This window comes from Pelophylax lessonae (assembly GCF_965119305.1).
Source record: "Pelophylax lessonae genome assembly, chromosome: 11".
Classification (NCBI taxonomy): Eukaryota; Metazoa; Chordata; class Amphibia; order Anura; family Ranidae; genus Pelophylax; species Pelophylax lessonae.
Window position 1 is genome coordinate 59,286,198 of NC_138778.1, and position 288,358 is coordinate 59,574,555.

General features: G+C 42.8%; 1 protein-coding gene across 1 annotated transcript; it reads right to left on the bottom strand.

Moving 5' to 3' along the window:
• Positions 1-20,474: 20,474 nt before the first annotated feature.
• Positions 20,475-228,159, bottom strand: CDH22 (cadherin 22). The gene is made up of 11 exons (XM_082272064.1): positions 226,769-228,159; positions 108,254-108,548; positions 108,055-108,174; positions 88,596-88,763; positions 81,748-81,935; positions 69,012-69,265; positions 60,818-60,951; positions 42,110-42,231; positions 34,301-34,418; positions 29,060-29,311; positions 20,475-22,086 (listed from the first exon to the last, which is right to left on the bottom strand). Exons 1-11 carry the CDS (start codon positions 226,952-226,954, stop codon positions 21,575-21,577), a joined length of 2,349 nt encoding a protein of 782 aa, XP_082128190.1. The 5' UTR covers positions 226,955-228,159; the 3' UTR covers positions 20,475-21,574.
• Between the last annotated feature and the right edge of the window lie 60,199 nt (positions 228,160-288,358).

Sequence of the window (288,358 nt, forward strand, 5' to 3'; positions counted from 1 at the left end):
GGTGGGAGACCCTAAAACAAGACGAGTATCGGGGCTGCTCTGTGCAAAACTATTGCACAGAGCAGCTAAATATCATATGTTTGGTATTTTATTAAAAACACATTTTTTCTTTAGAATCACTTTAAATTGAACTTATGACCAAAGATTTTACATATTCTGAACAAGTAGTAAAAGAGTGCTCATTCACCTCTGTAGCTATAGGCATTGTGCAGAGTCATTATCAAAGTTCACAATAGAGGCACTGAAATCCCAGCTATTTTCTATGAGAGCAAATCTTCCATACTTGTAAGTGCTGATAGTTGCTATTTACCTTTTCTGTGTTTTATATTGTATGCTGGATACACTTTGAGGAATATACCTGGCCCTGTTTGGTGAGCAATTGTTCCATACAGTTCCTTAGTCCATTTTGGGTGGTGAAACTTGGCCAGGGGCAAATCCAATGTAATACTGGCGGTGGAGTTGGGTAACCATATTAAGCTTATTTGCTGCTTATACCGATGCAGCCACACGCTCTGGTGAGTAGGGAGTGTTGGTGGTGAATGCACAGTGGAAGTTTACAGGTCACTTGTTGGATCCAGACAAATAACAGAGGAGAAGCACTTTATTTATTTATAATATTTGGCGATATCACTTTTATGTGTAGTTTCGCATAAAACATAGAAGAACTTTGGACTTTATGAATGAATTATACACTTTTTATTTTTAACTTGTACCTATTTTTGAATGAATTTATATTGTTTTTATTCTGTATTACATCATTTTAGGATTACAGTAAACCCCCGCTCCATCGCGGTTCAGTTTTTGTGGTCCCGGTATATTGCGTTTTTTTTTTGTAATGTTATTTTACTATATAAATCATTAAAAATGAAATATTTTTGTGTTTTCCATGGCTCTTGCTATGTCTCTCAGTATCTTTTATGTGTTTAAATTAGTTTCTATTGTTTTAAAAGTGTGTTCAAAGACCTTAAAATGCTTTTACACGTACAGTGACAGTAAAAAAAAACATGCCTACAATGCATTTTAATAGAGTTTTTCTATGTCGCGGATTTACACTTTTCGCGGCTGGGTCCGGAACGTAACCCCCGCAATGGAGGGGGGGTTTACTGTATATTCCTTTAGACACTGCAATTTATATTTATTCTATTCACCTAGGGGTGTTTGACATTTTGACCTCTTGTGCTGCTAGCTGCTACCATCTCCCATTGAGTACTAATTCAGTAAATCATCACTGTCTATCGTTCCTGTTCCTGTTCCTGTTCCCGTTCCTGTTCCAGTTCAGGGAGGCAGCACTGAGACAGCAGGAGCCATGAGTATTACAAGTTGTAAACTGCAAGTGCTAAGGTAAGAATTTTACCAAATAGTTTACAGAGGAATGAGAGGAATGTGTATTCTAATATTCTCATAAAAATGATGAGAGTTGAATACTACTCTAAGATCTAACAATAACATAAGAACCATTTTATGCAAGGGCTTTCTGATTGGATACAAATTGAATGACTTGTATGAGTTTGTCCCTAAGTTTTGGTAATTCTTGAGCTAGGTTCACATGGGCACCACGGTGGGGTCAGGCAGATTTGACCAAACATGGAAATTTTTAGGCAATGTACAAATCGTATACACCTTCAAATAAAAAAATGATATCAACTTTATTCATAATCCAAAAAATCAATTTTAAAAAGGAGAAATTGAATTTTACAATAGTGTTGGTATAATTGTACATGTACAACATAACATTAATAACAATATACAGTACCCCCTTGTCTATAGTTGGAGATATATATACTGTATATACACTCTCCTTAAGTGTTTTGGTTGTCCGCACTGTTCCCAGACCAGGACAAACTGACTGCAAATCCTTCCTTAGGGGTATGTGGGGTTTGCCATATCTACAAGGTAATTCAACATCATTTAGATATACAGTAAAACCTTGGATTGGGAGTAACTTGATTTTTTTTTTCTACTTATCAGGGGAGCCTGATCTGTTTGTTTAAAAGGTGTAATGTATATCAGCGCAACTAAGAGTCGGTTCACACTGAGGCGACGCGACTCCTTACAAATTCGGGGGCCACTTGTGCATTACCATGCACCACGACTTCGGAGCGACTTGCAGGGACTTCACATAATGGAAGTCTATGCAAGTCGCTCCGAGGTCGCCCCGAAGTAGTACAGGACCCTTTTTCTAAGTCGGAGCGACTTGTGTCACTCCTATTAGAATGGGTCCTGTAGCGGTCAGTGGACCGCGAGGGAGCGAAACTTGTCAGGCTGACAAGTCGCCTGACAAGTTGCGCTAGTGTGAACCGACTCTAAATCAATAAAAATAAAAGTATCGAAAACACATAAAATCAATTAATATATAAGGTGATATCGCGCTACAATAAGGTGCAAATAGCAAAAATTACTGTGCTGTGCAAAGGTCCTAAACCGATTCAACGCCTCACCTAGTCCGCACAGCTTATGTGCCTATGAATGTGAGTTTAACTATTTGGATTATTTAATAAATACTTTACATACAGAGAGCACTAGATTTTTTCCATTTATTCCCGTTTTATGACTGAGACTGGAGCAATACAGTGAGGACAGAGCCACCCAGGGGCGGACTGGGCCGGGAGGCAAGGAGGCAATTGCCCTCCAGGCCGCTCTAAAGCTTCCTAAAAAGACCACTTGCTCCGCACCGCTTCCACCCCTGCAGACAGGCACGACACCCGCCGGCCGCCGCCACACTGTGTTATACTTGCGGTCGGAGCTTCACTGCTCTGCTGCAGCTCCACAAGTATACTGTAATACAATGCAGCGGCGGCCGGCGGGTGCCACGCCTGTCCGCAGGGGTGGAAGCGGTGCGGAGCGAGTCTGTAACTTGATTTAAGAGCGTTTTGCAAGACAAGCAACATTTTTTTATACATTTTGACTTGATAAACAAACGATGTCTTGATATACAAGTAGCGTCATGTCACACCTGAGTATAAAAGAGAAGAGAGGCGCCTCTAAGTGTAGCAATAAGGTTACATTTAATGAAGGTACAACATTTAGCAACTCACAAGGTTGATGATTAAAATAGGCACATCTACGTATGCAGGCATCCGGGGTAAAGCTGTCCCCATAGACCATCCTCCTCATCGCCATCTACATCATCTCTTCCACACTGCGCTCCATGAAAGCTTAAAGCCTCGCTTTCAGATCCCTCTACTGCAGGGTAGTCTTCCTGGTCACAACTGTAGACTGACGGTGGTGAGGAGGATGGCTTTTGTGGACAGCTTTACCCCGGATGCCTGCATACTCAGATGTTCCTCTTTTAATCAACAACCATGTGAGTTGCTAAATTTTGCACCTTCATTAAAGGTAACCGTATTGCTATACTTAGAGGCGCCTCTCTTCTCTTTTATACTCTGTAGATCCTGCTGGATTTCGCTTCGAATCCCCTTGTGGATGGAGATTTTATGGTTATACAACCTAGTACATTGCTATAATCTTTTTATATTGACTATAAACTGAAGGACTTATGATTAAATGATTGTGGAACGAATCATCTGAATTTCCATAATTTCTTATGGGGAAATTCGCTTTGATATTAGAGTGCTTTGGATGACAAGCATGTTTACGGAACAAATTATGCTTGCGATCCAAGGTTTTACTGAATGTATTAAATATACATCCATATTTTTTCTGTGGAATTACATACCACAATTACATTTAATTTTGTACACAGAAAAAAAGAAACCAGCCAGAGTTAAAAACAAAGTCACATCTGCCTTGCCACCATTCTTAAGGCTCCGTTCACATGTCAGTGTATGGATCGCGGGCAGAACCGCCGCGGTTCCGCCCGCGATCCGGAGATTATTGCAAATCGCGGGACGCCTGTGCGTTGCCCGTTGATTTGCAAAAGCCCCCCAAACGCTGAGCGATGTTGCCACAATTTCGGTAACATCGCGCAAAAAAAATCGCGGGACGCAATACGCTCCAAAGAAGCTCTTGTACTTTTTTTGGGCATAATGCGTCCCGCGATTTTTTTTTGCGCGATATTACCGCGATTCGGCAGGCGGAAATCGCGGCAACATCGCTCAGCGTTTGGGGGGCTATTGCAAATCAACGGGCAACGCACAGGCGTCCCGCGATTTGCAATAATCTCCGGATCGCGGGCGGAACCGCGGCGGTTCTGCCTGCGATCCATACGCTGACATGTGAACGGAGCCTTAAAGACAGGTCTAGGCCGGAATCCTGAGGATCCACATGCATCTGCTGGGGCCACTGGCAGTGCTGCTGGAAGAATATAAAGGAAAATGTATACATCTATAGGGTCATAATCTAAAATACCAAAGCACAATATATGTTACCATGTATTCCTGTATCATGCAGATCATACCTTAATCTCCCTGGCGGTATGATTATGTCAGGAATTATGTACCAAAAGCGGTACAATTTTTTTCATGGAAATTTGGCGTTATGTATTATAGGCCTACAATTCTTAGTAATTACTGACTTAAACCTGACCAAAACAAGACTCTAGTAGACATCCCAGATGTGATAAATTTGAAACACAAACGCATGAATTATAATCTAATCAATAATATAATTTTATTATATAATATATAATATATATATATATATATATATATATTATATAATAAAATTATATTATTGATTAGATTATACTTCATGCGGTATATATATATATATATATAGGTGTGTATATATATATATATGTGTGTATATGTGTGTGTATATATATATGTGTATATACGTGTATATGTGTGTGTATATATATATATATATATATATATATATGTGTGTATATTTATATATATATATATATATATATATATATATATATATATATATATATATATATACAGTAAAACCTTGGTTTGAGAGTAACTTGGTTTAAGAGCGCTTTGCAAGACAAGCAAAATTTTCAAATAAATTTTGACTTGATATACAAGCGATGTCTTGATATACAAGCAGCCTCAAGTCACAGCTAAGTATAAAAGAGAAGCGAGGCACCTCTAAGTGTAGCAATATGGTTAAATTTAATGAAGCTACCATTTTTATCAACTCACATGGTTGATGATTGGAACAGGCACATCTAAGGATGCAGGCATCCAGGGTAAAGCTGTCCACATAGACCATCCTCCGCACCGACATCTACGTCATCCCTTCCATGCTGCCCCTCGCTTTCAGATCGCTTTACTGCAGGGTAGTCTTCCCGGTCAGGATTACAGACTGGCAGCTGGCGGTGCAGAAGATGGTCTATGTGGACAGCTTTCCCCCTGGATGCCTGCATACTTAGACGTGCCTGTTTTATTCATCAACCATGTGAGTTGCTAAATGTTGTACCTTCATTAAATGGAACCATATTGCTACACTTAGAGGCACCTCTCTTCTCTTTGATACTCTGTAGCTCCTGCTGGATTTTGCTTCTAATCCCCTTATGGAAGCGGCTATTTGTGGATGGACATTTTATGCAACCTATCGCAATGCTATAATCTTTTTATATGGACTATAAACTGAAGGACTTATGAATAAATGGTTGTGGAACGAATCATCTGAGTTTCCATTATTTCTTATGGGGAAATTCGCTTTGATATAAGAGTGCTTTGGATTACAAGCATGGTTCCGGAACGAATTATGCTCGCAATCCAAGGTTTTACTGTATAATATAAATGTTATGTGTGTGTTTGTGTTTTGTGCAACGTTCAACGTTTGAATTTCCCTCCCTAGTTCCGCTCCCATGCAGCATTGCTGCTGCAGGGAACGGAACTAGGAAGTCATCACACCGACGGAGGACGGACGAGCGGCGGGGATCTCAGGCGGCAGGCGATCTCAGCAATGGGAGATCATCGCTGGATCGCCAGGAGAAGGTAAGACAGCGCTGCGCGCTCTGCCCATCCACCCCGAGCGTGACTCGGGGATACCGATAACAGCATAGAAAATCCACCCCGAGTCATGCTCGGGGATACCGCTAGGCAGGTTAAAGGAATTGTAAAGTCTGAAGTATTTTTTTTTTTATCCTAATGCATTCTATGCATTAGGATAAAAAAAAAAATCAAAACATTGTGTGTGCAGCAGCTGCCCTGAGCCCTCTTTCGATCCAGCGATGTCCACAACTCTCAGCTGTCCGGGACTTTCCTCCTCATTGGCTAAGACACAACAACGGTGCCAGTGGCTACCGACCTCTCCCAGACCACCTGGGGCACAAGGCTCCTGATGGGGACATAGGGTTCCAATGGTCTGCCTAGCCAGAATGCCCAGCAGACCCCATTCTTCTAGGTCAGCTGAAGCAAACCATCAAATACTTGGCTCTACACAGGAAAGGACACAACCCAAGGGCCACACATTCTCCCCCCCTAGACGTCAGAGCAAGCCCAAGGACTCACACCCTTCAACTTAGTAAGAGAACACACACAAAAGTGAACGAGTGACAAATGTGTGGAGAAAAATACATAAAAATAAATAATACATAAATAAGTGGCTGTGCATGTGCACTTGCCGGGCCCTGAGGCCTGGAAGACAAAACTGCCCCGGATGCAGTGACTGTGACCATGTGCTTGTTCACACAGTAGGGTCCCACACCCAAGTGTTACTAGGAGCACCCCTAGGATGACCTTTCCCTGAAGGCACAGACACCACCGACTTTCTGCCTTCCCAGCCCATGGCCAGACAAGGTAGATCCACTCAAATCAGGAGGAAATAGGCTCATCCAGTTTTCCCAGGGGGAATTACTCGCGTGCGCCTTGATTTCTGTTCCAGCCAGTACTAGCCTTCCAAGCTCCCATCACTCAAGTAGAGGTACATACCAGCCACTCCAGATCCTGGTCAAGCTAGAATGACAGCACAGCACCCCTACTGGACACTGATAGGAACAGATACTACACTTGATCTTAGCCAAAAGGCCGACAAGCAAACCTAAAAGGGGAATTCACTAACGGGATTAAACCTGTGCATGTAAGACAACATAAAAAGTACCTTTTATATCTAAATACATACAAGTAACAACACTACACTAAACTCGGGGGGTACAATATATCTACATAAATTGAATTCCTACTTGATACAGAGAGAGCAGAGCTAAATACAAAGACTTACCCCAATGAGATGACCGGCATGTAGTATGTGCTTCATGCACTTCCAAAAGTTGTTTAGGAGGATGTGCACAGGCAGCAAAAAGTGCTCTATATATACCATATGTATCAGCCCACCCATTTTTTATCGCCAAATACAATTTGCATATGATACTTTGGCAATTAAAAATGGGTGGGCTGATACACATGATATTTATAGAGCAATTTGTTTTTAACTCTGTTTTTAACTCTGGTTGGCTTCTTTTTTTCTGTGTACAGTATGAAATGTAAGTATAGTATGTAATGCCACAGAACAAATACCTGAGGAAAGATTTTCCAGAACGCGTCAGTTTATCCTGTTCTGGGAACAGTGCAAACAAGCTAGGCACTTAAGAAAAGTGTATATATAAAGCCCCAACCATAGACAAGTGGGTATACTTTTATTAATGTTATGTTGTACATGTACAAATATGCCAGCAATGTTGTAAAATTCAATATCCCCATTTTAAAATGCATTCTATACGTCTAGAGAAAAAGAGATTTAACCACTTTACCACCGGAGGATTTTGCTGTCTTACTTCTGGGCCACTTTTTGTGATTCGGCACTGTGCAACTTTAACTGACAATTGCGCGGTCATGCAATGTCGTACCCAAACGATTTTTACGCCTTTTTTTCCCCCATAAACAGAGCTTTCTTTTGGTGGTATTTGATCACCTGTGCGATTTTTACTTTTTGTGCTATAAACAAAAAAAGAGCGACAATTTTGAAAAAATAACAATATTTTTCACATTTTTTTATATGAAATTCCCCCCCCCCCCCAAAAAAAAATGTAAAAATTTAAATTTTTTTATCATTTTAAGCCAATTTGTTTTCTCCTACATATTTTTGGTAAAAAAAATCGCAGTAAGCGTATTTTGATTGGTTTGTGCAAAAGTTATTACTAACTAAGGGAAAGATTTCTGTCATTTTTGGTGTTTTTTTTTTACCGAGTAATGGCGGCGATCTGCGATTTTTTTTGGGGGGACTGCGACATTGCGGCGGACAGATCGGACCCTTGACTGACATTTTTTACACTTTTGGGGGTACCAGTGACATTACTGCAGTAATCAGTGCTATAAATATGCACTGTTACTGTAAAAATGACACTGGCAGGGAAGGGGTTAATTTTATTGGAGAGGGAGGGGTTAATGTATGCCTGGTGCTTACTGACGTGTGTGGGGGGGAGGTGACTGAGTGACACAAGGACAGATCGCAGGTTCAGCTTTGCTGAACCCTGCAATCTGACCCTGCCTGTCACTTAGGAGATCCGCCTGCTTTGTTTACACAAGCAGGCGAATCTCCAGACTCGATTCCCCGACGATCGGGGAAGAGCAGCGGTGATCACCGCTGCTCCTCCCCTGGCCCGACTCCCGCTGTGACTGAATACAGCGGGAGCGAGCCTCCGGCGGCGTGCACGGCGCCGAGAAGGGGGAGTGTCTGCCTACGTAGGTCTACGTCGTCAGACCTACAAGAGCCACTTTGCCGCAGTACAGCTCTAGTGAGCAGACAGCAAGTGGTTTTAAGAAAGGCCTGGATTCTTTCCTAGATACAAATAATATAAAGTTGATCCGGGAATATCAGATTGCCTCTTGGGGGATCAGGAAGGAATTTTTTCCCCTGCTGGAGCAAGTTGCATCATGCTTTATTGGGGGTTGTTTGCTTTCCTCAATAGGATTGTGTGTGTGTGTGTATATATATATATATATATATATATATATAATATATGTAGCCTGGTCGCAAGGCTGGTGTTGTTCAGATTGTTTGTTCTCTTAATAAAGTTCCTACAAGGTACTGACTTATTGAAATATGGGAGATTTAGTTCTGGGAGGAGTAAGGACCAAGGATTGCCTGTGTGATTGAACTCTTCTCCCAGGGGGCAGTGGGACTCGCAGGGGCCGTTGGGAGTGTTTATAAAAAGGGGGCGGGACCAATATTCGCTCTCTTGCCTCAAGGACAGTGCGCTGTGAGGAGGGAAAGAGCTTCTGCAGAGCGCAGAGAAGGATAGGCCAGGGGCCTAGCGGACAGACGCCGGAGACAGAGTGAGCAGTGTGCGAAAGGATCTCAGTGGTCAACGGAGCGGAGGGATGCCTTGAGAGGCCGTGAGTGTCGCTGAGGAGAGCGGGACACTGCTGGAGAGGACTGTGGAACACAGAGCTCATCATGCTGGGTGAGAGAAATCCGATTTACAGTATCTGCTGTACTACTAGACTGAGCCAGGGCGGGTCTCCAGAGCAGTTCTAGTGGAAGGCTATATTAGTTCTAACAGTCGCCACAGGACACTGTAGCATCGGATAGTGTGTGGCAGATCAGAAGGCCTGGCCCCTCCTTTTCAGTTCTAGATTGACTACCAGTTGGGGAGTACAGAAACCTATCTCCTCCCCTTTTGTTTGGATTACAATTAATGGTTATTCCTGTGTGGATTAACTTTACTGTGGATTACGAATACTTTTTATGGATTGGTTGAGGACACCTTTGCGGTGAAGACTAGCAAGGCCTTGCTCATCCAGGAGACTGCAATCTAATGTAAAGGGGGCCCCCTATAGGATACAGAGTGCACTCTGATAGATAGCTTAGGCTAGGATATTAGAGCTGCTGAGAAGTTATTAATAGCTGGAGTTACTCTTCATTACTGTTAAGCATGGCTCGTGGTCACTCTCGCATTACACTTGAGAAGGAGTGTATCTATCATAGTTACATAGTTAGTGAGGTTGAAAAAAGACATCAGTCCATCCAGTTCAACCTATGATGTGTGTGTGTGTGTTTGCAGTTAACCGTACATTGTATACCCCTGTATATTGATCTCTGAATATTAATCCTCCATTATATACCAATATATATGTTAGGATTGTCCTTTTGATCCTGAGTGCTGAACCTTATCCAGTTCCAGGTTGAGGATTCAGGATCTATCTTATTATTAACATTCCTGGGTTGACTATTTTATTGAAACTGTTTGTGCATTTTACTAAACGCAAGTTAAAGACAAGTAAACCTGATTTTTACTGCAACTTTGGTAGTTTCTTATCATTTACCGTGACAGAACCTATAGTGTCAAGTGGGTTGGACAACACTCAGGGCATTCGAAATGAGGAGGATGGGTGCACACTTAGCCACTCCCCAGGGGGCAGGGCTACATATATATATATATATATTTTTCTTCTGTTAGTTGAACCTGATGGATTTGTGTATTTTTTTCAGCCAGACTAACTATGTTACTACATAACTATGATTGTGAATAAAGTTGATATAATTTTTTAATGGAACATGTATACGATTTTGTACATTGCCTAAAAAGTCCCATGGGAACTATATGCATCAATCTGCCTACAAATGGATATGGGAGCCACTCAGGATTTTTTCATTGTCAAAACCATGATGCTTTATGGTGCGACAAATTTAACTTGGCATGTCAAACCATCCATTAAAATCAACGTGTGCTGCAAACGCATTCCAAACGCAGCAATAGTGAAAGCAGTATGGTAGTTACATAGTTAGTGAGGTTGAAAAAAGAAACCATCAAGTTCAACCTATGATGTGTGTGTATATGTGTTTATGTCAATAGTACCCCTGTATGTTGTGGTTGTTAAGGTGCTCATCTAATAGTTTTCTGAAACTATTGATGCTCCCGCTGACACCACTGCTTGTGGAAGAGAATTCCACATCCTTAATGCTCTGACGGTATAGAACCCTTTGCGCAATTTAAGGTTAAACTGCTTTTCTTCTAATTTTAACGAATGTCAGCAAGTCCTTATATATTCCCTTTCGCTGAATAGTTTGTTCCCTATGCTAGGGTCGCCAGTAGGGTATTTGTACATTGATATCATATGCCCTCTCAAGTGTCTCTTCTCCAGAGAGAATAATTTCAATGCTTGTAGTCTTTCCTCATAACTGAGATCCTCCAGTCCCTTTATTAGCTTTGCTGCCCTTCTCTGGTCTCTCTCCAGTTCCAGCACATCCTTCCTGAGGACTGGGGCCCAAACTGGAGGGCATACTTGAGATGCGGCCTGACCAGATTCTTGTAGAGTCGGAGAATTATCGTTTTATCTCTGGAGTGAATACACTTTTAACACATGCCAATATTCTGTTGGCTTTGCTTGCAGTAGCTTGACATTGCATGCTATTGCTGAGCTTGCCATCTACTAGGATCCCCAGATCCTTTTCCATCTTAGATAACCCCAAAAGCTCTCCAACTAGTGAGTAACTTGCTTTCGTATTTCTGGCCCCCAAATGCATTACCTTACATTTTTCAACATTAAACCTCATTCATCATGTAGATGCCCACCCCATTATTTTGTTTAGGTCTTCTTGTAAGGTTTCCACATCCTGCGTAGAAGTTATTGCCCTGTTTAATTTAGTATTGTCCGCAAATACAGAGATTGAGCTGTTCATCCCATTCTCTAGGTCGTTTATGAATAAACTTAATAGGATTGGTCCCAAGACAGATCCTTGGGGACCCCACTTTCCACACCAGACTGTTTAAAGTACTCCTCATTTATCACCACCCTTTGGACTCGCCCTTGAAGCCAGCTTTTAATCCAGGTACTCACTCTATGGTCCATACCTACGTACCTTAGTTTGTACAGTAAATGGTTATGGGAAACTGTATCAAATGCCTTTGCAAAATCCAGATACACCACATCCACAGGCCTTCCTTTATCTAGATGACAGCTCACTTCTTCATAGAAGGTTAATAGATTGGTCTGGCAAGAGCGATTTTTCACGAATCCATGCTGATTACTACTAATGATACTGTTTTCATTACTTAAGTCTTGAATATAGTCCCTTATCATCCCCAATATCTTACAGACTATTGATGGTAGTTTTTCAAGTCTAGATTTGAGCCTGTCTTCTGCTAACCATGAGGGTGCTTACTCTGACGTGGTATTAAAGCGGAGTTCCGGCCTCGGGGGTCAAATTTCAATAAAAATACCCCGAGGACAGTCAGGGCTAGTACATTCCACAATGGATAGCCTTGAAACTGTCCCGGTGGCACTTACCTGTAAGAAGAAATACTTACCTTGAAAAGTTCTTCTCCAGCACTGCCCTCTCAGGAGTAGGCAGCTGAAGCCAGCGCGTCCTCTTCTGCGGCCTCTTCGGTGACGTCAGAGTCCCACAATGCACTGCACCGCCCCTGCTCATCACTTCCGGTGCAGGCGCGGCATCCCTGCACAGCTTCTGGGCATGCCCAGAAGCTGTTTAGCAGGGAATGCCGCGCCTGCACCGGAAGTGACAAGCGGGGCCAGTGCAGGTGCATTGACTCCTGGAAGCGATGACGTTCAGCTCCCAGGAGTCATCGCAAACCGGAAGAGATGGCGCGACCGCGGCTGCAGAGGGGGGAAGTGGAAGGAAGGTGAGTATATTTTCTTCAATATCAAGGTAAGTGACCAAAAAAAAAAATTGGGAGCATCCATATCTTTTTCAGGTGGCCCTCAGCAAGCGGGTGGCCCAAAATCGATTTTTTTAGATTTTGAGGCCAGAACTCCGCTTTACCTTTAACATTACAGTGTAGGTTACTGTATCCCCCCAATTATTTTGTGAAGACCGAGGAGAAGAATTTATTTAGAACCTTTGTCTTCTCTCTGTCCTTTGTAGCCAGATTCCCTTTGTTGTCCTTTATGGTGTCAATGTGTTCTGGCCTCACTTTCTTACTATTTATATACTGGGGTTTTTTTTTACTCTCTTCCGTTATGTGCCTTTCGTGTTCTATTTTAGCCACCTTGATTGCGCTCTTACATTTCTTATTGCATTCTTTGTAATGTTGGAATGCTGCCAATGATCCCTTAGCCTTGTATTTTTTGAAGGTCTTTTCCATAGTTTTTATATGCATCTTTACGTTGAAGTTTAGCCACCCAGTGTTTATTTTAGCTCTTTTAAATGTATTCTCCATTGGAATGCACTGACCGATTCCTTTATTTAGTATCTTACTTAAGCACTCCCATTTTTCCTACTTGTTCTTTGTTCCTAGGATTTTATCCCATTTTATATCATCTAACAAAGAGCACAGTTTAGGGAAGTTGGCTCTTTTGAATTTCAGTGTCCTTGTATTACCCTTGAGTTTCCTATTCCTATAATTTATACTGAAACTAATTGACCTATGGTCACTGTTTCCTAAGTTGCCCTGTATTTCTACATTCATGATCAGGTTTGTATTTTTAGTAAACAGTACGTCTAGTAACGCATTGTTTCTTGTCCGTGTGCTCACCATTTAACCCATGAAATTGTCCTGCAAAACATTTAGGAAGTGGCGAGCCTTAGATGAATGCGCAGTTCCTTCTGCCCAGTCTATATCTGGATAATTAAACTCCCCATTATAATGACATTTCCCATCCTTGCTGCCATTCCAAGCTGAAATAGGAGGTCTGCCTCCCCCTCCTCCCTTTGGTTAGGGGGCCTATAGCATATGCACAATGTTATTTTCCCCATAGTACCTTCCCTTTGAAGCTCTACCCATAGGGATTCTACCCCCTCCCTGGCTCCATTCGTGATATCGTCCCTCATATTCACTTGCACATTGTTCTTGATATACAGGTGTACCCCTCCCCCTTTTTTACCCTCTCTATCTCTGCAATAAAGGGAATATTCCTGAATGGTTTCCAACCAACCATGAGAGCTGTCAAACCAAGTCTTCGAAATTCCCACAAAATCAAAATCCTCCTCATACATTAGCAGCTCCAGTTCTCCCGTCTTGTTGGCCAGATTTCTAGCATTGGCATACAAAGCTCGTAATTTTGTCCGGTTGCATACTATATCCTCGTTAGATGTTATTAGTTCAATGTAAAACTCCCATAGAGACTAAAAACCCTGGCAATTAGGAGGCAGCAGTATTGCCTCCTGAATGCCAGTACAGGCTTTAAACCACCTCTGAACCTCTGAACCACCTCTAAAGAACTGATCCACTGCAGGTCATTAAAAGAAATTGCGCAGACTAAACATGTATAGTATCCTAAAGGATATTGTACAACCAGACTGAAATGTATATAACCATTGTAAAAGAGATTGTGCTTTGTATATTGCATGGTCAGTGTAAAAAGCTATTGGTTTTCCTACCTGCTTCAATCTATTACTGAAACTAATGTTACCACATGCTTCTAACAGAATATTTAAAGGCTTATCCCAGTGGGAGAAGGACTTGGGATCATTAACAGGAGATCAATGAGAGGAAGCTTTTCAGTCAGTCACCACATGCTCTCTTAATGTTTCCCAGAAGGTGTCCCAATTGTATATCCTGCTTAGAGTGTGCTAGACCACCATAAAACCTAATAAAATGGGTAAGCTCCCAGACCTGCTGTTCGGCAAATGTAGATGGATGCCTGGGAACCTCATTCTTCTCCCCTGGTGCTGCCCAAAGCATCATCAATATTGAAGTGGGGTTCTTTCCATGCTCAGTCGAGTTTTTCAAACCACTGTACCTTTAGATCCAATCTGTTGTTTATTGGGAGGAGGCGATTCCAGAGGAGATGACTACAATAGCCTTCTTACGAGCCTTATTTCAGGCTAGGAAAGTGTTTCTTATTGGCTGGAAATCTACAACTCCACCAACCACTGACACATGGGTAAATCATATGGGGAACACTCTTCTCCTTGAAAGATATATATACTGTATCAACACAGGAGTAGGCTGGGTAAATTTGAAAAGCTTTAGGCCCTTTGGCTGAATACCCCAGGGCTAAGTCCAAGAGAACTCATTATGATGAGACTTTTACAGTACCTACTGGATAACTATATCTAATGGTTTTGAATATGTTCATCCTTAGTATTCTTATTATTGCATGTTGTACAGTATAAATTATGTATCAGGGTTTATTTATGTTATCGTGCATCAATACTTTCAGTGTGACACATTTGGATGTATACTGCTTTTTTCTTCCTATGTTACTTTAATGGACTGTATTATATAGTCAATAAAACCTTTTCTGATATTAAGAAAAAAAAAAAAAAAAAAAGCTATTGGGTCATTCTGCACACTAGCATGCACCCAACATTTCATTAGCATAATCAGATGTAAATGGATATCCAACTAATATATACCAATCATATAATATCGTTACACCAAACAGCAGAATCTCTGCCTTCCCCTCTTATTTCTTCTAACAATGAAACATATACTGCAATAAAATTAGTAGAACAACTGTTTATTTTCATCCTTTGAAGAATCATGATAAAGTAATGAATTCCCTGTTAGGTGTTGTAGTGCATCGTGGGAGACTGAGTTGTTATAACTGCACTGGGTAGACAAAATGGATGGGAAAGCACAGGTTCAGATGTGAATATCATGAAAAGTGACAGAATTTACATTGTCAATGACAGCTAATACTGCAGATCTGACCTCTTGAGGACTGTGTGTTAATCCAAAGAGGGTACCCTGTTAAGTTCAGCTGTGGTTGGAGTCTGAAAACATTACTCTGTTGGCAGGAAAAATTACAGCTGGTGTTAATAGAAGTAACATCATCGTGTACAGAATATAGAAAAAAAACTGTAAAAAGACAGATGAAAAATGGTGGGTAATGGATATGATAGTGAAGGGCAGGAATACGGACATGAGCATGTATAAATCTTTTTGTTTTAATGGAAGAGCCATTAAATCTAGAAACACAAGTTGTATTGTGGAAAGTTCAAAAACACAAGTATATATTTAAAGGGATTGTATAGTGGTTTTACATATATTTTATTAATAATGGTCAGGACTGAAAATATATACATGAGTTTTTGCAGATGAAGGTCCCTAAAAACCAAAGCCTCTTCCACAGGCCAAATATATATAAACCCAAAGACACAAGGAATGCATCACTTAGTTGGAGATATATTGTAGCAAATGGTAAATATACAGATCTGTATACATCAACTATATGGCTAAAAATATGCAGAAACCCCTCCAAATGAATGAGTTCCAGTAACGGCTTGTGTTATATACAAAGACATTTTAGACAATTGGGAGCTTCCAGTCTTGTGGTATAGTTTAGGGAGACCTTTTGCTGTTTCTGTATGACTGTGTCCCTGTACATAAATACAGGTCCATAAGTGGATTTGTTTTGATGAGTTTAGGGTGGAGGACATTAAAGTGTTACTAAACCCACAACAGTAAAATCTGTCTGTATATGCAGTAAATCATGCTTGTTATACTTACTGTGGAACCTAAGGGAGGTTAAATCCTCTGCATTGTGTAAAAAGGATGTTTTAATTTGGCTTCTCTGATCCTTCCCTTCTTCCACTGTCCTCTGATAATTTCCTGATAACACAGAGTTTATGGAGTCAGGCTGCACATGCTCAGTTTTTTTTGTTTGGGAGAGTGCATGTGACCAGCATAGGGGCAATCAGCACTATCCAAACAGAGGGTCAGGGGTCTTGCAGTCTCCAAGTCTCTAGGACAGTCGGAAAACTCCTCCTACAAGCAGTAGGCTGCACTGATAGTAGTCACAAGACTGTGTTATACTGCTGATGAGAAAATGTATTTAGCAGTTTATAGTTACAAAAATAATTGCATTTCTATGTTCTGTGTACTGTGGGAGACCAGATATAGTCAATCCAGGTTCCTGGGTTTAGTAACACTTTAAGTGGTCTGCAGTGAGCCTGATCAAAACCCTACAGAACACCCTAGGGATAAAATGCCAATTGCAAGTCAGGTCTCATCTAACATCAGTGCCTGTGCTCACAAATGCTCTTTTGGCTAATTTGGCTAAAACTGCCACAGACATACTACAGTATCATGTGAAAAGCCTTGAAGGAAAAGAAGAGGCTGTTAGGCTACATTTACACAATATTTTCCTGAATTTAGAGGCGTCTAAATGCTGCCTCTGGATTCACCATACAAATTGGCCAATTAGCTGCATCCAGTTTGTGTGGGACCAAAAATTCTGCAGGGTCAGTCAGGGGCTCTAGTCATATGACTTGTTACTGCTGGTTGCCTGTTTATATCTGGTGATTCCCGCTGGCAGCTGCCCCTGTCCGCCTAAACTGTTTGGCTGTGTGAATGTAGCCTTATAGCTGCTTGCTCCATATTAATGCCCATGGTTTTGGATTGAAATGTTTACCAAGCCAATATAGGTGTGATGGCAGAGTGTCCTACACTTTTGGTCATATAGTTTGTATATACAGTATACTGTATATGATGAAATACTGTAAATTGTGTTGTGGATTTACTGGCTGGTTGTGCAGCATCCTCTGAGATTGCCGCATTTGGATTAGTGGTGACCAGAGCACACTTGATGTTAGCACACATTTAGGACATTTTCTTCACTTGCGGCTCATGTTGGTCATAAAAAAAACGAAAACGCTGCATATGCATAAAGTCTCCTTTTCACATATTTACCCGTCTATACTTTGCTGCTCTGCTGAAGAATAAAATGAATCTATTACAGAGACCAATAGTTTAGGCTTGAATTTATACACACAACTGAATTAATTAGAGGAATGACTCCAACCCCTTCTCTTTCCTTCCATTTCTGTTTAGAGTGTGAATGCTTCTGCTGGGCTACATTGAAAAACCCACACTGCTCTGTGAACCCTGTGTCATGGATGCACCCTGTAATTTTTATTTTTTAAAAATAAAGATTTTTATATAATTTGTGTAAAAAAAATAATTTGCTTAAAACTTAAAGACTGATTTAGAAAAACAAAATCATTTTAATTCTCCTTTAAAATGGCGATCTTAATAGAATCTGCTGTTAAAGTTTAAAAAATAAGAATACCAAATTCCTGCAGCATTTGAGTGTTCATTTTATTACACCCTCTGGTACCCTGGTACCCTGGTACATGACTGTTTAGAGATCAGTCCTCTTTTGCTTTTACAGAGCTGGACAGTCATAGACAATAATACAGTGGGGATGCGTCTTTTTGCTGGGATAGGAGAGACAAGATGATGACACGGTGAAAAGCTAAGTTGGATTCCAAGGCTGCAGACAGTCATACCAAATTATTGCATGATGTGTAAATATTGTTATAAATATGCTACCTAAAAGTAACTTGGCAAAGTTGTCATTTAGTAGTGTCGGTTCACACTAGTACAACTTGTCAGGCGACTTGGTCAGCCTGACAAGTCGTGCACCATCGCGGTCCATTGTGTGGTACAGGAACGGTTCTAATAGGAGCGACACAAGTCGCTCCGACTTAGAAAAAGGGTCCTGTACTACTTCGGGGCGACCTGGAGCGACTTGCAACGACATTCATTTTATGAAGTCCGTGCAAGTCGCGGTGCACGCGACTTCACAGGTCGCCCCCGAAGTTGGATCGCCATAGTGTGGACCGACAATCATACTCTCAAACCTTCAAAAAGTTCAACATATTTAATATTGTTCTAACATCTGCAGACTGGCTGAGGGCAACCTGTTGGGTTATGTTATCAAGCATTTTTCCAACAGGAAGTCATCTATGTATTGGATGCAGCAATGTTTAATGTTTTTTACTCACAATACTAATACAATTCTGAAACATGTATAACTTTAAACATAACTTTTTTAGGTTACACAACTTGTGTTTTAGATTTATAAATTTAGCCCTTAACAATAGTTTTTTGAAAAACAAAACAGCCTTTAACTAATGAGATATTTATGACCAATGTATATTCACACCTACACTTATGTGTCACCTTCACTGGGAGCGATGGCTTCAATCTATGGTGCCTTGTATCATTTAAAGGGGATTCCTGGTCTCTTCATGTCAGCATACTATGGGTCAGCTTCCCCACCCTGACCCTAAAGGAACATACGATAACAAGTCTATAAATCTGATAGAGTCCTACCCCATAGAATTCTCTTTTTGTTCTCGTTCCATGGTGGATAATCTTTGTCCTTTCTCAAAGACTGAAGAGGGGAATAGCTGCTTTTCCAAAGGTGATTTCTTCCTGGACAATGAAGTAGACATGGTGGCCAGGATCTCTGCACTTTGTGTCCTTTAGGTTTATCTTCCACCTCTGTCTCAAGAATAAATAATTTTTGCATTCAAGCTGGCATTGTAGTTTTGTTGGTTTCTGTTATTGCTTGCTAGATCCCATAGTATGTGGACATGAAACCAGGAATTCAAAAAATGGTTATCAATACTTGTATCTTCCTTTTCAGACCTATCCTCTTGTCAGCATAGCCCCACCCACCTACCTGTTTGTTCTGTTGTGGGTCTGGTGACTGAATAACGGTTGTGTGGGATATTCTTAAGCTGGATACACACTATCCAACTTTTGTGGTTAGATTTCCTTCAGATTTACCTTTTCTATGTAGTGCAAGGGCCTGCCAGATTGCATACAAAGTGTTTAGGTTTGACCTCATATTATATGGTTTTGGTAAGTCTAAAGGAAAAAGTCTTCAGAAAATCCTATAGTATGTATAGCCCATTAGATTTATGTACTTGTTAAAGAAGGCCCTTTGGGGTTGGGGAAGAGAATCAGACGCATGGTATGCTGACATGGGGATAGACCAAGGAAAATAACAGATAAGCATTGTTGAAAATGTTCCGCATTTTCATTTTCATTACTTTTGCTACCCAACCAGCTGTGAACGTCACTTGAGAATAGCTTAGATGTGGTAGAAAACTCTTTGTTACATTTTTTTCTAGACACCCATTGAAATAAAAAGGTTTTTAAGCCTGCGGCTATTTTGTGACAGAGAAATCACAATGTCCTGAGCACTCAGACTGACACAAATATCTGGTGTCCAAAGGAGGCAACTGCCAATTGTTACAATGAAGGGATATTACTACCATGTTGGCTGAAACCTCTAAAGACCTATTTTGAGGCAGCAATATTTTAGTATATTTTGCTGTTTGTTTGACCATTTCACAGTGTAAATTTTTTTCAGTATAACTTTTCTTTCAAAATGAACGTATTCCATTCTTCAGAAAACATTCAATAAAACAAATGAAACGGAAAATTAACATATTCCAAAAGTTCCTGTTCTAGGAGTCTCAACATATCCACAGATTTGATTCTGTAATTCAGTCCAAAGGCTCATGCCAGAGTGCTTGTTAATCAGTCTAATATGCTTAATTGTTCGACTGATTCACAATCAATTTTAAAAACAATACTGTACAGAATAGTAATCTGCAACCACTGGATCAGGAGCCACATGTGGTTCTCCATTAAAGAACAGTGATCTCCAACCACTAGTTTAAGAGTCACACATGGCTCTCCACTATACAACCTAGAATGCAACTTCTAGCAACTGACTTAGGAGCCGCAGGTATCTTGTTCACTATAGGACAGTGACCACCAAACTACGAGCTCAAGAGCCACATACACCTCTCCACTTTCTCTAAAACAGCTTGAGGCAAGTCCTTAATGTGTACTTGGCTTTCAATAAATTGACTTGTTTAAATATATTCTACACTATATAATACTCAAAAGTATGAAGCGTATTAGAGACAATCCACACTTTTTTTTATAATGAAATGGTGCTATAAGCTTGATGTGGGTCTTCCAAGAAAAAATAAAAATCTCCTGTTCTTGTGACCCCTCTGTATTCCTCTGCTCTACCACTTTCAGAAAATAAAATGAGAGATTTCACTTGCAGTACCATTTTCTAGTAAAATCTAGTATTGAAGAACAACCATAATAAACAAGGTCTGCAAAGATTTTATTTCTCTAGGTCATATATATCTAGTAGAAGTTAGTCACATTTAACTGTACTTATTCGGGTATGTTGAAGCTCTGTCACCAGTAATCCCAGTGGATACCCCAGCATTTGTAACAAGGTAATAATTAACACCTGTCCCAGACACCATTGCTTCTTGGTCATTGGATCATATACATTTAAACACGGTATTCATGTTCCCATACAATCAGTATCTATCTTGATATAATTCATGACACTGGTCATTGGGTTAAGGTGACTTTGTTATCCATGTGGGTATAAATCCAGGGGTATGTTCTTGATACCCATTACAACCGAGGAAGCCACTTGGATGAGTGGTAAAACATCTTCAACATTACAGAACAAGGTCAATTGATTGTAACTAAATTCTATGACCCATAGTAGTCAAACCATCATTTGTCGCTTGTCAGACATAAATTGGGCAAATGCTCCAAACAGCAGGACTTGAATCTAAGACCCTTTGGAAAGGGGAGAGTAATATGTTATTATAACCAATAATTATGTTTGGTGAGTCAGTATGCTCACTGTACAGTTACAGTTATTGTGTTCATTAGCTTTCCCTTTCTTTAGAGATGATTAGATGATCCTCTCACCTTTGTACTCACAGATAATGACCAATATATTTGAGTGCAATATTGGTAGAGAATTTCTATTTATATATTGAATGAGCAGACATTTTGAACTAATGGTACGTGGTTATTTACTTTATGGTGAGTAGAAACAGAGCAGGATGACAGTGATAGGAGGTATCTGTGGTTAAATGAGCTGCCATGTAATGATACAATGAATGGGCATAGTAGAGTCATGTAATATGTTGCTTACATACTGAGATGTAATAAATATGGAGCAGTTTTGCCCCGCAATTAGAAGATAAGGTCTTGGTACCCTGAAAACAGAGGGATTGACTGGGGCTAGGACCCCTGGCTTTCTTCCTGCCCCTTGTGTCCAGCATATAGAGCAGCCAGTTGGCGAAATCTGGGGCCCCAAGAGCCCAATTGAGAAAAGTCTTGCTCTGAAGTCGTAGACCAGGTGCTAATGGAACTGAGAGAGGCTGCACTGGAGCCAGAGCCCTCAAAGGCATAAGTCTGAAAGGAGTCATAAGGAGGCACTGATGAGTCCTGATCTGCCATCCTCACTTTTCTACTGATGTAGTCTTTGAAGAGTGAAAAGTCCATTTCAGCCCCTGGAAACCACTGAGGCAGTGGGTGACGCTGGGAAGCAAGTGAACTGTCCCCTCCAGCCTCGCTCCCTTCACTGAAGTTATATAAGCTCCGCAAGGCTGACATGTCGTAAGCCTCTGTATCCTGTTCTCCACCACCCTCATCATTGTACTTGATGACGTTATCCCTCATATCTTCATCCTCATCTGATGCCAGGTGACCCTGGTGGTGTCGCTTTAGAGCCAGAATAAGAAGAATCAGCACTGTACAAGAAAACAGAGTATGTTTTATAATGAATAAATGTGTGTAGGCAGGAAAATGGAGATTGTTTACTTAAAAGGTTATTGCCCTTATGAAACTCAATGACTGTGACTAGTTCAGTTAAACAGTTATTATCCTTATAAAAGCAAGTGACAGTAAACTACATACTATGTTTGTGAATAAAACCCTTTTTTTTGCAAACGGAAGATCTATTTTTTTTTTATGCATCAGCAAAGTACATTGATAAACTTCTCTTTATGACTATATAAATATATAGTATATATACAGAATACTATGTGTATATAGTGACAATGCTAGGCCCTGCCACTATGAGTATAGGGAAAGCGACACAGGGTTCACAATAATGCAGAGTGTGAAGCTCCGGAGTATTATGTCTGAGAAGAAAAGACTGGGTTTTTTTTTTATCCAGGATCAGGGTCTAGAGCATGGGTGTACAACCTTTTGGCTTCTCTGGGCCACAATGAGTGTAGAGAAATTTTCTCGGGCCGCATATAAAATATATACTATAGTTAAGGTATATAAGTAATAAAATGCCGCCACGCCCTTCCCGCGCCGCTGCACCCCCCCTGCACTAATTTAACACAACCAGAAGATGATCAAATGAAATGGATTCAGTATACAGAGGTATACTTCTTCTGAGAGATATTAAAGAAACACTCAAACCACCATGACCACTTCAGTGATTTGAAGTGGTCATGGTGGTAAAATCAGAAACACTGCACATGCTCGTCTCCCCCCTCCCCTCCGAGGCAGCCTCTGCCTACCATTAGTTGGAAGCCGCTGTGGCCATGCCCCCAACCCGACTTCCTTCCTCTCCCGGAAAAATAAAATTGTCAGGGGGCAGTGGGCCACATTGCCTGGGGTTCCGGGCCGCATGTGGTTGGACATGTCTGGTCTAGAGTCTTCAAAGTGTCTTGGGTACGATGAGTGAGGCCTTTATTTCAGTGTCCAGGTCCTATTGGCAACCTGCAGGCTTTGTGAGTGTGCTATAAGCAAAGACCTGACCATAGTACAGGGCTCCCGCCAGGAACCCGCAGGATGGAGAGAGTCTGGACAGCTTACAGCTGAGTGAGTCTAGAGGACTGGGGGAACTGAGGCAACTCCGCAAGTCCATTTGACTGAAAGAATCTTTAAGTCTCGGAGGAGTCAGAGAGCCTAGAGCACCAGGAGATCCCCTATTCAGGGTCCAGGGAGTGGATCTATACAACAGGGTGCTATAACTACAAACTGAGTTAGCCAGGAGAGCATAGAGAAACAAGAGGGACCACTGAAAAGAGCAGTGGCACTGCTGAAGAGGGAGCCAGGTGCCTTGGCATTTTTGATATTTGTTTTGTTGTATGAAACTGAAACCCCTGTGAGGGAAATCCAGATGTAAAGGACTTTGCTTCATCTTGATATTGTTTTAATAAAAGTGGACTGACCAGACCTGAACCATAGTTCAGACTGGCATGGATTCACCAAAAAAATGCTTCTAGCCACTGAGCTGAATTCCCCAAAATCACAATGTACACAGTATATACTGTATATGTTGTTTGACAGAATAATAATATATTATGTGGGGCTCTGGAAGACAGGATTGTGGTCGGTATACATGTCTCAACTAGTTTTCTCAGTTACGTATCAAGAGGGGCTCCAGGATTTTTGACTGATATAGAAAAAAAAAAAGTGCTTTCTCATATTATTAACCCTGCCCTGGGTCCTGGAGCTCCAAGGTTTTTTTAGAGCTTTGAGTGAGATAAAGCCACCAGTTCTAGGTCCACATCTTATCTGATAGCCAGACCTCTTCATTAGTCTCAGCTTTTAAGAGGATGTAAGATCCTTTAATTTGGGGTCCTGCCTAAAAGTTACTTGGCAAAATTTTTCTGCCACTCATACTTGTTTATCAATGGGTTTTTGAGCAGTGGTGGGTGGAACTACTGGTTCTTTTGGGCAGCTGAACAGCAGAAACAACAAAAGAAGGACTCTTCTCATACAGAGGAGACACCAAAGAACATTGTGTGAGTTCTCATAGCACTGCTTTGTGTCCCCCTTCAAGGGAACGTCAATAGAAAAGAGAGCAGGCGCCACTTGTAATAAGCCAAAGATTTATTGCACAACAAATAATGTAGTAACTTACAATGAAATAAGCATCAATCCACATTCCATGTCGTAGCGTCTAGTCCTCACTAATCCGGCCGTCCTCCAGCCCGGAAGTGATGTCCTAGGAAGCTGGTCCACGGAGCTGGTTTGACCGGAAGCCGCAATGGAACGCAGGCTAGCCGGAAGTGCCTGCATTCCATTGCGGCTTCCGGTCAAACCAGCTCCGTGGACCAGCTTCCTAGGACATCACTTCCGGGCTGGAGGACGGCCGGATTAGTGAGGACTAGACGCTACGACATGGAATGTGGATTGATGCTTATTTCATTGTAAGTTACTACATTGTTTGTTGTGCAATAAATCTTTGGCTTATTACAAATTGCGCCTGCTCTCTTTTCTATTGTTGCCAGCGGGATTTCACGAGTTTTACCGCCAGTGCTGCCCTGTATGTCGGCCATTTGGACAGTTCACAAAGAGGACCCATTGGACATCCTTTGTGCCTTTTTGGTGGATTTCCCTTCCGGTCAGTAGCACCCAACACCCATCTCTTTCAAGGGAACGTCAAGGCTACTCCATAATAGGGAGCAAAGGGAAGCAGGACTGTTGCCCTTTTGTTAGGGCGAGGATGTGGAGGAAAATCAGAGGAACTGTGCGAACATGGGTATCTTCATTGGAGCTATGTTATTTGTACAAGTTATAAAGTGTGTAACCACAGAAGTACTGTAACTTTGAAGTAACAGCTTCCCCTGTTTAAGTTTTGTGTTGCTGAACATGTAAAAATAAAGAGTCTTTCTGCAAAGGGTTTTTTTGTGGGAATTCTCTTGAAGATTCTGTGTGTTGTGTGAAAAGGACAAATACCAGCGAAGAGTGCAGGGCTCTACAGTGAAACTCTAAATCTAGCTCTCCCTGGTTGGATCCTGGCATATGTTTTCAAGAGGATGATCCTGTGGAGTTGGTGATGAACCTCCCACCCACAGGTGCCACTGAGTGAGTCAGGACTAATGGTCCCTTTGTTGGGAACATTGGGGAGCCCCATCAAAGACAACAGTGATGCACCTCCCAATGGCCTGAATAGATAAGAGCTGAGAATTCAAGGAACAAATCTCTAACTACCCTAAACTGAAGGAAACGGCACGCACTGCCTGAATGGGTTAACTTCTCACCCATGTAAGTGACTGGAATTTAGGGCTCTCTCTCCTTGTGCTCTCTGCTGTGGCAGCCTGCTGCGAGGTGAAAAGGATGACTGATGATAGAAAACTAAAAAGAAACAAGAGCTGTCTGCTGTTTGGACTTGCTGTACAAAGCTCTACTGCATTGAAACAGTGTTTATTTGCTGCCTTGCTGAAGAAAAGTGCAGGACAAATCTGCTTGGACTGTTCCTGGAAGTCCCTATCTCCTGCATGCAAAAAGTCTCAAAGAAGTGGGAAAGATTGTCAGGTGGGTGTTTTCCCCATAAAATGACAGCCAGTACAGTCTGCAAGGGCGTGACGGCAGATGCTAAGAGAATGTCTGTTCAGACCTCAAAGATAGGGACTCTGACTAGGCTTTTGTTTGAGAGAAAAAATTCCTGCCTGTGCTGAAATAAACTGTCCATCTAAGCAGACCACCTATACAGGTGGTTAAAAGAGTTTTTCTTGTTCTGTAATATGGTGAGAATGCGAGTGCTAAAATAAACTTCTGCTGTTAAATAAAAGTGGGCAGGAGCCCTAAAATGAAGTTGGCAAGTGGACTGAGTCCTTGAAAGCGCTACCCTTGATGCTAAATCTTGACAATATACATATAAAATATATATGCTCAGTCATAAATTGAAATCATGTATGCATTAGTTTCCCTAAGGGCACAATTAAGTATGTGTTAATGCACATATTATGTATTAACATTATGGTAAGGCAGCCAATCTATTCTAAGTGGGCTGGCTTAGCACCAGGAAAGCACAAAGTACAAATGGGTCATATATGTGCATAGTGGTGTATTAAAATGCAGTGGTAGATGGTGTAGGTGAATAGGGGAGCCAAGTGAATAGCACCACAATGCACCACATCATGTATGGTGCCACTGGTGCATAGTGATTATAAGAGCTTAAACAGCTAAAGCAGCCCATAGTCAGTGTTGATGGGGGAATGCCTCCCACAGCGATATTGTGTCCTGCCGGTGGGGGGCGAGGGGAACCTTCCCGGTCAGCTGAACACAATAATTACTGCTAGTGGCTATAGCCACTGGCAGTAAGTACGTATAAAAAATCCAAAAGGGTGGTTGTACACAAGTCGATTGAAGGATCAGCTTGGCTACAATCAGCCTGCCATAGATGGATCGAATCTCGGCTGGTCCCTGCTGAACCGACCTCATTTCGATCCATGTATGGCCGGTTTAAGAACTCATAATCTTTGCAATAACATGCAGTGAATAAATTATGAGAAAAATGAATCATTGAAAAAAAATCAATCATGTGAAAGTGATATAATGAAATAGATGCCAATTCCAGTGTTAGGTGAACATAAAAAAGTCCTTTTCAATATTAAACAAAAGTGTCTATAAAGTGCAAAAAAGTATATAAGTAACGTTGATTGATGAAATCCACCACCAAGCACAAACACTTAGCATACGTTTCTTACTAGATAGCATAGACCATAAATTATAATGGTCACAAAAGCACAAAATAACCCGGCATCCGAGATAGATGGTGGCTGCTCAGCAGCAGCTCCGAATGAATCAGAAATAAAAAAATTAACAAGCATGGTGAAGCCTGCTAACATTTAAGTCCTTTTATTTAAAATACACTGTATATAAAAAGTACCTTCAATGGGTTGTAAACAGGCACAAATGAGTAAAAACCAGCAGACTGTCAGCTCTTTAGAAAGTAACACCGTGAGTGACGGCTAAGCGAGTGTGATGACTTCAGTCACAGCCAGGGTGTTCCTTTCTTCCTTTTTTGCACTTTATGGTCACTTTTATTTAATATTGAAAAGGACTTTTTTTTAATAAATTACTTTTTTATGTTCACCTAACAATGGATTTTGCACCTATTTCATTATATCACTTTCATATGATTGATTTTTTTCAATGATATATTTTGCTCATAATTTATCCACTACAAGTTAGTTGTTTTCATGCCACATTATTTGCCATATGATTGCACTATTAGGATTTAGCGCCTCTTCTTATTTTTATTGATCATTTACAGTTGATATCATAGTTGGTTAAGTAGCTGCTTACCTTTTCGTTCTTTTTGCTTGACCTAGCGCATATTTTTTCCTGTTTTATGTTAAATTTGTGTTCACTTAGTAAATAAGGGGAGGCTATGTTTACATGGGTGATAGAAGGGAACACAGTGAGTCAACGAAGTGAGCATTGGATTTGCAAAGTGAAAATTCTCTATGCTTTTAAAACATTAAATGCATTATCTAATGATGTGCACATGCTTGCAGAAAGGACGTGAGCAGAGAAAACATCATAATTGCCTAATTAGCAAGTCAACAGTGGGCTCTTGACCAAACGGTGCTACTTAATTGGTGCAAACGGGTGCCAGTAAAAGGAGAGACACCACAATGCACCACACTAAAGGGTTGATTTACTACTGGCAAATAGGCTGTGCACTTTGCAAAGTGCAGTTTCACTCTGCATGTGTAGTTGCTCCAGAGCTTAGTAAATGAGCAGAATCTCTGCTAGCTTCCATCATCCAATCATGTGCAAGCAAACATGCTGTTTTTTCTAATTTTCTTTGCACCTGATTGGGTATTCTTTTCAAAGTGAAGTTTTACCTCATTTACTAAGCTCTGGAGAAAATGCACTTGCAGAGGGCAACTGCACTTTAGTAAATTAATCCCTAAAGCCTCGTACACACGAGTCGAAATTCGGCCGGGAATTTTCGTCTGACGACCGATTCGCCGATTTTCGGCTTGTTAGTATGATGCTTCCGACAACCGACTCTGACTTTTCAGCCGAAAAAATTCTGGTGTGTAGGCTATAAAATTTTTGTCCTCCGTCAAAACACGTCCGATTTTCGTGCAGTCAGTACAGATTTCGACAGGGAAAAATCTTATGAGCAAGACTGGGCATGCTCGGAGAAGAAAGAACACAAAGAAAGCAAACCAACACATGACATCACTTCTGAAGTAGAATTTTGTTGTGCGGGAAAATTCGTGTGCAGTCTAGGCACATTCCAACCAAAAAAAAACAACTCTGGACAAAAGATGGACGACTACAGCACTGTATAGTGTGAATGGGTGCTTAACTGTAGAATGAGGTTAGGTTATTTATGGAGTTGGGAACTTTCACTTTGTGTTCAGTTTGCAAATAAGGTAAAGCTGTGTTTACATGGGTGATAGAAGAGAACACAGCTTTCCCTTATTCATTTATTTTATTTTTATTTTTTTATTTCAGGTACTTATATAGCGCTGTCAATTTACGCAGCGCTTTCCAACTAAGTGGGTGAATAAAGGTTGAGCAGGTCTGTGTGCTACCTAATTAGTTGGAATACAAGATAAAAAGAAAGCAGCACCTTTAAGAGCAGCAGTAAAGTGTGATTCCAGCAGCCAAAACAGATTGTACCTACCGTTGGATGTAACCAAGAAAAAACATGGGGACCACAGCATGTCAGTCCAGTTTCCAAATAGACATAGAAAGGACACAAACAGACATCAACACTTTTTTAAAACAAAGAAAAGAAAAACCAAGAATGCATGGGAAATTCATAATAGAATGACAAGTATCCATGTCATGGTGGAATGAGAGGGGTCTTCAGCCATATTTTTTGACTCTGGCTCTCGCATGTGTTGGTGGACCACAAGGAGGACTTGTGCTTTCTGCACAATTCATAGAAGACCTCTGTACACGAGACATTTACAGAGACAAAAACATAGTAAAATTGAGTAAACTCACCAACAAGAATCAGGACACACACCAGCAAGGCGATAAGGGCTCCAGGACTGAGAGTCCCAGCCATCACATAGGCAGTAGTGTTACATGACTGCACAGCGCCAGTGCTGTCACATCCACATACTCGTATAGTAAGGGTTCCTGTACTGCTTAGCGCTGGGGTACCTCCGTCAACAACCAGGATTGGCAGGATATACATATCTTGCTCTCTCCTGTCAAAGGGCATCCGGTGTGTATGTACTGACGCTGTGTTATCTGCAGGTGGAAAAGCAGTCATGTCATAAATAAAGAATATTACAAAAAAAATTCCTTTTTTACAGCCACACCTCTTAGCCCAAATATAGCCTTGTATAGCAGAGAAAGAAAAGGGGGTGTTTGATCAGGTCTGGGTGAATTATTGAGTGAACTGGGTCTTTTCTGATACCTATTAGACTGACCAGTCATAGTAAGACTTATAAAATGGAAATTGTTGATATATCTTGTAGCATGCATATTTATTTCTGTGACTACAATTGTGCATTACTGCCATAAAAATATAATATTTATATTACTCTGCATTCAGTTATGATCTTCTATAGGTGTAAAGATTTTGAGCTTTTCTTCTATCCTACATTGCCAACTAGAGTAAACATCATTGTTTCCCATAAAAGTTGAGTTTCTCCTCCACCCCTGCCACCTTCTGAGTATACTCATTGGTCAGTGAGGCAACCAAGGGGCTGAGCCAAGTTTGCAGTTTACCCTAATTTTTCAGCTAACCATTTTTCGGGATCTACTGGTCATTTTAATGCAAGGTTTTCACTGAAGGCCATTTTCGCATATGCAATTTAAAAGTTTGGTTTCTACCCCACCCCCTGCCACCTTCTGAGTATACTCATTGGTCAGTGAGGCAACCAAGGGGCTGAGCCAAGTTTGCAGTTTACCCTAATTTTTCAGCTAACCATTTTTCTGGATCTACTGGTCATTTTAATGCAAGGTTTTCACTGATGGCCATTTTCGCATATGCAATTTTTTGTTTTATCATAAAGCTGCTTTGGGTGACTCAGTTTTGTTACAAGTTGACTTTAAATAATCAAGATTAAAAAATAAAACAAATGTGACCATCTCCCTGCCAAATAAAAATCTGTAGAGTTGCTATCTTGTGACCACCCCAGTCTCTTAAAGAACTGAAGACTACACAGGGAGTAGCAGGGCATGCTTGTCACTTAGAGACTACATTTTTCAACAGATATTGCAGAGGATGATTGGAGACGTTGGTTATTGAGTACAGAACTCCTCCATTAGCAACAATCACTGGCAGCAATGCTAGTATGGTGACAAGATCACTGTAGTTCTGTGGACTGCAGGGTAGTGTAGTTGACAGTTGAGACAGAAAGGAAAAGCCTGCATGACACTGGGCATCATGCAGCTTGAAGAGAGGAGGTGTCTATTCTGAGAACTGCCAGTTTACTAGCTTGCTCTAAGAACAGGAAGTGTTGCTGCAGAAAAAGTTTTAAGAACGCCTCCTTTACTATTGCGGATAAGTTAACAAAGATAAAATTGGAGTTCTGATTTAAATGTTGTTACAATTGGATAAATTGGTAGCCCTGAATTAGAATTTTAAATGTGTTATTAAAACTCTTAGAAGTTAAAAATGTTACTGATTAAATCCCTCTTAGTTAGCAAGGATCTTCTCAAGGAGATGCTCAGTTATTCTGGCAGCTCCAATGGTTGTTCCTCTAAAGAAGTTAAAATGAAGTTGTGCTATGAAAAGTTGTCACATGGAAGCTGACTGGATAATTCAAGTCATCTTTAATTTGAGTTTTCTTATCCTGCCATGTAAGGTGAAGAAGCCATTACAGAAGGTGACAGGGATAAGTAGCTCGCTGACTGCTGGTATCCCATCCAATAGGCTGGAAGAACTAAAGCTTGGAGCTCACCATTAAAATAATATAAAGTAGTTTCAGGATGTGTTGCCTGTTTTTTATTTTTTTGGACATTTAGGTAAAAGTTTAGGATTTGTTTTGAAGGCATTACAAGGGGTAAGGATCCAGGTAGAGTAAGAGTCCATTCAGACTAGCGCGACTTGTCAGGCGACTTGTCAGCCTGACAAGTCGCGCTCGGTCGCTTGCCATTGATTAGCACAGGACCCGTTCTAATAGGAGCAACACAAGTCACTCCGACTTAGAAAAAGGGTCCTGTACTACTTTGGGGCGACCTGGGAGCGACTTGCATAAACTTCCATTATGTGAAGTCCCTTGCAAGACTTCCCAGGTCGCCCCTCGAAGTCGGATCACGCCAGTCTGAATGGGCTGTAAGTACTTACTCACAGGTGCTTATGAATACTCTTCTGAAACACTCAGACACTTGATTGTTCAAATGCATGTTGGGTAAGCTTTCCATAGGGTTCTATGCACAGAGCTTATCTATACTTAAGGCTGAACTCATAGGGACTGTCAAAACAATAATCATGCTTCATTCACTGAGAATCCAGAGATCTTCTCTTTTTATGGGTGAGCTTAATAATTAGGGATATCAGGGGTCCTATACAGGATATACACATCTTTTAATTATGCGTGTATATATATATATATATACATGATGTTATTTTATTGTTTCATTTGCTTTATATGAATGTTTCTTCTTTACTGGTTTTAATACGAATACTGTTTCTTTTGATTTACCTTTGTATTATGATGATCATGACCATGTTTTACATACCCCATATTGATCTCAATTATTGATGTCATGTTTTAGCCCTGATGAAGGAGGATTGTTTGATGCCTAAAACAGTTTGACTACCTTTTATCTCCCTGGTGTCTCATTTTAATTAACAGTAATTATTATGGAAAGTTAAGAAAACTAACACTCTTGTCAATATCACTTGGATTTATCAGTTAGGGAGACCATTGCTCCTGGGGGGACCTTCACATTGTTGAGCTGCCGAAGGGAATTCGTCAAGCGCAACCAACACTCCTTGATTGATAGAAAAATAGATTCAAGTCCAGTGCTTCGCATCTACTTTTCCTAAGGATGAACTTAGGTTTACACATAAACACAATTTAGTCCAGTTTTTTCATTAATTTAAAATTATTAAATGTATTTTACAAGGAAACAATAGGTACTTAAATGTGTCTTGAACTCTGCCTCTTGTTATCCTTTGTATAGCAGCACAGAAAGCAGAAGGGGAGGGTTCGTTTTCTGAGCCAGTTAGGACTATGTCAGTGCAACACTGTAAACGGCTTTTAGGAAGAGACAACAGGGAAAGCTTCACTAGGGTGCTGCTGCTCTTTTATTGCCCAATCACAGGCTATAGTATTTTGTAGCATTGACGTAGTAGTGGGCTTGAGCACAATATGGCCATATGGTGGGACCAAATCCCCATTTTTATTTATGGATTGTCTTCATATTTGATAGTCATTTCTTTTGCATGTGTGCGCTATTCTTTTTTAATATGCATGTCGCTTGGTTCATAGCTGCACCAGCTTTAGAAATACATGTTCAGGGTTTGCTCCCCCAACTTTTTGCTTGTTTATTATGTATTCGGTCTGACCAGACTTCTGAGGTTGAGCACCCACCCCCCCCCGTACTCTATCAGTGTCCACTATCAAGTAGATATAGGAGGAGTCCCTTGTAGTGCATTATGGATTGTCTTCATATTTGATAGTCATTTCTTTTGCATGTGTGCTATTCTTTTTTAATATTTTGTAGCATTACCTGGCTCATAAGGCTGGTTGAACCGAATTGCACATTTTTAAGCAGGTAAAACATGTATTTAAATATTGTAGTTAAGTGGATGCTAGCTTTAATTAGTAGCTGTAAAGGGAGTATGCATTTACATTTTTCATTTTGTCTGGCTAATGTCCTGGGTTTTGGCATTTATCTCTGTTTTTTTTCAATTACATTTTTTTTAACCCACAGTGGTGCAAAATCTGAAACGAAAAAACCCATAAGTGAACCAATAACCTGCATGTAAAACACACACTAAAAAGTGCACTTAAGGGTGTGCTTTAGTCCACCCCCAAAGGGGTAGGACCCCTACCCTGATCCCCTGGGGCGCAAGGCTCCTGACAGGGACAAAGGGTTTACAATGGTTTGCCTATCCAGATGGCCTGGCAGACCTTGTTCTTCTAGGTCAGCCGAAGCTGACCATCGAATACTTGGTCAAGGAGCTCTCCCGAAGAGATACCCCCCTGGGCCAGGGGAGGAATGAAACTGAGGGCCACACATCCTCCCCCTAGATGTCAGGGCAAGCCCGAAGACTTATACCCTTCATCCAGTGAGAAAACAGACACAAAATTGAAAGTGAGACAAACATGGGAGAGCAAATTAATAAAATAAATGAGTGGCCATGCAATAGTGCGCTGGCTGGGCCCTGAGGCACTTATCTCATGTGATCATTTTCATTTTTATACATCACCAGATTGTTACATGACCACTTTGGAGCCCTTTGGATCACTGTGCTTATTTATGGAGATATACTGTATATAGAATAAAAGATTTTGCAAGAACCGGTATTAAACAGGAAAATACAGTATGACAGTATAATGAGAGAAATGGAAGATAAAATGTAGGGAGGAAAAAATGAGTGTCCTGCAAATAAAAACAAAATTTCAACTGACAATTTCAACTGACAACTAGACTATGCTGCCAACACAAATAATACGATTCATGGCTATTTGGTAATGAGTTAGAAAACAGAAAAATCTAAAATATATATTTTGAAATGTCCAATTACTGGCACATAGTGCTCAATAATGCACACACAATAATGCGCCGCACAAATGTAAATGGGCTCGGAAATACCCTACAATAAGGCACCTAATATGCCTTTAAGAAAACATCAAAAAGGATGGTGGTTGTAATTTAGGGAGAGGAGGAAAGCGGTTCAACTAAGTGATTAGAGAAGACCTTCATAAAGCAAGTCACTAATTAATAAACAATATTTCACTCACAGTAAAAAAGAAAAAGAAATTGTATCTACAACCCATCCAGTTCTTATTTCTGATAAATGGAGAGGGCAGACTTGGAGTAGAAGGAAACCTGGTGATCTTTAATAAAGAAATGGTCCTGTATGTTTTGCTTGCGAATATTGTTCAACAGGCTGTTGAGAATGTGACCATAACACAATGATGACAAATGGTATATTAAAATACGTGCATGTTTTGGCAGCTGCATGTGATCTCATATGATGGATAAGGATTACATAATTATGGATGACTTAGAAAGATGGAAGATGGGATATCAGGTGACCGATAGGAGGCTCACCCTTGACATTGAGCAGAGTAAAGTGATGCTCCGCACTGGGGTCAGGTGCAAGTCTGAAGTAGAACCGATGGCCCCCCATTGGCTCATCTCGATCCACCACACTGATAGTCTGAATGAGCTATGGTACAATGAGCAGACATTATTTTTAGAAGCATAGGATATTTGCAATACCTCTGATGTACAAAAATAGCAATGCAGTGTTTAAAGAAAGTCAGAAGTCAGATTAAAAGTTATCTTATCTTGCAATACATGTATAGAAATGAAGCTACCAACCGTCTTCTTAAAGTGTATAGAAAAGCCAAAACGTTTGTCTTTTTTTAGGTTTTTTTTTAGGTTTCGATTGAGTGGAGAGTTAGAACCTCTGTGATTTTATCGCTGTCTGTGTCTCGCTAGGAGATTAAGCCTCTCTATATGGAGGGTGCCATTGTTGACCTATCCTTCTAAAAATGTTACATCCCTGTAATCAGTAGTTTCTAGGGCCTTGACTTGGAACTTTCTAATCTTCATGCAGGGGCTGACTGGCAACCTTCAGCCCAGGGGGCAAATACAGACCAGAAGCCCATGGTGCAGTGAATCAGCCCCCCTCCCACTCTCCTTCTTCCCGGGACAGCTCAATCTGGGCTGGCTGGAGGAAGAGAGTCTCCAGTGGGGCATGGAACCGACCTCTGCTCCGACACAGTTTACACCATCCATGCTGAGGGGAAGGCCTGCGCTCTGTCCTTGTCTTCATCCTGCACTCAGTGGGTCAGCAGTGGGGACTTCTTACTTCTCTTCACCAGTAATCCTTTAGGCATGTCTGTGGCAGAAGCGGTGCAGCCTTTTTACGGGGCATCAAAGCGGCCTGGGGGGCAATTGCCCCCCTGCCCCCTGGCCCAGTCCTCCACTGTCTTCATGCCTGTTTCTGGTCAGTGACTTTTTTGAAAACAGATTAAAGAAAGACAGCCAGGCATCTAGTATTCTTAATTCGTTGTCAGCAAAGGCCACCATAATTCTATATACAAGTTTCCTTTAATGCATCAGTTAAGAGTAGTCTATAGATAGGGTTTCCTTCACTTCCTGTCCTGGAGATACAACAGTAAGTAAGAGTAAATCTCTCCAAATCTCTTCTTTATCCATGACAATAGTCATCAGGACAAATAGAGAGGTCGAATCTTCCCAGCAGGGGCACAGACAGCAATACAAATCTGTCAGAGGTTCCACACTCTATCCAAAACCCCAAACAGTTCAGTTTTTTATGTACACTTTAATACAGTGCCTTGAAAAAGTATTCATACCCCTTGAGATTTTCCACATTTTGTCACATTACAACCAAAAATATAATATGATAAATAGTTTTCAAAATGTTTTACAAATAAATATCTGAAAAGTGTAGCATGCATTTGTATTCAGCACCCTTTACTCTGATACCCTTAACTAAAATCTAGTGGAACCAATTGCCTTAAGAAGTCACCTAATTAGTAAATAGAGTCCGCCTGTGTGTAATTAATCTCAGTATAAATACAGATGTTCTTTGAAGCCTGTAGAGGCTCAGAGGTTTGTTAGAGAACCTTACTGAACAAACAGCATCTCTTCCTGCACCTTTCCCTCGCCGCTAAAACATGCACTGGTTACCCCCATACTTAAAAAACCCTCAATAGACCCCACCTGTCTGGAAAACTTAAGACCAATTTCCCTGCTCCCATTTGCCTCCAAGCTTCTTGAAGGCTTTGTGCATAATCGTATGAGTTGCTACCTCACTGACAACAACCTTCTTTATTCCCTACACTCCAAATTCCGTCCACGACATTCGACAGAAACTACCCTATTAAAACTCACCAACAAATTACTAACTGCTAAAACCAATGGCCAGTACTCCATACTCATACTCTTAGACCTTTCTGCGGCCTTTGTCACAGTTGACCACGCACTCCTCCTCAATAAATTTTACTCCCTTGCCCTTTGTTACTTTCCTGGTTCTCCTCTTACCTACTGTATCTCTGTGCAATTTCAGCATCACATACAACAAAATCTCCTCCGCTACTCTTCCTCTGTTGGGGTACCCCAAGGCTCTGTCCTAGGACCCCTCCTATTCTCTCTCTATACCTCTTCCCTGGGCCAGTTAATAACCTTCCATGTCTTCCGTTGCCACCTTTATGCTGACGCCATCCACATCAATCTCTCAACTCCTCAACTCGCCACCCTAATCTCCTTACGCATCACAAACTTACTGAGTGACATATCAGTATGGATTTCACACCACTTCCTCAAGCTTAACCTTTCTAAGACTGAGCTTGTAATATTTCCTCCTCCCTGATTCCCTCCACACGACCAGGGCTGAGTACAGCCTACAGCAATGCTTGGGGGGCGCACACCACGAGTGACACATGGCAGCCGGTCTCTCTCCCTGGCTGCAACCTGCCTGTGTTGTGTCAGTGCAGAGAGCGGAGAGCACTGAACCCACCCCTCCCCTTCCTGTGTTTCTTGTACACAGAGGAAGCGGGAGCAGCACACCACTCTCTGCAACAGCGCCGCTCAGATCTGAGGTCTGTGACTGTGATTTTTACATCTAATACTAACTTGCTGGGAGGGTAAATGGAGATCGAACTGGGGGGGGGGTGTATGGAGAGTGGGAGAAAGTATGGAGAGGGGGGGATGTATGGAGAGGGGGGGGTGTATGGAGAGGGGGAGGATATATGGAGAGGGGGGATGTATGGTGAGGGGGAGGATGTATGGAGAGGGGGGATGTATGGAGAGGGGGAGGATGTATGGAGAGGGGGGTGATGTATGGAGAGGAGGAGGATGTATGGAGAGGGGGGGGGGGTGTATGGAGAGGGGAAGGATGTATGGAGAGGGGGGGTGTATGGAGAGGGGGGAACATATGGAGAGGGGGGATGTATGGAGATGGGGAGGATGTATGGAGAGGGGGGATGTATGGAGAGGGGGAGGATGTATGGAGGGGGAGGGATGTATGGAGAGGGGGAGGATGTATGGAGGGGGGGTGTATGGAGAGGTGGGGTGTATGGAGAGGGGGGATGTATGGAGAGGGGGAGGATGTATGGAGAGGGGGGGGATGTATGGAGAGGGGGAGGATGTATGGAGAGGGGGGGTGTATGGAGAGGGGGAGGATGTATGGAGAGGTGGAGGATGTATGGAGAGGGGGAGGATGTATGGAGAGGGGGGGGGTGTATGGAGAGGGGGAGGATGTATGGAGAGGGGGAGGATGTATGGAGAGGGGGGATGTATGGAGAGGGGGGGATGTATGGAGAGGGGGAGGATGTATGGAGAGGGGGGGATGTATGGAGAGGGGGAGGATGTATGGAGAGGGGGAGGGATGTATGGAGAGGGGGGGATGTATGGAGAGGGGGGATGTATGGAGAGGGGGAGGATATATGGAGAGGGGGAGGATGTATGGAGAGGGGGGATGTATGGAGAGGGGGAGGATTTATGGAGAGGGGGAGGATGTATGGAGAGGGGGTATGTATGGAGAGGGGGAGGATGTATGGAGAGGGGGGGATGTATGGAGAGGGGGGTGTATGGATATAGGGGGATTGTATGGAGCTGGGAGGGGGTGTATGGAGCGGGGGGGTGTATGGAGCTGGGGGGGATGTATGGAGAGGGGGAGGATGTATGGAGAGGGGGGGGTGTATGGAGAGGGGGAGGATGTATGGACAGGGGGGGATGTATGGAGAGGGGGGTGTATGGAGAGGGGGAGGATGTATGGAGAGGGGGAGGATGTATGGAGATGGGGAGGATGTATGGAGAGGGGGGATGTATGGAGAGGGGGAGGATGTATGGAGAGGGGGGAGGATGTATGGAGAGGGGGGGATGTATGGAGAGGGGGAGGATGTATGGAGAGGGGGGAGGATGTATGGAGAGGGGGGATGTATGGAGAGGGGGGAGGATGTATGGAGAGGGAGGGGATGTATGGAGAGGGGGAGGATGTGTTGGGGGGGTATTGACATGGGGGGATGTATGGAGAGGGGGAGGATGTATGGAGAGCGGGGGGATGTATATAGAGGGGGAGGATGTATGGAGAGAGGGAGGATGTATTGAGAGGGGGAGGATGTATGGAGAGGTGGGGGGGGATGTATGGAGAGGGGGAGGATGTGTGGAGAGGGGGAGGTGTATGGAGATAGGGGGATTGTATGGAGCTGGGGGGGATCTATGGAGATGTGGGATGTATGGAGATTGGAGGGATGTATGGAATCTTCCTACCACCCCACCCCATGTCATCTTCACCCCCCCGTACCCCACATTCATCTTCCTACCATCCCACCCCCTGTCATCTTCACCCCCCTGTACCCCTCTGCCAGCTTCCTACCACCAAAGCCCCTTAAATTTACTGGTGCACATCATATATGATGGACGCAGGGAAACTGTTTTTCTTCCTGTGACAACACGGACACAAGGACATTTCTCCTTCTGGGTGAAACCACCAATGCAGGGATTTTTTTATTTCAGTGACACCAAGGATGCAGGGACAATCTTTTTTCCAATGACACCACAGGTGCATTTCTACCTAAAACCCATCTCACCCATAGTGCAGTGACTGTGTTTTCAAAATGTTTTAAAGTTTTTTTTTTTTGGGGGGGGCGCAAGTAGCTGGTCTTGCCTAGGGCGCAAAATAGTCTAGCACCGGCCCTGCACACGACTTTACTGTTGAGATCAATGGCACACCCATCGGTCCTTCCACAGATGTCAGGGTGCTGGGTGTAATCCTAGACTCTGACCTGTCCTTCAGCCCCCACATCCAATCACTGGCTAAATCTTGCTGCCTTAACCTCCGTAACATCTCCAGAATTCGCCCCTTCCTAACTAACCACACCACAAAACAACTTATTCACTCCTTGGTTATTTCCCACCTTGACTACTGCAACTCCCTCCTCACTGGCCTACAAAGGCTATGCCCCCTTCAGTCTATCATGAATCTGCTGTCAGAATAATACACCTTACTAACTGATCTGTGACTGCTTCCCCTCTCTGCCAATCTCTTCACTGGCTACCCCTACCCCATTGTATTAAATTCAAAATACTAACCACAACATACAAGGCCATACACAACATCACCCCCAGCTATATTACCAACCCAATCTGCAGATATCGTCCAAATCATCCTCTCCCTTCCTCCAAGGACCTCCTGCTCTCTAGCTCACTTGTTACCCCCTCCCACGCTCGCCTCCAGGACCACCCCAGAGCCTCTCCCATCCTCTGGAGCTCCCTGCCCCAGTAGGTCTGATCAGCTCCTTAAGGAAATGGAAGGAGGGATGGCGCATAGCATTGATGTGGAACTAATACTTCTGGATGGAGCACAATCAGTACATAATGATGATTAAAAAGTTTATTGAAAAAAAAACAGGCACCGATCAGATGGTCCATGGCATTACATGAGGGTGCTGTGGGGGTCCTGCATGATCTGGGGGGATAACACTTGGCCAAATCCTGGGAGGGACAGGGAGTGGAATCCAGATGGATACATAGACAGGGAAGGAGGTCCACCCGGTGTGTGTGTTTCGGCCGGTATACACAGACACCGGACCTCGCGTCACTTCCGGGATCCTCGTGCATCGCTCGTCACAGGACACGGTGAGCCATAGGCAGAGCAGAGGGCAGGCCGGCATGAAACTCAAGCTTCTGGTTGCCGTGACTACATGTTTAAGCTAACGAGGAGGGCGGGGAGTGGGCAGAGCAGAAAAAGTAAATAATGGAGACAAAAAGGGGTCAAAAAGAAAGGAAGAACAAAAGAAAGGAGCCCCACAATAACCTCACGGATGGGAAACCGCAAACAATAATGAGGCAATGCAATTGTGAAATAATACAGCTATTGCAAAATAGTAATACTGATAAATGGGTATCATACATATAAAACATGTAAAAATGCACATATGTAAATAAATAAAATAGCCCAATGTATATCTAAAAACAGAGCAATATAATATGCAAAATAATGGTGTCAAGTAACTTTAAACTTGTGCTGGAAATTAAATGATCACCCATGTATGCACTTGTAGAACACACAAAGATGCACATATGTAAAGAAAAATGTGCAATATATATCCACACATATACTAATAAACATATATATAGATATGCCCACAAAAATCCAATTAATTGAAACATACCCAGAATGTTATATATAAAAGATTGATTAAAAATTCTTCTTGACTAAAAATACTTACTACTTAAAAAAAATGGGTGATCATTTAATTTCCAGCACAAGTTTATTGTCACTTGATACCATTGTTTTGCATATTATATTGCTCTATTTTTGGATATACATTGGGCTATTTTATTTATTTACATATGTGCATTTTTACATGTTTTATATGTATGATACCCATTTATCAGTATTACTATTATGCAATAGTTGTATTATTTCACAATTGCATTGCCTCACTATTGTTTGCGGTTTCCTATCCGTGAGGTTATTGTGGGGCTCCTTTCTTTTGTTCTTCCTTTCTTTTTGGCCCCTTTTTGTCTCCATGATTTTCTTTTTCTGCTCTGCCCACTCCCTGCCCTCCTCGTTAGCTTAAAACAGCCTCTGGTTACCAATTGCTGTGACTTTACAAAGCGCATGCGCCCGAAACATGTAGTCATGGCAACCAGAAGCTTGAGTTCCACGCCAGCCGCCCTCCGCTCTGCCTGACGAGCACTGCATGAGGATCCCGGAAGTGATGCGAGGTCCGGTGTCTGTGTATACCGGTCGACACACACGCCGGAACTCCTTCCCTGTCTATGTATCCATCTGGATTCCACTCCCTATCCCTCCCAGGATTTGGCCAAGTGTTATCCCCCCCGACTGTGCAGGACCCCCACAGCACCCTCATGTGATGCCGAGGACCATATGATTGGTGCCTGGTTTGTGGATTTTATTGTTTTTTTCAATAAACTTTTTAATCATCATTATGTACTGATTGTGCTCCATCCAGAAGTATTAGTCCCACATCACTGCTATGCGCCATCCCTCCTTCCAGTTCCTTTACCCTTTGCAATCCATCCTGTGCTAAGGGATTTGGCAGCACTGTGTGTGGCAACCATTAACTACAATTTCTTTCATTACCTCTATCAATTAACTATTGAGGGTATGGCTCCAGTACTCCTATAGGAGGTTGTCCGGAGGTCCAGCGGCAGGACTTTTTTGGTTGTTTTACGATCAGCTCCTACCCTGTCCGCCTTTAGGCGATCCTTGAAAACACACTTATTAAGGGAAGCCTACCCCACCTCCACCTAAGATCCGTACTTGAGTCCCCTCCATCAGATCATCCTCTGCAGCCACTACCTTTTGAAACCACCTTCCCCTCCCTTAAGATTGTAAGCTCCATGAGCTCCTCTTCCTTTTGTATTGAACTGCATTGTAAATTGTGCTGTCCCCCTTTTTATTGTAAAGCACTGCGTAAACTGTTGACGCTATATAAATCCTGTATAATAATAATAATTTATGTTTTTGGTTGTAACATGACAAAATGTGGAAAATTTCAAGGGGTGTGAATACTTTTTGAAGGCACTGTATGTTGGCTGTATGTAGGTAATCGCTAAACTAGACACAAGTAAGTGAACTGGAGTAGATATAGGATTAGGACTCTTCTAGATTTTTATCTGACATTCTTCTCATATTCTCACAAAGTTCCAGCAATTTCTAGTGATCCCTTCAGAGAAGTAAAAATGTGCACAGCAGATAAGTGAAACCACCGAGCAGGATTCTTACTTCAAATCTTAACCATCCCTAAATTTTTGTGTGTGTCGGTTGGAAATATGTTTAAAAATTAAACCTCAAAACTTGTTGGTGTATACGAGTGATCACTGAATTTCATTTCTGAGGCTATGGCGCATTACCTGTCCAGGTAGAGCATCCTCACAAACAGAAGACTCATGTGGTGTAGCCAGCTCAGGAGGATTATCGTTTACATCCAGGATGCGAATTTGCAGGGCGAGCGATGAAACCTTCTGAGGATCATCTGTAAAGATTACACATAGCAATGATGAGTGATTCTCCGCTACAGATGGGCGAGTTTCCTAGAATTTAATTTGCAGACTATTCACCCAATATGCCCCCTTTGATCCTTTAGGGCTGAAAAAAAAAAATCTCCTACTATTTTAAAACAATGGAATTATGGGCTTTGATAAATGTCTCTTTACAAAGAAATCATAGGAAATAATGCTCCTTTTTGAGCTTTCGCACATTTCTCACTTTTTTGAACTAAGCACACCTTTGAAAACTGTCAAAATGAAATCTGACCTCCAGGCATAGATAAAAGACACAAATTAATTCAGCTCTGTAATCGTTAATTCATTATTGAAGAGGAACTTCACTCTGGTTTAAAATAATACTGTAGATGCTGGCTTTAAGGAAACAAACACCTACCAGCCAAGGCCAGTGCTGTCCTCCCCGCAGCCAATTTTTTTGCCAAGCTTCTACTCTCTGGCATTGCCATCTTGGATTTGGAAGCCAGCTGTAAATTCCTAATGAATCACAGCTGGCACCCCACTACGCATGTGCAAGTCACGGCAGTTCTGTGGGACTGGTCCCGCAGCCTCCGAGGGCGTATGACATATCCCAGGAGGCTGCGGGCATCCCAAATGGACATCATTTTTGCATATTGGGAAACAAAGTAAGTGTCAGTGGATTTTAAAGGGAAATGTGTTAGTGGGTTCCTGTCTAAAAAAAAAAAGTACCCACTCCCCGAAAGCAAAAACCAAAATAAAAAAAACACTTGAAAAGTGTTAATGAAAGTCTAATGCATTTTTTGAATGCAAAGCAGTGTAATGCCTCGTACACATGCATCGATAGTTGGCCGTGAATTTTCGGCCAAGTCCGATCGGCCAATTTTCGGCTTGATAGTATGATGCTTTCGACAACCGACTTCGACTTTTCGGCCAAATAAAATCTGGTGTGCAGGCTATAAAATTTTTGTTGCCCATCAACAGAACGGCCAATTTTCCGTCAGTCAGTACAGATTTCGGCAGACAAAAATCTGATGAGCAAGACTGGGCATGCTCAGAGAAGAAAAAACACACGGAAAATAAACCATCACATGACATCACTTCTGAAGTTGATTTTTGTTGGCCGAGAAAATTAGTGTGCAGTCTAGAGCACATTTCAACCAACACAACACCACTGGACAAAAGTCGGCCGATAATCGTTGCGTGTGTACGAGGCATAAGTGCCTGAATTTGACTCGGTATAAGCCTAATGCAGTCCTTGTACAGCATAGCTCAGAGAGGGGGAGAGGGAAGCAGCAGGAAAGAGCCAATCGGGTGTGGAGGACGATAAATAGCTGGATTGTAGCTTTAAAATATAGGGAAAAGTGTGTTCTTCTAAAATCTTTAGGGTAAATTTTTCCTAGTGCCCTTTCTATTTGGCCTTTTACTCATCAAGTGAGATTTTTTATTTATATTTTTCTTTAAAGCACTGGAGTTGGGCAGCGCCAGCAGGCAGTAAATGGTAAAAAAAAAATAGCTTTCCTTTGTAGTGGAGATGTCCACAGCAGTTTCAGCTTGATCAGAAGCTAGTGTGCGCACGGAAGGTTTTTCTAGTGAAGAACTAACTGAAGCTGTACAAGAAAGAGCAGCAAGTGCAATGGGAGAGTGAGATCAACAGAGAAAAGAAAAATTAGCGTGGGGCAGGTGTAGGGAGTAGTAATCATTGGTGATGGAGCTTTTCAGTAGAAATAGCTAAACCTATTATATTCAGGTTCATCTTTTGACAAGTGAAGGAAAAATTCAGTGCTCTTGGAATGACAAAACCACCTGCTGTAGATATTATTCTTTCCTAATGAACAATCAGTGGTGGGCAAGTGCACCTACATGGCAAACTAAGATGCATTGCCACAGCTGTTTTTTTCAACATCGCCCTCCTCCTCTGATGTCTCCATTTTGTCACTCTAAAACAGTTCCCAATGCCCTTCCAAGACTACTACATGTTCAACACACATCAAAAGAAATTGTTGTAGCACCTAGGCTGGATAAATTTTCGTTTTTGGCTCTGTTGTACCCTGATGAGCAGCAATTTATTTTTCAGGTCAGGTCAGACCTATCATTAAAAACTGGTAGTTGATTGCTCCTGCCTGCCTCTGGAAGAATGTTCCAGAAATGGATTGGAAGGGTTAGATATTGGGTTATGAATATTTATCTGATCCCAATCCTTGGCCCAGAAGTTGAGGCTAGAGAGAAGATAAATGTTTGGTAGGGTTTGATAAGAGGTCACTATCCTGGAGTCTGGGAGGCAGCCTTTGGGACAGAAGAGCGTTAGGCAGGCCATACACAGTGCAAATTTATTTTCTGCAACCACAAATTGCAGGAAAGAAATTTGCACGATTCCCCCATCAACACAGACAGTGCTGACAGGGGAATCCCTCCTGCCAGGCTATTGTCTTCTCTCCATGCGGGGAGAAGACAGTGATTATCACTAGTGGCTATAGCAGCCACTAGTAATAATCGCAAAAGAATCCAGCAGGCTGGTTGTACCCAAGTTGATCGATCTATTAACTTGGAACATTCAGCCTGCCCTTTTATGGTTAGAATCTCATCGGGTTACTGCTGAACTGGCCAAGATTCAAATCATGTATGGCCGGCCTTTGGCGTCTTCATGTGCTTGGCTGCAGGCCTGGAGGAAACTGGACTAAAAGAAACTTGCTGGAAGATGCCACTTGTAGAGAGGGAACCTGTCAGAGAAACAGCCATGCTGCAACTGGCGACTCTGCCAGTACTTCTAATGGCCGCAATGGACTCAGGCCATAGACTCATTGTCAGTGAAATGGCTGTGCTGCAAACTGGCAACTTTGCCAGTACTTCCCATGGCCGCAATGGACTCAGGCCATAGACTAATTCACTGGCCTATAAAAGGGCTCTGCTCAGCCCATCAGATTGCTGGATTGTCTTCAGCTCCTCCTGTTTCCTGTGCATTGCTACTTCCTGGATTCCAGTTTGACCCGGCTTGTTCCTGACCTGTCTGCTCTCTCTCCTGGCTTTGACCCTCGGCTCCGTCTGACCATCCCTGCTCCAGTTTGGCTCTCCCGTTATCTGATCTCGGCTTGGCTCACGGACTTGCTTCCTGTCTACCTGCCCTCCAGTACCTGATCTTGGCTTCTCCACGGACTTGTCTGCTTCTGGCTTTCCTACTATACGTTTGGCTTGCACCTGTTGCAGCTTCCTGTGTTTGACCCCCGGCCGGTCTTACACCTACTGCCTGGTTGTTCCTGGTTCCTCCTTGGACTGTCCTGTGTATTCCTGCCCAGCACTCTGCTAGAGACCGCCTGTCTACCATCTGGACTCTGCCGGCAACCAGTGCTTCTGTGGGCGCTACACCCTCTGTCTCAACCCCAGGGGTGTGCCGCACTCAGCCGCAAGGGGAGCCCTCTCTGCATCTCGGCCTCGGATCAGGTACGTGACAGTACAATCCAGCCATGTCAGAGGCCGACATAGGTGCTTCCCCAATTGAGGCTTTGTGCCAGCAAGTCACCGCCCTCACTCAGGCAGTGCAAAGACTCCAGGAGGGTTATTTCCAGTTGGAAGGTCGCCTGCAACACCTGGCCGTTTCGCCTCCTACAGACTCCAATCAATCGCCTGCCAGCACCTCTTCATCCCCGTTACCACAAGGACACGCTAGCTCCGCCCACTCCATGCTAGTCCCGCCTCCTGAACCACGAGTACCCACGCCTGAGCGATTTTCTGGATATAGAAAGAAGTTCAGGGCCTTTAAGAACGCCTGCTTGCTATACTTGGCCTTGCAACCCCGGACCTTTTCTCTGGACTCTGTGAAAGTGGGGTTCATCATCTCTTTGCTGTCTGAAGAACCCCAAACCTGGGCTCATAACTTAATGGAACAGAAGAGCCCTGTTCTGGACTCTGTGGACACATTCTTTGAGGCTATGGCTCAGCTTTACGACGACCCCCAGCGCACGGCCACCGCAGAGGTCGCCCTACACTCTCTGCTGCAGGGCAAGTGCCCAGTGGAGGACTACACGGTTGAATTCCGTAAATGGTCTGCTGACACTGATTGGAATGAGGCTGCTCTCAAGTATCAGTTTCGCCAAGGACTTTCTGAGACATTAAAAGATGAGCTGGCTCGAGTGGAGACCCCCGCTACCCTTGAGGGTCTCATACAACTCGCCATTCAACTTGATAGACGTCTGCGGGAGCGACGCTCGGAGCGTCTCCAAACATTCCGGCCTACCTGGATGCTTCCCAAGATCTCTTCTGCTTCACCTGCACCTCCGGTCTCTTCCCCCATGGCAGCATCTGAAGGGGAACCTATGCAGCTGGGCCTGGTCCGTTCCTCCCTGACTCCTGATGAGAGACTACGACGTCGGCAGGCCAACCTATGCCTCTACTGCGGCGGGGCTGGACATTTTCTTCGGAACTGCCCCGTGAGACCCAGTAAGCCTTACTCTCAGCCCCCATTTAACTGCCGAGTTTCTGAGCTTTCGCTCTCTCACCTTATTCTCCCGGTCTCCTTACAGGTGGCAGAAGGGGAGGTCCAACTTCGAGCCATCGTTGACTCCGGGGCCTGCAGCTGTTTTCTGGACATTTCTTTGGCCAAGAGACTCCATATTCCTCTTTTCCCTAAGACACAAAGGCTCGAGGTCCATCTCGCCGATGGGTCCCTACCCAGTTCCGGACCAGTTATCCTAGAGACTGGACCCATCCTCACCACAGCAGACTCCAGTCATCAGGAGTTCATCCGTTTTGATGCCCTTTGTTCCCCCATGTTTCCCATCATACTGGGACTTCCTTGGCTGCAAGCCCATAACCCCCAAATCGATTGGGCCAAGAAGGAACTCAACTTTTCTTCTGCCTACTGTCAGCAGCATTGCTTCCCTCAAAGACCTAGTGGGCCTGCTAGTTGCTTGTCTGTTCAACCAACACCTGAGCCACTTCTGGATATCCCACCTGCTTACCAGGACTTCAGGGACGTCTTTGACAAGAAAAAAGCCGAGGTCCTTCCTCCCCATCGGCCTTACGATTGCCCTATAGAAATGCTTCCCGGAGCCGAGATCCCATTTGGAAGGATATTCCCCCTTTCTGAAAAGGAACTGGAGGCCCTACGGGTCTATATCGATGAAAATTTGAAAAAGGGGTTTATTCGCCCATCTTCTTCTCCTGCAGGTGCTGGTATATTCTTTGTGGAAAAGAAAGATGGCACCTTGAGACCCTGTGTGGACTATAGAGAGCTGAATAAGGTCACTATCAAAAACCGGTATCCGCTCCCCCTTGTCCCCGAACTCTTCCAGAGGTTCCGGACCGCCCAACTCTTTACCAAGTTAGACCTGCGGGGTGCTTATAACCTTGTCCGGATACGGGAGGGAGACGAGTGGAAGACCGCATTCAGAACTCGTTTTGGACATTATGAATACCTAGTCATGCCCTTCGGCCTGTGTAATGCCCCAGCCACATTCCAGCACCTGGTAAATGATATCTTTCGGGAGTTTCTTGACCACTTCGTCATCGTATACCTTGACGATATCCTAATTTTTTCTGCCTCACTGGAACTCCATCGGGTTCACGTTAAAAAAGTCCTTTCTACCTTGAGAAAACACGGACTCTATGCCAAGGCGGAGAAGTGTGACTTTGAAAAGGGGTCCATCCAGTTTTTGGGACTCATTATTTCCACCGATGGGATCGCTATGGACCCACAAAAAGTGAAAGCGATCCTAGATTGGCCTGCTCCTTGTGACAAGAAAGGCGTTCAGAGATTCGTGGGCTTTGCTAATTTTTACAGGCGTTTTGTGAAAAATTTTTCTTCCATCATCTCCCCCATCACCCAGTTAACCCGCCATCAGTCCCGATTTCTGTGGTCTCAGGAGGCCCAATTGGCATTTGACAAACTTAAACAGCTGTTTATTTCTGCACCCGTCCTACAACACCCTGATCCGGCTCTGCCCTATGTGTTGGAGGTTGATGCCTCGGAAGTGGCCACCGGGGCAATCCTGTCGCAACGTCAAGGGCCCAAATCTCTTCTCCATCCTGTGGCCTTCTTTTCTAGGAAAATGTCACCTCCGGAGAAGAATTATGACGTTGGCGACCGAGAACTGTTGGCCATTAAATTTGCACTAGAAGAGTGGAGATATCTATTGGAAGGAGCCACTCATCCTATTATGATCTTCACAGACCACAAAAACTTGGAGTACCTCAGGACTGCCAAACGGTTGAGACCCAGACAAGCCCGATGGGCGCTGTTTTTCTCCAGGTTTAACTTCCATATTTCTTATCGACCTGGCTCCAAGAATGGAAAAGCAGATGCTCTCTCCCGGATGTTTCCGGATACCCAAGAAACAGCAGAACCTGATACCATCCTTTCTGCCCATAATTTTCTCCTTATCCAGCCTGACCTGATGACGGCAATCCGACAGGCCTCAGCCCTTCGCTTGGATCCTGAAGTACCCTCCCTGAAAAAACAGGAAGGGTTGCTGTGGCATCAGGATAAAATCTTTGTCCCTCCCCAAGTAAGACCTCAAGTTCTTAAAATATTTCATGACAGTAAACTTGCTGGGCATTTTGGGGTGCGGAAGACCTCGGAGCTTATCCAACGCTCTTTTTGGTGGCCCAACCTTGGGCAGGATTGCAAGGATTACATCGGCTCTTGTACCATCTGCCAACGTAACAAGGGGTCAAGTACCAAGACTTGGGGTTTGCTAAGACCACTTCCCATTCCTGAGCAACCATGGAAAAAGATATCTATGGACTTTATTGTTGAACTACCCCCTTCAGAAGGATTTTCCACCATCTTGGTGGTAGTGGATCGCCTTTCCAAAATGGCCCATTTTCTACCCATGGTTGGCACACCTTCAGCCCTGGACACAGCCAACATATTCATAAGGGAGATAGTCAGGCTACATGGCCTTCCAGACAACATTATCTCAGATAGAGGAGTGCAATTTACCTCCAGGTTCTGGAGGGATCTCTGTAAATCCCTGTCCATTGAAGTTTCTCTTTCTTCTGCATACCATCCTCAGAGCAATGGGCAAACAGAGAGGACTAATCAAACTTTAGAACAATACTTACGATGCTTTTGCACCTGTTCCCAAGACGACTGGGTCTCGCTCCTCCCCTGTGCGGAATTTGCTTACAACAATTCTCTTCATGCATCCACCAACCAGTCCCCTTTCTGGGCAAATTATGGATTTCATCCCTCCTTTCTGCCTAACACCCTTCCGGAAGCGTCAGTTCCTGCTGTCCAAGATCGGATCAGCTTCATTCAAACCAACTATCAAACCCTACAGGAAGCCATGCGTAAAGCCCAGGAGGACTATAAACGGTTTCATGACTGTAAAAGAAAGAAGGGTCCGAATCTCAAGATTGGAGACAAAGTCTGGCTGTCAGCCTTGAACCTTAAACTCTCTTGCCCATCCAGGAAGCTCGGGCCAAGGTTCATTGGTCCGTTTGAAGTCAAGAGGGTGATCAATCCTGTGGCTTTTGAGCTGGCACTTCCCGACTCCTTTAAGGTACACCCAGTTTTCCATATCTCCTTACTCAAACCAGTTGTCCCCAGTCCATTTCCTGGGAGAGACGAGCTACCTCCACCTCCTGTCTTGATCGAAGGGGAGACGGAATTTGAAGTTGAGTCCATACTGGATTGCCGAAAGAAAGGGAGACAAACTCAGTATCTTATTAAATGGAAAGGTTACCCCCCTGAAGACAATTCCTGGGAACCCGCTAGTAACCTGCATGCCCCCAGGCTGGTACAGGAATTCCACAGGAGATTCCCGGGAAGCGTGGCCCGGTTGGGCATCCGGAGGCTGCCCCTTGGGGGGGGGCACTGTCAGAGAAACAGCCATGCTGCAACTGGCGACTCTGCCAGTACTTCTAATGGCCGCAATGGACTCAGGCCATAGACTCATTGTCAGTGAAATGGCTGTGCTGCAAACTGGCAACTTTGCCAGTACTTCCCATGGCCGCAATGGACTCAGGCCATAGACTAATTCACTGGCCTATAAAAGGGCTCTGCTCAGCCCATCAGATTGCTGGATTGTCTTCAGCTCCTCCTGTTTCCTGTGCATTGCTACTTCCTGGATTCCAGTTTGACCCGGCTTGTTCCTGACCTGTCTGCTCTCTCTCCTGGCTTTGACCCTCGGCTCCGTCTGACCATCCCTGCTCCAGTTTGGCTCTCCCGTTATCTGATCTCGGCTTGGCTCACGGACTTGCTTCCTGTCTACCTGCCCTCCAGTACCTGATCTTGGCTTCTCCACGGACTTGTCTGCTTCTGGCTTTCCTACTATACGTTTGGCTTGCACCTGTTGCAGCTTCCTGTGTTTGACCCCCGGCCGGTCTTACACCTACTGCCTGGTTGTTCCTGGTTCCTCCTTGGACTGTCCTGTGTATTCCTGCCCAGCACTCTGCTAGAGACCGCCTGTCTACCATCTGGACTCTGCCGGCAACCAGTGCTTCTGTGGGCGCTACACCCTCTGTCTCAACCCCAGGGGTGTGCCGCACTCAGCCGCAAGGGGAGCCCTCTCTGCATCTCGGCCTCGGATCAGGTACGTGACAGAACCATTTCACTGAGGAGTGCCGCAGGGAAGCTGTCACTTGACATTGTGAGTAGGACCTTTCACCTAGAGCTCCAGGTATGCTTGTGCTTTGAGGGTTAGATGCCAGGGGTTGCAACTGGACTAAGACTGCTCTTACAGAGTCTCAGACTAGCTGGCTGGCCCCTCTACCTCCGGCAATATTTAAGGCTGCTACAGAAGGACAATCTGTCCTCTAATACCTATGTATGTTTTTGGAGTATCCTGTACCATAATTCTTTATGTGTCTGTGTTTAAGTTCTGCAATAAATCTTCAAAAAGATGTCCTTAGACTAAGTCTGAGTTTTCTTGGTGTGCTCTGGAGCTGGTATCTGGGATGGCAGCCTCTGAGACCTGGGTTATTTTCAGCGGCCCCTTTGGGGGTGAGTACTACCTCGTGATAATGTTTTTTTTAAGGGACTAGTGCTCAATGTCCTCCCACAAAAGCACCACCACCAAAAACAGCAGTTTGATTTTCAAAGCTCTTTTCTCTTGCATTAGATCACATCTCCTTAGCGCCTTGCAAATTCAGGCATTTCCCACACATCTGTCCAAAAGGGTAAACCTGTACTGTGAGAAACATGCAGGCTGCCATTACTGAGCTCCTTCCCAAAAATCATAGCTGAATGGGACAAATGTCAGTTTTGTGACACCCATGCCCCTTCAGTTTGTGTTCTGATTTTGACAGAGGTCTGCAGTGGACCAGTAATGGCTCTACGGGTGGCTGGGCATTGTCCTTTGCCATTTTTAATTTTTTTCCCAGATCTGGATGGAAATAAGCCTGTTTACATTTGCCTGCCTATAGACCTACATGGAGCTTGTGATGAGGTCTGCCCTAAAAACTGACAGGCAGACCTGATCAGAAAGCCTGTATGAAAAGGGCCTTATTCTGCTGATTTTTTGCTGCAAACCGGTATGAAACTGTAGCCCTTTTCAATTTCTACTAACGGTGAAGCTAAAGTTACTTTTGGTACCTGCCATTGACATGTTTAGTGTGGGTTTGAGGCAGCATTGGGATTTTTCAGAGCTACACTATATTGTCTAAAGTATTGGGGTGCCTTTACACGAGCATGAACTTTAATAGCATCCCAGTCTTAGTCCATAGGGTTCATATTAGGAGTGTGTCACTGTCTAAGGGAGTGTTTGACCATTCTTACAGAAGCACATTTGTGAGGTCAGGCACTGATGTTAGACGAGAAGGCCCGGCATGCAGTCTTTGCTCTAATTCATCCCAAAGGTGTTCTATCGGGTTGAGGTCAGGACTCTGTGCAGACCAGTCAAGTTCCTCCACCCCAAACTTGCTCATCTATGTCCTTTAATACCTTGCTTTGTGCACTGATGCAAAGTCATGTTGGAACAGGAAGGGGCCATCCCCAAACTGTTCCCACAAAGTTGGGAGCATGAAATAGTCCAAAAGGTATGCTGATGCCTTAAGGATTCTCTTCACTGGCACTAAGGGACCAAGCCCAACCCCTTAAAAAACTCACCACACCATAGTCCCCCCTCCACCAAATGATTTGAATCAGTGCACAAAGAAAGGTCCATAAAGACATCGATGGGCGAGTTTGGGGTGGAGGAACTTAGCTGGCCTGCACAGAGTCCTGGCCTCAACCCAACAGAACACCAATGGGATAAATTAGAGTGGAGACTGCGAACCAGACCTTCTCATCCAACATCAATGCTTGACTTCACAAATGCGCTTCTGGAAGGTTGGTCAAACATTCCCATAGACACCACATGGGCAGCCTTCCCAGAAGAGTTGAAGTTGTAATAGCTGCAAAGGGTGGGTCAACTTATTATTAAACCCTAGGGATGAAGACTGGGATGCTATCAAAGCGGATGTATACCCTGAAAAAAAAAAAAAAAACCTGTAAGACAATGGCATAATGTGCATCGCATACTAGCACATTATGAAATACTTACCTTAGAACAAAGCCCTCGCAGTGGTGCCCGGTCACCACTGAGGGGGCTGACATGTTCGCCGGCGTCTCTTCGGAGTTCGCGGACTCCAGCGCTGTGGGTGGCCAGAGCCGCGATGACATCACTCACGTGCATGCGCACGGGAGCCCTCAGTTTATGATTTATGATATGCCAGACCCTTAGAGCGCAATATCTCCTAAACGGCTCACATTTAGGAGATATTAATTTTGCCTACAGGTAAGCCTTTTTAGTGGGGTATACAACTGCTTTAGTTCACATTGGTGCGATGCGGGAACCCTGCAAATCCACTGTGGGTTCCCACATCGCACCCGACTCGCAGGCAGTTCACACTGCTATATGCAAACTGCTGGAAGTGCCAATACATAGTTAACGCCACCCCCAGATTAGTTTGCATATCGCAGTATGAACGGTCAGTTCGGACAGGAATTGGATTGCATAGGTGTGAACACCCATGCGATATGATTCTGGTGCATACCAAAAAAAGGGTCCTGTGCGACTTTGACCCAAATGCAATGCGAATTCAGCCATGCAATCTGTATGGCTCAACAGTGCCATCTTATGAGCATTAACCGGTTGCCGACTGCGCACAGTATATTTACTGCGGCAGTCAGCCCCGGCCAGGCAGAGTGACGTAGATCTACGTCACTCGCCTGTCACTGGAATTGGAGCCAATAGCGGGCGAGCGCGCGCCCGCCGAGGCGCACGCCCGCCTCGGCTCGTTCAGGGAGGAGTGTGGGCGTGTGACCAGCGGACCCGATGTCCGCCGGTCACCCGCCGATCGTCGGTACAGCGGTAGAAAGGCAGAGCGGCTTATGTAAACAAGCCGCCTGTCATTCTCCCCTGTGTAAAAATGAAGATCAGACGGTTCTACTATGTAGGACCGTTGATCTCTGTTTTTACACCAATAGCCATGTCCCACTAAAGTTAGAATCACGCCCCTAGGACACACTTAACCCCTCCCTGTCCAATACAGCTAACCCCTTCCCTGCCAGTGTCAAATTTACAGTAACAGTGCATATGTATAGCACTGATTACTGCAGTAATGTCACTGGTACCCCCAAAAGTGTCAAAAATGTCAGTCAAGGGTCCGATCTGTCCTCCGCAATGTCGCAGTACCGCAAAAAAAATCGCAGATCGCCGCCATTACTCGTTAAAAAAAAAAACACCAAAAATGACAAAAATCTTTCCCTTTGTTAGTAAACGCGATAACTTTTGCGCAAACCAATCAAAATACGCTTTTTGCGATTTTTTTTCACTAAACATATGTAGCATAAAACAATTTGGCCGAAAATGTTAAAAAATTTTGATTTTTACATTTTTTTTTGGGGGGAATTTCATATTAAAAAAAAGTGAAAAATATTGTTATTTTTGCAAAAATTACGCTCTTTTTTTGTTTATAGCGCATGATCAAAAAATCACACAGGTGATCAAATACCACCAAAAGAAAGCTCTGTTTGTGGGAAAAAAAGGACGTGAAATTCGTTTAGGTACAGCGTCGCACGACCGCGCAATTGTCACTTAAAGTCACACAGTAAAAAATTGCAAAAAACCCCCTGGTCAGGAAGGGGGTAAAATCTTCCGGGGCTTAAGTGGTTAAAGGGCCCCGGGCAATGCAGTGCACTGGGGCCCTGCCTACCGAATCACCCACCAGAATAAAAATGCTAATCAATAAGGCGATATTTATTGGTACAGCAGTGCCAGGCTAATGACAGCTTTCAAGTTCGGGAGCTGGGTACGGTGAAGACACACATGGATGGGAGTCAGACTCAACTGTCCTGTGTGTGCCTGTTCACGTGGAAGCAGACAGGCATTCCTGCAGTTGTGGCCTTCCCCTCCATGGCCTAAGTGGCCTAAGTTTGGCGGCAGGGTGCACATGGGAATCAGGACTAATGCTTGGCTGGGTCGCTGGGCAGGTGGGGGCCCTGGGCAACTGCCCAGCATGCCCATTCTGTAAGATGGCCCTGTGGCTCAATTTGCGTCGCACAGACATCGCATGTGATTTGCACAGCAGTGCATTGTTAATAACATGCAATGTCTGACATTGCATATGTATGAACCGGTGTTCCGTGAGAATTACTTACCCCGTGAGAAAAACCTACCCTCGTCACTTCCTGCCAGGAACAGCTGAGCAGCGCAGCAGTGTGCATGCTCACAGCCCCGGATACGTAATAGAACAGCTGAGGAGCTGACTAGTGCGCATGCGCACTAGTATGAAATGATCACGGTGTTCCGTGAAAAAAACCTACCCACGCGGCGGTTACATTAAAACAGCTGTGCTGCAATATGAGTCATCTCCGTTCCTGTCCCTGTCACTTCCCTGATCTTGGCTAGTAAATATAAAAGCGGCTCTAGGCTCCGTGATTTATCTTTCATACACCCGCCGCCGCTTTTATATATATAGCTGTTTTAATGTAACCGCCGCATTACACACACTGCCGTGCGCCGGAAGTGACGAGGGTAGGTTTTTCTCACCGGCACCGGAGTTCCGCCTCCCCCTCCAAAAATTAAAAGTCAGCAGCTATAGATACTGTAGCTGCTGACTTTTAATATTAGGACACTTACCTGTCCTGGAGTCCAGTGATGTTGGCACTGCAGCCGATGTTTCCATTAGCTGTCGAGTGCTGCCGCCGTCATTGCCGGTAAGGAAACACACGGGCAGGTCCCTACTGCGCATGCGCGAAGCGCGCTGCACATTCGGATTGGCTTGGCGGCGGGGGAAGGAGGAGGGGGCCAAATTTCCGAGGGACAGCGCCGCGGCATCGTCTCTCTGAAGTGAGGAAGGGAACCTGTCAAAAACAGGTACCCATTCCCCCCTCCCCCCTGAAAGGTGCCAAATGTGGCACCGGAGGGGAGGAGGAAGGAAATGAGCAGAAGTTCTAAGTTCCAAGTTTGGGTGGAACTCCGCTTTAAAGTTCATGTGCGTGTAAAGGCAGGCGTCCCAATACTTTTGACAATATAGTGTATCTCCATTCTTTCTAGATAACATATTTTTAAAATGGCCAGCTGCTTCTGAGTGTCACAAATCATTTTTATTTTATTTGACAGTCTGAGCAAAACATCGGATATCTGATTGTTACAGACATCCAAGAGTAAGAGTTTTTTTTTTTTTTTCCACAGCGGCCCATAATACTTGCAGAATGGCGTACTTTTACCTTGCCTCAGAACTACATTTAGGAAAAAGGAATGCACACAGACAGTATATATATTGATTAACTATAACACTGTGTGTGTGTGTGTATATATATTGTCTTCCAAAATGATCAGCACTTCTCAAGATAATATGAATAAAATGTATTGTATTTATAGGAAAGTGGGTAAGTGAAGCTGCGCTGATCCAATAGGGTAAGTACCAGCAGGTAAGACTAAAAAAAAAAGAGAGTTTTTTATTTTTACCTGCTGGTACTTTCCCTATTGGATCAGCGCAGCTTCACTTATCCACTTTCCTTGCTTCTCTATTCAGCCGTTTGGTTAGACTGAACTAGGAGCTGCTGCTTTTCTTCTTGTTCTTCCCTGCTATTTCATTACTGCATTTTCTGATCTGATAGCGCAGGGGCCCTTTACAATTTTTTGGTATTGTATTTATATTTTACAGCCCTACTTGCATTTTATGCACTGACCTGCATTTTTCTGCACAAGAACAACACTGGTCACTGCTAGGGCACATAGAAAGTAATTGTTTTTTAGAAGCCCCACAAGGTAGAGGTAATGTGAAGTGTGGTGCTGTGCAAAAAATCCAGGAACGCCGTATTTTCTGAACCGGAAGATTTTCCCCCTTAATGACTAGGCCATATAATTTCGTCACTGCGTTATTTTAACAGACAATTGCACGTTCGTGCGATGCTGCACCCAAAAAAATGTATGTCCTTTTTTTCCCGCAAATAGAGCTTTCTTTTGGTGTTATTTGATCACCTCTGCGAGTTTTATTTTTTTGTGCTATAAAAAAAATAAAGCGACAATTCTGAAAAAAAAAAAAAAAAAAACAATATTTTTTACATTCTGCTATATAACATTCCCTAAAAAAAAAAAATTCAAAATCAAAATGTTTTAAACTTTTAGGCCAATTTGTTTTCTACTACATAATTTTGGTATTTTGATTGGTTTGCGCAAAAGTTATTGCGTCTACTAACTATGGGAAAGATGTAATTTTTATTTTTTTTTTACTAGTACTGGCGGTGATCTGCGATTTTTAGCGGTACTGCAACATTGTGGCGGACAGATCGGACCCCTAACTGACATTTTTGACACTTTTGGGGGACCAGTGACATTACTGCAGTAATCAGTGCTAAAAATATGCACTGTTACTGTAATAATGACACTGGCAGGGAAGGGGTTAACACTGTGGGTGAGCAAGGGGTTAAATGTGTAGCTAGGGGCGTGTTTCTAACTGTATGGGGGTTGGGCTAGTGAAATGATCATAGAGACCTGTGGTCCTATATAGAAGGATCACAGGCACTCTGTGATCATTTCAGAGAGAAGAACGGTAAGCTGTGTTTTACAACAGCTGACCGTTCTTCTCTCTCAGCAGGGAACGATTGTGGGTGTCAGGCTGCCTGCCCCGTGCATCGGAGTCCCCCACTGCTGAGTGGAGGCGGGAGTGCGCCGCCGCCACCACGCACTTGCCCCTAGCTGTAGGCGAGTGACTGACGTAGACCTACGCTGTTTCGTGCAGGAGGGCCGCCCTGCCGCAGTAAATCAGCGGCGGGTGGTCCAGAAGCGGTTAATGAAGTGTCATTTTGTAAGACTTCAATAAAGTTAAAAAAGAGCAAAAGCTGTAAACAGTGTGAGGTGCTGAAACAGAACATCCCCTCATTGCTGGTACACAACAGATACTAGCCCAGGCACAAAAATTCTCTAGGCACTCCTGTGCCTACAGCCTCATAACTGTATATCTGCGCTGTGAGGTCTAAGGCACTGTTGCCTCCTATGGCATGTTCTAGAAGTAATATTTGATAGTGTCCCTACTGTGCTGTTCCCGTTATGGAGACTCTGACGTGAGAAAACAAAGCCTTGCCTTGACCAAGATGGCGGCCTCATCACAGACACAGTACAGAACAAGGCATGGGATGTCAGTACACTTTTGACACTTTTGGGGGGACCAGTGACATTACTACAGTAATCAGTGCTAAAAATATGCACTGATACTGTAATAATGACACTGGCACGGAAGGGGTTAACACTGTGGGTGATCAATGGGTTAAATGTGAGCCTAGGGGAGTGATTCTAACTGTATTGGGACGGGGCTTATGGAATGACCATCGTAGTCCCCGCTGCCGAGAGGGGGCAGGAGCACTCGCCCTCTAGCTGCCCGCGCGCAAACGACATAGCCCTACGTCATTTCGTGCAGGAGGGCCAGCCTGCTGCAGTATATACGCAGTGGGCAGTCCAGAACCGGTTAAGGGCACATCATGAGACAGATGCAGACAAAGGTGTATAAAAGAAGCATTTATTAATTCAACTATTAAAACCAATAACCATTAAAATGGTGAAATTGACCGAACAAAGGTCCAGATCACCAAGCATGCAAATGAACATAACTATCGATAATGAGTCATGTATACAATATAAATACAATACATATCAAAAAGGGCGTGGGTATGAGAACAGGTCTGCTCAAAAGTCGACGCGTTTCGCGGTAAGCTTCATCAGGACTGTATACAGACAATAATATTCTCCTCCAAGCAAACAAGACAAATAATTGGGGCGCACACAGGGGGTTCAAAGGTGTCAAAATTTGAGCAGACGTATTCTTATACCCACGCACTTTTTGATATGTATTGTATTTCTATTGTATACATGACTCACTATCAATAGTTATGTTCATTTGCATACATGCTTGGTGATCTGGACCTTTGTTTGGTCAGTTTCACCATTTTAATGGTTATTGGTTTTAATAATTGAATTAACCACTTTACTACCAGTCACGTAACCTCTACGTGATCAGACTTTGAGTGGTTATACCGGGATGATGCCTCTAGCTAGAGGCATCATCCCGGTACCGTTGTTTGAAGCCGACGGTCGGCTTTCCGTCGGTAACGATCGATGCGGCTCGGGAGCCGCTCGATCGTTACCCGGGGGGGCGGGAGGGGACGTCCCCCCCCTCCCGCCGCCTTCCGCGGCTTTGCTCGGGGCTACCGTCCCACCGGGAGCCCCGAGCACCCAGCCGGCACGTCCGCCGGCTGGATGGAGTCCCGATGAATGCCGGAAACGGCATCGATCGGGTCTCCGATGACGTAACCCGGAGGCGGCGTCCATGACGTCACGTCCGGGTTACTGTGCTGCAAAAGGCGGCAGATTTGAAAAACGGCTGTATGCAAAAATGCCGTTTTCGGCGTTTTGCATACAGGGAAGTGTAGTGGAGGGGTCTAGGGTCTTTTAGACCCTCGATCCCTCCATAAAGTGTACCTGTCACGACATATTGCTGTCACCAGGGATGTTTACATTGCTTGTGACAGCAATAAAAGTGATCAGATTTTTTTTTTTTTAAAAACCTGTAATAAAGTTTAAAAAAAAAGAAAAAATAAATAGGAAAAAAAAAAAAAAAAAAAATTTAGCCGTCCCCGTCACCGTTAGCTCGCGCACAAAAAAAAACGTATACGCAAGTCGAGCCGCAAATGAAATCGCTGTTCAAACCACACATGTGAGGTATCGCCGCGATCGCCAGAGCGTGGGCAATAATTAAAAAAAAAGAGCTACACTCTAACTCTAAACTGGTAACCGTTAAATAAATTTAAAGCGTCGCAGATTGAGATCTCTATTGACCGTAGTTTGTCGCCATCCCACGGGGGGGCGCAATTTTAAACCGTAACATGTTTGGTATCTATTTACTCGGCGTGACATCATCTTTCACAATATACAAAAAAAATGGGCTAACTTTACTGTTTAGTATTTTTTAAATGCAGTGAAATGTGATTTTTCAAATTTTTTCCAAAAAAATGGCGTTTTAAAGACCGCTGCGCAAATACCGCGTGACAAAAAATTTTGCAATGACCGACATTTTATTCTCCAGAGTCTTTGCTAAAAAAATATATATAATGTTTGGGGGTTCTAAGTAGTTTTCTAGGAAAAAATACTGGTTTTAACTTGTGAACAAAAAGTGTCCGAAATAGGGCTGGGGCTAAAGTGGTTAATAAATGTTTCTTTTATACACCTTTGTCTGCATCTATCTCATGATGTGCCCTTACAGTCCACACATATTTACTGTTCTTTCATACAACTGTTGTTTTTTTGTTCGTATATCTGGATTATGGCACACTCTAGATAGATCTTTTTTCTTTTTCACCTTTCTAACATGTTATGATTTAAATAAAGACCTAGCCGATCATGTCAACACCACACCCCAACTACTTTCTAACATGTTACATGTATCACTTGTATTTAGGGAGTATGAATGTTACAGTACAGCACCTGCCCACACATCCCTCACGCCCCCCTCCTCCCAGGGTGGGGGACCTTCTCCCCATAGCCTCTGACACAATTCAAAAGCAGCACGATCACGCAGGGCTCCGCCCACACAGTCAAGTCATTAATTCACAGTTTTCTGTGAATGAATGAACTACAAGTACCGTCGTCCACCGTGGCAGATGGCTTGTAGTTCTCAATGAATGGAGAAGGCACTGGTGAGTGCTCTCATAGTTTATTGATTCTTCCTGCAGTTCAGTAACTGTCTGCCCGTATGGGAGAAACTGAGGGTCTGCAGTATCCTGGCATTGCACCCGCGATCTGCTGATCACCTGTGCAATGCTTTACAGACTGCAGTGAGGAAAGAAAAAAAATACACATTTTTTTTTTTACTTTCAAAAAGATGTGCAAAAAGTGAACTTATTCTTTATCCTAGCAATTGGAACAGGTTTTTGGATACAGCCAATGCTCAGACACAAACAATGATTTGTGACTTTTCATCACCCGTAACCTGAAAGCTTTTTTTTTTTTTTTTTTTTAATATATATTAATTGCTCTGCCTGAAAATGTAGCCCATCTATGACCAACAATAGTCAGACCAGACTGTAATAAGCACTAAATTCATGATGGAAGCAGACCATTAAAATGGATACATAACACTGACTTGTACGCTGACAGAGGTAAAATAAAGACGTAAGAAAACCTGCTTCCATTGCCTGAACAGTCAGATTGTGCCAGCCAGAGGTCTCACGGTCCAAAGGTTTGGTTATACTAACTTCACCCGTCTCTTCATCAATTTCAAAAATTCCATCATCTGATGATTTGTCCAAAGAATACCTGGGGAATTTAACACATTTAGATGTAAGTTATACTTTTTGCAGAAAAAAATCTGACCTAAACAGCCAGTGCCTACATGACTAACGGCTTCTGGTAACGAGAAACTAGTTCTTTCACTATTAGGGTCTCCATACATGTAATAATATGACCATATAGTTTTTGTACAATTAATTTTAAAGTTATCAAAACTATGTAATATGAGGATCTAGGAAATGTATCCAATCAATGTATATTCAATCTTACAGGCCCTTGCATTACATAAAAATCCACATGCAGTGCTAGCACATATCCAGTTGATATGTATATGAAAGAAGAGTTGAATATCCTCCACCAGCTTGTGTGTGAATGAAAAGCACATTACACCACAGTGAGGCACTCCAATCTCCTTACAAGACAATAGATTGAGATGGGCAGTATACAATGTATCCCTCAAGTTAGCCGCAACAGAGCAGTCAGTGATTGACAGTAGCAGAGCAATTTCCCAGCAGTTGGCCCGTGCTCACAACCTCCCAGACATTGGCAACATGAAGATCCAAGAGATGACCACAGGACCTTAATCCACTCAACCTGACCGATCAATCAATATGAACATAACCAAAAAATGAATGAAAGGCTCATAGTGAAGTTCGTAAATCAGGGAGTAGATTTATTACAAGTTGTACTTTCATAAAATAAATGAACAAGAGCAATAGACATTCAAAAACTCAGCGGCTTCAGCGTGCTTGTGTCCTCATCCTCACAAGTGCCTGACTAGTTTCGGCCAATAGGCCATCATGAGAGGCGTGACCTATCCACACAGGCACGCTCTATTTGTCTAGGTTGACAGGAACTGACACCAGTGTCGGAACTTACGTCACTCCGGCACTAGACATCAGGATATTATTACTTTCACATCATGTGTTTCAGATGCCGGACGTATAAGGTATATAATTTAAGGTAAGATTGTATTTAAGGTAAGAAATACAATTCTGGTCTTCTATTAGTATAGATGATGTCCTCCTCCCATTTGGCCATAAATAGTTTGGTCATACTGGGGGTGAATTTAGCGCCCATAGCGACACCCCTATTTAAGAGGTAAAAGGATCCCCCAAACCAAAAATAATTATGGGACATAGCAAACTCCAACAGTTTTACCACAAAGTCCCTCTGAGCAGGAATTAGGCCAACATCTAGTTAAGAAGGTTTCACCTGCTTCATAACCGTGATGGCGGGAAATGATGGTATACAAAGATGCCACATCAGCAGTAGCCATGATGTAGTCATTTTTACACTCCAATTCACACAAAGTTTTAATAACCTCAGTGGAATCTCTCAAGAAAGAAGGAGTCTGGGAAAAGGATGACTACCTTAGACAAGATATGGTGTTGAAGGATAGATTTCTTGAAAAGGGATACAAAGATGATGACCTAGATAGAGTAATTATGGATGTAGGGAGTAAGGATAGAGCCGTCATTTTAGAAGGGGGCCAACATAAACGAAACATGAAGGAACATAATTTTGCCTTCATTACTACCTATTCTAGACAAAATTTTGACATTAAAAAAGATAATTGCTGGACAATGGAAGGTATAAAAAAATGATAGACTGTTAGGTCTAGTCTAGCTTGTGTGGATAGGTCACTCCTCTGACGATGGCCTATTGGTCGAAACTAGTCAGGCACTTGTGACAACGATGACACAAGCATGCTGAAGCTGCAGCGTTTTGGAATGTCTATTGCTCATGTTCATTTATTTTATGTAAGTAAAACTTGTAATACATCTACTCCCTGATTTACGAACTTCACTATGGGCCTTTCAGTCATTTTTTGGTGATGTTCATATCGATTGGTCGGTTGGGTTGAGTGGATTAAGGTCATGTGGTCATCTCTTGGATCTTCATGTTGCCAATGTCTGGGAGGTTGTGAGCACGGGCCAACTGTTATGGTGTTGAAATCGCTCTGCTACTGTCAATCACTGACTGCTCTGTTGCTGCTAACTTCTGAGGGATATATTTAATACTGGTCTCATTCTATTGTCTGGTAAAGAGATGGGAGTGCCTCACGGTGGTGTAGTGTGCTTTTCATTCACACAGCTACTGGTGGAGGATATTGATCTCTTATTTCACGTAAATATAAACTGGATATGTGCTAGTGCTGCATATTATCTTTTATTGACTATTTGTTATCTACAAATTTATGGTGGCTGCTTGCCGATTTTCACCTATTTATAGACATACCACTTCTAGCATAGCGCGGATTGCCCCTCTAAATTTTTTGCTACCTTGCATTACATAGTTGCTGGTAATTCAATGCATGCAATGAGCTTTAGTTTCCCTTAACAGAAATGGCTGATGTAGCCTATACTATATGACCACATTTACTGAGCCTGCAGTTACTTCTCTGTGTGGTCACTGTCTAGTCTCTTGACAGATGGCTGAACTCCTCCGATGCATTCCTATCAACACAAACCTCACCCTCCTCAATATTAGACTCGAAATGTAGAAAAAACAAGAGTGCCACCCCAAAGGCCTAGAAGTCCAAGACTATTTATTTCATCATAGTTCTAAAATAGCAAAGATAAAAATATTTATTTCACCATAATCAAAAAATAATGTGTTCCGGAGTTATGGCATTTTTGTGGGCTGTAAGGAATGTAAACAATGTATGTAAATAATAATAAAAAGAGTCGGTTCACACTAATCCGACTCGAAGCCGCCCGACTTCGGGCGACTAATGAAGTCGCCCGTGCAGCGCGACTTTGGCGCGGCTTGCAACAACTTCTCATAATGGAAGTGAATGCAAGTCGCGCCGACTTTGCCAAAAAATAGTGCAGGAACCTTTTTCTAAGTCGGAGTGACTTGAGTCACTCTGATTAGAATGGTTCCATTGCACAGCATTGGAAGCTACTTGTCAGGCGACCAAGTCACCTGACAAGTCGGATCAGTGTGAACTGGCAGTAAAACAATACTATGTTATTATTTACATACAAGTAGTTTATATTCCTTTTAACCCAGACAAAGGGGAAGGTTATAGCTCTAAAATGTACTGGACAGTTACCTATGGATTTGATGAAACAAAAACTTCCTGGCTTCCATCAGACATGTACAGTATACTGTAACTGAACAAAGCTCTCAAAAACACAATGACCACCCATTACCCTATGGTAAATGGGAATGTTTTAAGTTTTTACCACTGTATATAGTAGTATATGGTATATAAACGTTTGATAGTTGCTGATTATTGAGTTTAATACATGGCTGCTCAAAAGGATTAGAGAAGAAAGGGGGAGCACAGAATATTGTTTGCCTGCTTTTTGACCCCTAAACCTTTGGTGTGGATCTCTTATTTTACTTACAACTTACTATACTCAACAGGGGCTTCTTTGAGACCTCCAATTGTTAGAGAGCTGCCTAACTATTTGAGCCATTATATATTGCAGTGAACTTATCTTCTCACTCTGGATCTAGCACCTCCATTTTACATATATAGAAATATTAGACGGTCAGGGATTTGGTCTGTTAAAGGAATATCTAAAGCCAAAACTTTGTTTTCGCTGTTTCGGATTAGGGGGATGACCCTCTATTTGCCATGGAGACCTTTATAACAGGAACAGAAAGTGGTAGGAAATTACTTTCATGGCTGTCCCCGGAACAGGAGGTAAGGGAGATCGTACAATGTTCCAGTGTCAAATGTCTTAAAGTGAATTTCCTTTCTGTTGTGTCTCCATAATAATTATAACATTATCAAAACAAATTCAGTTTTAGTTTTAATATACTTTCACAACTAAAATATGGCTTTGTGCTAGCTTTCCATATTTCTCCCACGTAAAAGAGGCACAAAGTTTGAGCCAATCAAGCTCTATTGGGAGTTGGTTTACAGGAGCAGAAAACACCACATAAGTAGGCTGCTGCTCCTTCATTGTCCAGTCATCATGCTGAGCAGGTGATCAACAAAGCAGATCTTTGGCAGCTTTTTTCACCTGCAGCCACCAATCAGATGGGTGTGTACCATTTTGGTGGGGCTTGTTACTATGCACTAAGAAGATATGCTCATTGCTGATTCTATGTGCCTCTAGAACAGTTGCTCCTGTTATCTCCATAATGATTTTGGGTGGCTAGAACCTTATTTAGGGCCAAACTTGCTATTTATTTGGATACCCATAAGGAGATATTTTGAATGATCTGATTTGAGTAGGTAAAAGAAGCATTTCCATAAATCGAAATATCATCAGATAATATTGTCACGTTTTATTCAAGAAAAATGTTCTGCTACATTTACAAGCTTTTTAAAAGCTCAGCTCTAGTTTTATAGAGAGATTTTAGCTTTATGTTAAAACCCTTAAATAATAAATTGAAAATCTAACCACAGCAATTACTATATTAAAACAGTATAATTATTTCCAATGAAATGAACTTCAAGGTTCAGTTAGAGACATTATTAAAATGCACATTATGTTCTTTTTATAATCAAAATATATACCATATGAGAACACACAGCCAAAGCGACTTCAGAAATAAATTAAGTTCCTTCGTATACAGAAAAAAGACTGTTGGAACACTTGCTTTGGATATCATTGGTGGTTATTAATAAAAAGCTATTCCAAAAACATACAACTTCTCTTCACCATATTAGATATGTAATGCAATGGAAATAATGTGTATGTATATACCAATATGCACAGTTCAGTACAAAATATGCATTGTGGATTGGTTCTCAGCCTGCACAAGCTTGCTAAATGCTTACATTTTACACATGGTAAGCCATGTATGCAATAATTACTGTATATAGAACATTAGACTAGGTTGCTTTCACTCCTCTACTTTATCTCTCTATCATATTACTGTAATTACCATAAAAAAACTAAAATAATTTTCTATTTCTATGTGTCCATTAACACTTTTTGCACTCTGGCTACACAGACATCGCCACAAGACACAGGAAAGCGCATACCACACTGGGTTGAGATGCCATTAAATTTGAATGTCACCCACAGCACACTAACAAAACACACTTCCACTGTAGCGTACCACAAAATTGTTCATTGTGTGCTGCATTTGAAAAAATGGTGCCTGTCCAATTTTGTCTGTGATGTGATGTGCAACCAAATTAAATTAAGGGCTGCCTTAAGGCAATATACATGAACCAGTGGCACAACACATTTTGCCATGTGTTTATTATTGCAACACAGAAAAAAGATGTGAATGGGTTTTAAATGAAAACCTCTTCCTGCAATGCCTCTAGATCAATTGGCATAAAAATATTGAAAATATCACTCATATATTCATGGCAATAAAGCAAACCACCACGTGTTCATGAAAAACACCTATTCTCAATTTCGAGGAGGTCAAAAGCTGGGGTATAATGGAACACTTGTGAAAGAAAAGCTGACAGCCATCCTTAGTGCCACGCATGACAAATCCCTACGGGTTTGGCAACCCTGGTTTGACCATGTCCCTCCATCTTAAATGACCTCCTGTTTCCTAGAACTTTAGCCACTCTTTATTGGGTTGACAAGAGCCTCTGTGGTACTCTACCCTACGCCCCCCCATTTACCCATCTTCCTTCTCTCATTTCCAGACCTTCCTCCCTCTCTTTTTCTTACCCAACTTTTAATCTCTCTAAGCCCCCCGTGTGCTCTCCTCCCTAACCCTGGCCGTGGCCAATCACCCCTCCCCCCCCATGTTTCTCTGACTGGGCTTTCCCATGATGGGGTTTATTAGGCTCCAGTGATATTAGTATGGCCGTGGACTAATGAGCAGGATATTGCTCCGATTGCCCTGTTGTTAGTTTTCTCGTTCTCGTCAACAGTTAATGTGTTTCTACACAGCAAGACTATCTTTCACTCTCTATGAAATAGTCTATTGCCAATTAGGCACCTAGGTCATACACTATTGATATTATGATGTGGTTTCTAAGGCAACTTATCAAAGGTGGAGAATTTGTACAATTGTTCATTGGAATGTACTCTTTATTTGCACTGTATGTGTACTATTCCATTAGTTAAAACTTTAAAAAAAGATTGAAAAGATAAGCCCTACAACGAGCAGCTGCAATATCTATGGTTTAAAACGCCTATGACATGCTATGAGTACAGATAGGGGGTTGTAATCACTATCCTTACATCTGCATGGGCAGTCAACCACTATGTCTCACAAAAAACAACAGGGTCGGATTTACCAGTAGGCACAATGTCCTGTCTAGTGTGGGCAGAGGCAGATTCCCCCAGTACAGTTATTTGCAACCAACCTTTATCTGGGCACAATAGACTGTGTATCTTTAAGCTCCATCAAAGGAAATATGGCCCTGAGTGACAGGAAGTGTGCTTTACAGCAGTGGTCCTCAACCCTGGCCTACAGGGCCCACTAACAGGCCAGGTTTGCAAGATAACTGAAATACATCCCAGGTGATATCATTTGCTGCTCAGTGATTGCAGTACTCTAGTCTGCATCTCCACAAGGTAATACTTAAAATCTGGCCTGTTAGTGGGCCCTGAGGACTGGAGTTGAGGACCACTGCTTTACACTACCGAATGGCCAACTTTGGCTATCAATTAGAAAGTGTGAGCCCCACTTTAGTGTACTTGACAGATGAACTAATTGACTACATTCATCTTATTGACTGCCTGTCTCCTTATTAAAATGACGGATTTATGCAAGAAGTATTCTGGCTGGTTACTGTGGGCAATGCACCTAAAGCTTTATGGAGTAAGACTGTTTTAGCAAAAAAAAAAAAATATTCACAGACTCATTAATAAATAGATGTAGATGGGTTTAGTATGTGACTTTGACATACTTTCTGATAGTTTGACTTTTCTAAAGTTCTTTAAAGTTTCTATATACTGTATAATTCTACTTAAACACAGTAGCACTGGGAAAACATAAGTGCCTATCTGTCCTATCTTTTTTTTACCCCCATACAGTTTTATTGTTCCCACAACTAGCATACAAATAACCCTCGGCATTTAGCATCTTAGCCTCATTTCTGATTCTGATGATCAGCATTGGAGTGTACCATACTCACCGTGGTTAAAAATGAGATAATTACAGACAATTACAAGAGCTGCTAGCAGTGTGTGACTTTTTAACCTTTCCAATCATGTCTGTGCCTGAGAAGACAATTGGGACATACATTTTTAGACTTTCAGGGAGCTTTCTGTGAGGACAAGCTATAGCAGAATGTAATATTGCCCTGCAAGAAGCTGCATCTTAGGCAGCAGACCTTTTTTTGCCTTGCCCAACTTGCTTACAGAAGCACAAATCGGAAACTCTCTCTCTCTCAACTTCCATGTTTATTCACGCTAGAAGGCTGAAAGTTTGTGACCATAACACAAATTTGAGTTTCTTGAACATCCAATTCATAAACCATGCCCATTTCTATGGCCTTGGTACTCTTTATGGCTATACCAGCCTCCAGTCTTCTGAGAAGGCTTTCACAAGATTTAAAAGTGTGTTGGTGGAGATATTTGCAAATAATTTGTGGGCTTAGGCATTGATTTTGAACAAAAAATAACTGGCTTGCAATTAACATTCCAATTCACTCCAAAGGCGTTCAATAGATGAGGTCAGGTCTCTGCAGGCTATTCAAGTTCCACCACACCATATGGTTGATTTACTAAAGGAAAATAGATTCTGCAGGTGCAGCTGCTTCGGAGCTTGGTAAATGAGCAGAAGCTCTGTTGACTTCCATCATCCAATCAGGTGCAAGCAAAAATGCAGTTTAAATTTTCCTTGCATGTGATTGGGTACTCTTTGCAAAGGGAAGCTTTACCTCATTTACTAAGCTCTGGAGCTACTGCACTTTACAAAGTGCACAATATATTTGCCCTTAGTAAATCAACCCCCATGTCTTCATGGATATGGCATTGTGCACAGCGGAACAGTCATCAGAAAAGTGCCTTTCCAAAACTGTTGCCACAAAATTGGAAAGACGCAATTGTCTAATATATTGCTGTATGCTATAGCATTAACAGTACCCCTCACTGGAAACACCTATACTGAGTAATTTGAGGGAGGTGGTGTTCACAACAAGAGCTGCATTAACAAATACAGGCACCGTTAACATAGGCTATCTTAAGCTAAGTTACCTGACTGAGTTGTTGGCTTTATCTGGATCGCTGGCTGTAATTACTACGACCACTAATCCAATGTGTGCATCCTCAGAAACTTCAATGACCCCACTCAATGGGTGAAACTTAGGAGGTTCATCCACATCCAGGACTGACACCTTCACAATTGCTTGATCCCGAAAGGTGCCCAAATCCGAGAAGCGAGGATCCACAAAGCGGTTTTGAGCTTCCAAGACCAGAGAGTGTTCTTTCTGCGTCTCAAAATCCAGAGGCTGCAAAAAAGACAAAGATCTAATGGTAAATCCAACATTCTGAGACCCAATTTAGCTTATAATGTGAATAAAAATAAATGGGTCAACAGAGCAAGAGAAAGCAAAATGGAAATTCCAGTTAGTCAGTGTATAAGTTTCCAACTTATTGGAAAATGAATGCTCTGCAAATTCCTGCAAACATTTAAGAATATGCTTATTAATATAGCTCTGTAATTACTTTTAGATAGGAGAAGAAAGTTCTTTAGCAGGGGAATTTAAATGATGTGTGATAAATAGAATGGAGACTCACAAGCTCTGTTCTCTTGACCATATCTAAGAAAGTTAATAATGGTAATTGTGATCACATTCATTAAGTTCAGTATCTAACACATTGCACAAATCAACTTAAAGGGAAAACATAGTGGATTTCAGGGAGCAGACTTTTTTATTTATTGCAGTGTGCCTCTTCCATATAATTATTACTGTATTAAATGTAGAGATTTATAAATTAGCCCCTAAAGAGAGCTCTCAGTGGCTCACTGTAATCATTCTGTCTCTCTAATAATATCTGTTGACTTAACACATCAGCCACCTAGGGTGTGCTTTGTTTTCAAATAGTGAGCCGACTTATAGGGGCCATACAACAGTTATATCACTACTTTAAAAAAAAAGGAACAAAAAAAGATTTATGAAGCACAATGATGTCGTTTACAGATGTGCTTAGGGCTCCACTGGCTTTGGAAGTCATAAACCTGTGGAGCACCATTAAAAAAATGGAAAGTGCAGTGAAAAAAAACCCAGGAGGAGAATCATGTGACTGGTCCAAGTACGTTGTAATATTACCAGCTTGTTGGAGATACAACAACTTTAAAGCTTAGCCTATTACAGATTAACTGCAGTTCACAAATAGGACAATAGATGTCGCTAATGCTCAGTGATATGCTATGCATTTCTATGATGTGTTGTAATATCCTGTACACTGCACTGAACTTGTTGGTTATCTCTTCCTGTCTGTGTTCTTATTACAATGAGGTGACATCTTTGCTATCTGTGTTATGTTTCAATAAAGAAGCCAGTTCCTGTTACTCCACAATATCTGATCTGAATGAACTCCGCTGCACCCAGTGATCGCACTCTGCAACACAGCTCTCCTCCAATCTTGGATTATTCTCTCTTGCATTAAGCATAGGGAACTTCTTAAACCACAGCAGGCTCCACACTGCAGCCCATATTTAATAAATGGTCTGTAAAATGAATGCTGTGATGTGCAGAGCCCCGTGTAGTATACCAATATCCACTGCCCTATATAAATTGGCCCCACACTGGATTTTGAGAAAGAGCAGCAAGGGCCTATTCACACATAGTGCACTATAGTAATATACGGGGTGACACACGCTTTGCCGAAGTGCATTGCAATGTTTTGCAAATATGTGTTTCCATTCATTGGGGTGCGCACAACTCAATTCACAATGGGGTTGATTTACTTAAGAGAAATAGACTGTGCACTTTGCAAAGTCCAGTTGCACTCTGCAAGAGCAGTTGCTCCAAAGCTTAGTAAATGAGCAGATGCTCTGCTGACTTCCATCATCCAATCATGTGCAAGCAAAAATGCATTTTTTTTTTCCTTGCATGTGATTGGTTATTCTTTGTAAAGTTAAACTTTACCTCATTTACCAAGCTCTGAAACTGCATTATGCAAAGTGCACAATCTATTTGCCTTTAGTAAATCAATCCCAATGCTGTTGCTGTGCACAACAAAAAGTGAAAAAACAAAGGTGGAGCAATTTATCCTGCATTGAGGCCCAGTTCTTTTTAGTGAGGAACCATCCATCATAGCAATGTTCTAATAAGGATTTGGAACTTCAGAAATTTCAGTAATGTTGTTGCTTTGCCTGTCAGTATTTAAGCATAACATCATTCAGTTAAAAGTTGCTGCAGGCATGCATGTGGGCGTAGGATGACACACGTGTGGAGTGTGCTCATCAATGCCGGTACCAGGCAGAGACTGCAGTCATGTGAAGAATCAAAAATTAAGGCAGTTCCCTAACTCAGAGATGAGCTTCAATGTGTGCAGTAATAAAGTGCAGAGTTCCTCTGGAAAGCGACTTGGCCCATGTCATTACACACTGTAATTTGTATAAGGAGGGACTTGCTGAGCCTGCACCCACTCCACTAGTTCAGCATATCTCTGTTACCTCCCTCCCAGTAACAGAATGTGGTCCTACCAAGCACCTAGCACAGACCTCATGCATGCTCTCACTTAAAGTAATTGTAAAGTCTTGTTTATTTTGTAATTAAAACAAACATGTTATACTTACCTGCTCTGTTGCAGTGGATTTGCACAGAGCAGCCTGGATCCTTTTCTTCTCAGGGTCCTTCTTCGGCTCTCCTGTTGGGTGTCCCCAAGCAGAGGCATAAGGCTGCTGTACTGGAATTGAATGGCTCTAAGATGTCCCTTGTTAGAAGGCTAGCTGGGTTTAGCACATGGCTGCTTCTCCTCTATAGGTTGTGGGGTGTAATGGTTGAAGCTACTCATTCAGCCTTTGGTGGATCTTGTGGCACATATGACTGCTGAACAGGTCTCTTGCTGGACAGGTCCCAATGGCTCCCAGGGTGGCTTCAGCTGACCCTAGCTGAGTTTGAAAAGGTGTGAGGCTTCATCTGCTGCTTTCTCTCATTTACTCTTCTCCTCTGGCTCCTTCTTTCTGCTCAGGAGCAGAGCACCCCAGCATATGGGTCCCCTCCAGGCATCCAGAATATTTATGAACTGTCTCTTAATTTTCTGGGCCACCCTTGACCAGGGATTGGAGGAGACTCCATAAATATTTAGGCCTTATCTCTGCCCCTCTGCCCTCTAAGTTCTAGAACTCTCCAGCAGTTCCAGAAGCCAGGGGAAGGTAACAGAAGCTCAGCCCTTGAAGCTCTGCCAACTAACTCTAAACAAACTAACCCTGGCTCCTCTGCCCAACGAAATTTCCCTACTGTACACAGAGGGTGCTTCATACAACTAAAATGAGAGATCAAATGTTTTGTAACAATAAAGGAGCTCCTACCTAGGGACCTAGACAAGGTTAGACACTTTATTAAGATACCTGCTCACTTTTTGTCATTTTCAAACCCAACATGATCTGGCTCTGTACTACCAGGCTGACAGGTAAAGGCAGAGCACATGAGCTTTTCACATTTTGGCATAGAGCTCATGGCAGAGAACTACTTGAAAAGTCTTGATGAGCGACTTCTGATAGAAGCTCCCAATATCATGTCCCATGAAAGCCCTTCACAACATGATCCTCTTTTTGTCATTGTCTATGTTGCTTGAATCTGGGACATGTATGATCAAATCAACTTGCCTTTATTCGTTCTTCAAGAAATGGCAGCTTTTAGAATCCAGGCCATATAAAGAAATGTTACCTTAGCATTACGCAAATTATGCTCTAGGGGGGAACCTCTGGGGGAATCCAGGATGGAGAAGGATTTGGGGGTTCTAGTGGAAGATAGACTAAGTAATAGCATGCAATGTCAAGCTGCAGCTGTCAAAGCCGGTAGAATATTAGCATGCATAAGGGAGGGGATATATTCCAGAGATAAGACTATAATCCTGCCACTTTATAAAACCCTGGTCTGCCCACATCTGGAGTATTCTGTCCAGTTCTGATCGCCAATCCTCAGAAGGGATGTGCTGAAACTGGAAAGAGTCCAAAGAAGGGCAACTAAACTAATAAGGGGATTGGAGGACCTTAATTATGAGGAGCGATTACAAGTGCTTAATTTATTGTCCTTGGAGAGGAGACGCCTGAGAGGGGACATGATAGCAATTTACAAATACCTCAATGGCGTTCCCAGCATAGGTAAAAAACAATTTAGTCTCAAGGAGTGCAAGAAGACACGTGGCCACACAATGAGATTAGAGGAGAGGTGGTTTCATTTTAAGCTGTGTAAGGGGTTCTTCACTGTAAGGCCGGTGGGAATGTGGAAATCTCTTCCACAATTGGTGGTAGCTGCGGGGAGTATGGCTACTTTTAAAAGACTCTTGGACATGCATCTCACAGATCACAACATTCAGGGTTAAGGGATATAATCAGGCCACTGACACACACACACACCTGTACAGGTTGAACTGAATGGACTGATGTCTTTATTCAACCTTATCTACTATGTAACTATGAATGATGTTTCCAGGAGAATGACTATATGTAATAGAGTACCATGACATACTGGGGTTGATTTACTAAAGGCAAATAGACTGTGTGTTTTGCAAAGTGCAGTTGCACTCTGCAAGTGCAGTTCCTCCAGAGCTTTGTAAATGAGGTACAGTTTAACTTTACAAAGAATAACCAATCACATGCAAGTAAAAAAAAAAAACCTGCATTTTTGCATGCACATGATTGGATGATGGAAGTTAACAGATTTTCTGTTCATTTACTAAGCTCTAGAGCAACTGCTCTTGCAGAGTGCAACTTTGCAAAGTGCACAGTCTATTTCTCTTAAGTAAAATAACCCCATTGTGAATTGGTGTGTGCAGTTATGCACATGTGCTTTTCAAAATGAATGGCAACACATATTTGCAAAGCATTGCACTTCGGCAAAGCGTGTGTCACCGCGTATATTACCATAGTGCACTATGTGTGAATAGGCCCTTGCTGAAATATCAGTTGATCCAGAGCTTAGTAAATGAGCAGAAGCTCTGCTGACTTCCATTATCCAATCACATGCAAGCAAAAATGCTGTTTCTGTTTATTTGCCTTGCACGTGATTGGGTATTCTTTGCCAAATGAAGCTTTACCTCATTAACTAAGCTTTGGAGCAACTGCACTTTGCAAAGTACACAGTCTATTTGCCTTTAGTAAATCAACCCCACTGGACGTAATGCAAGCTATATTTTAAAGAACCTCAGCTATGAAGCAAAACTTCTGTACAGTATAGGAAGGCTCTGATGGACATTTCTTGACTCTAATGCCCACCATACTTCATACTTTTAAAAATCAAGCTCATTATAAGTAAATGTTTGCCTCCCGCTGAATCTTGCTCTTGTGAAGTGAAATGCTGGCCTGAAGACTCTTTAGAAATCAATACTACCATGAGTGCTGGATTCCTGGTCCGCTTAGTGAGTCCTCCCTCCAACCCCTGCCTCACTACCATGTCCTCATCTCTATAAGTGCTCCAATGTAGTGACAGTGTACTGAAACCAAACTAAAGGCCTAATAACCAGGCAGCTAGCATTTTTAGAACATTGTTCTGAGTATAGTAACTTTCTAGCTGTCATTGGCTTCATGCAGTCCATTGGTCTGGAAAAAACATGTGCAACCAGTAAAATCAAAGTCTAGACCCTTGATCAGGCAACTAGTTCTAGACCAGTGATTCTATAGGCATTAAAGCCAGATGATTAGCCAGGTATGTAGCCCTTTCAGATGTAGAGGTCAGCAATGGCAAGCATATATATCTGTGTGAAGAAAGCTGTGCCATTTGGAAGAACTTTCAAACACTGCGCAGCCGACCTGGGAATTGCTTTCTTTTAGCTTTAGCCTCAATTATTTAAGCCAGGCCAGGTCAGTGGAGCCGAAAATTAGAGCACAGAACTGCATATAACAAGGTGAAATTGATCTTGTTGAAACATGAATTTACACATATAAATTAGCAAACGACAAATAAACATATTTTATTAATTGCATTGTTCCCCCAGGTGAAGAACACATCTTCTGAGAGCAGGTATATGGATTTGTTTGGAATAAATACACCATTTTTTATGTATTACAGAGTAATAAACTATACAGGCCTCCATTAGTGATTAATATTTTAGAGGAAAAAAACTGAAATTAGAATCTCTTTGACAGGAAAGACTATATTTAAAAGTGAGGTTGGATTTAGTCTCTTTTCTTCTTTGTAGATAGCTTCCCTTGCCCCACTGCTCTCAGTATATATTGTACTCTATTGACGGAGAGACAGAAGAGCTCCCTTGATGACCATCAGATATACTGTCAATATCCTCATGGATATGTACAATATAGACTCCCACGGGTGATTTTTCACAATAATGACCATTGACTCTGAACAGACTCTTGGGTTTATTGACCTCGGTTCAATTTAGCATTGCATGTCAATTGATAACTACACTATATTGTTAAAAGTATTGGGACGCCTGCCTTTACACGCACATGAACTGTAATGGCATCCCACTCTTTGTCCGTAGCGTTAAATACTGAGTTGGCCCACCCTTTGCAGCTATAACACCTTCAACTCTTCTGGGAAGGCTGTCCACAAGGTTTAGGAGTGTGTCTATGGGAATGTTTGACCGTTTTTCCAGAAACACATTTGTTAGGTCTGGCACTGATGTGATGGGAAATCATGTAAAGAGGAGACTTTAATGTGATGGGAGGATTCTGATGTGTATTGGGACCTCTGATATGATGAAGGTCTCTGGCACAAAAGGGGGACTCTGATACGATGGGGGGACCTCTGACGTGAAGTTAATTTCATTAAGGTAGTTGTGTGCATCAAGAGGCGTAACTAGAACCTTCAGGGCCCCGGTGCAAGAAACCATGAAGGGCCCCTCCGGACCCCTGGCCAGGGCCCTTTCCTTCAAGCCTGGGGCTCTTCCCACTGACCCTGGGGCCCTTTACTCTCATTGCAGGGCCCTTTAGTACAATGCCGCAGCGGGACTTTTTCACAAGTTCTGCAGTGAGCCCCCTTCCTGCCATCTTGGGGCCTCCCCACGGTGGTGAAATGCCAGGGCCCGGTTGCAAGTGTGGCCTTTGCGATCCTGGAAGTTCACCCACTGGTGTCAGTAGTTATTTTTTGGTGTTTTAATTGTATTATTTTTTATCATTTTATTTTATTTTTTACAATGTCACTGACTATGACTGTCCATTCAGAAAATAAAGTAGCTGGTAAATTACATATTTACCGACCCCTTCCTGGTTCTCTATTGTGACAAATCCAGGGCAGCAGCTGGCAGGAGAGGGGAGGGAGCACAGTGGGGGGGCAGCACAGTGGGGGGGGGGGACCAGGGGAGCACATTAGGGGGGGACCAGGGGAGCACACAGGGGCCCAGAGATAGCAGAACACAAGTGAACTGGATAAGAGGAATGGCGGGGGTTGCATACAGAGGAACCAATCTCCTCCATTTTCCTCCTGCAGCTACAGGAGGAAAAAGGAGGACAGTGATTTCTCTACATGCCGCCCCTCCTATCCAGGTGTACAGGGGAGCAGCACAGGCCCCCTGGAGCATGAGGCCCAGTTGCAATTGCAACCCCTGTAGTTACGCCCCTGTGTGCATCATTCTAGGCTCAAATTTCCAATTGCTAGGCAGCATTTATGATTTTTACATCTTAGATTGGAGATTTGACATACCTTTAAAGGATGCTATTATTGAAAAAGGTTGGGAAACACATTGGTGACCCCAGTAAGCAACCCACAAACCACTAGAGGACCTTTCCTAGGTCAGGGGTACTCATCAAGGATCTATCACTTACTGTACTGTATTTACCTTCAATTGTCAATTACAACCATTGAGACCTTGGTGCTTGAAGATTGATAAGGAGAGCTTCCAGGGCTATTTTGCAGTCATTGTGTATCACTTTTTGTCACCCACAGGACTTTGATGTGAGTAGGTGGCAGCGCTGGATTGTTCATATCACTTAGAATAACTCATGGCTGATTCCAGATTTGACTAGATATAGATGAGACAGCTTTTAAGCTTTTAAGTCAACACGGTGAAGGGTGAAACCTCAAATGCATCTAATGAAGCTTGACACCGTTGTGTTATATCATCTTTCAAGGGATATATATCCAATCGTTCTATCTAGTGTTAGTAAATTACCAAGAAATTCTTTTGCCAGTTTTAAGCTACAGTCCAATATGATTTTTATTGACGTCTTGTGCCTGCAGAGTACACAACAACATGGTCTTTATCTGCATTTAGTTCTCTGTAAGGAGGCCTTAGAGAGTAGTTTAGCTTCTTCGGGCCTTAGTAATACAAAATGTTTATGTTATTTACAGATAATTGTTTGATGGAAACAAAACTATCATTGTTGTGAAAAAAATTGAATATATGATTAAATTGAATTTAAAGCTCTACTCATAAAAAACATATAAAAAAACAATTAGTGCGATTGTGCATGGTGATATAAAAAATATTAATTTATTTTTTACATTTAATAGAAAAGTATGGCTTTCTGAAAAAAAATATATATATATTTTATATATATATATATATATATATATATACCTACCTAGTGGATCAATCTGATGCTGCATCTGTCTCCTGAAGGCTCTGCAGTGGGAACTGAGCAATCAAACACTGCTGATCGCTCAGTTCTCCTCTCTGCTCTGCTGAGCAGAGAGCCAGGACTGTAAGTCACCAGCTCTCTGCTGTCTCCTCCAGTGCTTAATGGAGCGCTGGGCTGTGGAGGGGGCGGGGAGCAGCTGGTTCAGACTCTTAGCGGGTCACTGAGAGGCTGAGCCAGGTGCCAATCCAGGTTTGTCGGTTGATCCAGACCATACGCCGCCCGCTGTTGGCTGAAAATGTATCACAGGAGTGCAGAACTGACTTCACTCCTGTGAACCATGGGAGAAGTAAAGCCAAAATAGCTTTGAGGTTTATGTGGTTGAGTTTGTCTTGGTATCAGCCTCCAACAATCCCTGAATAGAAGCAGTCTTAGCGAGGAAGGGCCCAGAAATATTAGCCATTCATTAGAGTCCATTACAGTGCACATGTGATGACAGGGAAAATGCTGGTAAGAAGAGGGAATGATGTGAGCAGAGTGATGACTTCGCACAGTCCTGCCATACAGCATAGCAAGGATGGTGACCTGACTTCTATCACCTCCCTGGCCCAAGCCTGAAATGAGACAGTAAAAAGGCAGCAACAAAATGATGAAGTCATCTCTCTGCTCTTTCCTTCTGTTAGCATGATCTGTATCAATGCATGTGCACTATAGAACAGCTGATTGGCTTTTGAACCAACCCCTCCCTCTCCTCTCCTGACTGCTGCTCTATAGGGGATCAGGAATCATTAACACCAGCCAGGACACAATATAGTGTTCATTAAGCACCCGCTGCAATGTGTGTGTTTTTTTTTGTGTTTCTTTGTAACTTTAGGGCCTCCCAATGCACTCCCAATTACGTTTTGCTAACTCTCGTAGACTCCTTTCTCCCTGGCAGCAAAGTTTTGGCAGAAAAAACGCTTGACGCTTGTAAACTTGTGTATTTCGTTCAGGCGCATCAAGCGCATGGGCATTAATTCTTTACATTGGCCATAATAATAAATTATTCTGGGCATTGAAATAAATGAACGCTCAAGTGGTAAAGCAATAAGACGTGTTCAGGCACGTCAAGCCTTTTTTGCACAGACCAGGCAAGTAAAGGCATGTTTGTTAATTTTATTAAAAAAAAAAAAAATCACCACTTTAGGTGATTTTGAGTGTTGGGGAACACTGCTATCACATGTATGCCCCTGATCTTTCTCATGCTGACCATATACAGAAATGTAATGATAATTTCAATAAAATTTAAATTAAAAAAACTGTCACTTTCTGAATTTGTTTACACTAAATGGTCAGTGGGATTAGTAATCAATCTTTTTCTTTGAATAGTAAAGTTTGGTCCTGATGTAAAATCTAGTGATCGACCGATATCGTTTTTTTTACTGCCTATACCGATACCGATATTTTGGTCATCGGATATCGGTATTGGACGATATCTATTAATATTTTCGGACATTAAAAAAAATGTTTTTTTTTTTTTGTTTACAGGTACTGTGGTGGAGGGATCTGGGGTTCTAAAAGACCCCAAACCTCTCCTCTGTACTTAAAAGTATTAAAAATGCCAAGTTTGGCTGTTTTGAATGCTGTAAGTTTTTTTAATTCATCGCCGCCAGTACCCGGAACTGATGTCATGTCATGACGGCGGCTGTGAAGGTAAGATTCTCGGGTCTCCCAGTGGGACGGGAGACCCGGGCGAGCCGCGGAAGGAAATTACAAAACTTTAGTATAGGATGGGCAGTGGAACCCTTTCAGGTTTAAATTACAGTTTGTGCCCCCCCCCCCGGAAAGATTCACCCAACTAAACATTGATGATTTTGCTATCTTCCCCATTTGTTTAGTGCAAGTTTGTGTCTCCCCTGGAAGTATTCACACACTTAAATTGTCTTAGTGACCTTTCTCGGAATTTTGATTGCCAGTCATTTCCCTAACTGGGGAGATTCATCCTCTCTCTTTGTCCTGGTGACCATTGTCAGTTGGACAGAAAGAGAGGGGAAATCCAGAAATTTTACAGAAAAAGAGGTGAGGGGAAATCTTCCAATGGAGACATGAGTTCTGGTGACAACTGTCTAACAAAGGATTTTCCCTCATTTTATGCTCTGTCCCACTTTTGCATATTTTTTTTTTTTTGTATTGAACTACATGAAGTTACCCTTTTTCTATTTTATGATGACACCTTGTAGCAATTATTGGCTGCTACAACCTGTTTACTAATATGACTTTATTATCTTCATCTATTCTCCCCTTCTGTTTAGTGCGAGTGCGTTTAGTCCTAGCTAGATCCTCCTCGCTTCTTCCATGTTTTCTCAGTTAGTGTTAGTTATTCTGAGAGACAGGGCTAAGGAAAGTCATTGTCTTCTCTCACTTCAAAAGACTGGAGAAAACATTCTCCGTACTGCAATTAGCTGAGTAAGCTAAGTAAAATTGTTTTATATTTAACTTCTGTGTTTTATTAAAGAGTTAAGCTGCCTGTGGATGATGTCAAGTCAACAGGTGATCAAAATGTGCTGATAAACTGGGTCTCAGGAGGTATGTCAATGCATAAAGTGCCATTTAAAACAGAACACTTCCTAGTGTGTCCCCAGGACAGGAAGTGAAGGAAAATCCCTTAACAGGCACAGACAGAAAAAAAAAAAAAAAAGCCCAGTATAGCGGACGCCCCGATAGAAAGAAGGGTTTCGCCGCCAGAGATGTTCTCTTTCCCTTAGTGGGAGGGATGCTTTAGAGTGGAGCAGGAACCGCTCTTACCAGAGCTAGGGATTTAGCGATCCAAGCAGAAGAGAGATAGAGCTGGTATAGCCCTCTCCCACAAACATGAGATGACACTCTATGCTGTGAGTCTAAGCAAGAACTGTTTATTAAATTCCAAGACATATGTCACACCCAGTACCCCATGTAGCACCCTCCTAGGTAGGTGCTAGGAAAAAGTTTATGGGTGGCCCTGTCTGTATATCAGGGGGGTCTGATCATTTAGTTAGACTGTCACATGCTTCCAGGTGTGACCTGTTGTGCCTAGTGAGTCTCCCCACTGTGTCCAATGAGGGCTCTTATTGGACAGTGGAGGAAACCTAGCCAATAGCACACCAGGGCCTGTGGCTATCTCAGGGGGCGGAGTTTGCAGCAATGCACCCTGAGATGGGCTAGAAGTCTGAGGGGAGCATGAGACAGGGCGTCTTTGGTGGGAAGCAGAGTCCCAGGAGGAGGGTGACGGCTGTCTCTCCTCTCCTCCTGTTAATGATAGTGAAGGTGTCCTGGGCAGTCGGCCTAGAGGATGAAGGTTGAGCTGAGCTGCAGAGAGGGATCCAGAGTGCTGTGGACCGAGTGGAGCTGCTGGGTAGAAGTTTCAGGGAAAAAACAGTGTTGTGAGTACTTGAAACCCCCCAGGGGTCTGCCTAGGAGAGGGGATCACTCCAGAAGTTCAGAGGGATCTGGGAGCCAGCTAACCTGTGGAGAAGGTTTAGAGAGAGGGGGTGCCAGTGTTGAAGCCCTGAAGATAAGTGAGAGGGGGTGCCGGTGTGGGCCCTGAAGTGTTAGGCAGTGCAGCAGTAGTAGATGTAGCTACCTCAGCAAGGAGTGCTTAAGGGAGCTCAAAGAGAACTTCTTTATGTAAAAAGATGTCCAAAGTCAGTTTGGAGTTAACAGGCAGTAAGCCAGCGTTACCTGCATCAACCCGCGTTGATCGTCATCTAGCCAGCGTCAAGTCAGCACAAATCCACATTTGTCAGTTGTCCCTAGAAAATTGTGCATAGTTGAGCCAAAGGAGTATCCCACTCATTCCCTTCTCCCATCCAAGTTCTCAATAAATACAAAAAACCCAAAGATACTGGACTGGTCATTGCCTCAGTACTCACACTTGGAGAAACATGCACAAAGGTACTTTTGTTGCACCCGGTGACCCAGGGGGACCCATATCCAGCAAAACGGCTGGGAATCTTGCTACACCCATCTTTGTTGTTTGCTGTGACATCAGTAAAACAGTACATAAGCATACAGCACAGGTATGAATTTTAAATTACACTAAAACTTACATTACATAGTCCGTTCCTTACCTTTCTCCTTCATAGCATAAGCTTACTGTCTAAATACACGAGTGGTTTTATTTTTTTTTAAACTGGAGCCTTTAATAGTTGAACTATTGCTGAGCTATTATTCCAGGGGGGGTTCATCCAATATTTATTACTGATGATGCCTCATTACCACTGTTCTGTATATTTCAGCTTCTTCTTTCATCTCGCTAAACCATACCTGAAGAATGCTCAGGATCGCCTCCTGGGTAACTGCATCAGTTGTAACGCTGAACAATGCTGCCATCTCTTGTTGTTGAATCTGATAAAACATGTCTGTATTCTCTCCCACATCAGCATCTTCAGCTTTCAGTCGTCCAATCACTGAGCCCGGGGGAGCAGTCTCCAACACACTGAACCGGTATAGCTCTGAAAAGTGGAGAGAAGGTCTGTAACATATTAATGTCTCCTTTGATTTCATTTTGTTATTCAATTCTTTTACTATGTGTAGCAGCTAAATGAATAGACCTCCCAGCAATTATATTTCTAGGCTGCTGCTAGGGGGAGCTATAATAGGCACACTTTAATAACATTATCCTTGTTCAATTTCAAAATATGTGTAGCACCCGCCTAGGTAGGTGCTAGAGAGAAAGTATAGCTTTGAGTAGTGTCTACTTACCAGAGGGGCTGTAAGTAAATCTATATTGTTCTCTGCCTACCAGAGAGCAGGATGTGTTAGTGAGGTCTGCTCATTGTGCTCAGGTGCAACTCATTCTGTCTGCAAATTGTTTTATACTGGTCCAATAGGGAGGCATGTTGAACAGTGGGAGGAAACCTGACAAATGAGTGCACAGGCGTTTAACCACCTAGGCGGTAATCCAGAGCGTGACTCGGGGTGGATTTTTCATTGCAGGAGCGGTAACCCCGAGTCACGCTCGGGGTGGATGTGCAGAGAGCGCAGCGGTGTTCTCTTACCTTGTCCTGGCGATCCAGCGATGATCTCTCATTGCTGAGATCGCCAGCCGAGAGTCCCGCCGCTCCTCCGTCCACCGTTGGTGTGATGACTTCCTAGTTCCGTTCCCTGCAGCAGCAATGCTGCATGGGAGCGGAACTAGGGAGGGAAATTAAAAAAAAAAAAAAAAAACGTTACACAAAACACATTTTATATTATATATATATATATATATATATACATATATGCATATATATATATATATATATATATATATATATATATATATACATATATGCATATATATATATATATATATATATATGCATATATATATATATATATGCATATATATATGTGTATATATATATATATATATATATATATATGCACACACACACATATATATATAAAATTATATTACTGATTCAATTATAATTCATGCGTTATATATTATATATATATATATATATATATATATATATATATGTGTGTGTATATATATGTATATATACACACACACACATATCTCTATATATAATATATAATGCATGAATTATAATCTAATCAATAATGTAATTTTATTATATATATTATATATTAAATAATAAAATAATATTATTGATTCGATTAGAATTCATGCGTTTGTGTTTCAAATTTATCACATCTGGGATGTCTACTAGACCATTGTTTTGGTCAGGTTTAAGTCAGTAATTACTAAGAATTGTAGGCCTATAATACATAACGCCAAATTTCCATGAAAACAATTGTACCGCTTTTGGTATGTAATTCCTGACATAATCATACCGCCAGGGAGGTTAATACAGCCCTGGTGATTTGGCAGAGGAAAAGTGCCTCGGTGCATGCTGGGATACTGTATGAAAGCCAGGAGCACATGTTCTCGGGGTCTTTTGGCTGGATAGCGGAGTCCTGGAGGGAGGGGGTGGCTGCCTCCTCCTATGTAGAGGTGCCATCTGGCCTCAGGTAGTCGACCTGAGGGCCTAGAGAGTGCTAGTGAGGAACTGAACCCAGAGGTCCAGTGAAGCTGACTGAAAGGGGAGACATTGGATGATCTGATTCTGCAGTACAGTGAGTACAGATCTGTGTCAAGGGGCATGACCTGAGGGGGGGCCACCCATGCAGCCAGAAGAGTCAGTGGATGGATGTCAATAAAGAGGATGCTAGTGAGTATCCTGAAGATAATGTAGGTTCACCAAGTCTATTGTTGGAGAGAAAAGAGCAAGGAGACTTAACCCTTTCCGTACATGTGGAAGTATGGATTAAGCAGTGCAGCTGCTTTCACAAGCAACCTGGTGAGGCCAAGCGAGAGTTGTCCTTATCCATTGTGAATAGTTACAGTTGGAGTATCCCACTATTCCCTTCTCCCATCCAAGTTCCAAAATAAACACTAAAAACCAACACCCCTGGACTGTTTATAGTGTGATGAGCCATCGGAAGTGAGGAGGGATGTGCGAACTGTTCCCTAAGTGACTGTGTGCTGGTATAATAAGAGGAGGCCCAAAAAGTGATTATACAGCAAGCCCTACGAGGACAGTGCTACATATGTTTGCTTTTAGATCCAGTATCTTGGTCTCTTTATTCTATATGTTAGTATCTTCTGTAAAATAAATTGGCGTCTTTTTCCTTGTGACTTGAATTGCTACTATGTTGAAAGTAATTATATGTATGTTGTGTTCCATTTCTGCAAGTTAGCAATAAATGGGGTGTGCTTTCCTTTGCCCCAGGCCTCATGAACATGGGTGCCTGGGGCTGTACAATGGACAATATGGGTGTATTTCCCAACCGGGAAGCCACAGGTGCTGCATACAGCTGCCCATAGAAATCTATAGCTGTGCATGGCTGTACACAGGTATTAACATGTGCATGCATATGGATACATGCCCCTTGATGCAGATAGTCTATATTGTGGGTTGAATTTTTGTACAGCTCTTGATTTCTGTCGGTGGTTGTATACAGCACCTGTGATACCCAGTTGAGGAAATATGCCTGAGTTTTACATTGTACAGCCCCAGGCACCCCTGTGTAAGGGTCAGCAATAATACTTCCAATCAACAACCCCCAGCATTAATTAGGGCGAGCAATAATAACCCCTAGCAAATGTCAGAACCAGCAATGATAACTCTCAGCAAGTGTCAAGTTAAGCAATGATAAGTGCAAGAAGTAACCCCCCCCCCCCCCCAGCAAATGTCAGGGCAAACAATAAACCCCAGCACAATATTAAACTGGAGTGCATAGTGTTCCCAGAATTTTCTTTTTAATGAATGGGGCTATAGATGGAGATTCTATGGGACTGCTTAAAGCAATTTTGGAGGTACTATAGTACACACAACTATCTTCCTTGCAACACAAAGATTATAGGAAATATGAAGATCCAAAATATTAGTCGTAGAGAGAAGAGCGACATTCCTTACAGTATGAACCTGGCCTTCCTTGTCTATGTACCCTCCAAATCCCGCTCTGACAGTAAACAAGTCACAAACCTGAACAGTTCAAGCTGAGCATAAGATGAAAAAATACATACTCAAAAGTTACTCTCAATGAGAACTGTATGTGGAAACGATCTTTAGATCTAGATATGTAGACATCTGAACATATATCCAAATTTCAGCTTTCCCTGTAAAATTTGGGCATGCCACACACTTTCCTGAGCCTCCATGCTAGTCAATCAGGTCACTTATTTGACTAAATATGATAAAAAAAATACATACTCAAAGGTTACTATCGATGGGAACTGTATGTGGAAACGATCTTTAGATCTAGAGATGTAGAAATCTGAACATATATCCAAATTTCAGCTTTCCCTGTAAAATTTGGGCATGCCACACACTTTCCTGAGCATCCATGCCAGTCAATTAGGTCACTTATCCTACTAATAGCCCAAAAAAAAAATCTCAGGAGGTAAGAGGAAGTAAGTCTGGCCTTTTCAGTGAAAGTAAAAACTATCAGTTTCATTTTTTTCCTGTATGTATAACTTAAAGTAAACCAATTTTTGGATATTTAAGAATTTACATATTTTTAACACGCATTAAATGACCTTTAACAAATGCTCACTGTCCTCTGAAGCTACAAGCACCATGGAGCAAATTATTCTTAAAGTTCTCAGCAAACGTGCTAAAGTTTTTCCCTCACTAGCTCAGCTGGCGCTGCTGCTCCTTCCCAACAATGGTTGAGCAGCCTTCATTCCATTTTAAATAATTTGGGGGAAAACGTTTTCTTGGAGGTGGAAACTTGTCATCTAACCTATTATGCAGAAAACACAATGCAGTGCATTATATGCTCCACACAATGCTCAACATTTTATAAATGAAATGTAAAATGAAGGATCATTGTGAAGCCTTTCCAGCGATGTCCTGTGGCGTGCAGAGAGTGAATACCGCAGGTCTTTATAAATACGCCTCTTAGTGAAGTACTTTAAACAGCTGGTGCAGAACCTAGCCAAGATGCTTCAGCTTCCAGCAATCCTTCAGGATGTCTACTGTGATTAGAACAATTCAGAAAACGTAGAGATTGTGTTGCCTGCTCTCTCCTCCGTTATTCCCAGCACTAAGCCATATGCCTCCTCTTTATTAGTTCTTTATATTGTTTCTGTTTTTTTAAACTGTACTGTAAAGTCTACATTTAATAATCTATAATACAAGCTTCTTTCAGTGTAATTTCTGCCTTCAAGCATTACCTCTGTTGGAAACTTTGACTGCTAAATTGAGCTTACAATAACTGATTTCAGAAATTGCTAGTACTACGATAAACAGAATGACAGACATCTGATATTGGTAAAGCTCAAATATATTTTTTCTTCTATTATGTAGCTGTCTCTCATTATAGCACCTAAAAGGTAATTGATAAAACTGTAGAGGACGTAAAATGAAATTAATTTTGACATATTTAGTGCACACTATATCCCATACCAAGCTAAATACAACTGTACTTATCTCCAAATTTACCATAGCAACCTCTAGGTATAACACTAATTAATTTTTTTCATAAAGGTTTAATTAAAGATGGTTCAAATCACTCTCCTGTATTTAAAATGAAACATCTCTTAAAGTGGTAGTAAACTCTGCTTTTGAACTTGTACCTACATGTAAGCCTACGAGAAGGCTTACCTGTAAGTACAGCCACCTTTGTCAACCAGGGTTCCGTGGAACCCTAGGGTTCCTTTAGTGGTTTCTAATGCCTCGTTTCCACTGAGTGGTATGGTACGGTTCGGTTCAGTACGGTACGGTTGGGAACGGTACACCTTGCGTTTCCACTGCCAATAGTACCCTTTCATGGTAGGCGTGGGGCAGCAGGAAAGCTGTGATAGACGATTCTCTGTCAACCAATCAAAGTTCTGCAGAGTGTAGCTCCACCCTGTTGGTACGGTACTAATGTGCTAGGTACCCCAACGAAAGGGTCCCAAAAAAGTGGTACGGTACGGTTCGGAATTAGGGTACCATTCACAATGGAAACAGCAAAAATAGCGTACCGTACCGAACCGAACCCTACCGCTCAGTGGAAACGAGTCATAAGGGTTCCTTAAGCAGTGAGCGACTTCTTCCTCTCAAAAACAATGATATTTTTAGCTATCTATAGGGGGTTCCCTCCCAATAATATTTTTAGCTATCTGTAAGGGAGGGGTTCCCTCCCAATGACCACAAATATAAGGTGCATGCTTCCTAGAAGCCATCACACTAATGTAGTGTGAGCTGTGGATATAATCATTAATAGTATGGGTTCCTTGAGCCCGGAAAGTTTTTTCAAGGGTTCCCCAGTGTTCAAAAGGTACGGAAAGGCTGAGGTACAGTGATTATCTCCTAAAATTGCGGTGTTTAGCAGATATTAACACATGAAGCAGCTGATGGCATGCCATCCCTTCAGAGCTCTGTGGTGCGGCCATGACCGTGAGAGTGCACATGCATGGGAGTGACTCCATCGCGGCACGGCCATTCAAGCAAACCTGAAAGAAAGACTGGGTCTATGGGAGCCCTGTCAGCGGTGACAGTGCCCTGCTGGAGGCTTTGTTTTAGGGTAAGTCTGCAATAATATGCTAGTATGCAGTGCATTCTAGCACAATATGGCTTAAACTGCCCAGGGGTCCACATTTTTTTTTTTCTAATCAAAGAGTTTACTATTGCTTTAAGATGGATCAAACTCCCATTCCATTCCAGGCACAATCAAAACAGGCTAAGAGTTTGACTTTTCAGCTAAGCTTTTTTTCACTTGCGTATGGGGTTGATTTACTAAAACTGGAAAGGGCAAAATCTGGTGCAGCTCTGCATAGAAACCAATCAGCTTCCAGTTTTTTTTTTGTTAAACCTTAATTAAACAAGCTGAAGTTATAAGCGGATTGGCTACCATGCACAGCTGCACCAGATTTTACATTCTCCAGTTTTAGTAAATCAACCCCTATGTGTTCTCCGTATATTCAAATGCAGATGCCATTGGAGAGCACCATGTAGTATATTTTCCATTATGGTTCCTTTATACCTGCATTGCCCTCTTTTAAAGTGAACAATGGTGGATCGTTTTTCAGAAGGCATTGGAAGGCAATTTTTCATCTCCTCACTGCCTATTTTTACCCTGTAAAGACCTCACCACCGCAACGCAATTGCATGTATTGCACACAGTTGCAGTGCTGTTGCAGCATTTCCCCATTCACTGAAGGTAAAAGAGATATGATTTTTGTAGTGGCCATGACAAGTGTACAATCTCCTCTAACCACTGTGTTAAATTTGGGGGGTGGGCCGGTAAAACACAAAACAGTGTGACACATGCCTGATAAAGGGGTCCTGTGTTGCCCCGAAATGTTGCCATTTACTTACCATGTTGCCACTACTTACCAATGTGGTGTGATCATCTGAATAAATGTTTGGACAATATCTCAAAGATCTGTGGTGTGCTGGCAATATATACTTTGGTCTAAGATAAAAGTGTGCGATGGGAATATTATAAATGGCCACCATTATTCTTATTACTAACTTGCATAGAACTCTTATAAAAAGTATTAGCTTTTGTTACTACAACCTCTAGCTCAATGTCAACCATAATGTATTTGGTAGAGTGGCTACAACCTTGCAATAGCTAAGGTAGACTCATACCTAAAAAAAGCAGATTAATTCTTGTTCTCTCTGACTTACTCTGGGGGAATCTTGGCGGATTGTCATTCACATCAGTGATCACTATAGTGACTGTTGTTGACCCTGAAAGTCCTCCCAGTTGACCAGCCATATCCGTGGCCTGGATCACAACGTCATAACGGTCCTGAGACTCTCTATCAAGGTCTGACACTGCCGTCCGGATTACACCTAGATAAAAAGGAATAGTTAAGAATAAAGATGCAAGATACATTCATAGATCAGCATCCCAGCAGTGATGACGGAATCAGGAGAATCGTCCATTCATCAGTATTTGATTTGCTCTATGTGATGTGTAGAGGATCACACAATAAAAGGGGCCAGGCAATCATAATTCATGGATTGTACGAGTCCCTGCTGGGTGGACAACTCTTCATGCATACATTCAGAAAAAAAAAAAAGCAGTTGGCCTGAATTTTGAATCAATAAACTCACCATGACTGTAAGGCAGCTGAATAATGCAAACAGTTTTAATAGCGGTGACCAGAAACAATTCAATGTGTCCCTCCAGGTCACATTTATTACGTTACCAACTATGACCAAATAAGTTGTGACTGCACGGTCCCACGCCATTCAACAGACATAATTATATTTTACAGTCAGTAAAATGTTCATCTCTAAATACATTGACATAATAAAGACAGATATAGAAATAATAAAGGGCACCTTTAAGAATAATTGGGCTGCCATTGCGCCCCCATGAAAATGCTAACTGCATGCATGCATATTTTTATATTTCTGAGACCTGTAAAATAATTACAGTATGAACCCTTACATTGTAAAACAACCCATTCAGTTTAAAATAGAAATGAAAGGCAAAACATTAGTAAAAAAAAAAAAAAAAAAAAAATATATATATATATATATATATATAGATATATAGATAGATAGATATAAACATATATGTAAATATCTATCTATCTACCTATATACATATATATATATATATATATATATACACACACATATATATGTATATATCTATATCTATAGATATATACATATATATATGTGTGTATATATATATATATATATAGAGAGATAGATAGATAGATAGATAGATAGATAGATAGATAGATAGATAGATAGATAGATAGATAGATAGATAGATAGATAGATAGATAGATAGATATAGATATAGAAAGATAGATAGATACATATTTACATATATGTATATATGTATGTATCTATCTATCTATCTATCTATCTATCTATCTATCTATCTATCTATCTATCTATCTATCTATCTATCTATCTATCTATCTATCTATCTATATATATATATATATATATATATATATATATATATATATATATATATATAAGAAAATAAATAAATACCCCCCACCCATCTTTTTATACGTAATCGCATAATCTCTGTTCTCAGCTGCATAAGGAGCTCAGAGATCCAGGGGAGGAGAAACAGCAGAACACTGGTCTTCCCATGGAATTAGTGTACAGTGGGGGTAAAAAAAAAGTCTGATCGCTGGAGGAGAGCAGGCTGAGTTCTCAGCACAGCCAGAAAACTGACTGCTCTGTGCTCTCATGCCTAGTGTGGTCAGTGTTTTTTTTTTTTTTAAATAAGAAAGCAGAGGGACTGTCAGGAACACCAGGTATTTCACATAAAGGAAGCAATACAAAGAAAACAGGATACTTTTTTATTCAAGTACATGGTACAGCAGCACATATCAGGAATATGAAATGTTCGGTTTACATATTCTATAACCACTTCCGACCACTCCGTAGCAGATATACTGCTATAGGATGGCTGTTCTGTGCAGAATTACATACTGTATATAAATGTGATTCTGCACTGCAGCCTGGGGGGTGAGTGTGTGTGCGCTGCTTCTGCTGTCATTGCACACTGCAGAAGCTGATCTGCAGGTGCCAGGCAATGGATGTTCGCTGGCACCTGCCGATCGGCGGGAGGAGACACAGGATGGAGCTCTGTCTATGTAAACAAGGCAGAGCTCCATCCTGACAGGGAGGAAGTAATGAGTTTTCTTTCCTGCAAAGTTTGATCCAATTGTCTACCACAATATCAGAGTCCCACCGTAAGGCGCTGATCACCGCCATTAATAGTATAAAAAAAAAAAAAAATTCCAGTATATATACACCATAGTTTGTAGACACTATAACTTTATGCAAACCAATTAATATACTTTTATTGGGATTTTTTTTACTAACAATTGGTAGCAGAATAAATATTGCCCTAAATTTATGAAGAAATTATTTTTTTTACATTGTTTTATGGGTTATGTTTTATAGCAGAAAGTATAAATTAGTGTTTTTTTTTTTTTTTTTCAAAATTGTTGTTTTTTTTTTTTTGTTTATAACATAAAAAATAAAAAACCAAGTGGTGATCAAACACCACCAAAGAAAAAGTTCTATGTGGGAAAAACATGACAAAAATCTTATTTGGGTACAGCGTCGCATGACAGCGCAGTTTTCAGTTAAAATAATGCAGTGCCCTATCGCAAAAAATGGCCTGGTCATGAAGAGGGGGGGGGGGGGGGGGCGTAAATCTTCCGGAGGTCAAGTGGTTAAAGTATATGTAAAATCAATCATTAAAATCTTATATAATCTGTAGCATAATAATGTAATTTTAAAAGGAATTTTCAATATTTTTAAAATGACAGCTTTCATTATTAAAATACCTGGTGATCCTGCTAAAGCGGAGTTCCACTCAAAAGTAGAACTTTCGCTTATCTGTCTCTTCCCCCCCCCTCCGGTGCCACATTTGGCACCTTTCGAGGGGGGGGGGGGGCGAGCGGGTACTTGAAAGGTACATCAGAAGTTTGGCCCCGTACTCCTCCCTCTGCTTCCAGGCCAGTAACCGAGCACAGCGCACTTCGCGCATGCGCAGTAGGGACCTGACCGTAAAGCCGCAAGGCTTCACTGCCGGGTTCCCTTACCGGCAATGGCGGCGGCACTATCCGACAGCTGATGGAAACATCGGCTGCGGTGCCGACATCGCTGGATTCCAGGACAGGTAGGTATCCTAATATTAACCACCTTGGCGGTAATCCCGAGCGTGACTCGGGGTGGATTTTTCATTGCAGGATCGGTAACCCCGAGTCACGCTCGGGGTGGATGTGCAGAGAGCGCAGCGGTGTTCTCTTACCTTCTCCTGGCGATCCAGCGATGATCTGTCATTGCTGAGATCGCCAGCCGAGAGTCCCCCCGCTCCTCCGTCCTCCGTCGGTGTGATCACTTCCTAGTTCCGTTCCCTGCAGCAGCAATGCTGCATGGGAGCTGAACTAGGGAGGGAAATTCGAAAAAAAAAAAAAAAACGTTGCACAAAACACAAAACACATTTTATATTATATATATATATATATATGCATATATATATAAATGCATATATATATATATATATATGTATATATATATATATATATATATATATATATATATGTATATATATATATATATATGTGTATATATATATATATATATATATATATATATATATATATATATATATACACACACACACATATATATATATATATATATAAAATTATATTATTGATTCAATTATAATTCATGCGTTATATATTATATATATATGTGTGTGTATATATATATATATATATATATACATATACACACACACACATATATCTATATATAATATATAATGCATGAATTATAATCTAATCAATAATATAATTTTATTATATATATTAAATAATAAAATTATATTATTGATTCGATTATAATTCACGCGTTTGTGTTTCAAATTTATCACATCTGGGATGTCTACTAGACTCTTATTTTGGTCAGGTTTAAGTCAGTAATTACTAAGAATTGTAGGCCTATAATACATAACGCCAAATTTCCATGAAAACAATTGTACCGCTTTTGGTATGTAATTCCTGACATAATCATACCGCCAGGGAGGTTAAAAGTCAGCAGTTACAGTATGTGTAGCTGCTGACTTTTAATTATTAAAGGAGATGGGGGGCGGAACACCGCTTTAAGACATGTCCTGGTATAGGGTGACAATGCTCTGTCCCTGTCTTTTAACTGTGCTCCTATTTTGTCACTCCCACAGGGCTTCTAATGGAGACTACTGGTGGCCATTTCAACACACATTAGGCAGACATGGCCACTGTTTTATTTAGAACTGTAAACCTCAGCAATGAATGCCCCTTATTTGCTCCCTTTTGCTCTATTTAATGCACCATTGAATGAATTTCGTTATATCTGTTGGATAAGTGCACAAAAAAAAACCAAAAAAAAAAACCTGTTATGGCATGACAACATACTGTCGCTGTCTCCCAACTGTGCTCCTAGGTTGTCACCTTGTCAGTTAGCTTCTAATGGAGACTACAGATGGCTGTTTCAAACATAGTAAGCAGGAATGGTCACAAGTTTTTTTTTTTTTTTTAAAGGGTATGTAAACTCTAACAATGTAACATCTCTTATTTACTACCTTTAGGTCTGTAAAATATAGCACATGGGTCTTTGAAAATTCTGCTTTTACAGGCATTTGGCTTTTTTATTCATCCTGTCTATGACGTTTAGAGGTCTGAAAAAAAAAAAACATCACTTGCACCTTCAGAAGAGGAGCTTTAGGAAAAACATGGAGAACGTCTGGACACGTTTCTAAAACCTAAACGTGCTTAGTAATTGACATTCATTCATTCCAATGGCCAGAATAAATTCATATTCTGGCCAATGGAATTAATGAATGCACAAAGGCTTGAAATGTCTAAATTTGTTTTTACCACTGCTTTTTTCCTGCCAAGAGCAAAGGCGTCCAGGGGAGAAAAAAAAAAACCTTCTGGGTATATGAGGCTTTATACACTATATTACCAAAAGTATTGGGACACCTGCCTTTACATGCACATTAACTTTAATGGTATCCCAGTCTTAGTCCGTAAGGTTTACTATTGAGTTGCCCCACCCTTTGCAGCTATAACAGCTTCAACTCTTCTGGGAAGGCTGTCCACAAGGTTTAGGAGTGTGTCTATGGGAATGATTGACCATTCTTCCAGAAATGCATTTGTGAAGTCAGGCACTGATGTGGACGAGAAGGCCTGGCAGCAGCCTCCAATCTAATTCATCTCAAAGGTGTTCTATTGGGTTGAGGTCAGGACTCCATCCAAAATTCGCTCATCCATGTCTTTATGGACCTTGCTTTATTCACTGGTCCAAATCATTTGGTGGAGGGGGATTATGGCCTGGGGTTGTTTTTCAGGGGTTGGGCTTGGCCACTTAGTTCCAGTGAAGGGAATTCTTAGGGCGTCAGCATACCAAGATGTTTTTGACAATTTCATGGTCCCAACTTTGTGGAAACAGTTTGGAGATAGCCCCTTCCTGCTGCTCCAACATGACTGCGCACCAGTGCACAAAGCAAGGTCCATAAAGACATGGATAAGCCACCTTGGGGTGGAGGAACCTGACTGGCCTGCACAGAATCCTGACCTCAACCCAATAGAACACCTTTGGGATGAATTAGAAGGGAAACTTCGAGCCAGGCCTTTTCATCCAAAATGCTCTTCTGGAAGAATGGTCAAACATTTCGATAGACATACTCCTAAACCTTGTGAACAGCCTTCCCAGAAGGATTGAAGCTGCAAAGGGTGGGCCAACTCAATATTGAATCCTTATGGCTAAGACTGGGATGCCAATAAAGTTCATGTGTGTGTAAAGGCAGGGGTCCCAATACTTTTGGTTATATAGTGTATGTTGTTAGTTTAGATGCAAATAGTCCTTAGTAGAGTTCCTCTTTAACCACTTGCCGTCTGAGTACGGTAATACTACTGCGGCAAAGTGGTTCGTTATCATCTGACGACGTAGTATTAACGTCGTCAGACACTCCCCCTTCTGGGCGGCGCTTGCGCGCCGCCGGAGGCTCGCTCCCGCTGTTTTCATTCACAGCGGGAGTCGGGCCAGGGGAGGAGCAGCGGCGATCGCCGCTGCTCTGCCCCGATCGCCGGGGATCTAGTGTGGAGATCCGCCCGCCTGTGTAAACACAAGCGGGCGGATCTCCATAGTGACAGGGAGTGACAGATCGGACTGTTCAGCATAGCTGGACATCCGATCTGTCCATGACTCACTCAGTCACCTCCCCCCACACACGTCAGTAAGCACCAGGCATACATTAACCCCTCCCTCTCCAATAAAATTAACCCCTTCCCTGCCAGTGTCATTTTTACAGTAACAGTGCATATTTATAGCACTGATTACTGCAGTAATGTCACTGGTACCCCCAAAAGTGTCATAAATGTCAGTCAAGGGTCCGATCTGTCTGCCGCAATGTCGCAGTCCCACAAAAAAAATCGCAGATCGCCGCCATTACGCGTTAAAAAAAAAACACCAAAAATGACAGAAATCTTTCCCTTTGTTAGTAAACGCAATAACTTTTGCGCAAACCAATCAAAATACGCTTATTGCGATTTTTTTTACCAAACATAGGTAGCAGAAAACAAATTGGCCAAAAATTTTTTAAAAAATTGGTTTTTACATCTTTTTTGGGGGGAATTTCATATAAAAAAATGTTAAAAATATTGTTATTTTTTCAAAATAAACGCTCTTTTTTTGTTTATAGCGCAAAAAGTAAAAATCGCACAGGTGATCAAATACCACCAAAAGAAAGCTCTGTTTGTGGGAAAAAAAGGACGTAAATTTCGTTTGGTTACGGCGTCGCACGACCGCGCAATTGTCAGTTGAAATCGCACAGCGCCAAATCGCAAAAAGTGGCCTGGACGGAAGACAGCAAAATCCTCCGGTGGTAAAGTGGTTAATACACTGTTATTGCCATTTGTATTTCATTTCACACAACAAATTAAATACATATTCACAAGGGGGAACTATAGCCATAGCAGACCATGGAATTGCTATGAGACCCAGAGGCACAGGGGGCCCAGCACTGTCTGGGTAAACAGTGCTCATATTCAGGAAGCAACACATTTGGAAGAAACAATGTTTAATTCAGGAACTACTAATATTTTGAATTGCTTTTCTGTTTAACTAGAGGCATTGGAAATTAGGGGTTGAGAGAGGAACTGAATGTATGTCTAAACCCAAGAATAAAAATGTCATATATTGCAGCTTACCAGACCACAGATATGTTGCATTTATTTTATTTTTTTAAGGCTAGGTACAGAACTGAAGTCTCAAACAATGCTATCAGCCTTCCAGTTCTCCCTATGAACAGAACATCCCCCCATGTTGTGAAGGCAAAGAGAGGCAGAATTATTCTGTAGTCACATTACACTTACTGTCATAAGGTGACAACGCTGCTCCTTCATACATACAGCAGAGTGCATGAGCGTTGCCACCCTAGAACAGGAAGTGTGTTACTGGCAGGATCATCGGGTTGAAAATAAAGGAAAATTCTGAATAACGCACTCAAGGTCTGGGAACCATGGATCTACTATGAGTTTCCCTCACTCCAACCGACTTGTTTGGGCCTTATCTGCTTCCATCGGAGCTTCTGAGTGTGAGGTGTCCTCTTCCCTCCTCTTCCCTTCTATCTCCTTTTCTCTTTACTTTGATCCTCTTTTATTTCCCTCCACTCTTTTCTGGCTCCTCTTTAGTCTTGTTTATACAGTTGCCGTCCTCTGGGGTTGGTTGCAGTAGATGAGTCACCCTTGGGGTGACTGAGTAGGTCGTGGGAATATGGCCTTTTTGTGTTTTTTTTTTATTCATTACCATAGGCGTGCGCACAGGGTGTGCCGGGTGTACCTGGGCACACCCTAATCACCTAGGGCACATAGCATTATCGCTCTGTTTGCCAGTGAGGAGATGGGAAAGATCTCCCTCGGACCTGCTCTGCTCTATTTCTCTTTGCCAGCAGGGAGAGTAATGTATCGGGGCCATGTACATGTAGGCAAACACATGCATGTGTATTTAAACTTTGGGGTGCACACCCTAATGCAATAGGCTGCGCACACCTATCTTCATTACTTATCGATATCATCCCAATAGTTTAGAGTTGTTTAATGTTGGTTTGAATGTAGACCTGGATCTCAATTCATTCATTAACAACAGTTAACCTTGGACATTGTGTTTTATGTTGTTATGGACTATTATGCTGGTATAAAATTATTTTCTGATTCTAAGTTTTATATCAAGTTGTGTTAGATTGTACACATTCATTTAACCTGTATGCTTTGAGTTATTGTATACTTCTTGGATTTTTACATCACCATTGTATATGTTTGTTATATTGGTAATTCTTCTGGCTTGTGACCTCGACTCTTTTTTGATTTTAATTCTTGTATTTCTCCCCCGGTTTGGGTTTGGGGATCCACATCCGGTTTTTACATATTAGCTCCCATGAGTCCTTGGATGGTCTATGGGGCTGTTTACAATAATTCATGTTTTTTGATATAGTTTTGGTAATATTTCCCATTTGTGGACATATACCTTTTTTATCCATGTATAATGAGTTATCGTTAAATGATCTTTCCCATGGCAGGTGGATGTATCTTTCCGGGAGATGATCATTTGTTTTGTTTCCGGAACGAAGGCACACTTCCGGTTCATCAGCCTTTAGTTCTAAGGTCTGAGAACCCCTTTCGGTGTCGTAATGCGGTCCATACGTGGTTTCACTTCCTGTGTGACCTCGGAGGGCGTGCCGATTGACCGCTTGCACTTCCGGTTTCCATTGGCCTTTAAAAGACGTCTATTACGCTGCTCCCTCCCCCCCCTGATGACGCAGTTGCCTGCGAAACATGTAGGCGGAGCTGTCAGCGTCGACGTCACAAGCCGGATTGAATGTATCGCCTGCCAGCGATCATTGAATTTTATTCTTAACCACTTGCCTACTGTGCACTTAAACACCCTTCCCATCCAGGCCAATTTTCAGCTTTCAGCGCTCTCACACTTTGAATGACAATTGCGCGGTCATGCTACACTGTACCCATATGAAATTTTTATCATTTTTTTCACACAAACAGAGCTTTCTTTTGGTGGTATTTAATCATCTCTGGGTTTTTTATTTTTTACAAAAAAAAAGAAAAAAGACAGAAAATTTTGAAAAAAAAAAAAAAGTTTTTCTTATTTTCTGCGAGTAAATTTTGAAAATAAATTTTTCTCCCTCACTGATGTGCGCTGATGAGGCGGCACTGATGGGCACTGATAGGCTGCACTGATGGGCACTGATGAGGTGGCACTTATGGGCACTGATGAGGTGGTACTTATGGGCACTGATGAGGAGGTACTAATATGCCGCACTGATGAGCACTGATAGGCGGCACTGATAGGCGGCACTGATAGGCGGCACTGCTGGGCACTGAGAGGTGGCACTGCTGGGCACTGAGAGATGGCACTGCTGGGCACTGAGAGGTGGCACTGCTGGGCACTGAGAGGTGGCACTGCTGGGCACTGAGAGGCGGCACTGACGGGCGGCACTGATAGGCGGCACTGATGGGCACTGGCGGATGGCACTGATGGACACTGACGGGTGACAGTGATGAGCACTGACGGGCGGCACTGATGGGCAGCACCATCAGTGCCCACACTCAGTGCCCATAGTGCTGCCAGTCAGTGCTCATCAGTGCCTAGATGAGCAGGCACTGATGGGCACTGACTGGCAGCACTATGGGCACTGATTGTGGGCATTGATGGGGGCACTGATGGCGGGCACTGTGGGCACTGATGGTGGGGGCAGTGTGTGTGTTTTTTTACCTTCAGTAATCAGGGCACTGGTGATCAGTGCCCTGATTACATTTGTCTGTGTCCCCAGCGGCTGTCGGCTCCCCCTCCTTCCTCACACTGCAGTGTCTGTGTGAGGAAGGAGCGCCGGCGATGAGAGATGATCTCATATGTTTACATATGAGATCATCTCTCATTGGACGGCTTGATCACGTGGTGAATGGCCGCTGTGATTGGCCATTCACCACGATCTGTGATCGGCCGTGTCCAAGGGACACGGCCGACACAGATTCCCCCCGATGCGCGCTCGCAGGAGCGCGCGGGGGGGCGTGTCACTGGAGGCCGTTTAAAAACGGCCTCCCGAAAATTCGAGTCCGCGCTGCAGCCGTATATAGGCTGTAGCGCGGATGGGAAGGGGTTAAGCTCCCTCATGTTCTTACGTGTGGTGAGTGCATTTTATTTTAAATAAACGCTTTTATTTGGAACATACTGCACCATGGTCTTTCCCTGTCTCTATTCCATGTTTGAGAGGGACACTACATGATAGATCCTATCCTTGGAAGGAGATCTAAGAAATCTAGGAGCTTCTGTCACCATTTTGGGAATCTGGTCGTCCTGCCTTGAGCAAAAGCGTTAATGACCTTTGTGAGAGCATTGGTCACCTGTATTCGGTAAGAGGCCAATTGGTCACTATACGTGTGGTGGAGGTTCTCACTTTTTCAAGCACCTATTAGACGGATTTCCTCACTTGCCATGGTGCATGGGTGGATTGGACTGTTCCAGAATTTTATCGTTATTTTTTATTGTATTTACATTTCCATATATACATAGGATTTCTTTTTCAGCGCTGCATTTTATATTTCACTTGCTATGATCGTAAACCCTTGCGGATTATTCTGTAATATCTGATCATTCTTTAGCCCCTGCTTGGGCGATTTATATGCTTGCTTTTCCAATACTGATTTATAGAACCAATAAATACATTAAAACAGAAAATAAAAGGGAAAAAAAAACTAAACAAAAGGCGAACCACATCTAGGGACTGATAAGCTAAAAAATATAAAATGCTTGTCCTTGGGTTTAGGCATGCTTTATGGTCTTAGTCCTGCATATTCATTTTCATTTTAGTTCTCCTTAAGGCCCCTTTCACACAGACCGCTCCGTCGGCGGACTCCGTTTTTCTCAGCGGGGGATCGATCTGCCAATTCCCCGCTGAGAAGGGGACGGCAGCTGTGTCTCCGCGCTGTGTGCAGAGAGAGAGCTGTCAGATCCCCACTGTTCTCTAGGGGGGGAATCCCATCCCATCTGATCCGCCAGACGGATGGAAAATAGGGTTTCCAGCCGTCCGGATTTGATAGACAGGATCGTATGTCAGCGGACATCTCTCCGCTGACATCCGATGCCCTATAGAGATGCATGGGGCATCCGTTCAGATCCGCCTGAAAAACTGACAGGCGGATCTGAGTGGTCTGCAAGTGTGAAAGGGGCCTTAGTGTCAGTTCACACCGCAGAAACGCAGTCCAGATGTGTTCCGGATGCATTCCTGCAAGCTCGTTTTTGATGCATATTGATCCAGTGTGTTTTTTCCCCTCTTTTTTCCCCAAAGAGTTTTTTCCTTTTGCTGTGATGTGTTCCACCACATTTTTTATGCGTTTTGCCACATTCCAGTGTAGTTCCTTGCAGAAAAAATGCAGCATGTCCTAATTTTGTTACAACAAACATTTGGAAGATGGTAGGCGCAAGGGCAGTAAATCTCAGTCTGTTAAAGTTCATATAAATGGGCTGGCAGTCCTAGAAGATCGAAGCAGAAGAGGAAACGCTTGAGAAAGGAACACACATGCTCGGAATTAGCACGGCGCATGCTCTGAAATGCGTCGCTAAGCATCTTGGTCTTGTGATGTCACCACCACTAACGCCGCCTGTCCTGTGCTGCGGTCCATGCTGCAATCCTTCAGGGCAGGAAGCACTACACTGCAGACTTCCTCCAACAGCTCCAGAGTTACCAACGCGGCTTTCCCAGCGATACAGGCGGACTACCTCCATGGCACTGTGGACCATCCATTACAGATGAGCCTATTGTTTAACCACTTGTGTGAGTAGCCCAAATTAGGGGCATAATAAATTTCACTTGTTCTACTACATTTAGTGGCGCTTTTGCTCTTTTGCTTCCTGTCCTACTTTTGTTGACTTACTGGAATACACTGCAGTGGTGTGAATTTTCCATTGAAATCCATGTAACAAACTGTCCATGCATTTATGATGCAGATCAAAAAACACACTGGATGTGGTACATGTGGAACCCTTAGGGCTGGTTCATACCAGATGCCTCACTGCATTTTTAATCTGCATCAAAAACACATGCACAGTGTTTTCCATGTTTTCCATAGGCCCTAGACAGTGGTGGCCCATCCATTGGGGGCGCAGGGGCGCCGCCCCCCCATCCATGTGTTCGGCCCCCTAATCTACATGAAGGGCACCGGACGCATGGATTCCAATGTTTTTTTTGATGCATGTGATTAGAGCCAGAGGCTCTAATAGGCTTCAAAAGAGGGTGGGCTTGGGGCGCAGAGCACTGTGCCCTGAGCCCACCCATTTGTGTGACAATAGCAGATGAATATTCACTATTGTCACATGGATTCTCCTCCTGGCCAATCAGGAAGTGGGTCCTGAGACCCGTTTCCCAATTGGCCGAAAGGAGAAGCCATGCTTTTGGCCAAGGAGGAGGAGGAGGAAGGAGACTGAGGAGAAGCCACCGCCGCCGCTGCTGCCTGCCCTCCACATGTTCACGGTGAGTGAGCCGGTGACCGGGGGGGGGGGTATGGTGTGCGGGCTGGTGTGGTCCTGTCCAGGGGGGGGAATGGTGTGGGCCGTCTGCCGCCCCTCCCCCCCGGCCCATGGAGCACCAGCCACTACTGCCCCTAGATCACATCAGTGCAGTGTGTTCCAATGCAGTCAACAAAAGTAGAACATGCTGCATTTTTTCTGCATTGAACGCAGCAAAAAGCATCAAAAACACACCAGAATGCAGCAGAATGAACGCACATGTCCTGAGTTGAGATGAAAAAAAGGGGAAAACCGCACCAGAATGTATCAAAAACGCACCAGAACACATTAAAATACGCACATGCAAATTGCATTCGTACACAGAAAATGTGATGTGAACCGGCCCTTAAAGTGTACCTGTCACATTGGTGAATATTTTGTAGGCCGGATAGTTATGCTACTGAAAAGCAACTCATCAATTTTCAAGAATAAAAAGAAAAAAAAGAAAATAAAACGTTGTTTGCTGCACACATCTTGTCTGTGTGCCAACATATTCCGGCACTTGTCAGATTTACACATGTACGATCGTAAGCAACGCACGAGTGGTGTGACTGAAATTGCTTATGTTTGCACCTGGAATGTGTAATTAAAGACTGGCAGCTTGTTGTATTGAGCTGTGATGTAGGTTTTATAATGTTAGTGCTGACTTATGAATTTTCTACCATCACCAATAAACATCCGTGACAGCTACCTATTGTTGATTGAAAGACATCAATAACTGGCAAACGTCGTGTAGTGCTGGCCATGCTGTAGGAAGGAAGCTTAAAGGAAACCCGTCCTGAAAGAAATACGGAGGCTGCCTTCTCTGGCTTCCTTCACAAAATGCTAGTCGCCTAGCTGTCCTGCTGATCCAATGGCTCGGTGCTTGAAGCCAATGACCAGGAACAAGAACAAGCATTGGAAAAGTTAGAAGTGAGAACTCCTGCCCTGCTGCAAGCTTGTTCTGGGTCATTGAATCAGTGAACTGAAATCAATGGATCAGCAGGACAGCCAGACAACCAGCATTTTCACAAGGATAGGCTAGGAATTGCAGCTTCCATACTTTCCCCTTCTGAAATTTTTTTCAGGCTTCCTTTTCTTTATTCTTATCCTGCCAGTAACATATTTTATATCCAAGGGTGGCAAGCAAAGCTCACTCAATGGGACAGGAAGTATCTTTGGACCGCAGAACACCTCGTCCTTTACTCCCTGTTTACAGAGAGGACTGGGAAAGCTGATAACATTGTTTTGGATGTTGGTTCTGTACAGCAGAAGATACTGGATTTTTGGCAGGATTAACAGGTATTTTTCTGTACTTGCAAAAAATGTACTTAATTTAAAGTGATATTAAACCCAAAACCTAATATGCATTTGCACCCGATACCCAGAAGCGCAGGATCACGTACACTACCGTTCAAAAGTTTGGGGTCACCCAGACAATTTCATGTTTTCCACACTTTTATTCATCAAATTAAATGAAAAAAGGATAGAAAATACAGTCAAGACTTTGACGAGGTTAGAAATAATTATTTTTATTTGAAATAATAATTGTGTTCTTCATATTTTGGTTTCATCAAAGAATTATCCATCTGCAGCAATTACAGCCTTGCAGACCTTAAACATTCTAACTGTCAATTTGTTTAGGCAATCTGAAGAAATTTCACCCCACGCTTCCTGAAGCACCTCCCACAAGTTAAATTGGCTTGATGGGCACTTCTTATGTACCATATGGTCAAGCTCATATGGTTGAGATCTGGTGACTGCGCTGGCCACTCTATTACAGACAGAATACAGCTGACTGCTTCTTCCCTAAATAGTTCTTGCATAGTTTGGAGGTGTGCTTTGGGTCATTGTCCTGTTGTAGGAGGAAATTGGCTCCAATCAAGTGCTGTCCACAGTGTATGGCATGGCGTTGCAAAATGGAGTGATAGCCTTAATTATTCAAAATGTATTTTACCTTGTACAAATCTCCCACTTTACAATCACCAAAGCAGCCCCAGACCATCACATTACCTCCACCATGCTTGACAGATGGCGTCAGGCACTCCTTCACCATCCGTTCACTTGTTCTGCGTCTCACAAATGTTCTTCTGTGTGATCCAAACACCTCAAACTTGGATTCGTCTGTCCATAACACTTTTTTTCCAATCTTCCTTTGTCCAATGTCTGTGTTCTTTTGCCCATCTTAATCTTTTCATTTTATTGGCCAGTCTAAGATATGGCTTTTTCTTTGCCACTCTACCTAGAAGGCCAGCATCCTGGAGTCGCCTCTTCACTGTGGACGTTGAGACTGGCGTTTTGTGGGTACCATTTAATGAAGCTGCCAGTTGAGGACCTGTGAGGCATCTATTTCTCAAACTAGAGACTCTAATGTATTTGTCCTCTTGCTTAGTTGTGCATCGGGGCCTCCCACTTCTCTTTTTATTCTGGTTAGAGCCGTTTGTGCTGTTCTCTGAAGGGACTAGTACACACACCGTTGTAGGAACTCTTCAGTGTCTTGGCTATTTCTCGCATGGAATAGCCTTCATTTCTCAGAACAAGAATAGAGTGTCGAGTTTCAGGAGAAAGTTCTCTTTTTCTGGCCATTTTGAGAGTATAATCGAACCCACAAATGCTGATGCTCCAGATACTCAACTTGCTCAAAGGAAGGCCAGTTTTATAGCTTCACAAATCAGCACAACAGTTTTCAGCTGTGCTAATGTAATTGCACAAGGGTGTTTTGTAATCATCAATTAGCCTTTTAACACGATTAGCTAACACAATGTACCATTAAAACACAGGAGTGATGGTTGCTGGAATTGGGCCTCTGTACATGTAGATATTCCAGTAAAAATCAGCCGTTTCCAGCTAGAATAGTCATTTACCACATTAACAATTTCTAGACTGTATTTCTGATTAATTTAATGTTATCTTCATTGAAAAAAGCAATGCTTTTCTTTCAAAAAATAAGGACGATTCTAGGTGATCCCAAACTTTTGAACGGTAGTGTATATATACGTGATCCTGCATAGCGCGGTCGCCCTGTAGCAGTAAATGTGCTATAGGGTGGTCAGCAAGCGGTTAAGGTCCACCCACTCTGGAGGAATGAATACAGTAGCATTCCCAGTCTGGGGGGGAGGGGGGGGAGTGATAGATGTACTAGCGGATATAAATACACTAGCAAATTGAAACATAACTCCAACTAATACTTTATAAGCAGTTAGAGCTAACAGTGTTTTTTCCTTTAGGGATAAAGGGTTTCCATAAATAAATAAAAGCTGATTATTGTAAGCACCCCTGACATTCTTAAATGGTTTTGCTTATCCCTGTAACTGATACATTCTGCTGGTGAGCTTGTTGTTTTGAAACAGACTGATTAAATAGCTGGATCACCAGATGAAATTAAAAGAAAGAAAGCCTAAAAAATAAAAAATAAATGCAGCCACATCTAAGAATTAGTAAGCTGCACTATAATAAATGTTTGCTTTTGGGTTTAATACTGCATAAAAAAAAAAGAAAACAAATGCAACCAACACATCTAAGGACTGGTAAGCTGCAATACATTTTTGGTATTGGGTTTAGATATAGTTTAGGATCCTCTCTTCTCTAATTTCCATTTTAGGAGCAATATCTCGTTTGGTATAGAATAGCAATTTTTCCATAACAATTGCAGATGTACAATATTATCCAAATGTGTGTTAGGACTAAAGAACACCTTGGTATGAATGTAAGGAGAGCACTAGATTTCTGGCAGAACCAACAGCTATGTATTGCACTTATTGAAAAGATAACTTAGTAGTATATTTAACAGACCAAAAGGGAGCATCACCTCTTTATTGCACACACAAAGAAAAGCTGGCCACCCACAGTCAGATTTGACCTGTCAGATCAACACATTTACAAACACATTGCAATTTGCACACAATTTCAACTATTTGCAACCAATTTTCATCACAAAAATAACTGAACAATTCAAGACAGCATACCGTTCACACTTTAACTCCTGGCACAAAAATTTTCATTTAATTATATTTCTCTATAGCCACAAAGGATGTTAAACTACTCTGTATGCACGTTGTGAGCACCACATTATCGAAAAACACAGATATTACCTTGCAAAAGTGGTAGTGACATCATCACTGCGCTGTACACAGCCAGTGCAGAGAGCAGAACTGTGGGTGGGACCCACTAGGCTGTAGAAAAATACAGTAGTGGGGGGGGGGGGGGGGGTACAAGGCCAGTCAACCTGCACAAATATAGAGCAGCAGTGATTGGTCTTTATTACAGGAAATCCTACAGAGAGGCAAAGTGTAGGTGTTATTTCATCCTTACTACCCAGATTTGGAAGAGTTGTAAAAGGGACTCCAGATTCTGGTAAAATGATGTATACTTCTTTTATTTGAATTCCTGGTGCCCAAAATCTAGCCTTAGGACTCTCGTGCTCAGACAATTTCCTGTAGTGTGTCTGTAGTCTTTGACCATCTCCTGTAGTGTGTCTGTAGTCTTTGGCCATCTCCTGTAGGGTGTCTGTGGTCTTTGGCCATCTCCTGTAGGGTGTCTGTGGTCTTTGGCCATCTCCTGTAGTGTGTCTGTAGTCTTTGGCCATCTCCTGTAGCGTGTCTGTGGTCTTTGGCCATCTCCTGTAGTGTGTCTGTAGTCTTTGACCATCTCCTGTAGTGTGTCTGTGGTCTTTGGCCATCTCCTGTAGTGTGTCTTTGGTCTTTGGCCATCTCCTGTAGTGTGTCTGTAGTCTTTGACCATCTCCTGTAGGGTGTCTGTGGTCTTTGGCCATCTCCTGTAGTGTGTCTGTAGTCTTTGGCCATCTCCTGTAGTGTGTCTTTGGTCTTTGGCCATCTCCTGTAGTGTGTCTGTAGTCTTTGACCATCTCCTGTAGTGTGTCTGTGGTCTTTGGCCATCTCCTGTAGTGTGTCTTTGGTCTTTGGCCATCTCCTGTAGTGTGTCTGTAGTCTTTGACCATCTCCTGTAGTGTGTCTGTAGTCTTTGGCCATCTCCTGTAGTGTATCTATGGTTTTTGACCATCTCCTGTAGTGTGTCTGTAGTCTTTGGCCATCTCCTGTAGTGTATCTATGGTTTTTGACCATCTCCTGTAGTGTGTCTGTGGTCTTTGACCGTGTCATGTAGTGTGTCTATGGTCTTTGACCATCTCCTGTAGTGTGTCTGTGGTCTTTGACCGTCTCATGTAGTGTGTCTGTGGTCTTTGACCATCTCCTGTAGCGTGTCTGCTGATTTAGACAATATCTGTTTTGCCCTAGGTCCAGCTTTATTTATTTTTTCTTTTTCAGTGGACACTATTGGCGGTAGAGCGCAATCATTTATTTTAAAAGATCGAAAGCTGGTTGAAATTGACTAAAATAGCTAAAATTTGCCCTATGTGTTGCCAGCTTAGGGACTATCTCCTGTAGTGTGTCTTTGGTCTTTGGCCATCTCCTGTAGTGTGTCTGTAGTCTTTGACCATCTCCTGTAGTGTGTCTGTGGTCTTTGACCATCTCCTGTAGTGTGTCTGTGGTCTTTGGCCATCTCCTGTAGTGTGTCTGTAGTCTTTGACCATCTCCTGTAGTGTGTCTGTGGTCTTTGGCCATCTCCTGTAGTGTGTCTGTAGTCTTTGGCCATCTCCTGTAGTGTGTCTGTAGTCTTTGACCATCTCCTGTAGTGTGTCTGTGGTCTTTGGCCATCTCCTGTAGTGTGTATGTGGTCTTTGGCCATCTCCTGTAGTGTGTCTGTGGTCTTTGACCATCTCCTGTAGTGTATCTATGGTTTTTGACCATCTCCTGTAGTGTGTCTGTGGTCTTTGACCGTCTCATGTAGTGTGTCTATGGTCTTTGACCATCTCCTGTAGTGTGTCTGTAGTCTTTGGCCATCTCCTGTAGTGTGTCTGTAGTCTTTGGCCATCTCCTGTAGTGTGTATGTGGTCTTTGACCATCTCCTGTAGTGTGTCTGTAGTCTTTGGCCATCTCCTGTAGTGTGTCTGTAGTCTTTGGCCATCTCCTGTAGTGTGTCTGTGGTCTTTGACCATCTCCTGTAGTGTGTCTGTAGTCTTTGGCCATCTCCTGTAGTGTGTCTGTAGTCTTTGGCCATCTCCTGTAGTGTGTCTGTGGTCTTTGACCATCTCCTGTAGTGTATCTATGGTTTTTGACCATCTCCTGTAGTGTGTCTGTGGTCTTTGACCGTCTCATGTAGTGTGTCTATGGTCTTTGGCCATCTCCTGTAGTGTGTCTGTGGTCTTTGACCATCTCCTGTAGTGTGTCTGTGGTCTTTGACAGTCTCATGTAGTGTATCTATGGTTTTTGACCATCTCCTGTAGTGTGTCTGTGGTCTTTGACCATCTCCTGTAGTGTGTCTGTGGTCTTTGACCATCTCCTGTAGTGTGTCTATGGTCTTTGACCATCTCCTGTAGCGTGTCTGCTGATTTAGACAATATCTGTTTTGCCCTAGGTCCAGCTTTATTTATTTTTTCTTTTTCAGTGGACACTATTGGCGGTAGAGCGCAATCATTTATTTTAAAAGATCGAAAGCTGGTTGAAATTGACTAAAATAGCTAAAATTTGCCCTATGTGTTGCCAGCTTAGGGACTATTTGACTCTATGGTAAAGTGACCCTGTCAATTTGGGCTCTGAAATGAAGTCAAGACTGTTCTAATGACAAACTAATTTTTCAGCGACTTCTTAAAGATAGGACTATTGTAGCCTTGTGGCAAATAACATCAGCTATACATCATGTGTTTTTTCATACCAAGAATGCTACAAATGCTTGCATCTTCATACACAAAAGAATTTATTTATAAAAAACTTGGCAAGCTATTTATTCTGTGCAACTACGTGTACATTTGTACTGTGCAAATAGGGGCAACTGTTATTAAGCTATTTTCTTTCCAAGTTGAATGATATTTTTTATATAGAATAGGGTGAATCAGGATAATATCCCATTACTGCCACTAGATGGAGCTAACGATCATAATAAATAAGTATTTACAATCAGCCTCATCTATTGGGCATAATGAAGAGCCATTGGTACTTTTAGTAGACAGGTACCATCAAATGGGACTCACCTGTCTTGCTGTCCACAGTGAAATGCTTCTCTCCTTCTAGGACGCTGTACACCACTCTTGCACTGCTACCATAAGCTGGGTCATCAGCATCCCACGCTGATACAGCCATCACAGACGTTCCTGTACAAAGCAAAGACACAAAGTTATAAAACATCTACTCACCTTGTCTTGGCCATTTTACTCTGTCAAGAAGACTTACCCACTGGGGACAGCTCTGCAACGCTTCCAATGTAAGGTGCCTGCAGGAATCGAGGCTCACTGTCATTAATATCCTGAACCTTAATGATGAATTCAGACTCTGGCTCAAGTAATCTGTCTGTGTTTCTGTCTCTGGCCTGGGCGCGCAATGTGTAAAAGGTCTTGTGCTCCCGATCCAAACGCTCAGTGGCATGGATGTCTCCAGTGAGTTCATCGATGATAAAGATGGATCCAGCACCCTCGCCAGAAATTGTGTATTTGATGGAGCCATCGCCTTCATCTGAATCTGAATGAATCTGAGGGATAGAGGGAGAAAGGGGTTACTTTCACTGCTTATATACATAAAATAGTAATGTTCATGATTTTAGTTTTGAAGACTGAGTCTGTCAGGGACTCAATACCCTGCGCAGGCGCACTGGCATCGCTAACCGTCGAACGCCTATGCGCATGCGCTGAGGCTACCTTTGTAGAGTTCGAGGCTGCCTTGGTAGAGTTTGAGGCTACGTTGGTAGAGTTCGAGGCTACCTTGGTAGAGTTTGAGGCTACCTTGGTAGAGTTCGAGGCTACCTTGGTAGAGTTCGAAGCTACCTTGGTGGAAGTTCGAGGCTACCTTGGTGGAAGTTCGAGGCTACCTCAATGTAGTTTGAGGCTACCAAATTGGCGCCAAAACGGCCTATTTAAACACAGCTGTCACTCTAGGTGATTGCTGTGTTGTCTTCAGCTCTCCTGTATCCTGTGCCTGTTATATCTGCTGTTCCTGTTTACCTGACCCGGCTTGTTTTTGGATTCTGATTACCTGCTGCCCGCCCTGACCTTGGCTTGTCCTGACTATCCTCCTGTCTCGTCCTGATCTGTTTACCTGCTACCGGCTATTGGTCCTGGACCTGTTCCTGGCTCTCCCAGGGAATCTGGGGGGCCGCGACCTGGTGTTAGCAAGCAGCCAAGTCTATCCCCACCATCTGGGGCCCTGGTGAAAACCGGCTAACGCCTAGACTCCACGCCTCTGGTGAACCTGTGCCACGCCAGTTACCCGGTAAGCCACTCCTCTTACGTCAGGCTCTGCCACGTTACCCCGTGACAGAGTCATAAAGCTGTTGTATTCACCCTGTCTCTGATAGCCACCAGTAAGTGATGGGAAATCCAAAATTTCTCAGTAGTCAACAGAACAGGAGGTGGGGTAAAATGTTCTAAAGATGTCACTTGGTCCAGTGACAGCTATCTATGAGAGGTTTTCAAATAAATCCGTGCTAGCGAAAAAATATATACTAATACAGCCGCTATGCACAATGTCCTGACATAAATATATATATATTACAAACTGTGCAGTGCTACAAACATTAGGACAAAACATACAATGAACATGTGATATAAAATATAAAGTCCAAAAAGTTTGAAGAAGGTAGGTCTAAGATGAGAAGTCCCACATGCCAGGATAGGTGGCAGAGAGCAAACAGGGTAGGTGTCACCAGCCAAACCACATACTGTGCTTACCAGAAGTCGTGTGGCCCCTATGTGGGGTCAATCTGCACTTCTTTAAACAGAAAACAGGATACTCCAGATCATTAGATATTCTCCCTAGTTTCCAAAGGTAATGGCACCATAGGAGAGTCAGACAACTGCAGTGAATGCAGTTGTGAATGCATATTTTAAAGCAATTGAAATTTAGATGCATTTTGTGTTCTGCACTGCAAACAAATGGTACTTGAATGCAGTTCACCGCTGCCTTGTAGTCTAAGATACACAGTTGGACACTCAGCGGTCTCAACCTTTTTTCAATTATGACACCCTTTAAAAGAAAAAAAAACGTAAATGTTACCTTTCAATTGGAAACTTGAGCCTGGGAGAAGTCACACAACCACCCCAATGAAAATAGCTTCACATCAAAAGCCGCTTTAACATCAGAGGTTCCCCCATCACATCAGAATCAAGTTCCTCCACCCCAGTCATCCATGTCTTTATGGACCTTGCTTTGTGCACTGGTGCCCAGTCATGTTGGAACAGAAAGGGCCATCCCTAAACTGTTCCCTCAAAATTAGGAGCATTAAATTGTCCAAAATGTCTTGGTATGCTGACGCCTTAGGAGTTCCCTTCACTGGAGCTAAGGGGCCAAGCTCAATCCCTGAAAAAACAAAAACCACACCATAATCCCCCCTCCACCAAATGATTTGGATCAATGCACAAAGCAAGGTCCATAAAGACATGGATGAGCGAGTTTGGGGTGGAGGAAGATGACTGGCCTGCGCATAATTCTGGCCTCAAACCGATAGAACACCTTTGGGATGAATTAGAGCTGAGATTGCAAAGCAAGCATTCTAGTCCAACATCAGTGCCTGACCTCACAAATGCGGTTCTGGAAGAATGGTCAAACATTCCCATAGACACACTCCTAAACCTTGTGGACAGCCTTCCCAGAAGAGTTGGAGCTGTTATACAGTGGGTACGGAAAATATTCAGACCCCCTTAAATTTTTCACTCTTTGTTATATTGCAGCCATTTGCTAAAATCATTTAGGTTCATTCTTCTTCCTCATGAATGTACACATAGCACCCCATACTGACAGAAAAACACAGAATTGTTGACATTGTTGCAGATTTATTAAAAAAGAAAAACTGAAATATCACATGGTCCTAAGTATTCAGACCCTTTGCTCAGTATTTAGTAGAAGCCCCCTTTTGATCTAATACAGCCAGGAGTCTTTTTGGGAAAGATGCAACAAGTCTTTCACACCTGGATTTGGGGATCCTCTGCCATTCCTCCTTGCAGATCCTCTCCAGTTCTGTCAGGTTGGATGGTAAACGTTGGTGGACAGCCATTTTTAGGTCTCTCCAGAGATGCTCAATTGGGTTACAAAGAGTGAAAAATTTAAGGGGGTCTGAATACTTTCCGTACCCACTGTAGCTGCAAAGGGTGGACCAACTCAATATTAAACCCTATGGACTAAGACTGGGATGCAATAATGTTCATATGCGTGTAGAAGCAGGCATCCCAATACTTTTGACAATATAGTGTATATGCATTTCAACTCTGCTTTTGTTTGCCTAAAGTTCCACTTTAATTGAATACTTGCCAGATAGTTGGGGCCATTATTTACACAGTTTTAACATTTACATGAGGTGGCTGATTAATATTGATTTTACTGTAATTACAACAAGGTGCCCGAGTCAAAAGAGGGAATTAAAAGAAACCTGTCATGAGAGAAATATAGGGGATGCATTAGTTAACCTCTTTCTGAAAATGCTAGTTGCCTGGTTGTTGTGATTACTAGCTTATTTGCTTTTTGAATCCCTGAACTAGAAAAGTGTGCTGATTAGTAAAGCTAATTTCTGCATACATGAATGGGGGGGGGGAAATCTCAATAATTTCAGACTCAGTATTTTACTTTTGACAGGTTTCCTTTAGAGTATGAAAGGGTAAGCTATTTTTTGTAGGGCTTTTCAAATCCCTTAACCCACAGTCTGAGAAGCAGAAAAATGTACTGTTTTTGAACCCAAACACAAAAACGTTAAGGACAAATTCCGATTTCACACGTTTACCCCTTATGGACTGGAGCAATTTTTATATTTTAGCTATGGGCCTATTGATTCAGCAAAAAAATGATCATTACTTAGGATAAAAAAGTAATACATATAGTATAAGGCTTTCTATTGGCAATATTGTCTTGCAATTTATTTGTAAAGTTAGGCTATAGGCCTCATGCACACAGGGTGTTTGAAAAAACGAGCTGCGAAGCCAGTTCTGACGCCAGGAAAGAGCAGCTGTAAAAACGTGCTTTTAGAAGCCTTTTGTATTGGCGTTAATTAATGTCTTAGCCACGTTTAGCAGCATTAGCATTTAGCAGCCTTTCTCTGCCCTCTTCTATTTTCCAACCTCAAATCCAACTACTACAGCTTAAAAACGTCTGACGTGGCCTAATGCTGTGGCGTTAAGCAGCCTTTAGCAGCGTCAGGCATCTTTACAGCTTAACACTGCTGCTCCAGAACTCGCTGGGCCTAGGTTTTTTTCACAGCTTAAAAACGCCTATGCCACTTACAGCCCCTAAAAGCCTGTGTGTGCATGAGGCCAGTGGCGTCACTAGGGTTGGTGTCACCCGGTGCGGTAACTCACGGTGTCACCCCAACCCCTTTCAATAATGTTTTTTTTACTAATGTAACTTGTAAATCATAGCTCCAATATAACACTAAATGTAATGGCAATAGCGACATTAATAACTAGGAGAATTAAAATGACCTTTAAATTACAATATCATATAAAAATAATAAAACACAGCTGTCAGGTCCCCATGCATCTCTATGGGGGAAATCGGATGGGAACGTCTGTCTGTTCTCATCCGATCCTATCCAATCCGATCCCCTGGACAGATGGAAAATAGGGTTTCCATCTGTCCAGATTTAATGGATCGGATTGGATGTCAGCGGTACAAAACAGGTATCAGTGCAACCCCAGTGTGTACCCAGCTTTACACAATGTTTCAGAGTGTTTAATGGACTCAAAGACAAAGCTCCTGGGCAAACAAATCTACATAGATAAAAATAAAGATAACAGGAAAAACATTTGTCATTGTTAGTACTCATGAACAAGAACACTATGGGTGAACATACACTATACAATCTGATTGTACAATCTCTGCACAATCTCTTTTAGATTTACCAAAACTTTGTAATATATGAACAAACCTAAACAATTAATTTAAATAGTATCCAATCAGGCAGGCCTTTGTACTACATCGTTGGTGGTAGATCCAAAAGATATTGTACAATCAGATTGTATAATGTATGGATAGCTGAAGGCTGTCCATAGATGGATGTTTGGTGCTGTGTGCGTCCCTGTGCCAGCTTCCCATTCATTTCTATTGGCACCTGCATCTGTGTGTCATATTAGAATACAGAGGCTGTGTCCAGGCAGACTCATGTCCCAGTAGAAATTAATGAGGTGGTGGCACTGGGATGCGCACACCTATGTACCCTCGTGCTGATAAAAGACAGCCCAGCATGGGAGACACATTGTTTGCACCCCTTGTTAAGAGTCCATTCAGACTAGCGCGACTTGTCAGGCGACTTGGTCTTCTGACAAGTCGCGGTCGGTCGCTCGCCATTGAGTAGTACAGGACCGGTTCTAATAGGAGCGACACAAGTCGCTCCGACTTCGAAAAAGGGTCCTGTACTACTTCGGGGCGACCTCGGAGCGACTTGCATAGACTTCAATTATATGAAGTCCCTGCAAGTCGCATCGAAGTTTGCAATGCACACTGTGCACCGCGACTTCACTGGTCGCCCCACAAAGTCGTGTCGTGCCAGTCTGAATGGGCTGTAATAGGTTCTTACTAAAAAAAAGAATGTGAAAGAACAGTTGTCTGCACACCTATATCAGTGATTAAAAAGCCTGAATTTTTACCTGTTAGCTGAGTAGATCGTGGTAGACTCAGCAGCACAGAGACAGGAGGAGGGAGAGCACCATTCAACTTTGCTGTACTGCTAGAGAGGAGGGAGTCAGAGGAAAGGGCACAGGAGGGGGGGGGGGGGTCACTACACAGAGGAGGAATGAGCTCTGAGATTGTCCAGAGCAGGGAGAGATAAAAACAGAAGGCTGGGGGGGGGTGGTGCTGATGTCCCACGGACATCGGAAAACTGTGAGAGAAATCAGGAGTGATAGAAAGGATTAGATAGGGGAGGGGGAAGCCGCTGTTCAGAAGCAGGAAAGTTGTGTACAGTATGCATCTATTCTGGAATCAATCGGGAAGCACTGATAGTCGGAGCTTTCCCACCCTCACCTGCCCCTCCTCCTCCACTCTGTCACTGGGGGAATAGTATAGCGCGCTGTGCAGGCAGGGGGCGGGTGCTACCATCTATTCTACATGCAGGAAGGAACATAGCCAGCCGCTCTCTATCTCTTACATTCGGCAGCATAATCTGTGCAGGGCAGGGTTGTACCCAGCAAACTGCGCCCTCTTCCCATACCGGTCCTGCTCAGTAGTACTATGCGGTGCAGCGGCGATGCGATGCCAGCCCGCATAGATGAGGGGCAGAGTGGTGTCACCCTCCCCCCGTGGACACCCTGGTGCGGTCCGCCCCCCCCGCACCTGCCTTGTGACGCCTCTGCATGAGGCCATAGAAAAGCATGGAGGGGCGTTTTTAAACTGCAAAAAAAAAAAAAAAAACGCCTGACGCTCCTAAAAGCAGCTGTAAAAACGCCCTGTGTGCATGAGGTCTTATACAGGGCTATGCAACCTTTGAGAGGTGGAGATCTACCTGAACAACATGACATACATGGCATCATGATCACCAGACTTCGGCTGCCTTATTTGTTTTTTTTTTTTAAGAAATTAACTAGCAAGGCCTAACTAAATAGTAAGGAAAACTTAGAAAAATATGATAAAACAAATGTCACTGTAAAAATAAAAATATACACTACCATAAAAGTGGACAGTGTCAATCAGTAGATCAGTGAACAGTGTTAATAGGACAGTGGACAGTGTCAGTAGAGCCGTGTACATGTCAGTAAGGCAGTAGGTAGTGTCAGTGGGGCAGTAGACTTAGTCAGTAGTCTTTTATTTTTATTATTTTAAAATTATTTTTATAATATTATTTTTATTTTTTTTAGGAGCCCCGTTGGGGGGCTTTGGTGAAATATCAGGGGTTTAAACAGACTCCTCATGTCTCAATATTGAGACAGAGAAAAGGACTGAGGACAGAGATTCCTCAATCCCTTTCTCTGCAGCCTCAGCTGCACTGGACAGTAAATGAATGGTAAGTGCTCTGTGCTGAGTGGCTTCCTGAACATTCACAAACGGAAGTATAGTAAACACAGTTTACTATGCTTCAATTATGAATGGACACAGTGAGCGATCAGTACTGATCACTCACTGTGTTCATTCAGAAAGGAAAGGGCCGGTAAATGCCATATTTTCTGGCCCCTTCCCCTGCTCTCTATCCTGAAACATGGGGTGTCAGGCAGCTGAAGAGGCAGAACAGGGACAGGAAGGGTGGTGGGGTGGGGTGGCACTTACTGGTACCGATCCCCTTTTTTCCTGCAGCCACCAACTGCTGGTGGGAGAGAGAGGAGGAGAGGTGGCTTTCAGAGGCTGCAAAAAGAAAGGGCATCAGTACCAGTAAATGCCACCCCCACCGCCATTTCTGTCCAAGTTTTCGGGGTCAGCAAGGAAGGATCGCAGTTTACTTGTCACCTATTCGCAATTGATAGATCGCAATAAACAGTTTGCCGTACCCAACTTTATAGAATCCTTGCTACTTTGAAAAACGTTACCATAGTTTGAACTCTTGTTACCTCCCTGTCTGCATGGCAGCGAGTGTCACAGGCATTTCCTAGATACTGTGACTGGTGCTTGTTTCTGTTAAAACAGAACTATTGTACAGCTATTGTTTAGGTTTGTAAAGGGTTACCTGTTGAGTTAATTCACCCCAGTCAACATCATTCTCAGCCAGTTGGGTTTGTTGGTCCACGAGCTGAAAAGTCTGCCTGCACTACTGCTGCCCTTGCTGAAGTCTCTTTTCTGAAATTAACAATTGCTTGACTCTGACCCTTTTGCTCTATTACTTTTGTAGCCAGGTGCTTGGCTAAGAATGGAGAGAGAATCTACTGTAATCAAGAGATTTTACACTGCGTTTCCCAGAGAGAGATTGCCAGAAGGTAGGGAAGGAGCTGCATTTTATCAGGCTGTACAGGCTTATCTTGCCGTAGGGGAGACTGGAGAGTGCATATCACTGTCCAGTGTGCACCTGTCGGCGGCCTGAGCGAGATCCAGAGCACTGAGTTTGGGGGGTGCCAACAGCCAAAAACCACCTGGGTGCAGAGCAGAGAGTAGACTAATCACTGTATGTGACTTCATGGTGAGCTGCAATATTGCTGAGACTGGTGAGCTGCTGTAGTAGGGATTTACTATTTGCTGATAGAGAGACTGACCCCTTTAAGAACTGACCATACAGCCATCTAATAGCTGCCTTATTGCTGCCTGTAGGCCTGACTGTGACTATTCTTATGTGCATCAATGGTACAGCTGGGCCCCAATGCTAGCCAGCTGAAGAGTTAAGACTAAAGAATGTCCCTTTACAGCTACTGCACAGCGAACTTTAGCTATTGCTTATGCTAAGAGGTACCTCTCAGGGGATATTGCACCATATCCTAGACATTCTCCTAGAGTGCACTTTAAACTAGTTATAGTATTATTCTTCACATTGCAGTTAATGCTAATATGTACTGTTTATTTCTGACTTTGCTGATTCATGAGTTAATCCAATTCTAGTGGCACAGAACTATATTCTAAATTACCTTGGCTTCTGTTTCTTTGAATAGGATACATCTCTTTGCTGCCAAGGTACAAGGTCCTGAGGAAGCGATTTAATATGAAATGCTTCAACCTCTTGGATGATTAGCAGAGATGGTTTAAATGTCGTATCACATGATGTATACCACGAGAGCAATTTTTATTGTTTTTTATGCATTTTTAAGATTTTGTAATAAATATTGATGTTTTATACTAATGACACATGGCCATCCCTTTTTTTAGGTACCAGTAAAGTCCTAAATCACATTTTCATTTTTGTAACAAATCAAATTAATCTACCACTAGGGTTGAGCGGACACCTAGATGTCCGTGTTCGACGGGTTCGGCCGAACTTTAAAAAAAAGTCCGGGTCCGTGTCCCGGACTTTTACCGAACTTTTCCCGGACACCGAACCCCATTGAAGTCAATGGGGACCCGAACTTTAAGGCACTAAAATGGCTCTAAAACACCAAAGGAAAGGGCTAGAGTGCTGCAAATGGCAGCAAAACGTAATTAAGAGCATGGCAAGTGCTCTGCAAACAAATGTGGATAGGGAAATAACTTAAAACAACAAAAAAAAACAGAAAAATAAAACAATGTTCTTCTTCATCTCTGAAGGACGAGGCCCATATGGAGTAGGAGGGAGGTTGAGGTGGTGGTGGATGTGGCGGTGACATAGGCGTGCGCACAGGGTGTGCTGGGTGTGCCTGGGCACACCCTAATCACCTAGGGCACATAGCATTGCCAGTGAGGAGATGGGAAAGATCTCCCTGGGACCTGCTCTGCTCTATTTCTCCTTGCCTACAGGTACATGGCCCCGATACATTACTCTCCCTGCTGGCAAACACATGCATGTGTATTTCAACTTTGGGGTGCACACCTTAATGCAATAGGCTGCGCACACCTATGGGCGGTGTAGGTGGAAGCGGCGGTGGAGGAGGACCAGGGCCGGATTAACAGCATCATGGGCTTGGTGCTGAGGATTTTGAAGGGCCTTAGGGCCGTGCCTTGCCATGCACCCAGAGGAGGAAGGGTGCAGCCATGCATGCCTAATTCAACATGGGATGCTGTCTCTGAAGCCCATAAACACATCCATGCATCGCCAACTGTCCCTCCTTGTCCGGCCTTCACGCTGTGTGGGGAGGTTCTGAGGGTGCTGCCTGGGGAAGCGAGCATAGAAGCCAGACTTCTGTGTTTACAAGTGACAGAAGAGCGGTAACAGTGAATATGGCCAACCCGGGGCCTATATAAAAGGTAGGGGCCTGGAGCTGCAGCTCCAATAGCCCCTACATTAATCTGGCCCTGAGGAGGAGGACGAGGTAGCCAACACTGCTTCTTTTCACAAATTTTAAATGAGGGTACACCCCAAAAGAGTGAGAAAGAGCAAAAATGGAACAATGGGTGGGTAAGGTCGGTATCCATTGCTATTCTGCATAAGGTACGGAAAAGTCCCGTGGGATCCATGCCTGGTTCATTTTAATGAACGTGAGCTTGTCCACATTGTCTCTGGACAGGCGGCTGCGCTTGTCTGTTATAACGCCCCCAGCCGTGCTAAATACCCGTTCAGATAATACACTGGCTGCAGGGCACGCCAGCACCTCCAAGGCGTAAAGGGCAAGCTCAGGCCATGTGCCCAATTTGGAGACCCAGAAGTTGAAGGGGGCAGACCCGTCATTCACTACATGTAGGCGTGTGCACACATACTGCTCCACCATGTTGGTAAAATGCTGCCTCCTGCTAAGACGTTCCATCTGAGCTGCTGGTGCTGCTGTTTGTTGTGGCGTGCTGACAAAGCTTTTCCACATTTCGGCCATGCTAACCCTGCCTTCTGAGGTGCTGGCGGTGCCCTGGTTGCGTTGGCGACCTCCTCCTCCTCCTCCTCTGCCTTGTGCTTCCACTGTGGCCCCGCTGTCAGATGGGAATGCCAGCAGCATGGCGTCTACCAGCGTGCGCTTGTACTCGCGCATCTTGCGATCGCGCTCCAGTGAGTGAATTAAGGACGGTACGTTGTCCTTGTAACGGGGATCCAGCAGCGTGGCCACCCAGTAATCAGCACAAGTTAGAATGTGGGCAACTCGGCGGTCGTTGTGGAGACACTGCAGCATGTAATCGCTCATGTGTGCCAGGCTGCCCAGAGGCAACGAAAGGCTGTCCTCTGTGGGAGGTGTATGGTCCGTGTCCTCTGTATCCCCCCAGCCACGCACCAGTGATGGCCATGAGCTGGCCTGGGTGCCACCCTGCTGTGAACATGGTTCCATCTCCTCCTCCAGCTCCTCCTCCTCCTCATCCTCCTCATCCTCCAGAACTGTGCCCCTGCTGGACAATTGCGTCCCTGGCGTTTGCGTGTGCAGGAACCCACCCTCGGAGCCCCTTGCGAATGACTGCCCTGAAAGCCTTGGAAATGTTACCTCTTCATCCTCCTCCTCCTCCTCATCCTGTGCCACATCCTCTTCCATCATCGCCCGAATTGTTTTTTCAAGGAGGCATAGAAGTGGGATAGTTAAGCTGAGAACGGCGTCATTGCCACTGGCCATGTTGGTGGAGTACTCAAAACAGCGCAACAAGGCACACAGGTCTCGCATGGAGGCCCAGTTATTGGTGGTGAAGTGGTGCTGTTCCGCAGAGCGACTCACGCGTGCGTGCTGCAGCTGAAACTCCACTATGGCCTGCTGCTGCTCGCACAGTCTTTCCAGCATGTGCAAGGTGGAGTTCCACCTTGTGGGCACGTCACATATGAGGCGGTGAGCGGGAAGGCCGAAGTTACGCTGCAGCGCTGCCAGGCGAGCAGCAGCAGGGTGAGAACGCCGAAAGTGCGCACAAACGGCCCGCACTTTCTGCAGCAGCTCTGACATATCGGGGTAGTTTTTAAGGAACCTCTGCACCACCAAATTCAGCACATGCGCCAGGCAAGGGATGTGCGTCAAACCGGCTAGGCCCAGAGCTGCTATGAGATTTCGCCCGTTATCGCACACCACCAGGCCGGGCTTGAGGCTCGCTGGCAGCAACCACTCATTTGTCTGCTGTTCCATGCTCCTCCACAACTCCTGCGCGGTGTGTGGTTTGTCCCCCAAACAGGCAAGTTGTAAAACTGCCTGCTGTCGTTTACCCCTGGCCGTGCTGAAGTTGGTGGTGAAGGTGTTACGCTGTCCGGATGAGGAGGCGGTAGAGGATGAGGAAGCGGAGTAGGAGGAGTTAGGAACAGGAGGCAAACTGAAGCGCCCTGCAATCCTCGGTGGTGGAAGGACTTGCGCCAAATTGCTATCCGCCTCAGGCCCATCCGCCACTGCATTTACCCAGTGTGCCGTTAGGGAGATATAACGCCCCTGACCGTGCTTACTGGTCCACGTATCCGTAGTTAGGTGGACCTTGGCACAGATGGCGTTGCGCAGTGCACACCTGATTTTTTCCCCCACTTGGTTGTGCAGGGAAGGGATGGCTTGCCTGGAAAAGTAGTGGCGGCTGGGCACGACGTACTGTGGGACAGCCACCGACATAAGGTTTTTAAAACTGTGCGTCTCCACCAGACGGAATGACAGCATTTCAAAGGCCAATAATTTTGAAATGCTGGCATTCAGGGCCAGGGATCGCGGGTGGGTAGGGGGGTACTTCCTCTTCCTCTCAAGTGTTTGGGAGATGGAAAGCTGAACGCTTCCACGGGACATTGTGGAGATGGTTGTTGGTGACCCAGGTGGTGGTGTTGCTGACAGATCGTCTGTTTGCGGGGTGGCAGGTGCCGGTATCACTACAGATGTGGCTGGAGCGGCCGAGACTGCAGCAGAAGAGGAAGCAGGATGAGCCAGAGACGTTTCTTGGTTTTGAAGGTGTGTACTCCACTGCAGCTCGTGCTTTGCACTTAGATGCCTGATCATGCAGGTTGTGCTCAGGTTGAGAAGGTTTATGCCTCGCTTCAAGCTCTGATTGCACAGGGTGCAAACCACTCGTGTCCTGTCATCAGCACATTTTCTAAAGAACTTCCACGCTAGAGAACTCCTTTGAGCTGACTTTGGTGCGCTCGTTCCCTTGCTGCGTTGGGCAGTAGCGGGCGTAGTGTCTAGGGCACGGCCGCTCCGCTTCTGCACCCTGCTCCCTCTTCTGCTGTGCTGGTGGCTCTGTGCGACCACCGCCTCTTCCTCCAAACTACTCAGTTCACCTGCATGACGTTCATTCCATGTGGGGTCGAGGACCTCATCGTCCTCCACATCATCTTCCACCCAGTCTTCACCCCTGCCCTCCTTGTCGGTCTCCACAATGCTGAACGCCGCAGCAGTTGGCACCTGCGTTTCGTCATCATCGGAGACGTGCTGCGATGATCCTTGCATGTACTCATCTTGAGAAATAAGTGGTTGGGCATCGCTGCACTCAATCTCTTCCACTTCTGGGGCAGGGCTAGGTGGATGGCCCTGGGAAACCCTGCTGACAGAGTCCTCAAAAAGAATAAGAGACTGCTGTATGGCTTGGGGCTCAGACTGCTGGCCTGATTTGCAAGGGGGTGAGGTGAAAGACGGTTGGACATTGGCTGCAGGTGCCAACTCTGACCTTTCTGCAGTAGACTGGGTGGGAGACAATGTGAAGGAACTGGAGGCACTGTCAGCAGCAAACCAATCTACTATCGCCTCAACTTGTTCTGGCCTCATCACTTCTAGGGGCGTTTGATGCCCTACCAAATACTGATGCAGGTTCTGTCGCCTACTCACACTTGAGGAAGGTGTTTCACTTGTGCGTGTAGCTGGCACAGATCGACCATGTCCTCTCCTTGCAACAGGAGCTCTACCAGCAGCACCACGACCCAGGCCACGGCCCTTATTTGACGGTCTCCTCATATTTCTGTAATTTAAGATCTTGCCCTAGAAAGGTTTTTATTGAATAGCGGAATAGAAAATATGATCCAAAAAAAGTGTATGTATATCACACGTACACAACCACACTAGGCCCCAATTACTATTGTTTGTACCCCTAAAAGGCTAGATGAGGAGTAGGGGGGGTATGGAACAGGCAGCACCCTCAAACCTTCAGAAGTATGAGATGAACCCCAACAACTTGGAAAGGTGGATCTCTCTCACACGTACCGACACAGACTATCCCGCAATTCAATTGATCCTCAAAGGTTTTTATTGAATAGCGGAATAGGAAATATGATCAAAAAAAGTGTATGTATCTCGCACGTACACAACCACACTAGGCCCCAATTACTATTGTTTGTACCCCTAAAAGGCTAGATGAGGAGTAGGGGGGGTATGGAACAGGCAGCACCCTCAAACCTTCAGAAGTATGAGATGAACCCCAACAACTTGGAAAGGTGGATCTCTCTCACACGTACCGACACAGACTATCCCGCAATTCAATTGATCCTCAAAGGTTTTTATTGAATAGCGGAATAGGAAATATGATCAAAAAAAGTGTATGTATCTCGCACGTACACAACCACACTAGGCCCCAATTACTATTGTTTGTACCCCTAAAAGGCTAGATGAGGAGTAGGGGGGGTATGGAACAGGCAGCACCCTCAAACCTTCAGAAGTATGAGATGAACCCCAACAACTTGGAAAGGTGGATCTCTCTCACACGTACCGACACAGACTATCCCGCAATTCAATTGATCCTCAAAGGTTTTTATTGAATAGCGGAATAGGAAATATGATCAAAAAAAGTGTATGTATCTCGCACGTACACAACCACACTAGGCCCCAATTACTATTGTTTGTACCCCTAAAAGGCTAGATGAGGAGTAGGGGGGGTATGGAACAGGCAGCACCCTCAAACCTTCAGAAGTATGAGATGAACCCCAACAACTTGGAAAGGTGGATCTCTCTCACACGTACCGACACAGACTATCCCGCAATTCAATTGATCCTCAAAGGTTTTTATTGAATAGCGGAATAGGAAATATGATCAAAAAAAGTGTATGTATCTCGCACGTACACAACCACACTAGGCCCCAATTACTATTGTTTGTACCCCTAAAAGGCTAGATGAGGAGTAGGGGGGGTATGGAACAGGCAGCACCCTCAAACCTTCAGAAGTATGAGATGAACCCCAACAACTTGGAAAGGTGGATCTCTCTCACACGTACCAACACAGACTATCCCCCAATTTAACTGATCCCCAAAGGTTTTTGATTAAATAGCGGAATAGAAAATATGATCCCAAAAAAGTGTATGTATATCACACGTACACAACCACACTAGGCCCCAATTACTATTGTTTGTACCCCTAAAAGGCTAGGAGTAGGGGGAGTATGGAACAGGCAGCACCCTCAAACCTTCAGAAGTATGAGATGAACCCCAACAACTTGGAAAGGTGGATCTCTCTCACACGTACCAACACAGACTATCCCCCAATTTAACTGATCCCCAAAGGTTTTTGATTAAATAGCGGAATAGAAAATATGATCCCAAAAAAGTGTATGTATATCACACGTACACAACCACACTAGGCCCCAATTACTATTGTTTGTACCCCTAAAAGGCTAGGAGTAGGGGGAGTATGGAACAGGCAGCACCCTCAAACCTTCAGAAGTATGAGATGAACCCCAACAACTTGGAAAGGTGGATCTCTCTCACACGTACCAACACAGACTATCCCCCAATTTAACTGATCCCCAAAGGTTTTTGATTAAATAGCGGAATAGAAAATATGATCCCAAAAAAGTGTATGTATATCACACGTACACAACCACACTAGGCCCCAATTACTATTGTTTGTACCCCTAAAAGGCTAGGAGTAGGGGGAGTATGGAACAGGCAGCACCCTCAAACCTTCAGAAGTATGAGATGAACCTCAACAACTTGGAAAGGTGGATCTCTCTCACACGTACCAACACAGACTATCCCCCAATTTAACTGATCCCCAAAGGTTTTTGATTAAATAGCGGAATAGAAAATATGATCCCAAAAAAGTGTATGTATATCACACGTACACAACCACACTAGGCCCCAATTACTATTGTTTGTACCCCTAAAAGGCTAGGAGTAGGGGGGGTATGGAACAGGCAGCACCCTCAAACCTTCAGAAGTATGAGATGAACCCCAACAACTTGGAAAGGTGGATCTCTCTCACACGTACCAACACAGACTATCCCCCAATTTAACTGATCCCCAAAGGTTTTTGATTAAATAGCGGAATAGAAAATATGATCCCAAAAAAGTGTATGTATATCACACGTACACAACCACACTAGGCCCCAATTACTATTGTTTGTACCCCTAAAAGGCTAGGAGTAGGGGGAGTATGGAACAGGCAGCACCCTCAAACCTTCAGAAGTATGAGATGAACCCCAACAACTTGGAAAGGTGGATCTCTCTCACACGTACCAACACAGACTATCCCCCAATTTAACTGATCCCCAAAGGTTTTTGATTAAATAGCGGAATAGAAAATATGATCCCAAAAAAGTGTATGTATATCACACGTACACAACCACACTAGGCCCCAATTACTATTGTTTGTACCCCTAAAAGGCTAGGAGTAGGGGGAGTATGGAACAGGCAGCACCCTCAAACCTTCAGAAGTATGAGATGAACCTCAACAACTTGGAAAGGTGGATCTCTCTCACACGTACCAACACAGACTATCCCCCAATTTAACTGATCCCCAAAGGTTTTTGATTAAATAGCGGAATAGAAAATATGATCCCAAAAAAGTGTATGTATATCACACGTACACAACCACACTAGGCCCCAATTACTATTGTTTGTACCCCTAAAAGGCTAGGAGTAGGGGGAGTATGGAACAGGCAGCACCCTCAAACCTTCAGAAGTATGAGATGAACCCCAACAACTTGGAAAGGTGGATCTCTCTCACACGTACCAACACAGACTATCCCCCAATTTAACTGATCCCCAAAGGTTTTTGATTAAATAGCGGAATAGAAAATATGATCCCAAAAAAGTGTATGTATATCACACGTACACAACCACACTAGGCCCCAATTACTATTGTTTGTACCCCTAAAAGGCTAGGAGTAGGGGGGGTATGGAACAGGCAGCACCCTCAAACCTTCAGAAGTATGAGATGAACCTCAACAACTTGGAAAGGTGGATCTCTCTCACACGTACCAACACAGACTATCCCCCAATTTAACTGATCCCCAAAGGTTTTTGATTAAATAGCGGAATAGAAAATATGATCCCAAAAAAGTGTATGTATATCACACGTACACAACCACACTAGGCCCCAATTACTATTGTTTGTACCCCTAAAAGGCTAGGAGTAGGGGGGGTATGGAACAGGCAGCACCCTCAAACCTTCAGAAGTATGAGATGAACCCCAACAACTTGGAAAGGTGGATCTCTCTCACACGTACCGACACAGACTATCCCGCAATTCAATTGATCCTCAAAGGTTTTTATTGAATAGCGGAATAGGAAATATGATCAAAAAAAGTGTATGTATCTCGCACGTACACAACCACACTAGGCCCCAATTACTATTGTTTGTACCCCTAAAAGGCTAGATGAGGAGTAGGGGGGGTATGGAACAGGCAGCACCCTCAAACCTTCAGAAGTATGAGATGAACCCCAACAACTTGGAAAGGTGGATCTCTCTCACACGTACCGACACAGACTATCCCGCAATTCAATTGATCCTCAAAGGTTTTTATTGAATAGCGGAATAGGAAATATGATCAAAAAAAGTGTATGTATCTCGCACGTACACAACCACACTAGGCCCCAATTACTATTGTTTGTACCCCTAAAAGGCTAGATGAGGAGTAGGGGGGGTATGGAACAGGCAGCACCCTCAAACCTTCAGAAGTATGAGATGAACCCCAACAACTTGGAAAGGTGGATCTCTCTCACACGTACCGACACAGACTATCCCGCAATTCAATTGATCCTCAAAGGTTTTTATTGAATAGCGGAATAGGAAATATGATCAAAAAAAGTGTATGTATCTCGCACGTACACAACCACACTAGGCCCCAATTACTATTGTTTGTACCCCTAAAAGGCTAGATGAGGAGTAGGGGGGGTATGGAACAGGCAGCACCCTCAAACCTTCAGAAGTATGAGATGAACCCCAACAACTTGGAAAGGTGGATCTCTCTCACACGTACCGACACAGACTATCCCGCAATTCAATTGATCCTCAAAGGTTTTTATTGAATAGCGGAATAGGAAATATGATCAAAAAAAGTGTATGTATCTCGCACGTACACAACCACACTAGGCCCCAATTACTATTGTTTGTACCCCTAAAAGGCTAGATGAGGAGTAGGGGGGGTATGGAACAGGCAGCACCCTCAAACCTTCAGAAGTATGAGATGAACCCCAACAACTTGGAAAGGTGGATCTCTCTCACACGTACCAACACAGACTATCCCCCAATTTAACTGATCCCCAAAGGTTTTTGATTAAATAGCGGAATAGAAAATATGATCCCAAAAAAGTGTATGTATATCACACGTACACAACCACACTAGGCCCCAATTACTATTGTTTGTACCCCTAAAAGGCTAGGAGTAGGGGGAGTATGGAACAGGCAGCACCCTCAAACCTTCAGAAGTATGAGATGAACCCCAACAACTTGGAAAGGTGGATCTCTCTCACACGTACCAACACAGACTATCCCCCAATTTAACTGATCCCCAAAGGTTTTTGATTAAATAGCGGAATAGAAAATATGATCCCAAAAAAGTGTATGTATATCACACGTACACAACCACACTAGGCCCCAATTACTATTGTTTGTACCCCTAAAAGGCTAGGAGTAGGGGGAGTATGGAACAGGCAGCACCCTCAAACCTTCAGAAGTATGAGATGAACCCCAACAACTTGGAAAGGTGGATCTCTCTCACACGTACCAACACAGACTATCCCCCAATTTAACTGATCCCCAAAGGTTTTTGATTAAATAGCGGAATAGAAAATATGATCCCAAAAAAGTGTATGTATATCACACGTACACAACCACACTAGGCCCCAATTACTATTGTTTGTACCCCTAAAAGGCTAGGAGTAGGGGGAGTATGGAACAGGCAGCACCCTCAAACCTTCAGAAGTATGAGATGAACCTCAACAACTTGGAAAGGTGGATCTCTCTCACACGTACCAACACAGACTATCCCCCAATTTAACTGATCCCCAAAGGTTTTTGATTAAATAGCGGAATAGAAAATATGATCCCAAAAAAGTGTATGTATATCACACGTACACAACCACACTAGGCCCCAATTACTATTGTTTGTACCCCTAAAAGGCTAGGAGTAGGGGGGGTATGGAACAGGCAGCACCCTCAAACCTTCAGAAGTATGAGATGAACCCCAACAACTTGGAAAGGTGGATCTCTCTCACACGTACCAACACAGACTATCCCCCAATTTAACTGATCCCCAAAGGTTTTTGATTAAATAGCGGAATAGAAAATATGATCCCAAAAAAGTGTATGTATATCACACGTACACAACCACACTAGGCCCCAATTACTATTGTTTGTACCCCTAAAAGGCTAGGAGTAGGGGGGGTATGGAACAGGCAGCACCCTCAAACCTTCAGAAGTATGAGATGAACCCCAACAACTTGGAAAGGTGGATCTCTCTCACACGTACCAACACAGACTATCCCCCAATTTAACTGATCCCCAAAGGTTTTTGATTAAATAGCGGAATAGAAAATATGATCCCAAAAAAGTGTATGTATATCACACGTACACAACCACACTAGGCCCCAATTACTATTGTTTGTACCCCTAAAAGGCTAGGAGTAGGGGGAGTATGGAACAGGCAGCACCCTCAAACCTTCAGAAGTATGAGATGAACCCCAACAACTTGGAAAGGTGGATCTCTCTCACACGTACCAACACAGACTATCCCCCAATTTAACTGATCCCCAAAGGTTTTTGATTAAATAGCGGAATAGAAAATATGATCCCAAAAAAGTGTATGTATATCACACGTACACAACCACACTAGGCCCCAATTACTATTGTTTGTACCCCTAAAAGGCTAGGAGTAGGGGGAGTATGGAACAGGCAGCACCCTCAAACCTTCAGAAGTATGAGATGAACCCCAACAACTTGGAAAGGTGGATCTCTCTCACACGTACCAACACAGACTATCCCCCAATTTAACTGATCCCCAAAGGTTTTTGATTAAATAGCGGAATAGAAAATATGATCCCAAAAAAGTGTATGTATATCACACGTACACAACCACACTAGGCCCCAATTACTATTGTTTGTACCCCTAAAAGGCTAGGAGTAGGGGGAGTATGGAACAGGCAGCACCCTCAAACCTTCAGAAGTATGAGATGAACCTCAACAACTTGGAAAGGTGGATCTCTCTCACACGTACCAACACAGACTATCCCCCAATTTAACTGATCCCCAAAGGTTTTTGATTAAATAGCGGAATAGAAAATATGATCCCAAAAAAGTGTATGTATATCACACGTACACAACCACACTAGGCCCCAATTACTATTGTTTGTACCCCTAAAAGGCTAGGAGTAGGGGGGGTATGGAACAGGCAGCACCCTCAAACCTTCAGAAGTATGAGATGAACCCCAACAACTTGGAAAGGTGGATCTCTCTCACACGTACCAACACAGACTATCCCCCAATTTAACTGATCCCCAAAGGTTTTTGATTAAATAGCGGAATAGAAAATATGATCCCAAAAAAGTGTATGTATATCACACGTACACAACCACACTAGGCCCCAATTACTATTGTTTGTACCCCTAAAAGGCTAGGAGTAGGGGGAGTATGGAACAGGCAGCACCCTCAAACCTTCAGAAGTATGAGATGAACCCCAACAACTTGGAAAGGTGGATCTCTCTCACACGTACCAACACAGACTATCCCCCAATTTAACTGATCCCCAAAGGTTTTTGATTAAATAGCGGAATAGAAAATATGATCCCAAAAAAGTGTATGTATATCACACGTACACAACCACACTAGGCCCCAATTACTATTGTTTGTACCCCTAAAAGGCTAGGAGTAGGGGGAGTATGGAACAGGCAGCACCCTCAAACCTTCAGAAGTATGAGATGAACCTCAACAACTTGGAAAGGTGGATCTCTCTCACACGTACCAACACAGACTATCCCCCAATTTAACTGATCCCCAAAGGTTTTTGATTAAATAGCGGAATAGAAAATATGATCCCAAAAAAGTGTATGTATATCACACGTACACAACCACACTAGGCCCCAATTACTATTGTTTGTACCCCTAAAAGGCTAGGAGTAGGGGGAGTATGGAACAGGCAGCACCCTCAAACCTTCAGAAGTATGAGATGAACCCCAACAACTTGGAAAGGTGGATCTCTCTCACACGTACCAACACAGACTATCCCCCAATTTAACTGATCCCCAAAGGTTTTTGATTAAATAGCGGAATAGAAAATATGATCCCAAAAAAGTGTATGTATATCACACGTACACAACCACACTAGGCCCCAATTACTATTGTTTGTACCCCTAAAAGGCTAGGAGTAGGGGGGGTATGGAACAGGCAGCACCCTCAAACCTTCAGAAGTATGAGATGAACCCCAACAACTTGGAAAGGTGGATCTCTCTCACACGTACCAACACAGACTATCCCCCAATTTAACTGATCCCCAAAGGTTTTTGATTAAATAGCGGAATAGAAAATATGATCCCAAAAAATGTATGTATATCACACGTACACAACCACACTAGGCCCCAATTACTATTGTTTGTACCCCTAAAAGGCTAGGAGTAGGGGGAGTATTGAACAGGCAGCACCCTCAAACCTTCAGAAGTATGAGATGAACCCCAACAACTTGGAAAGGTGGATCTCTCTCACACGTACCAACACAGACTATCCCCCAATTTAACTGATCCCCAAAGGTTTTTTGATTAAATAGCGGAATAGAAAATATGATCCCAAAAAAGTGTATGTATATCACACGTACACAACCACACTAGGCCCCAATTACTATTGTTTGTACCCCTAAAAGGCTAGGAGTAGGGGGAGTATGGAACAGGCAGCACCCTCAAACCTTCAGAAGTATGAGATGAACCCCAACAACTTGGAAAGGTGGATCTCTCTCACACGTACCAACACAGACTATCCCCCAATTTAACTGATCCCCAAAGGTTTTTGATTAAATAGCGGAATAGAAAATATGATCCCAAAAAAGTGTATGTATATCACACGTACACAACCACACTAGGCCCCAATTACTATTGTTTGTACCCCTAAAAGGCTAGGAGTAGGGGGAGTATGGAACAGGCAGCACCCTCAAACCTTCAGAAGTATGAGATGAACCTCAACAACTTGGAAAGGTGGATCTCTCTCACACGTACCAACACAGACTATCCCCCAATTTAACTGATCCCCAAAGGTTTTTGATTAAATAGCGGAATAGAAAATATGATCCCAAAAAAGTGTATGTATATCACACGTACACAACCACACTAGGCCCCAATTACTATTGTTTGTACCCCTAAAAGGCTAGGAGTAGGGGGGGTATGGAACAGGCAGCACCCTCAAACCTTCAGAAGTATGAGATGAACCCCAACAACTTGGAAAGGTGGATCTCTCTCACACGTACCAACACAGACTATCCCCCAATTTAACTGATCCCCAAAGGTTTTTGATTAAATAGCGGAATAGAAAATATGATCCCAAAAAAGTGTATGTATATCACACGTACACAACCACACTAGGCCCCAATTACTATTGTTTGTACCCCTAAAAGGCTAGGAGTAGGGGGAGTATGGAACAGGCAGCACCCTCAAACCTTCAGAAGTATGAGATGAACCCCAACAACTTGGAAAGGTGGATCTCTCTCACACGTACCAACACAGACTATCCCCCAATTTAACTGATCCCCAAAGGTTTTTGATTAAATAGCGGAATAGAAAATATGATCCCAAAAAAGTGTATGTATATCACACGTACACAACCACACTAGGCCCCAATTACTATTGTTTGTACCCCTAAAAGGCTAGGAGTAGGGGGAGTATGGAACAGGCAGCACCCTCAAACCTTCAGAAGTATGAGATGAACCTCAACAACTTGGAAAGGTGGATCTCTCTCACACGTACCAACACAGACTATCCCCCAATTTAACTGATCCCCAAAGGTTTTTGATTAAATAGCGGAATAGAAAATATGATCCCAAAAAAGTGTATGTATATCACACGTACACAACCACACTAGGCCCCAATTACTATTGTTTGTACCCCTAAAAGGCTAGGAGTAGGGGGAGTATGGAACAGGCAGCACCCTCAAACCTTCAGAAGTATGAGATGAACCCCAACAACTTGGAAAGGTGGATCTCTCTCACACGTACCAACACAGACTATCCCCCAATTTAACTGATCCCCAAAGGTTTTTGATTAAATAGCGGAATAGAAAATATGATCCCAAAAAAGTGTATGTATATCACACGTACACAACCACACTAGGCCCCAATTACTATTGTTTGTACCCCTAAAAGGCTAGGAGTAGGGGGGGTATGGAACAGGCAGCACCCTCAAACCTTCAGAAGTATGAGATGAACCCCAACAACTTGGAAAGGTGGATCTCTCTCACACGTACCAACACAGACTATCCCCCAATTTAACTGATCCCCAAAGGTTTTTGATTAAATAGCGGAATAGAAAATATGATCCCAAAAAAGTGTATGTATATCACACGTACACAACCACACTAGGCCCCAATTACTATTGTTTGTACCCCTAAAAGGCTAGGAGTAGGGGGAGTATGGAACAGGCAGCACCCTCAAACCTTCAGAAGTATGAGATGAACCCCAACAACTTGGAAAGGTGGATCTCTCTCACACGTACCAACACAGACTATCCCCCAATTTAACTGATCCCCAAAGGTTTTTGATTAAATAGCGGAATAGAAAATATGATCCCAAAAAAGTGTATGTATATCACACGTACACAACCACACTAGGCCCCAATTACTATTGTTTGTACCCCTAAAAGGCTAGGAGTAGGGGGAGTATGGAACAGGCAGCACCCTCAAACCTTCAGAAGTATGAGATGAACCCCAACAACTTGGAAAGGTGGATCTCTCTCACACGTACCAACACAGACTATCCCCCAATTTAACTGATCCCCAAAGGTTTTTGATTAAATAGCGGAATAGAAAATATGATCCCAAAAAAGTGTATGTATATCACACGTACACAACCACACTAGGCCCCAATTACTATTGTTTGTACCCCTAAAAGGCTAGGAGTAGGGGGAGTATGGAACAGGCAGCACCCTCAAACCTTCAGAAGTATGAGATGAACCTCAACAACTTGGAAAGGTGGATCTCTCTCACACGTACCAACACAGACTATCCCCCAATTTAACTGATCCCCAAAGGTTTTTGATTAAATAGCGGAATAGAAAATATGATCCCAAAAAAGTGTATGTATATCACACGTACACAACCACACTAGGCCCCAATTACTATTGTTTGTACCCCTAAAAGGCTAGGAGTAGGGGGAGTATGGAACAGGCAGCACCCTCAAACCTTCAGAAGTATGAGATGAACCCCAACAACTTGGAAAGGTGGATCTCTCTCACACGTACCAACACAGACTATCCCCCAATTTAACTGATCCCCAAAGGTTTTTGATTAAATAGCGGAATAGAAAATATGATCCCAAAAAAGTGTATGTATATCACACGTACACAACCACACTAGGCCCCAATTACTATTGTTTGTACCCCTAAAAGGCTAGGAGTAGGGGGAGTATGGAACAGGCAGCACCCTCAAACCTTCAGAAGTATGAGATGAACCTCAACAACTTGGAAAGGTGGATCTCTCTCACACGTACCAACACAGACTATCCCCCAATTTAACTGATCCCCAAAGGTTTTTGATTAAATAGCGGAATAGAAAATATGATCCCAAAAAAGTGTATGTATATCACACGTACACAACCACACTAGGCCCCAATTACTATTGTTTGTACCCCTAAAAGGCTAGGAGTAGGGGGAGTATGGAACAGGCAGCACCCTCAAACCTTCAGAAGTATGAGATGAACCCCAACAACTTGGAAAGGTGGATCTCTCTCACACGTACCAACACAGACTATCCCCCAATTTAACTGATCCCCAAAGGTTTTTGATTAAATAGCGGAATAGAAAATATGATCCCAAAAAAGTGTATGTATATCACACGTACACAACCACACTAGGCCCCAATTACTATTGTTTGTACCCCTAAAAGGCTAGGAGTAGGGGGGGTATGGAACAGGCAGCACCCTCAAACCTTCAGAAGTATGAGATGAACCTCAACAACTTGGAAAGGTGGATCTCTCTCACACGTACCAACACAGACTATCCCCCAATTTAACTGATCCCCAAAGGTTTTTGATTAAATAGCGGAATAGAAAATATGATCCCAAAAAAGTGTATGTATATCACACGTACACAACCACACTAGGCCCCAATTACTATTGTTTGTACCCCTAAAAGGCTAGGAGTAGGGGGGGTATGGAACAGGCAGCACCCTCAAACCTTCAGAAGTATGAGATGAACCCCAACAACTTGGAAAGGTGGATCTCTCTCACACGTACCGACACAGACTATCCCGCAATTCAATTGATCCTCAAAGGTTTTTATTGAATAGCGGAATAGGAAATATGATCAAAAAAAGTGTATGTATCTCGCACGTACACAACCACACTAGGCCCCAATTACTATTGTTTGTACCCCTAAAAGGCTAGATGAGGAGTAGGGGGGGTATGGAACAGGCAGCACCCTCAAACCTTCAGAAGTATGAGATGAACCCCAACAACTTGGAAAGGTGGATCTCTCTCACACGTACCGACACAGACTATCCCGCAATTCAATTGATCCTCAAAGGTTTTTATTGAATAGCGGAATAGGAAATATGATCAAAAAAAGTGTATGTATCTCGCACGTACACAACCACACTAGGCCCCAATTACTATTGTTTGTACCCCTAAAAGGCTAGATGAGGAGTAGGGGGGGTATGGAACAGGCAGCACCCTCAAACCTTCAGAAGTATGAGATGAACCCCAACAACTTGGAAAGGTGGATCTCTCTCACACGTACCGACACAGACTATCCCGCAATTCAATTGATCCTCAAAGGTTTTTATTGAATAGCGGAATAGGAAATATGATCAAAAAAAGTGTATGTATCTCGCACGTACACAACCACACTAGGCCCCAATTACTATTGTTTGTACCCCTAAAAGGCTAGATGAGGAGTAGGGGGGGTATGGAACAGGCAGCACCCTCAAACCTTCAGAAGTATGAGATGAACCCCAACAACTTGGAAAGGTGGATCTCTCTCACACGTACCGACACAGACTATCCCGCAATTCAATTGATCCTCAAAGGTTTTTATTGAATAGCGGAATAGGAAATATGATCAAAAAAAGTGTATGTATCTCGCACGTACACAACCACACTAGGCCCCAATTACTATTGTTTGTACCCCTAAAAGGCTAGATGAGGAGTAGGGGGGGTATGGAACAGGCAGCACCCTCAAACCTTCAGAAGTATGAGATGAACCCCAACAACTTGGAAAGGTGGATCTCTCTCACACGTACCAACACAGACTATCCCCCAATTTAACTGATCCCCAAAGGTTTTTGATTAAATAGCGGAATAGAAAATATGATCCCAAAAAAGTGTATGTATATCACACGTACACAACCACACTAGGCCCCAATTACTATTGTTTGTACCCCTAAAAGGCTAGGAGTAGGGGGAGTATGGAACAGGCAGCACCCTCAAACCTTCAGAAGTATGAGATGAACCCCAACAACTTGGAAAGGTGGATCTCTCTCACACGTACCAACACAGACTATCCCCCAATTTAACTGATCCCCAAAGGTTTTTGATTAAATAGCGGAATAGAAAATATGATCCCAAAAAAGTGTATGTATATCACACGTACACAACCACACTAGGCCCCAATTACTATTGTTTGTACCCCTAAAAGGCTAGGAGTAGGGGGAGTATGGAACAGGCAGCACCCTCAAACCTTCAGAAGTATGAGATGAACCCCAACAACTTGGAAAGGTGGATCTCTCTCACACGTACCAACACAGACTATCCCCCAATTTAACTGATCCCCAAAGGTTTTTGATTAAATAGCGGAATAGAAAATATGATCCCAAAAAAGTGTATGTATATCACACGTACACAACCACACTAGGCCCCAATTACTATTGTTTGTACCCCTAAAAGGCTAGGAGTAGGGGGAGTATGGAACAGGCAGCACCCTCAAACCTTCAGAAGTATGAGATGAACCTCAACAACTTGGAAAGGTGGATCTCTCTCACACGTACCAACACAGACTATCCCCCAATTTAACTGATCCCCAAAGGTTTTTGATTAAATAGCGGAATAGAAAATATGATCCCAAAAAAGTGTATGTATATCACACGTACACAACCACACTAGGCCCCAATTACTATTGTTTGTACCCCTAAAAGGCTAGGAGTAGGGGGGGTATGGAACAGGCAGCACCCTCAAACCTTCAGAAGTATGAGATGAACCCCAACAACTTGGAAAGGTGGATCTCTCTCACACGTACCAACACAGACTATCCCCCAATTTAACTGATCCCCAAAGGTTTTTGATTAAATAGCGGAATAGAAAATATGATCCCAAAAAAGTGTATGTATATCACACGTACACAACCACACTAGGCCCCAATTACTATTGTTTGTACCCCTAAAAGGCTAGGAGTAGGGGGAGTATGGAACAGGCAGCACCCTCAAACCTTCAGAAGTATGAGATGAACCCCAACAACTTGGAAAGGTGGATCTCTCTCACACGTACCAACACAGACTATCCCCCAATTTAACTGATCCCCAAAGGTTTTTGATTAAATAGCGGAATAGAAAATATGATCCCAAAAAAGTGTATGTATATCACACGTACACAACCACACTAGGCCCCAATTACTATTGTTTGTACCCCTAAAAGGCTAGGAGTAGGGGGAGTATGGAACAGGCAGCACCCTCAAACCTTCAGAAGTATGAGATGAACCTCAACAACTTGGAAAGGTGGATCTCTCTCACACGTACCAACACAGACTATCCCCCAATTTAACTGATCCCCAAAGGTTTTTGATTAAATAGCGGAATAGAAAATATGATCCCAAAAAAGTGTATGTATATCACACGTACACAACCACACTAGGCCCCAATTACTATTGTTTGTACCCCTAAAAGGCTAGGAGTAGGGGGAGTATGGAACAGGCAGCACCCTCAAACCTTCAGAAGTATGAGATGAACCCCAACAACTTGGAAAGGTGGATCTCTCTCACACGTACCAACACAGACTATCCCCCAATTTAACTGATCCCCAAAGGTTTTTGATTAAATAGCGGAATAGAAAATATGATCCCAAAAAAGTGTATGTATATCACACGTACACAACCACACTAGGCCCCAATTACTATTGTTTGTACCCCTAAAAGGCTAGGAGTAGGGGGGGTATGGAACAGGCAGCACCCTCAAACCTTCAGAAGTATGAGATGAACCCCAACAACTTGGAAAGGTGGATCTCTCTCACACGTACCAACACAGACTATCCCCCAATTTAACTGATCCCCAAAGGTTTTTGATTAAATAGCGGAATAGAAAATATGATCCCAAAAAAGTGTATGTATATCACACGTACACAACCACACTAGGCCCCAATTACTATTGTTTGTACCCCTAAAAGGCTAGGAGTAGGGGGAGTATGGAACAGGCAGCACCCTCAAACCTTCAGAAGTATGAGATGAACCCCAACAACTTGGAAAGGTGGATCTCTCTCACACGTACCAACACAGACTATCCCCCAATTTAACTGATCCCCAAAGGTTTTTGATTAAATAGCGGAATAGAAAATATGATCCCAAAAAAGTGTATGTATATCACACGTACACAACCACACTAGGCCCCAATTACTATTGTTTGTACCCCTAAAAGGCTAGGAGTAGGGGGAGTATGGAACAGGCAGCACCCTCAAACCTTCAGAAGTATGAGATGAACCCCAACAACTTGGAAAGGTGGATCTCTCTCACACGTACCAACACAGACTATCCCCCAATTTAACTGATCCCCAAAGGTTTTTGATTAAATAGCGGAATAGAAAATATGATCCCAAAAAAGTGTATGTATATCACACGTACACAACCACACTAGGCCCCAATTACTATTGTTTGTACCCCTAAAAGGCTAGGAGTAGGGGGAGTATGGAACAGGCAGCACCCTCAAACCTTCAGAAGTATGAGATGAACCTCAACAACTTGGAAAGGTGGATCTCTCTCACACGTACCAACACAGACTATCCCCCAATTTAACTGATCCCCAAAGGTTTTTGATTAAATAGCGGAATAGAAAATATGATCCCAAAAAAGTGTATGTATATCACACGTACACAACCACACTAGGCCCCAATTACTATTGTTTGTACCCCTAAAAGGCTAGGAGTAGGGGGGGTATGGAACAGGCAGCACCCTCAAACCTTCAGAAGTATGAGATGAACCCCAACAACTTGGAAAGGTGGATCTCTCTCACACGTACCAACACAGACTATCCCCCAATTTAACTGATCCCCAAAGGTTTTTGATTAAATAGCGGAATAGAAAATATGATCCCAAAAAAGTGTATGTATATCACACGTACACAACCACACTAGGCCCCAATTACTATTGTTTGTACCCCTAAAAGGCTAGGAGTAGGGGGAGTATGGAACAGGCAGCACCCTCAAACCTTCAGAAGTATGAGATGAACCTCAACAACTTGGAAAGGTGGATCTCTCTCACACGTACCAACACAGACTATCCCCCAATTTAACTGATCCCCAAAGGTTTTTGATTAAATAGCGGAATAGAAAATATGATCCCAAAAAAGTGTATGTATATCACACGTACACAACCACACTAGGCCCCAATTACTATTGTTTGTACCCCTAAAAGGCTAGGAGTAGGGGGAGTATGGAACAGGCAGCACCCTCAAACCTTCAGAAGTATGAGATGAACCCCAACAACTTGGAAAGGTGGATCTCTCTCACACGTACCAACACAGACTATCCCCCAATTTAACTGATCCCCAAAGGTTTTTGATTAAATAGCGGAATAGAAAATATGATCCCAAAAAAGTGTATGTATATCACACGTACACAACCACACTAGGCCCCAATTACTATTGTTTGTACCCCTAAAAGGCTAGGAGTAGGGGGGGTATGGAACAGGCAGCACCCTCAAACCTTCAGAAGTATGAGATGAACCCCAACAACTTGGAAAGGTGGATCTCTCTCACACGTACCAACACAGACTATCCCCCAATTTAACTGATCCCCAAAGGTTTTTGATTAAATAGCGGAATAGAAAATATGATCCCAAAAAAGTGTATGTATATCACACGTACACAACCACACTAGGCCCCAATTACTATTGTTTGTACCCCTAAAAGGCTAGGAGTAGGGGGAGTATGGAACAGGCAGCACCCTCAAACCTTCAGAAGTATGAGATGAACCCCAACAACTTGGAAAGGTGGATCTCTCTCACACGTACCAACACAGACTATCCCCCAATTTAACTGATCCCCAAAGGTTTTTGATTAAATAGCGGAATAGAAAATATGATCCCAAAAAAGTGTATGTATATCACACGTACACAACCACACTAGGCCCCAATTACTATTGTTTGTACCCCTAAAAGGCTAGGAGTAGGGGGAGTATGGAACAGGCAGCACCCTCAAACCTTCAGAAGTATGAGATGAACCCCAACAACTTGGAAAGGTGGATCTCTCTCACACGTACCAACACAGACTATCCCCCAATTTAACTGATCCCCAAAGGTTTTTGATTAAATAGCGGAATAGAAAATATGATCCCAAAAAAGTGTATGTATATCACACGTACACAACCACACTAGGCCCCAATTACTATTGTTTGTACCCCTAAAAGGCTAGGAGTAGGGGGAGTATGGAACAGGCAGCACCCTCAAACCTTCAGAAGTATGAGATGAACCCCAACAACTTGGAAAGGTGGATCTCTCTCACACGTACCAACACAGACTATCCCCCAATTTAACTGATCCCCAAAGGTTTTTGATTAAATAGCGGAATAGAAAATATGATCCCAAAAAAGTGTATGTATATCACACGTACACAACCACACTAGGCCCCAATTACTATTGTTTGTACCCCTAAAAGGCTAGGAGTAGGGGGGGTATGGAACAGGCAGCACCCTCAAACCTTCAGAAGTATGAGATGAACCCCAACAACTTGGAAAGGTGGATCTCTCTCACACGTACCAACACAGACTATCCCCCAATTTAACTGATCCCCAAAGGTTTTTGATTAAATAGCGGAATAGAAAATATGATCCCAAAAAAGTGTATGTATATCACACGTACACAACCACACTAGGCCCCAATTACTATTGTTTGTACCCCTAAAAGGCTAGGAGTAGGGGGAGTATGGAACAGGCAGCACCCTCAAACCTTCAGAAGTATGAGATGAACCCCAACAACTTGGAAAGGTGGATCTCTCTCACACGTACCAACACAGACTATCCCCCAATTTAACTGATCCCCAAAGGTTTTTGATTAAATAGCGGAATAGAAAATATGATCCCAAAAAAGTGTATGTATATCACACGTACACAACCACACTAGGCCCCAATTACTATTGTTTGTACCCCTAAAAGGCTAGGAGTAGGGGGAGTATGGAACAGGCAGCACCCTCAAACCTTCAGAAGTATGAGATGAACCCCAACAACTTGGAAAGGTGGATCTCTCTCACACGTACCAACACAGACTATCCCCCAATTTAACTGATCCCCAAAGGTTTTTGATTAAATAGCGGAATAGAAAATATGATCCCAAAAAAGTGTATGTATATCACACGTACACAACCACACTAGGCCCCAATTACTATTGTTTGTACCCCTAAAAGGCTAGGAGTAGGGGGAGTATGGAACAGGCAGCACCCTCAAACCTTCAGAAGTATGAGATGAACCCCAACAACTTGGAAAGGTGGATCTCTCTCACACGTACCAACACAGACTATCCCCCAATTTAACTGATCCCCAAAGGTTTTTGATTAAATAGCGGAATAGAAAATATGATCCCAAAAAAGTGTATGTATATCACACGTACACAACCACACTAGGCCCCAATTACTATTGTTTGTACCCCTAAAAGGCTAGGAGTAGGGGGAGTATGGAACAGGCAGCACCCTCAAACCTTCAGAAGTATGAGATGAACCTCAACAACTTGGAAAGGTGGATCTCTCTCACACGTACCAACACAGACTATCCCCCAATTTAACTGATCCCCAAAGGTTTTTGATTAAATAGCGGAATAGAAAATATGATCCCAAAAAAGTGTATGTATATCACACGTACACAACCACACTAGGCCCCAATTACTATTGTTTGTACCCCTAAAAGGCTAGGAGTAGGGGGAGTATGGAACAGGCAGCACCCTCAAACCTTCAGAAGTATGAGATGAACCCCAACAACTTGGAAAGGTGGATCTCTCTCACACGTACCAACACAGACTATCCCCCAATTTAACTGATCCCCAAAGGTTTTTGATTAAATAGCGGAATAGAAAATATGATCCCAAAAAAGTGTATGTATATCACACGTACACAACCACACTAGGCCCCAATTACTATTGTTTGTACCCCTAAAAGGCTAGGAGTAGGGGGAGTATGGAACAGGCAGCACCCTCAAACCTTCAGAAGTATGAGATGAACCTCAACAACTTGGAAAGGTGGATCTCTCTCACACGTACCAACACAGACTATCCCCCAATTTAACTGATCCCCAAAGGTTTTTGATTAAATAGCGGAATAGAAAATATGATCCCAAAAAAGTGTATGTATATCACACGTACACAACCACACTAGGCCCCAATTACTATTGTTTGTACCCCTAAAAGGCTAGGAGTAGGGGGAGTATGGAACAGGCAGCACCCTCAAACCTTCAGAAGTATGAGATGAACCCCAACAACTTGGAAAGGTGGATCTCTCTCACACGTACCAACACAGACTATCCCCCAATTTAACTGATCCCCAAAGGTTTTTGATTAAATAGCGGAATAGAAAATATGATCCCAAAAAAGTGTATGTATATCACACGTACACAACCACACTAGGCCCCAATTACTATTGTTTGTACCCCTAAAAGGCTAGGAGTAGGGGGAGTATGGAACAGGCAGCACCCTCAAACCTTCAGAAGTATGAGATGAACCCCAACAACTTGGAAAGGTGGATCTCTCTCACACGTACCAACACAGACTATCCCCCAATTTAACTGATCCCCAAAGGTTTTTGATTAAATAGCGGAATAGAAAATATGATCCCAAAAAAGTGTATGTATATCACACGTACACAACCACACTAGGCCCCAATTACTATTGTTTGTACCCCTAAAAGGCTAGATGAGGAGTAGGGGGAGTATGGAACAGGCAGCACCCTCAAACCTTCAGTATGAGATTGTGTTCACTGTACCCCACAAAGATTGAGTTCACTGCACCCCACAATGATTGTGTTCACTGCACCCCACAAAGATTGTGTTCACTGCACCTCACAAAGATTGTGTTCACTGTACCCCCCAAAGATTGTGTTCACTGCACCCCACAAAGATTCTGTTCACTGTACCCCACAAAGATTGTGTTCACTGCACCCCAAAAAGATTGTGTTCACTGCACCCCAAAAAGGATGTTGTTCACTGCACCCCAAAAAGGATGTTGTTCACTCCACCCCAAAAAGATTGTGTTCACTGCACCCCACAAAGATTGTGTTCACTGCACCCCAAAAAGATTGTGTTCACTGCACCCCAAAAATGATTTTGTTCACTGCACCCCAAAAAGGATTTTGTTCACTGCACCCCAAAAAGGATGTTGTTCACTCCACCCCAAAAAGATTGTGTTCACTCCACCCCAAAAAGATTGTGTTCACTGCACCCCAAAAAGATTGTGTTCACTGCACCCCACAAAGGATTTTGTTCACTGCACCCCAAAAAGATTGTGTTCACTGCACCCCAAAAAGGATGTTGTTCACTGCACCCCAAAAAGGATTTTGTTCACTGCACCCCAAAAAGATTGTGTTCACTGCACCCCACAAAGGATTTTGTTCACTGCACCCCACAAAGATTGTGTTCACTGCACACCAAAAAGGATTGTGTTCACTGCACCCCAAAAAGATTTTGTTCACTGCACCCCAAAAAGATTGTGTTCACTGCAGCCCAAAAAGATTGTGTTCACTGCAGCCCAAAAAGATTGTGTTCACTGCAGCCCAAAAAGATTGTGTTCACTGCAGCCCAAAAAGATTGTGTTCACTGCAGCTCACACACAGAAAAATGGATGTGGATCACTGACACCTGCCTATCTCCAATCCCACACCACACAGCAATATCGATTGTAGTTTGTAGAACACAGTTTCCCTAAAATTCAGCAGACTCTGTCCCTAACAGGATTGAGAAGAGATCGTAGATCAGGATTGAGTGCAGATTCACCCCACCCCCCACACAGCAATATCGATTGTAGTTTGTAGAAGACACTGACCCTATATAATTCAGCAGACTCTATCCCTAAAATGCCTACAACTCGCCCTGCCTAAACACTCCGACCTGTCCCTCAATTCTATCCGGACACAAATGGTTTTTTCCTGCCTATCTTTCCCTAATCAGCAGCCAGCACGTTGATGTGTGCTCTGTCCCTGAATCTAAGCAGCATAATGACGCCGCTGCGGCTGCCTCGAACTTATAAAGACTTGGTCACATGCTTCAGACGGCCAATCACAGCTACTGAGACATTTGCAGGCATGGCTGGGATGGCTTAAGGCACACCAGTTAAACGATTGTTGATTGGCTGTTGAAAGCCCGCCATGAAAAGAGCGCCAAAGCATGCAAAACCCGGAAATAAAACGACCGAACACGGATTTTTACCCGAACATACAGTAAAGTGTCCGTGTCCGTGTTCGGGTACAAAAAATCCAATTATTCGGTACGAACACGAATAATACAGTCCGTGTTCGCTCAACACTATCTACCACCTATTTATCCTTTATGTCTTGAGAGTAAGTGCGTAAATTGGGGCAGGCCTGTAGGGGCCTCAGTGCATTACTTTGCCCAGGAGCCCGTGACGCTATTAAAATGGTCTTGGGCCCAGGCTTACTGCCCACAGGGGATGGAAACTCACATGGAGACTGGTTGATGCAGCAAAGTATATTTGTATGTGGGGAGCAGCGTGGTTTAGCGGCAATAATTCACACAGTTAGGTGCAATAGAAAACTTGTATTGAAGTAATGCAGTGACCGTTTACAATAACCCAGAAGGACGCCTGCTCAACTGGGTACTGTGCTGCCACAGTGGAGGAACGCCAGCTGCATTGGAGAAAGTAGACTGCACCTGCCTACATATTAACTTAGTAATGTAGAGAGAGAACAGCGAACTTTGCAGAGATGGCCACACCAGACCGATACATTTACAATGGACCAGACAGAGAGCAGGTAACACACTGGAGACACCTGACAGCATCCTGAACTGGAGGTGACTGGAAGTTAGACCGAAAACTGGCCCAACACAGGAGACCATCTCTATCCTGCCTTCACGCTATCTGTTCCGATCCAGCCCACACTCTGAAAAGCTTGCCTCGCTCATCTCAAACATGACCGCTAGGTCAACCAGGGCAGCAGCATCCAGTTGGACAGCTTCTTCCCTGAAGAGATCTACAGAGGCCTCGGATACCTGGTAACCTAGTTACCCCTTGTCCTCTGCCATCTCTGCAAGGGTGGCACTATTCTGCACTGTAAGAGAAAGAAAGTTTGTATATGGCGCTGCCTGTTTAAACAGTGGGTAATGGCCTCCACGCAAAGGTTTGTGCATTAAACCAGAAATGCCAAAAGTATATGCGTTGCGACAAATAACGCAGTGATAAGTGTTTAGTGTAGACGGTGGATTAGCATGCACCCCCTTAAAATAAAGTGCACAGTGCAATCGAAATAAATGAATAATGCTAGTGACTATTCATACATATAGAAGTGACTTCTTATATGGATAAAATCAATGAATAAAAGTGCTTAACATAAAGGTGATAATTTATTGCCTGTAATAGTGCTGGTGAGGAGTGTACAGACAATACCAGCTAGGGTGAATCAATAGTACTAAGAACTCTCATTGATAATAGATAAAATTGATAAAATATAAAGAATAAAAACACCTTCCAAAATGTGGATATTGGTGAAATTAGTGATTTTAAACAGAAGAAGGTGTGATGGGTGGGGGGTGTCCAAAAGGTGAAACCAATAGGTGACACTCTCTCACCCAATTAATTTCTCTCCTAGGCCAGGGATGTATAGTAATCAGCCACAGGGAGAAAAGGTTGATTCATTCCGGAGTTCCTTCGGTCGCTAGAAGTCGCCTCCCTCGGGTGTTCAAATCTGTGGTGCTCAAACAGAGAGAACAAAGGAACCCCAATGGCGTAGTATACAGTAGAAGTAGCATAGGCAAGTGTAGATGACTTACTATTCAGACCGATCACATCAGCTGTCTGGCGGACGCCGGGACGCTACTGCTTCCGCGTACCACGGCTCCGAACCACTCAGACCGGAAGTGACGTGTGGCGTACGTGGCTCCGCCCTACGCGTTTCGTCATCAGACCTCGACTGGATTCGGAACTGAACCTGCCTACAAGCGGCTCCTGCGGGGGTAGTGCTATGCTTCTAATCACAGTCTCAGAACAAGTGTGCAGAAAAGAACTTATAGTTTTTATCTGACTTTCTTGACTTCTATACTAGTCAGGGGATCAGCAAAACAGCCAGTCAGCCAGCATTTTCAGAAGGCAGTCCGCCATTACAGCCCCACATCTCACTCAAGACAGATGTATTTTAGGATAGAAATTTTATCTTCAGGTGAACAGAGATATTTCTTATCTATTTAAATATTCACAGCCTAAAACAAAGTTATAATTCTTTTCAGAAAACGTGTTTGGCTGGGGCTATATGTAACTGGCATTGTATGAACAAAAATACAGTAAAATGATACTAGGCCGATGGCACCTGAATTACTCATAGTATAGGCATATGTTTTTTTAATCTGTCTTGTCCTGCTCATTTGTTGGCAGTTTTTCCTTCCTGCCAGCAACATTCTCTGCTCAGTAAAAAGAGCGGATACTGATCCAGTAAAGAAGCATCTGCCAAAACAGCTTTGCTGAAGGGGATGAAAGTTGTGTTTAGAGCTTTATATATAACTAAATGCACAAAGTGAAGACATTTATTGGAATATTCCCACATGTAAAAATGAAAAACGAGCATCAGACTTCTAGGAGCTTCACTAGTTTTATTGTTTGCATACAGAGAGTTGTAATGCTGATGTCTCTCCAAAAATGAGGTATCACTGTTCGTCAGGGAACAACATCTGTAGGACTGAAATCTTCTGAACTAGTCATTATGCAAAATGTATGCGTGCACTGCTGCTTAGAGGGATACGCTGCTTTACCAATAGTTTACTTTGCTGTCTGCATACCATTGGAGAAACTTCTGTCCATTTTCTGTGCCAGAGGCACAACAGGATTTTAGAAGGAATTCCCAAAACTGAATGAAATTCTCACCTTTGACAGTTGCCCCTTGAACAGGTATCCCACTGGAAGATTTCCCCTTCCTTCTTGTTTTGGAAACAACTCTTAAGCCTCGTACACACACGCCGAAAATCGGCAGGGAATTTTCGTCAGACGACCGATCCGCCGATTTTTGGCTTATTAGTATGATGCTTCCGACAACCCACTCCGACTTTTCGGCCGAAAAAAATCTGGTGTGCAGACTATAAAATTTTTGTCCGCCGTCAAAACACGGCAGATTTTCGTGTAGTCAGTACCAGAGATGTATAGTAACTAAGTAGAACTACTTCACTACTGTACTTAAGTACCGAAAGGCGGTATCTGTACTTTCCTAGAGTAGAATTTTTTTCTCCTACTTCCACTTTTACTTCACTACATTTTTTCGATGATTTCAATACTTCTACTCCGATATTTTTTTTTGTGCTGCATAGTTACTCGTTACAATTATAAAAATTACCACTGCCAGAACAGTAGATGGCAGGTTTCATGAAGCTCAAAACATGTGTATTATCAGCGCATACGAAAATAAATGCTACTGTATGTATAAATAAAAGCTGCATTTGAAATAATAAAAAACAATATGATGTTCAAACTTTTGACTTCTTTCTTTAATAACAGTACAGTACTTGTACTTTTACTTTCAGTACTTGAGTAGCAATTTTTTTTCAAAACTACTGGTACTTTTACTTTCAGTACTTGAGTTGCAAAATTTTTAAAAAAACTACTTGCAATACTTAAGTACAAAAAATGTTGAATACTTTAGTACTTCTACTCAAGTCACTTTTTGATAGAGCACTTCCACTTCTACTCAAGTCACTTTTTGATCGAGCACTTGTACTTTTACTCAAGTATGGGTTTCGAGTACTTTATACAACTCTGGTCAGTACAGATTTAGACAGGGAAAAATCTTATGAGCAAGTCTGCGCATGCTCAGAGAAGAAAGAACACAAAGAAAGCAAACCAACACATGACATCACTTCTGAAGTAGAATTTTGTCGGGCGAGAAAATTTGTGTGCAGTATAGGCACATTCCAACCAACAAATCAGCACTCTGGACAAAAGACGGACGATCGGTTGGCCGATAATCGTTGCGTGTGTACTAGGCTTAAGGCTAGGTTCACATCTTTCCCATTTCTGGGGGTGACCCAGACAAAATGCTTGAATTAGCACCTAGCAGGAAAGTGTTAAGTCCTTGAGTTTGAGATACTTTTACAATGGACTCAGCTTAGGCAGGGCATTCAAACCTGCTTTTAGTATGACCGCAACCTCATTCCAGCGCAATGTTAACCCTACTTGCACATACTGGGGATAGCTATCAGGCACATTATTACCAACAAAATGACATCTGTTGCAAATTTGACTATCTTGCATTTAGCAAAGTATACATAGCACAGGCCCGGAACTGGTCTGACTGCTTGGTCCCGGGTTCCATTCTCTCATAGGTGCATAACAGCCAGTCGCACAGTAGCTTGCAGTCACCCGAGTCAGAAAACTGTCCATGCATGCCTTTTTGCAGTTTATTTGCTGAAAGAACTGGGATAGGGTGAGGGTGAGCCATGGGATACTCAGAACACTTCTAATAAAACTTTAAACGGATAACCCTGATCTGCTCCTTCAGGGTGGGATCCACCCTCTTGAATGTGAAGGGTAACTACCTTCCAAACAGGGACTCCTCAACAGGAGTGTAGTCCTGGATGTACTGTAGTAAGTTCTCCCAAATAGTGCAAAGAAAAGTCTCTAGAATGCACATGGCAGGTACTCACTGTGCTCTGTGTAATGTAATGCCACCTGCAGTACCGATCAACTTCTGTACTTATTGCCTGTGTCCTGGATCCACAGTAGAGCTTTCTGCATGCTTTCAGGAGGCTAGGCCAGAGATCACATTAAGCCCTACTAGAAGCTGGGACCCCAAAAGATTTTATTTAGTGTTGGAGGTAGAGTGCCAGGGATGGGTCTTTTTTTAAACTCGTCTTTATTAAAAAATTGTGTATATCAAATGTACAATATACATGGAATAAAGAAATAGCATAAATTGCATAGCATTGTCAAGGCAAATATCTATACAACAGTGATAAACGGCACTCAAAAGTGATCTACAAGGAGCAGACACAAACAGCACATTACACTTACTTGTAAACGCACGGGGTACAAAACTACAAAGAATCACCTTATTGTTCATTGACTGGTGCTCACCCAGACCATCAATTTGTACAAGACGTACAACAATAGCCATCCTTAGTCAGAATAAAATCAGGTATAAAACATTCTGGCATCATCAAAACATTCATTCAAAACAAGAGCATACTTTGGGAGAGGATCAGGAAATAAATGAAGCAGCAAATCGCTACGCTAGTATCCTGAGAGTCTATCAAGGAACCCAATACTTTAAGGAATTTCTTAGGGCAACCTCGAGCCTCGTATGTCAGCTTTTAAAGCGGAAGGTCCCAATTGATCAGTTTTTTCCATAGGCCCAAGTGACCGCTTTTATCCAGTGCAACGCAATTGTTTTCCTGGCATAGAAGAGCAGTAGTCTAAGAAAACTTTTAAATCTAGCCGACAAATCTACTTCCTCAAGCACTGCCAGTAAACACCACTTGGGGCTGCAAACATTTGGAAGCTCAGAATTAGAAGCAATAAACTCCGTAACCTCAGACCAAAAAGGCTTAATTTTAGCACAGGCCCAGACCATGCGAGGAAGTCCCCTTGTTCAGCATTACACATGTGACACAGAGTGTGGAATAATCTTGATTTAACTTGAATTTTTATACGCTGTATTATTCTATTTTTGCCTTTAATACTTTGTATGTGCACAATTTCAATAAAAAAAAATTAAAATGTAAAAAAAGAAAATTATTTTGTCAGTACATTTTAATTCAATGCTAAATATAAACATACGTGACATTGCAAGCTATGAACCAAGTAAGTAATCTTTGGTGACAAGCATTACAATTCACTTAAAAAAAAAAATTATGTTACATAGCACCCACCATTCATCCCTAGGCATTGATCACTCATTACTTATCGGGCATTTATATTCTGATTTATGTTAATGTTTATATACACAATGAGAAAAAAAGTCCTGTCTAAACTGAGGTTTCCACACCAATATACAGTATACAGTATACAGTATGTGGACTTGAGTAGAACCCATGGCTTAAAGTGATACTAAAGTCTTTTTTTTTTTTTTTTGTAAAAATAACAAATATGTTATACTTACCTCCTCTGTGCAGTGGTTTTGCACAGAGCAGCCCCGATCTTCCTCTTATCGGGTCCCTTTTCAGCACTCCTGGTCCCTCCCTCCCGCTGAATGCCCCCACAGCAAGCAGCTTGCTATGGGGGCTGGGGGCACCCAAGCCGAGTCACAGCTCCCTGTGTCCATTCAGACATAGGACTGCGGCCCGGCCCTGTCCCTCTCTCTCTTCATTGGCTCACTGACTTTGATTGACAGCAGCAGGAGCCGATGGCTCCATGCTGCCGTCTCAGCCAATGAGGAGGGAGAGTCCCAGGCATCCAAGACACTCCTGCAACATCTCTGGATCTAGATGGGCTCAGGTAAGTATTTGAGGGACTGAGGGGGGCTGCTGCACACAGAAGGCTTTTTATCTTAATGCATAGAATGCTGCATTAAGATAAAAAACCTTTTGACTTTACAACCACTTTAAATGTAAACTTTTCCAGTGTTGGTTTTCCTGCTGTGCATGCTCGTTGAAGTGGAACATCAGCCAAAATATTTTTCCCCTCATTTTAAACAGAGAGGTAAAGGATTAAACAAGTGTTAGATTTATTTTTTTTGCTGTCTGTGCCCCATTGAGGAGATATGATCTCCTGTTTCAGACACAAAACAGGGAGTGCGAGTAAATATCCACAAAGTTGATAATCCCAACTTTAAGCCCCCGTTCACACTGGACCTCGGAGCGGCCGCCACGGACTTCATAACATTGAAGTCTATGGCGGTCGCCTCCTGGTCGCCCCAAAGAAGCTCCGGACCCTTTTTCTGAGTCGGAGCGACTTGTGTCGCTCCTATCAGAACGGGTCCGCAGCTTCCCTATGGGAGGCGACCTGCGGCGACCTGTGAGGCGACCAGGTCGCCTCACAGGTCGCCCCAGTGTGAACGGGGGCTAAAGGTTTTTACTGAAATAATTGCCCACCCCCACTCAAAGATATACTTTCTATTTTGGAAAAACAAGAAAAATTTAAAGCGTTAACTCCACTTTTGTTGACAAATAAAAAACATTCCCATCTGGGTGATCTCTGTACATCGCAGGGATTGTAACAAACTTTGTTGCAGATTCCTACCTTTTGTTATTCTAAAGAAATCATTGTTTATTCCTCTGTGCCTCTGTGCTGAGTGGGTCAAATGGGAGTGGTTTTATAATTATCTGTCAGCTGTGAAAGCTGCAGAGCACTAATGAGGAAATCCGCTGGGCCTGAATCCCTTTAGACGTGTTCCTATTGGGAGTATCTCACCAAAAATGACATTTTTGTTGCAGGGGATGCCAGAAATCTGATTTGTATCTTAGGCAGACTTCTTGTAAAATTGGTAGGCCAATAACACAAGCAGGAAATTATGTTTCTGGGGTGTGGTCAGTACACATTCTGTGTATAGAACAGCTGCAGGTAGCCATATTGTATTAAAATTTCAGAAAATTACAACAGCTGCAGATTGAAAAGGAAAGGTATTTTTAATAACATTCAATTAAAATATGATTTGGGTCACAATTGTATACGCTATATTGTTTTTTCTTTATTTGCTATTTTTTTCCACACAAAAGTGGAGTTACCCTTTAACTGGTTTAACTGGTTTAACTTTAACTGGTTGCCGACCGCCGCAAGTACATATACTATACCGGTACGTCACTAGCCTGGGAGCAAATAGCGGGTGGGCGCGCGCCGCCAGAGGCACGCGCCCGCCTCGGCTCGTTCACGGACACATCCCGCCAGTCACTCGCGATCGTCCGCAGTGAAGGGAGAAAGGCAGGCGGCTAGTGTAAACAAAGCCGCCTGTCATTCTCCCCTGTGTAAAAGCACTGATCTAACGGTCCTGCTATGTAGGACCGTTGATCTGTGCTTTTACACACACAGACACATCCCTGCACAGTAAGAAGCACGCCCCTAGGGACACACATAGTCACTGCAGCTCTAATAAAGTTAACCCCTTCCCTACCAGTGTCATTTTTACAGTAACAATGCATCTGTATAGCACTGATTACTGTAGTAATGTCACTGGTACCCCCAAAAGTGTCAAAAATGTCAGTCAAGGGTCCGATCTGTCGCAGTCCCGCAAAAAAAATAGCAGTTTGCTGCCATTACTCGTTAAAAAAAAAAAACAACAAAAATGACAAAAATCTTTCCCTTAGTTAGTAAACGCAATAACTTTTGCGCAAACCAATCAAAATACGCTTATTGTGATTTTTTTTTACCAAACATGGGTAGCAGAAAACAAATTGGCCAAAAATTAAAAAAAATTTTGATTTTCACATTTTTTTGGGGAATTTCATATAAAAAATTTTGAAAAATATTGTTATTTTTGCAAAATTGTCGCTCTTTTTTTTGAATATAGCGCATGATCAAAAAATCGCACAGGTGATCAAATACCATCAAAAGAAAGCTCTGTTTGTGGGAAAAAAAGGACGTCAAATTCGTTTAGGTACAGCATCGCACGACCGCGCAATTGTCCGTTAAAGTCACGCAGTGCCGAATCGCAAAATACCCCCTGGTCAGGAAGGGGGTAAAATCTTCCGGGGCTTAAGTGGTTAAAAACTAAGAGAAATCCGTCTCCTTTACTTTTTCTCCTTCCTTCCTCTATCACTTTATACAGCGTCCTTTGCAGGATGCAGAACGCTTTACTGGAGTGTGAAGAGAGTTTCCCTCTTGGGAATTTTTTTTTTTTTATAACATAGGGGTCAATGAATTAAAAAAAAAAAATCATTTCCACTTTAAATACTTTCCTAAGTTTATTCAGTGGTAATATTTTAAACATGTATCCAGTGCCAATCTTTTCCAAACAGTTTAGCAGCAGAATAGTCTGTGCATCATAAATATCTTATTTATAATTCGTCTCTTTGCTTCTAAATATGTATTGAGTGCTTCTTTCCATTTCACTGTGACGGTTGTTGGAAAATCTCTTTTCTGTCCTTCCCATACTCTGACAGCTGGCCAATGTTTGGATTCCAGCAATAAATAGTAATTGCTAGAAATCAGTTTTTGTCACTTCCTTCATTAGCGGCTGGTCTTATATGGTATTCTCTACGGTAAATGTATCCAGGCCATTGAGCCTAGATGTAGGAGCTGGACTTATTGGTAATCTGTAAGCTGTTAGCAATACCGAACTTGTTGTGTAATTACAGTAATGCCTTCAACTTTGTTCCTTTATATAAATGCTGTACTGTACATACTTAATTCTATATCTCATCCATTAATGGCCTTCAGGGACAACACGGAGCTAGGTTAAATAAAATTAGGTTGTTAGAGGATCTTGAGAGATTTTCATCTGGGAGTAGTTTTAAAGCTTTCCTAAAGATTTTAATGAGGTAATGTGGTTTATACATTTAATGATTATGAGGTATGGTGCAGGATCGAGAAATAATGCCTATTCTGAATGTAAATTAAAGTGGCATTAAAACCCTCCATTTTTAAGCATTTTCAGCAAATTTAATTGCTTACTGAGTAGGCCGCTTCTTCATCTTTATTCTTTGCCTACGTTCCAGTTTAAGCTGGTGTATTGCCCCAGGTTTCCTATTTCGGGGTGGCACCTTTCTCTTGCCGGATCCTATGGAGCCACCCTTTCATGCAGGGACTAGAGTTGTGTCTCCCTGTGCATCAATAGAAACATGGTGCCCCATAGCCTAGAATGGAACGCCCCTGCTCCAAGCTAACAGACTAACTCAAACTACACTCTCCACTGTTAACCTTTTCCTGTGAATGCTGGAAGTTCTGGGAACAGGGAGAGTATTTGTAGGTGCAAAGGCAATGTCTCTTAGTGAAAAACACCCAGCAGCCAAATAACACATAAGTGGTTCAATACATGGAGGCAATGGGTTAAAAGTCTAAAAAGTCCAAGCACTAGGGTAGCTGGTCCGGGAGCTGTAGCTGGCTCTGAAGAAATATACAAGATAAACCACTAACTGTAGCAAAACTGGTAAGGTTTATGATATGACCCCCCCCCCTCCCCCCCAAGGGGGCTACTCACAAGATGAGGATAAAAACAAGCACATCATAGGTGAAGGTCCTGGACGCCAGAAGGTGGCTGAATCCACGCGACCGCCCGATGGATGGCTGTGTATGCTTCTGAGGAGAGGAGGAGGAAGAGGGCCGTGACGTCAGCTAGACTAGAATGCAAAACGATGCCTTTTGGCTAAGATCAAGTGTAGTATCTGTTCTTATCAGTTGGTATGGACCTTGATGGTTAGTATCGGCATGGGGCTGAAAGAACCGGGGCGCTCTGGGCGTAACTGGAGGACCGGGAAGTAAGCCATGTCAGAGAAAGCCGGATGGGTCCATTGCCTTCTGATTTGAATGGGTCCGCCCCTGTCAGTTTGAAGGGAGCGAGAAAACCAGCTTGTCCAACTGGTTAGTACTGCTCCTGGATGTGATTGGTAAGGAATGATGGATAGCGGTGGGGGAGCCTTTCCTCCTGGGTTGAATCTGGCCTTGCAAAAGGCTTGTGCCCAGTTGAAGGCAGGTTCTCTCTAAGCTGTCTAAAGTACTGATGCCTCCTGATGGGATAGGGCTACACTGAGTCTGGCCTTGGGCCGAGATAGAAAAAGCCCGTGGTGTACGTGCCTTAATTCTCACTGGTAAGGGGCAGCTCGCCTTGAGTTTTTCGGCACCTTGGTCACTGCACCATACACACTTTTTCCGCACCTGCTTCTTGGGCCAGGCCTTTTGGCTTAGACCAGAGGAATTGTTATTCCAGCCGGAAGGCCTGCCTTTGTATTCTCACATTGGCACTAATTCACCTCTCCACTTCCCCTTCCCCACCTTTTGTTTGTGTGTGCTTTTTCTTTGTAGTTTTGTCACTTCACTGTCACCTTTTTTCTTGCATGACTTGTAGGGTGTGGGTCCTTGGGCCCAGCCTTGAGTGTTGGGAAGGGGTGTATATGGCCTTTTGGCTTAGTTCGCCCTCTCTCATGGGGTCTCCCTTCGGGGGAGCCCCACCTAGTACTTGGGGTGGGCTGTTTCGGCAGTCCCCCTGGAGAACGGGGTCTGTCTGGTTTCGGCCAGACAGACCATAGTAAGTACCTTAAATCCCTGTCAGGAGTCTCGCGCCCCGGGGGATCGAGGTTAGGGTCCTACCTCTTCGGAGGGAAGACCATTTTCGCACAACCTGTGCACTTTTTGTGTTCTCACGTTTGTGTGTGTGCACTTTTTTATGCACCGGGTGTAAGTCTTTTGAGTGTGTTTCACACGCCACGGGCTTTAAAAAAAAAAAAAAGAATGCAAAACGATGCGTTTTGGAGCGCATCCACCGTGCTTTTAGGGGGGCCATGTAAGAAACCTTACCAATCTTACTTAATGACGCTTCTCCCCTTTGTTTATCTAGAAGTTCAGGCAAACAGCACTAAAAAAGCAGGAGCCAGCAGCATTGTAAGTTTTAAACTGCAAGTGCTGGGTTAAAAATGTTACGAATAGTTCACTGGGGAATGTTTATTTTATTGTCTTCAAGGTGCTAGGCAGGGTTCACACTCGTAGAGTGGGTATATCCATAGTTCTTGCGCTTTTTATCAGCATTTTTAGCCGCAGTCCCATAGACTTCTATTCAGGTTGCACATTTTTGCTGCACTTTAAGAAAACACACCAAAGTTGCAGCATGCAGGACTTGGTGTGCTTTCAGAAAACACAGCAAAAACGAGCGACCCAATAGAAGTGTATGAGACCACAGATAAAAATGTGGTTAAAATGCACTAAAGCTGCAGATACACCCGAACTGCGACCAAACCACAGAGCACCAGTATACACCCAGCCTAAAACTAAAAAATGCCAAAGGGTTTAAAACTAATTTAATGAGAAATGACCCTGGTAAATTGCTTCTGAAGCTTTAATTTTTTATTGTAGGTTTGTTTTAAGCCTCTGGAACTGAAATATGTTGCATGGAAGACTTAAACATCTTGCAAATTACCGGTAGTTGCAATACTGTGCAAGGAATGGCATGAGTCAGCCCCACATCTCCAAGCTGTCTGTAGCAAATATTGGAGACAAGGACTCCTCTGGGACTAAAGGGTCCATTACTAGTGGGCGCCAGAAGAATGCTTGGACCCCACCTACTGTCCCATAGACCTGAACACTGCTTACTTTTTTTTCCAGCTGTCAAGTACACAGTGAAAACGTATTGTTATGTGTCCAGTAGTTGAATAAGCCACCCCGAATATTGGTCTTGCACGGTCACCTTGGACTGTTGGATATGTCCCCACAACAGTCCAAGAAGAAAAAAAAGCAAAACTGAAGCAGAGACCTGGAGGATAATATGTTGAGGTGTCTGTGTCCTAGATTGGAAGATCCATTGAAATTTTTTGTCCTAAAGAATATTACTATAATACTATAATGGTCACCTAGTGACAAAAAGTGAGGGAGAATCAAAAATGTTACAATTATCACCAGAATAGGAATAGAGGGTAAATCTTTCAAAGGGGGTATCTGTTTCAGTGACAGATGTAGAAAAGAGGAAAGTGAACAGAAATCTCTCCGATATGACATAGAAAAGGATAGTGGACCTGGGTTTCAACTCTTCTCTAATCTAAAACACTCTAAATACTCTTATGCAGCAAGTGGCATCAGAACTCCCACTCATGTCATTTGAGTTGGTGAATCAGAAAATGCTCATGCCAAGAGGTTTTCTTGTACTTGAGGATATACAAAAATGTAATGAACTGGCACTTATGTGTAAAATAGTTCTAAAGGAAGAAGATTTTTTATCTTAATGCATTAGGATAAAAAAAGCCTTCTGTGTGCAGCAGCCCCACTTAGCCCCCTCTAATACTTACCTGAGCCCCATCACGATCCAGCGATGTAGAACGAGAGCCTCGGCTGTCCGGGACTCTGCCTCCTTATTGGCTGAAACACCAGCGGGCACCATTTTTTTATCGCTGCTGACAATCAAAGTCAGTGAGCCAATGAGGAGAGAACGGGGGTGGAGCAAAGCTGTGACTCCATGTCTGAATGGACACATAGAGCAGGGGCTCGGCTCAGGTGCCCCCATAGCAAGCTGTTTGCTGTAGGGGCACTTGGCAGGAAGAAGGGGCAAGGAGCGCTGGCGGAGACCATAAAAAAGGAGGATTAGGGCTGCCCTTTGCAAAACCACTGCACAGAGCAGGTAAGCATAATATGTTCGTTATTTAAAAAAAAAAAAAAAAAAAAAACTTTAATTACAGGCTCCTCCAAGAACATGTATGTAATTTCCCCCCGCCCCCAATTGCCCTCTCCCAATTTTCAGTCATGATCAATAGCGCAACTATCAGTCCCTCCACACATACCATGGTACTAGGTGTAATCTCAGACTCTAACCTCCTCTTTGGGCCTCACATCCAATCACTGACTAAATCTTGCTGCCTTGACCTCCATATTTCCAAAATGTGCCCCTTAACCGGTTGCCGACCGCCGCAAGTACATATACTGCGGCAGTCAGCCCCGGCCAGGCAAAGTGACGTACCGGTACGTCACTAGCCTGTCACTTGCTCGTGAGCCAATAGCGGGCGAGCGCGTGCCCGCCCCGGCTCGTTCCCGGGGAAGTCCGTGCATGTGACAGGGGACCCGATGTCTGCCGGGCACTCGTGATCGTCCACTGTGAAGGGAGGAAGGCAGGCGGCTGATGTAAACAAGCCGCCTGTCATTCTCCCCTGTGTAGGAATGGTGATCATACGGTTCTACTATGTAGGACCGTTGATCACTGTTCCTACACCAGTAGCCATGTCCAATCACAGTAAGAAGCACGCCCCTAGGGACACACTTAACCCCTCCTTCCCCAATAAAGTTAACCCCTTCCCTGCCAGTGTCATTTTGCAGTAACAGAGCATATATATAGCACTGATTACTCTAGTAATGTCACTGGTAACCCCAAAAGTGTCATAAATGTCAGTCAAGGGTCCGATCTGTCCGCCGCAATGTCGCAGTACCGCAAAAAAAATCGCAGATCGCCGCCATTAAAAAAAAAACACCAAAAATGACTGAAATCTTTCCCTTAGTTAGAAAACGCAATAACTTTTGCGCAAACCAATCAAAATACGCGTTTTACTAATTTTTTTTACCAAACATATGTAGCAGAAAACAAATTGGCCTAAAATGTTATAAAATATTGATTTTTACATTTTTTTGGGGGGAATTTCATATAAAAAAATGTGAAAAAATATTGTTATTTTTGCAAAATTGGCGCTCTTTTTTTGTTTATAGCGCAAAAAGTAAAAATTGCACAGGTGATCAAATACCACCAAAAGAAAGCTCTGTTTGTGGGGAAAAAAAGGATTAGTTTAGGTACAGCGTCGCACGACTGCGCAATTGTCCATTAAAGTCACGCAGTCCTGAATCGCAAAAAAAACCCTGGTCGGAATGGGGGTAAAATCTTCCGGGGTTTAAGTGGTTAACTAATGACACCACAAAGCTACTTATTCACGCCCTCCTTATCTCCCACTTTGACTATTGCAACTCCCTTCTTGTTGGCCTACCTCTACACAGACTATCCCCCCTTCAGTCTATCATGAAAGCTGTTGCTGGACTCACCTACCTTTCTAATCACCCCTCTCTGTCCATTCCTTCAATGGCTTCTGCTAGTCCAACATATAAAATCCAAAATATTAACAACATACAAAGCCTACCATAACTTTTCCCCTAATACCAACTTCATCTCAAAATATCTCACAAACCATCTAGTCCACTCATCCTCAGATCTGCTCTCTAGCCTCTTCGTAACCCCCTCCCATGCTTTTCTCCAGGTTTTTTCTAGAAACTCTCCCATGCTCTGGAACCCCCTACCACAATCTGCCTGGCTTTCTCCTACTCTGTCTACCTTTAGGCGGTCTTTGTAAAATCATCTCTTTAGAGATGCCTATCCCACCTCCACCTAAAAACTGTACTTCTACCTTCTCCAAAAATTCATCCCTCACAATTATTACCTTTAGTACCACTTGCCTCTCCCTTTTTTGAGCTCTCACAAACAGGGCCCTCCTAATCCTTTTATATCAAATTGTATTGTAACTGTTCTGTCTTCCTTTATTTAGTAAAGGGCTGCACAAACTGTTGGCACTATATACAGTAAGTCCTATATAATTATAATTTCTGAGTATTTTAAGCTGATTTTTGTTTCTGACATCCTGTTGCAGCTGTTCTATGGTGCCTTGCTGTATTTTCATTTTGTATTAGAAGTTACGTTGTACAAGAGAGATGTTAATCTCCTGTGGAAGATTGAACCAATGTGCTGGCAGTCACATAATTAGTTCAGAGCTACACAGTGAGTTATTAAGAAGCCCAACTGTGCCACTAAAATTGCTAACAATTAATCAGTAGGAGTAACATTTGATCACTAAACAGATGGAGCAAAGAGCTTCAAATGAAGTAAGCTACATGAATAACGTAGTAGCATTTAATAATGATTGCAATGATTGGAGCATTATAAGATAACACAAGAGTACTGCATTCTACGCATGCTACTTTTGAATTTTACACCATAGAAAGCCATGTGTTCCAATATTGTTACTCCTGGTAATTATTCTCTAGGCATTATATGGCACTTTTCCACTGCAAGTACCGGCTCAGCTCCACTCGGCCCTGCTTGGCCCTGTTTGGTTTTCCACTGCATGGTACCGCATGGTACGGTGTTGGAACGGTTCGGTATGGTTTGGCACGGTTTGCTTTTCCACTAAAGTAAAGTGGGTGGGATAACAACGATTCTCTGACCAATCAGTGGCTAGTAGTGACAAACAGTCAAGGCTGCATGCAAAGGATTGTGGGATATGGTACCGGTACGGGCCTCTTGTGTGTAATGTTCCGGTACCTTTGGTACCCTAAATTACACTTTCCACAAGTGTATGCGCCCCACCATTTACTTTTGGAAAGGTGCGCATACACCTTTAAGACTGGAGCTGTCATCACCCAGCACCGGACTAGATGGCTATTTAAAGCGCCGGTTCTCACTCACATGTGTTCGTTCAAACACCCTTACCTGGATGCTAACCTTGCTTGAAGCTTCCATGCTTGCAAGCTTACCTCGCTGACGGAACCTCGCCGCGCTGATCCCTGTATCCCGCTACTGGATCATCCGCCTCTCCTGAACCACCCTTCGGCTGTATCGCTAATAGTGCTAAGTACCCCGCAGGGGAATTCTCTATAAACTTATACTAAGCTTACACTATCTAGCTCTGCATAGTAAAGACTGTTTATCACATCTGCATAACTAGATTGCTAGCTCTTGAGACTACTGCTACTTTTCTGCACTGGGTTGATCTCTTTTGTATGTCCACCTGCTATTCTATCATCTGCTACCATACAACATTGCTAAACCTTCCTGCATCCATCTGCTACTGTCTCACCTTCAAGTGTCTATCACCTACCACCTCCACTCAACCTATCCCTCAACCTTCATCATTGTGTTACCACATACATAAAGTCATTCTAGGAACCAGCTTGCTAATTGTGTGTATTTACTGGCTGAAATAAGACCTTCCACACATGATGAGTCATTGAGGTTGGGAATGGTATCTCAGCATATCTCTTACATGACTACTGACGTGGAACTATTTCTGCAGCTGAAAATCCACACCATATAAGAAACGCAGGAGCGTTACATTGTGGTGCTTTTCCACTGCATGGAACCGAACGGTTCGGCTCGCTTTTGGGCTTTTCCACTGCTGGTACCGTATGGTATGGTGTAGGAACGGCTCGGTACGGTACGGCGGCGCTTTTCCACTGCATGGAACCGAACAGTACGGCTCTCAAAAACAGTACCTACTCGATTGTGGTTCCAAGAGGTACCATACCCGGTACCATATCCCACAATCCTTTGCATGCAGACACTACTAGCCACTGATTGTTTAGAGAAACCCACCCCGTTGTTATCCCACCCACTTAACTTTACTACTACTTTAGTGGAAAAGCAAACCATACCGTACCGTACCGAACCGTTCCAACACCGTACCATGCGGTACCAGCAGTGGAAAAGCAAACCGTGCCAAACAGGGCCAAGCAGGGCCGAGTAGAGCCGAGCCGGTACTTGCAGTGGAAAAGTGCCATTAGTAGCACAGATTAGCAGCTAATACATCCTCGTATAGATTTAGCCCAGGGGTATCCAAACTTTCTAAACAAAGGGCCAGTTTACTGTCCTTCAGACTTTAACAGGGCTAGATTTTGGCCAGTGCCAGTAGAAAATTCCTCAGCATCAGTGGGAGTAATCAATGTATCCCATTGATGGTCAGTGGAAGAAAAAAAATGACATAGCACCTGTGGTCAGTAGGCAAAATAATAGTGCCCCATCATTGGTATTAACTGGAGGAATAGTGCCCTGCCATAGGTATTTGTGGTAGGAATAATATTTGGTGTCAGTGGGAGCAATAGTTCTCAATCATTTCTATCAGTGGCAGGAGTTATGGCCCATCATTTATATCACTGGAAGGAATAGTGCCCCATTTATTAGGCTTCCTATACTTTGTATGGCTTTTCTTTTTTTCATGCCTTGCTAGTTATTTTTTTTTTTTTTTATTTGCCATACCTACTGCTGCTTTGCTAATCACTATCTACACAGTCTACATTGCTTTCTCGTTCTGTCTGGCACAGCTGTCTTTACTTTATACAGGGTTTTTTCTTTCTCTGCTTAGCTGCTTACCTTGTCCTCCTGCCTAGATGATTTAGTCCTCTGGGTTTTGCTGTGTTATTTCTTCGTTTTCCATTCTGACTGCTTTTCAAACTCACACACTTCACTACTTCCTGCGTGTTATTTCACATAATGTCACCCAGAAAATGGTGCCTGGAACCAATGCTACTGACACACCATCAACACATGATGTTTGACCCTAACTCTAAAATGTTTAGAAGGAAGCCACAAAAGTGAACACAATGGGGTTTATTTACTAAAGCTAGAGACTAGAGAGTGCAAAATTAGTCATAATTCTGCATAGAAACCAATCAGCTTCCAGGTTTTATTGCCAAAGCTTAACTGAACAAGCTTAGAAGCTGATTGGTTTCTATAGAGAAATCTGACTAATTTTGCACGCTCTAGCTTTAGTAAATAAACCCCAATGAAACTACTGTCTTCAGAAGACTAGGATGGCCAACTAGGGACCAACTGAACCTGCTCTCAAACAACCAATAGTGCAAGGGCAATGGACACAGGGGAGGACTAGGAAATTGTGGCCCGATGGAAAAAAAAAATTGGCCCTTATGTGAGGCTGGGTTCACGTTTTTGCGATTTGGTATGCGGGTTTCCCGCATCCAATTCGCATGACAGGAGAGTGTGACCGGCTCTCAATAAAGTCGGTTCACAAACCTCCGGGGTGGCCGCGGTCCGCACTGATAAAGGGTCCTGTGCATCTTCTGGTCCATTTCAGGTCCGAATTCAGAAAAAATTTAGGACCTATTTCACACCTGAAATGGAGAACAGGGAAGCACCGGACCCCCTACTGTGAGCTGTGGCCGCAGCTAGTGTGAACCCAGCCTGAGAGGGAAAAAAACCCTGTGGTATAAAGGAAGTGGACTCAATTGTGCTGTGGGCCACAATAAATGGTGGCCATGGTAAAAGGTGGATTTTCTTAAAGGACATGGTTTATTGTGACACAAATTTCCACATCATCCAGCAGTGGCTTCCCGAGCTGCAAAAAAAAGATGATGCTGGAAAACTTTCCTCTACCAGGCACAGGTAGGATTGAGGAGAAGGTAGCTATATACCCAGTAGCTGTCGCTTACTGTAAGTCTCTGATCAATTTCTGAATAGTAAAGTATCTTTGCTGAGGGACACCAGCCCAGCATAAATTGTTAGTAATGGCCCCGGGTACAAATGTCCTTCTGACCCCCCAGCTACTTTTCACCTGAATAGATGTCTTCTAACTTACTCTCTGTAGTATCCAAATCTCACTGCAATGTTTAGCAATGCCTTCCAGGAATGAACGGTCTCTTTCAAACCAATGGTCATACAAGGATACAAAGAAACCAAGCTGATATATGTGGATTCCAAGTGTGTCTCAGTCCCCAAATATGTATACAAAGACAGAAACTAAAGGCCCATGGGACTTTAAACAGACACACAACGGACTTTAAAAGTACATACATTTACTACATGAAAAAAAAACATAAAAATACATCAAGAAAAAAATCAACAGTATCAATGGTAATCGTCAATAAAAGATAGAATATAAGTACATACAAGATATTACTTCATCTATTTCTGACATTCCAATACTATGTCATTATCAATGTGTGCTGTATTGGTCTCAACGCTTTTCGTAAATTCAGTAGTTCGCTTCATCAGGAGAAACACAGATATGAAGAGTTAATGCCATAATTGGAATCCTCTCATATAACCACGGAAGTGTTCCTCCCAACTTGCTATGAGCCGCATGGCAGTTTCCGACATTGTGATTAGGGATGATCGAACTTTTGAAAAGTTTGGTTTGACCAGAACACCCGAATTTCCCGAAAGTTCGGTTCGGATTCCAGAACCCCATTGAAATCAACGGGACCCGAACTTCGGGAATCAAAAAACACAATTTTGAAGCCCTAAAACCCAATAAATGCCACTAAAAAGTGCCTAGGGTTCTGGGTCATGCCCCAGGGACTATGAATCAGGCAAAAAAAAGTTCTTAAAAATTGTTGTTTTTGATAGAGAGCCAATTATTGAAAAAATTATTGAAAAAAAAAAAGAAGAGATTTCTTTGGATTTAGTGTCTGGGGGGTCTAAAAAGTGTGCCTGTGAATTTTCAGCTCTGTAGCATGTCCAGAACCAGAAAAAAAAAACAGATTATTTTTCTTAGAATTTCAGTAGCGCAGGGATGGTGTTACCTTCCTTTCACACCTGGTCGTTTTTGTTTCAGGCGTTTTTCAGGCGTTTTTTGGGCGTTTTTTGGGCGTTTTTTTAAGGCGTTTGGAGGCAGGCATGACATCTGAACTTCTGTATAGGGGTATATATATATATATATATATATATATATATATATATATATATATATATATATGTGTGTGTATATATATATATATATATATATATATATGTGTGTGTATATATATATATATATATATATATATATATATATGTGTGTGTGTGTGTGTGTGTGTGTGTTTATATATATGTATATATGTATACCCCTAACCCAGAATCTGCATAGTGGGGTCACCCTGACATGGCAGAGTGGGGTCACCCTGGCATGGCAGAGTCAGGTCACCCTAAACTTCACTACTTTTAAAGCCCAGTTCCTGTCCCATTGCATTTTGGGCGGTTCTGGTGACTGAATTCCAAACTTTTACCACAAAAAGTTCAGAATTCGGCCGAATTTCGAACACCCAATGTCCGAGTCAAACCGATGGTCGACCCAAACTGTTCGATCATCCCTAATTGTGATGTGGGAGGGCAGGGTTTCAAAGTCCGGGGGGGGGTGGGGTATATATTAGGCTCCCTGTCTCTGTGGGCTGTCATACATCTTGGTGAAGTTTCGCTGCCAGGCCACTTTGGCTCCAGGTAATTGAGTCCTAGGACTCTATCTTCTGGCTTTTATATCCAGAGGCATCGCCTGTCTATTTGTGGCTTGATTTCCCTTCTCTCCCCATCTCCTGGTGGGAAGAGTTGCACTCCCAAAAGGAGGAAGGATCTTCTTTTATATTATGCTATGTTATCCATTGGAACAGTCGCATGGACGTAGAGGAACATTAGTGGTTATATGAGAGGATTCTGATTATGGCATTAACTATTGATATCTGTGTTTCTCCTGATGAAGCAAACTAGTACTGAATTTGCGAAACACGTTGAGATCAATACAGCACAGATTGATAATGACATAGTATTGGAATGTCAGAAATAGATGAAGTAAGGTCTTGTATGTACTTACATTCTATCTTTTATTGACGATTACCATTGATACTGTTGATTTTTTCCTGATGTATTTTTATATGTATTTTTTCATGTAATAAATGTATGTACATTTAACATCTGTTGTGTGTCTCTTTACAGTCCCATGGGCCTTTAGTTTCTGTCTTTGTGTCATACAAGGATAGTCACTTTACCTGCCTCGTTAATCTTAGTTCCAAAAATACAATGCATGAAGTGCTTTAATTCTGCCAGGGACAGCTATTAGGAGACACAATGGGAATTTCTGTGGCTTGCCCTGTGATGATGAAAAAGCTTCCATTGCAGTTATTAATGGGAACACAGGCTAGCTGCTCTTTATATAACAGCTTAACCCATGAAATGAATGGTGGGTCATTTGTGCTCATGACTTCAATAAATAAAGTGCTTGACAGTCAAAGGCTTTAAAGTTGTCCATTGCAACCCCTGCTCTCTTCCTTGCATTGTTATAAGGATACTGCACATTTTAGGAGAGCCTTCTAATTTTACTATCGGCTCAGCTGTTTACTGTTTGATCACCACTAATAACAGATTCAACATGATGGCCAACACAAGAATTTTAACTTCCAAGATGGGTCTATATTAGTCACAGTAGAATGAATCCTAACCAGGATTTCATATCAGCACAATTAATGACTCTTGCATAGAAGAGGGAGATATTTTGAACGATTTGGCAGGAAAATCATGTAGGTCAGGTGTTTTATGTGTCGCAAAGCCAGTGATAACAGAAAATATCTCTTCCTCTGTTACAGAGGAGGCTAATTCTATCCTCTGCTGATCATCTTGTTGTCTTTGGGTGATTAAGCTCAAATATGAGGATAATTCATCTTGTGTATTTTGCAATTGGAAATGGTAATGGTGACAAAGGCTTGGCTAAATTCATGAATAGACCAGATGCAGATTCTAGAGATTCTATGTGAGCAGAAAGGAGTAAAAGCTCACATACTCTACATTACATTTGCAACAGAGATTGAGGGTTCTTTCCTGGGTGCAACTACACACAGTCCACCCACCAATGTTTTTAACTCTGGGTCCAGGACTTCTCATGGATGTGTCCTGTTCTCCGAAATCTCCTTTGTTGTGTCCACTACCATGTTGAACAATCTCTACCCCAAGACACACTAAAGTGCCAACAACCCCCCCCCCCCCCCGAACTAACCACATATTACCTGTTCAGCAAAGCATACCATCTAAATTAAGTTATTCACATCCCCTTAAATTTTCCACTACAACCAAAAACGTAAATGTATTTTAATGGGATTTTATGTGATAGACCAACACAAAGTGGCACATACGTTGTAGAATGACTTTTCGCTGCAATTACAGCTACAAGTCTTTTTGGATATGTCTCTACCAGCTTTGCATATCTAGTGAGTGAAATTTATGCCCATTCTTCTTTGCAAAATAGTTTAAGCTCTATCCGATTGGATAGAGAGCGTCTGAAAACAGCAATTTTTAAGTCTTGCCATTCAAGCCACAGATTCTCAATTGGATTTAGGTCTGGACTTTGACTGGGCCATTCTAACACATGATCTAAATTTGATCTAAACCATTGTATTGCAGCTCTGGCTGTATGTTTAAGGTAATTGTCCTGCTGGAAGGTGAACCTCCACTCCAGTCTCAAATCTTTTGCAGACTCTACTGGTTTTCTTCTAAGATTGCCCTGTATTTGGCTCAATCCATCTTTCCATCAACTCTGACCAGTTTCCCTGTCCCCGCTGACGAAAAGCATCCCCACAACATGATGCTGCCACCACCATGTTTAATGATGGAGATGGTGTGCTCAGGGTGATGTGCAGTGTTCGTTTTTTGCCACACATAACAATTCGCTTTTAGGCCAAAAAGTTCAATGTTGACCAGAGCACCTTCTTCCACATGTTTGCGGTGTCCCCCACATGGCTTCTCGCAAATTGAAAATGGGACTTCTTATGGCTTTCTTTCAAATTTCAACAATGGCTTTCTTCTTGCCACTCTTCCATAAAGGCCAGATATGTGGAGTGCATGACTAATATTTGTGCTGTGGACAGATTCTCCCACCTGAGCTGTGAATCTCTGCAGCTCCTCCAGAGTTAACATGGGCCTCTTGGCTGCTTCTCTGATTATTGCACTCCTTGCCTGGCCTATGAATTTAGGTGTACAGCCATGTCTTGGTGGGTTTGCAGTTGTGCCATACTCTTTCCATTTTCGTATGATGGATTGAACAGTGCTCTGTGAGATGTTAAAGTTTGGGATATTTTTATAATCTAACCCTGCTTTAAACTTCTCTACAACTTTATCCCTGACCTGACTGGTGTGTTCCTTGGTCTGCATGATGCTGTTTGTTCGCTAAGGTTCTCTAGCAAACCTCTGAGGGCTTCACAGAACAGCTGTATTTGTACGGAGTCTAAATTACACACAGGTGGACTCTATTTACAAATTAGGTGACTTCTCTAGGCAATAGGTTCCAATAGATTTTAGTTAGGGGTATCAGAGTAAAGGGGGCTGAATACATAGGCACGCCACACTTTTCAGATATTTTTTCATAAAAAAGTTTGAAAACCATTTATCATTTTCCTTCCAGTTTACAATTATGTGCCACTTTGTGTTGGTTTTTTCTTTTCAAAGATTTTTATTAAGTTTTAACAAAACAAAATCCATCAACAGATAACAGCATTTAGCCATATAAATTGGTGGGTAACTTACAGAAAGCTTCACCATACAAGTTATGACATGTGGAGTGAAAAATGTCAGCCATAAACAACAATGCAGGTAAAAAGGCTCCTATGGAGGAAGAGCAACGTGAGTAAAAGTAGAACATCATGCAGTCGGGGGGGACCCCCCTGACCCCCAGGCAACCCCAATGGGATCACAATCTGTCGCCCGGAGAGCCAGGAAAGACTCCACCCGAATAAGTGATCAGCAGCAGACTGAGGGAGTTCAGAATGCAAAATAGGGAAGCCGGTTCGGATGAGAGTCAGGACCGCTTAGGTAATTTGCTAAGGTCTCTGGGGAGGAGCATAAATCAGGAGGGCAGTAACGTCTGTGCTCCGATGAGAAGCATAAGTGGTATTTTCAGAAAAAAGGTCCTTGTAGAAGGGAGACCGTAGGAGAGCAGGATCAACTAGAATCCTGGCATGGTTACCCTAACAAAAGAAGATACCTACTAATAGGGGTGGAAAAAGGATAGAGAGACCAGGGGGTAAGAGAGGGGGGAGAAGAGTAGGGGTGGGATACATATACGCCCCGGAGGTCCCAAGATCAACTAATAGTGTGAGATAGACCCCTCAATAGATAAGCGAGGTGTGAGTATAGGCAGCCCAGGGTTCCCAAATAGTCTCAAATTTTTGGTACGTATTCAGGAGACTACTAGATAGTTTTTCTTGGGTCATGATCCAGGAGACTTTTATTTTAAATAAGGTGAATGAGACCGTAGGGCTCTTCCATGCTTTAACTATAGTCAATTTCACCCCCCGAAGCATGAAATGGATCGACCTTTTTTGACCCTTGGTGGCGTTGTTCGGAGCAAAGTTTAAGAGGGCTATCGGAGGGGTTTGAGGTATGGATATACCAGTAACCTTGCGGATCAGATGAAAGACCTTGTTCCAGAATCCCCGTAGTTTCGGACACTCCCACCATGTGAGCAGGAAGGTGCCCTTATGAGCGCAACCCCTTAAGCAGAGTGGCGAGGACGAGGGAAAAACAGCGGTGTAGCCTTTCTGGAACAAGGTACCATCTGGTTAAGACTTTCAGACTTGCTTCCAATAAGGTAACATTCAAAATCCCCTTGTATGCCTGTTGCAGAGCTGAGTACCCGCGTTTCCGGTTCCCAAACTCGAGAAAAGTCCTTCTCCCAAGCCAGAGCATAGCTCGGCTTGGGGCCACTCCTGGAAAGTACCCCATAAATAGCAGAGATCCCCCCCTCTGCTCCATGGCTGAGCAACACCACACCTCATAGGCCATAGCTGTGGGAGGCAATGGCTTAGATTTCTATATGGAATGTAAGAAATTTGTAATTTGGTGAAACCTGAAGAGTTCAGAATTAGTCATCTTGAGTTTGCCTTTACAGTAGGAAAGTAAGCAAAAGAATGCTGGCAATGCAGTAAAAAAAGCAGCGTGCCCCCCCCCCCCCCACAATTCATACCAGACCCCGACGCATTGATATCTGATGCTTCCTCAGTGGCTCTGGCTTCTGTGACCTCACAGGATGACGCCAGGAGGACCGAAGGGAGAGGGAGCACATCGCTGAAGCACACTTCTGGTGGCCTAATCTCTACACTGACTCAGAATTTCTTCTCCACGGAATTGGAGTGATTGTATTATTGCAATATAATACTGCTGGAGAAAAGTCATGGAGGGTCAGTAATACGGACAAGGTCATCTCAGTTCTGGCTCCTGTGAACTCAGAGGGCAGCACCAGGAGAAGTAGAGAGAGCAGGAGAATGTTGCTGAAGCAGCAGGTTACTGTTTATGGCAGCACTGAATGCAGACTGCCAGAAAGAGGGAGAAGAGAGGGAATACAGTGCTGAAACAGGAGGTGAGATGCTGTGTATGGCAGCACTGAATGCAGAAGAGAATGCAGAGTGCAGAAGAGCACGTGGCTGGATCAGACTGAACGTTAGCAGTAGGTGAGATCATAATAGCTTTATGTTATGCCATAACATAAAGCTATTATGATCTCACCCTCTGCGACATTCAGACAGAACCAGCAACATGGTCTTGCTCTCAGCCCCCCCCCCCTCCCGCAGTCTGTATTTACCACTACCATACACAGCATCTGACCTCCGGCTTCAGCGACGTGCTTCCGCTCTCTCTACTCCTTCCAGAGCTGCCCTCTGAGTTCACAGGAGCCACAACTACAGAGGAGGCAATGAGTATCAATCAGCACTAACAGTACTCACTGTCAGTGTGCACTGAAAACAACAGTGTTGGTTTGTGGCAGAACCCCTGGGGACTTCTTTTAGACTCTTGGTTGAGAAAACCTGATTTAATGCTATTTCTACAATAATTAGTTTTACATCTACAGCTCGCTGGTCAGATTCTATGTTCCGTGAACTGTAGGTCTGAATATTTTTTTCAGGGTTTCCCAGAGATCTCACAATTTTTGCCAAGGGTTCCTCCAAGGTAAAGAGGTTGAGAAACCCTGATTTAGACCATACACTGGTGTTCAGAGAAGTTTACTATTTATGTCATGTGCAAAATAATTTACTTCAACATGGTAAGGAATTGTTATACTCATGCATTTTTTTTGTCTAATGAATACAGTGGTAGGCAACCTCAGTACTCCAGCCATTTTGGAATGACTCCCAGAAGCAAAGGCATGATGGGTTTTAGGAATATTTAAACCACAGCTGAAGTGCTGAGATTGCCTACCCCTTGGTAAGCATCTTTATGAAAAAACCTGAAAGCTTCAGAAACTTGGTAATACTATAAAGTCTATGAGATTAATGCAAACCAGGGATGCAGAAAATTCAAGCAGAATTTGGGGATCTGTTAGCCAAGACAGTAGGATATTTTAAAATATACTTCGAACCCTGTAAAACCTTCTGAACTTGCAGGATTATATAGCATGAACCGCCAGGTGGTACTTGTATGCATGTTTCTTTATTTCCATTTTCTTTATTTTCAGAATGCCCTGGGAACCCCTCAAAGCCAGGACACTATATTATGCAGATTGTTACCAGATTTTGAATGTCATACCATGGCCTGCCCCCTCAAATTCTCTGTTGGTGCTTATGGTGTTATAACTGGCCTCAATGGCCAACAGGGAGACTGAGCAGGTCTCAGGATGACCACCGTGGAACATCTGTTTGCAATTTAAATAACAGTGTCCTAGGTGCCTAGGGAAATCTTTAAAATAATTAAAGATGTGGGCAGGCTGGGAAAAAGCTGGGTCATTTGACAGCTGTATATCAATAAGGAAAAAGGTTTTTTTTTTTTTTTTATTAAAATAATTACAGTGCCATTATCCATATGCAGAAATAGAAGGGACAATGTAAAGTGATTGTAAACTCTCTGGTTTTTTTTTTTGGTAAAAATAACAAACACGTTATACTTACCTGCTCTGTGCAGTGGTTTTGCACAGAGCAGCCCTGATCCTCCTGCCCTGGTCCCTCTTTGGTGCTCCTTGCCCCTCCCTACTGCTGAGTGCCCCCACAACAAGCAGATTGCTATTGGGGCACCCGAGCAAAGCCACAGCTCCCTGTGTCCATTCAGACATGGAGCCGCAGCCCAGCCCTGCCCCCTCTCAATACTCATTGAGTATTGCCCAGCACTGCCATCTCAGCCAATCGGCCGTCATGCAGCCAAGACACTCCTGCAACATCGCTGGATTGAGATGGGCTCAGGTAAGTATTAGGGGGTTCTGGGGAGACTTCTGCACACAGAAGTCTTTTTAGCCTAATGCATAGAATGCATTAAGCTAAAAACCCTTCTGCCTTTACAACCACTTTAAACAGTGTGTGTTTAGTATCACTTTAAAGGGGTCTCTGCCCTGTTGCCAGCCAGTATGGGTTGGATTTCTTGTCCATTGCTAGGGTTTATAATTGGAGGGGGGGGGGGGGGGAGAGGATCTGCTAGGTAGATTAGTGTATGAACTAGCCATGAAGAGGTGCTGGCAAGATAATCAACTTTGACCAGACCACAGAAACCTGCAGAAAAAAAAAAACAAACACCTTTCCTCTTTGTTGCTTTACTTGCCTTTCCTTCTCCTGTCCATGGCTCCAATCTGTAGTTCAGTACTACAGAATTTTGGATACAAAATTTTGGATACACATAGTCAAATCAAAGACAAATGCAAGTACCACCTATAAGGTATGGTTGATATTTGCACAGGATGTGTACAATACATGGACTATAACAGGGATTGGGGTTGTGAACAGAGCAAAGAAGGTAGGTAAAGGCACCGGAGAGAATTAGCTGGGGTGTTATTTTTAATATGGGTTTTAAGAAGCCAGGGTATATGCTTCCATTCACAGTAGAAGAGGCTGAACCATCATGTGCACTTTGAAAACGTCTCCTTGGACGAAACGCCGTTAGGTCACGGCGTGCTGACGTCATCCCCGGAAGCGTTTGAGAGAGCGGATGTGCCTTGCCGTCCGGCCGGCGGCCTCTACACTCCTACATGCTACACTCCTACATGCTTTTAATCTTCCATGTGATTGATTTATGACACCATAATTTGAGTGTCCAACACAGAATCTTCACAATCAAGTCAGCCTGGCATGTGAATCCTGCAATTTTTAATTGCTTGTCTGGTAAGCATATTACCTAAGAGACTTTGGATTGCTTGTGTGCTGATCGAGTTTTATACCATCATTTTTCAACTATTCACGTTCACAATTTGGGACTTTATATGCTTTATGGACATTTATTTGTTCTAGATCACTTAGCGCGACTTATTTTATACATCATGTGCACTGCAAGCGCAGTCTCCGCCATCATGTTGGAGAGAACCTGAGTAGCCAACTGTAACAAATCAGTTAGTTGGGTGGCTTTACACTCATTATTTCTGTGCTTGAGAGGTATCCACACCAGTAGATGCATGAGCGGACATTCTACGGATAAAATATCTTGGTTCTTAAAAACGAAGGGTTGAGGGGGTCATCATTTGCAAAAGGATAGATCTCAGGTTGACTTTCTGGTTTGAGAAACAACTTGTCAGGGTTCCTTTGTGGGGAAGACAAGTGAAAAATTGTTGCATGATTGTATGCATATTAGGTACAATGCCAGAGAAGAAATGCATAGCTAAGTACAGAACAACACGTATTACTAACAGCTTACTATTTTATTTTTCACATATTGTTTGTGGGATTATTGCTGTAATAACATGATGGGATTGTGTACACAAGAAAGAATGCATGTCCCCTCCATATGACAGAATATTACAATGTTACTGCTGTGTATAGCACCCGTCAATACAAAGTCAATTATATTCGCTGAAGTGCCTTATTGCAATCAAAGGGAATGTGATTTGCTATCGCCGAAGCATTGTTTCAAATCACACGTAATCCAACTTAAGCTTTTTAAATAAGCAGAATTTAATATTCAGTTGTTTGGCATCCCCAGAGAAAGAGAAAACTTCAGCACTTTCCTTTAATTCTCTGCAAGTTAATTAAACGTGTGAGCTTTGTGTTTAATCCCTTTTATATCTAAAATAGATCTCTCCGTATTCTGTCTTCCGTGGCAGGCTCTGACCCTATAATCCTATTAAACAAGCGAGATCTGCACTGGAAGAACATTGCGCCTTGGTACCAGCAGGGGGCAGTACTGTCATCTGCAAATACAATGTGTGCTGCAAGGTATGTGTGTAAGTTTGTGATTAGTTTATGTCTGGGTAACAGGTTTTTTTCAAGTGAAATTGAGATTGTGCTATATTGATGTGTACAAGCACACCGTCACCCATTATAACACACAGAATTAAATGCAATGTGGTTGAGCCGGCTAAGGACGACAGGGAACATACAAAACACCAGAGCTGCAAATCAGGCAATTTAAAGTGTTTCCAAATGGCATGATGCCCAGTTTTATCTCCTATCTTTGAATAACTTGGCAGCTGGGAGCCCTGGAGTCAGCGTGGTTGCGACTCTGGAGTCTTGAGAGTTTCACAAAATGGAAGAGATTTCGAAGTTTCTGTTAAATGTTTGGCAGTACATAAACACAAACCAAGTTCATGCATACAGCTTGACAAATATAGTTCTGGTTCAGCCCTACATCATAGAGGCATATATGCTATGAATTTTGCCAAGAATGGCCATAAAGTCAGCAGGATCTGGTTTAATCCTACATTAGGAAATTAGCCTTTATGTAAGAGTAAGAAGCATTAGAAAGGTCTACCAGTCACAAATTTTGGTCACTGTGGCGTTGCCTGCAAACGGCCACACCTTGTGAAGATTGGAGACCTGTTCTGATCATAGATAATAGTTCTGCCTCAAATTTTTGTTTGTAGAAAGCTGGCAGGTCTGACTATGCCCTAAGGCCAGTGCTGGGACATGGTCCTTTAGAACCCAAGACGAAAGCATGAACCCCAATAAGCTGTGTACTACCATAGACTTTGGTTCCTGCCCACCAAAGTTTCTACTCCTCTGCTGTAGCGATTAAGGTGGCCTCCTCCTCTGTCTAAAGCCCCGTACACACGATCAGATTATCGAACGATCTGTCGTCCGTTTTTTGTTGCATGCTAGTCTCATGTCGAAAGTGAAGAGGTTATTTTCATACAAAATTTCCCGTATGACAGAATTCTACTTCAGAAGTGATGTCATGTGTAAAATTGTTTTGTATGTGTTCTTTCGTTTCTGAGCATGCCTAGTCTTGCTCTTAAGATTTTTTTCAGAGGAAAACTGTACTAATTAAGCGAAAATCAGACGTTGTGTTGACGTAAGATAAAAATTTTATAGCCTGCACATCCAGTTTTTGTCGTCAGAAATCCATAATTAGCTGTCGAAAGCACTATACTAGCAATACGAAAATCGGCAGATCGTTCGTCGGAAGAAATTTCCCTTCCGATTTTCTTATCGTGTGTACGGGCCTTAAGTCTTGACCTGGCTTGGGGAGCTTGCAAATCTGTTTAACAAATGATAAGGTTACTGTTGTGCCTAAGGTTGACTTGAGCTATTGTCCTTGGTTTTGGTGTGATGTTACAGCATCATGACATAATCAAATTGTAAGTAATAAAATTAACTTGCTTAGTTCGACCAGACAACAAATAGGGATTTTTACTCAAGGCTCCATCCATCCTCTCCTGTAGTACACCACTGGAAGTGCTGGCAAGGACAGAGCTTATCCCATCCTCATTGATACAAGAGACAAAAAAGGTCCTATGTACCGCACATCACTGCAAGACCCTGTGGATATCTGAAATTACAGCCTCAACCTGGGCTCCAGCCAAGCCACACCTCCAATGCATTTCACTGGCCCCTGGAGCTTATTCATGGGGATAGAGACCCCATAGTTACATCTTTAGTCTGGTTAAAAAAAGACACAGGTCCATCTAGTTCAACCAATAGAAGGAAAAAACAATATACAATCCTGTTTATACAATTCTATACCCACAGTTGATCCAGAGGAAGGCAAAAAAAAAAACAAAAAAGCATGATCCAATTTGCTCCAGCAGGGGGAAAAAATCCTTCCTGATTCCCCAAGAGGCAATGGGATATTCCCTGGATCAATTTTTTCCTAAAAATATTAGTATATAGTTATATTATATGTATCTAGGAAAGAATCCTGGCATTTCTTTAATCTATTGAGCTGGCCAGAACCACCTCTTGAGGGAGTCTATAACACATTTTCACAAGTTCTCATGCACACAGGGCATTTGAAAAAACGAGCTGCAAAGCTAGTTCTGAAGCTAGGAAAAAGCAGCTGTAAAAATGCGCTTTTAGAAGCGTTTTGCATTGGCGGTAATATGCGTTTAGCCACAATTAGCAGCATTAGCGTCTAGCAGCCTTTCTCTGCCCTCTTCTATTTTCCACTGTCAAGTCCAACTACTACAGCTTAAAAATGCTTGACACAGCTTAACGCTGTATACAGCGTTAACACACGTTTAGGCGTTTTTACAGCTCAACGCTGCTGCGCCAAAATGCGCTGGCCCTGTTTTTTTTTTTTATTACAGCTTCAAAACGCCTATGCCCCTTACAGCTTCTAAAAGCCTGTGTGTGCATAAACACATAAAATAACACGGAAAGATGTTTTTAAGCTGTAAAAAAAAAAACGTCTGACGCTGCTAAAAGCGGCTGTAAAAACGCCCTGTGTGCATGAGGCCTTAGTGTGAAGAAGTTTTTCCATATTTGAAGAGGAAATCTCTTTTTCTCCAGACATATAGAGTGCCTCCTTGTACTCTGTGATGAACTTAAAGTAAATAATACCAAGTTCACTATATGGACCACATTCAGGTGCATCTCATAAAATGTGAATATCATCTAAAAATGTATTTATTTCAGTAATTAAATTTAAAAACTGAAACTTGTATACTATATATAGATGTGTTACACATAGAGTGATATATTTAAAGCATTTTTTCTTTTTATTTTGATGAGTATGGCTTACAGCTAGTGAAAACCCAAAATTTTGTATCTCAGAAAATTAGAATATCACATAAGACCTGAAAAAAAAGGAATTTTTAATACAGAAATGTTGGTTTATTGAAAAGTATGTCCCTGTACAGTATAGTATGCACTCAATACTTGGTTGGGGCTCCTTTTGCATGAATTACTACATCAACGTGGCAAGGTATGGAGGCGATCAGCCTGTGGCACTGCTGAGGTGTTATGGAACCCCAGGTTGCTTTGATAGTGGCCTTCAGCTTGTCTGCATTGTTGGGTCTGGTGTCTCTCATCTTCCTCTTGACAATACCCCACAGCTTCTCTATGGGGTTTAGGTCAGGCGAGTTTTCTGCCCAATCAAGCACAGTGATACCATGATCATTAAACCAGGTATTTGTAATTTTGGCAGTGTGGGCAGGTGACAAGTCCTGCAGGAAAATTAAATCAGCATCTCCATAAAGCTGGTCAGCAGAGGGAAGCATGAAGTGCTCTAGAATGTTCATGGTGGAGGGTTGCAAAAACCCAAAGTTGAAGGGTGTTTGGCGGGTGTTTGCTCACAAAAAGCCCTGCAATGCACAGTGTGAGCTGCACAGTGCATTTTGCCCAGTCAAGGTGCATTAAAAGCTGGTTGTTAAGGAGCGGGGGCGGGGAAGCTAGTCAGGGCATCCATAACAACCAATGAGTCATCAGCTGTTAATGGGCTTACCCACTGACAGCTGAGTACAAAAAAAATGCCAGTAAACTAAAAAAAAAAATGGAGTGGGCCCCCCCAAAATCCATAACATGTTCGAACCATTCTCCTAACTCTACTCCTTTGTATACACAGACCTGACCTTTTTAGTATTAATAAATTTGAAGAGTTTTTGGTTTGGGGATTTGTCCTATTATCTTTTGCAATCTGTTGTTCATTTTGAATTTTTGCGTCCTTCATTTCCTTTTTACATATTCTGTTATATTCTTTGTAACATTTCAACGATGATAGTGTGCCTTCCTTTTTAGATTTTTTAAAAGCTCTTTTTTTTTATTATTTATAGCTTTTTTGACTTTGGATGTGAGCCACATAGGTTTAATTTTCAGCCTTTTAAACTTGTTGCCCGTGGGAATATACTTTGCAGTGTGTTCACATATAGTCGCCTTGAAGAATTCATATTTCTGTTCTGTGTTCATCAATGCCAATATTCCTTCCCAGTCTAAGTCTTGAAGAGCAGCCCTTAGCCTTGGAAAATTTACTCTCTTAATGTTGTGTTTTTATCTTTCCCGTATGTGTTTGTTACAGCTAACACTGAATTAAATCATATTATGGTCACTGCTACCCAGATGCTCTTTTATATGAACATTAGTAATAAGCTCTGCATGGTTTGATATTACCAGGTCCAGCAGAGCATCATTCCTAGTCGGGGTCTCTATAAACTGGACCATAATATTGTCTCCATAATGAGGGGGAATATAAATGCCTCATTAGCTGCCATGCAATTTATGGCCCGTACACGCGATCAGATAGTCAGTTTTTCTTTGCATGCTAGTCAGATATCGAAAATGAAAAGTTTACTAAATCTATGAAAATGCTCATGACAGAATAAAAAATCGGAAGTGATGAAATGTTTTGTAATGTATTGTATTTTTGAATGACAACTGTACTGATTAAATGAAAATCGTACGATCTGGTATCGTACAAGAAAAATCTTCAAGCTTGTCGAATCGGATAATATCGGATGAAATGTCATGATTAACTCTCGAAAGCTGTGTACTAATGATCCGATTATCATACAATTGCTTCTAAAGCAGTATTTTGCATCCGATTTTCCGATCGTGTGTACAGGCCATAAGCAAGTAAGCATGTGAGGGAAGGGCAAATGCTCACCTGACTCTTATTTGCTTAATTTCATGCAGGGCTGGCCAAAGACATTGTGCTGCCTGGGTCCAAGAATAAAATGCTGCCCCTCCTCCCGGGAGAAAAAAAAAATTCACGCCCTCCAAAAGGCCCCCACATTCTATAGGGCTATGTAAGCAGTCAGAGGGGTGTGAGTGTGTACGGAGTGACAGCAGGAGCAGGACAGAGCAGTAGAAACTGGGCAGATGAGCGCACCAGGCTTTCTCCTGTCTATAGTGCCACAGTGCCCTGCAGTGCTGCGGGCATGGTACAGGAGTATGCAGTGCTGCGGGCATAATACAGAAGAATGCAGGGCTATAGGCATGGTCCAGGAGAATGCAGGGCTGTGGGCATGGTACAGGAAAATGCAGGGCTGTGGGCATGGTACAGGAGAATGCAGGGCTGTGGGCATGGTACAGGATAATGCAGGGCTGTAGGCATGGTACAGGAGAATGCAGGGCTGCGGGCATGGTACAGGAGAATGCGGGGCTGTGGGCATGGTGCATGAGAATGCAGGGGTGTGGGCATGGTACAGGAGAATGCAGGGCTGCGGGCATGGTACAGAAGAATGCAGGGCTGTAGGCATGGTACAGGAGAATGCAGGGCTGCGGGCATGGTACAGGAGAATGCGGGGCTGTGGGCATGGTGCATGAGAATGCAGGGCTGTGGGCATGGTAAAGAAGAATGGGGGGCTGTGGGCATGGTGCAGGAGAATGCGGGGCTGAGGGCATGGTGCAAGAAAATGCAGTGCTGCGGGCATGGTAGAGGAGAATGCGGGGCTGCGGGCATGGTACAAGAGAATGCAGTGCTGTGGACATGGTACAGGAGACTGTGGGGCTGTGGGCATGGTACATGAGAATGCGGGGCTCTGGGCATGGTACAGGAGAATGCAGGGCTGCGGGCATGGTGCAGGAGAATTCAGGGCTGCGGGCATGGTACAGGAGAATGCAGGGCTGCGGGCATGGTGCATGAGAATGCAGGGCTGTGGGCATGGTACAGAAGAATGCAGGGCTGCGGGCATGGTGCATGAGAATGCAGGGCTGTTGGCATGGTACAAAAGAATGCAGGGCTGCGGGCATGGTGCAGGAGAATGCAGGGCTGTGGACATGGTGCAAGAGAATGCAGTGCTGCGGGCATGGTAGAGGAGAATTCGGGGCTGGAGAATGCAGGGCTGCGGGCATACTACAAGAGATGCAGTGCTGAGGGCAGGTACCATGCCCGCAGTACTGTATCTTCTGTACTATGCATGAAGCCCCGCATAATGGCAGGTAGTGTGGCTGTGGTGCAGTCTCACTTACCTGCTGCTGTCACCGCGCATTCGCCGCCGCCACTCGGGAAAGCCTGTACATGTTTGGCTATTCCCGGAAATAGCCGAATGTTTACAGGCTTTCCTGAGCGGCGGCGGTGCATGCGCAGTGTGCATGTCAGGCCGGCCGCAGACCTTTTTTTTTTTTGACTCGAGTATGAGCCGAAGAAGAGAAGAGGCGGGCAGGGGCCAACCCTCTCTAAGTGCCGCCTGGGTCCCATGGTCCCACCGGGTCCCATGGTAGGGTCGGCCCTGGGTGCTCATGTCAAAGATATTGTATTTGTAAGTCACTATACACCACTTACTAAACCCTTAAATGTTGCTGTACCCAACTTTCAATTACGTTTCTGAGCCCACACACCAAGGACAGCTCTCTTTCGTTGTCAGTGTAATGCTAGATGTTTAGAAAATGTAGGATGCATTAAACGTCTATTTGACGTTTAAAAGCAAAAAGTATGCACAAACATTAAATAGTGAGTAGGAAGCTTAAATGAAGTACCCTGCTGTAGTATAGCTGCTTCCCAGCACCATTCCCACCATCTGTCCCCTGGCAACACATTACAGAGAGGACCACTTCTATCTGTGAGATAGAAGCTATCTTTCTACAACAGCCCAAAACATCCCCAAATCAGTCATGACTAGACATCTCCAATCAGCAATCTCATGTTCCTGTTGATTGGAGAGCTCTAGCTGTGACTCATCAGGGGTGTGTTGCAGGGCAATCATAATGCATTGGCACGCCTGGGCACTGCCCAGGGGCCCAAATGCATGGGGACCCAATGGTAATCCTGCAATACATCACACTTTCCAACTGTCTCGGATTTGCTGGGACAGTCAGGGTTTTTAATAAGCTGTCCCGGGATGGCCGTGTCCCAGGCAGCGTCCTGGAACCTGTACTGTGCCATCCTGATCCAAGTACTGTGCCCTCCGTATCCCCCACCCGTAGTTTGATTTCACGTTTTCTTATTGTTTAAATTAGATTTTATTGAAAGTACTAATAAATATATGTTTAATTCTATCAGCTATTTATACTCTAATTCTTGAGAGTAGGTGTGCAAATTGGGGTAGGCTGGTAGGGGCCCTAGTGCATTACTTTGCCCAGGAGCCCAAGATGGCCCTGGTGTGTTGGACTGCTACAGAGAGACTACCGGCTCTTAACAGACAGTAGCTCTTCCCTGCAATGTGCTGGTGGGGGAGAGAAGTTGGGACTGGTACTTGGGAGCAGTTATATTACCGTTAACAGTAATACACGTAAATGTTATCTTCCTGCCCAAAATTCAATGCATGCACATACTTTTTTTGAAATATCAATTGGACTTTAAAGTGTCACAAATTTTAATCAATATGTATCAAGCAGCATCCATTGTTGATTCACCCCCTTTAACGAGGGTTGTTGTGTACCAACATCCATGTTACTTCAACAGACATGTACTAGAAAAATAACACATGGGGATTTTGGAGGTACAAACTTCTGTATTATAAAATAAATATTTTATTATTTAACATTATTATTTAATATGTATTATGTTTGTTGGACTAAAAAATGTATCCTACGTTTTCTTAGCTTGGCAAGCAAAGAGAACAAGTTATACAACATGAAGATACTTCCATTAAATCTTCTTGCTCACTATTTAATGTATGTGCATCATTTTTTATAAAACTTTAGTTAGACATTGAAGCTATAAAAGGTCCTTGGAAATCAGCTCTGTAAACCATAACATTACGTTTCAAAAATTACATTTATATACACACTGAGTTTTATCATTTACAATGAATTAACATTTGATACAACTATGATATCACAGAACAATACAGGTACAGTTCAATGTTTAGTATTGTTTGTCTTCCGGAGAATTATATTATAGGCATTCTAGCAATATGAGGACAGGAGTGCTGACTGGAAGCCATTTCCCAGTGTCCCGATAAAGGTTCAAACTGCTATTGTATTGTTCAGCTAGGCAGACAGCTTTTCATCTACCAAGGACAACTGTACTGATCATGGTGCTAACTGGGAATCTGATGTGCCGATGATGGGGAACAATGAAGGATGGTGACAAATATGGCTCTGATTTTTGTGGTTTCACGGCCTACTATTCAAGGATTTCACTTCTCATGCCACTTGCCAGGACATTTGATGTTCTGACTTTCCTAAAATTTCTGCCATTGTTTCCAGTGCAATCTTCTCTCCCCTTCATTGTTCTCTCTATGTATCCTTGGGCTTTAGGCATGCAACACTTTTATTCTTCTCTTCTTTGATCTCTGTTTCTCTCTGGGTGCCATCTACACAGGCACTTCAGTTTTTGTTGTCTATACAGAAATGAAACAGAAAGGCGAAAATACACTGACAGAGATGTCAATGTGCACAAGCGTGCCTTCTTTCTGTTTTATTGTATCCTAGCTTCATGCCCCTCTCCCTCAAGTACTTACAGCTTTGTTTCTCCTCTGTATCAGCCTGCATATTCTGTTACTCCATCTGCTTCTGTCTCCTTGCTATATTTTAATTTTTTCCCCTCTGCTCCAAACAATGTGTGTATTTGTTCTTCAAGCCTAAAGTGTTAACTTCAAACCGATGCAGCCAGCAAACACAGAAGGTACACTTAGCCAGAGTTGTATAAAGTACTCGAAAACCCATACTTGAGTAAAAGTACAAGTGCTCGATCAAAAAGTGACTTGAGTAGAAGTGGAAGTGCTCGATCAAAAAGTGACTTGAGAAGAAGTACTAAAGTATTCAACATTTTTTGTACTTAGGTATTGCAAGTAGTTTTTTTTTTTAAAAAAATGCTACTCAAGTACTGAAAGTAAAAGTACCAGTAGTTTTGAAAAAAAATTGCTACTCAAGTACTGAAAGTAAAAGTACAAGTACTGTGTTATGTAGTTATTAAAGAAAGAAGTCAAAAGTTTGAACATCATATTGTCTTTTATTATTTCAAATGCAGCTTTTATTTATGCATACAGTAGCATTTATTTTCGTATGCGCTGATAATACACATGTTTTGAGGTTCATGAAACCTGCCATCTACTGTTCTGGCAGTGGTAATTTTTATAATTGTAACGAGTAACTATGCAGCACAAAAAAAAAATATCGGAGTAGAAGTATTGAAATCATCGAAAAAATGTAGTGAAGTAAAAGTGGAAGTAGGAGAAAAAAATTATACTCTATTAAAGTACAGATACCGCCTTTTGGTACTTAAGTACAGTAGTGAAGTAGTTCTACTTAGTTACTATACATCTCTGCACTTAGCATGGTCACCAACCTATAGAAACATAACAAGATATCAATAAAGTATGTGTAAACCCTCGCTGAATGACATTTAGGGGCTCATTTTGCTATCTATTCTCTGGTACACTGCTTGACTATGCTCATTGAGGCTCTTCACATTTATAAAAAGTGGACCACGCTACCTAGCCGGCGAAGCCACAGAGAGAACTCCATGACTGGGGAGAGCTGGTCTTTTTTCTACCACAATTCCAAACAGCAAAGTCAGCAGAGCACAGAAATTCTAAAAGCTGAACTCCAGGGATGATAAATTTTGCATTATTATACTGGGCCAGCTTGGCACAATGCAAAAAAGCATATGTAGCGCTCACCCCCTAAAGGGCCCACTGATTTGGTCCCAAGATTCTTTACCCAATAGGTACTCTAGCAGCCAGGCACACCCTGTCTCAGTCCCTCCTCTGGTTCAATGATCAGTCTAGAGGTGTTCTTTTTCTAGTTTTATTGAAAGAAACTTGAACTTGGATGGGTTCAGGGTAACCAAATGATGGACTGAGCTATGCAGGGATTCCATGAACAATGTCTACTTTAGGTAAAGGCTGACTATGTTGCAAGAGGGACAGCAGCAGCATACAGACACTGGGATCTCACATAGCGGTCTGTACTCACTAATGTCCTTGTATAATTGGATGCTCCCTTCCAAGATCTTACAGATGCCTCTGAATTTTCAAGACCAGATTCTAAAATAAGTCCTTGAGACAGCTTCAGCAAAGTTCAGTAGAATAGGCACCCCAGCTATCATAGCTGGGACCTCGATGAGCAGAAGAAAAAAAGCAGATGGACTGTTCAGAAGGGCAGCACCCCTTCAGGCTGAAATCTCCTCCTCCTCCTGGACTTTGTCCCTGGGCCAACACTATTTATGTTCCCTTTCAGCTACCATCTGGACACCCTCCCCCCAGGGATTGCTTGAGACTGCATAAATATTTAAATATTCAGCTGTTGATTTGATGCTCCCAACCCACTACTTTACAGAATCTTACAAAAGGGAGGGGTCAATCCAACCAAAGCAACCAGTGAGATACCGAACAGACCAAAACAATCACAAGCAGCTCAACTGATTACAGTAGAGCAAATAACTAAAGTTGCCTAACCTAGCACCTGACGAAGTCCCATTGGACGTAACGCGTATGGGAGGTGGAGTTTTGGTTCATCACCCACTGCTATCCTCGTCTGGCCGTTGGGAACAGCTGATCCAGCTGAAGTATTGTGCCTGTCTAGGAGAATGTATTTTTTTTGGCCTACCATTCAGCTACATATGTGAGTGTAACTTTACTTATATTTTAATAAATGTGTTTAAATAATCGGAGAGCACTTAGATCTGTCTTTATATATCTAATTTATGGTGAGACTGATCGATGTGAAGGGGACCAGATCCAGATCCATAGAGAAGGTTTCCTTAGTGTGTCCTGGTAGTTGGAAATGTGCAACAAGTTGAAGAGTGATATCCCCATTATGGGAAAGCGATTTTAACCTGCTGGTAATACAGAGGTCATTGGCTTCAGGTGAACGCAGTGTATCTCTCACTGGTGGAGGGTTTGCCTACCAGCTTTCATTTCTGCACCCTATGGACTATTTGGAACTTCCTGGTTCAATCTATGGACTCTCCTTCATTTGATTCTCTTATTGCGCTGCACTATTTATGTATTGTTAACCTAGCACCTATCCAGGGGGGTGCTACACATATCTCATACCTGAGCAGCCTCTGTGGAAGCTGTAGACAACTGTAGTAGCCTAAGCTAGTACAGTGATGGCTGTGATTTATTTGGGTGCTGCATCGAGCAGTTTTCTTTCTGCATACTAACCACATGAGTTCACTCGCTTGGCAAGATTTTCATTCTAAGCTAATTTGTACACTTTGTGTAACTTCTCATTGCAATTAATCTCTGTCATTCCTCTCTGCAGCAGCCTACCCACTTCCCCTTTAATGACCATGTTACTAGCTTGAGTATGCTCCTGCTCCTGCTCCTGCTTTTAGTCAGGTCACAAAGCTCCAGCAGTTACAGAAATAGACCTAGTTCAATGGTATAAATAGAAAATATATGCCTATTGACTGCCCAGAAAGTTCAATAATTTTATTTTTATACTTTAAAAAAATACATCTACACAACCACATATTAAAATCATAGAACCCATTTGTGTTCAATATCCATCGAGTGAGTTCAGTGCGATAAAGAATCTCAGTGTAGCTTTCCCGACATGTTTCACCATTGATTTGGTTTCTTCAGGGGATATGTTTTGAAGCCCTAAAACCCAATAAATGCCCCTAAAAAGTGCCTAGGGTTCTGGGCCATGCCCCAGGGACTATTAATCACACATGATTAATATATTAATGATCATGATACAGTATATTCTACTATTATGGAACCCCAATATGATAAGGCCACCTTTGTAACCAAGTTGTAACACCAAGATGTATGCCAATATGTGATGTACCACTTTCTACATTGTATACTGTTACGTCATGTGATACCGCACACATGACATCATTGTTATATTATGTTTACACAATACAATATGCTTTGAATTGTCATTCAAAGCGTGAGAGTGCTGAAAGCTGAAAATTGGCCTGGGCAGGAAGGGGGTAAAAGTGCCCGGTAGGCAAGTGGTTAAAATTATCTCACTAAAAATTACATTTCTGTTGCAGGGGATGCCCTAAATTATATCTTAGTGCAGATTTCTGGGAAAATCAGTGAGCCAATCATACTGGTCATCATTCTGGTCTTTCAATAGTAGTGGCATGTCCAGTAGACAGACCGTTTCATTTGACATTTTGCATGGAGGATCATTGATCATTTTACTTAATTTGCTCTTTAATGGTTGCCTGCTTTGCCTTCCTATTTCTTTGTTTGCAATGATGAAAACCTTTCATAGTGCACCAGCTTAAACTGGTGCTGTGTTAGTTTTAATATTCACTATATATAATATGAGGGATTGTGAGAAGGAGTTTCTAACTCTGCACTGTATTATTTATTTATTTATTTATCACTGAAATAAATTCACCAGTCTATGTAAGTTGGTTTAATTTATTGCACCTCAGCACTTTTTGGTTGAACCTACCACACACCAGGAGATTTAATCGGTTCCATTGAATCTACACAATACATTGTATTTTTATAATTTTACGGCATTTGTATACATATTAAAATATTTGAGAGAGTGAGCTTACATTAGGTAGCATCCTATTTTTTTGAGTATTATACTTAAAAGATAGGCAATACGTCAGATTACGTACATGGCCTCTTCTGGGGATGGAATCGGAAGAGATAATCTCACCATGACCAATGGTAGAAGCCAGGAGAGGTGGGCCATAGGATGCTTCTACTAAACCAAAGCCTCTGGCCAAGCTCTTCTGGTTTCCATACACAGGTGAGGCCACAGAGACTATTCTCAGAAAATTAGCACTTTATATTTTTCATTTTCCAAAAAATGTTCTTTTTTTTTCTGGGACACAACCTGTCATTTTGGGGGCATTTTGAAACCAGCAATAGACAAGTGAAAATCTTTAAACCTAAAAAAAATAGGGACGTTTTTTCACCGTAACCCACATAACATGTATAAAGAACATACAGTACATCCTGAATCTTTCCTGAGGATAACTGAAGCAAGTAGAATTAGGAATAATGCCTTGCTTTAGGCCCTTGTGTCTGATAAAACCTGTTTCTTCTAAAGGAGACTATATGTATATGTATATGTATAAAAAAAACTCAGATTGTATTGTGTTCCACCTTTATCACCCTCCTAGTGTAGAGCAGGCTGTTGGGTAGATTTAGTCTGTCCCCCTTGTAATCAGCAGAGCAAGGGTTGATCCTCTAGGGCTGATCAGTGTTTTACAGGCTGGGGTTCTGTTACTTCCCCCAGTCTCCTAGACGTTTCAAGATGTATAGTGAGAGGAGGGACAGACTGAGCAGCCTGAATATTTATGAAATTCCAACCAATCCCTTGGGAGGTGTGCCTAGAAGGTGGAGAGAGAGTTCATAAATAGTCTGAGGCCTGAGCAGCAAGTGCAGTGTTCCTGGGTCCAGTCCTGCAGGAGGAGATCTCTGTGAGGGGGCACTGCCTCCTGGTGCAGGATCCTAGAGGAAGCCCTAAGGAACACACAAGGTCCCAGCTAGGCTTAGCTGGGGGCCTATTTGCAGACCCGTGTTTTGGGATCGAATTGGGTCTAGAGAAGCTCACTGGAGAGAGCCAGAAGGAAGTTAGTAGGAAAGAGCCCAGCTGCCTTACCGCGGTGAAAGAGTGCAGGAGGAGAGGAACTTTGTTCCTCTGCAGACTCTGTAGGTGTCACCAGGAGAGCAGTAGTTATATTACAACACTAGGTGACCTTTGCAGCCATCCTTATTGTAGCCAATACAAAAAAAAATAACAGTGCCCCGCTGTATTTGGCACATATTTGTGACTGGCTAGAGTAGGGAAATGAAATAAACTTGTCAGGTCAGGAAAAGAGAATTAGCCCTAGGGAATGTTTGAGGAGTGACAGAATAGGGACAGCGTTGTCTGCTCTACCATGTTATAGGGCAAGGTTCTTCAAACTATGGCCCTCCAGTTGTTCAGGAACTACAATTCCCATCATGCCTAGTCATGGCTGTGAATATCAGAGTTTTACAATGCCTCATGGGATGTGTAGTTCTGCAACAGCTGGAGGGCCGTAGTTTGAGGACCCCTGTTATAGGGCTTGCACCACTCTAAGTGCCACTTACACTGCCACTCTGCTTATCAGCCACCAGCTATGCAGATACTGCTCTGGTAACGTAAGCATTACCAAAGTGACAACCTTTATGCTGGAATTCTGACAATGTACCGCAAGCATTGCTGACAACATGACTATTTTCGAAACCTGTGTTGTCAGTCTCACTGTGTTTGCTGATACCATACTGTTTGGAACTCTGTCAAGTGTTTTGCCGCAGTTACCGCAGCCATATTACCAGTGCTGGTGATTACCTGAATTTCAACAAAACAAAAGTGGTGCAACCATTCCTTGGGCTCTGTGTGCCATTCTTCTAATTTGGGTACCACCTGATTGGCCCCATCCAAATGCCAATGTTTGACCGTTATGTCAGGATCATCAGCTATTACTTTATTAAAAGCTGCAGATTTAAAAATATTGAAAATACCTTTCTAAAACGACATTAACATGTTAATGAGGCTTAATGAGATTATAGTGATAAGTTGCTATATATATTTCATAAAGATCGATCTATATTTGGCCCCTTTTTGGTGTTACTTGCTTTGTCTCAGGCACGTAACACTTACAATGGAGTGAGGGTCAGAGGTCTGACAGGTACTGCTATATTAACTGCCTGACCTCATACACTGGTTCCCTGCTTCTGGGTATACATGACTGCGCATGAAGCCAGTAGTTAATTACACTTTTCATAAAGGAAATATCTAAAGAGAATACGTAAATCATAAAAGAAGTGTTTAAAGTGTAGGAATGGTATAAAAGTCTTGTTTCTATAATTTGCAATCTTTTATACCCAATGCTACTCAAAAATTCCCAGAATAAATGTATAAACAGTTCCCTTAGCTGTACACCTATAAATTTGTATAACACATTGAATAATATGAGAGTAAAACAAATAATAAAGTGTCAACGAGGGTATCTTTAAACCTAACACATATATATATCATTAAAAGATTCACCTAAAATATAAAAATACAGTATAATAAATATCTATAGTAATCTTTCACCATTCAGGTTTCCCTAAAGGGCCCCGGAAAAATTCCAAAGGCAAGAAACGCACTACAAAAACACGTCATTCTGTTGTGTAGATCACTGGATGGAAAGACATGGAGGACAGTGGTTATCATACTATATAGTGCTATGGGAAACTAAAAGTTTATAAGTGTTATATTTGTTTTATGATTTTTGTCATAATTAATGGTATTTCCAAAGTCAAAACCTGTTTTATTTTCTATCTGTGACTTAATGGAATGGTATCATTTGGGGACTTGTAGACATAGTGGCAAATTGAGTTAGTAGAAGAGATTGCAGATGGGGTCATACTCCCATTAAATAAGAAGTAGAGGAACTCTATATTAAAGTTGAATGTTATCCTCAATAGCCACAAAATATATAAATGTTTGTGTTGACTAAATGCCTTTGCAAACCAAGTTAGTATGCTATAAATGGAGCAGTGTCCACCTGTGCACAAAGCAGGGCTGCAGGAGGGACTTAGCACAGGCCCCACCCACAACAGGCTCCCTGCAGAAAAATACAGTGGGTGGGCGGATACAAGACCAGTCACCCTGCACAAGGAGAGGGAGCAGCAGTGACCGATCTTTATTACAGGAGGCTCCTGCACAGAGGAAAACGTTCACACTGGCTTACTGCACAGATCTGAAAAAAATCTTGAAGACATACACCAAGATTAAAGGAACAATACACATGCCTCTTGTATCTAGATGGTATTTTCTTTATCAAAGGTTAAGCTTTAAAAAAGTGCTTCTTAACAAGCTCTGACTGGGCTTCTTAGCTCTAAGAGGTCATTTATTGTGTTGAGCTTGTAGGCTGTAGGGGCCCAGGTGGTAGAAACCCCAGAGAGAAAGCACGACACACACAGCGGTTGAAGTTGCAGAAATTGTATTATCAAAAACCTTCTAACTTACAGTAACACAGTCTATGCAGCCGCTTAGAACTGGCAGCAACACTCACAGAAGGTTATACAGAGTAGCTGGAAGGCAGATGCAGTAAGGAGTATTAGCACAAAGGGTCCTCTTTGGAAGCTCTGGCAACAGTCCCTATGCTGTCCCTCCTCCTCTGGAACCTCTCCCTATGCTAGGCACCAGTGGCGGCTGGTGCATTGGGGGCGCAAGGGTGCCGCCCCCCCTATCTATGCATCCGGCCCCCTAATCTACATGCGGGGTGCCGGACGCATTGGCCTTCAATGGGGCTTTTTTTTTTAACAATGTGATTAGAGCCATAGGCTCTAATAGGCAAAAAAAAAGGGTGGGCTCGGGGCACAGAGCACTGTGCCCCGAGCCCACCCAATTGTGTGACAATATCGAATGAAAATTCACTATTGTCACATGGATCCTCCTCCGGGCCAATCATGAAGCGGGTTCTGGGACATGTTTCCCGATTTGCTGAAAGGAGAAGCCATGCCATTGGGCATGGAGGAGGAGGGAGGAAACGCAGAAGACGGGAAAGAAGCCGCCGCTGCCGACGCTGTCGCCATTGCCTGCTGCTGCAGATGGATGAGTGAGCCGGGGGTCCTGTACTGTCATGCTGAGAGGGTCCTGTGCTGTCATGCTGAGGGGGTCCTATACTGTCATGCTGTGGTCCGGGGTGTGCGGACTTGTGTGGTTCGGGGGGGGGGGGGTTCTGTATGGTGCGGTCCGTCTGCTGCCCCCGCTCCCCCGTGGGCCATGGAGCACCAGCCGCTACTGCTAGGCACACTCTCTTGGTCAAGCAGGTTCCTGTCCCTGTCCTAGTCACATGCAAAATCCATGCCAACTGCAGTGTGGCAGTGCTTTTTATAAGCACTGACTTCAATAAAGATGGCCACAGGAGTTGCCAAGGTAGCAGCCAACCAGACAGCAGTCCACTCAATGACCGGTATAGAGGTTCAAGTAGAATGTGCATTCCTCCTTCCTCCACTCTCTCTGCTGGGCAGCTGCAACAGTGCCACCTGTGCAGGGAGATCATACTACATCTGCCTACAAGCTCCTTTCCTAATGTGGTGGCTGACATCACAGATTGTGGTATTCAATTTTCAGTGGATTTGCCATATTCCGTTTTTTATAAACACTTTATTGATGGAAGATTATGTTATGGGCCTTTGTTAACCACTTGCCGACTGCTCACTGCAGATATATTGTACCTGTACAGCGGTTCATGGGAGCACTCCTGGGGGCACACGCCTGCCCCCCATGGCTCCCCACTGAGAGAGAACGACGGTCTGCTGTTGTTCTCTCTGGAATGAACAGAGAGCGCCTGTGATCCTCCTATTTAGTATCACAGGTCTCTGTGTTCATTTCAAAAGTCCCTCCCCCATACAGTTAGAAAACACTCCCCTAGGCTCACACTTAACCATTTGATCACCCCTGGGTTAACCCCTCCCCTGCCACTGTCATTATTACAGTAACAGTGCATATTTTTAGCACTACTTACTGCAGTAATGTCACTTATCCCCCTCCCCAAAATGTCAAAAATGTCAGTTAGGGGTCCGATCTGTCTGCCGCAATGTCGCAGTCCTGCTAAAAATTGCAGATTGCCGACATTAAAAAATATGTAGCATAATACAAATTGGCCTAAAAGGATGAAAACATTTTATTTTTAATTTTTTTTGGGGATATATCAGAATCTGAAAAATATTGTTTTTTTTTTCAGAATTGTCGCCTTTTTTTTTGTTTATAACGTAAAAAATAAAAATCGCACAGGTGATAAAATACCACCAAAAGAAAGCTCTATTTGTGGAAAAAAAGGTCATCAATTTAATTTGGGTACAGCGTCACACAACCACACAATTGTCAGTTAACCTTCTTAGCGGTATTCCCGAGCGTGGCTCGGGGTTAAATTTCAGAGCCAAAAGCGGTAACCCCGTGCCACACTCGGGGTACCGCCAGAAGCATCGCTGGATCCTGTAAGCAGGGTTACTTACCTTGTCACCGGGATCCAGCGATGTGTCCCGGCGGTGTCTAGCGGCGGTTCTTCCTCCCGATCCCCTCCGTGCCCCGGCTTCCGTCTCCTGCGAAGTGACGTTCGCAGGGGGGTGGAACCAGCGGCAAATTCAAATGTAAAACACACCAAACACACTGATACAATTCAAAATAAAAAAAATCACATTAGTTTTCCCCCCAGTGCCCTTTCCTGCAGTTTTACTGTACTTTTTATGTATATATATATATATATATATATATATTTATATATATACGTATATATATATATATATATATATATATATATATATATATATATAATGTATACAGTTGGTTTGGGCTGCTCATTCACAAGAATTGCATGCAAAATAATGGTACCGCTTTCAGCACCTAAAATCCGAAAGAATCATACCGCCAGGGAGGTTAAAGTAACGCAGTGCCGAATCTCAAAAAATGGACTGGTCATTAAGGGGGCAAAACCTTCCGGTCCAGAAGTGGTTAATATTGTTTTAGGTGGATTCTTTTTTTATTATACATATATTATTTGTGAATAAACAACTGTTTGCTTAGCTCTGTCTTTACATTTATTTGCTTTTTGTTAGAGGTGACAATGTTATGCCTCCTGCCCTCCAATCATGGACCTGTGTTGTCCTCCTATCACACTGCTTTCTGATGGAGACTTTAGGTGACTGTTTCAACACATATTGCACAGGCAAGGTCTATTGTATTGCCATCAGGAAACCAACCCTGAGAAACGCCATGCAGTCATTGCTAGAGTACATATAGTCAGCAAATGTCTGTAAGGTGACTGCAGGAGATCAGCATACCTAGAAACGTTCTGGCTTTCACTCAGAGATGCTACCAGATCTCGGGGAACTGGGCTCAGTTGTCTGGCTGCCTGCTGACTGACAGATGTGACAGCAGCCTCAATCCATTCAGGCAAAGCAGGGACCAGAATAGCTGATGGAGGGAGGATTCTTCTCCTTCTGCTAAAGAAAATTTAGTCTGGGCAGAGAGAGGGGACATACACTGAGAACAAGCCTCTCCTTAATTATGGATGCCCACCAGGGAGTAAAGGGGGACTGCCCTTCTTCCTATTTTCCCTTTTCATAAGACATATCATATGACAACAGTAAAGGAGCAATTCAGCCCCAAAAATTTCATTTCCCCCCTGTAAATCCCTAAAAGCCCTCAGAGCTCTTCAGCCACCCCTCTATCCTTTAGAGCCACCCAAATGCTCTAAGTTCCATGCATCCCATATACTGTGCCCTCTTAAAGCGGACCTTCACCCACAAAAGTAACTTTATCTGTCCTGGTCCCCCCCACCCACACAACCTTTTTGGAAATGTTTATTACCTTTTTTACCTATTTTTGTTTTCTCACCTACGCGAGATGACATACAGTGGGGAAAATAATTATTTGATCCCCTGCAGATTTTGTAAGTTTGCCCACTTACAAAGAAATTGAAAGGTAAAGGTACAGATCGACCTTGCCACATTGAGGGGCCAATGGACGGGCGGGCCATGTATTGTAAAATCTTGGATGAGAACCTTCTTCCCTCAGCCAGAACACTGAAGATGGTTTGTGGCTGGGTCTTCCAGCATAAAAATGATCCAAAACATATATACAGAGGAGAGCTGGCATATGGGGGACATGAAAGTGTCTTAGTCCCGATATGTATGAATACAAAAAAGAAGAATGCCCAAGGGACGTTGTAAGACACAAATCAAAAGGTATTAAATGTACAGAAATTATTAAACTTTAAATACTTTAGTACAAACAATTGACATACAGTATTTCTAATAAACATAGGTACATAGATATAGGCATGGGTTTCCATAGTTACATAAATCAAAATATAACTGACAATCCAAGGTGTAAATGTATATATAGTAAGATTTCTCGACACTTTCGCGAGACCATGCTCGCTTCCTCAGGGGATAAATATATAAATGCCTGAAATTAGAGACAGTTGTTAGGCCTCAGAGCAGAAAGGGAGGATAATAAAGGAAATGGAGGGGGGAGTAGGCAAAAAAGGGGGGAGGGAAGACCAAAAAACTTACAATTGTGTATATTATAGTCCTAACGAACTTCCAAACCTGGGTAAACAGTCAAATAGATTCATGGTTCCCATAGAACTCCCCATAGGAGATGAAGATGTAGGAAAACAGAAAGAGATCCCCAAGCGGTCCATGTAGTTCTCCCCAGGGGCTGTGGAGGGGAAGGGGCCAGCCAGACAGGCAAACAACCAAGAAGGTGACATGGTGTCACAGTCGTCAGGGATGTACAAATACTGAAAGTTGGAAAACAGCAACAGTAAAGCTCAATAGGGGGCCATTGGTCACAGTAGCGACTAGCAGGCTCCTAAACATCACATCCCAAGTGTGATAATGCAAAAAACAACCCAGTGTAAACTCCCCCTCCCCCTATTTCCTTTATTATCCTCCCTTTCTGCTCAGAGGCCTAACAACTGTCTCTAATTTCAGGCATTTATATATTTATCTCCTGAGGAAGCGAGCATGGTTTCGCAAAACGCGTAGAGAAATCTTACCATATATACATTTACACCTTGGATTTTCAGTTATATTTTGATTTATGTAACTATGGAAACCCATGCATATATCTATGCACCTATGTTTATAAGAAATATTTCAATTGTATGTACTAAAGTGTTTAAAGTTTAATAAATTCTGTACATTTTATACCTTGTGGTTTGTGTCTTACAAAGTCCCTTGGGCATTCTTCTTTTTTGTATTCATATTCATATTCATACAGGAGATTTTTTATGATCATGCATTTCCTGCATAAAGGTAAAAAATGTCCTGATGCCCCTCCATCAAGCGCTGTGCAGCAGCGTTGCTATCTCTTTCTCCCCTCACACCCTCACAGTACTAAGTGAGAGCAGCAGGAACCATTGGCGTATCAGTGGGTTTGCTCCTGCGCCGGGTTGTTTGTGTCTATAGACACACAGTGCGACTCAGCTTCACTCTCACTTTACAGGATTTAAATGACAGCAACAGGAGCCATTGCCAATCAAATCCTGTGAAGAGGAAGTGAGAGGCAGGGCTCACTGCACTGTGAGTGTTTATGGATGCACACATCCGGGCTGAAGGGCAAGCCCACAAATGCCCCCATAGGAAGTGGCTTCCTTTAATGGCACACCAAGAAGAGAAGCCAAGAGAACCAGCAGGGGATCCGAGGAGAGAAGGTTAGGGGTCGATCCATGCAATACCATTAAGTATAAGTTTTTATTTTAACCGCTTGCCGAGCACCCGATATACTACGGCACGCTGGCTCAGCTGCGCAAAACAACGTATGGGTACGTCGGTTCGCAGAATCGGTCCTGGGGGCACGCGCCCGCCCCCACTGGGCAGGGGGGATGCCGATCGCTCCCCGCTGAGAGAGAACGACAGTCAGCTGTTGTAAACACAGCAGACCATTGTTCTCTCTGAAATCATCACAGAGTGCCTGTGATCCTTCTATGTATAGGACCACAGGTCTATGTGTTAATTTCACAAGTCCCTCCCCCATACAGTTAGAAAACACTCCCCTAGGCTCACACTTAACCATATAATCACCCCTGGGTTAACCCCTTCTCTGCCAGTGTCATTATTACAGTTACAGTGCATATTTTTAGCACTGATTACTGTAGTAATGTCACTGGTCCCCCCAAAAATGTCAAAAATGTCAGTTAGGGGTCCGCTCTGTCAGCTGCAATGTTGCAGTCCCGCTAAAAATCGCAGATCGCCGCCATTACTAGTAAAAAAAATAAAATAAATAAAAATGACATAAATCTTTCCCCTAGTTTGCAGACACAATAACTTTTGAGCAAACCAAACAAACAAACAATGCTTATTGGGACTTTTTTTTTTTTAACCAAAAATATGTAGCAGAATACAAATTGGCCAAAAAGGATGAAAAAATTAGATTTTTAAATTTTATTTTGCGGAATGTTATATAGCAATGTGAAAAATGTTGTTTTTTTTGTTTATTTTTTTCAGAATTGTCGCTCTTTTTTTGTTTATAACGCAAAAAATAAAAATCGCACAGGTGATCAAATACCACCAAAAGAAATCTCTAATTGCGGGAAAAAAAGGACATCAATTTTATTCAGGTACAGCATCGCACGACCGCACAATTGTCCGTTAAAGTAACACAGTGCCGAATGGCAAAAAATGGACTGGTCATTAAGGGGGCAAATCTTCCGGTCCATAAGTGGTTAATATAAATAAAAAATCTTTACAATCCCTTTACAGCTTTTTTTTGTTTTATTAAAAAATAGTATTATATAATACACAGTGTTTTAACAAACTACATGTCAGGGTTTACATCTTCATAATTATACTAATTTAAGATTAAATTCAGATGTTTGCATTAATCTGGATGAGACTACTTTCCTAAAGTAAAATCCACTTATGGCAATTAAATGGAATCTAGCAGTCCAAAGATAGAACCCATTCACAGATTCAGTGAAAGCACCAATGTCTAACATCACTATTATTGTGTATGGCATTGCACATTCAAATGAAACATTAAATTGGCAGGATCAGCTAAAAATTAAAAGGGTTATTTACATTTAAATATCATGCAGTCAGCATTAGGAGGAAAAAAAAATCTTTAAACGTTAAAAGGGCCGTATCAGCTGAAAATTAAAAGGGTTATTTACATATAAATTTCTTGTAGCCAGCATCTGATGAAGGCAAAGCTTCTCCCATTAGAACATGACTCTGTCTGTATATATCTGTCACTACTAGTGTGCTCTACCCAGTCATGTACCAGGAGATGTAGAAGTCAATTATACTTTGGTTATAAGAAACAGTCAAGGTTTATTTACCCCTATCTGGTTTTAATGTGAATTCCATGCATTAGTCGGTGAAATAAAAGGGACTATGAATGATGTTGTTTACCTGATTTAATCCTAGCGTAAAGCTGAACGCCGGCAGTTACAAAAGACACAAATTAATGCAGCTCTGTATTCATTAATAATACCTTGACATGATTTTTTTTCGAATGCAAGTGGTGTAAGTACCTGAATTTGACTTGATATCAGCCTCTTGCGATTCCCTGTACAGCAGAGCTCAGACAGAGAGGGTGGGCAGGACTGGGAGCAAATCAGGTGTGCTCTGCATGTGAATGTGCTGTCAAGGAACAAGCTGATGGGGGGAGGGGTGTAGACAGATTGAGTAGAGCAGGGGTCCTCAAACTTTTTAAACAGGGGGCCAGTTCACGGTCCCTCAGACACTGTTGGGGGGCCGGACTATCGTTTGAAAAAAAAAATATGAGCGAATTCCAATGCGCATATTTTTTATTGTTTTATTTATATAGTGGCGGCTGGTGCTCAAAATTTGGGGGGGGGGGGGGGGGGCGTAAGCAGAAAAATGTAATTAGCATTGCTTTGCGGCAAGAAACGCTGTAAAAAATTGCGTGACTTTGAGGTCACTAAAGTGTGAAAGGGGCCTTTAGTAATCAAGGTATAGTGTGCCCCATCAATGCAGAGTGACCAGCATGCCCCCTTTTCAATGCAGAGTGACCAGCGTGCCCCCTTTCAATGCAGAGTGACCACAGCGTGCCCCCTTTCAATGCAGAGACCAGCATGCCCCCTTTCAAAGCAGAGAGACCAGCGTGCCCCCTTCAATGCGGAGACCACCTTCAATGCAGAGAGATCAGTGCACTTACCTCCGCAGCGTCGGCGGCTTCTCCTCAGTCCCCCGGCATCTCCTCGAGTCCTCCCGCCTCCTCCTCGGCCAATGGCATGAGCTCGCCTTTCGGCCAATCAGGAAGCGGGTCTTGGCCCCGCTTCCTGATTGGCCAGGAGGAGGATCCGTGTGACAATAGCGAATTTTCATTCGCTATTGTCACACAAATGGGTGGGTTAGGGCGCAGTGCTCTGCGCCCGGGTCCACCCTTTTCTGAAGCCTATTAGAGCCTCTGGCTCTAATTACGTGTTTCATGAAAAAAAAAAAAAACATGAATGATACATCCTGGCCGGCGGGCCGGGTTCAGGACCCTGGGGGGCCGCATGCGGCCCGCGGGCCGTAGTTTGAGGACCCCTGGAGTAGAGGTATGACCTCATCAGCCTGCTGCTACTCTTCCTCTCTTCTGTCAGCAAGTTGGGATGAAGAGAGGACATCAATGTGTTCCTTAATGCTAAAGTCTAGGGAAAGGAAAAATGCTACCTTGCAGTGGGGCTGCCCCAGCACTACAAGGATTAATTTTTTTTTTTATGTGTAGGAGGCTGCAAAAAAGACTCTTACCCGCTCGATCCCCTTTTCCTGCAGACTCCTCCGGGCTGTAAGACCAGTCCTTGCAGCCTCATCTTCCCTCTGCTTCAGCGGTCTCAGGTCCTTTGATGTCATCAAGTTCAGTGCAGCACCCTTAGACCTGCATTGGATGTGAGGATGACGAGGGACAATCCACTGCAGAGTGGAGTAGAGGAGAGCTGCTGGGGGGGGGGGGGGTATGGTAAGTAAAACAGCTTTTTTTGTGGTACCATAGACCAGGAGTGTTCAGACTTTCTCAACCAAAGGCCAGTTTATGGTGCTTCAGACTTTAGGGAGCCAGTGGGAGTCGAAAATACCCTAGCGTCAGTGAGAATAAATAATGAGAGGAAACAATGCTCCATTATTGGTTTTAGTGGAAGGAATAATGCCACAATGTTGATATCAGTGGGAAGAATGGTGTCCCATTGTGGGTATTCAAGGGAGTAAAACAGCTTTTTTTGTGGTCCCATAGACCAGGAGTCTTCAGACTTTCTCAACAAAAGGCCAGTTTACAGTCCTTCAGACTTTAGGGGGCCAGTGGGAGTCCAAAATATCCTAGCGTCAGTGGGAATAAATAATGAGAGGAAACCATTATTGGTTTTAGTGGAAGGAATAATGCCAAAATGTTGGTGTCAGTGGGAAGAATGGTGTCCCATTGTTGGTATTCAAGGGAGGAATGGTGTCCCATCATTGGTGTCAATAGGAAGAATGGTGCCCCATTCTTTGTGTCAGTGAGACGAATGGTGCCCCATCATTTATGTTAGTGGAATAGAATGGTACCCCATCATTTGTGTCGATGGGAGGAATGGTGCACTATCATTGGCGTCAATGGGAGGAATGGTGCCCCATCATTGATGTTAGTGGGAGGAATGGTGTACCATCTCTGGTGTCAGTGGATGGTCCAAGGGCCGGATAAAGGCAAGCAAAGGACTACATCTCTGCCCATGAGCCACAGTTTAAAGAACACTGCCCTAGACCTAAATTCGCATTTAACATGCACTTTCCCCAAAGATCAGCTTTAATTTGTATCTTATCCCAAACACTTTAAACCAAATATGTTGTTGCACATGTTCTGTAATATCAAAAAATGTATTCCTATTTATATCCTGCCAGCAAGGTGTATCCACAGACACTTTCTTTCCTAGGGTGACAACGCATTTCAGCTGCAGCGGAGACACCCTTTCCTGCACATTGCTTGGTTGGACTACCAGCAGAGTTGGACTTCTAGCACAATTACTGTAGTCACTGCAGTAAATCGTTGGTGTTCAGCCACTGCTGGAGCATGCACACATCCAGAGGAAGTTCTTACAAAGTCTACAGAATGCGCACTGTGCAAGGAGAGAACACATGGACATACTAAGGGGAAAACTTTTTTTTTTAAGCAAACAAATTATGTGATCCTATTTCACTTACAATGCTCTACAAACTAAGTATTCTATTGTGAAGGTTTAATTCTACTTTAACCAATGGCAGTTTCAACCATCTGACTGGCAGGGTTGTGTTTATCTGCTAGCTGTTGCAAAATGAAAGTCCTAAGAGGGTACATGTAGACATGAAGACTGTGGAAATATGGGGGCAGCTGCATCCTGCCTAAAAATGCATTGACAGTGGGGGTTGATTTACTAAAACTAGAGAGTGCAAACTTTGGTCCAACTGTGCATAGAAACCAATCAGCTTCCAGTTTTTTTTGTCAAAGGTTAATTGAAAAATCTGAAGTTAGAAGGTGATTGGCTACCATGCACAGCTTCATCTGAGTTTGCACCTTCCAGTTTTAGTAAATCAACTCCAGTGTGTTCAAGTGGCTTGATGTATTTGTTACTTTTTGCCCCCGTTCACACGGGGGCGACCTGTCAGGCGACCTGGTCGCCTGACAGGTCGCCGTAGGTCGCCTTGCATTGAGAAGCTGTGGACGCTTTCTAATAGGAGCGACACAAGTCGCTCCGATTTAGAAAAAGGGTCCGGAGCTTCTTTGGGGTGACCCGGAGCGACCTGCGTAGACTTCAATGTTATGAAGTCCGTGCTGGCTGCTCCGAGGTCGCGCCCCGGGAAGTAGCGTCGCCCCAGTGTGAACGGGGCCTTAAAGCTGAAGTTTTTATTTATTTATTTTAAATCAATGAATATTCCGTATGTTGGTGGCTATTCTCTTCCTTAAAATCTTCCATCCTCTGCACTGCCCCCCCCCCATACCCCCAAAAGTTGCGATCTAATGGTGCTGCAGGGGATAATATGAGTAGCTCTGCTTGTCACAGGCACTTGTCAAAAGTACAGACTATGCCAGCTCTTTCCACCCCATTCATAGAAGTTGTACTATTGGTTCCCACAATGAAAAGCACTCTATGAATGTAGGAGGCAGACATAGGTGTGCACAGCCTGTTGCATTAGGGTGTGCACCTCGAAGCTCAAAGACATACAGTATGTGTGTGTGTGTGCATATGTATATATACTGACGGTGTCAATAGAACAAAGATTGGTGTCAGTAGTTACAATTTTTTACAATTTTTTTTTTTTTTATACACATTTTTTTTTAGGAGCCCCATTAGGGGGCTTTGATAAAATATCAGGGGTTTAAACAGAGTGAATCTGCGCCACACAGGGGGATTAGGGTGTGCGCACGCCTATGGAGGCAGAACTTACATTTATCTACCCATCCTCCATTCATAGAGTGCTTTTCATTGCAGACTGCAACACCAGCAGATCACAGCTGCAGAAGTATCTGGGGGGAAGAAGATGGAATATTTCAAGGAAAAGAGCTACCACCAGCACAGGAGATGCTCATCATTCAAGTACTGTAAGTTCTGTCCCTGGTGCGGACTTAAAAAATCATACAAGCTTTAGCTTTCAAATGCAAATTGGATTTAGAGATATATATATATATATATATATATATATATATATATATATATATATATATATATATGTATATATATATATATATATTTATATTTATATGTATGTATATATATATATATATATATATATATATATATATATATAGATTTTTTTTTTTGGTTAAGGGCACTTTCACATGGGCAATCTGATCAGGTCTGCCAGGAAGTTTTTCAGGCGGACCTGATCAGAAGATCAATACTTTCCTATGGACTAGCGGGAGTAAATTTGGGTCCATTTCCCCATTTCCACCTGCCTACTTCCAAATCTGATCAGGCCCACTAAAAAAAATTGAGAAGGACTGCTCCCTCCTTTTGCGTTTGGGTAGACCGGATTGGAGGCAGCCGGCTGTAACCATTATTGGAGTCTGTTTACTGTCTGAGAAAACACGTGCCTCTCATTCAACCCATGCAGGGGGTCAGCAGGAGATCAGCTCACAGATCCTCTGCTGATCGGAATAGAGGATGCCCCATGTGAAAGGCCCCTTATGCAGACTCCTCTAGTGATAAATAAAAAAGATACAATGTATTGCTTTCTCCTGACAGAGGAGATAAAGTACAGGGCTGAGTTCTAACGCTAGTAATCACTGTGATTGGCTATGACAATGATTGGGTGCTGGTCTTACTCACTCTCAATCAATACTTTAAGACTGGGAATTATCAGTGACAGCTCAGTCTCCCTGCTGGGGGCGGCATGTATCTGTACAACTACATATACAGTGATCAACTATAACTTTATGACCATTGACATGTTAAGTGAATAATATTGATTATCTAATTACAATGGCATCTAAAAGTGGGTGAGATATATTAGGTAGCAAATAGACATGTTGTCCCTCCAGTTTTTGATGCGTCGAAAGCAGCAAAAAATGTGCCTTGCAGTTTGTTGTATGGAGGGCTTTGCACCCAGACCGGCCAGGGTGCCCATGCTGTTCACAAACAAAAGTGTCTACAAATGGCACATGAGCATCAGAACTGGACCACGGAGCAATGGAAGAAGGTGGCCTGGTCTGATAAATCACATTTTCTTTTACATTATGTGGATGGCCAGGTGTGTCTCGCACCTGGGGAAGAGTTGGCACCAGGATGCAGTATGGGAAGAAGAAAAGCCAGTGGAGGCAGTGTGATGCTTTGGTCAATGTTCTGCTGGGAAACCATGGGTTTTCCCTGCCATTCATGTGGATCTTACTTGACAAATACTACCTATCAAAACATTGTTGCTGACCAAGTACACTCCTTCATGGAAACGGTATTCCCTGATGGCAGTGGCCTCTTTTAGCAGGTTAAAGCACTCTGCCAAACTGCGAAAATGGTTCAAGAATATTTTGGGGATCACAAGAACAAGTTTGAAGTGTTCACTTGGCCACCAAATTCTCCAGATCTCAATCTAATCGAGCATCTGTGGGATGTGCTGCAAAAACATGTCTAATCCATGGATGCCCCACCTAGCAACTTACAGGACTTTAAAGGATCTGCTACTGATGGTGTCAGAGAAGTCAGGTCCTTAGTGTAGAAGGAGTTCCATGGCGCACGCATATACGCATGCGCAGACCAGCAACTGGCAAGGCAGATGTTCATACTCGTAGGTTAGGGAGCGTACGCATGCGCATTCACTTATCAATGCATGCACCCGTCACTAATGCTGGCATCAGGCAGGCTATTTAAACAGGCTTTCTGTACGGACTCATTGGTGTTTGGTCTGCAGCTTCTGTGTGTTATTCCTGTTTCCGTGTGACTTCTGATCTTGATCCGGCTTATCCCTAACCAGTGGTGGGATTCAGCCGGTTCGCACCGGTTCCATAGAACCGGTGGCTAACTTTCTGCAAGTTCGCAGAACCGGCTGAATCCCTCTGCGCGTCTGAGGACGTGCAGGACAATTGAATGTCCCGCGCTCGGGCAGACGTGGCGGCCGGGGGGCGGAGCAGTGCGCCCGACCCGCCCATTCTGTGACAATAGCGAATGAGAATTCGCTATTGTCACATGATCCTCCTCCTGGCCAATCAGGGAGCGAAAGGCAAACACCGTGCCATTGGACGAGGAGGAGGCGCCGCGGGAGGACTCGGAGACGCGGGGAGCCGAATGCGAGACCGTCCGTGAGGTAAGTGCATGGGTCTCGCGGGGATCGCTGGCACTCTGCAATTGGGGGCAATGTTGTGGCTGGCGCTCTGCAATTGGGGACAATGTTGTGGCTGGCGCTCTGCAATCATTGGGGGCAAAGCTGTGGCTGGCGCTCTGCAATTGGGGGCAATGTTGTGGCTGGAGCTCTGCAATCATTGGGGGCAAAGCTGTGGCTGGCGCTCTGCAATTGGGGGCAATGTTGTGGCTGGCGCTCTGCAATCATTGGGGGCAAAGCTGTGGCTGGCGCTCTGCAATTGGGGCAATGTTGTGGCTGGCGCTCTGCAATTGGGGGCAATGTTGTGGCTGGCGCTCTGCAATTGGGGACAATGTTGTGGCTGGCGCTCTGCAATCATTGGGGGCAATGCTGTGGCTGGCACTCTGCAATTGGGGGCAATGCTGTGGCTGGCACTCTGCAATTGGGGGCAATGTTGTGGCTGGCGCTCTGCAATTGGGGGCAATGCTGTGGCTGGCACTCTGCAATCATTGGGGGCAATGCTGTGGCTGGCGCTCTGCAATTGGGGCAATGTTGTGGCTGGCGCTCTGCAATTGGGGGCAATGTTGTGGCTGGCGCTCTGCAATCATTGGGGGCAAAGCTGTGGCTGGCGCTCTGCAATTGGGGCAATGTTGTGGCTGGCACTCTGCAATTGGGGGCAATGTTGTGGCTGGCGCTCTGCAATTGGGGGCAATGCTGTGGCTGGCACTCTGCAATCATTGGGGGCAATGCTGTGGCTGGCGCTCTGCAATTGGGGCAATGTTGTGGCTGGCGCTCTGCAATTGGGGGCAATGTTGTGGCTGGCGCTCTGCAATTGGGGGCAATGTTGTGGCTGGCGCTCTGCAATCATTGGGGGCAATGCTGTGGCTGGCGCTCTGCAATTGGGGGCAATGCTGTGGCTGGCACTCTGCAATCATTGGGGGCAATGCTGTGGCTTGCACTCTGCAATCATTGGGGGCAATGCTGTGGCTGGCACTCTGCAATCATTGGGGGCAATGCTGTGGCTGGCACTCTGCAATCATTGGGGGCAATGCTGTGGCTGGCACTCTGCAATGATTGGGGGCAATGCTGTGGCTGGCACTCGGCAATGATTGGGGGCAATGCTGTGGTCACTGTGCATTGAAAGGGGGGCACACTGGTCTCTCTGCATTGAAAGGGGGGCACGCTGGTCACTGTGCATTAAAGGGGGCATGTACACTGGTCACTGTGCATTGAAAGGGGGGCACGCTGGTCACTGTGCATTGAAAGGGGGGCACGCTGGTCACTGTGCATTAAAGGGGGCATGTACACTGGTCACTGCATTGAAAGGGGGCAAGCTGGTCACTGTGCATTAAAGGGGGCATGTACACTGGTCACTGCATTGAAAGGGGGCAATCTGGTCACTGTGCATTAAAGGGGGCATGTACACTGGTCACTGCATTGAAAGGGGGCACGCTGGTCACTGTGCATTGAAAGGGGGCACGCTGGTCACTGTGCATTGAAGGGGGCATGTACACTGGTCACTGTGCATTGAAAGGGGGCACGCTGGTCACTGTGCATTGAAAGGGGGCACGCTGGTCTCTGTGCATTAAAAGGGGGAACGCTGGTCTCTCTGCATTGAAAGGGGGCACGCTGGTCATTCTGCTGGGAAAGTCGGAACTGGTTACTAAAATTTTTGAATCCCACCACTGTCCCTAACCTGTGATTGTCTGCTTCATACCCTGACCCTGGCTTGTCTACTGGATTCCGCTTCTGCCTCCTGATTCTGCTTTACTGTTCTTCTGGTACCGACTTGGCTTGTGACCCGACCATACTGCTGTCTGCCGTCTATGTCTAATCTGCCTGACCATTACCAACCCGGCTTATCTGACCCTGCGTTCTGCTTATCTTGCCTGCTACAGCTGTGAGTCCAGCAAATCCTGCTTCCAGCTGTCTTCTACAGTCTGCAAAGGTCTGTGCCAGCTCTTCCACTATCAGCCTGCTTGCTGCCACATCTACCTGCTGATTGCTGCTGTGCAGACTACAGGACAGGACTGGACTCCTATCTCACCGTGCTCCTGTGGCTGCTGTCTCAATATCAGTCTCACTATCAATGGCCCTCTAGCCAGAGCTGTACAAGAGGCCCTCCTCCACATGTCAGGCTCACTGACCATGTATGTGACAGATGGCTTGGTGCCAGATAATACAGCATACCATTCACTCCCTGGTTATCTCTCGTCTCGACTACTGCAACTCCCTCCTCATTGGATTACCCTTACATAGACTATCCCCCCCCATCAGTCCATGATGAATGCTGCTGCAAGACTCCTCCACCTTACCAACCTTTCAACCACCCCTCTCTGCCAATCCCTTCACTGGCTTCCACTTACCCAATGAATAAAATTCAAAGTGCTAACAATAGTTTACAATGCCATCCACAACTTTGCCCACAGCTACATCACTAACCTAACTCAAAATATAAACCAAGCCGCTCTCTTCGGTCCTCCCAAGACCTCCTGCTCTCTAGCTCCCTTGTCTTCCTCCCATGCTCTCCTCCAGAGCTTCTCCCATCCTTTGGACCTCTCTACCCCAATCTGTCCAACTGTCCCCTAATCTATCCATCTTTAGACGTTCCATAAAACCCTTCTCTTAAGGCTATGTTCACATGTGGGCATAGCGGATCGCGGGCAGAATCACCGCGATTCTGCCTGCGACCCGGAAATCATTGCAAATCGCGGGATGCCTGTGCGATGCCCGTGATTTGCAATGGCACCCCAAATGCTGTGCAATGTGGCCGCGATTTCCGCCTGCCAAATCGCGGTAATATCGCGCAAACAGAATCGTGGGACGCATGACACCCAAAAAAGGTACAAGAGCTCCTTTTGTGCGTCATGCGTCCCGCAACTCTGTTTGCGCGATGTTACTGCCACTCGGCAGGCCAAAATCGGGCATCGCACAGGTGTCACGCGATTTGCAATGATTTCCGGATCGCGGAAGAAGCCTACCCAGCTGCTAACTAATACACTGTTTCACTTTATCAATCAGCTCATCCCCCACAGCTATTACCTTTTGTATCAATTGATCCTCCTTTTTAGATTGTAAGCTCTAACGAGCAGGGCCCTCTGATTCCTTTTGTATCAAATTGTATTGTAACTGTAATGTCTGCCTTAATTTTGCTAAGTGCTGCGCAAACTGTTAGCGCTATATAAATCCTGTATAATAATAATACCTTCAGCCCCCGTTCACACTAAGGCGACCTGTGAGGCGACCTGGTCGCCTCACAGGTCGCCGTAGGTCGCCTTCCATAGGGAAGCTGCGGACCCGTCCTAATAGGAGCGACACAAGTCGCTCCGACTTGGAAAAAGAGTCTGGAGCTTCTTTGGGGCGACCCAGAGGCGACCGCCATATACTTCAATGTTATGAAGTCCGTGGCGGCTGCTCCGAGGTCGCGGCGCGCTGCTCGCACCGAAACCTTTGGAGGTCGCCCCCCGAAGTCGGATCGCCCCTATGTGAACGGGGCCTCAGAGGTCTAGTGGAGTCCATGTCTCGATGGGTCAGGGCAGTTTTGGCAGCAAATTGTGGACCTGCTCAATGTTAGGGGGGTGGTCATAAAGTTGGCTGATCAGTGTATGTTGTGCCATGCATATAGTGTATATGCTACACTGTCATCAGTGTCATTTGACGACTCCCCTGACAAAACCAGACAGCACCACCGGCCAGGGTGCCAAGACACACTGGTTGAGAAAGGCTGCCATAGGTAATGTGTAGATTTTAATTCTGCGTTAAATGTATGCAAAACTGTTTCTTGTTTTTATTATTTTTTCACCTCTCAAATCCTCTTACATCTGCTTGAACTCGGTGAGTATTACACTTGCTGTTGATTAAACAGAGGAGGCCACTTAGGATTATGGAGCAATAGATGAGAGGAACGATGAGAGGTCACATGACCCATTTATTGCTGATGTTACAGGATCACACAACCATTTGTATTCCTTGCTTCTGTACATCATCCAGATGATAATAATGGGTATACTTATCAGAGGACTACAATTAGCAAAATATGGCATTTAAATTAAACGTGCCTAACAAGTACATCTGATTGTCATTATTTAATGACATAATGTAAAGAGAAATTATATTCAGTGACCCATGGTAAATGGCAACAAATTAGATAACTGATTTTATCAGGTTAGGGTTATTAGAGTAATGAAAGATGCTATCTAGATGTTTCAGATCACTTTCTTTGACTGAACGTTGTATTTCACCTTGAAGGAAACCAAAAGTCTGAGAACTGCTGCCTTGTCAACATATTGACATCACACATGGTTACATCCAACCCCTGACACTCACCCGAAGGGTCTTGCACGCAGGTGCCAAAAACACCACGCTTCTTGATATTTTTATTTTTTAGCAGATCTGAATATAGTCCATTGCTTTCTATGTCCCATACACACAGATTATTAAATATCTGAAAACTAGCACTGTGTTAAATTATTAAGAAATATGTAAAAGTCTGTGTTACTGGTCAGTACATGATAGCAATTTATAAATATCTCAATGGGGATCCCAGCTTAGAAAAAAAGCTGTTCAGTCGAAGGGATTCCATGAGGACAAGAGGGCATACAATGCGATTAGAGGAGAAGCGTTTTAACCTCAGGCAACGTGGGGGGTTCTTTACTGTTAGGGCTACAAGAGTGTGGAATTCTCTACCACAAGAGGTGGTCACTGCAGTAAGTATGGTGGCTTTCAAAAGACTCTTAGACTTACATCTCAAGGATCAGGACATTCAGGGCTATGTGAGATGATTACAGCCACACACACCTACACAGGTTGAACTGGATGGACTATTGTCTTTATTCAACCTCAACTACTATGTATGTAACTATGTATGTAGTATTTTCTGAAGGTACAAGTGATTATTCACACATGTAAATCATACCTCCCCCTTGCAAGGGTCAGCTGATAAAAATTCCCTTTCAGTCCCCTACATATAGTAAGACACTAAGGAACCTTTTACATGGGTGATGCAATCAGGTTCGCATGTCGGTTTTGCAGGCGGACCTGATCCGAAGGTCCATACATACCTATGGACAGGTGGTGAGTCAGTTTATACCCACCTACCTCTGGTCAGATCTGGTTCACTAAAAAAAAAAAAAAAAAAAAAGAAAGAAAGGGATCCATCCTCTTACATTTATGCGCATTGGATTGGAGGATAGTCAGGTGTAAATGGACAGCGGAGTCCGTTTACTTCGGGCTGCCTATAGAGCAGAATGGGCTATGTGTCATCTGCCTGCTCTGTTCCGATCAGTAGGGGATCTGTGAGCAGAGAAAGGGGCCTAATGCTTCATTCACATTAGTACATAGACCCATACATCCATGCAGAGAGTCAGGTTTATGCACCCAGTGAATGAGAGGTGTTCCGTGCAGCTGCATGCCACCAGCTTTTCAAAATCAATGAAGAACAGAGGCACCTCTAAGTGTAGACTTTGTATGTACATTTATTGATAAAATATGCACTCACATCTGCAAGTAGGTACTCATATGAAAAAGACCCATTCTAATGGTTTTCCCGGAATGGATGGGTGATGGACACTGTCATCTGATCCTATGCAGCCATCCTGCTGGAGCTGAGTCCTCCCCGCCGTGGCCGGCAGTTATGGCGGAGCTGGAAACAGGAACAGGCTCGAGGTAAGTCACTGAAGACGAGGCTTGGTTAGCGGTCGGATGCGGATGACGTCATAAAGGTGCGACGCGTTTCCGAGCGTGCGTACTGCCGGGGGAAGGGCAGCCGCGCTCCTTCTTCTGTACGGCTGCCCTTCTCCCGGCAGGATGCACGCTCAGAAACGCGTCGCACCTTTATGACGGTTTCTTTGTACCATTCATGGTATGGACATCATCATGTGCAATGCAAATGGTAAGTGAGGACGTCGAAGGTCCATCTACATTCTGTGGCTTGGGAAGAAGTGGAGAAAATCACCGGCTGCTTGGGCAGCAAGGAATAAGGAATGTATTCCTCACTGTTATATCACCCTAGACTAAATGAGTATTAGAGCCTTACTGTATGGGGGAGGGAGGCAACCAAAAGGGGATTCATAGCTGACCAAAGTTAAGCGTTGAAATTAAATATTTCAATTTTTGAATCAACCCAGAGTGGTTTTAGATTGGTTTCCTTAAATCAGCCTTTCTTAACCTTTTCAACACAGAGGAACACTTGAAATAATGTTCTTGTCTCAGGGAACTTCTGCTAAGATTACTACTGTATATCTGCAACTCATAATACATTAATGTAATGGTTATCGGGAAGAATGCTCCTTACACTTGTGGTCATTGGGAAGAAATACTCCTTTACAGATAGCTAAAAAGATCAAAGATGTCAGTGGAAACTTATCTGAGAGGCAGAAATTGTTCATTGCTCAAGGAACACCTAACATCCTCTGGATGCACCTATGGACTGGGTTCACTGAATAAACAATTCTCTTTTCTTATGAAATAGGGAACGATCGAACAAGCTAATGTCCATCAAATAATGCTTATTAACACTGTACTTAGGATCAGTTATACCTTGTCCCCCGATATATACTGATTATCCCTAGGAATTACTGCTGTTGTAGTATTAGTGTCGATTGGAGTAGGCAAATCAACTTTTTTCCTTTTTTTTAGAGGGTGTATTTATTGGAAGAGGTGCATTTAGGGTTGTTAAGTTGATTTAATTTAGTTCGTTTTTTTGTATTTGAGATTATTTATTATATTTTATCCTTCTGTACTGCCCCTTTCCTTTTTTTCCCTTTTTTATTTTTATATTTTTAACCACTTAAGCCCTGGAAGATTTTACCCCCTTCCTGACCAGGGTTTTTTTTGCGATTTTTTACTGCGTGACTTTAACGGACAATTGCGCGGTCGTGCGACGCTGTACCTAAACGAATTTCACGTCCTTTTTTTCCCACAACCAGAGCTTTCTTTTGGTGGTATTTGATCACCTGTGCGATTTTTTGATCATGCGCTATAATCAAAAAAATAGCGTAATTTTTGCAAAAATAACAATATTTTTCACTTTTTTTTATATGAAATTCCCCCCCAAAAAAATGTAAAAATCTAAATTTTTTAACATTTTCGGCCAAATTGTTTTATGCTACATAGGTTTGGTAAAAAAAAAGCGTATTTTGATTGGTTTGCGCAAAAGTTATCGCGTTTACTAACGCTTTTTGTCATTTTTGGTGTTTTTTTTTAACGAGTAATGGCGGCGATCTGCGATTTTTTTTGCGGTACTGCGACATTGCGGTGGACAGATCGGACCCTTGACTGACATTTTTGACACTTTTGGGGGTACCAGTTACTGCAGTAATCAGTGCTATATATATGCACTGTTACTGCAAAAATGACACTGGCAGGGAAGGGGTTAACTGTATTGGACAGGGAGGGGTTCTAGGGGCGTGATTATAACTGTAGTGGGACAATGCTATTGGTGTAAAAACAAAGATCAACGGTTCTACATAGGACATCGGGTCCGCCGGTCACACGCCCGCACTCCTCCCTGAACAAGCCGAGGCGAGCGCGCGCCTCAGCGGGCGCGCGCTCGCCCGCTATTGGCTCTAATAGCAGTGACAGGCGAGCGACGTAGATCTACGTCACTCTGCCTGGCCGGGGCTGACTGCCGCAGTAAATATACTGTGCGAAGTCGGCAACCGGTTAAAAAGGTAAAAAAAGAGGCAGTTTTTTTGCAAAAGGACAGGTCCAGGATAGTCTATTACACTCCAAAAAAACACCAAAATCTACCATCATTTCAACGTCTTAATTGACCCCAATCCACTATGGTTTCAATATCTGTTTTACTTATCCCTAATGGCTAGTTATGGTGCCAAACCTTGGCACAAGGTAATAAGGATTGGCTGGTATTTTCTAACCTAATCTATTTGTTTGGCTTTTTATTTTGGACTCCCAATATGACAGTGTAACTGCCACATAAGTGACCCAAAATTGTTCAAGAATTAGCTCAAACTCTCACTTGCATGAGAATTCTTTAGTGAATTTGAGAACATTTAGCCAACTAGTTACTTGTGGTCTTCTTGCCAGCCTCAAAGGTTATTTCAAATATTCCAGCAAACAATGGATTTATCAGCCGTTTTCCAGGAATAATCTCAATGTGAAGCTTGTTTTACACTCTGTTTAGCACATAGTGAATGAAACACAATGTACACTTGGCTGAAACATCCATTTTCAAGTACAGAACTTTATTACCTGAATGATAGATGGGAGTTGGGTAACACCATGCAGGGAGACTGCTGAACACACCGGCAGCAAATTGTTCTCTTTCATCTAAGGCAAGCTTTAAAAAATTTACCTATTAGAAAAGCCACACAAATCATTTACAGGTAACATAGCTTAGAAGTAACTGGACGCAGAAATAAAAGCCGGCCTTTGTGAAAAGGAAGTAATGGGAGAAAAAAAAAGCAATCAGGGTCTCTTTGTGACAATTGAACTTTTCCCCGGACCAATAACTGTGCTAAAACAGTTCACGCTAACCTTAGTATCTTAGTAGCACAGTCTACATCGCTTGGGGAAAAATAAAAAGCTAACTAAATAAAAGAATAATGAGGATTTCAAAATGTATTCCTGAATGGCAGGCTAAATATACTCATGCGTGTTATAATTACATAAGGACAGGAGAGCCTTCTAAAAACAGACTCTACTGTCATGCCTCTATCAAAAATCCCAAAAATAAATGGTTTATTCTTCGTTTTAAAATAGTGGGGAAAAAGCCAAATGGAACCATTACTTTATGCCTCTTGGCCAACTGAATATCAAGTACTGATTGTATACTGTAGGGATAGACCGATTATCAGCAAGGCTGATATATTGGGGGCCCATATGCACTTTCCCCGGTATATCGGTATCGGCCCCGGAACTGGCTGATATTGCTGATATTTTTGTGATGTCATTCTGCCTTCCTAGGCCGCCTCCCTTACCTTGGACAGCCTTGTCTGGAGTCAGGACTAGTCTCGCGGAAGTGTATCACAGTCATACACCCACCCACAGCAGCCTGGTCCTAGCCAGTCACCCACATCCACAGGCCCTGTACCAGCCAGCCACCAACATTCCCTGTACCAGCCAGCCACCCACATGCCCTGTACCTGCCAGCCAGCCACAGGCACTGTACCTGTGAGCCAGCCAGCCACCCACAGGCCCTGTACCAGCCAGCCACAGGCACTGTACCAGCGAGCCAGCCAGCCAACCACAGGCCCTGTACCAGTCAACCACCCACAGCCCCTGTGCCAGCCACCCACCCACCACAGGGTGCCAGCCAGCCAGTCGCCCACCACAGGGTGCCAGCCAGCCATTAAGCATTAAATAAAAATTAACATGTTCAGTACCAGATTTGTGTCAAAAATTGTCTTTATTTTTCAAAACTGGAAATGTACAAAATATAGGCCCATATCGGCCGATACCGATACGTTGTTACCGAAATATCGGTATCGGTCTATCCCTAGTATATAGTATAGAACAGTGTTTCTCAACTCCGGTCCTCAGGGCCCACTAACAGGCCAGATTTTAAGTATTACCTTGGGGAGATGCAGACTAAAATACTGCAATCACTGAGCAGCAAATTATATCACCTCTGTTCTATTTCAATTTTCTTGCAAACCTGGCCTGTTAGTGTGCCCTGAGGACCAGAGTTGAGAAACACTGGTATAGAATACAACCTAAAATTATGCTGTAGGCCTATTTATTCCAGACCGCATGCAGCTGTTTCAGGCTTCATCAGTGCAGTTTATGGGTTCTATGAAGTGGGGCTTGGGGAGCCAAGTATTAATATACCAAACATCATGGGGGTTGATTTACTAAAGGCAAATAGACAGGGCACTTTGACCGTGCAGTTGCTATCTGCAAGTGCATTTGCTCCAGAGTTTAGTAAATGAGTTGAAGCTTCACTTTGCAAAGAATACCCAATCACATGAAAGGAAAATTTAAAAAAAAACATTTTTGCTTGCACATGATTGGATGATGGAAGTCAGAGCTTCCTCTCATATACTAACCTGTGGAGCAACTGCACTTGTAGAGGACAACTGCACTTGAAAGTGCACAGTCTATTTGCATTTAGTAACTCAACCCCATTATGGTGAAGATAGACAAAAAGAACCAGAAAGCACTCCACTACACAGCTACAAAGCACAGTAGAGTCTTCCTAAAAAATGTATCTACTGTACATGTCTCACGCCCATCACAAATCCCAAAAACAGGAGTTTTATCTCATGTTAAGAAAGACATTGTAATGCATCAATACTAGAGGTGCGCCAAATGGAAATTTTTGTGCCGAAACCGAAAATTCAGGATGCACTTGGCTGAACCCGAAAATTACAGTTTTTTTTTTAAATATATATATTTTATTATATAACTGTAGTAAAGTCGACTTTTATGAATATGAATTTATTGTTGGCCATTATTGGCACCTTTAGCATATGAAAAGCTCAAGAAAAATGCATCCCTTTAACCAGTTCCGGACCGCCCACGGCATATATAATACGGCAGGGCGGCCCAGCTGCGCAAAATCACATCCGCATCTAGTTAATGGGGTGCATTTTTCAAAGAGCTTTTCATACGTGAAAGGTGCTGATAATGGCCAACAATAAATTCATATTCATTTAAATTCATAATATTAATTAAAAATTCGACTATGTAAACAAGGCAGACTGCTGTTCTATCAGGGCGTAAAAGAGAACTTGTGTTTCATCTAAGCTAAAACACAGATCTCTCTTTTCCTCTAGTGCATCCACTCCCCCCACAGTTATAAAGCACTCCCTAGGAGCACACTTAACCCCTTGATCACCCCCAGTGTTAACCCCTTCCCTGCCAGTGTCATTTATAAAGAACAGTGCATTTTTTCTTAGCACTGATCACTGTATTGGTGTCACTGGTCCCCAAAAAATGTCACTTAGTGTAAGATTTGTCCGCAGCAATGTCACAGTCCCACTAAAAATTGCTGAAAATGCCGACGTCACAAGCCAGAACGGACTCGCCGCTTCATAGCGGTTTTATCTTCATTGGATACATATATTAAAAGCCTGTATTCACTTATGCTTGGTGAGTGTATCTACTTTTAAAAAACCTTTTTTATTTGGAACGTACTGCACTATTGTCTCCCCCCTGTTTTTGGTATATGGGAGAGGTGATATTATATCTGTCCTGGCTCCTGGATCTTCTGGGATTCCTCATCGAGTGCTTCCGGGGCCGATCTCCTGTATGACATTAAGGCATTTTATGACCACTGTGAGAACAGGGGTCATCGCTATTTGGTAAGAGGCCAATCAGCTTTTTCTGTGTGGTGGAGGTGCTTATTGTTCCAGTCTCATTCACCAGTATTAATAGATCTTCACTTGTCAAGGTGTTTTCTGTGGAATTGAATACTTCACATACCATCTGAGAGTGGACTTATGTTATACTGTGGACTGTATACAGATATTTTAGCGCTGCATTTTTGTTTTACATTTTCTTGTCATTTTCTGTGGTTAATGCTGGCTGCTATTATAAACTTTGGGTAGCGCGGATGTTCTTCTATTTCAGTCCTGGAATCTAGTCACTATGGGTATACAGCTGGCCCAGGAACTTATAAGGTTAGCTCACCTTTAATTACACCCCCCCCCCCCAAAAAAAAAACAATGCATTACAGAATCCATATGTATGTTTTCTTTTGTGAAATAATTCTTACTTTTCAAGCTGCTTATTCTGTTGCCATCCCCTCTTCATCCTGCAGATGGCAGGCTGTACTGAGCGCTGGATGCTTAGCCCCACCCATACACGCACGGTCTGCTCTCGCAGCTTAGTATTCTGTGATGGGTAGAAAATGAAGCCGGGTGCTCATTTGTGAGCTGCCAGGGCCACCCATTCAGCCCTTGGTATGGTTCTGCATTGGGCATGGAAGGGCAATGGAAAAAGCAGTACAACAAAATAGGGATTCCTTTACAAAACAGAGGACTGCATATTAACCTCCCTGGCGGTATGATTCTTTTGTATCTTAGGTGCTGAAAGCGGTACCATTATTTTGCATGTAATTCTTGTGAATGAGCAGCCAAAAGCAACTGTATACATTAATTATATATATATATATATATATATATATATATATATATATATGCATACATACGTATATATATATATGTATACATATATATATTGTGACAGGAAGTCAGGTAAATCTGGGAATGTAGTCACAGGCAGGAGATACATTTCCACCAGATTTAGAAAGTGCACCAATTACTATAGGGTGTTGGCTACAGAGCTAGCCAGCAGGAAGTTGAACAGACTTCAGCTGTTCAGAATGAGGAAATGAAGGCCTCTATAATTTGTCCAAAGGAGGTCCTATTGATTGCTGCCTCCGGAAGCTGTCTCCTGAAGCCGTGTGGGCTGGGAGAAGGAGGACAGTCAGATGAGTGCCTCCCGACAAGCTGGTGAGCATGGGAGAAGACCCCCTGAAGTGATGTGTGCTAAGGAGAGTAACCAGTTGTGAAGACTTCTCAAGGTAAATAAACGAACTATTACTATGTGGAAGAAATAAAGGAATGTTTGCCATGTGGAGAGAAAAACAAAGGGACAGCTTAAATGGACATTTGTTGTGTGAAGAGATAAAACATGGACTATTGAGAGTCTGCTGTATGATCAGCCAAGTCTGCCCAAACAGTAGGTTGGGGACAGACTTCATTAGATAGGTTCCAGTGTGTGAGAAGGTAGCCGCCCACAGTGGCAAGGATTTATTTTGTTTTATTTTATTTTGGCTGTTTTGAGGCTTGCAATTGTGTGAAGTAAATTGCACGAATAAATCAAAGTGTATATATATATAATGTATACAGCTGGTTTGGGCTGCTCATTCACAAGAATTACGTATATATATATATATATATATATATATATATATACATAAAAAGTACAGTAAAACTGCAGGAAAGGGCACTGGGGGGCAAACTAATGGGATTTTTTTTTATTTTGAATAGTATCAGTGTGTTTTACATTTGAATTTGCCGCCGGTTCCACCCCCCTGCCTGCGAACGTCACGTCGCAGGAGACGGAAGGTGGGGCACGGAGACGATCAGGAGGAAGATCCGCCACGAGACACCGCCGAGACACATCGCTGGATCCCGGTGACAAGGTAAGTAACCCTGCTTACAGGATCCAGTGATGCTTCTGGCGGTACCCCGAGTGTGGCTCGGGGTTACCGCTTTTGGCTCTGAAATTTAACCCCGAGCCACACTCGGGAATACCGCTAAGAAGGTTAACTACTTCAATACTGGCCTTCCTGCCCAGGCCAATTTTCAGCTTTCAGTGCTGTCACATTTTGAATGACAATTGCGCAGTCATGCAATGCTGTTGCCAAATTAAATTTTTAATAATTTTTGTCACACAAATAGAGCTTTATTTTGGTGGTAATTAATCACCACTGGGTTTTTTATTTTTTACAAAAAAAAGAAAAAACTGAATAATTAAAAAAAAAAAAAAAAGTTTTTCTGAGTTTCAGTAAATTTTGTAAATAAGTAATCCTTCACTGGTGTGCGCTGATGAGGTGGCACTGATGGGCACTGATAGGCTGCATTGATGAGCACTGATGCGGTGGCACTTATGGACATTGATGAGGTGGCACTGAAGGGCACTGATGAGGAGGCACTAATCTGCCACACTGATGGGCACTGATAGGTGGCACTGATATGCGGCACTGATGAGCACTGATAGGCGGCACTGACTGGCATCACTAATGGGCATTGATTGGGGTCATAAATGGGCACTGATTGGTGTCACTGATGGGCATTAATTGGTGTCACTGATGTGCACTGTTTGGTGTCACTGATGGGCACTGCTGTTGTTTTACTGTATTTAGGGCACTGGTGATCAGTGTCCTGATTACTTGTCCTGGACTCCCCTTTGAGCAGGAGCCACTGATCAGCTCTCCTCGCCATACTCTCTGACAGTGTGAGGCGAGGAGCCCCGAGAAAAACTGCACTTCCGCATTTACTGTGATTGAACACAGCTGATCACATGGGTAAAGACAGAGCCACGTCATTGGCTCTTTACCAAGATCAGGGTCGCCCCTTGTCCTAGGAACACGGCGCATTCGTGATCGCCACACTGGGTGACCCCGCAGGTATGTGAGAGCGGCCGTTCTGGGGTGCCCTCATATGACGTCCTCCTAGAACGAGAGCCACACCTCTCTGCCGTCATTTGGGCGGGTGGCGAAAGTGGTGAAAGCATATTAAACCCAAACCCAAAAATGCAATAAATTGCCACCTGTCAATCATCTGGCCAGTAACACTTCTGCTGTATTAGACTGCCCCCATTTTGGATGAAGGAGCACAGGGGGCACCTTTGGAATGCAGCATTCCATCCTGGAAGGGGAGGGGAGTATTAATTGTACTAGCAGATTTAAATACAATAACAAATTGAAGTCTAACTGCAGGTAATAGTTTATAATCAGTTACAGAAAACATTTTTTTTTTCTTTTGGGATAAAGGTTTACATAAATAAATACAAGCTGATCATTGTAAGAACCCCTGCCAGTGGTACATGGTTAACCCCATCCCTGTTAAATAATGCATTCTGCTGGAGGGCTTGTTCTTGTAAAAAACAACAGACTTATTGGCCAGATCACCAGATGAAAATTGAAGAAAGAAAGCTGTAAATAGAAAACTAATGCAGCCATCATATCTAAGAATTGGTAAACTTCAATAGAACAAATGTTTGCTTTTGGGGTTAATACTGCTTTAACCCTTTCAGTGCATTGTACAGATCTGACAATGGGGATTGTGTGCAAATCTGACAAACAGGCTCCTGCCTGTCAGGTGGAAGCATTTTCTGCTTCCACACATCCCCGGTAACTGCCCCCTCCCCCCAAGTTCACCCCCTTCCATGTATAATGGGCTTCACTTGCCCATCTGCAGGCCTGGGACAGTCACAGCTGATGTCACTGGGCAGAGGGAGGGGAGCTGAGTGGATTCACGTCTGCTATCCTGACATCACTTCCGGGTCTGTCTCTCAATGTCTTCTCAGAGAATGTAATGCATTCAATTTAGTGGAGCACAGAGGAGACAACTGGGGGTTTCTTAGACCCCGGATGTCTCCTTAATGAGAACCTGTAACCAAAAAAATCATCACATAGAGGACTTTTTGTCCCCTAGGTGATGAAAAAAAATTTGAGTAAAAAAAAGTTACACCCAAGTATATAAATCCCCCCCCCCCAAAAAAAAAAAGTTGGGGGTCCCCTACCCCCACATATGTGCACATACAAACATAACCGCACAAGTCAGGGGCGCCTACACATGAAAATGTTGATTGCAATACACATATTACATATCGCCACGCAAGCCGGAGTGAGAGCAATATTTCTAGCACCACACCTTCTTTGTAATGCTAAACTAATGACCTATAGGGGGCCTTTAAAGTGTCACAGGCAAACCCAAATTTAAAGTTTGACATGTTGGGTATCTATTTACTCAGGGCAACCTCGTCTTTTATATTTAACAACTTCTGGACCGGAAGGATTTGCCCCCCTAATGACCAGGCCATTTTTTGCGATTCGGCACTGCATTACCTTAACCTCCCTGGCGGTATGATTCTTTTGGATTTTAGGTGCTGAAAGCATGTAATTCTTGTGAATGAGCAGCCCAAACCAACTGTATACATTTATTATACATATTATATATATATATATATGTATGTATATATATATTATATATATATATATATATATATATATATATATATATACGTACATATATATATATATATATATATATATAATGTATACAGTTGGTTTGGGCTGCTCATTCACAAGAATTACGTGTATATATATATATATATATATACATATATATATATATATATATATATATATATATACATATATATATATATATATATATATATATATATATATACATATATATATATATACATATATATAATATGTGTGTGTATATATATATATATATATATATATGTATATGTGTATATATATACGTATATATATATATATATATACTGTATATATATATGTATATATATATATATACATATATTTACATAAAAAGTACAGTAAAACTGCAGGAAAGGGCACTGGGGGGTAATGTAATGTGATTTTATTTTATTTTGAACGATATCAGTGTGTTTGGTGCATTTTACATTCGAATTTGCCGCCGGTTCCACCCCCCGGCGGACGTCACGCCGCCGGAGACGGAAGCCGGGGCTCGCAGACGATCGGGAGAGAGCTCCGCCGCCGCACACCGCTCGCAGTCTTCGCTGGATCCCGGAGAAAAGGTAAGTAAAACCTCCTCCAGCATCCAGCGATCTTCTTAGCGCTACCCCGAGTGTGACTCGGGGTTACCGCTTTTGGCACTAAAATCTTACCCCGAGTCACACTCGGGAATACCGCTAGGAAGGTTAATGGACAATTGTGCGGTCATGAGACGCTGTACCTAAATAAATTTGACGTCATTTTTCCCCACAAAAAGCGCTTTCTTTTGGTGGCATTTGATCACCTGTGCGATTTTAATTTTTTGCACCATAAACAAAAAAAAAGCGACAATTCTGAAAAAAAAAAAAAAACAATATTTTTCAAATTCTGCTATATAACAACCCCCCCCAAAAATTTTTTTAAAAGATCGAAATTTTTAAACATTTTAGGCCAATTTGTTTTCTGCTACATATTTTTGGTTATCGCGTCTACAAACTATGGGAAAGATTTATGTAATTTTTAACGTTTTTTTTTTTACTAGTAATGGCGGCGATCTGCGTTTTTTTTTTTAGCGGGACTGCGACACTGCAGCGGACAGATCGAACCCCTAACTGACATTTTGTGACACTTTTCGGGAGACCAGTGACATTACTACAGTAATCCGTGCTAAAAATATGCACTGTTACTGTAATAATGACACTGGCAGGGAAGGGGTTAACACAGTGGGTGATCAAGGGGTTAAATGTGTACCTAGGGGCGTGTTTCTAACTGTATGGGGGCGGGGATTTTGAAATGATCATAGAGACCTGTGATCCTATATAAAAGGATCACAGGCGCTCTGTGATCATTCCAGAGAGAAGAACGGTCAGCTGTGTTTACAAAAGCCGACCGTACTTCTCTCTCGGTGGGGAGAGATCGCGGGTGGCCGGCGGCAATCGGAGCTGCCGGCCTTGTGCATTGGCTTCCCCACTACCTATACCTACGTCGGTTTGCTGCAGGAGGGGCTACCTGCCGCAGTGTAACTGCGGCGGGCGGTCGTTAACTGGTTAAACAAAAAAATTGATAATTTGTTGCGTTTGTATGTCCTTAAATTAACTCTAGTGTATTTTTTTACAGAATTTTTTTGTAATAATAGCATGTAAAATAAAAAATTTGAACTACCACTATTGTATTCTCTTGAGTTTCTGCTTTCAGAAAATGTATAATGTTTTGGGGGTTTTATGGAATCTTTAGGCCTAAAATGCAAGAACGGTACTGGCAGCGAAAGGGTTATTGTACCATGGATGCTGTACTGCACAGGGATTTTTTTTTTTTTTTTTTTAAATGTCATTTAAGGTGAACAAACTCTTCAAAGGCATGATTCGAATGGCCCCTACCTGTCTCACTTCCTCCCTTTGATTATAGATATTGTCTGCTTTAAATAACTGTGTTTTAGAGAAACAATCATAATGCAGATTACATGAACAATTGTTTTTAATAGATCATTTAGATAAATCATATTTTTGATCGATAGTTTCAGTTAATTGCAAAGTACGGAACAATACCATGTAAGCTGCATCAGTCAATATTTTGTCAATGGCGAATTGATTGTTTGCAATGACTCTTACCTAGATCAATAACAAATTGCTACATGAATGTCCTCCATTATAGCTGGAAAATATTCTTCATGTACATAGATCATGATCCATCCCCCTTGCAAAATTGCATCTGATCTTACGCTTGTGATTTCACATCTGATGAGTGATGATAGGAGAAAAATGGCTAATGGTGGAAAAAAAAAAAAAAAAACTTAACATAAGCTGGGCCTGGTCCAGACTCCGTGTAAACCCAGCTTGCCAGAACCTGTGGGAAGATGTCACATAATCACATCCAGTGGTATATTCTGGTTTTGTGCTGCCCTAGGCAAGACTAAAATTGGGCCCCCAACAGCACCTTGTCTATATGCAAAATTATATGACATACCACCATGTTACTGCTCCCCCATCTTGGCGTCCTAGGGCATCAATGGGTGCAGTATGTGTCAGCACAGTGAACCCGTGTGCAGTGAACACGTTGCACTCATAAATGATATTCCACTGGGATAGGGCTGTATAGGGGCGGGCTAGGGCAGTATAGGAGCAGGCTAGGGCAGTATAGGGGAGAGCTGGGGCAGGCTAGAGCAGTATAGGGGCAGGCTAGGGCAGTATAGGGGTGAGCTGGGGCAGGCTAGAGCAGTATAGGGGCGGGCTAGGGCAGTATAGGAGCAGGCTAGGGCAGTATATGGGTGAGCTGGGGCAGGCTAGGGCAGTATAGGGGCAGGCTAGGGCAGTAAAGGAGCAGGCTAGGGCAGTATAGGGGTGAGCTGGGGCAGTATAGGGGTAAGCTGGGGCAAGCTAGGGCAGTATAAGGGCAGGCTAAGGCAGTATAGGGGCAAGCTGGGGCAGTATAGGGGCAGGCTAGGGCAGTATAGGGGCGAGCTGGGGCAGGCTAGAGCAGTATAGGGGCAGGCTAGGGCAGTATATGGGTGAGCTGGTGCAGGCTAGGGCAGTATAGGGGCAGGCTAGGGCAGTAAAGGAGCAGGCTAGGGCAGTATAGGGGCAAGCTGGGGCAGACTAGGGCAGTATAGGGGCAGGCTAGGGCAGTATAGGGGCAGGCTAGGGCAGTATAGGGGCAAGCTGGGGCAGTATAGGGGCAGGCTAGGACAGTAGAGGGGTGAGCTGGGGAAGGCTAGTAGTAGTATAGGGGCAGGATAAGGTAGTATAGGGGAAGGTTAGGGCAGTATATGGACAAACTAGAGTAGTAAATGGGCAGGCTAGGTAGTATATAGACAGGCTGGGGCAGTATAGGGGCAGGCAAGGGTAGTATAGGGGCAGGCTAGGGTAGTATAAGGGCAAGCTAGGGCTGTATAGTGATTTTTGAGCATTACTGCTTATGCAACATTTTGCCATCCATTCGTTTAGCAGCCACTACTAGTGGTGATGGACATCCTTTGTGATGGACACCCTTTGTGTCCTGTTACACAGAACTAACTGATATTATCTCTCTGTTGCTCTCCCAGTGCTCCCACAGTCTTCAGTGCCCAGCCTCACACATGCACCAGAGCAGAAGAAGGCGGGCTGGATGCAAGCCGGCCGCACCCCCTCCTGTTCCATCCAATAGAATTTTCATCCTTGTAAGCTGTGCCCGAACAACGGCTTCTGGTGGAGCCGGTGGGGAAGAGATCTTTCATTGCTCTCTGTCTCATGTGGGTACCCCGCTCTTCATGTGTGCTTGGGTGGTTAATAGCCGGAGTTAGACTGTGTGCAAGCACTCTCATGACCGGCAACTATGAGTATGCATGTTGAAGGCAGCAGGGTTGGCTTTTTACAGGGCAGCGGAGCGGCCCAAGAGGGGCAGTTGTGACTCTGCTCCCGGCCCAGTCCGCCGCTGGATGACACACAAAACTGGTGGAAAAAACAATCTTCTGGGGCATCAATTTTCCACCCCCTCTAAAAGTATTGCCTGGGTCTAGTGGACTCAGCAGGACCCATGGTAGGGCTGGCTCTGGGTCCGGTGCTAGGATTACAGCCCATAATCTGATGTTTATGGTGATACCTAACACGTGTGGGACGATCGCTGTTTGTGTGCGCGCGGGACCGACACGCGCGTTTGCCTTTGCGTGCGAGCACAGGAGGAGGGGGGCACTTACATTTTCTTTTTTTTAATTATTAACTTATTTTTTATTATTTTCTTTTTACACTGTTGCTTTTATTTATTTTTTTATCACTTTTATTGCGGTCATAAGGAATGTAAACATCCTTGTGACAGCAATAGGCATGTGACAGGTACTTTTTATGGAGAGATCTGGAGTCTATAAGACCCCAAATCCCTCCTCTGCCCTTAAAGTTATTGTAAAGTCAATTTTTTTTAAATTTTTAAAAAATAACAAGCATGTTATACTTAGCTGCTCCATAGGTTTGCACAGAGCAGCCAAGATCCTCCTCTTCTCTGGTCCCTCTTCGGCTCTCTAGGCCCTCCCTCCTGCTGATTGTCCCCACAGCAAGCAGTTTGCTATGGGGCACCTGTGTGTCCATTCAGACATGGCCCGCCCCCTCTGTCTCCTCATTGGCTCACAGAGCTTTATTGACAGAAGCAGGAGCCAATGCTGCTGGCTGGTTGCTCGGGTCTACCATTGGGATGGGAGAGCCTGAGAGAGCCACAGAAGGCGGTAGGATTTTTAATTTTTTTTTTTTATTGGGAATGTTTTCATAGCAGTAAGTAAAAAATATTGTTTTTTATTTTTTCAGAATTATCGATCTTTTTGTGTTTATAGCGCAAAAAATTAAAATTGCACAGGTGATCAAATACCACCAAAAGAAAGCTCTATTTATGGGGAAAAAAAGGACATAAATTTAATTTGGGTACAGCGTCGCACGACTGCGCAATTGTCTGTTAAAGTAACGCAGTGCCGAATCGAAAAATATGGCCTTGTCAGGAATGGGGTAAAATCTTCCGGTCTTAAAGCGGTTAAAAATACGCTCATTGAGAATTACCACCAAAAGAAAGCTCTAAATGTGGGAAAAAAAGGACATCAATTTTAATAGGGTACAGTGTGGCACGCCCGCGCAATTGTCAGTTAAAGTGCCGTATTGCAAAAAATGGCCTGGTCATTAAGGGGGAAAAAACCTTCCGGTCCTTAAGTGGTTAAAGAACGTAGTCCAAAACTGCATTTAAAATTAGCTTCCCTAAAATCCTCTGCAGTCTGTGATGGCTCCGATCTAAGTTATTGTAGAAAAGGAACAGCCATTGGGACCCGTGTCCCCTGGTGCCACAGGAAGGAGCGTCATCCTATTCTTTTGGGCCGCACACGCACAGTGTGTGTTTTCTCCTGTTGCAACCGCTGTTGCTATTAGCAACATAAATTTGTACACATTGTGAATGTACATTGCCTCCTGTGCCACTAGAGGGTGCTGGTTTAAACAGCTGTTCCACCCCTATAATAACTGGAGACAGAACCATCACAGGCAACAAAAGACTTTAAGAAGGCTTCTTTTAAATGGGGTTTTGGATTACCTTCTTTAACCATTTGAGCTCTGGAAGGTTTTACCCCCTTCATAACCAGGCCATTTTTTGCGATACGGCACTGCGTTATTTTAACTGACAATTGTGCGGTAGTGCGACACTACCCAAATAACATTTTTGTACTTTTTTCCCCATAACTAGAAATTTGATCACCTCTGTGTTTTTTCTATTTTAATATCTATATCTAATCTATAAACAAAAAAAAGACTGATAGTTTTGAAAAAAAAAAATCAATATTTTTTACTTTCTGCTATAAAACATACCCAATAAAAAAGTAAAGAATCTAATTTCCTCATCGATTTGGGCCAATTCGTATTCTGCTACATATTTTTGGTAAAAAAAAAAAAAAATCCCAATAAGCATATATTGATTGCTTTGCGCAAAAGTTATAGCATCTACAAACTATGGGATATTTTCATTTATTTATTTTATTTTTTACTAGTAATGGCAGTGATCAGTGACTTGTAGCGGGACTGCAATATTGCGGAAGGACTAATTGGACACCTAATTGACACTTTTTGATAATTTTTGGGGACCAGCCACACTAATACAGTGATCAGTGGTAAAAGATATTAACAATAATGACACTGGCTGGGAAGGGGTTAACATCAGGGATAATCAAAGAGTTAACAGTGTGCCTAGCCAGTGCTTACTCACTGTGGGGGGTGCGCTTTGACTATGGGAAGGCAAAGATTTGTGTTCCTGCTTTGCAGGAATACAGGATCAAAGCCTTCCCCGCTGACAGAACGACAATCTGCCTTGTTTACATAGGCAGATTGTTATTCTGCCTGTGTCCTGTGTAATCGGCAGGTGCCAGCAGACATCGAGTCCACTGTACCTGCTTTGGGGCTTCCACTGTGTGTGATCAGTAGGGATGATCGAACTTTTGAAAAGTTCGGTTCGACCAGAACACCCGAATTTCCCGAAAGTTCGGTTTGGATTCCAGAACCCCATTGAAATCAATGGGACCCCAACTTCAGGAATCAAAAAACACAATTTTGAAGCCCTAAAACCCAATAAATGCCCCTGAAAAGTGCCTAGGGTTCTGGGTCATGCCCCAGGGACTATGAATCAGGCAAAAAAAAGTTCTTAAAAATTGTCGTTTTTGATAGAGAGCCAATTATTGGAAAAATTATTGAAAAAAAAAAAAAGAGATTTCTTTGGATTTAGTGTCTGGGGGGTCTCTTCACAAGCCTCTGTATTACAGTGCTAGAGGTTAGGCAGGGCTATATTATATACTGGGGGGCTTATTCACTCCTGATTGGCCTCTGGACCCCGCAGTCACTCCAATCACGTTCCTAGCAGACTCCTGCCCCCTTCATTGGCTTTTACTGACGTTTCTGGGCCAACCACGGCTTTTAAAGCCCACTTCCTGTCCCATTGCATTTTGGGCGGTTCTGGGGACCGAATTCTGAACTTTTACCGCAAAAAGTTTGGAATTCGGCTGGATAGCGAAGTCCCGGAGGGAGGGGGACGGCTGTGTCCTCCTCTTTAGAGGTGCCATGCGGCCTCAGGAGATCATCCTGAGGGCCTGGAGAGTAGCAGTGAGGAACTCAACCCAGAGATCCAGAGAAGTTGACTGAGAGGGGAAACACTGGAGGATCTGTCTCTGCAGTACAGTGAGTACAGAATCTTGTGTCAAGGGACCTGACCTGAGGGGGGCCACCCCTGCTCCTAGGATAGTCAGTGAATGATGTAGGTTGAAAGGGAATGCTAGTGAGTGTGTCCTGAAGATAAGTTATCATCCACTAAGTCGTCTTGCTAGGAAGTAAAGAGCAAGAGACTTAACCCTTTGTACACTTGTGGCAGTGTTGGTTAAGCAGCCTAGCTGTTTCCAATCAACCTAGACGGCTTAAAGAAAGAAGTCCTCAACTAATGTGAATAGTTCGAACTGAAGTATCACAATATTCCCTTCTTCTATCCCAGTTCCAAATAAACATAACAAAAACCAACACCCCTAGACTGTTTATTTGTGTGACGAGCCATCAGGTGCAAGGAAGGGGATCCATAACCTATATCTCAAGGTAACCATGTGCTGGTAATCAAGGGAGCCCGTTAAGTCATTATTCAGCAGGCCCTGCGGGGAAAGTGCTACACAAATAGGACAGCATAGTGTGCTTTTTGGTAGAGGTCAAATTACACTTTAAAAATAAGCCACAGCCTATGTAGAAAAGCCTGTCCCCTGCCAGCATGCTGCAGAGTGAGACCCTTGGTCTCTGTAAGGAAGAAGTTATCTCTCTGCAGAGGTCCAGAACACTCCAGAGCTCTCCAATACAGCAATAAAACATTGATCACCCATAATGTTAACCCCTTCCCTGCCAGTGTCACTATTACAGTAACAGTGCATATTTTTAGCACTGATTACTGTAGTAATGTCACTGGTCCCCCCAAAAGTGTCAGAAATGTCAGTCAGGGGTCCGATCTGTCCACTGCAATGTCGCAGTCCCGCAAAAAAAACACAGATCGCGGCCATTACTAGTAAAAAAAAAAAAAGCAATAAAAATGACATAAATCTTTCCCGTAGTTAGTAGACGCGATAACTTTTGCGCAAACCAATCAAAAGCCCCTTATTGCGATTTTTTTTTACCAAAAATATGTCGCAGAAAACAAATTGGCCTAAAATGTTAAAAAATTTAGATTTTTACTTTTTATTTTTTTTGAGAATGTCATATAGCAGAAAGTGAAAAATATTGTTTTTTTTTCAAAACGCTCTTTTTTTGTTTATAGCGCAAAAAATAAAAATTGCACAGGTGATCAAATACCACCAAAAGAAAGCTCTATTTGTGGGAAAAAAAGGACATCAATTTTATTTAGGTACAGTGTCGCAGGACCGCGCAATTGTCCATTAAATTAACGCAGTGCTGAATCGCAAACAATGGCCTGGTCATTAAGGGGGCACCTTCTGGTCCAGAGGTGGTTAAAAGAAGCCTTCTTAAAGTCTTTTGTTGCCTGTGATGGCTCTGTCTCCAGTTATTATAGGGGTGGAGCAGCTGTTTAAACCAGCACACTCTAAATTTTATTTGGGTACAGCGTTGCACGACCGCGCAATTGTCCGTTAAAGTAACGCAGTGCCGAATCGCAAAATAGGGGCCTGGTCAGGAAGGGGACAAATCCTTCCGGTCTTAACCACTTTAGCCCCACTCACTGTGCCTCTACTGTGGCACAGTGGCTCATTCCCGTCCAGCGACGTAGACCTACGTAGCTGGACTCCTCCCCTTGTGGGCGGCGCTCGCGCGCCGCCGGAGGCTCGCTCCCGCTGTATTCAGTCACATCGGGAGTCGGGCCAGGGGAGGAGCGGCGGTGATCACGTTCGTCGGGGAATCGAGTTTGGAGATCCGCCTGCTTGTGTAAACAAAGCGGGCGGATCTCCTAAGTGACAAACAGTGACAGATTGCAGGGTTCAGCATAGCTGAACATGCGATCTGTCCCTGTGTCACTCAGTCACCTCCCCCCACACACGTCAGTAAGCACCAGGCATACATTAACCCCTCCCTCTCCAATGAAATTAACCCCTTCCCTGCCAGTGTCATTTTTACAGTAACAGTGCATATTTATAGCACTGATTACTGTAGTAATGTCGCTGGTACCCCCAAAAGTGTCAAAAATGTCAGTCAAGGGTCCGATCTGTCTGCCGCAATGTCGCAGTCTCGCAAAAAAAAACGCAGATCGCCGCCATTTCTCGTTAAAAAAAAACACCAAAAATGACAGAAATCTTTCCCTTAGTTAGTAAACGCAATAACTTTTGCGCAAACCAATCAAAATACGCTTATTGTGATTTTTTTTACCAAACATAGGTAGCAGAAAGCAAATTGGCCAAAAATTTAAAAATATTTTGATTTTTAAATTTTTTTCTGGGGGGAATTTCATATAAAAAATGTGAAAAATATTGTTATTTTTTCAAAATTTATGCTCTTTTTTTGTTTATAGCGCAAAAAGTAAAAATTGCACAGGTGATCAAGTACCATCAAAATAAAGCTCTGTTTGTGGGAAAAAAAGGACGTAAATTTCGTTTGGGTACAGCGTTGCATGACCGTGCAATTATCAGTTAAAGTCGCACAGTGCCGAATCGCAAAAAATGGCCTGGTCATTAAGGGGGCAAAACCTCCCGGTCCAGAAGTGGTTAAAATAAGCCTTCTTAAAGTCTTTTGTTGCCTGTGATGACTCTGTCTCCAGTTATTATAGGGGTGGAGCAGCTGTTTAAACCAGCACCCTCTAAATTTTATTTGGGTACAGCGTTGCACGACTGCGCAATTGTCTGTTAAAGTGACGCAGTGCCGAATCGCAAAATAGGGGCCTGGTCAGGAAGGGGACAAATCCTTCCGGTCTTAAAGTGGTTAAAAGTCAGCAGCTACCGGATTTGCAGCTGCTGATTTTAATTTTTAATTACTAGGGTGAAGTTCTGCTTCCAGTACTGACTTCTGAAATTCAGTAAAGTTTCTGTAGGCTGTTACAGATCAGCACTGCATGCAAATCCTCACAACCCCCGAACGCTAATTTTCACCTAAATCCCTTGTCATCAATGAATCGAAAACTATGAATAAGAAACTCTGACACTTGAAATGCTGCGCCCCTCTGCCCAGACAGAGAGAAAATTACCATAAAGGAGAAATAAAAGATGTTTGTTGTGGCTTGTCTAAATGTATGGCTGTAAAGGAATACATTAAACTGCTATGAAAATGGAACTCAACACGGGGAAGAGAAGATTTAAAGGCAAATTTGATTGTAATGAAATCTCCAAGCAAAATGTTTCCGGCTTTGAAAAACATGAGAGGCACCAAGAAAAAAAAAATAAAAAAATGCATGAAATTGAATTGGAATATCCTCGGTGTCACGGCTAACCCCTCTATGGCTTGCAGCAGTGTGATTACCCAGAGGTATTACACCAGCCGGCTTTTCCCTCAGACCTCATCTCGTGAGGATCTTCTGTCTGTGTTTGATTCGCCCACCTGTTCCCTAAGGCTATTGTCTCAGTTTTCTCTCCTTCAGGCACACAATTCTCCCTTGTGATGTCCCTCAGACGTCGCGTCCTATTTGCACTCTTCCCTACAGGCATTGTTTAGTGTGGTGTGTAACGCAAGCCCCCCACCCCCTCCTCCCCCAACCCCCCCCCCCCATATGCTTCTGTCACATCTAAAGGAGAGTCGTTTTTCTCCTTTCTTACCTTCCCCACATAAAGTGGTTCTGTTCCCGTATACTCCTCCACCACAAAGAACTGGTTCCACACCCAGCCACGCTTCACCCGACCAGACACCTCCAACGACAATCCCGTCTCCATGGAAACCATTCCCAAGAGCTCTGGGCTGCAGAATATCAGCACCACAGTCCAGGCAAAGCCTTGTGCAGCCATCCCAAGTCCACTGGATCCTTGGGGCCTCACATCACGCAGGGAGGATAAGTACGCCAACTGTCATTTTGACGGGAAAGGATCAAGCTTCTTGTACTATTCATTCCTGGCCATTCAGCTGGGACATTGTCCAAGGGATCTCCGACACCGGCAGGAGCAATAAAGTCCCGGTTAGCCGAGGCTGCAGTTGCACGCAGCTCTAGGTAAAGGCATTGACTGAGTACGGTTTAAATGTCTTGGGAACTGCAGCCGTGTAATGTGATCAGGGCTCTAACAGGTGTATTGAGCTCTACCGGGTAGTCTACAACTACAGTTCTGTGATTCAACTGAAGAATAATCTGTAGAGCTACCGGTATGCTGCACTCTTCTACAAAATCCTGTGTTGTCCTCAGGCATCCCTCGGTATCTTGCAGCAGGGGAATGTTATATACAAAGTGCTGTACACAGTAGGCTTGTCTGCTTATTCCTGGGGTGCTCTCGTGCTAATGAACTTATGAAGAAATAGGTGGTGGGGGGGGGGGGGGATCAGAATCCAAAGGCAGCTGTGCTGCACCCTATTACAGAATACAGTTGTGTGTTTCAAGCTTCCTTCTTATCCACACACAAGATACGCTCTTCTCTTATGTCCTATACCGTTCCGTTATACAATCCTTTCTTTGAGCATGCTTGACTATGTTAAAATGGATTTGGCTGTATAGGCAACACATTGGAGTAATTAGGATATGCTAGAAGTGCATTAAACTGATAAGCACAGCTGGCGGAGGATATGCAAAAGATGTCAAACAAACGCTCTAAATTATACATGAGGTTAACGTAAAGAGCTTAGCCCCGGCATCCCGGGAGGTTATATTGAGATAATATACCAAAATCTCATAGAATGTAGAGCTGGGTATTGAAACGATGCTCTGAGCTGCGTTGTAATCCCGCCAAAGTGTTAAAACGCATCCATACGTATATTGATGCTCAGTTGTATAGTCATTAAATGGGTTGTGCGGATATTAAGTGGTAGGAGCTGAATGTGTAATGTTCTACACCACAAACACATGTGGTTGACTATACTAGAATTAATCTATAGGGATATAACGAGGTGGTGATCCGATAAACCTGATGCAAATATTATTGCACGGTATGCACCAACATACTTGTAGCTTTAGTGCAAAAATGAAAAAGGTGGCGTTATAGGATTATATTAAAAATCTCTGGTTTGGGATTGGCGCTAAAAAAATAATAGGAAAAAAGGTTGCTTTATATAGACGTGTCCAAAGGATTGTCAGATTACTTAGCACAAGTGATATGCCAAGTGGTGTGTGTTGCATCGGTGGTCACAGCCTTATAATGAAGCGTCCAGGCCTTCCAATTTAGCTCCCGCTGTGACTGTGGCTCCTGAAGACCATATTGAGTTCAGTGTCCAGAAAATGCCAAGCTTGTATCTCTCATCCTTGACCCGAATGTAGGATACATCAAGACCTGTCCTTGGTGCTGAACGTGTCCTGGAGTGCAGAAGAGGTCAGGGACCTAAAATAGAGAAACAAAGACACTTAATTGTAGTACTAGAGATCTGATTTTGCTCTTTTTTTTTACCAGTTATGGCAATGTTTTTATCATTTTACAAGAAGCGGTAAGTGAGAGAACTAGGTCAATGGCCATTGCTGACTTCTTTATGTAAATGCTTGTTGCCTGGCTGCCTCTAGCTGCAATACTTTGGGGTTGAATTACTAAAACTGGGGATTGCTAAATCCATTGCAGCTCTGCACTGAAACCAATCAGGTTTTGATTTCTTAGTCAAAGCTGTAACCCTAAAAAGAAAAGAAAAAAAAAGAAAAAAAAAGAGAGATCCTGTTTCCTTATAAGATAACCTCCCTGGCGGTATGATTGTTTCCGATTTTTTCCGATTTTTTTTTTTACTGTGCGTTCTTCTTTATAACATCTTGGGTATGATAAAGTTTGAAACACAAAATCATAAATTATAATATAATAAATAACTATAAAGTTAAAGTATATATATATATATATATATATATATATATATATATATATATATATATATATATATATACATATATATATATATATATATATATATATATATATATATGTATATATGTATACATATATTATATATATATATATATATATATATATATATATATATATATATATATATATATATATATATATATATATAAACATATATATATATATATATATATATATATATGTGTGTGTGTATACATATATATATATATATATATATATATATATATAAATACATACATACTTATATATATAAATATGTATATATATATATATATATAAAAATATGTATATATAAAGTACAGTAAAACTGCAGGAAAGGGCACTGGGGGGGCAATCTAATGTCAATTTATTTTATTTTGTAATGTAATCCAATAGGATTACAATATATCAATGTGTTTGCGTGTTTTACTTTTCAAATTTTCCACCGGTTCCACCCCCCTGCGAGCGTCACGTCGCAGGAGATGGAAGCCGGGGCTCACAGCATCGGGCGGAAGATCCGGCTGCTGTATGCTGCAGGGACACATCGCGGGATCCCGGGGACAAGGTAAGTAACCTCTACCAGGATCCAGCGATGCTCCCTGGCGGTACCCCGAGTGTGGTTCGGGGTTACCGCTAATGGCACATGAAATTCCACCCCGAGCCACACTTGGGAATACCGCTAAGGAGGTTAAACAGCATAGTGCTTGTGGTGTCTAATCTTTCCCTTTCTATGCTGTAAAAAACCTGATTGATCCTGTCTGTTCCTGTGTCCCCCTGTGTAAACTGACCATGGTAATCATGGCTGCTGATCCATGATACCGTGGTCAGTTTATATGCCTCCATCATCCCACTGCTCACGTCTTTCACCCCTCTCTGCCTGTCTGCTACTGTGTGTGAGCGATCTCTTCCCCACGCCTCCCCTCCTGCCGCTATTAGTAGCTGGCAGAAAAGTCAAAGAGGGATTACTGACAGCCCCTCTGTTCTACCAACTATACTACATAGTGAAAATGTTTGTATAAAATAATGCCTCTAATATCGTATTTCAGATAGTTTCTGTTTGGTCATGTGACCTCTGACCGCACTCCTCCCCCGATCTAAGGACTACAGGGGAAGGGGCTGAGTGAACAGCATAGCGGTCACGTGACCTCCCGGCTTATGTCAGAGGGGATCTCAGCCCCTCCCGCTGTAGCCCTTACATCAGGGGAGGAGAGCGGCCCGGAGATCACGTGACTACACAGAAACAATCTGAAATAAGGTATTTAGAGGCATCATTTTAAACAAATATTTACACTGTGTAGTATAGCTTGGTAAAACAGAGGGGCTGGCAGTAAACTTTCTTTGATATTACAACTACTTTAACTGAACAAGCAGAAATAAGAAGCTGATTGGCTACCATGCACAGCTGCACCAGATTATGCACTCTCCAATTTTACTAAATCCACCCCACTGCGTTGCTCTTCTGCAACAAGCATGCAAAAAATTAGGTCAAGACTTGATTTTCATACTTGTTCCAGCAAAGTGACTCTATTTGGTGGATTTACTGAAGGCCTTTTCTCTAGAGTTTAGTAAATGCGGTAAAGTCCTGCTGATTTCCAAGATTTTTTAACCACTTGCTGACCGCTTACTATATATATATATATATATATATACGGCGGCAGGGTGGCTCGCACAGGCAAAACAACGTATGGATACATTGCTCGCCTGGTGGCAGCTAGGGGGCGAACGCGCGCTCCTATGGCCGCCTGACACTCGCAATCGTTTCCCGCTGACAGAGAAGGACTTTTGGTATAATAGTATAAATTTATTCTGAAATGTCCTCTTTAAAGCTGAACTCAGATATAAGAGACAAATTAATTGTATTTACTGAAGCATAATTTAAAAAATAACCCCCCCCCCCCCCCTGCACTAGGGCTGCGCCTGCGCGCTTGCGTTGCAAGGGTTAATTGCTTATTTCTGCCAAGGGGATGGAAAAGCACCTTTGCACCTTTACTTACCTGATCCTCTGCTCCCCCCTCAGCTGGCGCTCCCCTAGGCTATGACAGTGGACTGTCTTTTGGCATCCTCATGTCTAATGCAGGGTTATGGTCCCTGCATCGGTCTTCATGACGTCAGGGAAGAAGAGTCTGCAGGGACTGGTTTAGCAGAGTGGAGGAGCCTGCAATAATCGAGCACTAGGTAATTAAAATGATTTTCCATCCCCTAGGCAGAAACAAGCATTTAAACCTTGCAGTTTCTACGCAGCCCCACTGCAGGAACATTTTTATTTTTACTGGAGTTCACGTTTCATTTTTTTTTGGTTTCAGTTGGTGTAAGTACCTGAACTTTTTCTTGATCTCAGTATCTTACGATTCCCTGCACAGCATTGCTCAGACTCAGAGAAGGAGAGGCAGCACTGGAAGCTAATTAAGTTTTCTGCATGCAAATAGGAACATGCTGATCGGAAAAAAGAGCCGGGTGTACAAAGAGATAACCTCATCAGTCTCCTGCTGCTCTAACGCTGGCCATACATTATACACTTTCCTTATTCAATTTACCTTCAACTATGTAGTGCAAGGGCCTGCCTGATTGCATACAAATAAAGTGTTTAGGTTTGACTTCATATTATGGGATTTTGGTAAATCTAAAGGAAAATAGTACAAGACAATTGTATAATGTATGGCCAGCCTAACGCTGTCTCATCAACAGACTGGGAGTGGAAACCACTGTATCCCTTTCTACAGTCTGTAAGGGTCCTTTCACACGGTCCGCATTCCGTTGCGGACCGTGCTCTACTCAGCGGGGATCGATCCGCCGATCCCCGCTGAGCCGGCGGATGAAAGCTCCGTCTCCACACTGTGTGCGGAGAGGGAGGTGTCAGAGCCCCGCTGCTCTCTATGGGGAATTGGATGAGAGTGGACCGCCTGTCCGCTTTCATCAGATCCCATCCGATCCCCTGGATGGATGGAAAATAGGGTTTCCATCCGTCCGGATTTCACGGACAGGATCGGATGCGGATGGCAGCGGGTGTCTCCGCTGACATCCGCTGCCCCATAGGGATGCATGGAGGATCCGATCAGATCCACCTAAAAAACTGACAGGCGGATCTGATCGGACCGCCTGTGTGAAAGGACCCTAAGTGCCGGTTCACATTTATGCGATGCGGGAACGCTGTGAATATACAGTGTGTTCCCGCATCGCATCCGCAGCACAGGCAGTTCACACTGCCATATGCAATACGCTGGGGGTGTTAATTCAAAGTTAACGACACCCCCAGATCAGATCAGAGTTCCCACAGAATCGGATCACATTAGTGTGAACCACCATGCGATCCGATCCGATTCTGCAAAAAAAAAAGGTCCTGTGCATGTTTAGTGCGACTTCGGTTCAAATTCAGCCATACAAACTGTACAAACTGTATGGCTGAATTTGCACCGCACAGACATCGCATGTAATTTTAGGAGCAGTGCGCTCCGAATTACATGCGATCTCTGTGATCGCATAAATGTGAACCGGCACTGACTGTAATAGATAAAGTGGCGTCATCAGCCTGACTGTGCCAGCACTCAGAGCTGTGTAAAGGCTCGTACACACTATAAGAAAATTGGGCGAACATTTCCGTCCAAAGAATTTTCGTACGATTTTCATATAGTGTGTACAGAACTTTCTACAGCCGATTTCGAATTTTCGTACAAAAATTCTCGAAGGGACAAACTCCAAAATGTTTCCCGTACGGGAAAAAACAAACGATTTTCGTTTAATGTGTACCGTTTTCGTATGATTTTTGTACAAGTAAAATCAGAAAAGAAAGACAGCACATGATCAGAAACAATAAACAACAAAAAAAAAAGCCTTTGTTGTACGAGAATTTTCGTATGAATTTTCGTTCATCGGTTCTGATTTGCTGTGAAACAACGAGGAAAATCGGACCATCGTTCGCCCAATTTTCTTATAGTGTGTACCCCACTTAAGGCTCCATTCACAGCAGCACAGGGGTGGCAGCCAAAGAGAATGAATAGATTCTTGCCGGCGGTGCTAAACATTGCCTTCACACTATGGGGGGGATTTACTAACACTGGAGCACTCAGAATCTGGTGCATCTGAGCTCTGATGAAGGGAGCTTGACTCCCGAAATGCGTTAGCGGTCCTATCTACAGGGTCATGTTCCAATCCATGTGCGGTGGATTCTTGTAATGCGATTTTATTATTCTTCTTGTCTATGAGTATGTTTTTGGCATTTGATTAAAACATTTTTTATGGTGACCACGGGTAGTGCACTAGGTGTTTGCGCCTCCTTTTTCTTTTCTTTTCTGGTGCATCTGTGCCCGGTACCCAATCAGCTTCTAGCTCCAGTTTATTCAATAAAGCTTTGGCAATAAATCCTGGAGGGTGATTGGTTGCTATACAGAGCTGAACCAGATTTCGCACTCTCCAGATTTAGTAAATAACCCCCACTGTGTGTGAACAGCAGCCGCTGTCAGATTTGTACTCTGTTCCAGTCAATGGCCGCTGTTCACAGGCAAACCATTTCATGGGAATTGAGCCTCCTACGGACCCTGCATGCAGGCAGCCCAGCATTGGCGTTTCTGTGGAGTTCTGGCCACCCACTCTGTTTATATGCAGCCATAGCAAACAGTGTCACTGCGGCTGAAGGTTTAGCCACCCCTGAACGCAACAAACTATCCACCTCTGCCCGTTTATGTAAATGTAACCTAAACATTTTTTTAAATAAATCCCTATGCTATTAAATATCACAAAAGACAGAAAATATATCACACCATAGAGAGACACACTATATTACCAAAAGTATTGGGACGCCTATCTTTACACATACATAAACTCTAATGGCATCCCAGTCTTAGTCCTTAGGGTTCAATATTGAGTTGGCCCACCCTTTGCAGCTATACCAACCTCAACTCCTCTGGGAAGGCTGTCCACAAGGTTTAGGAATGTGTCTATGTGACTGTTCGACCATTCTTCCAGAAGCGCATTTGTGAGGTCAGGCACTGATGTTGGATGAGAAGGCCTGGCTCGCAATCTCTGCTCTAATTCATCCCAAAGGTGTTCTATTGGGTCGAGGTCAGGACTCTGTGCAGGTCAGTCAAGTTCCTCCACCCCAAACTCGCTCATTCATGTCTTTATGGACCGTGTTTGTGCACTGGTACGCAGTCATGTTGGAACAAGAAGGGCCACCCCCAAACTGTTCTCACAAAGTTGGGAGCATGAAATTGTCCAAAATGTCTTGGTATGCTGACACCTTAATAGTTCCCTTCACTGGAACTAAGGGGCCAAGCCCAACCCCTGAAACACAACCACGCATCATAACCCCCCCCCTCCACCAAATGATTTGGACCAGTGCACAAAACAAGGTCCATAAAGACCTGGATGAGCGAGTTTGGGGTGGAGGAACTTGACTGGCCTGTCTTTATTAACCTTGCTTTGTGCACTGGTCCACTGTGGGGGGGGGGGGGGGGGAATTATTGTGTGGGGTTGTTTCATGTTGGGCTTGGCCCTTTAATTCCAGTGAAGGGAACTCCCAAGGTGTCAGCATACCAAGATATTTTGGACAATTTCATGCTTCCAGCTTTGTGGGAACAGTTTGGGGATGGCCCCTTACTGTTCCAACTTGACTGCAAACTAGTGCACAAATAAGGTCCATAAAGACATGGATGAGTGAGTTTGGGGTGGAGGAACTTGACTGGCCTGCCCAGAGGCCTGAGCGCAAATGGATAGAACACCTTTGGGATGAATTAGAGGGGAGACTGCGAGCCTGGCCTTCTCATCCAACATCAGTGCCTGACCTCACAAATGCGCTTCGAGAAGAATGGTCAAACATCCACATAGACACACTCCTAAACCTTGTGGACAGCCTTCCCAGAAGAGTTGAAGCTATTTTAGCTGCAAAGGGTGGGCCAACTCAATATTAAATCCTACGGACTAAGACTGGGATGCCATTAAAGTTCATGTGCGTGTAAAGGCAGGCGTCCCAATACTTTTGGTAATATAGTGTAAGTAGAGCTGCTCTCACGTATACGTACAATCACTATAAACATAAAAAACAATAAGATAAAAGTGAAGCGCTCCACACTTCAAACATGAAAATAGATATAATACACAAATGCAAAAAAATAAAAATAAGTCCTAAATAAAGTCATAAATGTCACACATGTGAAATATAAAGTGATTAGGTAGAAGTTCCATGCACAGTCCAATTTAAATCTATAAGCAATCTTGATCTGACAAATATCTCCACGCTACAAACATAAAAGTAAAAAAAAAAAAAAAAAAAAAGTAAATTTGATACAGCAAAATAATACAATAGATCAGAGGTGTCAAACTCAATTTCATCGCGGGCCGCATCAGCATTATGGTTGGCCTCAAAGGGCCGGTTATGTCTGTAGGATTAGATGTCCAGAGCACCCCACGCCCCCCTTACACCCATACATGAGATGTCAAGAGGCTCCCCACTATCAGAAGTCGAGCCACCCACCCTTCCTTACATCACAATGCACCTGTTTACCTTGTGCTGCTGCCAGGAAGAAGATGCGGGTGGATCTGGGAAGAAGTGCAGGTTCTGGAGGAGAACCAGAGGAGGGCTGGAGGCAGCTTCCAGAGTCTGCTGAATGCTGAGACCAGGGGAGGCAAAGTGGTGTTGCGGCTGCACAGGGAGGTGCAGGATCTGTAGGATGAGTTCTGCCCTCCTCTGCTGTGAACTGCTGAGGAGGAGGGGGTGATTGACCACTTGCCGACCGCCGCAAGTAGATTTACTGCGGCGGTCAGCCCCTCACAGGCAAAGTGACGTTAATTAACGTCACTAGCCTGGGAGGGTCTGGGGAGCGAGCGAGCGCCGCCGGAGGCGCGCTCCCGCTCCCGCGCGGTCACGGACCCCCCCGCGCGTATGATCGGCGGACCCGATGTCCGCCGGTCACTCGGCGATCGTCGGGGGAGAGGGAGAAAGTCAGGCAGCTTGTGTAAACAAGCCACCTGTCATTCTCCTCGGTGTAAAAACACTGATCACACGGTTCTACTATGTAGAACCGTTGATCAGTGTCCTTACACCTCAAGTCACAGCCAATCACAGTAAGAATCACGCCCCTAGGGACACACACAGCCCCTCCCTCTCAAATAAAGTTAACCCCTTCGCTACCAGTGTATTTTTACAGTAACAGTGCATATTTATAGCACTGATTACTGTAGTAATGTCGCTGGTACCCCCAAAAGTGTCAAAAATGTCAGTCAAGGGTCCGATCTGTCCGCTGCAATGTCGCAGCCCCACAAAAAAAATCGCAGATCGCCGCCATTACTCGTTAAAAAAAAAACACCAAAAATGACAGAAATCTTTCCCTTAGTTAGTAAACGCAATAACTTTTGCGCAAACCAATCAAAATACGCTTATTGTGATTTTTTTTTACCAAACATATGTAGCATAAAACAAATTGGCCGAAAATGTTAAAAAATTTTGATTTTTACATTTTTTTGGGGGGAATTTCATATAAAAAAATGTGAAAAATATTGCTATTTTTGCAAAATTGACGCAATTTTTTTGTTTATAGCGCGTGATCAAAAAATCGCACAGGTGATCAAATACCACCAAAAAAAAGCTCTGTTTGTGGGAAAAAAAAGGACGTCAAATTCGTTTAGGTACAGCGTCGCACGGCCGAGCAATTGTCCGTTCAATCACTATACACATACAAAACAATAAGATAAAAGTGAAGCACACTACAAACATGAAAATAGATAAAATACACAAATGCAAAAAAAAAAAAAAAAGTCCTAAATAAAGTCACAAATGTCACACATGTGAAATATAATGCGATTAGGTAGAAGTTCCATGCACAGTCCAATTTAAATCTATAAGAAATCTTGATCTGACAAATATCTCCACGCCATGGAGATATTTGTCAGATCAAGATTGCTTATAGATTTAAATTGGACTGTGCATGGAACTTCTACCTAATCACTTTATATTTCATATGTGTGACATTTGTGACTTTACTTAGGACATATTTTTTTTTGCATTTTCACGCTTCAAACAAAAAAGTAAATAAAAAAAAAATAAATAAAAACAAAAAAGTAAATTTCATACAGCAAAATAATACAATATATCAAATAAAATGAAGTCCAAAATGCCACACACTTGAAATACTATTCTCATGTTTGCAGCGTGAAGCGTCTTACTTTTATCTGATTGGTTAATTCTTCTAATGAATAAAATTTGTCCTGTGTTTTTTTTTTTTTTAATGTTTAACAAGTATACAGAATATCCTCAGACTTAGATTTTTTTTAAATTTAAGGATATAAAAGCAGCACGTTTACCCACGTGAACGTCTCCCATGAAAAAATACAGATCCTTAAATTTAAAAAAAACGCTTGTAATTGTTTTTTTTTTTTTTTTTTTTTTTACAGCCATGTAAATGAGACCTTATACAATATGTATGTCATCTGTGTGTTCTGTTTTTGTCTGGAGCCCAGCTTTAAATCCAAGTCTTAGCAGAGCGGAGGGGGATCTCATGAATACAAAGTCCTGGATTCAGTGATTCAACCGTAAATGTTAATAAAGTGACAACAATAAAATCAGACACAGAAGTGTTAGATGGTAACAAGATTTCCAGTTATTATCTATGGGTTAGTGACATCCTCAGTAACTGCACCTGCTGCCCAGTCATTTATTGTATCTCCTGCTTCCGATGGGCTTTTCAGAGTATTCCAATAACCGCACGCTTTTTTTTTATTTTTTTACTCGTGGTTCTGCTATAGTGCTCAGCAAGATAATAAATATTCAGATGTAGTCGCAGGTGTTCCAATCTTCAATGTATTTGGGAGCTGAGCCCCCACTTTTCTAACTTCCATAATGCAACCTCACTTTTCTCCAGTCACAGCTCTCTGTTTGGCTGAGCGCTACTGTACATCATGTTGACAATAAAAATTACATTCCGGCTTCTGTTTTACACAGCCTCCTGTCAGTATGACTGCAAGCCACTGATCAGGACAAATTGAATACATCCCGACCGTATCAATATTTATTTCATTCTACAAATGGCGATGACGTGGGTGGACATGACTACCGGAAACAAGTAACTCTATTTATCAAAGGTGGATGTTAATCATGAGGATGAAAGCATTTATTGACCTGTGCCTAAACTCTTAGCCAGTGTAGATATGGTAACACTTAAAGAATACCGGACATTATGGGGGGAAAAAAAATGGAGTAATTGAATGTTGCACAAAGCGACCAATCAGATCTCTTCTTTAATCACTTCTGGACTGGAAGGATTTGCCCCCTTAATGACCAGGCCATTTTTTGCAATTCGGCACTGCGTTACTTCAGGGTGGGGGGGGGGGGGGCAGCATTACATTCTTGGACCCAGGCAGTACAATATCTTAGGCCAGCCATGCAATAAGGGATACCTACAGGTAGCTGTTCATTTTTCTGCTATAGTATATTATATTCTATGTTCTTTTAACCACTTCTGGACCGGAAGGATTTGCCCCCTTAACCACTTAAGCCCCAGAAGATTTTACCCCCTTCCTGACCAGGGCCTATTTTGCGATTCGGCACTGCGTGACAATTGCGCGGTCGTGCGACGCTGTACCTAAACGAATTAGACGTCCTTTTTTCCCACAAATAGAGCTTTCTTTTGGTGGTATTTGATCACCTGTGCGATTTTTTGATCATGCGCTATAAACAAAAAAAGAGCGTCAATTTTGCAAAAATAGCAAATGAAATTCCCAAAAAAAAATGTAAAAATCAAAATTTTTTAACATTTTCGGCCAATTTGTTTTATGCTACATATGTTTGGTAAAAAAAAATAGCAAAAAGCGTATTTTGATTGGTTTGCGCAAAAGTTATCGCGTCTACTAACTACGGGAAAGATTTATGTCATTTTTGGTGTTTTTTTTTTTTTTACGCGTAATCTGCGATTTTTTTGCGGTACTGCGACATTGCGACGGGCAGATCAGACCCTTGACTGACATTTTTTACACTATTGGGGTTACCAGTGACATTACTGCAGTAATCAGTGCTATACATATGCACTGTTACTGCAAAATGACACTGGCAGGGAAGGGGTTAACTTTATTGGGGAAGGAGGGGTTAAGTGTGTCCCTAGGGGCGTGCTTCTTACTGTGATTGGACATGGCTACTGGTGTAGGAACAGTGATCAACGGTCCTACATAGTAGAACCGTATGATCACTATTCCTACACAGGAGAGAATGACAGGCGGCTTGTTTACATCAGCCGCCTGCCTTTCTCCCTTCACGGCGGAAGATCGCCGAGTGACCGGCGGACATCAGGTCCGCCGGTCACACGCACGGACTTCCCAGGGAACGAGCCGGGGCGGTCGCGCGCCTCCGCGGGTGCGCGCTCGCCCGCTATTGGCTCACAAGCAAGTGACAGGCTAGTGACGTACCCATACGTCACTTTGCCTGGCCGGGGCTGACCGCCGCAGTATATGTACTTGCGGCGGTCGGCAACCGGTTAAGGAATATCGGACATTATGGGGGAAAAAAAATGGAGTAATTGAATGTTACACAAAGCGACCAATCAGATCTCTTCTTTAATCACTTCTGGACCGGAAGGATTTGTCCCCTTAATGACCAGGCCATTTTTTGCGATTCGGCACTGCGTTACTTTAGGGTGGGGGGGCAGCATTACAATCTTGGACCCAGGCAGTACAATATCTTAGGCCAGTCCTGCAATAAGGGATACCTACAGGTAGCTGTTCATTTTTCTGCTATAGTATATTATATTCTATGTTCTTTTAACCACTTCTGGACCGGAAGGATTTGCCCCCTTAATGACCAGGCCATTTTTTGCGATTCGGCACTGCGTTACTTTAGGGTGGGGGGGCAGCATTACAATCTTGGACCCAGGCAGTACAATATCTTAGGCCAGTCCTGCAATAAGGGATACCTACAGGTAGCTGTTCATTTTTCTGCTATAGTATATTATATTCTATGTTCTTTTAACCACTTCTGGACCGGAAGGATTTGCCCCCTTAATGACCAGGCCATTTTTTGCGATTCGGCACTGCGTTATTTTAACAGACAATTGCGTGGTCGTGCGACACTGTACCTAAAAAAAAAATGATGTCTTTTGTTTTCCCCACAAATAGAGCTTTCTTTTGGTGGTATTTGATCACCTCTGCGATTTTTATTTTTTGCACTATAAACAAAAAAGTGCGACAATTCTGAAAAAAAAAAAAAACAATATTTTTCACTTTCTGCTAAATAAAACTCCCCCAAAAAATGTAAAAATCAAAATTTTTTAACATTTTAGGCCAATTTGTTTTCTGCTACATATTTTTGGTAAAAAAAATCGCAATAGGCATATTTTGATTGGTTTGCGCAAAAGTTATTGCGTCTACTAACTACGGGAAAGATTTGTCATTTTTATTGTTTTTTTTTTTTTACTAGTAATGATCTGCGATTTTTTGCGGGACTGCGACATTGTGGCAGACAGATCGGACCCCTGACTCACATTTCGAACACTTTTGGGGGGGACCAGTGACATTACTACAGTAATCAGTGCTAAAAATATGCACTGTTACTGTAATAATGACACTGGCAGGGAAGGGGTTAACACTGTGGGTGATCAAGGGGTTAAATGTGTACTTAGGGGCGTGTTTCTAACTGTGGGGGGGGGGGTGTGTGACTTGTGGAATGACCATAGAGACATGTGATCCTATATAGAAGGATCACATGGGCTCTGTGATCATTCCAGGGAGAAGAACGTTCAGCTGTGTTTACAACAGCTGATCGTTCTTCTCTCTCATCTGGGAACGATCGCAGGTGTCATGTGGCAACCGGAGTCGCCTGCCCGCTGCATCGGGTGGGAGCGCACTACCCCCTAGCTGCCACCAAGTGACCGACGTAGCCCTTCGTCGGTTTGCTTGGGAGAGCCACACTGCCGCAGTATATATGCGGTAAGCAGCCGGAAACTGGTTAAAGGATACCGGACGTTATGGGGAAAAAAATGCAGTAATTGAATGTTGCACAAAGCGACCAATCAGATCTCTTCTTTCATTTTCTAACTGACTCTAGTATAAAATTAGTGGAACATCTTTTGCTGTTAGGAGTAGCTTGGCATCCATTTAAAGCAGAACTAAACTCTCTATACCAGTGATGGTGAACCTTGGCACTTCAGATGTTTTCGAGCTACATTTCCCATGATATTCTACTACACTGCAGAGTGCAAAAGCATCATGGGGAATGTAGTTCCAAAACATCTGGGGTGCCAAGGTTTGCCCTCACTGCTCTATACTTACCTGTCCATGGGTCTGGTCTGGTCGTCATTGGCCAGCAGGTGATGACATCACTTCTACGCATGCTATAAAATGTGCTTACACCCATACAAACAGCAATAAAAAGAAATAATTGGAAAGAGCTGCTTGACGTCGGACCCAAACAGAGTATGTAGTCAAAATATTCCAAGAATGAAATCCTCTAAATTATTGACCGTGCTCTAATATATCTTAACAATCAACTCAAAATTGTTCCCTAAAATACATCAAATATTATCAATACAAATACATAATAACTATGAATGGAAAATGTCAGTGCAGATCCAATCAGTGCACCAATCTAAAAAAAAAAATGTGCTCAGTGAAATGAAAGTCTAAAAGAATGTGAAAAATGTATAGTGCCACCACTGTGCTCTTCCACTTCTCCCACCGTTAACACACCGCACTCACCAGAAGTCGTTGACTGCTTTTATTAAAAAAGAAGTCAAATGTGCTTTTAGCATAGGTTGACAACTCACAATGGCGATTATTAAACTCCCATTAACCTCTGATTCATCTCCTGGTTACCTTGTACCCTGCTGATGAAACGCGTAGGGCGGGACTTCCGGGACACGTCACTTCCGCTATTTGGAAAGGATGCTTTTGTTTTAGAGTATCGTGTAAGTGCAATTTTACTGCTTTTCCTATTACTCTCATTTTATTACACTATGAGAGCCTTCCCTATCTCTCCACATTGTCTGGCATTCCATTGAGGTTCTTACGGGGTAGAATCGCTTAAAGTTGGTGCTGCTCGCAGTTTTTTACAGCAAGACTTTAGTTCTGCTTTAAATAGTTGCCCAGGTGACGGGAAATATTGGCAACTAGGATTTGAATCAGAGGTCGATGGGAGTTAATTGCCAGTGAGAGTTGGCAACTTATGCAATAAGCGCATTTCACTTCCTTTTTAACCACTTGCCGACTGCTCTCTGTATTTATACTGTGGGGTGGCGGCTCCTACAGGTGAAATCAAGTATCTGTACATGATCGCCTCTTCTGGGTTTGTGGCACAGACGCGCGCCGCCGGCGACCAGTTATCACTTTGATCAGACACAGTGGGAGCTAATCAGGGGGTCCGGCAAGCTCGATGTCTGCTGGGACCCACTAATCGATCCGGAGAGAGGCAGAACGGTGGTCTGTCTATGTAAACAAGGCAGATCACCATTCTGTGACAAGGGAAGACAGAGAACACGCTAAGCTAAGCAGGAACGTGGATCTCTGTCTTCCCACAATACAAGCACCCCCCCCCCCCCACAAAGTTCAAAAGCACTCCCTATTGACACATTTAACCCTTTGATTGAACCTGATGATAAACCCTTCCCTGCCAGTGTCATTAGTACAGTGACAGTGCATATTTTTTTCTTAGCACTGATCACTGTATTGGTGTCACTGGTCCCCAAAAAGAGTCACTTAGTGTCCGATTTGTCTGCCGCAATGTTGCAGTCCCACTAAAAGTCACCGATCACCGCCATTATTAGTAAAAAAAAATTATAAAAATTTCATAAAATATCCTATAGTTTGTAGACGCTATAACATTTGTGCAAACCAATCATTTTACGCCTATTGGAATTTTTTTTTTTTTTTTACCAAAAACATGTAGCAGAATACATATTGGCCTAAACAGATGAAGAAATTTGATTTTTTTACATTTTTTATTGGATGTGTTTTATCGCAGAAAGTAAAAAAAATGTAAAAAATATTGTTTTTTTTTAAATTATTGGTCTTTTTTTGTTTATAGTGCAAAAAAATAAAAACCGCAGAGGTGATCAAATATTATTAAAAAAAGGAAGCTCTATTTGTGGGGGAAAAAAAGGACATCAATTTTATTTGGGCACAGTGTCGCACGACCGCGCAATTGTATGTTAAAGTAATGCAGTGCCATATCGCAAAAAAAAATGCCTGTTCGTGAAGGGGGGTAAACCTTTTCCGGAGTTGTTTAATTTAAGGGGTAACAACTTCTGGTGAGTGTGGGGTGCTAACGGTGGGAGAAGAGGAAGAGCACAGTGGTGGCACTACACATTTTTCACATTCTTTTGGGCTTTCACTTCACTGAGCACATTTCTTTTTAAATCAGTGCACTGATTGGATTTGCACGGACATTTTGCATTGATAATATTTGAGGTTACAATTTTGAGTTTATTGTTGTTAAGATATAATGAAGTGCGGGCAATAATTTTGAGGATTTCATCCTTGAAATATTCTGATTACTTATGCACATGCACAGGAGGCCGTCACCCCAGCACTCAATGACCAGCCCGGCATTGTAAGCTGATCTGTGCATGCGCAGCTCGCTAGCCTGTAAGCGTGTGGGGAGTGAGTGCGCGCCGCCGGAGGCGCGCTCCCGCTTGGTCACGGAACCCCCCCCCCGCACGTGTGCCTGGTGGACCCGATGTCCGCCGGGCACTCGCGATCGTCCGTGACAGCGGGAGAAAGGCAGGCGGCTAGTGTAAACAAAGCCGCCTGTCAGTTCTCCCTGTGTAAGAATGATGATCAAACGGTTCTACTATGTAGGACCGTTGATCATTGTTCTTACACATCAAGCCACAGGCAATCACAGTTAGAATCACACCCCTAGGACACACTTAACCCCTCCCTCTCCAATACAGTTAACTCCTTCGCTGCCAGTGTCATTTTTACAGTAACAGTGCATATATATAGCACTGATTACTGTAGAAATGTCACTGGTAACCCCAAAATTGTCAAAAATGTCAGTCAAGGGTCCGATCTGTCCGCCCCAATGTCGCAGTCCGGCAAAAAAAATCGCAGATCGCCGCCATTACTCAAAAAACAACAAAAATGACAAAAATCTTTCCCTTTGTTAGTAAACGCAATAACTTTTGCGCAAACCAATCAAAATACGCTTTTTGCGATTTTTTTTTACCAAACATATGGTAAAAAAAAATTGGCCTAAAATGTTAAAAAATTTTGATTTTTACATTTTTTTGGGGGGAATTTCATATAAAAAAATTTGAAAAATATTGTTATTTTTGCAAAATTTATGCTCTTTTTTTGTTTATAGCGCATGATCAAAAAATCACACAGGTGATCAAATACCACCAAAAGAAAGCTCTGTTTGTGGGAAAAAAAGGACGCCAAATTTGTTTAGGTACAGAAACGACCGCGCAATTGTCCGTTAAAGTCACGCAGTGCCGAATCGCAAAATAGGCCCTGGTCAGGAAGGGGGTAAAATCTTCCGGGGCTTAAGTGGTTAAAGCCTCGTAAAAGGGTTATAATTTTTTCTTCGCCATCATTTACATTTTTGGCTGGGGGGGAGGTGGTGGTAAAAAGGCTCAGTTGAGTCACATTTTTACTGCCCCCTAACTTCTTCTTCCTAAGCTGCACAGGTAGCAGACCATGGAGAATGGATGTAGTCACTTTCTAATAAAAAGTCAGATCACAGCAGAGCAAATAAAAAAATAAAATAAAAAACAATTTGGATACTTGAAGTAGGCTGAGAGCAATAGAAGGGAATTTTTTTGAGTCAAGTATACATACTTTAAACCATAATTTAGTGTCACTTTAAAAGTGCCCAAAGGCCACATGTGTGTTAACAAGTTGAGTGGAGGGTCACATCCATATTAACATATCTTTTTTTTTTGGAGGGGAAAACAAGGTTTTCTTTTGGTGATATTGTCCTGCAAAAAAATATTTTTTTTTTTTTTGTACGCAAACTATAGACAAAATACTGTATATACACATCCATAGACAAAAATATAAGAAGTAAAAAAAAAAAAAACATTTTTTTTTCTACTTTGATCAATGTTAAAACAACATCTGCCATTGTAGATAAAAAGTATGAATTTTATTCCGTAATTTTTTCCCCTGCTCAACAGGACATTAAAATTATGATTTTGGTACAAAGCATTTGTTTTTTTTGTTTTTTTTTTATTTTACATACTTTTCAAAGGGAAACTAAAACGTGTACAAACAAAATTAAAGAAAAACCATTTGAATTTAATTGCTACAAATAAAATAAATGCAAAAAAAAAATAACAGCTGAGGGGGAAAAAGGAGGGAGGACTAAATTAAGGACTGATTGGCGTTACCTAAGGGTTAATATAGGGTTAAAGACTAGCGTATTTTGTTTAAAAATGTTTATTGGTAGGGTCGCTTTCCTTTACAGCATGCATAGATAAAAAAAACAAAGTAAACCCCATGAGATGTATTCATAAAGAAATTGCAGAGCTTTTCATCCAGTGAAACTCCATGTGCGTGGTGACGGAATCAAATGTTATTAGGCCATTTTCTCTCCAGGTCAAATGTTATTCATTCATAAAAAAATAGTTGCCAGAAAATACTGTATTATGGCCACTAGATGGTGTTGATAATCATGATATTTATTTCCTGTCCTGATCAGCCTAATCTAGTGACCATTATGCTGTATTTTCCTGATTCACTCTATATTGTATGAAGAGAAAATAGCCTAATAACATTCTTGTTTGCCTCCATTCACGCAGAACAAATGTGCATACAGTTGCACAGTATAAATTACTCTGCAAATTATTTTATTTCCATAAATACACCCCTATGCATACACAGCAATGATTCGAAACATCTGTTGCTGCAGTAAATTCTTCCAAAACTTCCCCTAACCTACCCAACAGTAAAGAATCAAGTTTATCCTTGCATAATACAAGTATTAAATATGTAATGAAATGCCGGAACACTGTGAATGGGACTGGGTGTCACCGTACAGAGGCGTAACTAGAACCTTCAGGGCCCCGGTGCAAGAAACCATGAAGGGTCCCCCGGACCCCTGGTCGGGGCCCTTCCCTTCAAGCCTGGGGCTCTTCCCACTGATCCTGGGACCCTTTACTCTCATTGCGGGGCCATTTATTGCGCTCCTGCAGCGGGACCCTTTCACAAGTTCTGCAGTGGGCCCCCTTCCTGCCATCTTAGGGCCTCCCCACGGTGGTGGAATGCCAGAGCCCGGTCGCAAGTCTGACCTTTGCGATCCTGGAAGTTCACCCACTGGTGTCAGTAGTTTTTATTTTTTGGTATTTTTTATTGTATTATTTTATTGTATTATTTTTTATAATTTTATTTTATTTTTTTACAATGTCATTGACTATGACTCATATGTCCATTCAGAAAAGGAAGGAGCTGGTAAATTACATATTTACCGACCCCTTCCTGGTTCTCTATTGGGACACATCCCCTGCAGCAGCCGGCAGGGGAGGGGCGGGAGCACAGTAGGGTGGGGGGGGGGGGGTAAGGGGAGCACACAGTGGCCCAGAGACAGCAGAACACAAGTGAACTGGAAAGGAGGAGTGGCGGGGGCAGCATACAGAGGAACCAATCTCCTCCATTTTCCTCCTGCAGCTACAGGAGGAAGAAGGACAGTGATTTCTCTACATGCTGCCCCTGCCGCCCCTCCTATCCAGGTGTACAGGGGAGCCGCACAAGCCCCCTGGAGCATGGGGCCCGGTTGCAATTGCAACCCCTGTAGTTACGCCCCTGTCACAGTAGGAAGAAGGGAGTTGTGGATTGGGTTGGTGGGCTCTGCAGCAGACTTGGTGGCCTTGTAGGGGATGAGGTTTCTGGAGGGGACTGGGGAGCACAGTGGGAGGTTGGGGGGCAGTGTGGGATACTGTTGTAGGTTGGGGGCTCTGTTGAAGGCTGGAGGCACTGTGAGAGGTTGCGGGCACTGTGGTCTGGAGGATGAGGTCTTTTGGGGACTTGGGAGCACTGTAGGCCATTATTAGAGGTTGAAGGGGGCACTATGGGAGCTGAGGGTGACTGTGGGAGGTTAAGGGATCTGCAGCTGGCTGGAGGCAGGGAAGGGGGGAACAAAAGAAATGATAGCATGCATCAGAGTATGGCCAAATTTAGACAGCAATAATGCCCTTTCGTTCAAGCTCTGTTCCTCTTGTTGTGATTCTCTTTATAAATGCCACTGCTACAATGCATTACCAAAAAGAGTCAGATCAGTATTCCCTGCACCCCTTTCCCCCTTGCTTTTCTTGTTAACCACTTTACCACCGGAGGATTTTGCTGTCTTACGTCCAGGCCACTTTTTGCGATTCGGCACTGTGCGACTTTAACTGACAATTGCGCGGTCATGCAACGCCGTACCCAAACAAAATGTACGTCTTTTTTTTCCCACAAACAGAGCTTTCTTTTGGTGGTATTTGATCACCTGTGCGATTTTTACTTTTTGCGCTATAAACAGCGTAAATTTTGAAAAAATAACAATATTTTTCACATTTTTTTATATGAAATTCCCCCCCCCCCCCCAAAAAAATGTAAAAATCAAAATTTTTTAAAATTTTTGGCCAATTTGTTTTCTGCTACCTATGTTTGGTAAAAAAAAAAATCACAATAAGCGTATTTTTATTGGTTTGCGCAAAAGTTATCGCGTTTACTAACTAAGGGAAAGATTTCTGTCATTTTTGGTGTTTTTTTTTTTAACGAGTAATGGCGGCGATCTGCGATTTTTTTTTGCGGGACTGCTACATTGCGGTGGACAGATCGGACCCTTGACTGACATTTTTGACACTTTTGGGGGTACCAGTGACATTACTACAGTAATCAATGCTATAAATATGCACTGTTACTGTAAAAATGACACTGGCAGGGAAGGGGTTAATTTTATTGGAGAGGAAGGGGTTAATGTATGCCTGGTGCTTACTAACGTGTGTGGGGGGAGGTGACTGAGTGACACAAGGACAGATCGCATGTTCAGCTATGCTGAACCCTGCAATTTGTCACTGTCTGTCACTTAGGAGATCCGCCCGCTCTGTTTACACAAGCGGGCGGATCTCCAAACTCAATTCCCTGACAATTGGGGAAGAGCAGCGGTGATCACCGCCGCTCCTCCCCTGGCCCGACTCCCGCTGTGACTGAATACAGCGGGAGCGAGCCTCCGGCGGCGCGCGAGCCTCCAGACAGGGGAATGTCTGGCGACGTAGGTCTACGTTGCCAGACGATAACCAACCACTTTGCCGCAGTAGAGCTCTAGTGAGCAGTGGCAAAGTGGTTAAATTTAGCTATAAATGTCCAGAGAGGGGCAGAAAAGTGGCAGAAATAAGGGAAAGGTTTTTAAAATTTGTAACTTTGGAGGCTTTGTGATGCCCCCTCTAACACTGCTTCTGTAGACACAGGCCCATTACTGCCAGTATACAGTGGTGATCGAAAGTTTGGGCACCCCAGGTAAACATTTGTATTCATGTGCATAAGAAGCCAAGGAAAGATGGAAAAATCTCCAAAAGGCATCAAATTACAGATTAGACATTCTTATAATATGTCAACAAAAGTTAGATTTTATTTCCATCACTGACACTTTCAAAATGACAGAAAACAGAAAAAGGGTGTCTGCAAAAGTTTGGGCACCCTGCAGATTTTTCCATCTTTCCTTGGCTTCTTTATGCACATTAATACAAATTTTTACCTAGGGGTGCCCAAACTTTCAATCACCACTGTAGCTATGAAATGTAGGCTTCTTCATACACATTTAGAAAGGCATCATACATATTCAGACACATGATTGTACATTGTGTAGATCTGGCATGTTTCCACAGGTTGGAAATCAGCATTCATCTTTTCACATCTTGTCCCTTATTCCATGCATATGCAAGGATAGCTGAATGTGCAGGTGAGCATTTTTCCGTCACGTCTGTTGCAGAGGGAAGGCTGTTACTTCCATTGTATTGACCACTTTAAGTCATAGTCATTAGTCTAATTACCTCAGCATGTAAGCGGAAATTGACGATGTGTGATCTAGTCAAAAAATTCAATCAGATTCTGTCACACTGGTCTGATTGAATTTTTTGACTATATCATAAATGTTTTAGACCAAGACGGACATAGCCTATCTTGATTTAAGGAAAGCATTTGATATATTCCCCATAATGATCTTATAAATAAGTTGTACAGGCTAAAACTGAACCCTTGGGTGGTTCAGTGGATATGCATTTGGCTAAAGGAAAGATTTCAGTGTGGTTGTAAATTAGGTTAATTTGCAATGGAAATCAATCACTAGTGGTATACCGCAGGGCTCTGTGCTATGTTTGTAAGTGACAAAACTAAAGGTTTGCTGGGTAAGGTATGTACAAAAGGGTTGATATTCCTGTAGGTGTCTGTAACATGGAACATGAGTTGGCAATGTTTATGAATGTAAAATTAGAGAAGAAAAAACTTCCGACAGAGTACAATATCGTTAGACATAGTGTTAGCCAGAACTACAAAGGAAAAGATTTGGGAGAGTTTATCTCAGATTATTGCAAAATGAGCAAACAGTGTGCCCAGGCTGTGGGGAAAGTGGATAGAATTCTGGGTTGAATCACTTAAAGCAGTAGTAAACTCGTTATAAAAAAAAAAGATCCTCTTCCTACTAGCACATTATGTGAAACTTAACTCAAAATTTAGCCCTCCATCAACACGCAGTCACCGCTGACAGAGCTTACATCTTCATCCAATCTTCCTTCCAGGTTCACGGGCTCCAGTCTTTTGAATGGAGGAGACGTAATGACATTGCTATTTGGGGCACAGAGCACATGAGCTGGTGACGTCACTGGTGGCTTCACAAGTAAATATCTCCTAAAGGGTGCATAATTAGGAGATATTTACTGTACCTTTAAATAAGCCTAAGCTAAGAAAGCTCTATTTGTGGGAAAAAAGGACATACATTTTATTTGGGTACAGCATCGCACGACTGTGCAATTGTCCATTAAAGTAATGCAGTGCCGAATCGCAAAATAGGGCCTGGTCATTAGGGGGGCAAATCCTTCCGGTCTTAAAGTGGGTAAAGATTCTGACACTGAAGCTGCACATTGATCTAGAGAGCCTGTAAGTGATCTGCTATGGTATCTGAGACCCCTAACCCTCACCTTAACCGCTCTGCAATAAAACTTTAACCGCTTGCCGGCTGCGCACAGTATATTTACTGCGGCAGTCAGCCCCGGCCAGGCAGAGTGACGTAGATCTACGTCGCTAGCCTGTCACTGGGTTTTGAGCCAATAGCGGGCGGGCGCGCGCGCGCCTCGGCTCATTCACAAAGGAGTCCGGGCATGTGACCGGCAGACCCGATGTCCGCCGGTCACACTACGATCGTCGGTACAGCGGGAGAAAGGCGGGCGGCTTATGTAAACAAGCCACCTGTCATTCTCCCCTGTGTAAAAATGGAGATCAGACGGTTCTACTATGTAGAACCGTTGATCTCTGTTTTTACAATAGGAGACCTGTCCCACTACAGTTAGAAACACGCCCCTAGGACACACTTAACCCCTCCCTGTCCAATACAGTCAACCCCTTCCCTGCCAGTGTCATTTTTACAGTAACAGTGCATATGTATAGCACTGATTACTGTAGTAATGTCACTGGTAATCCCAAAAGTGTCAAAAATGTCAGTCAAGGGTCCGATCTATCCGCCGCAATGTCACAGTACCGCAAAAAAATCGCAGATCGCCGCCATTACTCGTTAAAAAAAAAACACCAAAAATGACAAAAATCTTTCCCTTTGTTAGTAAACGCGATAACTTTTGCGCAAACCAATCGAAATACGCTTTTTGCGATTTTTTTTACCAAACATATGTAGCATAAAACAAATTGGCCGAAAATGTTAAAAAATTTTGATTTTTACATTTTTTTTTGGGGGGAGATTCATATAAAAAAATGTGAAAAATATTGTTATTTTTGCAAAATTTACGCTATTTTTTTGTTTATAGCGCATGACCTGGTCAGGAAGGGGGTAAAATCTTCTGGGGCTTAAGTGGTTAAAAAGACAAAAATGACTGGAGCCAAATATACTTTCTCGAACCCCTCATTTTAGCCTTGGACTCTGCCTAGGATGAAATGCTAGACCACCTCTGCCTCTGGAGGTACTACCCCGTCTTTGGGGTGTCAGAGGGGGTGCCACAATTGGAACAATCTTCCAGCAGTAGTAGCCAGTCACTATAAGGCTTCTTTCACACTGAGTGGACCGTATTTGCAATCCGCTCCGGCACTTTTTTTTTCTTCTTCTTTTCACGGACACGGATGACACTTGTGTCCGCATATAATCCCATCCGTTTGCGGATGATATACGGACATAATGTTAGTCTATGGGCATTGCCGATGTCAGCGGATGACACCGCTGACATCCGATTTTGCATCCTTTCCGTTTTTTAAACGGAAGAAAAAATAGGGTTCTGTTCTGTTCCAAAAAACGGAACAGAACTGAAAGGACGCAAATCGGATGTCAGCGGATGGTCATCCGCTGACATCCGCAGTCCCATTGCCATGCATTATGTCCGTATATCACCCGCAAACGGATGGGGTTACATAGTTACATAGTTACATAGTAGGCGAGGTTGAATAAAGACAATAGTCCATCCAGTTCAACCTGTGTAGGTGTGTGTGGCCGCAATCATCTTGCATACCCCTGAATGTTCTGATCCTTGAGATGTACGTCTAAGAGTCTTTTGAAAGCCACCATACTTCCCGCAGAAACCACCTCTTGTGGTAGAGAATTCCACAATCTTGTAGCTCTAACAGTAAAGAACCCCCCTCGTTGCCTGAGGTTAAAACGCTTCTCCTCCAGACGCATTGTATGCCCTCTAGTCCTCATGCCATCCTTCCGACTGAATAGCTTTTTTTCTATGCTGAGATCACCATTGAGATATTTATAAATTGCTATCATGTCCCCTCTCAGGCCTCTCTTCTCCAGGGAGAATAAATCAAGCGATTGTAGACGCTCTTCTTAATTAAGGTCCTCCAATCCCCTAATTAGTTTAGTTGCCCTTCTCTGGACCTTCTCAAGCTCCAACACATCCCTCCTGAGGACCGGCGACCAGAACTGGACAGAATACTCCAGATGCGGTCGGACCAGAGTTTTATAAAGTGGAAGGATTATAGTCTTATCTCTAGAATACATCCCTTTCTTTATGCATGCTAATATTCTGTTGGCTTTGGCAGCTGCCGCTTGATATACAGACATACGGAACGCCCGTGTGAAAGGGGCCTAAGTGAGTTTAAAAATGCACGGGACAAACCTAGATGTAAAAAGGTAAAAAAAAAAATGAAATAGAAAAGGGCATACTCTATAGACCTTTTTCTGCCCTCACTCTGCTATGTTTCTACTCAGAATACACACAAAGACAGACATACTCGCCTTCTACCTCATCGTGAACACAGCTCGCCTCTCAGAAAATGTGTAGAATTAAATAAACCTCTCCAGTCCAGTCCCCGTGTTTTGTGATGGAACCAATTCATTATGGTCGGAGAATGTTCTCTTGGAGTCAGCATGAAGCTTTATAGGATAAATCATAGCAACTGGAAAGGTTTCAGTCAGCACTGCAGGTTGTTACGAGTGCATGTGTAACCATCAGTGTGTACTGAAAGTGAAGATCAAGCTCCTGTTTTTTTTTTTTTTTTTCCTTTTTTCAATTTTTTTTTAATGAAAACAAGCTAACCCAAATGCAGAAAGTGACATTTCATTTTGTAATACAAATACTTTCTGTCTCTGGATTAGCAGGTAGCTGCTGAGCTCTTTCCTGCAACAGATGCTTTAGCTTTTTAGGTGTGTGATGATAGGAAGGTTGTTTATCCATCAGCTATACCTTTAGGCAGATTTTTTTTTTCTTGCCTTGCAGGCTCCCTTATAGTGTCAAGCATATTTATACACAAATAAGTAAACTCTGATCATAACTGGTATTGATGTACTAAAAACAAATAGACTGTTCACTTTGAAGGGGAATTTTCCCTTTGTGAGGTTCTTTTTCCTTGGGGGAAATTTCCCATGATACTTTTTTTCCATGTGCCCTTAGAATCTTCAAGGTGCATTTAAGGTGGTCAGATGAGACTTAGAGCCCATTCACATTGAGGCGACACGACTTCGGGGGGCCACCTGTGAAGTCGCGTGCACCGCGACTTCGGCGCGACTTGCAGAGACTTCACATAATGGAAGTCTCTGCAAGTCGCTCCGAGGTCGCCCCAAAGTAGTACAGGACCCTTTTTCTAAGTCGGAGCGACTTGTGTCGCTCCTATTAGAACGGGTCCTGTACTACTCAATGGACCGCGACATACCGCGACTTGTCAGGCTGACAAGTCGCCTGACAAGTCACGCTAATGTGAATGGGCTCTAAAATTGAATTATTTGGCATCAACATCAAACGATATGTCTGGCTGAAATCAAATACAGCTAACCATCCAAATAACACCATTCCTACATTAAAGCATAGAGGTGGTACTATCCTGTTATGGGGATGTTTCTCTACAGAAGGGACTGGATAACTTGTCAAGATAGAAGAAAAATTGATGGGGGAAACCACCATCAACTTCTTGAGGAAAACCTTTTGCCATCTACCAGAAAGTTGTCCATGGGAAGAACATTTAACTTCCAACATGACAATGACCCAAGCACACATCAAAAATCACCACACAGTGGTTGAAGGAGAAAAAGGTAAATGTCCTTGCATGACTTAAGCCTCGTACACGCAACTAATTTCCGCCGACCAGTCGTCCGTCTTTTGTCTAGAGTGGTGTCTGTTGGTTGGAATGTGCTCTAGACTGCACACGAATTTTCCCGCACGACAAAATTTTACTTCAGAAGTGATGTCATGTGTTGGATTGCTTTCAATGTGTTCTTTCATCTCTGAGCATGCCTAGTCTTGCTCATAAGATTTTTCCCCGTCAAAATCTGTACTAATGAGACGTAAATCGGACGTGTTTTGACGGAGGACAAAAATGTTAATGCCTACACACCAGGATTTTTTCGCCCGAAAAGTCTGAGTCGGCTGTCGGAAGCACCATACTAACAAACCGAAAATCGGCAGATTGGTCGTCGGACGAAATTTCCCGGCCAAATTTCTTCTCGTGTGTACGGGGCTTTAGTCAGAGCCCAGACTTAAACTCCACTGAAAATCTGTATAATAACTTGAAGACTGCAGTCCACAAATGGTCACCATCAAATTTATCTGAACTTGAGTAGTTCTGCAAAGAAGAGTGGGCAAATATTGCAAAGTCTTAATGTGCAAAGTTAGTAGAGACATATCCCAACAGAACAAAGGCTTTAATTAAACTAGAAGTATCACCAAAGCCTGTTTAGCTGTACTTATTCTGTGCATCTCCTGTGACCTGTTTTCACCAGAGTCACAGAGCCAGTCCAGACTGGGGAAAGATCGTAACCATATGGTTGGGATCTGCCCACATGTCTGGACTAGCACATGGCTCAGCCTCTCAGAGCCTTAGCCGAACGCTCCCGACCCCCTCCACAGCCCATTGCTCAAGTAAGTGTGGGTGGGTCAGAGCAGAGAGCTGGTGACTAACAGCTAACAGCTCATGATCGGTGGTCTTAAAGCTAGTGGGGGACAGATGCAGCATTGGACCGATGCTGCATCCACTTAGATAAGTATGATTCCCATAAAAAAAATCCCAAACTTCTCTAAAAGCAAAATGTGGTCTAACAAAATACTCTCATAAGGGGGTGATCCTTTTTACAACTCAGCAAATATGTTTTTGAATATTTTTTTTCTGACATGTTGGTAGTATATCTTTCACATGGACTAGTAAATATAGCTGCATAAAACAAAAACTGTGTCTGTCTTCATTTCAGGCTGCAAAGCAACAAAATGTGATTATTTTAAAGGGGGTGATTCTTTTCTATACCCACTATTTAATTGCGAGCGGCGTGCTCGCTATCTGGGAGCGTGGGACTTTTAGCAGGACAGTTGGGGCCGTCTTCTTCAAGCTGACACAGTGGGTCTCTGCGGCCTAACCAACCACTGCAGCATTCAGCTCAGTGGATCTGCATTGCTGTGACGTAGATCACTGGATCGGGACCCTGAGATTTTTACCATCCACCTCATCACATCTGTCGCTAATCCATTCCTGCAGTCAGCCCGCTGATCTTTCAACTTCCTACTGACATTCAAGAACCTGTACAGGACACCCTGTTTCCTTGGAGGGGGTGTTATCCTCAAGATTGGTGAGCAGGCGGATGCCCAACCCCTTTCTGTCATCCATCAGTCTAGAGACACTGCAAGCAGACACCTTTACATATCAGCTACTGAGAAGCCTCTATTGCAAGCAGAACAATTGCCTAACTGTTTAATCTCATTGTCCCATAAAGCATAGTTGCCAACATTTAAAAAAAATTTCCAGGGACACTTTGCAGCACAGCTATCAATTTCCACACCCACTTCCCTGAAGCTCCGCCCACTCTGCGTAATTAATCTCGCCTATTTATCAGATTATAGAGTCTACTCAATAAAGAGAGAATTACGGGAATTTAAAAAGGGAATTTCAAATTTAAGGCCACAGTAGCAGAGTTGCAATAATTCTCCCATTCAGCTGCACTACTTCTGCGTAACATTTATGGGCAGCCCGATTAACAGGCGCTTCCAGGGACAATATAAATTACCTGGGACAGGCTCCTATTTGCAGGGACTGTCCCAGGAAAAAAGGGACAGTTGGCAAGTATGCATAAAGGCTTGTACACACTAGAAGAAAATCAGGCGAACATTTTCGTCCATAGAATTTTGGTACGATTTTCATATAGTGTGTACAGAACTTTCTACAGACGATTCAGAATTTTTGTAAGAAAATTCTCGAAGGGACAATCTCCAAAATTTTTCTCGTATGGGAAAAAACGAACGATTTTCGTTAAATGTGTACCGTTTTTGTACGATTTTTGGACAAGAAAAATCAGAAAAGAAAGACTATGCATGATCACAAACAATAAACATCAAAAAAAGCCTTTGTCGTACGAGAATTTTCGTACAAATTTTCTTAAGAACATTCTTTCATCGGTTCCGACTTGCTGTGAAACAACGAGGAAAATCGTACAATCGTTCGCCCAATTTTCCTATGGTGTGTACCCCACTTAAGTTTCTCAGTAATACAGACTCCTAATTGCATTTCTTTAGTTAAGGAAATACTCTGAGGTTATTACTATCACCATATCACCTTCGTTATACATATCTACATAAATTTGTGTATGCTCTTTGGTGCACCAGTGGCCCAGAGGGAATGAATATTAAATCTTTCCTCCCCCTCTTCATTGCTAGTGTTGCATTAAAATGGTTGTACAGTATCTGGTTACATTTTACTGTTTAAGCCTAAAGAAGATTGCTAATTGATTGCTGCTATTGCAATTGGTGTGTACCATTTGTATGCTCTGACAAGAGATTGTTTATGCCTATTAAAATACTTTCTTTGGTATGCTTTTTGACTAAACTTTAATATTATAGAGGTGTCGCTAAAGAATTACATCTCTGTTTCCATTTTGCTTTATGCACACTAGACACTTATAAACCATTAGAAAAAACGCTATATAAAACATGCTAAAATTTTTCTTTTTCTTTTTTTGCCAGCGTTTTTTCAGCATTTAGGAATGGTAGCATTTTTGTTAAGGAGTGGGTGGCTGCCGGTGTCCCTAACCACTTTTCGACCAGGCTTTTCCCGGCATTTTTTGTTTACAAGTTTAAAATGTTTGATCTTTTGCTTTAAAAAAAAAAAAAAAAATTACTTCCAGCCTGGACTGTAAGTGAGGTCATGACATCGCTCTGGTCCTCCAAGGCCATAGAGGCGATCAAAGAGTATCTACTCGCCTATGGGAGCAGCCGGCCGCACCGTCGGACCATTTTTTGGGTGAACTGGCAGAAACGGTAAGCCCAAGAGACACCAGTGAGCGGCAGTGTGGGGGGAGGGGGGGCGTACTTCCCCTCCCACCGCTTCGGGAACAGTTCAAACCATAATTTCAGTAAACCACTTGCAAACCACACCATATATATATATATATATATGTATTTTGGTCGGCAAGTGGTTAACAACCAGTAAATAGTTGGTTGTTAAGGAACAGGCCAGCAAGCCGGCTGCTACGTCCTTTACAATGGATGACTCATCAACTGTCAGTTGGGTTCCCTGCTGACAGCTGAATATAAACAAAACAATTGCCAGCAATACAACATTAAAAAAACAGAGTAACACCCACACCCCCCCCAATCCATACCAGGCCCTTTGGTTCTGGTATGGGTTTTAAGGGGAACTCCATGCCAATATTTTGCTAAAAATGGCCATACCAGACCATCATCCGAGCATGTAGGAAAGGGCCCCCCCACACCCCCACAACCACTAGGCCAGGATAGAGGGGAAGAAGCCCTTGTCCTCATCAACATAGGGACTAGCTGCTTTAAGGGGGATCCCCTCTACCCCAAAGCCCCCCCCCATGTTGAGGGCATGTAGTGGCCTGGTATGGTTAAGGAAGGGAAGGGGGGGTACTGGCTAAGAAAATAAAGACAAAGCTGAAAACTGATGCTTAGCAGAGGCTAACAGTATTTAGCAGTGTCTAGTAGCTGTCAGGTTTTTCTCTGCTGGAAATCCCCTGCCAGGTTTGTATTGCTGTCTAAGCACCCAGCAAGAAGATTCATCATCACTTCCTAGGGATCAGAGAATCAATATTAGGGTTCAGGAGTGTGTATAACAGAGACCACAGAAGTGGGCATCACAGGTCAATGAGCAATCCCTCAACCCCCTTCCCACAGAGTTCTCCCCACAACTCCCCTTCCTACCCAGTACAAAGCTCTTCCCCCACTTCCCCAGTACAGAGCTCCCCTAACAGTACAGAACCCCCTACATAGGACAAAGCTCCACTACAAACAGTACAGAGCTTCCCCCCACCAGAGCTCACATGACTGGCCAAAGCTCCCTCTCCTGAACTGACAGCTACAGTAGGCAGGGCTGAGAATCCCCTGATGTCAGCCAGGAAGAGGAGAGGAGGAGACCGGTGGGTGGCCACGTGAGCACCGAGCGGTGCTATAAAATGAGGTACACAGTGGCATTAAAAAACAAAAAACAAAACATATACACTGGGGACATTATTTAATATAGCAGAGGGGATTGTAGGATTGTCATTGAGTTATGATAGCAGCAGCAGGAGAGCGGATTGGCACTGATACAGCTGACAGGCAGGGAGGGGGGGGGAGGAGGACAGAGGAGAGCTGTGGATGATGGAGGCACACAAACTGACCACAGTGTCAGGGCTCAGCAGCCATGATATACCATGGTCAGTTTTCAGGTGGGAGGGCAGAACCAGGCAGGATCAGCCAGATATTTTAGGTGATAGAAAGGGCCAAATTACACAGCACATGCACTTTTTTTTAGAGTTACAACAACTTTAATGTAACCCAGTGCAAATATCAAAAAAATAAACATTCATATGTTTTTATGTCTATTTTGTAGCCTTGAAGAAGGGGGAGATCTTTGAGTACTTGAAGTGTGGTGGTGGTTCTGTGTTGTCTCCTTAAAAGCCTCAAACCTTTTGTTTGACACTCTCTGGATTTTATAAGTGGAAAATAAATACAGCCATTTATCCGAACCAGACCAATCATCTTCTAATGTAGAATAGGAAACAAAGTCAGTCATCACTTGCCTTGAACATAAATAACTGACTCCATAGTCCATGTGATAGCAGGGATACAATATAAACTTGCTATATATACGCATCGTCAATAAATATGTATAGCTCAAATATTCAGTTGAGAAGATTCTGAATCTACACTATGGTGATCCATCTGACTCCAAGTTTAGCCAGGGGTTCAATAAGATGCATATCTGAAAAAAATGCCTGTTGAAATCATGTGAGACTCAGATCTTAACCACTTGCCTACTGGGCACTTTTACCCCCTTCCTGCCCAGGCCAATTTTCAGCTTTCAGCACTCTCACACTTTGAATGACAATTGCGCGGTCATGCTACACTGTACCCATATGAAATTTTTATCATTTTTTTCACACAAATAGAGCTTTCTTTTGGTGGTATAATAACCTCTGGGTTTTTTTATTTCTTACAAAAAAAAAAAGAAAAAAGACAGAAAATTAAAAAAAAAAAATCACTATATCTACTTTTGTGTGATGGTCACTGGGAAGAATGCTCCTTAAACTTGTGGTCATTGGGAAGAATTACTCCCTTGCAGATAGCTAAACTGATCAATGGTGTCAGTGGGAACTTAGCTCAGGCAGAAATTACTCACTGTTCAAGGAACCCCTAACCACTTGAAACAGGGCTGTTGTTAGAGATAATGGGGCCCTGTACAGCCTTCCTGGGCCCTGGGCAGTAGTGGAACAGCGGCACTGACTTTATCCGCCTACCCCCCAAAATGAAAAAAAAAAAATGGCCTTTCCGCTCCCACCTTCTGGGCCTCTCTGTTGACCTGATGGAGCCCAAGGAAATGTAATTTAGGCCCTAATAAGCAGGAGGTATGGTCTAATAAAATCCAATGATTCATTTAAGCAGAAATGAACAATAAATATGCCCCAGGCTCCCCTGTTTAGTTGATGAGGCCTGGGCCCAGTACAACAGGACCAGTTGTACAACCTTATTAGCGGCCCTGCCTTGGAGTTGAACCCTATTTAAGAAACCCTGTGTTAATGCATATATGTGCCAAGAGAAATATAAAGAATGATTTAATGTAAAACTATGAGTTATATATATATATATATATATATATATATATATATATATATACACACATACACACACACACGTATACATACAGTATATGTATATATTAATATACATACTGTACATACATACACACACAGCACTGTGGTTTTTCTAAGGAGAGAACACTGACTCTGAGAGGGATGAATAATTTGTCATTCACTTGTAAGGCTGATTTCAAGCTTTATCTATTGAACTCTGTAACCATGATTTTAACAGCAAGTAGAGAATAATAAAAGCAGCCTAAAGATCAACTTGCTTGTTGGATATAATGTAATACAGCATATTCAAATATAATATTTCATCTTGTGCTCATCTTAAAAAAGTAAATAAAAAATAAATTAGGAAAGTATGTACAAGACAAAAATACATCCTCTTTAATTACAAACACAAGAGATTGCTTGGAAAACAAAAATATTTTGTTCTTCATAACTCACAAGATATATTTCGTAGCAGATTTTTTTTTCTATTTTAATAAATGACTTATGTTTTCTGATATAAGTACAGAATTAGCAAAATAAATTAGAGCTATCACATCATGAGATGCATATATTGCATCACATAACATAACAGAATTGTAACAGTAGCAAATAAAAAAAAAATAAAGGAAAAAAAATGTCTGTTACCCTCCCTTTGCTCTGGCGTTCCATTTATAATTAGTGTGACCTTTTCCATATACCAAATGCACTATGGGGGCATCCAGTGATATAAAGGATAATTATTGTGTGTTTCCTCCTTCAATAAAGGTAGCAGAGCTGCAGAGCATATAGGACACATTTCTTCTATAAATTGTAGTCTTTCCTGCTGCACTTTATTTTAAATTATACATTCTAGCTTTACTTGCTGCACTTTATAATTCATATATTAGATAATATTATATAAATATAAAATAAAATAAAAATATAATAATGTCATTTATAGAGTTGGTTAACCAAAATCTATCAGTACACTAGTACACTAAACTAGTATTACTGAACTTATCTTGTGGAATTCTTAATCACCGCCACACCATAAATCAGTATCTCCATATCTCCATTTTTTTGTTTTATTAATGTCTGACTTTAGCCACATTTATTTTTTCTGTTCATTTTTTGAATATAGCAGGTAAGAGTTGGAACTTCTGTCAGATTCTTTTTTTTTTTTATTGCTCTCAGTATCCTCAGAGCAGGCTGCTAGTGTGAAGATAGTAGTAAAAAATGTAGATCGAATGCTCAAATGAGGTTTTAGCTAATATAATTGAGAGGTTTGTGTACTATACGTTCCTCTTCATTATGTATAATAGACATTATAGAGAGAAGGGAACAAAGGAAGCCCATAGACTAGTGCAATAAATCTCATTAAGAAGAATATGTATCTTTAAAAGGATAGTTCACCTTTACAAAAAACCTGACTATGCAGGTAAGGGATGTTTGTAGAATGAAAAAAACTGTGCAGCTTTGACTAAAGATGAATAATTCCCTTGATATAGGTGTAGGGCATTTACTTATCTAATGAATCCTGACTGAAATACTCCCAGGACATTGCTAAGTACTCCCAGGTAGAGTTGAGCGGACACCTGGATGTCCGTGTTCGGCGGGTTCGGCCGAACTTGAAAAAAAATTCCGGGTCCGTGTCCCGGACTTTTTCCGAACTTTACCCGGACACCGAACCCCATTGAAGTCAATGGGGACCCAAACTTTCAGGCACTAAAATGGCTCTAAAACACCAATAGAAAGGGCTAAAGTGCTGCAAATGGCAGCAATATGTAGTTAATAGCAAGTGCTCTTAAAAAAAAATTCCCCTTTAAATTAATTTTTTAACAGCAGATTAGAACAGCAATCTGTAGTGAAATATAGCTGAACGCTGCACACAACAGACTGATAAAAATAGATTTTTTTCTCCCTCCTCCTCAGTGGGCTCAAGTAAGGGCAAAAAGATTGTTCACTGCACCACCCCCCACACAGAAAAATCTATGTAGACTGACCCTGCCTAATCTCCAGCCTCGCCCTAAAATGCTCTAATAACTCTCCCTGCCTGCCTGCACTCCGACCTGTCCCTGCATTCTTTTCGGACGCAATTTTTCACAGAAGCACTGTCTGTCCCTAAGCAGCCGACACGTATGATGTGTGCTCTCTCCCTAAACTACAGCAGAATGACGCAGCGCGCTGGGGCTCTCGAACTTATAAAGACATGGTCACATGCTTCAGATGACCAATCACAGCTACTAATACATTAGTAGGCATGGCTGTGATGACGCACACCAGTTAAACGCTTGTTGATTGGCTGTTGAAAGCCGCCATTAAAAGTGCGCCATTACATACAAAACAGGAAATAAAATGACCGAACACGGATTTTAAACCCGAAAATACAGTAAAGTTTTCGGGTCCGTGTTCGGGTAACAAAAATCCAATTATTCGGTACGAACACGAATAATACAGTCCGTGTTCGCTCAACACTACTCCCAGGATGTTGCTAAGTGAGGCCTAGTCATCACTGCTCACTTCCACCATGAAAAGAGTGGTCTCTTTCTTTAAATTCAAACCCCTCACATACGCCTTCTCTCCCCTGATGCAGTAGCTCTGAGCTCAGCATTTGAGAGCTCACTCCTGTGATAGTGGAGGTCAGCAGTGCTGACTAGGCCTCACTTAGCAACATCCTAGGAGTATTCCAGTCTTGCTTCATAAAGTATGTAAATGGCCTTCACCTATAGCAAGGGCCTTATTCAATTTTAGTCAGAGCTGCACAGTTTTTATTTTTATTTTTATCTACAGATGTCTCTTATCTGCATAGGCAGTTTTGTGGTAAAGGTGAACTATCCCTTTAAGAGATTTGAGAAAGAGGGGCAAGCCCCTGAAACACATTGTTACTATTGACCTGCCACACTCATCCAGGAAGTGCTCTGTGAATTAGTAAAGCTCCTCACAGGCCTTCGTGAGCCCTGTGTATCCAACTGAGAGATGCTGTGGATCCATGCTTCTTTTTCAGGTTTAACAGCAAAGAAGCCCACAGCAGTGTATGCGAGAGGAAAAGCCTATTCTGTCACCAAAGACAAGTTTTCACAAACAATATGCCCCATTAAAGCAATGAAAAGTATTGCCAAGGACTCTTCCTAAAGCTGTACCTCCAATCAGGCTAGGTACAGACACACTCCTTAACTGCGTAGCTAGTCCTGGCCCATTTCTTCATTCAAAGTTCCACTGTGGTCACGTCAACTCCTTAATCCCACTACCACTACTTATTTTTTATTTATTTTTGGAAACCATTCACAGCTCTACAGCTCTCTTGGGCTCCCCCCCTCCTAGTGTCCAGGTGGATTATAAATGGCGAGAGTTAACATAGGGGAATAGGAGATTGGTAGGTAGCCATTATTTTGTTTACACAAGATAGACGTTCCATGCTTCCAAGAGTAATGTATAGAAAACCGCTACTTTAATACTTATGAGAAAAAAAAAAATTAAGCCTATGAAAATCCACTTGAACATGGCTATTATATTTTTCAATTCTTTTAAAAAGCCGGAGGTATTTGCAGTAAGCTCCCCAATTACTCCACCATACTAACTGCTTTGTTCTTAAATGTTTTTAAACAAAGCAGCCATTAAGATTAATACTTCTTTTGATAATTTGTTACAATCCTGTCGCTTGCATGGTTATTGCAATATAGGATTATAAATCATATTTATATTGGTGTGTGCCGTTCTTTTGAGAGTAGAGAAGTATATTAAATTTTAAAAGTACTTCCCGCACTTCAGTCAGTATTAAGTTTGGCAAGGACTGCTTTTTTTTTTTTGTGTTGCAGTTGACAGCGGTCCCTACACATGTGAAGCAATTAAACAACAAAGCCCTTCTCAGTAATTCAGTCGTCTTGAGTATCTTCCTTTCACAATGATTCCGGCCGCAACTCAAATACAGAGTGCTGCTCTGTGCATTTGCGACAATATCATGAACAGTACTTTTGGTTTACCTGGGAATACCTCTACTTGATTCATAGCATGTACTTACCCAACTTTTATTAGAGTTAACTATAGATTTAGGAATTTCCGCATTTAAAAAATACTATAATTTCCATTTACATGATAAGCACTCTGAGTAGGGTGGATAAAAACCAATGATTTTTTTTTTTTTAAATCAGATTTTTTTTATTTAAATAATTTTTTTTTACTTTTATCAAATTTATTTTAATGAAATGCTTTTGGAGTAAAAATAAATTTAGTTATGTAGCATGAGGCTGTAAATTCTAAAATATTTACATTTTTGGTAAACTCATTTAACCTCCCTAGCGGTATTCCCGAGTGTGGCTTGGGGTTAAATTTCAGTGCAATTAGCGGTAACCCCAAGCCACACTCGGGGGACCGCGAGGAGCATCGCTGGGTCCTGACAGAGGGGTCACTTACCTTATCCCCAGGATCCAGCGATGTATCCCGGCAGTGTATGACGGCGGATCTTCCGCCCAATGCTTATGAGCCCTGGCTTCCGTCTCCTGCGACGTGAAGCTCGCAGGGGGGTGGAACCGGCGGCATATTTAAAAAGTTATACACACAAACGCACAATACAAAATAAAATAAATTAACATTAGTTTGCCCCCCAGTGCCCTTTACTGCAGTTTTAAGGTACTTATATGCGTATATACGTATATATATATATATATGTATATGTATATATATATATATATATATATATATATACATATTTATATATAATATATGTATACGTGTATATATATATATATATATATATATATATACACATACATACATACTTTAACTTATTTATAGTTATTTATTATATTATAATTTATGATTTTGTGTTTCAAACTTTATCATAACCGAGATGTTATAAAGAAGAACGCACAGTAAAAAAAAAATCATATGTAAATAGTTGGTTTGGGCTGCTCATCATTAAGAATTACATGCAAAATAATGGTACCGCTTTCAGCACCTAAAATCCGAAACAATCATACCGCCAGGGAGGTTAATGAATCCAAGCTCTGCAAGCTGAGACAACATGCATTGCATTGATGCTTTCTCACAATTTCACACTAACTACCAGCAAGAAGGTGTCCTTACATTTAAAGAGCACCTGTCATTTCAGATCCATCACGGCAGCGCCTGTTAGCGGGCATCCACTCACCTGCTGCCGCCACATCCCTCACCTTGTTGTGTCATTGCCGCATCACCAGCAGTCACATTAAAGTGAATGGGACTGTCATGAGTCAACAGCGGGTCAAAGGAGGAGTTGCTGTGGGACAGAGATTACAGTTGCTCTTTTTTAAAATTATAATTTAAATTGAGTTGATTTAAATCAAGCCTTTTTACTAGTGATTTAAATCGTGATTTAAATCGACTTGATTTAAATCAAATCCACCCTGACTGAGTGAAGTTATCTTTAGGCCCGTGGTCACATGGGTGCGATTTGACGTGTGATTCGACATGTCAAATTGCATGCCAAATCGCAGCCTATTGCCGGCAATGACACTGTCCCAATCGGAGCGACGCTGACTTTGCGGTGCCGTAATGATTTTCAAAAGTAGTCCCGCACACATGTTTTTAAAATCGTCCCTGAACTTGCACTGAAATGCGGATTTGAAATCATGCGAGTTCAGCTGAACTCGCATTATTTAAAACCCGCGTTCAGGGTAAATGTACCCTAAGGGCTATAAATGTTAGAGGTACCTCACGACACTTTAAATAAAATTTTGTTTTGAATGAAAAAACTATAAAATATAAAGTGACACTATAAGACCGATTAAAAGCTGCTCCCCATTTGTGTAGGAATAATCTATACTGTAAATTATATATACAGGAGGAGGCACAAACTCCAATAATGTACTGTAAACCAGATTCCAATAAAGTATGAAATTCATATACTGTAAAACGAGAAAATATATAAAAATACAAATTTCATACGGCTGTGGGACAGAATATAGTGCAAAATTCAAATGCTTCAAAGCAATTTGAAATAAAGTGCAAAGTGCCTAAATTCCAGGCAAAATAGTGACAGTAAATAAAAGTCCTTTTTAAATGCAGTTCATAACATCTTCTGAATCAATGGCATTGTTCTTCAATATGTTATGTTGTTGAAAACCATCACCAACTTATAATTTGTTCACCCGATAGTGCTCAATTGGATATACACTCACCAGAAGACCATACACTCACCAGAAGACCATGACCCCTTTAACAAAAAAAGAGGGTCAGAATATGCTTGAGTATGTAAATCTCCTTTTGGTTCTTCTAAAAACTCTCGGGGATCCTATCTAAGTCTCCTTCTCTCCACCACAGCACCGCATAATATAAGAGAGGCAAATAAATATAGTGTAATACTGTTTCAATTAATCATGAATACAAAACAGTTAAAAGCTGCTTATATTGAAGAGTGCCCTTGCCCATGTAGCACTGTCCCCTTGAGGGCTGCTGGTTTTTCACACTTTTGGATTCCCCTCGGTTACCCGTAGCAACTGCATGCAGAATCTTAACACTTTGCTTTCTTGGTTCAGTCATTAAACAGTCTAGGGGTTGTTTTTGTTGTTTTATTTGATATTGGGATGGGAGAAGGGATGAGTGGGATACTCCAACACTTGAACTATTCACAATGCTGAGGACTTCTATCTGAAAATGCGACCAGGCCACAGCTTTATCCTGCTACTAGATAATTCTGAAGTAATGTTCCTTAACCCCTTATCTTCAGGGCACTCGCCTAGTACCCCCTTTCTATCCACCAGCTGACACTCGTCCTCTGACTACTCTACTCCAGAGGCCCCCTTCCTGGTCAGGCCCTTAGGCACAATTCTCTGTACTCACAATACTGCTTTCCAGGTTCCCCAGTGCCTCAACTCCTCCTATGGCGCTTTTCCACTTCATGGTACGGATCAGTTTGGCTTGGTTTGGCGCTTTTCCACTGCATGGTACCGCATGGTACGTGTTAGAACGCTTCGGTGCAGTTTGGTACAGCGGTGCTTTTCCACTACATGGTACGTTTCGGTAAGGCTTGCTTAAATAGTACCACCTCGGTTGGGGTTCCAAGCAGGCCGTACCGATACCATATCCCACAATCCTTTGCATGCAGCATTGATTGTTTGTCACTACTAGCCACTGATTGGTCAGAGAATCGTTGTAATCCTACCCACTTACTACTTAGTGGAAAAGGAAACCAAGCCGAGTAGAGCCTATACAGTGCTGAAAGGTGACGGCTCGTACCAAGCAGTGGAAAAGCAAACTGAGCCAAGCTGGGCCAAGCAGTGCCGAGTGGAGCCGAGCCAGTACTTGCAGTGGAAAAGTGCTATTAGTCAGCTCTCCTGGACCTCTGGGTTCAGCTCCACACTTCTGGCTCACCAGGCTTACTGCCTGTGAGCATACTCCAACCACTGCAGAAGAGGAGGCAGCCGCCACTCTCCTTCCGGGACTCTGCTCATCAGCCAAAGACCCAGAGCATATGTGTCCCTGGATTTTTATACTACACCCCACAATGCACCGAGACAGCAGTCTGTGCCAATCCCTGGGGCTGTATAAAAGCCTGTGCACTCATTGGCCAGGTTTCCTCCACTATCAAATGTGCCTCCCCATTGGATCAGTGAGGACACTCCCTCAGACCACATGAATCACACACTGAGCACATTAAGCAGACCTAACTCACAGATGCTGCTCCCTGTTAAGCAGAGGGAATATAGAATTTACCTGGTGCTCCTCTGATAGGCAGACAGAGCCAAAAACTATGCTCACTCTCTAGCACCTATCTAGGAGGGTGCTACACCCATCAGGAATACCTGCATGAAATTTTTGGAAAATGCAGCTGCTCTGCTTGGGGTCTACAGACAGCGTATGTTCCACTTGCCGATTAGTAGAAGCCTGAAACCCGGAAGTGACATGACCGGAAAAACGCGCCTCGACCTATGTTTCAATGTCTGACGTCAGGCAATAGGAAAAAAGGCAAATCAAGAATTTACACCTTTTTTTTCAGTTTGACCTGGCAGACATTTAAAACCTATAGATACAAGAATGCATTTTATCCTAGGACTTGTTCTGGTAAATTACAACAAAAAAATCATATTCCAGGTACGGCATGTGGAAGTTTTTTACCTAATTAAATTAACTATTTGTAGTAAAATAGGTAAGATTTTTTAAGGAATTTTGCCATTTTTCGCTCATGCCAATACATCCAATTTAGAAATATAATTTTAGACCATTTTGCTTGCACGGCAGGTTTGACACATATTTTCAGCAACTGATATTTACATTCAGCAAATAAATAATGCTTGTGATTATGAGTTGTCATGTTTAATGTCAATCTGTGCTTTGCCTATGAAAAAACAACAGGTTTATTTAAAGCAGGACTAAACTCTCATTCAACATTAGCTCTATTTTAATCCTTATGCTGCTAGCATTAGTAAATATATAGGATAGTATATCATATTTACGTGTTTTAAGCATTTTTTTTTTTACATTTCTCCAGTTGCTACCTGATTTCTGGCCTAGGCCAAAATTATGTCCTACATCCCAGGAGTCTTCCTAAACATTTTTTTTTCCTTTCATCTGGAAGAGGGGAAGAGGGGCTTTCCCATCTAAGCACACCCTCCGCCTGAGCAAAGGGCAGATGGATGCCAGGAATTAAATGCAACATGAATCATCTGCTCTTTTCCAAGATGGTCGTGGCTAAAAATGCTAGGGGGGCGATTTTTAAAGTAATTTTTCAAAAAATAAAGCATGGAGACATTGATGGATGGGTTAGTTTGTTTTGAATACTAAAAATGAATTAAGTAGCATTTTCAGTTTCTGGTGGTCAGACACAAAGTTTTGGTTTAAAGCCTCCTAAACACCTTCCTGTTCTGGTACACTGCACTTTATTTTTGACGCTTTTCCACTGCATGGTACAGATCGGTTTGGCTCCACTTGGTGCTTTTCCACTGCATGGTACCGCATGGTACGTGTTAGAACGGTTCAGTATGGTTTGGTACAGCGGCGCTTTTCCACTACATGGTACGGCGTCGGTACGGCTCGCTTAAACAGTACCACCTTGGTTGGGGTTTCAAACAGGCCGTGCCAATACCATATCCCACAATCCTTTGCATGCAGCATTGATTGTTTGTCACTACTAGCCACTGATTGGTCAGAGAATCGTTGTAATCCCACCCACGTACTACAACAGTGGAAAAGCAAACTGAGCCGAGTAGAGCCTATACAGTGCTGAAAGGTGCCGACTCTTACCATGCAGTTGAAAAGCCGAGCTGGGCCAAGCAGTGCCGAGTGGAGCCGAGCCGGTACTTGCAGTGGAAAAGTGCCATGTGTGTATAAATATGCATTGCCCTAAAGTAACCTATTCATTTAAATGAACTGACAACATGCTAGACCAGACACAAAAACAGGTATGGACTTGCATGGACAAAGCAAATGTTCTCTTTATATTTCAATATTTTTATTGAAAAAGATTAATAAAGAGATATAAAGACATAACAGTATCTGAGAAATATGCAAATGATATCACAAGAACAATTAAGCAGAACAAAAACAATTTGGTTGGAAGGATACTCCATTAAAACCACATCAGTGATATAGGCTCCCCTCTATGAAGAGAGGCAGTATATAATTACATCAACACGATTTTGGGAAAAACAGGGTTCAAAGTCACTAGACTTAAAGAAAGTTGAGCCCACAGGGTCCCTAAATAGCGAATAGGGTTCTAAAAAATTGGAGTAGCCCATAGAGAATCAGAATCAACAAAATTGTACTTTTCACCAGTTAAAAGCCTGAAGTCCATGTGCAGAACATTTGCGAGGGGGTGGGCATAACATTAAGAATCCTTGCTAAAACAGCAAAATAAAGTTAAAATATACAGTCATAGAACATGACATGTGCCTGTAAAAGAGGTCATACCACTGGTATTCAGTTATGGGGGTCTTGTTTCGGGAGGTCCAGGAACCCAAACCACCCAGGAGAGGTCCTAAAGAACCAGTTAGAAACCCATTCAAGGCAAGGAGACAAATCAAGCTATAAGACTGGAATAGCAGGAGTGGAAGCCGATTAGGCCAAAGTAAGAAGAAGGTATAGGATTCATTAGAAAGAAAAGAGCCAGGTTTACGGAAGGATAGAAAAGAGAGCACCAGGTACGTGCGAGACATGACCTTAAGGTTCATTTTGATCAAAGAGACCTAGATTATCCCTTTAAATGAATGTGAAGCCAGGTATCCATGTCCCAATCTATCTCGAGGTCCCGCTCCTAGCCCAACATGTAGGAAGTTTTCTCAGAGGGCTGGGAAGCCGAATAGATCAGGGAGATTCCTCCCCTCATGCCCATGACCTTGGAACACCGCTGCTCATAAGGAGTGACTGATAGAGGATTAGGCTTATCAAACCAAATAGAATGTAGTCACAGGTTCTTTTTACGTTTATTCAATGCAGGAGTCATGTTAATGTTCTAGAAAATTAACAATTTTTTTTCTCAGGGTTTTTCAACTATTTGTATTATTTCAACCAATTATTTGTAAGCTTTGGCTTGACCATATTGTTGCCTGTGTCCTCTTTATTAGAACCATGTCTCAAATATATTCATTTTTAAAAATTCCCTTTTTACATTCACACTTGTAAATTTTTTGAATAGTTATTTTGCATAGCCAAATTTTAGTGTAAAGTCCCAAGCCCTTGAATAAACACAAACAGCTAGATATCTTCTGCAAGCTTTTTCTAGGCTATCAACAATATCATTAATAAAAAACTGAAGGGCAGTGCCAAATAGAGATCCCTGTGGTACACCACTAATAACTCTATTCTAGCCTGAATATGTTCCATTTACTTATTTTGTCTCCTACTCTGTCTGAAGTTATATAGCCTGGGACAAACTCTTTTCCCACTAGACCTGGAAATCTCATTTTATGTACCTGTCTTTCATGTGGAACACCGCTGAAATCTTTTACCCTGTACAGATATTATTTATACTCCTAAAATGTAGTCTGAAAGTCAACTCCACATGAAAAGAATAACATACTGGCTTTATACAATCAGTCCTTAATTAAATCATACAAAATTGCGATCAAATTATGTTGTATTATTTCTTTCTGGAGACATAAAGCGGAATGCCTGACACAAATGTAAAAAAGACACACGTGCGCAATTTTAAGTGTATGTGAACCCAAAACCTTGAATTATATGTTTGCCTTTACCCCTGTTACTATGAAAAGCATGTTCAATTTTTAATCTAACTTCAAAATCATTAGAAATTGTTTTGTATTTTTATCAATTAATACAAGGCTTCCTCTGATTGGCTGAGGTGGAGATAATGACAATCAACTTTAAAGCTGTCTTCAGATTTGAAGATCTTTTATTTGTAACCAATATAGATGAAACATATACAGTGTACAACGGTATATTAAAACTAGTGTAGTGGTGTACCCATTTACTCATCATGGATGCAAGCACAGGTCCCCTTACCTCCTTTTCCCACAATTCTCTGGTTTCCTGGACATGCCTAGGGAAGATACGTTTCTCCGTTTCCCTACCTCACAGCTCAGAAAAGGCCCCATCGGTTGAAGAAGAGATAGCTGTGCAAGAAATCTGCAGCCAGGTTAGATACCCTTTATTGTCAGAACCAGTATGCACATACAATCCAATAAGAGCTACAAACAAATGTCCAAGAGTCCAAGGTAATTGAATGATACACAACCCCTTCATCAGGGCTTAAGAATTCTGATTGTGCTTAAATGAGTACAAACCAAATAAGCCGCAATGTGTTTTATTTCTTAGAAAGTTTTAGGGGGGTTGGTTGTGCCAGTGTTGAATTCATGTGTGTGGATTATCAATATTGGGCCCTTTCCCTTTCTTTTTCCTGAGGGTGACCGTTTTGTGGAGTGTTGCAGAACTGAATCCAGTGTGCCCAGTGACAATTTCAGTAACCCTTAGAAAATCTGAATTTCAACACCCCATTTGTTCTTGATAATGTAGAACTTACATGCGGGTAGCTTGCAAGCCTAATAGCTTCTCCAGAAGATCCAGGTAATGTGGGGAGCTCCTCCACAATTGTTACCAGGGTACTCTAGTTCCGGCGCAGTGGCTCCCTTGTGTCTTTGAGGCTTAGATCCCTCCAATTGTTTGCCTGTGTTACAAGAGCTGCCCAGGACTGCACTGAGAGGGATGCTACTTTTGGAGATAAGTAGCGATTTATGTTGTGAACTGTTTTACCGAAGTAGTGATTATCAGCTAGACTCTCTTTTGTTATAGAGCAGACTTTCTCAACCAGGGTTCCGTAGGGTTCCTCCAGAATTTGCTAGGGCTTTCTTGGGAAATTATAAATCTCTGCCTCTCAGATAAGTAACCACTGACAAAAATGGTCTTCTTAACTATTTGTAAGCAGCAATATTTTAACAAACCACCAATGTAAGGGGATTCTTCCCACTGACTGCTAATTTAAGAGTATGCTTACCTTGGGCCACCAATGTATTGGGACTCTTCTTCCAGTGACTACCAATCTTAATTGGCCCTTCTTCTACTTTTTATCATTCTAAATGAGCCCTTCCCTACTGATCACAAATGTGAGGGAGCCCTTCACTGACTGCCAGTGATGAGGGCACTTTTCCACAAACCACTAATGTGAGGGAATGCCACAATTTTTATCATCTGAATTTTCTTTCTGGTCATTAATATTTGTTTTGTTTTATGATTATTATTACTAGAAATAATGTATTATATATGTTACATAGAGTAGCCCTATGTATGTAACACTTTTTCACTGTTTTTTGACTGTTAACACCAATGTATCCTAAGCTGTAGCTTTGATTAGTAGGGGTTTCCTAAGATACAGAAGTTATATTAGTGGTTCCTCCATGTTATAAGGGCTGAGAAAGGCTGTTCTAGATTCTTATAAGAGACTATGCTATGCAGGCACATGTTACCCTACCCTGATTGAGTCATAGAGAAATTACTGTGAAGACTAGTACATATTTGTGTAGATTTCATAATCTGTTTTGTATTATTCTGCAGTGTATGAATGCTCTTTGAAATCCTTACTTTGTTGCACATTGTTGTTTTTATTTAGTATAGTGCAAGTTACAGTTACTCTGATCATTTGATCGATTATCTATTCTGTTAAACTAGCATATAAAACGGTCTTTTTTCTCTGCATTTATTAGACTCAATGTACTTACTATCTGCCTGGAAACCAAGAAGTGCTTTTCTTAATCCACCTTCATACACTTAAGGTATTTGTAAATCCTAATAACTACAGTAGGGATCGAAAGTGTGGGCACCCCAGGTAAAAATTTGTATTAATGTGCATAAAGAAGCCAAGGAAAGATGGAAAAATCTCCAAAAGGCATCAAATTACAGATTAGACATTCTTATAATATGTCAACAAAAGTTAGATTTTATTTCCATGATTTACAATTTCAGAATAACAGAAAACAAAAAAATGTCGTCTGCAAACATTTGGGCACCCTGCAGAGTTAATATCTAATAGTATTATACTATTATAATAGTATCACAGCTTGTAAAATCTTTTTGTAGCCAGCCAAGAGTCTTTCAATTCTTGTTTGAGGTATCTTTGCCCATTCTTCCTTACAAAAGTCTTCCAGTTCTTTGAGATTTCTGGGCTGTCTGTCACGCACTGCTCTTTTAAGGTCTATCCATAGATTTTCAATTATGTTGAGGTCAGGAGATTGTGAAGGCCATGGCAAAACCTTCAGTTTACGCCTCTTGATGTAATTCCCCGTGGATTTTGAGGTGTGTTTAGGATCATTATCCATTTGTAGAAGCCATCCTCTCTTTAACTTCAGCTTTTTCACAGATGGCATTAAGTTACCATCCAAAATTTGCTGAAATTTTATTGAATCCATTTTTCCTTCTACTCGTGAGATGTTCCCTGTGCCACTGGCTGCAATACAACCCCAAAGCATGATTGATCCACCCCCATGCTTAACAGTTGGACAGAGGTTCTTTCATTAAATTCTGTGCCCCTTCTTCTCCAAACCTACCTTTGCTCATTCCGGCCAAAAAGTTCAATTTTAAACTCATTGGTCCACAGAACTTGTTTCCAAAATGCATCAGGCTTGTCTATATGTTCATTTGCAAAGTTCAAACGCAGATTTTTGTGGTGAGGACTTAGAAGAGGTTTTCTTCTGATGACTCTTCCATGAAGTCCATATTTGTACAAGTATCTTTTTATAGTGGAATAGTTTACCACAACTCCAGTGTCTGCCAGATCTTTCTGGAGGGATCGTGCAGTCAAACGTGGGTTTTGAATTGTTTTTCTCACAATCCTGCGAGCTGTTCTGTCTGATATTTTTCTTTATCTTCCAGATCTTGCTTTAACTTCCACTGTTCCTGATGACTGCCATTTCTTAATTACATTCCTAACAGAGGATATTGACATCTGAAAGCGCTTTGCTATCTTCTTATAGCCTTCTCCAGCTTTGTTAGCGTCAACTATTTTCAGTTTCAGTTTTTTAGACAACTGCTTAGAAGATCCCATGGTGCTGATTGTTGGGGCAAGGTCAGATGAGTCTGGGCATTTAAAACCTTTGAGATTGACATCACCTGGTCTTCCCAGATGATGATTGAGAACAATCCATGACACTGGCAGGTCTCAGCCTTGCAAAGGGGGCAGTGCATGCTATAAATTCTGCAGGGTGCCCAAACTTTTGCAGACGCCATTTGTTTGTTTTCTGTAATTTTGAAAGTGTAATTTTGAAAGATGGAAATAAAATCTAACTTTTGTTGACATATTATAAGAATGTCTAATCTGTAATTTGATGCCTTTTGGAGATTTTTCCATCTTTCCTTGGCTTCTTTATGCACATTAATACAAATTTTTACCTGGGGTGCCCAAACTTTCGATCCCCACTGTAACTTGTTTGTTCCCTTTTTGTCTGTTCAATATATCATTGAAAGCATTTTGTTATATCTGTTTAATAGGTCCAAAAATGTTTTACGAAATAATCTGAGATTTCTGTGTCCTCTAAATACTTCCAGCGTTATCTCAAGTAGCCTAACTAGCCCACTCAGTTCTTGTCATGGACAATAATACAATTAGCTCCTGAATTGAGGAGAGGAGAGGGAGGGGGAGCAATTCCGTACTTTAGCAAAAGTCAACTTGTTGATGCTGACACCGTTTAGTCCACAAAACGCTGTGTGTTGTCAAGCCACAATAGAAAATTAAAAGCTGACTGCATTTCTGGAAGGTCAACAGTTTTTTTCTGTACTTGCAGAGTCTTTAAAGGGTTGAAACATGGGGAAATGTGCAGGTTTCGAGAGATGTACTGTATGTTTTTTTTTTTTTTTTTTTTGGCCTGACATTTTAAGCTATATGATTATTGATTATTATTAACTCTACCCCTCCCAACTTCAGAACCATATTCCTATAGGGCTCACAGTAATGTGCCTGGTTGTACAATAATAGGTGTAGTGGCACAGTGATTCTCTGTCTAGCTCTTTACAAAAGATGTGACAACTTGGAGCTAAACTCCAGAAGGCACTGGATCAAAATGGGAACTTAACTGGATCAAAATAGGAATAGGTATTATGATAGGAGAATATACGCAAGTACCAGATACAATTTAAGAAAATGGTAATGACGAATGCATATTCTATTAACCCCTTGCCGACCACTCACATTGAGTGTACTGCGGCAAAGTGGTTCGTTATCGTCCAGTAACGTAGTACTACGTCGCTGGACTCCTCCCCCTGTAGGCGGCGCTCGCGCGTCGCCGGAGGCGCGCTCCCGCTGTTTTCAGTCACAGCGGGAGTCGGGCCAGGGGAATCTAGTTCGGAGATCCGCCCGCCTGTGTAAACAGAGCGGGCGGATCTCCTAAGTCAGTGGTCCTCAACCCTGGCCTACAGGGCCCACTAACAGGCCAGGTTTGCAAGATAACTGAAATACATCCCAGGTGATATAATTTGCTGCTCAGTGATTGCAGTACTCTCGTCTGCATCTCCCCAAGGTAATACTTAAAATCTGGCCTGTTAGTGGGCCCTGAGGACCGGAGTTGAGGACCACTGTCCTAAGTGACAGGGAGTGACAGATCGCAGTGTTCAGCATAGCTGAACATCCGATCTGTCCCTGACTCACTCAGTCACCTCCCCCCACACACGTCAGTAAGCACCAGGCATACATTAACCCCTCCCTCTCCAATAACATTAACCCCTTCCCTGCCAGTGTCATTTTTACAGTAACAGTGCATATATATATAGCACTGATTACTGCAGTAATGTCTGGTACCCCCAAAAGTGTCAAAAATGTCAGTCAAGGGTCCGATCTGTCCGCCGCAATGTCGCAGTCCCGCAAAAAAAATCGCAGATCGCCGCCATTACTCATTAAAAAAAAAAAAAACACCAAAAATGACAAAAATCTTTCCCTCAGTTAGTAAACGCAATAACTTTTGCGCAAACCAATCAAAATATGCTTATTGTGATTTTTTTTACCAAACATAGGTAGCAGAAAACAAATTGGCCAAAAATTGAAAAAAAATTAGATTTTTACATTTTTTTGGGGGGAATTTCATATAAAAAAAATGTTAAAAATATTGTTATTTTTTCAAAATAATGCTCTTTTTTTGTTTATAGCGCAAAAAGTAAAAGTCGCACAGGTGATCAAATACCACCAAAAGAAAGGTCTGTTTGTGGGAAAAAAAGGATGTAAATTTAGTTTGGGTACAGCATCGCACGACCGCGCAATTGTCCGTTAAAGTCGCACAGCGCTGAATCGCAAAAAGTGGCCTGGACGTAAGACAGCAAAATCCTCCGGTGGTAAAGTGGTTAATACACAAAACATAATGATGTTTCACTTTGTGCAATTAGGAGGAAAATAAACAAAGATTTTGGAACTTCCACAATGGGACGCCCAAGGTCAGAGCCCAATACTGGCTGCAGCCTTGTCTCTCCCTGTTACTACACCACTTTGTTCTTAGAAGTCACCAGTTCTGTAGGACATGCCGAGTCCTCAGTATTAGATGCTTGCTGTGAAAACTTCAGGCTGAATCTTCTTTAATCCGGGCTAGTAGTAACTACACCTCCTCCTGTGTTAAATATGTAACACTTAATGATGTGCATAGGTTATTACTACACAATTATTTCCATTTTTCTCCTTTGTGAATAAAACAAGGCAAAAAAACTAGGTCATATTCCCCTTTATCTTCCATAATTACTGTTTCTACAATTATTTTTCCGAGTTTATCTTTTAATGGCCCTGAAATTATCTGTGTTATTGTCTTGTTGTTTATAAAGTTGACAGAAATCTGGAAATGGATCCTCTGTCCTTAGCAATCCGTTTTTCAGTTTAAATGTTTTCTAATTTCATTTTCTTTTAATAACCTTGTATATTGCAACATTCCTTATATTTACATATTGACTTATGGGCCCTTCTAATTTTAGTAGTTTAAATCTTCTCTTTTCTGGTTTTCGCCACTACATTTAGCCAAATTGTTTTATTTTTATCCATAAAATGTTGTTATAATGCATGTGCCTATAGTTTTTTTTTAACATCTAATTAGACATGGTACTATGTACAGTATTTTTCATGCTGTTTTATTTTTATTTATTTATTTTCATTTTATTTGAGGGCATATTTAAGTCCAGCCTTTCTCAACCTTTGTAAAGTGGAGGACATAATATTCTGGTCGCAAGTAACCCCTTCTAATAATGACTATATCTAAAGCTCATGAAGCTCATGGAGTGTCGGCAGGGGACCCCAGAAAAGAGGATCAGGACTTCTCTGTTCAAACCCATTGCACAGAGCAGGTAAGAATAGCATGTTTGTTATTTTCATTTTTTTTTTTTTTTTTTTAAACTTTCTTTGTTTTTCTTTTCTTATTCTGCCTGTTTGAAAATAAAACAATTTATTTATGGGCAGCCTAAACTGTCTCTTCTTCTAAGCGCCGGTTCACACTACCGCGACGCTACTTCCCGCGGCGACCTCCGAGATCGCGGTGCGAGCAGCGCGCCACGACCTCGGAGCGGCCACCACGGACTTCATAACATTGAAGTCTATGGCGGTCGCCTCCTGGTCGCCCCAAAGAAGCTCCGGACCCTTTTTCTAAGTCGGAGCGACTTGTGTCGCTCCTATTAGAACGGGTCCGCAGCTTCCCTATGGGAGGCGACCTGCGGCGACCTGTGAGGCGACCAGGTCACCTCACAGGTCGCCTTAGTGTGAACGGGGGCTAAAGGATGAATTCCAGGTTTTTCCAGGTTTTACATATTTAGACCAATATAAGTATACATGTGACATGCAGTACCTATGAGATTTGTGTGGAAGCTGAAAATCACTTTAGTGAGCACCCCTACATTGATCCTCACTATCTTCCAGGTTCCTGTTCTGAACAGCTGCCCTGCTGCATTGCAAACACAGGAGATTGCTCTCTGGGCAGGCACACCATTCAGGAAATACTTTCTATTTTCTCAATGAATGCAAATCATTCTCTGATTGGACAAGGTAGAGCAGCAAGGTGGTGATGTCACAATCTCCACCTCGTCTAATCAGAGAACACTTTTCATTCATCAAGAAAATGGAAAGTGTTCTCTGAAAATCATGCCAGTGCCAAGCCAGAAACCTCCTGTTTTCAGTAAGCAGAAGTGCAGCCACTCAGCACGGGACCCGAAGTTAGCGGCAAACACCGTAGTGGCGGTGCCTATTATAGTGATCTTCAGATCCAGAAATACATTGGTCCGGGCTGGATGTAAAAATTGTCAAAGTTCTAAAGTTTGTAATTATAAGTACAGTGAGTAAGGCTGGCCATACATGTTCAATTTTCTTCTACAATTTTCTGTTAGATTTACCAAAAACCATATAATATGAGGTCAAAACTAAACAACATTTTCAATTGTATCCAATTAAAAAGGCCTTTGTACTAGATAGTTGAAGGTAAATCTAAAGAAATTTGTAAGAAAATTGTATAATGTATGGCCAATAGGGGAGGACTGGGCCAGGGGGCAGGGGGGGGGGGCAATTGCCCCCGGGGCCGCTCTGATGCCTGGTAAAAAGGCTGCACCACTTCTGCCACAGACATGCCTAAAGGATTCTTGGTGAAGAGTAGTAAAAAGTCCCCGCCACTGACTTACTGAGTGTGGGATGAAGACAAGGACAGAGCGCAGGCCTCCCCCCAGCATGGATGGTGTAAACTGTCTCTGAGCACTCTCCTCTCCAGGCAGCTCCGACCAAGCTGTCCCAGCTCCCCCCACTGCCCCCTGCTGGCTAGGTCGGGAACCCAGATTTGGCCAGGGAGTAGAGAGTACCTGGAGTGGAGCTTCAACCTGGAATAGGGGTCAGGAGGAGGCTGGAAAAAGGGAGAGTGGGAGGTGGGCCGAGTCGCTGCACCATGGGCCTCTGGTTTGTACTTGCCTGGGCCGAAAGTTGCCAGTCAGCCCCTGATGGCCAGCCTAAGTCTTGTCACCCTCTGACAGGAATTGACAGAATCATCAGGTGAAAATGAAGGGAAAAAAAGCCTGAAAAGTAAAATAATGCATCCACCACATCTAAGGAGCGGTAAGTTGGAATATATTACATTTTATTTTTCTTGGGTTTAGATTCACTTAAAAAAATAAAAATCATCCTAGCAGCTGAGAGAGAATATAGAAGCACAAAGCCCTGCATGCCATGGAAGACAGCGAATCCAAAAACAAAAGGCAACAGGAGTAATTTCCATATGTATTACGAAAATTTCTTGTAGGTCTCCTTTAAGTCATATTACAATGTGCACGTGTGCTTATTATTTATATATTCTATTGTCAAAGCTGCAACCCAAACCCCAATATTAACATGACATTATTCAATTACAGTCATCTTTTAATGTCTCATAACAATAATAATAGTGAACAAGGCTTGGAAAATTAGATCTCCACATTTAAATGTCTTATTTAATTTGTATAGCGGGATGAAGCATCATAAGGTGACATTTACATCTCAGTGACAGTACCCTACTTAATATCAGAGCAGTAACCTTTCTGAGAGAGTCAATAGAATGTTATTCAGTGCAGGACGGTTCCTGTGATGGCTATTGAATTTAATTTAGTGGAGGGCAGTCCCCCCTGATCAGCGGCGAGTGTCATTCAATGGGAGGCAGACTGACTGATCGGTGGTGTGCAGCACAGTAGAGGACAGTTTAATTGATCTGTGCTAAGTGTTATTCATTAGATGACAGTCCCCTTGGTCAGTAGGGAGGAGGTATATTGAATTGAGTGCTTGGGGTCTGTTCCTTTAACATTTTCATGGTGGAGTGTTTAGACTTGTTGAAGACGTCAAAGTGCAAGAGAGTGAGGCAATAAAGGCAATGGCTCTTATCTAAATGACTGTATTACACTTTTTTTGTGATCTATATTGTGAGTTTATTTCACCGAATAAGGCCCCTTTCACACGGAGCGGACCGTATTGCGATCCGCTCCGGCACTTTTTTTTTTCACGGACACGGATGACATTTGTGTCATCCGGTCCATATGTCCGCATATCATCCCATCCGTTTGCGGATGATATACGGACATAATTCATGTCTATGGGATTGCGGATGTCAGCGGATGACACCGCTGACATCCGATCTTGCGTCCATTCTGTTTTTTAAATGGAAGAAAAAATAGGGTTCTGTTCCGTTCCAAAAAACGGAACAGAACTGAAAGGACGCAAATCGGATGTTAGTGGATGGTCACCCGCTGACATCCGCAATCCCATTGACATGCATTATGTCCGTATATCATCCGCAAACGGATGGGGTGATATACGGACATACGGAATGCCCGTGTGAAAGGGGCCTTATGGTGTCTGTAAAACCAGCGTTGTTTTTAGATATAGACGCACTAGGTGGTCCCATGGAGTGCCAGGAACTAGAAAGCTGGGTGAGATGGCAACCTTACATTTCGGGGGTCAGGAATATTGTTCTAATCCAGTGTTTTTCAACCTGTTTCCATTGAAGGCACCCTTTAAAATAATGCACAATCTAAAGCAGTGTTTCTCAACCTTTATCAGTCAAGGCGCCCTTTAAAATTATGCATACTCTCAGGGCACCCCATTCTAAAATGCAAAAAATGAAACTAATAGTTTTACATAATGCAACAGCATCCACACACATAGAACACCCAACATTAGAGGTGATTTTTTTCTTCCAAAACAAATACACCTTTGCACACTGGTACTGACTAGTATTCCAATTTTTATCATCTCCCTCAGTTTGTCTTCCTTGCCCAGCTAATGTGACTCTAATGCTTATGGAGAGGTGCAGGGGAGAGGCAAACAAGAATACTACGTAATGGTGCTCAATAAAAACCTGTGACTTTGTGTAACTAAAAGGCAGGCTTGATCCACCCGCTGGCTTGTATACAGTTTTCAGGCTGATCTAGAGGCACCCCATTCAAACATTTTAAAAACGAAATAGTTTTATTTAATGCTGTGGCTTCTACACCCAACATTATGGGCATTATACCTTTGTACACTGGTAATGACTTGCATTCTAACACTTCTCTTCTCCCTTAGTTTCTCTCCTTCATTTAGCTACGGTGACCCCAGTGCTGATAGATAGGGCCAGGGGAGGGGAAAACAAAGATGTCCTCGGTGCCCAATGTCCTCCCTATTAACCTATGACATCATCAGTTATTAGGACATCAGCAACTGGACCAAAAGATACCCAAGGTTGTATTGGTGCTCATTAAAAACTTGTGACTTTGTATAACAGAAAGACAGGCTTGGTCCACCCACCAACATGTTGAACGTTTTTGGGAAACTTTTGGTAATTTTTAGGCATTTAGCCAAGGCACTCCTGGAGAATCCAGAAAGCACCCCAGTTGAAAAAGGCTGTTTTTATATATCTGTTAAACCCCGTACACACGTAGCGATTGTCGGCCGAACGATCGGCCGTCTTTTGTCTGGTGCTGTCCTGTCGGTTGAAAAGTGCTAAAGACTGCACACGAATTTTGTCGGCCAACAACAGCCGACTGCAGAAGTGATGTCATGTGATGGTTAACTTTCCGTGTGTTTTTTCTTCTCTGAGCATGCCCAGTCTTGCTCATCTGCTGTTTGTCGGCCAAATTCTGTACTTACTGACGAACAATCAGCCATTCTGGTGTTGGCCAACAAAAATTTTAAAGCCTGCACACCAGATTCTGTTCGGCCGAAAAGTTGCAGTCGGTTGTCGGAAGCATCATACTAACAAGCCGACAATCGGCCGATCGGACATTGGCCAAATATTTACGGCTGACAATCGCTACGTGTGTACGGGCCTTTAGTTGCAAACACACTGCCTGCTAAAAAGGTATCTAAACCAAAAACTGCATATATTACAGGTTTCCAGTTCTTACATCTGGTGACTGCATTAGTTCACTTTTTCCAGGATTTTTTATATTCATCTGGTGATCCTGTGAATAACACACCTCGCTTTGTATCTACACCATTTCTCCTTGCCATCTATAGAAGAAGGTTGTCACACAGGCTGGACTTCAAACATGTCTTCCTTTTGTTCATCCCCATGACAGGGGACAGGGAGATTGTAGTTTACAAAAAAAAAGATAACATTGTTTATATATATATATATATATATATATATATATATATATATATATATATATATATTTATTTCTCCACTGCATTTCTAGTAGGATCAGCAGGTATTTGATATACTTGCTGAAAACGGTCTAATAAATATCTTCATCTTCTAAAAAAAAAAAACCTAAGCAGCCATCACATGTAAAGACTGGTAAGCACTAATATACTACAGTTTTATTCTTAGATATCTTTTAATAAAGATTTAGGCTACTTTTACACTGCTCTGTTGCAAAAATGCAGTAAGAATGCATATGTGTTTTTGCCGTGTTTCCGGTGCGTTTTGCACCTATAAAAAAATGACTTACTGTAACTCGAAAACCACCCCAAAAGACAACTACGGGTGGCGTTTTTAAAGTGGTTTCCATCCATTTCAATGGGAAGGTGCGTTTTCGGTGCGTTTTTTTTTTTCCTGCACCAAAAATCCAGCAAGCAGGATTTTACAAAATGCAGCGGACCCACAACTAATCAATGTGAAGAGTTCCATAGAATTTCATGGTCATGCATTGTTTTCCCCTTTTTTTCAACGCAAAAGCAGAAAAAAATATGGATCGGTGTGAAAGCAGCCTTAAACTGACACCACTGTCACTTTGCTTTTTCAGGGCAAACTTATGTTGTCTATGCAAAAGGGACCCATAACTCACCAATACTCACCTTGCCAGCACCCCTCGCCAGTCCTTACTCTGTTGTAACCAGAACTCAAATTTCCAATGTAGTTTCAGACACTTGGGAGGGATCAGCGATGTCAGTCCCTTGGTCATGTGGCAGTGCTTGAGGCACGGTAACATGTGGGGAGGCCAAATGCTCCCCATATTCAAAAGCACTATGTGCCATGTATTGTCATTTACTTAATAGACAACATCTTTTTAAACCCTAACTGAATAACATTTGGGGGGGGGGGGGTTACTAAAACTGGAGCACACAGAATCTGGGCAGCTGTTCATAGTAACCAATCAGCTTCAAGGTTTTATTGTCAAAACCTAATTGAACAAGCTGAAGTTAGAAGCTAACTGGTTACTATGCACAGCGTCACAAGATTCTGCATGCTCCAGTTTTTAGTAAGCCCCCCCCCCCCCTTAATTGCCTTTCATTTAGAAATTAATGTTTTCACCTATTTGTCATCCTTTCTTGCATTTCAGAACTTTTGAGAGCCTTTCCCTGTCTACATGAACTCATTCCAATGGTATCTGCATGTCATTGTTCAGGGCAGGCATTTTGATGCTTACAACGGTGGAACATCAACATGCAAGGGTGTTTATAGTGGCCAATGGAAGCATTTGTGACAATATTGAAGAGCAAATGGGAGAAAGGAAAAAAAAGAGTGTTGTCATTATTTTCACTAGGACTCATGTGAGAGAAAGTCGAAACTTTTGAATTGTCACTTGTCAAAAAAAGAGGGGAAATGTTTTAATAGGGGCACCTGTCTAAGAGGGAATTTCTCTTAAAGTAGAACTAGAGGCAAAACTTTTTTTTCCATTTTCGAAAGAGTAAGGAAACTTCATAACCACTGTCAGTATATTTTTGCCATCTGTGTCCCATTGGGGAGATTTCTCTTCACTTCCTCTCCCATAGCCAAAACAAAGTGTGAGGAAATCCCTGCAAATGAAGGGAATTCCTTGGGGAACCCCAGGTCATCAAAGTGTCCCCATTGAAAGATTTTCCCTATATTACTTTTCTGGGGAGAACCAAAATTTGGGACTTTCTTTTACTTTCAATGATAATTTTAAACAGGACAAAAAGAAAGAGTAAACATACCGAACGGGGGCACAGACAGCAATAAAAACTGACGAAGCAGCCTGATGAAGGAGCATGGATGCTCTGAATGCACGCACTTCCTGCTGACCTCTTACCCGGACGTGACGTCATCGGCCTTGTAGCCGGAACACGGCCGTGGTCTATACACCGCCGCCGGCCTCCTGAAAGAAACTGACTCATCAGCCCCTCTACAGGATCGTCTCCATCATTCGTCACAGCCCCTATAGTATGGCAGCAGATGAACTTTTATCCACCCACCATGCTGACAGACCCCCTACTATAAGTGAGTCTTTTGTTACCTATACCCAATAAATTTTCTGCTACACTAAGCTGGCGCCGCTCTGTTCTCTTGTCAGCAATAAAAACCATGCCCCCTTTGTCCAAAACAAAAAGAAAAATAATTTAAAAAAAAAGTTTTGCCTTAGCTGCACTTTTATAAGGAGAGACAGATGAGAAAAATGAGATAGGGAAAAAATAGGAGACAAGGAAAAAAAAGAAAATTTCCCCAAAAGAACATGGGTTAAAAAAATGACAGGGTTTAATGATTCCAACACTATATAAAAGTTGTGGCTTTATATATATATATATATATATATATATATATATATATATATATATATATATATATATACAGTATTTGAAGTAGCTGAGCACACTGTAAAGATATGTCTGGTCTAAGGGCGAGGCATGTAAGGGGTTTATCAAGTAAAGTTGATTTATGCAAAATAACACACTGGACCCGATTTACTGAAAGTTATTATTACCATGGGAACATCTGAAAAATACTAGTAAACAAGCCATAGTACATTCTGTGCTAGGGGTATTACAATGTGCATGTGCAGATATACAGGACGTGCCCACACCAAACATACATTCACAATTTCATATGCTGCTGTTAAAAAAAAGATTCCAAAGATACATTTGGAACCTCTATAAAGAAAGGCCCCTTGAACCTCCTTTAGGGAGCCCTGACTGTTGTCTGGCACTGATGGTAAGGACAGACCTCTTAGACTATGTAATTTTATGTTTTATGGGTGCTCACAGTAAAACTGTGACTGGCATTGTTGTTTGGAAAACTCTTGGGTCAGTCTAATGCCTGTCTGGCACTGATGATAAGGACAGGCCTCTTAGACTATGCAAGTTCATGTTTTATTGTTTTATGGGTGCTCACAGTGTAACCGTGACTGGCACTGTTGTTTGGTACATTTGGAAAGTTGTTACTTTTGCAAAGTTCAATAAAGCTGTGGCCTTGCCCTTGCCCTAAACTTAATCAGCTTCTGTGTCTTTTTTTTGGGGGGGGGGGGGCAAGGTATTGGTTTATTAGTTATTCATAAATGAGCCTATGCTTCTCAGCAGTCAAGTAATAAATAGTTACAATATTCATACCTTTACATGCCTATTTGTTCCAATATTTCCAATATCACGGCTAAGAGTTTTTTTTCTACTTGTTGCTTTGCTCTGTGTATATGAATCTCTTTTCTCAGCAAGCTTGTCACATTAGTTTATTTTTAGGCTACATGTTGAAATTTGTATTCCTTAGTGGACCTTAGCAGAACAGAAGGCATAAAAGCAGAATATTTGGTTGTTCAGTGCAAACTAGGACTTCACTGTATGCTGCATGTAACTCTGTCACTAAAATCAATATTGAAGATAATGTCTTTGCAAAGAAAACATGTAATACTCACCTCTCCTGATAGGGATCACTCCTACAGTGATGAGAAAACACCTGCTGAAGATTGTACAGAATCCAACAACGGGAGTGCTGGGTTCCTGATTTCCTGCTGCTCTCGGTGGTTTGATCCATTTGCCCCTATGTCTAAATTCTTGTAGTGATGCAGAGGCAGCTGGAAGGAATCACAGTGCCCTGCAGGGGACCAGGAATTCAACACTCCTAGAAGTGTGGGGTTTGGCAAAATCTTCGACCATCCATTTCTTTTCACTACTACAGAGATCAGCAGGGCAGAAAGTGGGAGAAAATAATATTATACAATTTTCTTGTACAATAAACAATGTAATATGAGGTCAAACCTAAACACTCTCAATTTGTATGCAATCAGACAGGCCCTTGCACTACAAAGTTGACAGTAAATGTAAAGGAAATTGAATAAGAAAATTGTATAATGTGTGGCCATAATTAGCCTAATTTGTGTATTGCCTAAGCTTTTTGCTGGTAAGAGGCTCCAGTAATCAGTAGCAATGGGCTTGGGCGTGTTCGGTCAAGCCCGCCAGGAAGCCGGGACTGCATACCGCCAATCATAGGCAGTGTGCGTATGTGCAGCTGCCGGTCAGGAAATGCCTCACTGCCTATGATTGGTGGTGTGCAGTAACAGCTTCCTGGCGGACTCTATCTGAACGCGCCCGAGCCCATCGCTAGTAATCAGTGAGGGAGAGATTAACCATTAGGTCATGAACATCTCTGATGGTGTCATTCAAAAGCATGATCTAGGGAGATGATAAATATTTCCAGAACTCTCCATTTTTTATTTGCAGGGAACAAAGTCTTTAAACATTTCATTTAGCAAGAGTCGCATTAAACATCATTGTACAATGTGCTAGATAGGTGCAGGTGCTTTATAGTGATGGCTTCTTAGGAAGCTGCTGTAATAACTGTGTTCTCCTATCTGTCCCTTGGCTACCGGCCCTATAAGAGCTCCAAAAGCTTAACAAACCTCTGGAAATAATCAGGGTGTGGTCACTATGGTCTTTTCACCATTTATTGCAGTACTCAAATTGGAGTTATGGTTTGGGGTGCAGGGTACCCATAAAAACTCAACATAGGAAGAAAGATATACTTGAATCAGCAGTAGGTTCTAGGAGAGCGACCACTAATAGATGCCAAAGACAGCCAGATAAATCTGTGAACCTTTCAGAGCAGTCATAGTATGTTCTTGTTTCGAATCAAAATCTGACGTCATCCGGCGTCTTGTAGCAGCACAGGAGTTGTACGTGTGTGTGCCTATGCTCCAGAGCTAAGAGGAGCTGACTGTCTGCTGCCTGGCCGGGGCAGCCCAGCATGCTGTTCAGTCTGGGCACCGCTGTAAGATATCTGGGACCCCGTTGTGAGGACGGATACCCCGATCCAGGGATTGAGACCGAGTACCTTTTTGAGAGGATATAGAGAGAAAAGGAAGGAGAGGAGGATCTAATGATTACAACAATAAAAGCACAATACTATATAATTGAAGGTGAGCGGCTAGCACACCCAGAGGGGTGATTAGGAGCAGAAAATCACCTTGCTTGTTTACACGGTGTATGGTGGAGGTCCAACACTTGGATTTAGAAGAATTTTACCTCATTTGATGAAGTTTGTTTTGGACAATTTAGCACCTTAAAACAGCACTGGATTTTGAGAGACTGTCACTCACCTATAGATTTTGGAGCACAGAGCACTTTCTTTGAATATATTTATCACCAATATTGATTATTGTTTTATTTGTACTTATGGATTATCACATGTGTACTTTTTTAGGTTTCTGCACAAGTATCATGTTTTAGATATTTAAAGGGTTTTTATTGAATACTGAAACACTGCACACTTTAAAGTTTTATTCATTGAAACATTAATTTATTGATCACCGGGTATAGAGTACTTTTAGCTAATTTATTATCATCCCCCTGTAGCGCGATACCCCTCCCCCATTTATTAAAATCTGACTTCTGTTTCTCTATAAGCAGACAAAAAGACCATTTTTCCAAGGTCCAGATGGTAGTTCCTATCCAGCATCTCTTTCAACCTCTCAAGACTTCAGGAATGCACTTCAGCAATTGGTTTGATATGCAGGTCCCTCAGCACTTGGCTCATACTGAAGCCAGGCCTCAGGGTAGAGAGAGTTCTGGAAAGTAATATTTATCCTCTATCCCAGTATTGGGGTAGTTACTCAAAAAATGTAACTAGTTACTAATTACTTCTGTAAATTGTAACGATATTAATTTACTAGTTACTGCATTTGAAAAGTAACTTCACTACTTATTACTTTACTTTCCTCTTTCTTAATTGACCATGTAGAAGAAGATGCATGACTCTCTTTCTGCATAGAGTTTATTGTATAAACACAGGCTTTGGGAAACATGAGAACAAAACCTGAAAAAACATAAAGTGCAACAAAAAGTCATAAACTTCATCCCTCTCTATTCTTCTAAATAACGATTGTATCGCACGGCTTGGGTAACACAGGATAGCGCGTTCCTATAGCCTAGTAAAGTAGCGTAGTTACCTCCTATAGCCTAGTAAAGTAGTGTAGTTACTTCCTATAGCCTAGTAAAGTAGTGTAGTTACCAATATTAGTATTGTAACTAGTTACGTTACTTCGTTACCAAAAAAAGTAATGTAGTTACTGTAATCCGTTACTTTGTAACTCATTACCCCCAACACTGCTCTATCCAGATCATACTTTTGAATGACACCATCAGAGATTGGCTAAGTCAAATAAATGTTAATGACCTAATGGTTAAAGGAGTTGTAAAGTCATAAGGTTTTTTATCTTAATGCATTAAGATAAAA

Excerpts from the sequence above, each read along its gene's own strand:
- CDH22 (XM_082272064.1), bottom strand. The coding sequence starts at position 226,954 with ATGGCTGCACAAGGCTTTGCCTGGACTGTGGTGCTGATATTCTGCAGC. Across the intron at positions 108,549-226,768 it reads AACCACTTTATGTGGGGAAG|ATTCATTCAGATTCAGATGA; the intron begins GTAAGAAAGGAG and ends TCTATCCCTCAG. Across the intron at positions 42,232-60,817 it reads TGTTCAGGCAATGGAAGCAG|ATGATCCTCAGAAGGTTTCA; the intron begins GTTTTCTTACGT and ends TAATCTTTACAG.